The 254,037-nt window shown below is 42.9% G+C and overlaps 2 protein-coding genes across 6 annotated transcripts; both read left to right on the plus strand.

Annotated features, from left to right (window-relative positions):
• The first annotated feature begins 7,782 nt into the window (after positions 1–7,782).
• ROCK1 (Rho associated coiled-coil containing protein kinase 1) lies at positions 7,783–185,508 on the plus strand. 3 transcript variants are annotated; one of them, XM_074987345.1, is made up of 34 exons: positions 7,783–8,766; positions 52,537–52,618; positions 59,827–59,927; positions 65,442–65,579; positions 67,096–67,271; positions 70,136–70,220; positions 73,943–74,087; positions 80,098–80,236; positions 83,149–83,240; positions 86,421–86,580; positions 90,203–90,269; positions 92,895–92,983; positions 97,615–97,663; positions 98,496–98,631; positions 99,053–99,144; positions 99,280–99,526; positions 104,571–104,677; positions 108,584–108,734; positions 111,087–111,247; positions 121,072–121,256; positions 121,940–122,009; positions 135,484–135,578; positions 139,173–139,338; positions 142,203–142,296; positions 146,022–146,110; positions 146,662–146,850; positions 147,573–147,738; positions 153,481–153,551; positions 155,591–155,679; positions 157,207–157,285; positions 157,374–157,635; positions 164,194–164,401; positions 180,084–180,140; positions 183,986–185,508. In XM_074987345.1, exons 1-34 carry the CDS (start codon positions 8,674–8,676, stop codon positions 183,987–183,989), a joined length of 4,134 nt encoding a protein of 1,377 aa, XP_074843446.1. In that variant the 5' UTR covers positions 7,783–8,673; the 3' UTR covers positions 183,990–185,508. The 3 variants fall into 3 exon arrangements, 2 of the variants coding, with proteins under 2 accessions (XP_074843446.1, XP_074843447.1); XM_074987346.1 differs by lacking the exon at positions 180,084–180,140; XR_012644448.1 differs by lacking the exons at positions 157,207–157,285; positions 157,374–157,635; positions 164,194–164,401; positions 180,084–180,140; positions 183,986–185,508 and adding an exon at positions 152,926–152,974.
• A 3,882-nt stretch (positions 185,509–189,390) lies between these two features.
• Positions 189,391–232,992, plus strand: USP14 (ubiquitin specific peptidase 14). 3 transcript variants are annotated; one of them, XM_074987348.1, is made up of 17 exons: positions 189,425–189,539; positions 190,553–190,658; positions 193,177–193,322; positions 194,015–194,047; positions 196,518–196,622; positions 199,280–199,383; positions 204,530–204,588; positions 206,602–206,732; positions 207,150–207,230; positions 216,780–216,859; positions 218,332–218,446; positions 221,401–221,466; positions 222,805–222,897; positions 226,712–226,840; positions 229,335–229,395; positions 232,043–232,150; positions 232,309–232,992. In XM_074987348.1, the coding sequence occupies exons 3-17, from the start codon at positions 193,239–193,241 to the stop codon at positions 232,458–232,460; spliced, it is 1,401 nt and encodes a 466-aa protein (XP_074843449.1). In that variant the 5' UTR covers positions 189,425–189,539; positions 190,553–190,658; positions 193,177–193,238; the 3' UTR covers positions 232,461–232,992. The 3 variants fall into 3 exon arrangements, with proteins under 3 accessions (XP_074843448.1, XP_074843450.1, XP_074843449.1); XM_074987347.1 differs by lacking the exon at positions 190,553–190,658 and having other exon boundaries at positions 189,391–189,539; XM_074987349.1 differs by lacking the exons at positions 190,553–190,658; positions 232,043–232,150; positions 232,309–232,992 and adding an exon at positions 231,100–231,200 and having other exon boundaries at positions 189,391–189,539.
• Positions 232,993–254,037: the final 21,045 nt, after the last annotated feature.

The following is a 254,037-nucleotide window of genomic DNA, read 5'->3' on the forward strand; positions in this document are numbered from 1 at the left end:
TCATATTTAGCTTGTGGTCCACTATAACCCCTAGATCCCTTTCTGCCCTACTCCTTCCTAGGCAGTCGCTTCCCATTCTGTATGTGTGAAACTGATTGTTCCTGCCTAAGTGGAGCACTTTGCATTGTCTTTATTAAACTTCATCCTGCTTACCTCAGACCATTTCTCCAATCTGTCCAGATCATTTTGAATTTTGACCCCATCCTCCAAAGCAGTTGCAAACTCTCCCAGCTGGGTATCATCTGCAAACTTAATAAGCATACTTTCTATGCCAATATCAAAATTGTTGATGAAAATATTGAACAGAACCAGTCCCAAAACAGACCCCTGCAGAACCCCACTTTTTATACCTTTCCGGCAGGATTCAGAACCATTAATAACTACTCTCTGAGTACTACTCTGAGTTCAAGGCCTGTGGACGGTGTGAGGTCGGTAGTGGCCCCTGGCGCGCCGGGACCGGGTCTTCTTGGAGTCGGGTTGCTTGGGAATGCAGCCCAAAGCGGGTGGTAAACTCCATCTAAGGCTAAATCTCTGAGTAAGGTTATCCAGCCAGTTTTGCACCCGCCTTATAGTAGCCCCATCTAAGTTGTATTTGCCTAGTTTATTGATAAGAATATCATGCAAGACCATATCAAATGGCTTACTAAAGTCTAGATATACCACATCCACTGCTTCTCCCTTATCCACAAGGCTTATTATCCTATCAAAGAAAGCTATCAGATTGGTTTGACACGATTTGTTCTTTACAAATCCATGCTGGCTGTTCTCTATCACCTTCCAAGTGTTTGCAGATGATTTCCTTAATTACTTGCTCCATTATCTTTCCTGGCACAGAAATTAAACTGACTGGTCTGTAGTTTCCTGCGTTTAGATGAGCACTATATTTGCCCTTTTCCAGTCTTCTGGAATCTCTCCTGTCGCCCATGATTTTCCAAAGATGACAGCTAAAGGCTCAGATACCTCCTCTATCAGCTCCTTGAGTAGTCTAGGATGTATTTCATCAGGCCCTGGTGACTTGCAGACATCTAACTTTTCTAAGCAATTTTTAACTTGTTCTTTTTTATTTTATCTTCTAAACCTACCCCTTTCCCCCTAGTATTCACTGTGTTAGGCACTCCTTCTTCAGACTTCTCGGTGAAGACTGAAACAATGAAGTCAGTAAGCATCTCTGCCATTTCCAAGTTTCCCACTACTGTTTCTCCTTCCTCACCGAGCAATGGGCCTATCCTGTCCTTGGTCTTCCTCTTGCTTCTAATGTATTTATAAAAGGTCTTCTTGTTTCCCTTTATGCCTGTAGCTAGTGTGAGCTCATTTTGTGCCTATGCCTTTATAATCTTGCCCCTGCATTCCTGTGTTGTTTGCCTGTATTCATCCTTTGTAATTTGTCCTACTTTCCATTTTTTATAGGATTCCTTTTTTCTTTAGAGATAGTGCAAGATCTCCTGGTTAAGCCAAGGTGGTGTTTTGCTGTATTTTTTAACTTTCCTATGTAGCGGGATAGCTTGCTTTTGGGCCCTTAATGATGTCTCTTTGAAAAACTGCCAACTCTCCTCAGTTGTTTTTCCCCTAAGTCTTGCTTCCCATGGTATGATAAATGTTTCCCAAAACAAATAGGCGCTAGGTTAGGTGTCAATCTATTCACAGTAACAGAGAAGTAGTCGTGTTAGTTTGTATTCTAAGAAAACAAACCAACAGTCATGTAGCACTTTAAAGACTAACAAAATAATTTGTTAGGTGATGAGCTTTCGGGTGGTAGACCCACTTCTTCAGATCTGAAGATAAAATATTTCCAGCATAGCATCATCAGAGAGCTAGAGAGCCAGGTGGGCCCCCTGCTGGGGGATGCAGGGTCGACAAATCCTGAGCCCATGACCAATCTGCAGAATGGTCACAGACCACTAGTGGTTCATGGACCACACTTTGATAAGCACATTTATAAGGATTTGGGGGAATTTTGTAGGCAAGTTGTTGCACAAGTGTTAAAACTCCACATGCTGTTTAACTAGTATGGATGCAGGAGTTGACAGAGAAGGAAAAGTTGAATAAAGTCAAAACTTCTACTCACAGTGAAAATAAGTTATGGATGGAAAGTCATGTGTCCAAATGTGGATTTGGATTTATTTTATAAACTTAAGGGTGAAAAAGAGACAGTGGGTATTAAAAATAAAGTGTACTGGTTCAGAGATGAAACATGGACTCAGTTTTGTCATATACATACTGACAAGTCACAGACAGGTAGCTGTGTTAGTCTGGAGCTTCACAAAACAAAAAAGATACTGGTAAGTTCAGAAAAGAGAAACAGGAAGAGTAGGCATGGCATTACTGTATACCAAAATAGGGCATTTAATACATCTAAAAGTCCATTTGATTGCACACTTGTCACAACATCTGAACTACCAGTAGTAATGCTAGTATTAAATTGAATCTGGGATATTTGCCCAGGAATGGGTGTTTTTTTTTTTTTTATATTTAGTTACAGGCCTTATGTAGTTTTTAGAAAAGGGTGCCTCAGTATGTAGAAGTGACTTATATAGGGAAGTTATATTTCTAATAACAGAAAGAGTACAGCTAGAACATTAGCTTGGATGCCAGCACATTTTTGGAAACAGGGAACAAAATGGTGGACAAACAAGCTAAAAATGCTGCAAGAAGTGGAAGGATTGATATAGAAATTCCCTTGAGTACACAGGAATTCAAAAGCCTGCTACAGACAAATTTAAAATAGGAATGACAAAAAATGTGGATTAATGAAGACAGCAGCAGAAGATTATTTTTGGAATTGTTCCCTATGGTTGAGGATTACATAATTAGTCCTATCCAAGCTCTGAATTAAGTGCTTTTGTTTAGAATTCCAAATGCCCACTGTGGCTTAAAGAAGTCTTTTTTTCCAGTAAAAAACCCATAAAGATGGATTATGTGCCCTCTATAAGGTGGAAAAAATTATCACATTTTATGAGTATATAAGGACTTTGATAAAGAGAGAGAAAAGCTTTTTGAGGAATTAAACAGTCATAAGGTTAAAAAAATTGCATTATGTGATTTAGTAAAACTATGGGTGAAATGGAATATTAAAAAGGTGCTGTTATGTAACCTGAAAGACAGGACAGAGTGAGAGGATACAAATTGCTATGTATGAAAAATTATATTTGGCGGTTATAGACATTCAGTTGAGTCTATTTCACCATAGAAAAGAAAGGTGTGGCAGAGGAGAAGCATCTGGGCCGGGAAGTCAGACCAGCATACTGGTGAACTCTAGGTAGGACAAGCTGGAAGTGGCAGCTTTATAAAGAGCAGACTGCAACAACTCTGGGTGTGGTACAGTTCCCCAAGAGACTCCTCCAAGCCCAGGGCCTCCACACATTCCCCATCACCCTCTCCCCATTCCACATTACATGCATGTGGGGGAGTTCCCTATCATCACTCCTACCAGCTTCTGAATCACAAGATTCTTCAGAACTCTAACAGCAAAAGGAGCAAACTGTGGGGACAATGCTCCTAGGAGACAGTGTCCTGAGCTGAGAGCTCCTCTTGTGCATCTGTACTGGAACTGCCCCCAGTCCTGTCTTCTGGCATGGCTCTACAGGCCCCAGGTCACATGGCTGTGTGGACAGTCTGGGGATGATACAACCATGCTGGAGGAGCTGCTGGCATGGGGTTCCCCAGCTGTTCCACATTTTGCTTGTTCCACCACTGTTGTGCCCTACTGAGTATGCTCCCCAAGAGGCATCTGGGGAGGGGCACGTGATCCCTTCTTGCCTCTCCCATTTATCACATTCAGCTGAGTATGAATTTTTGTGTTGCAATGTTGAACTTTTTTTTGAAACCCTGAGGATAATTTTGAACTGTTTCTGTTATTTAACCAGCCCCAAGCAAGGGTGATGTTCGCCAGCAGGAAGAGTACGGCATCTTTAAGTAGTCCTGAAAGGAGAAAACAAGAGGCAGGAAACTGTAGCACCACCTGTGGCCATGGACTGGCTACACAAGAGGTGACTAACCCTATTACAGACCTGATGTAATAGGTAAGGTTTGATTGCTGTCGACATTCATGCACTTAATTCTATGCATACATAATTCTGTATATTCAAGTAGCTCCAAAGAAGTTACACATGTATGTATGAACAACAAGGAGTCCAGTGGCATTTTAAAGACTAAAAAAATTATTTGGGTTTTAGGGCATAAGCTTTTTTGACATACCACTCACTTCCTCATATGCTGAAAAGAAAAAAGGAAGGGACACAGAGACAGGAGTGTGACATTAGTGCTCATTAAACCAGATGTGATTTAATTAGCACTGACCTTACACTCCCATCTCTGTATCCCTTCCTTTTTTTCTTTTCTTTTCTCTTAAGCATCTGAGAAAGTGAGTTGCATCTTATAAAGCTCATGCCTAAAGACCTTAAAAAATGTGTTAGTCTTTAAATTGGCACAGGACTCCTTGCTTTTTTTTTGCTGAAACAGACTAACATGGGTACTTCTCTCATACATGTATTTATGAACATCTCTTTACAGAGTGGGACTTAATACACTATGCTGGACCAAATGAGCCTACGCTATCAGTGCCCACCCTTCACATTACCATTTCTCTTCTTTTTGACACTTTGGTAGCTGAATCTGTCTCTTCTGAAGTTTTTAAAAATGTACACTTTTACCTGCCATTATTTTCTTTCTATTACGGCTATAAAGATTATTTTAGTTGTATTTGTAACAGATTACTTGTTGCATCCCATACAAAACTCTTTCATAAATATACACATACATTAAACCTCTTGCATATGGTATGGTCTCTGGACCACGCTTATTAAAAAAGAACACTGGTATTTCAAAGAACAACCAATTCTAACACAAGGTTTTGTGGTAGTAGTCATTAGGAATTGAGTTAAATCAAATATCAGTACAAGTGGTTCCTCAGTCTGTGTACTTCAACAATAACTGTATATAAGTTATTTTTTTTATCATTGGAGATACACTGTTATGGCTAAGAAAATAGCAAATAAATGCATTTCTTCTAAACTTGAGAATATCACGATTAAACTTTTGCATGTTTAATGACTACTAATCTTCATAAAACAAGTTTTATATAAAAGTTTTTATAACTGCAACAGGAGACAAGAAACTGAGGGTAGGGATAGGGTCCAGAGTGACCTAGACATATTGGACGATTGGGCCAAAAGAAATTTGACAAGATTCAACAAGGAGAAGTGCAGAATCCTGCACTTGGGACGGAAGACTCTCAAGCACTATTACAGGCTGGGGACCGACTGGGTACGTATCAGTGCAGCAGAAAAGGTCCTGGGAATTACAGTGGATGAGAGGCTTGATATGAGTCAACCGTGTGCCCTTGTAGCCAAGAAGGCTAACGGCATACTGGGTGCATTAGGAGAAGCATTTCCAGAAGATCTAGAGAAGTTATTATTCCCCTCTACTCAGATGTGAGGCCACATCTGAGCTGTGTCTACACAAGCCAATTCCTCTTGGAAGGGGCATGTTAATGAGCAAATTCAAAAGATGCTAATGAGGCGCTACCATGCATATGCAGTGCCTTATTAGCATAATGGCAGCCACAGTGATTTGAAAGTGCCGCTTTCATATTGTGCTCCGCCCATGGAGACCTGGGCCTTTTGACAGGACACCCCAGTCTTTGAAAGTCCCTTCTTCCTATCTGGTGTTGGGAAGAAGGGTCTTTTGAAGACTGGGGGGTTCCTGTCAAAAGGCCACCATCTCCACGGGCAGTGCACAATTTGAAAGCAGCACTTTGGAATCGCTGTGGCTGCCATTATGCTAATGAGGTGCGCCTCATTATCATCTTTCTAATTCACTCATTAACATGCCCCTTTTGAAAGGAAGGGGCTCGTGTAGACACAGTTCTGGAGTATTGCATCCAGTTCTGGGCCCCTCAGTATAAAAAGGATGGGGATGCTTTGGAGAGGGTTCAGTAGAGGCCAACGAAAATGATTCAGGGGCTGGAGCACATGACCTATGAGGAGAGGCTCAGAGATTTGGGCTTCTATAGTTTGCAGAAGAGAATACTGTGGGGCGATTTGATAGCAGCCTTCAACTTCCTGAAAGGGAGCTCTAAAGAGGATGGAGAGACTGTTCTCAATGGTGACAGATGGCAGAACAAGGACCAATGATGTTAAGTTAGAGGGAGAGGTATAGGTTGGATATTAGGTAAATCTATTTCACCAGGAGCGTGGTGAAGCACTGGAATGCACTACCAAGAGAGGTGGTGGAATCTCCATCCCTTGAGGTTTTTAAGTCCTGGCTTGACAACACAGTCATAGCTGGGATGATTTAGGTGGGGTTGATCCTGCTTTAGGCAAGAGCTAGATGACCTCCTGAAGTCCCTTTGAGCCCAAAAATTCTGTGATTCTATGAATTTGCACAAGGTCCTCCCAATCATATGTAATAAAGCTATACCACTTGATTAATAATTTAAAAACTGATGTTTCTTATTGGAATTGCAAATTAATATTTGTTCGTAGATTATCAAAATGAATATTGTTCAGGGAAGTGTTTAATACCATGTCTTCTGATATATAATAAACTCACATCCAGCAGCCCTGGGACCAGGAAGTTGCTGGATATTCAAATATTCGGGATAATAGAGAGGTATATCTAGCAATGGATAACACTAAAGAATGAGATTAGAGGTGGAGAAACAAACAAATGTATGAGGGGTACTTTGTCATCAACAGTAGTATTGTATGCGGTACACTTATACTGTCTTTGTGTTTACTTTCACTATACTGTACTTATGGAAAACATAACTAGAATTTACTTATGGTTAAAATGCCGGATATGAGTTTGCTCTGTTATGTTTACTTTGTCATTCTCTGTTGTACAGGTGGTTCTTGGTCAATTGTAAACTGCAGAATATGGATTGTGTTCCAGAAAGCAAACTTTGCACTGCAGACATTGCTTCCTGGCCAAATGTTCACTCCCAGTCTACATGCCTGGATATTTTGCTGTTTTACACAACAACTGATTCTGCTTCCACCATAAACTTGAAATGGGGAGACAGGAGTGGAAAAATCACGAAATCTCCATTTCTTGACTCCCAAAGGGTGTAACACTAATCCAAGAATAGTACCTCTCTAATCATATTTGGGACACGCATATTGTGCGAAAGCACACTTGCAAAATTGCAACATCCTTTTGAAGGTGACATCAGCACTTTTTATGGGGAACTACTCTTCTGCAGCAGCCTGCGAGATTGAAAGGGCAGACTTTGCCATTTGCAGTGTCCCATTCAAGTAGTGCCGCTACTCCTTTTTTGGTAACTGCACTGAACTGCCTTGTCCAATAGGCAAACCCGTCCTCCTCCACCCCGCAAAAGGGCCATATCCTGAAGCCCTGGCTCGCCCTGTGCTCTCTAACTTTCATAGCACTGAACAAAAAATCAGTCCTGTAGCACCGTAAAGACTAGCAGTACTGTACTCTGTAGTAGGTAATGAGCTGCCCTGGGACAGACCCAGTTCTTCAGCTCCGGAGAACGCTGACGAGCAATGTGGGGTGGGGGGCCCAGCAGGATGTACCACACCCCTCCTGCTCCCTGCAGGATCGCACCACCTCAACGTTCCACTAGCGCTGATTGGCCCACAAGAGATCGCTCGCGTTCCAGCGGCCAAAGCCGCCGGAGGCTCGTGGGCATCCGGGTAGCGGGTGCGCGCTTCCACCCGTCAGCTCGTGCGCGCTCGCGGCTTCCTCCCTCTCGCCCCTCCCCCACGTGTTTGCCTGTGGCGCAGGCGCGCTGGGTTCCGGCCCTTTCAGGCTGTTCAAACAGGAAGGCGGACATATTTGTGCGAATTTCTCACTCCCTCCCCCCGCCCGCACCGCTTCACTTGCTGCGACCGGACCGTGCCTCGGTGCTCGCTCCCTCTCGCAGGGCTTCTTCGGCGGGAGAAGCGGCTTTCCCCTTGCGGCCCGCCGAGAAGGGAGATGGGCGCGACGCCGGGGCTGGAAGCTGCGGCGAGCTGAAGCGCGGCACCCGGCCGGGCAGCGGAGGGGGGAGGCGGCGAGTCCCGGCGGGGCCGCTCAGGCGGGGCGCAGGGGAGCCGAGGAGGAGCCGCCGGGGAGGAGGATGCCGCTGTTGCTCCGTTGAAGCCGCTCGTGCCCGAGGGGGGTCGCCGCGCTCGAGGGGGGGGGGGGCCTCCTCCGGAAGTGGGGGCCAGGCCGGCCTGCGCAGCTGGCACCCCGCTGCCCGGAGCATCTTGGGCTCCGGCGGGGGCAGCGCCTGACCCCGCACCGCCGCCCCGGAGCTCCATGGAGGGAGTCGCCCCGAGGCGCTGAGGAGTTTCCTGTTTTCATGCTGGTTTTTGCTTCAAAAGCAGCTGCTCTTGGGGAGCTGGCGCCGAGCACCAGCAGAAGTCGCGAGAGGAGGAACCGCTCCGTTGGCACCCAGGGCGGCCGCCTGGCTGGGGGAATGCGGCGAGGGAGACCGTGGTGGAGCGAGGGGTCCTGCGCCGTCGTGGTCGCACCCTAGAAAGGCGTGTTTGTGGGTAGGGGGTCAGGCTCTTCCTGTCCCACCCTCAGCTCTGAATCTTTTGGGGGAGCGAGTGAGACTTTCCTACGTCCTCGCCACTGACTTCTCTGGTCTAGGGACCACTCGGGAAGAATCGCAGCCTGGTAGCTTAGTTTTGCTGTAGAATACAGAAAACCCTCATCCTCGAAAACATGTCGACAGGCGAAAACTTTGAGTCTCGCTTTGAAAAAATCGATGTCATGCTAAGGGATCCCAAATCTGAGGTGAACTGTGACTGCTTACTGGTGAGTAGCGTTCACGTTTCTGCGAATGTGGTTCCCTGCAGGATCAAACTGAACAAGCTTTGCTCAGTCGCGTCATTGAACTCTTGTTTCTATTTGTTTACTGGTGATGAGCATTGTAACCTGTGCGTGTTTTGTGCATCCGAACAGTGAGAGACTCGTCAGTACCATTGAAGTGTCTGCCTCTTCTTCCCTTCTCCCTCTTCCGTTTCCTATACAGGTCGTGTGTCTTGTTCTCACTCTTTGATTTCTCTGTTTTTTATTGGGGGGCAACGTTCATTTTATCGTTCAGTGGAATGATAAGTTATTGCCACGTCTGAAACCGGACACTATCCTTTAACTAGGCGTGGTGAATAAACTTATTCAATAAAAAGAGTGCACTTTTGAGAAGTGAGGCATGTAAGCAACTTATGATTCAACTTCAATTTGAGACTCTTGCATATGTACAGTAATATTGTGCAAATACTAATTTTCACGTTGTTGCTGTAAAAGTGGTTAAAATAACCTTACACATGAGGCTGTAAATGACTTGCTGAAGACTATGAAAGAAGGCTGTTGAAGTGCTGGGAGGAGAATTGGGAGCACTCTTTTCTGTTCCCCCTACTTGATCCTATATTCCCCTCTTGCTGCTTCAGTTGTTTGGAGTCTTGACACATTTCAGTGTTTTCATGAGTGGCACATGGTAAAGTGAAAGATATATCTAGCTGTTGAAGGGGTTTTCTTAAATGGTAATGGTTGGTGTAGGCAGTTTCATATGAACTGTTAGATTAAAAACCAATCAGAAACTAATTTTGAAATAGACTCAAGTATGCCCGGATGCCTTATTTTTACATTTGTCACATGCAGCAATAATACATTTAAGTAAGTTAGTAGGCTAGTTCTGCAAAATTTCTTCTTGATGGGTCGAAGTGCTTATTGAATAGAATAGATTTTTAGTTTTTCAGCTCTGTCATGGTCAGCGGCAATTAAGGAGATTTTATACCTAATAAACTTTTGAAAAAGCTGTGTTAGGCGTACACACAATTGTTCTTTTTCCTGTTATCTCTTCTTGTGGCAACATTCAGCTTCAAATGAAGACAAAAATTACTCTTTATTTTTTTAACTTGTGGGCATGTGCTTCTAAACAAAACGTGCACCTTCGCAATACAGTGAATTTGTAAGTAAGCATTTGTAAGCTAATAACCTACTACTTAGTTATGGACTTCTGAAGTTTTAGCACCTTGTATATTTAGTCTATGAAAAACATCTCTTCATCAATAGCAGGGCATAGCTGTTTCATGTGTGTGTTGTTTCACATAACTGCTGAGAAATTCATGGTCTAAAGCATAGTTTCCAAAACTTAAAAAATTTGCATACCCATTTTGGGACTTCAGCTTTATGGGCATAACGCCCCCCCCCCGGGCTTTTTTTTGTAATTTTATTTTCTTTTGAGTACCCCTTGAAATCCTTTTGTGTTCCACCAGTGGTATGTGTACCACCAGTTGGGAAATCCTGCTCTAAAAGATGCAAGGGCCAATGTACTGCTTCCAACTTTGGGCAGTATGAATGTAATGCAATTGAAATCCTAATGAGTAGTAATTATATGTAGGGCAATGCTACTCTAGTTATTAAGAAACTTCTGACTTTTAACAAATTTTGATACTCATACTAACATAAGGAACTGATAATGATGTGTGCTGTAAGCTATGTACTGCCGTAGCTGTACCTGTGGCCTCATACCTTGCTTTGAGCACAGGAAGTCAAATGTCTTCCCCATTTTATATTTACTACACTTTCAGTTTTTAGGCTAGCAAATTACTAGCCTATCTGTTTGTCCACTCATAAAAGGAACTACAACCATAACTTGGGAGCTGTGACACAGGAATTCCAAGAATGTTGCAAGTAGCAGGATTGGGGTGTATTGGCAGAGTTTACTTCAGCATGTCTAGACAGCAAGTATGTCAAGAAACTTGATTACAAACATTACTCCAGATTTTAGCGTAAACTGGGCCTTATCTGTATTTCGTAGCCTTCTTTTGGTTCATCTGCTCTACAGACAGGAACCGCAGGAGGAGGATGATTGTGTTAGAACCAGATTCACTATCTACTTACAGTGTAGGCTGGGCCTATACATAGCTCCAGCCTGGGTCTTGACATATGGTTTTGGGAAGAAGGGGCTTTCAAAATCGGGGTTGTTTTGAACAGCTCCCTGCTACACAGGCAGCTTGTATTTTGAAAGCAGCACTTTCAAAGCACGTGTGGCTGCCATTATGCTAATGAGGTGCTTCATATTTATGGCAGCGCCTCATTAGCATCTGCCGAAATGCCTCATTACCATGTCCTTCTGAAAGCAGGGGGCTAGTGTGGCCACAGCCTTTCAGTGCAACTTCTGGTTGGATCTGTCCTGCACAAGCTTTCTTAAATTAGGAGTAAGGGATGTGCAAACCCTTTGCAATTCAGCGCAGAAGTTTTTTGTCTGTTAAAACCCTGCCTGGCCTGTTCTGTACACTTCCAAGTGCATTGATGTCCCTGCTCCTCCCTTTCCCTCGCAGCACTTCTGGAGTGCCATTAGAGCGGCTGACTTGTGCCTGATCCCGCTGGTCCCTCTCCTTCCCAGAGCTTGAAGGCTGGGAATCAGCTGTGAAGGAAGGGAAGGAGCAGGGACAAGGTACAAATAAGCTAATTAATAACACTGGAGGAGAGAGGTAGAAGAATAGGTAGGAACAGGGTCTCCCCAGATATGAGCAGTGTTACCTATAAGCTGACTGCTTGGATGACTACCAAGGAGATTCACATGCTGCCCAATTGATTAGCAGACTGCACACTGCCGGCATCATGTGTTTCTACTGTAGCGCACATAACAAAATATATTCTGCCCATGGATGGAAAAAAATAGAGCACACTGGTTGATAGGGGAAGGGCAAAGGCAGAGCTTAGAGGGTGCTTGGGCCTCACATGAAACTCTGACAGGCTGCAGGTTACGCACCACTGATCTAGTGCCACAACAAAACACAACAAGAAGTTTTGTGGCACCTTACAGACTAACAGATATTTTGGAGCATAAGCTTTCATGGGCAAAGACCTGCTTCATCAGATGCACAGTCTGATGAAGCAGGTCTTTGCCCATGAAAGCTTATGCTCCAAAATATCTGTTAGTCTGTAAGGTGCCACAAGACTTCTTGTTGTTCTCAAAGCTACAGACTAACATGGCTACCTCTCTGGTACAATAAAATAAGTCATGTCTGGTGTGAATGATATGTTCTGTGTATTATAGCCTTTTTGTGTGAATTAAAAAGGAAGCATTTAAGAAGTTAGAAATGCATTCTGCAGAAAAAACATGTTCTTTTTAATAGCATTTGAAACTGGATAGACTCCTACACTCCCCCCCCCCCCCAAAAAAAAATAAAAAATAAAAAGTTAGGTTTCTGTTTCAATGAAAGCAAGTTGCCATAAACACCTGTCTGCTTTTGGTGGTCCCTGTTTCATTTTCAGATGCTTTGGTCAATTTATGTGGGCTGTGGCTTACTTATCACAGTGCTATTAATTTAAAATCTTTGTATGTGAAGGAGTTAATGCTTATTTATAGTACAGGTTGAACCTCTATAATCTGGAACTCCTTGTCTGGCAAACTCTGTAATCCGGCATAATTTTAGTTAAATTGGGTGACCCGTTATCATGGGTGTGGCCATGTTTCCTGTGGTACCATAATGTTTGTTTCCAGCCACCAGTCCTGGCTCTTAGTGTTCTTTGTTGGTATATAGCTCTATTTTACCCCTAAATGTCTTCTAGGAGCCCAGTAAACTGGGGAAGTGTTGGCAATGTGCTAGAAAATACTGACCTCCTGTTGTCCAGTAAATTTGTCCGGTTGGTTCTGGAGGGCGATGGATGAGTGCTTCAAGCTGTCCTGGATATCTTCTACCCTTAAAATAAAGGTTATCAGCATGCTAGAACTGTATTATATTAATAAAGTCTACTGCAGGGCTGCACAAAATGGGTGGGTGTTAAATTTCGTAAGGGGGTGCAGCGTGATCGGCTGCTGGATCACAGGCTCATTCATCTCTTCAAAAAGCTGAAATATTTTACTCTTTATGTTTGTGGATTCACATTTATATGCCAGTTAATAAAGCTTTTATAGCCTACATATTTATCTTCTTACACATGCTGAAAGGTTTTTTTCATATGAACATAAGGGACTTTTTTTGTAAGTTTAGATTATATTAGATGGGTTAGGCGGGCCCCCTGGCAATTGCAGATACAAAAAATGGGCCCTGATGTAAACTGTTTTCTCACTCCTGCTCTATTGTGTGAAGGTCATAAATCCCCATACGCATTTTCTATGTATGTAGATATAAATGCTTCAAATATTTTTAAGTGCAGGAAACAGTTTATTTTTTGTAGTTGTCAGGTGTACTTAGTCTTATAATTGCTTCCTTCACCCCAGCACCATTAGTCTTTTTCTAGAAATTCACTTGTCCCTCTCAACTTGGTTATTTTATATGTGCATTTCCTTGTCATGTAGTTCTGGATCTGTTCAGATGCTTGCACATCATGAACTGGTTTATTTGTAATCCTGACTCTGCTTGCAATGGAATCTAAAATATTGTGAGAGCATAAGACAAGGAAAACAAATGCAAAGAAATGAAGCGGCAGTATGAATGGAGGCAGATGTCAGTGGGGGTCACATAAGTGACATCAGAGTTGAGAAAAAACCTATCTTGGGGCAGAGAAACTGTACTGGCTAGTAAAAAGAACAAAGTGTAACTAGAGAGAGAACTATAAATGCAGAAAAAAGGCACAAAGATAAAACAAAAGAAATTTGCAGTTTATTACTTACTTAATTTATAAGTGTCTTCAGTTAATTTTGTATTGTGTTGCTGTAGCAGTCCTACATACTTACTTTCTTTAAAAAGTACATGTTAGAGCTTAAGGAAGCATCTCAAAATATCAAGCCCTAGGAGTCTAATATGTAATGTTGAAATGATCAAGTAAAACAGAGGGTGTGTTTAAATAAGTAGGCAGACAGTTTTTAGGGTGTGCACTAATGAGCTATTGGTGCACACCTTGTGTATTAAACAGGGCCAGAGGCAAAACAATGCATTAATGCAAACTGCTGTTTCACTGAAACATTAAACAGTTAAACCTTTTTTTCTCTGACTATACTATAATACAGAAGTGATTGTAAAAATATATAAGGGGAAAGTGGCCCAGTTCTTGGTTCTCAGTATTTTAAAACTTTCTGAATGAAAACATTGTGGTCTGAAATGGCTCCTACTCATTTCTTATCAAAAATAACTTTAAATGATAGCTTGGTAAAATTCCACTTGGCTATTTTTGATTTCTGAGTACAAAAAGCTCTGACTTTTTTTTCATGTCTTAACTATGTCAGACATTTGCTAACTCAAACAGCTTAATTTTCAAACTTCAAACTCACCATAATCCTCAGAAGACAAGTGCCTCTTGATTTGTTCAGAAAGTTGGCTTAAAAATAGCTATTTGACAGTAATGTGTACTGCATTATGCACTGCTAATTTTATTTAGTCCCAGAAGAAATTCCAGATTCTGTTGCTTAAAAATATGTCTAAGTGCAGCTTCTGGATTTTCTTAGCACAATGGTATGATTTAGACCTGATATTTCTTGGGTATAATGAGATGACTGACTGCATATTAATGCACCAAAGTCATGCTAGTGTTACATGATTTACTTTTTTCCCCTCCTCTCTCCCCCCAACCCCCTTGATGAGATTCTTTAGCTTTAAAATATTTAGTGTTAAGTTTCTGTTGCCATTAAAATATTTTCTACAAGATTTAGATAACTATTTCAGGAGATTTTACTCCTGCCCTTTTCAACTAGCACTTTGACATTTTATCAGTCTTCACATTTCTTTCCATCCTTCCATCTGTCAAACACAGTCATGTTACCTGACATAGTGAAAGACATACATTGATTTGTGCAAGAAGCAATCTTTCAAAGTCAGGAAGGGTAAAACATTTAAGATATTTGAAATTTAAATGTTCTTTGTTAATAGTCTGTCACTGTTTTCCAAAACTTCTATCTTAATTGTCAGTTTTACAGTCCCATTCCTCACTGGCTAATACTGCTCCTGAAAAGTGAAGGAGATGCTCCTGCATCTAGTAAAATCCTAAATTAGTGCACACATGATCCGTTTTTATAGATTGACAACTGTTTTCCTCAGTTACTCATGGTTGAAAAGGAGTCTTGTTGCAGAGTTGATGAATATATTCATCTTTGAGATACTACACTAAAAAAATTTGTTTACCAGGTTAAAGTATATCTTGGACAAATTAGTTAGTCTTTGTATTTAGTTGTAACATCATAGATAACTAGGGCCCTACCAATTAAAGGGTCATGAAAAATGCATCACAAGCTGTGAAATCTGATCTCTGCTGCTGGGTGCCTTAGGTTCCTAGCTGCTAGTCTGGCTGTTCTGGGGAGGGACAGGAGTTGTCCTTCCCTTGCACAGCTGTTCTTGGTGGATGGGGAGTTAGGGCTCTGGGCTTCTTCAGCCTCCATCTTCTGCCACAACTCAGGTGTTGCACTCAGAGCTTCCTCCTGCAGCAGCTTCTCCTCTGGGGCTGTGGACTGGCATTCTTATCTGCTCTAGCTCAGAAGTGAAGATGGCAATCTTGGGGACCCTTCTATACTAACTTGGCAAACCCTATGGTCCCATATTGGGGCAGGACCCCCATAGTTAAAGCACCATGAAATTTCAGATGCAAACAGCTGAAATTGCGAAACTGACCAACTTTAAAATACTCTGGCTATGAAATTGATGAGAATCAGCTGTTACTTTTGTAGGGCCTACTAATAATGCTTTCCTAAGTGCTTTATAATCTGTAGAGGGAGAAAGGAATTAAGTACAAAATGCCTTTTTAATCCTAACTTTAACCAAGAAATTCAGTAACTTGGCTTGGAGGCACTGTTCCTTATTGGATGGAGGCACTGGCTGTGGAACTTGGCTTAAGTGGGTTCTAGTTCTAAGTTTGACCTTTACTCACTAAGAGTTGTTAGCACTTTGCAAACGTTTGAGGTGAACATAGGCCGTATGTTTCACTAATTTAGCTGTGTATTCAAAGTGCCACCTTTTTCAAATGTACACCATATGCTGCTTATACCTTTTGATTTCATAATCTGGTGATATGGCTTATATTGTTGGTTCTAAATATTAAAACTTTGGCAACAAAAGGAAGACAAAAGTTGGATTTTTAAAAAAATAGTTTAAGTTGGTTTCTGTCATAATGTGTTTAATTCACCATTAATAACTGAAGCACTTCGAAGGTAGCAAATATTTAAGCACATTATCAATTATCAAATATTTTATGAGAATATTAATGTCTTCTTAGTAATTTCAAAATATAAACACAACTTCATATTTTCCTCAAAACAGTTAATTGTTTGTTTAATGAGGTAGAAGTTGAAAACTAAGCCTCTGACTTCTCTTTGGATTCAGTGGGTACAGAACAGTAATTCTTCTTTAGTAAGAAATGAAGGTTATTTGGGGTACATTTCAATCCTATATTAAATATTCAGAAACTTTTTTGCTTATCTTTTGTCTTGTTACAGGATGTTGAAAGAAGCTAAGGAGAGAACCGTATGTAAAACTGTGTTCTCTGTAGCGTTCCCCACTATTGAGCAACTGTGCTTTCATTGTTGTTCTGTAATCTTGTGGTTCATTTGGACTCTTCATGGCCTATACATGCCCAAAGAGCCATGGCATTGGAAAACACTTGTGTCTTTTTGCGGGTGCCCAAAAGATGCTATCATCAGAGGCACAAATCTGACCAAAGTAATATGTGCATTTTTGACCTCTGGGCTTGAGTCTCTTTCAGGCCTCTTCCACTCCTACATCTTGGAGCATAGGCCATTGATGACCATTTGCTAGGGTCCCCTATTCTGGGCAGTTGTTTCCTGTTCTGACAAGGTGTATCCTGTGTTCACATCATGGTCCCTCGAGATGATCTCCCTTTTAGCTAGAATCCATATCTAAGAATGAAAATGTTTGTCTGGAGAGATTTCCACTGGAACAAAATGCAGTAGTTTCCATGCTCTGAGCATTGTGTTAGGAGCAAACTAAGTGTAGCTATGGGACACAGCTGAAAATCCTTCATGAGAGAGGTTATAACTACCTGAGAAATTTTCTTCCTCCACAGTTTACTATTTCTGCTGATTGATCTAGACTTCAGGAATTATGCAGCTTTTAATCCATAGGAGCTGGATCTAAACTGAGATTCATTCCAGGAGATATGAATTACTATGGATACCGCTCCAAACTCATTGGGTTCTTGCAACCCCTGCATAAGTCAAATTAGTGGGGAGCCATGAAACTGACCAGGGCTCCAGTGAATGGAGGGGAGCTGGGAGCCAGGCAGCAGCCTGGCTCCCAGATCCCCTCAGCTGGCAGGAGCTGGGAAACTGACCCAGTGCTGGTCAGTTTCCTGGCTCCCACCAGCAGCAGGAAGCAGGAACCAGGCTGCAGCCAACTTCCAAGCTCTCTGCCACTCTGGGAGCCAGATGCAGCTTCTTCCCGGCTTCCCTCCGGCAAGTGATACTGGTCTAGGTGAATAGTTGGTCTGATCCAGTATGGCCATTGTTCTCCTAGGATTGCCCCAGTACAGATTATGTGCAAAATTCTAAAAGGATCTATTTTTCTCCAGCTGGGGGAAGCCGAGGCAAAGCTGCAATCTTATGGCTGTCTGACCGCCCAGCTGGGAGAAGCTGGGGAGAAGCTGCAGTGGCAGGGCTTCTCCACTGCTTATCCCAGCTGCTGTAGCTGGAGGCTGGAGCACTTTTGATTTGCACTTAATTCTTATTAAGGCAAGTTAAGTGCAAATTGAAATTGTGCATACCGGGGATTACTGTATGACAGAACCTGCATTTGGCTACTGCCTAGGGCTGGATGGACCTCTTGGTCCTTACCTAGGCTCTACAAGAATTTTAAGTGTTTTGCTTGTACAAAATCCCTGTCTTCCTATGGCTCAGAGAAAGTTTTTGACTTTCAAATGTGAGACTTCTGGGTCTGTCTTAACCAGAAGCTGGGTCTGGCCAAAAGGGGAGCAATCACTCACTGAGTGCTGTGTTCTGGTCATTGCTTCTGAAGCATCTGATACTGGTCTAGGTGAATAGTTGGTCTGATCCAGGATGGCCATTGTTCTTCCAGGATTGCTCCAGCACAGATTATGTACAAAATTCTAAAAGAGTCTATTTTATCAATCATCTGTTAAATATTTGATGTTCATCCTGTCAGCAGATGGCCCCCAAGGTAACCCTTAGAAGGCACGTATGGTTCGGAATTGATCTGAACCCCAGAGCATCAGGGAAAACCAGAGGTTTATGGGATTTGCCAGCTTTTGCAGGAGCTTTATTCCAAATTCCTTAAAGGTCAGAGCTCCTGTAACTGCCATCCTCTGCAATATAATAAGATTTCACTGGCTTCTGAAGGCATGCCATGCCTTTGAACACCTGAAGATACGTTTAATGTTTGCCCTGCTAGTAATCCACTCTGATCCTAACTTACACTTTGTCTCTGAGGCTGATGCTTTTGATGTCACCAGGTTGGTACTATACTGTGAAACTGGACTCTAACATGTGATGCATCCATGTGCACATCTTTTTCACAAAAACAAAACCAAGCTGAAAATTACCATGAAATAGCAGACAAGGAGTTACTTGCCATTAAAGCTGGATTGGAGACTTGATAATACTGGGGGACCAGACACCCCTTCCTGATCTTTTCTGACAATGAGTCTACCACACCTGTAGTCTGCCAAAGTGCTGAAACAGTGGAAGTTGCATTGTCATAGTCTTCTTGAGATTCAACTGCACAATGACAGCTTGCTTGGGCAACAAGAGAACATAGCGAGGAAGTCAGTCCGTATCTTAAATATCTATATACTAATGCAAGATGTAACAGGTGAACAAGGAGTGCTAATGAATGAATAAAATATGGCATAATTGGCATCACATACTTTACAGGATAATACAACTGCCTAGAATATTCGTATAAAAGGGTACAGCTTGCTCAGAAAAGACATGCATGGGAGAAAGGAGATGTTACCTTGAATATTAAAGACGTATACATTTGGACAGTGGATAAGCTAGAAATAGGAAACAGACTTGTAGAAAATCTCTGGGTAAAAATACAGGGGTAAGGTCATGGTAGGGGAATATAACAGGCTCCCAACCAGGAAGAAGAGGTGGATGAGTTTTTTTTATTTTATTTAAAAGCAAAAAAACAAAACAAAACGAAAAAGCTAACAGTCATCCAAAGCACAGGCCTTGCTGCAGAGGGAGGATTTCGTCTAGCCAGATATCTACTGGGAAAATTCAGAGTACGGATTGTTAGACAAGTTCTTGGAATGCCTTAGAGGCAAGTTTGCATTTCAGAAGGTGGGGAAAGCAACTAGGGGAGAGGCAGGTCTAGATTTTTTTCTTTAAAAACAGAGAGAGAGAGAGAGAGAGATGGGAAGTGGTTGACAATTTGAAAGTGAAGGGCAGCTTGGTTAAAAATTACCCTGAAATGCTGGAGTTCATGATTTTAAGGAATGGTAGAAGGAAAGTGCAAAGTACAGAAAATGGGTTTCAGGAAGGCAGATGTTGGCAAACTCCCCGAGTTTGCTGCTTCAGATCTCATAAAAAGCAAGTCTAGGAAAACAGTTTGAAAGGTGGCAGTTGTTCAAAATGACAGTAAGTACACAAGAGCAGCTGATCCCACTACATAAGAAAAATCAGAATTATGGCAAGAGACCATCCTGGCTTAACCAGGAGGATTTTGTGCGTTCCGTTGGGTTCTGCAATCCAGTTGTTGGTGTGTACGTGAGCTTCTGAGTTTTAGTAGCAGTGCTCCGGAAGTTACACATGAGGTACATGCCTTGTGGCGCTATTAGCGTTTCATCGAGTGTGCATGCATTGTGGACCTGTCAATTCCTTCTCAGCTGTTTGAGACTGAGCTCTCAGCAGTCCCTTTAAAAACTTCATTTTACTACTGTTAGTTTACTTAATTTAAATTCTAGTTCTTAGATCCTTAGCTACCTTCTAATTTTTTTCTTTCTGCTCTTCCTTTAGTAGTGTTAAGACTCGATAATGAACCACAACACACGAGGTTCACCAGGATTTAAAGCTGAACAACATGCAGGAAAGTAATGCTAGTATCAGATGGACACGTTTAATGTGTCTCTTGTGTAGGAGACACATATGCCTCAGAAATATGCACATTGTAACAAAATGAAAACCAAGGTATACAAAGATGGAGATCCGAGGACTGGCCTTTTCTCTGGTAGGGACTCCAGAGTCCAAAAAAAAAAATCTGTTTAGAAATGAGCACCTGTGAAATTCCTGAAACCTGTGGCACTGCCCAAGCAGTAGCTGCTGCTAAAAGACAGTGCTTTGTAGCAGAGATGAAAATTATGGAAAGTTTTATGGATTTTATTAATGATATATCAGAGGAGAAAAGGGAGCACTTCAAGTCACGAATCGGTGAGCTGCAGATGATTCTGTGGACTGTCCTGCAGATATCATTAGACATAGGTAACACAGCAGCTGGGCTACCACTATAGCTGTAGTTACTTGATGGGCTCTGTGGCTGAACTCTTCAGGATTCCCACGAGAAATATAGACTGTGGTCCAAGACCTCACATTCAAGGGTGGAAAAACTTCGCACCCAAAACCATCAAAGTGCTGCATGCCCTTAAAGACTCACAGACATTCACATACCTGTTACAAAAAAGTGAAATGGCCACTGGCAGGGCCCTAGGTTGGGACTTGGAGCAGAGGGAGGACCCCCACATCTTGGCTGCCACCCACCCTGCTGGTTATGACTCTGTTTGGTGCCCTCCATTGACCAAAGAGGTTGTTACAGTAACTGTAGGCAATAGGCTTCACTGCCCTTCTGTCCAACAGTAGTGAAGGATATAGGTACTGATTGCACAGTACTGAGATATGGGGTAGCCTTTACATTTGGCTGTGGGGATTTTGACATGATACTTGCGCTGCCCCGAAGTGTGATGGGGGTGTATCAGCCCCATGACAAGGATTTCACCCAGAGCGAGATTTATTTGCAAAAGCCCCAAACAGCAAATGCCCAAGATTCTGCTCAAGAGCAGGCCTGGTACCATAATCAATTGGGAATGCATTCCTCACCAGATGGGATGCATCTCTCCTGTATGTATTCTCACCCATTCCCCTACTATAGAAGAATACAGAAAGTTAGTACCAAGCAAGTCCTCCTAATAATGCCCACTTGGTGAAGACACCCATGGTACCTTACATAACACAGATGTCAGCTTGTACTCAAGTCGCTCTTCTGCTTAGATGGACCTGTTAAGACAATGTCAGAGTCAGATTCACCACCCAAACACATATATGTTATAACGGAAAACATCGTTCCTCTGTTGTTCTCTAATGACTGACTGGATTGCTTAGAATAGTCTAAACAAGTGCTACTTTACAATACAGTACAAAATCTACAACTTTTATAAGACTTACCTGTGATGGGTTGGATCACAGAAATCCCCCTGGGTTAATTTCACATACAAGAATGACACAGGCACAAAAGTAGGATATATATTTTCAATAGACTGAAACTTTTTAAAATTGGTATGTTACATCATACATTTTGCTTAAAAGGTCTTTGAGTTAGACATATTCATAAACCAATTTTCATAAAATGTTGGGGCCCATGATACTACATACAGAAGTGCAATAAATTTATCCCATTTTGAACTTCAAAACAAATCATTGTGAAGTCGACACTCCTTTCACTGGTACTAGATTATAGCCTTGAATTAAAATAATCCACCCTGTCTATTGGCTCAACAAAAATATGCCTCATGGCTATTGCTACCTTTTATCAAAAATCAATGACTCTGTGCTATTTGCCCACCCAATCACCAGATGGTTTTTCAAGGGCATATAAACTTTCTATTTGGTAGGACCTAAATGTTGTTCTAACAGGGCTCACTTGAAAATCTTTCAAACCCCTGGTGACCTGCTCCCTACCTACTGATTCATGAAAATCGCATTTCTAATAGAATCACATACACTTGACATATGGGAAAAATAGAGGCTCCCACGAAAGACCCACCACACATTTTCTTGTAAAAGATATTTACCTAAATAACCAATCCAGAATCCATATGACACCCTTGTCCTTTCCTATAAATCAGCCTTTATTGCTCTTTCTCATACCAGATGAGTGTGTGCTTGAAGCTAGAATGGACATCATAGATGTTAGGTGTTAGCATTCTATTTGGAGAGAACCAAACCATTCAGAGCTTTACTGAAAACTGTTCATATTTAATGCAGAATGGTCCAAAGTAGCTGCTGTATTTAGGCAGAGGTGCTCAAAATAGCTCTTAAAGAATTGACAGGTCTCAGATGTAGAAAAAAGAGGAGGAAAGTATTAGGGAAAAGAGAGTGTTCCTCTGGGTTTCAGGTTTTGCTCCCAAATGTTACAGGTTGCAGCTCCCTTGTCCTGCATCCTTGGGACCTGAGTGGTGTTGAACAAGGGGATTTGCTGGACAACAGGAGGTCAAGCCCCCCAGGCTGCTGGGAGGGTAGGCCCCCCTCTTGTGAGGCTGCTGGGCTCCCCTGCCCTGGCTAGGTTCTCTGCTGCTGCGGGACTGCCGTCAGGACTCCGTGCTGCAGGGCTCCCCGGCTGGGCTCCCTGCAGCTGTGGGGCTGCAGGTGGGACTGCCTGCTCCAGCTGGCTTCCCGTTGTGAGGCTGCTGGCGGAATGCTGGCTCCCAGCCGCGTGGGGCTCCTGGCAGGCTCCTCACAGTGGAGCTGCCCAACCCCAGCCAGGCTACCCAACCTGGATCCTTGTCCTAGGGCTGCCCCTGGAGCTACCCAGAGTAAGTTGCCAGCAAGCGTCTCTGCTACCAGCTGCACAACTGGAGCTCTCTGGTCCAGCAACATCCATTGTCCTCCTGGACAAGAGAGTGCTGCATGAGAGTTTCAACCTCCATTTTTTTAAGAGTTCAGGACCAGCAGCCTTACAGAGATTGGGGCAAGGCTCCCCCTTCTAACCAACTGGGGATGAGCTGAGAAGTGCACATAACTGTTTCCTTCCTTCTCGTAAATCTTTTAGACGTTCACCATTTATCAAAAATAATCAGGAGCTATGAAAAAAATACACTTTGCAATGACAGTGTTGGGAGCCACAAAGAAGTCCTTGAAGAGCTGCAGGTTGCAGACCCATGGGTGGGTAGAAAAACCGAAACTATGGTTGGCTAGAATTCTTTCCAAGCTTTTCAGTGTTTGAGGAAAAATTGGTTCTAACTTACTTTGATAATGTTAATTTACTTTAAGCAAAGTTGTTGCAGTTCTGTCTCTTTCTCTGATAGTTGTAACCTGTACCAGGCTGGCTACACTGGGTTAAGAACCACATGAAGCTCTTTTATCATTAATGTGTGGTTAGCAGAGCGCCTCCAGTAGCCTTGCTCATTCCCCACTTATGAGACTGGGGGTGGGGTGGGAGAGCTCAGGATCTTTGCTTTATTTCAGGGCGGTGGGGAGAGGGTGAACAGGCATCTGCCCAATGGGGATGATATAAAGCTGCTGGGACTTGAGCAGGGCTGAAGACAAGAACTCAGAGAAGCCCACTCTGGTTCTTGAACTTCTGAAGATTAGCATGTGCAGCTGGGAAGATCACCCTTGCTTTTACACTGTCACATATCTTACATGTGCTGCATATGTTTGAACAGCTGCTTCTGGAATGTCTGTCCAGCTCTGTCTTCATATCTCTTTGCTTTTAAGTCTGAATGACTCTAGTTTTTCAGTCAACTGCACAGTTCTGATAGGGAGCCATAAAAATATTTAAAATGCTCTCAGATGGCTTTTTCTGTACCTGAGAAGCCTGATCTTCAATAAAGGATGCAGCAGGGCTCAGATTGGGAAAGAATGCTGTATCCCGGTGGTCAGCTGGTTGTATTTCCTAATGTGGGGAGAGGTGTCTATGAATACTGAAAGTCTATCACATCTGAATGGTTGTACTGTATGATGCTGCACTGACCTTCCCAGCCCATCACTCATTCCTGTCCTCTGCCCCCCTGTGCCTCCATTCTTCCCTCACATCTCCATCTCCCTCTCCAATTACCAGGAGAGGAGCTGGATGCTGGCCTGCCTCATTCCAACTCCCTCAGCTTCTGACACTCTCAGCACAGTAGCTCCTCCAGCCCCTGGCTCCGAGCTGCCCACGTGAAGGCAGAACCTGGCTGCCACCTCTAGCAGGCAGCACCCACCGAGGCCTCGGCTGCTGCTCAGCACCACTGCAGGCAGTGGTGGCTGGATACTGACATGGTCCATGCATACAGGGCTGAGGGAAGAAAGCACCAGCATCCCTCATGCAGCTCCTCTGGCCCTGGTGGCCCCAGCTGCAGTGTTGGCTCCAGCAGTGGTGGCTCCAGCAGCTTTGGTGAGTCGCCAGCATTTATTTTGGAGAGGGGAGGGGCTGGCGGACGTTGTCCATTATTCCAAAGCCTGTTAAATCGATGCTTTACTGTATTGGATTTTCAACTGATTTCATTTAAGGTTAGGAAAGCTGCTGTCTCCCAGGCCTGAGTCTCCGCTTGTTTGGGCCGCAAAACAGGTGTGATTTTGGTGTAAAAATGCTGTATGAGGAATACTAGGGAAATGTTTTTGTATTTATCATTAATGATTAAAAAAATCCAGCTGCTACCCTAAACTGCAAAGCAGCTTCTGAATAAGCCATGGGTAGATTGTTTATTGGACAGTTGGGTCTGTGGAGGAAGGTGATTTAGTATATATAATTGAGGGAGGGCAGAATGGGTGTAGCTTTTTAAGGGACATAGGGGCACATGCATATTTTTCAGTTTGAGGTAAACTGGCAGATTAACCAGAGCTGCTAGCCTTCTTCCTCTCAAAGCAACAGATGGCCAGAGAGGTACCTGAAGTAGAAATAGGATAGCAGCTGCCCACTTCCTCCTGGAGTTACCGTGGATTGGAGGAATGTAAGATACAAGGCTACTTACAGATGGCTGTAAAAGTAAATAATAGCACATGGTAGCTTCAGGCAGAGCTGAGAAGAGAACCCAGATCGTGCACAGTCAGTCTGAAAGGCATCATGGTTGTGTGACTAAGACCTGTGTTATAGTCTCAGCTCTGCCTGAAGTTACTTTGTGCTGCCTTCCCTCTTACAAACCATCTGTAAGTAGCCTTGCATCTTCTGGGGCTACAAAAGCACATCTATGCTGCTGTAAGATGTGCAGTGTAAGCATAGCCTTATATTCTATCAGTGGAGGTGAAACTGTGTGTGTGTGTGTGTGTGTGTGTGTGTGTGTGTACGTACGTACACACCTGGGCATCTGTAGCCTGTGCCGAAGATTTCCAAAGGGGTTCCGAATCTCTATGTGGAAAATTTTAGGGTTTTACTAATGCAAAAAATTGAAAACCGCTGTATTAGATTTTGTAACTAACCCTAAGCCTTTGCATTAAGTACATAATGCTGTTAAAAGCTATGTTTTACAGCTTGAAAAATACTCTTAAAAAATCTACAAGTATATGTATTGGTTATTTTGGTGTTGGTGGTGATGAAATTTCATAAAATTTGGCAGACTTTTTATGGAATTTTTAATAACATGAAATCAGCATGTTGATTTAAGATTTCTAAACTTGAATTTGGAAATCAGCCCTGTTAAGAATATATTTTTGGTAAGGAGGAAATAATGAAGTATAAGAAAACTGAATGCTTCAGGCTATTGAGGAAATGCTTGTGTTCACCAAAAGGCACAATTCAGTCTTCTATAAAGACATACAGAACAAGCCCATATGATTGCTTGTGGCTGCTGTATGGAATACATCTGTACTACTTCCAAAGTTTAATTGTGCTAAGTTCTTCTTCACTTACATATTTTAAATATCTGCTTGACCTGTGATTGCTTACAATGGAGTGCTGCAGAAATACAGTAGTCCCTCAAGTTATGCGAGGGTTGCATTCCCACACACCCTTATGTAACTTGAATTTTGCATAAGTCAGGGAGAGCAGCTGTTTTCACTGGCGGAATGCATATTCTGCAGCGGGGGAAGCAGCAGGAGCATGTGAAGCTTCTTTTGAAAGATAAGCCCTGGGGTGGGATGGGGGGACACTTGGGGAAGGTTAAGCCAGGCTGTGGGTTGGGGCCGTGGGAAGGGAGGGAGTGGGGTGGTGGAGAGCCAGGGCTGCGCGGCCCTTTGGGGGTTGAGCTGGAGCATGGTGTGTGTGTGTGAGGCGGCGGGGTGGGGGAGGGAAGCTGGGCTTGTGGGGGTGGTGGAGAGCCAGGGCTGCGCGGCCCTTTGGGGGTTGAGCTGGAGCATGGTGTGTGTGTGTGAGGCGGCGGGGCGGGGGGGAGGGAAGCTGGGCTTGTGGGGGCGGGGTGAATGAGCCAGAGCTGTGTGGGGTGGGGGTGAACCAGGGCTGTGTGGGGGAGGGGAGGTGAGGTGAGCTGGAGCTGCTCAGGGTGGGGGAGCTGGATTTTGAGTTGCGCTTAACTTGCAATCGTACGTTCCGAGGGATTACTGTATAGCTACAGTCATGTCAGGAAGTTGTGCAGTCACCTTCATCTTAACTTGAGTGCTCCATGACTGCAAAAACTCAGTCTATTGCTGTTATGCATCTTTATATCCTTGAACGATACATGACAATAAAAAAAATTCGTACTTGAAAGAAATGTAAATGGTAGTTCACACATACTTTGTGACATTAGTCTTAATTCGTTGTGACTTTAATTTGTATGTCATCAGGCTATTTTTGATCTCCATGTTGGAAGTAGATTTTGTAGGAGCAGGCTGGGAATCTGCTACTGTTAGATATGGAGCCAACTATAATACTTCAGTTTCTGTTAGGAATGTTTGTTCAGTAAAAGTATGAAACTGATTAAAACTTGAGTTGTGTTCTGTACAGTTGGAGTTGGGGGGAAGAGAGAGAGAGACTATTATTTTTTAGTTGTTTTGTGACGTATATAAAAGGCCTGAAAGGTTAGTGGTGCAGTGGTGGAGACTTAGAACCAAAAATTAGGTTTAGGAATTAAAGCGAACATGGACCCTGAGGATCATCTAGTCATGCCATCTGTGTAAAATTTCATAGAATTTTATCCAGTGAGTCCTGTTTCAGACCCTGGCTTCTGGCTGAGTTAGAGAAATACATGGAATAGTTTCAGAGCGGGGTAGCCATATTAGTCTGTTTCAGCAAAATAATGAGGAGTCCTGTGGCACCTTAAAGACAAACAAATTTATATGGGCATAAGATTTTGTGCACTGGAGCCCACTTTGTCAGATGCATGAAGTGGAAACTTCATTTTGGCAGATATATAAACATGTGCAAAGATGGATGTGTTACATTACTATGCAGAGGACCAGTGCTGATGAGAACATTTAGGGTGGGTTTAGCACATTTCCAACAGTTGATGAGATGGTGTGAATACCGAATGAGGGACAACTCGCTTTTTGTAGTGAGCTAGCCATCCCCAGTCCTTATTCAGACCCAGTCTGATAGGGCCAGGTTTGCATGTAAATTCTAGCTCTGCAGTTTCATGCTGAAGTTTGTTTTTGGGGTTCTTGCTGAAGTATGACAACTTTCAAGTCTGTTACTGGGTGTTCAGGGAGGCATAGTACTCTTCTTTGGTTTTTGAATGGTAGCATTCTTCATGTCTGATTTGTGTCCCTTTTTTCTTTTGAGTAGAAACAATCTGGTTTGGCAAATGTAGGTGGCAGAAGGGTATTGCTGGTACATGATGGTATATAGTAGATGTGCAGGTGAATGAGCCCTGACCGTGTGGCTGATGTGATTAGGTTATGTGATGGTGTCACTTGAGCAGATACGTGGACAGAGTTGGCAATGAATTTGTTGCATGGATTGGTTCTTGGGTTAGTATTTCTGCTGTGTGGTATATAGTTGCTGGTGAGTATTTGTTTCAGGTTGGTTGGCTGTCTGCAAGCGAGAGCTGGCCTTTCAATAAAAAAAGCAGTCCAAGTTTATTACTTATAGTCATGGATATAAATCTGTACCTTTTTTATTTCTACTCTGAATCTGTTTAAGTTTTGCATCCGTCAATTTAGTATAATTATTCTTGTCGTGCTAGATCACTGAACTTGATAAAATCACAATCTTGTATTTTTATAGTGATCAAGTAACTTCTAAATGTTCTCTACTAAACTAAACATTAGCCTTTGTTTTTTTCATTTTAAGGCCAGGTTTCCAGACCTTAAATCATTTTTGTGATTCTCTTGAACCCTTTCCATTTTTCAGGAAAATGAACACCAGAACAGGAGTCTGTTCTGGTATTGTCTCACTAGTGCCACATACAGTGGTAATAGCATCTCCCTCTTTCTATATTTTGATAGTCTGATACATTGATGGATTGCATTTGCTCTCTTAGCTACTACATTACACTTACATGGTTTTATTTAGCTGGCTGTCCACCAGACTTTGTCCTCTTTCGAGTTACAAGATGGGGTACTTGCAAGCAGTAAGTGTGACTTGCAAACTTAAGTTCTATACCTGTAATTTTAAATTTTGTTATGTTAAACAGATGTCCAGTTATTTGCAACTTGCCATGTCATCTAGATAACACTGTAGGACTGATCTGTCCTTGTTTAGCTCTCCATCAAGTTTTGTATTACTTAGAAAGTTTACCAGCAATAATTTTTTCTTCCAAATAGATGAGTGATATTGAATAATATTTGGCTGAAGACAGATTCTCTATTAATAGCCAAACCATCCCCATCCAATTCAGAAAGTCTTTCTCACCAAAGTGCAAGGGTTGGATGCTGGGTGCATTAAAATTGCTGATTTACAAAAATAAAAAATTAGATTAAAAAAATTAAAAAATCATAAATTGGTTACATCCCATCACAAGTGTGCCACATCTGGAATTATACTATTATAAAAATGAATTAATGCCTTTAGTCTGTCCACCCTAGGCTCTTTGAGGAGTCATTTGTGGCTCCAAGAGCAGCTGCTGCTGCTGCTGACTCATCTTGTGGCTTTGGAGCCTTCTGCCACTGAAACAAATGTGTAAATTCAGTTGCCCGCTGTTGAGCCAATGGAGTTTCATTTTTTTGTCTAAACGGCAGCAGCTGGAGCCTCTCAGCAGTAATCTGCAGCAGGGAGCTGGGAGGAGAAAGCTGCCTGGGCAGTCAGCCGCTGTATGTCGGCAGAAGTCTAAGCCGGCAGGAGAACTTGGGGGAGGGCGGCTGAGGCTGCTCCCACCAGAGCCATGCAACTGTGCGAGAAAGAAGAGGGGAAGGTGGGGGGGAGGCAGCTGTGGCTGCTGCAGAACTGCACAGGCTGGGGTGGGTGGAGCTCAGAGGGGTTGAGCCTGGGGGTGGAGGGGCCAGGTTGGGGCTCAGAGCGGTTAAGCCTGGGGGCATGGAGAGAGCCTCAGGAGGGTTAATCCTGGGGATGGGGAGGGCGGGTTTGCGGGATGGGGGAGTAAAGCCTGGAGGTGGGGACAGATTTAGGGGTTGAGGCGGGTAAAGCGTGGAGATGGGGGTAACTTAACTTTGTAACTGGTACAAATAATTGTGTATGCGCTGTTCTTAAAATAGGGGTGATAAAAAGCACCGTTTCATGTTGTTTGTTAAGGACTGTGTCACGTTCACTTGCATTGTGGCTCTTGAAAGTTTGATTTTTGTAACTGAATTTGAAAAAATAGCCTTTCTCGCTATTAATTGCAGACCCCTGGTCCAGCCTAAGCTCTTGCTTCTTGAAAGTTCTTGACCTCAATTTGTGTCTTTTAGCAGTCTAGAAAGTAATATGTGCAAAGAAAGATGCAAGTTGGATTGGATTATATTTGTTCTGTGCTTATGTGATGGTGGACCTTTGTCAAGTGTATAAGAGGAGTTGAGGAAGACGTCCTCTTAAAGGTAGAGGAAAGGACAGATGCAGAATGGAAAGGAACAGTGGGGTGGACCAGAAAGGAAAAGGGAGTACGTTATTCGCCACACACTCTTCTTTCTATGTATTCCTCCACACTTTTGCCACAGTAAATCCATGCCTTCTGGGCATAAGAGCAACACTAACTGGAACTATTTTGAAAAAATTTGTTCCCTGGATAAAAAAGTTAAATGTGTCAAGTGTAAGCAGTACAAGAAGATGATGCAGGACTAGCTGCAAGGATGAAACATCATAGGGAAAAATGTGTAGTGGAAGAAAATAATGTGAATATGGCTGAGTGGATCAACCGGCCAGTAACTTAAGTAATTCACTTTGTAATGCTTTATTCTTTGAGACTCTCTCTATTCCTTTTATTATAAGTGTGATTTGACAAGTAAGTTCCCAAGCTGTTTTCTGTGTTGGATGTTCTTGGGGGGGGAGGAAAAAAAGGTTTAACTTAGCTAATGTTTGTGGCTAGTTTAACTAGTTAACAAGGTTCAGAATCTATTCACCAAGTATACAATACAGAAAGCTGTTGTAAGAGAAATCTAGAGTTGCCACTGTCATTTTCTTATTAGGGGTATCAGTGGTTAACCAGTAGGTGGTGTTCCAGCCCGGCCAGAGCAGACCCATCCGTAGCTGGTGGGAGTGTGGATGGACAGGCCACTCCAGTTCAGCTGGGCTGAAACAGCTTCCCACAGGGACTGCTCCAGCTCCACTGGAATGCTGCCAACCTGTGGCAATGCCACCAGCTGGCCTGGTGCAGCCTCCACAGCTGACCCCCCACACCCCCCACCTCACTTTAATCAGTTAAACCTACCTTTTACCCAGTTAACCACTTAAATGGGATATTACATTCCTTATTTCTAACTGAGTATTATATAATACACGTCCCGTATTTTGGAGCATTATAGGCACAGCTCATAATGATGATGCCATAAGTCTATTCCCTATTTTATTGTTTTCTCAAAAAAACCCAGAAAGGCCAGTGAGTTCAATAGGGCTTACTGCAAAATGAAGTGCAATCTAAGTGCAGTCAGTTTTAGTTTTTTGGCAACTTGATTTATGACAATGTTGGGTTTTTTTGCTGATGATTTAAATTTTAAATTGACTTGATTTAAATGAGTCCATCCTTGTTGGATGCTCTCTATGCTGATCAGGACAGTTCTGCCTCATACCCATTTCTTCAACCAAGTGCTCAGCAGAGACCTCAGGGTAGTGGGGCACAATTTTTGAAGCTTAAGATCCCTTTTCACTGCTTCGTCTTGAAATGACTTGGGAATGGGACAGTTCATCTGGATTGAGAGCCTTAATTGTCTCCTTTCTGGTTCTTCATTTAGAATCTAGTGGCTTGGATGGGGAGGGAATTGAGAGCCATCTTCTATTCCATCGGTGTTTTAATGTCTCAGAAGAAGCAGCACTGTGGAGGAGTAGCAGACACACCCCACTTGGTAGAGAAGTCAGATAGTTCAGCACTCTAAGTGGAAAAGGGAACAAAGAATTGCTGTAAGGTATTTGACTTGATACTGAACAACATTTTGATTAAGAAACTTGAACAATGCAAAATTAACACAGCACAATAAATGGATTACAGATTGGCTAACTGTCTGAAAAAGGAATTGTAAGCAGGGAATTGTAATGAATGAATGTGGTGTTCAGTGGGGTCTTGCAGGGAATGGAAGTTGGCCCTGTGTTTGTTTAAAAATTTATTAAAGAGCTAGAGGAATACCTAACATTATTACTAATAAAATATGTAGGTAACTCAGACTAGTGATTGATACAGTGATCTGGATTTCTAGGTAAACTCTGCACAAACACTATGTGCTCAGTATGGCCAAATGTAATTTCACATTTAGCAACAAAGCATACAGTCCATATTTACAATAAGGAGGATTCTGGCCTGGGAAGCATGGTAAACACTAGAGTCATGGTGGATAGTCAGCTGAATATCAGCTTTGAATGGATAAACAGAGAAATATGTAGCAGGAAAACAGAGTTTTTATTTTCTTTGTATTTGACACTAGTGTGACTGCTGTTGGAATACTGTGTCCAGTTCTGTTGTTGGCAGTTTTAAAAAAAAAAAGTTGTTGATAAATTGGAAAGAGTTCAGAAAAGAGCTATGAGAATAATAAAGTATTAGAAAACTTGCCTTGTGATGAGAGACTAAAGCAGCTCAGTCTTTGTCAAGCAGAAGGTTAAGAATTTGTTCAGAATATCACTATCAGCATCGGGATTGGAAACTTTAAGTGGTTTTTCTTTCTGTCAGACAGAGGTTTAAGAAGATAGAGTGACTGGCAATTGAAGTTAGACAAATTTAAATTAGAAATAAGGCAAGGGTCAGTAATGGTGACAGTAATTAATCATCGGGGGGTAGCCGTGTTAGTCTGGATCTGTAACAGCAGCGAAGGGTCCTGTGGCACCTTATAGACTAACAGAAGAGTTTTGAGCTTGAGCTTTCGTGAGCACAGAGCATCTGATAAAGTGAGTCTGTGCTCATGAAAGCTCATGCTCAAAACTTTTCTGTTAGTCTGTAAGGTGCCACAGGACCCTTCGTTGCTATTAGTAATTAACCAGTGGAACAACGTAAAGGCTTTGGTGAATTTTCCAGCACTTGAAAACTTTTAAATAAATAAAAGATGGAATGGCTTTTTCTAAAAGGGTGATGCCTAATTCATAGAATCTTATGGCCTTGTTATTTAGGAAGACAGATTTCAGGCCTTAATCTGTGTTTCCGATTTGCGAAAGAGAGGCAGAAACCAAACCATCCCAATATGTAGGAGACTGTAATGAAAAGAGAGAAGAATTGTTGAATGCTAGTGTATATTTGTTTCCTACAGCTTTGAATCTGTTAATTTCACCAAGCTATTCATGCCTTTTCTGACCCACTTTGTAGTAACTGCTCTGGATTTCCTCCACCCCAACAAACTAGATAAAACCTGTTCATATTAATCTTGTTAGGATTGTAGTTACTGTTGAAGTACAAGCAACCTTGATTTCTAAATAGGTTTCTGCAACTTCTTTTATGCTGCCATTTACATCTGAAATTCTCTTAATGAGCTGGTCTGTCAGACCATTATCCTATGTTTTGTTCAGATTCCTTCAGAAGTCTCTTATTTTGACATCAGCATTGTGTGGGTTGATTGTGAGGCAGATTGGAATTAGCTATACATCTTTCAAAAAAAACTTCACTAAAGCATCATTAACAGGACTTACGGGTACTTTCACTTGTCTGACTTTTTTATTTTTTTATGTTTTGTTTGTTTTCCTTTGCTCTCTGTGCCTCCCCCCTTTATTTTTTCATTTTTGAAGAGAAAAGCTTTTTAAACTATTCAGGAGAAGAAATGTACTGGTGGTGTTTATATGTTGGGCTGTGCCAGAAACAATACCTAATATAATAATCTGGTCTCTTACAGTAATTGTCTTTTTTTTTTTTTCCAGAAAGTCACAGACCAAATTAAGTACTGTGGGTTTTTGTTGTTTTTAGCTCCTTATTTTTTTGAACAAGGTAAACTGTAATTTGTAGGAGCGTAACATATTAGGCAGAGGTGGGCAATGATTTTCATAGAGGAGCCATTTCAAGAATTTGGTTAAGTAGTCACTGACTGCACTTTACTGCTATGTGGGATCTTGGTGGGAGTTGAGGTACAGGAGGGGATTCTGAGCTGTGAAAGGGGGTTGAGGTGCAGGAGGGGGATGCCAGGCACAGCCTCTGGTGAGGAGGTGCTTACCGCAGGCGGTGCCTGTCTGGTGGCCCAAAGGGACATTCATGCTGTCTGCCTGCCACTGCCCCACACACTGCTGAAGCATTCATCTGCTGGGGCAAGCATGTCTCTGCACACCTCTTGGATAGTAGTGAGCAGCGGGTCTCTATACTGACTGCACTTGCAGCTCTATCCGGTGAGAACTGTGGGGATGGTTTGGGCAGGGGGCATCACATGGAGACCCGCTGATCACCTCCTTTCAAGAGGCATGCAGAAACAAGCTTACCCTAGCAGCTGGCTTCTTTGATCTGCTTGTTGAGCTGCAGCAGTCAGGCAGCCTACCTGAGCGCCTCACTGGGCCATGGGCTGTTAGCAGCTCAGATGATCATTGTGGGGTGGATTCAAATGTTTTGTGGGCTGGATCTTGCCTACCTATGGTACTAGGTGACCTTATGTCTACAGATTTACTGCTTGGGTCACAAAAATGCTGTAACAAAGTTGTCTCTGTTCTGATGCTAGTTTATAATTCAAGTCCGCTGTCATGTAAGGTATGTTAGACTTAAATTAATACGGTTAATGATGACCACATTATTGAGGAGAGGTGGGAGTTCAAGACAATAAGTCAGGAAGTGGTGAGATGCACAGTGTGGTCCTCATTTTAGTCACCATCTAGGTTTCAGACATCACTGTTTGCAGGCATTCATTCATTCCTCAGAGATTCTGACCTTCTGATTGAGAGTCAAATAAAAGCTGTAGACATCCTGTTTGAGGAGCAGATTTTTTTGAATAACCTTGAGACCTTGGCTCAGTTGAAGACTACCAGATTCACAACTGTCAACAGCTGTCTTTCACTTTAGAGTCGCTTTACCTACTCCTTGCACAAGCAGTTCCTGGTACTGACTCCAGAACCTTCTAGAGAGCTGTATTCACCAGGGCTACTCATCTGTTGCAGAGGGTACCCTATGTGTAAAGGAGTGGATGGCTCCAAACTTCCCTTAGTTCTTCAATTCCCAAAGGTATAGCATTGTATCAGATGTTCTGAATGCATCCTGTTTCTTCTGATTATTTTTTTAATCTGCCTTTTCATGGCTATTTTTGTGCTAGTTGCAATTAGTATTGGTATCCTTTTGGAACAAGTGGCCATATTCTTCTGTTTTATTGGTTGTCTTCCTCAAAGGCAGTGATTCTTGGCCTGTTTACCTTTGTGGGCTATACACGCAGCTCCCTCTGTGTTATATGGGCCACACGCACACGGTGTGTATTACCTGTGTGGCCTTGAGGATGTCACATGAGTCACAGGTATGTGCTGCTTAAAAACTTAATAAATGCCATATTTGGTCAGATCAAAGATCCCTCTAGCCCAGTATCCGTCTTCTAACAGTGGCCAAGTCCGGGTGCCCCAGAGGGCATAAATGGTAGATAATCAAGTGATCCTTGTTGCTCATTCCCAGCTTCTGGCAAACAGACTAGGGACATCATCCCTTCCCATCCTGGCAAATAGCTATTGATGGACCTGTCCTCTGTGAACTAACTTAGTTCTTTCTTGAATCCTGTTATGGTTCTGGCCTTCAACAACATTCCTCTGGATAGCAGTTTCACAAGTTGACTGTGCATTATGTGAAAAAATACTGCCTTTTGCTTGTTTTAAACCTTTCACTTATTAATTTCATCTGGTGACCCTCTAGCTCTTATATTATGAGAGGGAATAAATAACACTTCCTTATATGCTTTCTCCACACCACTCATGATTTTATAGATCTCTATCATATTCCCCCTTAGTCACCTCTTCCAGACTGAAAAGTTTGTCTTTTTAATTTCTCATTTGGAAGCCATTTCATACGCCTAATCATTTTTATTTCCTTCTTCTGAATATTTTCCAATTCTAGCATATCAGTTTTGAACTGGGACAAGCACTTCTGCACCCAGTATTCAAAAAGAGGGCATAGCTTTAACTTACATAGACGCAATACGATATTTTGTCTTACATATAGTTTTCTTAATGGTTACCAATATACAGTTAGGTTTTTTAAATTTTATTTTATTTGGATTGCTTTTGCATACCGAGTAGATATTTTCAGAGAACTGTACGCAAGGGCTCCCAAGATCTCTCTTGAGTGGTGGCAACCATTTTAGACCCTGTCTTTTCATATGTATAGTTGGGATTATGTTTCCAATGTGCGTTACTTTTGTATTTATCAAAATTAAATTTCATCTGTCATTTTGTTCCCCAGTCACCCAGTTTTATGAGACCCTTTGGTAGCTCTTTACAATCCCCCTGGGAATTAACTATCTTAAGTGGTTTTGTCTCATCTGCAAATGTTGCCACATTCCTGTTTACCTTTTTCCTGATAATTTCTGGATATGTTGATTTGGATTAGTCGCGATACGGATACTGGAGACACCACTAGTTACCTCTCTGCATTCTGAAAACTATTTATTCCTACCTTTTTTCCCCCCCTCCTTCTTTCAACCAGTTACCAGTCAATGCAAAGACCTTCCATTTTATCCCATGACAGCTTTGGTGAGGGTTCTTTTTCAAAGACTTTCTGAAAATCTAAGCACATTAGATCCACTGAATCGCCCGCCCCCAATCCTGTTCATGTGCTTGTTTACCCCCTCAGAGAATTCTAATAGATTAGTGGTTTCCCTGCATAAAAACCATGTTGATTTTTCCCCAACAAAGCACATTCCTTTGTGTGTGTGACAAGTTTCCGGGGTACTGAAGTAAGGCTGCCTAGCCTACAACTTCTGGGATTATCTCTGGAGACTTTTTTAAAAATTGGTGTCTCATAGGGTGGATACAAATTTTTTTAAACAAAAATTAGATTTTTATTTAAATTTTTTAATCAATAAATTACCTTTTTTCTCATTTAAAAATAAGTTGCAATTAAATGTCACAAGCATGCAACACCTACACGTAAAGCCTCATAAAAATGAATTAATGATTCTTGTCTCTCCAGCCTAACCGCCAGCTCTCGTTCCTTTAAAGTTTTGGGCTTCCAGTTTCTCTTTCTGAGTAGACTAAAGTAACGAGCAGAGAAAGACAAACACATGCTGGGTAGGACTGTTTTGGTTCTATCTTTTATGTGGTTGTGGACCTGGGCCAAACATGTCAGCGGAATCAGTTAAGAAATTGTCCTAAAAACAGGTAACGTATAAGAAAGGATGGAGGCAAAATTAAGAAACAATAGAGAGGACTGGAAAGAAAAAGCAAGACGTAAGTCAGCACACCCAGGGCTTCCTATATTCCCCCGACTTTTTTCACAGAAAAAAGTTATGGCTTCTGTGCACAAGAGAGACCCTATCTTGTCCCCCTTCCTCACCCCCCAGTGGGAAGCTAGTGCTTGGGCTCCAGCCTCACGTGGGAGTGTGGACTGCAAGGCTGGAGTACCTGTAGGAGCTCCCTGCTGCAGCGAAGGAAGGACTGCACTTTCTTAGAAGATGCATCAGGCCATCTGCAGCTAATACCCGCTGTGACCCAGGTTTTGTCTACACTTGTAACTTTAGAATGCCGCATCAGAGCAATGCCGCAGCTGCAATGTGGTCATGACACCAGCACTGGGAGAGAACTCTCCCAGCACTTTAGGTAAACTACCCTCTCTGAGGGAAGTAGCTAAAAGTGCTGGGAGCCTGTCTGTTTAGAATCGGAGGGTAGCCGTGTTAGTCTGGATCTGTTTAGAGTGTCTGTTTAGAGTGGTGCTTTATAGCTCTGTAACTTGATGAGCTTGTCAGTGATTTTTTTCACACCCCTCAGTGAGAGAGTTACAGCTGAGTAAAGTAGCAGTGTAGATAAGCCTTTAGTTCAGTGGTTCCCAAACTTTCTGGCATCATGCCCCCCTTTGATTTTTGAGAAACCCTCACCCCCCGCTTTTCTTTGCCATCATTTTAACCCCCCCTTAACAAAAAAAAATTCATAATTTGAAATGCACACAAAAGCTTGATATAAAAATGTTATTTAAAGTTTAAAAATAAGCACAAATAATTTTTCTTGGCCCCTTGTGGTTGCCTGGTGCAGCCCCAGCTGGTCAGCTGCCTGAGCTGACTGAGACCTACACTGCCACAGCTGCCCGTGAACCTGCCTGCCAGCCGCCTGAGCCCCATGCTGCTGGGACGAGCCGCCCGCCCACCCATCAGTCACCAACCCCAGCAATGGGCCAGCCGCTCCAGCTGCCCACCCACCCAAGCCCCACGCTGCTAGGCAAGCCACCCACTAGCCATTCCAAGCCCTGTGCTGCCAAGGCCAGCCACCTGCCCAGCAGCCTGAGCTGACCAAGCCCTGGTCTGTTGGGGCCAGCCGCCCGAGCCCCGCGAGTCCCGCAAGCTGGCCAGCCGCCCAAGTCGCTCCCTTGCCCTACCATAAAGCCAGGCACCCCCAGCCCCCATCTAACACCATCCTCCTCCTCCTCCCCCCCACCCCTCCAACCCGCACTCATTCTCATTTGCAGAAGGCAGCCAGCTCCATGTGGGTCTTTGCTGGCTACCTGTTTTTTATAGCAGCTGCGCCGGGTCACCCATGTAAAATGGCAAGGGCTGAGAACCGGAAGCAAAGGCTGGATCTTTCTTCAGGTGTGGGGAATGGGGGTTGGGTTGCCTCGTGCATTTCCCCCCCCCCCCTGGAATTTCTTCACGTCCCCCAGTTTGGGAAACCATGCTTTAGTGTAAAGCGTAAGGTGATGTTAATCTCACTCTTTGTAGGAGTTTCGCCTTATTTTTTGGCAGGCTCAGATGTAGTGTAGAGGTCCAGGGATATAAGCAAGCTTTCAGAATCAGAAGAAAGCATGTCCTGTGTTCATAGAGTATTAGAAGTGATAATGTATGCATTGTTTCCCTAAGACCTATCAGTTAGCCAGTAATGACTACAAGGACTCTTTTTAAACTTACTTATGGTAATTGTTGGTGTCTGTGTTGGAGAATGCAAGAAAACTGTGTGCTTCATATGTCACTGATTTTTTTTAAAGAAGTTTATATTGAACTCTTGTTCAAAAAGATTACAATTTGACAAGGATTAATATGCTGTAACTGAGCCTTTTCTATGTTCATCTCTTATTTTGGATGGTTTGTTTTGACTAGTATGTTTAAAATGTATATAATTAGGCATACAGTGCTTTTAGGCCTTTCAAGATGAGGAAGGGAGTGATTCAGAAGCTGTGCTTTTTAGACTCATTTCTTTATTTTCTTGATAACTTTTTATTTGGTGCTCTTGGAAGCCAGTAAAAAGTAGTATCGTCTTCTGTCTCCTCTCTCTAACTTGCTTTCTGCCTGAATAATACTGTGGAATTCTATTCTCTCTGTCATTGCTTGCCCTAATTGTGCACTTGCACAATTTTTATTTAATTATGCATTATCTTGCACAGTGTAGACACTGGTATAGCTATCTTCAGTAGTGAGCAGTATGAGAGTACCTATTTGTGGTTAGTTCCCCACTGCCAGGACTAGTAATATAGTTACATACTACTACTTTTGATTAGCAGTTTGTCTGCAAATGATGATTTTGATACAAGAAGAAAATGTTTTTATCTGTTTCTCTAAATTTTGTGTCAGCACCAAAGTGGTCTCAGAAGGATAGCTGTGTTAATCTGTAGCTCCACAAAAATCAAGCAGTCCTGCAGCATCTTATAGACTAGCCATTTAACCTAATAAATAAAACACTGAAGTGAGCAGAGATCAGTACTTTGAAACTGAACATTTAGAAGTATTCATCTGCATTGCTGAGTCTCCCTTAATTATATATTAAAACTTTGTCTACTATGTTGACCTAAGTCTACGGCATCAGTGAAGTCTGTCTTGTTGCCTTATACTCCCTTAGTTGTCCATTAACGTCCGTTGTCTCTTGTGTTGTACTTAAATTGTAAGTTTTTGGGAACAGAGATCATCTTCATGGTCTGTGTTCAAAGAGCCTAGATCGGGGTGAGCAAACTTTTTACACCAGGGCACCCTTTTCTGCCCTACAATTAGCCAGGGCCCCACAGCCTGTCTTAGTAACTGAATTTTCCATTGGTTTGTATTTTATGTTCATATTAAAAACAAAACAAACTTTCAGCAAGTTTAAGAAAATAAATATGTAGAAAGTAAAAATGTAATGAGTATATAAATATGAATATATACACACAAAAACAGTAACATTACAAAATTTTTAATGAGATGGAGAGTGCTTTGTGTGTGTGTGTGTGTGTGTGTGTGTGTGTGTGTGTAAAACTCTTTATCTTGCTGTTTCAAAAGCCCATCCCACCCACTCTCCAGCTTGGGGGGAAAACAGAAAAAACCAAAAACCCAACTGCTCTCTGTTGTTCAAAGAGCCCACATTCCACTTCTCCAGTTCTCCAGGGCAAAGTTAAACAAAAGATCAACATAATTACACTTAAAAAAAATCTGAACTCTCTGGGTAAAAGCTTATCCCAACTCAGCTGCCTCTGCTGCGTGTGCCTCCCAGCTTGCTCAGGTTTGCAGACTGGAAGTGATTCCAGTGCTGCCACAGGATGCTGGTCCCCGAGGGGGCAGGAAGGCTGGCAGCACAGGTGAGCTTAGCCCAGAGAGCCTGTGATGAGGCTGCAGAGGCCTCCATGCAGGGGTTGGAGAACTGGAAATGAAGCCAGCAGATGGAGGCAGGGAGGAAGACAGCACTGCTGAGCTGAGAGGCAGTGGTGGGCCCCCGCAGTGGGAGGTAGAGCTGAGTTTGCTGTCTCCCCCTTTGAAATTGCCCCAGTTTGCACACATTTTGGCTTGTAGTCAAGTTTGGGGATGGGACTTTCCATGATTAGGGTGTTTGTGTTATAGTACTGTAAGGTCTCAGAGTATACGAACCCAGTGTATGCGGCCCCACTCTTACATGGCTGACCCCCGATTCCTACAGTAAACCCTGTAGCACAATTTCCAGTTGCTCTTAATGCACTCCGCCCGCCCAGGCAAAACACAACTGGCTCTACATGGCCCCGGCTCAGCACCCCCTCCACCCCAGCTCAACTCACCACATGCGCATAGCTCCTGCTCACCCCTCGCTCCCACCTCTGGCTCTAGCTCACTACTCCTCAGGTACGATTCTGGCTCAGCCTCACCCGCTCGGGTTCAACTTCCCTGCTGGCTCACCCCCTGCGAGCAGCTCTGGCTCACTACCCACCCTGACGCCTGGCTCTGGCTCACCACCCTCACGCGTGATGCCAGTTTGCCCCTGCCCTGCTTTAACCCCCCCCTCACCCCCCCCGTGCATGGCCCCTGTTCCACCCTCCCACCCTGGTTCAACCCCCCATGTGCCTTTCCATTTCAAACTGCCACGCCACTGCCCTGGTTCAAACCCCTCGTGGGCGGCCCTGGTTCCATCCTCCCGTCCCGGTTCAAACCCCTCTGTACACAGCCCTGGTTCAACACCCCTACACTGGTTCACATCCCTCCCCCACCCCACCCCGCCGCCTCTGCTCTGGTTCAAACTCCTCTCGTGTGGCCCTGGTTCAAGGACACCCCCCCACCCCCGGACTGCATGCAGCTCTGGTTCAAACCCCCTGGAGCCTGGCTCACAACCCCAGGAGGGCTCTGGCTCAACTCCACCCCTCGCCCCCCTGTAGCCCTAACCCACTCCAGGCTTGGCCCCTGCCTCCCATAGCCTCAACCCACTGCCAGGCTTATCCCTCCCCCAATTGTCCCCCCTCCCCAGGATTTACCGTTTTGCTGCTTCCCTGGCTGCAGAACATATGTTCTGCTGGAGAAAAAGCTAGACCCCCTCCTTATGCAAAATCTGGGTTACACACAGGTGTGTGGAACGGAACCCTTGCATAACTTGAGGGTCTGCTGTAATACTAATAAAATACAATTTGTACTTAGAAACAAGTAAGTGCAGCATCCTCTCCAGAGAAGGTGGACAACAATGGCCACAAATTCAGCCATAAGAGCAGGTAAGAGGTGGAACTCTCACAGAATCATGAGAAATGTTGCTGACTTGACATTTTTTTTGAACTAGTTGGGAGTGAATTCCACAATTCAGGGATGCTTATGAAGCTCACAGCTACTATCTCCTTTTCTTTTAAAAGGAATGAGGTTTAATTTTGTAGTATTCACTAATCACAACTGCAGTGGTATCCCAGGGTAGGAGATGGTGTCACAAATAAGCTAATCCTAAGCTACATCATATTTGTGGGTCAAAATGACCACCTTGCATTGTTCAGTAAGCACCCAGGACACCATACAGCAGCAGTGTCATGTAGTCCTGGCCAGAAACTCCACGTTCTCCAGTACCTTCAATTTCCATATGGATTTCAGATATTGAAAATGCTCTAGTGTGTGCTATCCACTAACTTTTCTACTATCTCAAGGTGCACATTGGATAAGGAAGGCACGGAGCCCTTTTATTGCTCTACATGAGTTCTTGTTACAGAAAAAAGCTATCTAAAATTACCTTTAAGGACTTCTCTGGGAGCTGGGAAAAAAGCCACTGATCTAATTCTTCATTGCTGGCTTTAACCAGCTGGAAGGCCATGAGTTGAAGGCTTAATCTGTGACGTACTATTTCTCACATTTCTTTTGCTTTAAATGAATAAATGTCGTAAATCCAATCACAGAAGTTGTTGGCTCAGATTCACCAAGATGCTTATATGCCTAATTCCCACTGAAATCCGTGGAAGTTAGGTACTTAAATAACTTTGTGAATCTGGGCCTTTGTGTTTGTACTCTTGAGATATCACTCTATAGTCCAAGAGCAGACAGACAGTTCAGTTCAAATCCATTTGATATTTTCCACAGTACAACATGAAATGTCCTTATGGTGGAGAGGGTTCCTGTCATTCACTGTGTGGAGGTAGCCTGGGCTAACCAGGATGTCCACTACTTCGCACTACATTTTGCTGAGGGAAACATAGGAGGTCCTATTTGGATGCAACGCTCTTCCTCTCCTGTATAACAGTATGTTCTTCCAGCATCCTTCTGAAACATTTGGGTTTTGTTGTTTTCCGAAAGCAGACTGTCAAACAGAATCTATGCATTAGAGAGAGGAACCCCAAACTCCGTTTTTAGGAGGTAAAACAGCAGAAAAGTAGCACTTTAAAGACTAACAAAATGATGTATTCGGTGATGAGCTTTCGTGGGACAGACCCACTTCATCAGATCCATGGGTCTGTCCCACAAAAGCTCATCACTGAATACATCATTTTGTTAATCTTTAAAGTGCTACATTTCTGCTGCTTTGTTTTGTTGCAGTACAGACTAACATGACTACCTCTCTGTTACTTTTGAGGAGATAGTTATTAGTCCGTAACACGGATAAAACTTCCAGTTTCCTCATGCAAACATTAAATCATAGTTGTAGCCAGATGTTTTGAGTTAAATAAGTATCTGCTTGAGAGAGTCTCAGCTGCTGTCCTGAAAACTCAGAATTTAATGGTTGTCTCAGAAGAGTCAATATCGTGGATGGTGGTCACTGACTTATGTTTTTTTAGCTAAGGCTATGTCTAAACTGCAGGGATCTGTTGGCAAAAGATGCAAGATCTTTTGTCGACAGTTCTGTTGGGAGAGGCTTCCCTGACATTTGGCACCTCCGCATGGAGCCAAATAACAGGAAAAGCCCTCCTGCATCATGGCACAAGATATATAACGGATGTCAGCAGAACACGTCTGCTTTTCCAAGAGTGGTCTCGGAAGAGCGAATGTGTTAAGGTGTGGCAGACTTCTGTCAGTTTACAGTCTAGATGTAGCCTAGGTAATTGACATTAACAGCTCATGCAGTGAAATAGTATTGTAATGGGGTGATATGCAACCTAAATTCACTCCAATTTGAACTCCATCTCAAGAGTTTTATGTATAGTGGAGTCTCTTTGATCCACTGTTGGGCTAGTGAATCAATTACAGAGCAGATACAGTGCACGGCTACACAGATACAAATTTCCTGGAGATTTATACTCTAATACCTGGTTACGGCTAACTGTGACAAAACTGGTCAAGTATCATCCAGCCAGGTTTGGCAATGTATTGTGGAAAAGGTATGTGTGTTGGGGGGCAGATGGGGGCTTAAACCTCTTCTGATCATTGATTCCTGATAATTTAACTGTCCATTTTGGATAAATTAGTATGAGCTGAAATCCATTAATTTTGTCTGATGACCTCAGAACCTTGTGAAAGGTAATTGAAGGTGAAACCAACAACATAAAGACTTGTCATGTGGTTTATTACCTTTCCCTTATACCCAATTTTTCCCTCCGCCCCCCACTACACACTTTATTTTCTTCACTACAATCATTGTGCTCAGATGCTTCAAGCCAAATGCCACCGTGCCTCCTGCCAGATCTCCATAGACTTATGTAGTAGTGTTGTTTTATCTTCGTAGCTTCTATAAGGTGGCTATTGATGGGATGGAGCAGCCATAACTAATTGATTATGGGTGTCACCAAAGTCCATCTCAGCAGTATAGGTTTCCTCCCAACTCAATCTCTCTCTCTCTCTGCTTGAGCAAACCCACCACTCCCCCTCCATGTATGCTCTGCCTTCACATGCTGTTATAGGTCTTCCAACTCAGTGTATTCACTTTTTTCACTATTTCCTCTCCTTCACCTCTGCAAATTGCTAGCTTTCTCATTCTTCTGTAAGAGAAAACTGGACATTTTGATATAGGATTAATGTTGTATGTTGGCAGTTTTACACACAATTAATTTTTGGAGGACTGGGTAGACACTCAAACATGCACTGGCAGCCGACCACAGAAAGATTTCTTTCTCTCCTCTTCTCTACTACTCGGTAAATATAGTAAACTCTTTCATATTGGGCATTCTATTATCTGGGATGCTCAAATAATCGGCTTGTTAACCATAAGTAAATTTTAGTTATGTTTTCCATAAGTGCAGTGTAGTGAAAGTAAATACAAATAAATACAGCAAGTTCAGTGTAAGCTTACAGTGTACAATACTGTTGTTCTTGGTAAAGTACTCAGCATAGATTTTTGTTAATATCTAATCTTGTTTTTCTGTAGTGTTATGCAGTGCTAGGTGCACCTCTTTATTATCCAAAATATTTAAATATCTGGCCACTTCCCACTCCCGGGGCTGCCGGATATGAAACAGTTTACTGTAGTCTATTTTAATGATAGTTCAACCTTGAGGGGTCGTATGCATGCAATTGCGCATTAAAGTAATGATATTAAATTGAATAATTGACACGCCAACAAAGCTGTCACTAGGCTGTTTTAAGTATAAAGGGGCTTTGAAAGGGAAGACTTTAGAAAACAGAAGAATATGTACAATTGAGGGAATTATAACTTGGAAAGTTACAGTTGTATATTTCAAGACTTACTGTGCCTTCTGCCCAAAAAAGGGAAAGCTGCAAGGACATTTAAACTTGGGATACAGCCAGTTAGCTTAAGGAATGCAAGTGTTGTATGTCGCTAATTCCGGTTAAATTTTTTTCTTATTTCTTTGTAGATTAAAAAATAGTAAAATAAAAAATCTTGATAGAAAAATTTCATGCTGTTGCTTGGACAGGCTAGAGGACACCAAATACATTATGCACATCCATACCTTGTTCTGAGCTAAATTTGGTGAATGATAATATTGGAACTTGTGTGGGACAGAAGTCCATTGAAGCCATCAGGTTTTAGGTCTTCAGGGGGAGCTTTTCCATCGTGTTTTCATTGTGTCAAAATAGAAAAAGAGCAGGTGGCCATCCAACCTTAGTCTATATCTACACTAGAGCAGACTGTTGACAGAAGTTTGTTGTCAGAAGATTTCTTTTGACAAAACTTCTGTGGACAGATTACAGCCAGATTGCAAAGTGGATCAAAAGAGTGATCCCTGTCAAGAGAGAGTGGCCACACTGCCTGGCTGCTCTCTCGACAAAACAGCCAACCAGAACCACAACAGACGGGGTTGCCTGGTGTCCCAGAAGTTGCTGTGCCACCCTCCGCGCCCCCCGCAACATGCAGACTGGCTTTCTGTTGACAGAGGTGTTCTGTCTCATGGGGGAGTGACTGAACCGAGTTCTGTCAACTTACTGTTGAGAGAATGCCCTGAGCATGTGGACGCTCTGCGGGCTTTGTTGACGAAGCTCTGTAGTGTAGGCATAGCCTTAGAGGGCATTGGTCAAGAGCAGGGCCTGTTTCATTAGGAAAGGGATCTGTTTGTTTAAGTTCAGTTTGTACCATTTGATATTTTGATCATTTAGAGGTGCTTCATGTGGACGATGTCAGACTTTATAGCTTTGATCATGAGGGGCTATGTTGCAGACTTATACTTTCACATTTGAAAAATATGCCTGCCTCACTCAAAACTGTAAGGGAAATGTAGTCTGTTTAAATCAAGATTAATTCCTGCTAAGCAGGTTTTCAAAAGCTGCGAAATAACTTCGATACTTACCTTAGAAAATTTTTGTGTGATTTCTTGCAAAAATTGGAAAAATCTCTGTTGTGCTATCAAAATTAAAGCAAAGTTTAGCTTATTTTAGCTTTTAGCTGAAAATCTATGAAGGCCATGATCAATATTTTCCAAAATTTGAAGCACTTTTTTATGTGGGGAAAAAAATTCTGGAAGCCTAGGTAAAATATTTTATTGAAGGAACTCTGGTAAAATTATATTAGTTCTTACTTAGGTAAAGCCAGTGGTATGTTCTTGAGTTGTAGAGTTTTATAAATATTTTATTATCTCCAAAAATAATTTTCTGTAAAGAAAAGGAATATGATACAAAGTACTATATGGTAATTTTTTTTTTCTGGAGGGGGGATAGCTCAGTGGTTTGAGCATTGGCCTGCTAAACCCAGGATTGTGAGTTCAGTCCTTGAGGAGGCCATTCAGGGATTGGGGCAAATAAATGTCAGGGATGGTGCTTGATCATGCTGAGAGGGCAGGGGACTGGACTAGATGACCTCCTGAGGGCCCTTCCAGTTCTAGGAGATGTGTATCTCCAATTATAAAAGTGTTCAACAGACAGTGCTTTATCAGTTAAGCTTCCAAATTCATACTAAGTATATGCTTGTTGTCCTAGGTCTAGAGGCTTTTTCCAGAATATTTATTCTGTGATTGGACTATTCCGTAGAATATGCAAATGATATTAAACAAGATAGGAATATAATCTGGATGAAGGAAAATAATACTAATCATGGTGTTGTTGAGATTGCTTCCTAAAAACAGTGCCTTATTTAGATGGGGGGGAGTAGATGCTCAACTCTCTAATTGTAGCTTAGCTGTATTAGAAATTGGCAGAAGGGGTAGAATAATTAGTAAGGTGGTTAGGTAACTATAGGCAACTCTTATGATCTGAAAAGCTTAAATTTGTACCAAGTACAGATCTATATGTCATACTAAAACATTGATAAGTACACCTAATAGCAGAAGGATGGAATTTAAAATGATCATACTGTGGTACAGGGAACCTAAGATAGAGTTACAAAAAGGGCCCAAAGAGAGAGAAGAGGACATTCTGAGACTGGACAAACCATGATCAGATTAAATTAGGGATGGATCAGATCACAAAGGTGGCAGCTGAAAGAACAGTCGGTCAGATCCCCAGGCCAGTCAATATAATGGTAATATAGTCGTCACAGTGATTCCAAAGTTGAGGCTGTATTTAGTTTCTTCCACCCCATCACACATACTACATGTGGGGAAGCATTTTTTACCTCAGATTTTCAAAAATGTAAATTAAATCTATGATTTTAATTAGACCTGTAGCAAAAAATGTCTTCTCTACTAGTCATGCAAAGTGAGGGTTAAAGCTGAATGGTGGTCTAGAGACTGTGCAACTTCTGGTAATGGTGCATCTCTACTTTCCTTTATGAAAGAGAATAGGAACACTTTTAGCCAAAATGACTGGAAAGGTTAGAAAAAAGAGGAAAACTAGAATTCAGTGACGAAAGTGCATATTTCTCTGCAGAAAGCATTGGCCCTGGATGGGAATAAAGCATGGCATGGCAGCACTCATTCTCCACTTCCTACTTCCCATTCATTTTCTTGCAGGTGTAACTACTACTATATCACAGCTATTCCACTGTCCCTAGTCTCCATATTCATTGTTCCTATTGGTACTTTTCACTTCTGGTGCTAATATACAATATAATTGCCAGAGTTTGAGTAACATGTTATCATTCCATTATACAGAAGTGATTTAAAATATTAATTTATGCCTTTCTGTGCTGAATACCCCAGCCCTTAGCTGAGACTGAAAGGGCTAAATTGTGGCTTTGCTTCAAGCCCTAAGCTAGAGGCAGCAAGCAGGTAGTTGTACTGCCCCAGGAGCAGACAAGGAACCTGATTCTAAACCAGAATCACAATCTGGTTCTTAGTGCTCCTTCTCATTCTTGGAAGTATTTTATGCTGGTATGTCTGAAACGTATTGCTTCACCCACAGTATTTGAGGCTAAAAGGCAGAGTAGCACAAAAGCTCTGCACGCTCTGCATTCCTTACTAACTGCTTCCTACACAACATGGGGCTCAGAGGGGAGAGGGTGCTCTTGTTCACCTTCTGTTCCTCACAATGTTCAGGTAGCCAGTCCATCTGAGTTTTAGTACATCTTGTGCTACCTTGCTGAGGCACATCAGCGAGAGTAACAGCGTAGCCCAGCATTATTAACCTCTTCTTTGGGTAACACCGTCTGGGTTTAATGGATTGTTTACTTGGCTACTGAAAATTATGTTTTCCAGACTTACATATTAAGTACCAGGAAAATCTAATAAAGGGGAAAACAGTCTTTTTGTTAGCTTTCACGTTTTCATGCTGTTTGTCGTCATAACCATTGCGCTTTGGGTGGTAAACTATTTCAGACTTATCTTTTTCCTCTAAACTGTTGATTCGTAAAAATAGGTAGTCTACTCTCTTATCCAGTTATTGATAATTTCTTTCTGATCGCTACTTTAGGATCAAATCAGTAGTGGTCTTGAAAGCCTCTCACTCATCACTGTGAAAGAGAATCACAGGAGAAATGTAAATATTAACTTTTTCACAAAACCTAATGAAATGTTTAGACATTCTACATGGTTATTTATTATATGTATTAGTGTAATGCCTAGGGGCCCCTAGCAGTACTGGACTTCATTATGTTAGGAATTGTACAAATGATTTACATTCAGCAGCAATTTTTATTTTTTTAAAGCAATGAAGATAAGTGTGATGACATCCATGCTTTAAATTCAGGTTGTTTTATTTATCCTGTTATCTTTATTCTCATTACTTGTCACTAAATTTAATTCTAGTAAGATTTTTAACACTCATCCCTCAAACCTTTTGAAGTGAAAGATTGATACGTTATTGTTCAGAAGTGTGGATTCCAAGCTTCTCAATAACATTCATTCAGATGGCATTGATTCTAGCTCTCAAATATTTTGATATTGAGTAAAATCATGTTGAAATAGAAAGTGTAGGGAAAGTTAATTTTTTGCTTTTGTGCTGTCTGATGGAATGCCTTTTGAAAAATTAAACTTTCAAATGGTGTATACTGTAACATTTCTTTTCTAACTGTGCAAGATTTTGGGATTTATGGTATTGGTCAAAGACATAATCTAGAATGTGTCAGGCTTTACACTAGCTGAAGTCACGTTCTAATTTATTTTTGCAATTGCCACTTAAACATTCTGACTGAAAAATAAAGTTTACCAACACAGTTTTCAACTAAATTTTCTAAGGTATAGTCATCCAGAGCACTTGATGGGCCTTTATTAGTTGAGGTACCATTTGCTGTTGTGAGGTAAAATTTTTATTCTCAAACATGTAGGTTATAACCTTGTGAGGTGTTGTATGCCTCTTGTGAAGTTAAGAGCACATTGTGCTCCTAATGGGAAAGATGCATGGTATTTCGTAGAACCTGCAAAGTAACTTGTGTGCATCTCAGCTTGTTCTTGAGTATCTTAAGGCTTGTCTAGCAGAACACTAGTGACTGGAAAGTTAAGGTGTAAATACACAGTGCAGTTGTGTAGAGAGCATCAATTTTTATGTGAACCCTGCTACTGTGCACTAAAAGTTCCCTAATGTGCTAAGATATATTCCGTTTTGAAATGCAAATAGTTTACTATGCACTAGGAAACTTTTAAGGCAGGTATGGGCATTGTGTGCTGTATATTTTACACCTTAGCTCATAGGTGCCAAATTGTGTACTTGCCAGGGGCTGCTTGACACCTGCTCCATGCCCTGTCCTCACTACACCCCTTCCTCCAAGCTCCACCCCACCTCTTCCCTGCCTCTTCCCCCAAGCACTCGCTATCTCAGTTTCCATCCCCCCCTTGCTCCCAGAGTTGAATGACACAACGCCAGCTGTTCTTGGTGCTTTGAAAGCATGGGCATGAGAAGTCTTTGGTCAGTGAGGCTGTTGGCTCCCATGATGCATGAGGAAGCGGGATGGGAGGAGAACTTGACACTGATGGGTGTTTTAGCACCACAGCACCCCTGGATTCATTGCCTGTGCCTCACCTTGTCCTGTGAAATCTGTATAGTAGTGAAATCTGATTTGTTACTCTATACTCTACAGATTTCACAGGAGGAAACCAGTGTTGCATCAGGACCTCCAATTTGAGAAAAAGGAAGTTGCAGGGTGGATGTCACAAGTTTATCTAGGGGAAGGTAGAAGGATTGCTACCCTTACTTCTGCGCTGCCTTCAGAGCTGTGCAGCTACTGGCTTGGAGGACGTCTCTGAAGGCAGCAGTATACCATGCCCTCCTTATTTCTGAGAGGTTGCAGGGTGTGGCTCTGTCTTCGGAGATGTTTGCCCAGGCAGCAGCTGCCATTCTCCAGCTCTCAAGGCAGGGCTACCATCAGCAGCAGCACAGAAGTAAGGGTAGTCATACTAAAACCCTCCCTACAATGACCTTGCAACCTCCCGCTGAATATATGGGGATATACCTATCTCATAGAGCTGGAGGGGACCTTGAGAGGTCATTGAAGGCAGTCCCCTGCACTCACAGCAGGACCTATCACCATCCCTGACAGATTTTTTTTAATTTATTTGGCTCAGACTCTGTAAATAGCCCTCTCAAGGATTGAGCTCACAACACTGGGTTTACAAGGCTCGTGCTCTAATCACTGAGCTATCCGTCCCTTCCTCCCATAGAGACAAAGACCAGTGTTTTCATTCAAATGCTGCCTTTTAAAGGGGTTGCTTGGATTGAACCAAGGACCACTTGATCTGCGGTCAAACACTCTGCCACTGAGCAGTGCCCCCCCCACTCCTTTTTGGGTCAGGAATCTACAGTTTACAGCATTATAAAAGTTCAGATTTAAATAGCTGAAATAACAAAATTTAGGGTTTTAAAAATCGTATCATCTTGAAATTGATGAAAATTGTCCATGAGTTTAGTAGGGCCTACTCACTAGTAGAGCTACCTTTTATCCATGGGCATTTTTAGTAAAACTCATGGAAAGGTCATGGACAATATAGTAAACCCTCTATTTAATGGGCTAATGGGGGCAGGGGTGTCTGTTAAACCTGGACATCTGTTAAATTGGAGGGTTTACTGAGACCCTCTCCCAGCCTCTGTTCCCCGCCCCCCACAACTCCCCAAAAATGCCTGCTACTCACCTGTGGGTGGAGCTGGAGCCTGGTGCCTCATGTGGCTGGAAGAGCTTCCACCGCCGCATGCTCCTACCACCAGGGGTGGGGGTATGTGTGAGTGCTGTCTGTGCATGTATGTGCCCCACCCCTGGTGGGAGGACCATGGGTGGCACCAGCAGCAGCGACCCTTCAGGCAGCGACAGCTTTGGTACGTTCCTGTACTTTTTTATGTATATGTGTGTGTGTATGTATGTATTTTTGAGGGAGTGGGATTTAGGATTTTATAGGTCCTGAGGAAGCGGGCTTTGGGAACGGGGGTCTGGTGGATGTCTGTTGTTCCTGAAGTCTGCTAAATCGGGGTCTGTAAAATTGAAGGTTTACTGTAAATAAAAATTCATGGCCTGCAACCTGTCCAGGGCTATTTCTATATCCCCTGAGTAAATTCTGAGGGTGGCTTGGGGTGCCCTGGCTGCTGAGGAAGAGGTGTGTGGGTGGATGACAGTGCACAACCCAGAGCATGTGCTGTTGTTGGGTGTTGTGGTGGGGGAGGTTATGTGTGCCAACAGATGGCTGCACATGGCCCAGGACCCCTGTGAGAGTAGTATTGACAGGGCTGACTGGCCTCTACTTGGCTCGGTGCGCTTCTGTGGAAGCGGTGATATGTCTCCCAAAGCCCATAGTGTCCAACAAGTTCTGAAGCAGGAGCTACTATAGTGGTTACTGTTACAGTAAGCTAGCCGCATATTTTGAAAATATAATTATCATACAAGCCAACTAGCCATACTCAACTGGCCAAGTAAGCCAAAGGTGGCTAGCAGCTAACATGTTGGACACCATGGTCCTAGGCAGAGGTGTGGTGAGTTGGTTCTGCATGCTGCCTGCTTCCAGAGTCCCAGCCGCAATTGTTCAGGAACTGCTCTCCAGCACTGAGTTCCCTCTCCCACCCAAACTGCTTCTGCTGCTTGTGGAGGGGGCAGGGCAGTGGCATGAGATTACCCCAGCAGCATCCCTTGTGGCTGGCCCCAGGGCCGTTTGAGCTGCTCAGGCGGTTCCTGGGCCAGCCACACAGGCCACTGCCGAAGTCCTGGAGGGTAACAGAATTCATGACTTCCATGTCAAAATTGCAGCCTTGCTTATGAGTAGTCCCATTTAGTTCCACGAGACTAGACATACATGAAATAAATGATGTACGTCTTTGAGGGATGAAGTCCCTGCTGTGTAAGTTTGAATAATAACCTTAATTAAAATTAAAAAAAACAATAAAAAAGACAAATGCTGCAGTTCAACTTGGTTGAAGCTTGGTTGTCTGTTCTCTCACAATTACCCTCCCTCTAACCGTAAAGGGCCCCTGCTTCCTGCCATATGATGTACTTTTTGGCAGCAGCAGCATGCTTTAGTCCACATCAGAATTTGTTTTGTCACTTTTCTAGAATGAAACGTAATAAAAGCACAAGAAGAGTAACTGAGAAATGACATACATTTTTCTTTTAAAACAATTTAGTTAATTATATTTGTCCATCCTTGTGTCTTGTGTATTTTGTTTTTCCTTTTATGTGGTGCATGGAAACTGTGTCAGGCAGGCACTCTGAAGAAAGCAGTGGAATAAAAGCTGAATTACAGTGTGTTGCTTTTAAATATATTTGTTAACTGCATTCTAAATTTAATTTAATTATTTTGGAAATATGGCAGTGGCAGTTATCTTGTCATTCTGATTGAACATAAAGCTTAATTGTGTTTCAAAAGGATATATAATTTTTTTTCTTTGTTTAGGATGGATTAGATGCTTTGGTGTATGATTTGGATTTTCCTGCCTTAAGAAAAAACAAAAATATAGACAACTTTTTAAACAGATGTAAGTACTGAATATTTTAATATCAAATAATAAGTTATAACTAAGCTTTAGATTTTTCAAAAGTTAAAAGTGAATTTTGGTGCTTCATTTTTTTGAGGGCCAGTCTTTAAATTTTCAAGACACCTGACTTTCAGAAAACACTGAATACGCAGCCCTAAAGACCAAGACCGTTCCAGGTGTTTCATGCTGGGGTACGCATTAGATACATTTGAAGATGTAGGCTTGAGTCTTACTTTTTTTTCTATGTTCTTATCAATCCTGAAGATTCACATTCCCTATCAAAACTTGTGAGAGGGCAGTCCTGGCAGAAGTAGGCACCTGTCCTTTCCACTCTGGAGCCAGAAGGAATAATTGCCATTTAAACAATCCCTCTGTTTCCCCTTTTTTTGCACCCTGCATACCGAATTCTTAAAAGTGAGTGACTGTGTGCTGGTCATCTATAACTTAGTTTTAAGTCATTGGTGTCCAATACAAATTTAACAATTGCCAAAGGCCTCCTTCCCAAACCAAGTGGCCCCCATGTAAACTGCTGCTGACTCACCAGAGCTGCTGCATGAGCTGCTTTGTGGCCTCTGGCTGGAGCCACACATGGAACTGCCACTGCTGCCAGGCTCTTGTCCCACTAAGTGGTGGGGCATGTGCATGGAGAAGGCAGCGGGCACTCCAAGTGTGCGGCTTATTACATCACAGTGTGGTGTCCAGTTCTCCATATGTGGCAAACAGAAAGCATATTGGATACTGGGGTTTTAGGTAATGATAACATTCAGTATTTGTAGAGTGATCTGAAGCTGTATGGACTTAAAAAGAAATCACCTGTGTGATAAATAAAACTACGTCTTCAAAAACCAAATTTACAGTCAGCAGATTCGTAATGTTTTGCATTTTTCCTAAATTAGTAAATCATAAACAACTACTGAAATTATCACAACACTATTAGAATGGTCACATAGAGAATAGGATTTTAGTGAGCCACAAGTGGTGTAAGATATTGGTGCATGATATATTTAGCTTATTGTTGGCATACAAAGTTTCTTGCCTTAAATTAAACGAGAAGCCTAAACTCTGTAGTTGATGTATTTCTCCTTTTTTTTTTGTTAGTGCTTAGTGCCAGTCATACAGAATTCTTTTCTTTTCTTTACTGATTTTAAATTATATTTGAAGCAGAGAAATGGAGCAAATGAAATTCAGCTGTACTGATTTAAGCTTCATTAAAAATGACAGTGTGTATCTAGTGCAAAAGAACAAAATGAACAAGGCAATATTTTTTTGTTTACTCCTGTGAGGGAGAAATGAGCAACCATTATGTAAAATTGTGTATTATCTTTTGCAGCTGCTGTGTTTTGCTGCATTGTGATTATGCTTAATATTGGCATTTGTTACATATGGAAAAGAAATTCAGAATTGTAAACTCCTAACTCATTTTGATGCTTTAAATGGAATGGCTTTTAAAGTAAGAATATGATTTTGCATTGTTATAAATTAACACTTCCTTTTTAAGAGGCATCTTGGTTTTATAATTTTCTTCGGAAAATCTGTTAAAATTTTTCACTCATTTTTGTTTGTTGGAAGCTTTCTGTGATAGTGGGCAGCTGAATCAATTTTATTGATAAATGTGCAAACTGCCAAATTAAATCTTGGGCTGTATAGTAGTTTGAGGGACCAGCAATCAATAAATAGGGGGTAATGATCTCTTATGTGGCAAAGTAGGTACAAATCAATTATTTATATTTATTCTTTTGAAAAATAATCTTACTGAAGTTAAATTTAAGTTAGTAGTACATGTTTCATGACAAAGTTTTAAAGCATGGCAAACTATTGCATTGTTGGAAGTTAGCAGCTAAGCACCTGGAACGAGATTTTGCTGAAGTACTAAACCAACTTGTGACATGAAGAGCCTTTTTTGAAGGCTCAGAGAGCATATTTTTGTTCTTTCAGTGTATTCAGCTGTTTCAGTTCAATGACTAGTTCATTCAAAATTAAGAAACTGATTAGAAGTTGGAAACAAGCATTGCTGCATTTTGCTCTTCCAATCTGCATGTAAAGACTATATATGAGAGGATGAGATCTATTAACTCAAAAGCATAGTTGAAGGACGTGGTAATTAGAAGAACTCAGTTTAAATCCACTAGCTATGGATAATATTAGTTTTGTTGAATAAATCAGTTAGCTTTAAATGTGAAACTTGATTTAATAAATCCTCTTAGTCTTATGTGTCCAGCTCATTTAAGGTAGTTTTATTTAAATTATTTTTAAAATATTAAAAAAAAAAAAATTGTCTGCCTTAACGGAATTCCAGTTTCTAGCCAAATAGAACTTGACACAAATCATGAGTGAAAATGATCCTCTAGTGCTGTAGTGTCCAACATGCTAGCCGTATGTGACTGTTTTGGCCTGTTGAGTGTGGCTAGTTGGCTAGAATAATGTGGCTATTTTGCAGTAGCAGCAACTACTACAGTGACTGGCTGCTGCTTCAGAACTGGTTGGATGCTACAGCTCTAGTAAAAAATGCCTCATTTACCTTTTTCTATGATAGAAAATGGTAAGAATTGTGACAAGGATTATATGTTAATCCATATATTTGCCTAAATCAGTTTGTGGAGATATAGCATCTTCAGGTTAGCAAAAAGTTCGAAATTTGACACATTTTACGGTTACCAACCCTGAAAAAAGAGCCTTTAGGAAAATAACTAAGTAGTACAAATGTACAAGACTATACAAAAGTACAGGATTAAACTGGATTATTTAAATCATGGTTTCCAGCTTGCTTGATTTCCAATCATGATTAAAATCAGTGACTTAAATTACTCAGATGTTAAATCAGTGCATCCTACTCCTTGATGATGGAGGGGTGGTTGATGTGGTCCTTGGAGTTACTGTGGACTGATCTGACTGGCATTATGATAGTGTTTTAGTATATTCAATTTTTAAGCATGTTCCTTAAATATCATTAAATAAGTTCTAGTTGTGGTTATTGCACAATGGGAGAAAATCTGATTTAAAATGTCATAAATTGCATAATTTTATTATAAATGTGATTTTATGCTTTTTTCGCAAGGTTGGACTCTGACTTCTCAAATAATCATACTGTGACAAATGACTAGCCCGAATACAATGTATAGTGAAAGATTAAATGAATAGAGCTCACTAGATTTAGCTGAGCTCTTACGCTGTGTCCTGATTACTCAGATGCCTCAGATCAAGTGTTCTGTAACTTTCCACAATTGAAATTACACTTTAGCTAGTATGACTTTGTTATCGTGAACATATTGTTTACTTAGTTGTTCTCAGAGAAGGTGTGGTGAAACTTCATTGGAGAAAGGAGAAGGTGGAGCTGAGTAAATAGAAGTACTCATTTCAGCAATTATAATTAATGTAATTTTGATTATTAAAAATTACTAGGCTCAGAAAAACTGCCATTTTTGAACTAGAGGTAAGAAAATGAAACTCTCACATAGGTTTTTACTGAAGGTGCCAATCTCTAAGTAAAAATTCCGTATTGTATGTAAACAGAAAATACACCCTGAAATAGTGTCAAGGTACAAAAGCAAAGGAAAATGGGGTTTTATAATATATAAGGTCACAGTGCTCTGTATGGGCAAGACATAGTGGAGTGAGTTTGAGTGGCTCCCATAAAGAGATAGTCAGGCATTGTTTGGTCTATATTGTTGATGTTTTTAAAAGCTTTCATGTAGCATAAGACGTACAGAAAGGTTCTAGTTCTCTTTTTAGTTCCAGTGGAAAATTTAGTTTTAGAATAATAAAATTACAGAACTGAAGGATCAAGTCCAGTCCTCTGCACTCAGGGCAGGACCAAGCACCATCTAGATCATCCCTCATAGATGTTTGTCTAAACTTCTCTTAAATACCTCCAGTGATGGAGATTCCACAATCTCCAGTGCTTAACCATCCTGACAGTAAGAAGTTTTTCCTAATGTCCAAAATAAATCTTGCGTGCTGCAATTTAAGCCCATTTGGAAAAAGCCCAATAAATACTCCATTTCAGTGTATGCAATCTAAACATTCACCCTTTTCTAAAACCCATAAATGAAGTTGACTACAAACAAAACTGAAGGTTGCATTCCAAGTTGAGACTTGCAAAAAATTTAATTTAGAAAATCAACAACTTACTGTCTTTTAATTACTTGTTCTTGCTTTTGTCATTATTTTCGTTTCAGTTCCATTTTTTCTGTATTTTGAACAAACAGCAAATACTATTAAAGTGAGAGAAGAATACCAAATGAAAATGTTTGCTAAAGGAGATTCAAATTAACAATAGACGAGGGCAACCCAACCCCGGGGTTGAGCATTTCACTTCCTGCTCTGTTTGGTGTGTTCCAGCCAAACTGGGAAGTGGAGCTAGTCACTGGAGTCCATTCCGTTAGTTTATTCTGCCTGGTATACATGTATCTAACAAATCTTGGAGCATCCAGATACTGAAGAACAAGCCCCACAAAAGTTGAGTGTTGATGTGTAGAACTTCACTGCAAGGAGGAAAAACAAACAAACAAAAACAACATCCCTGCATTCCTTTCTTTCCCATAAATGGGGAAGGAGAGGAGAGAGAAGGGGGCATACCACTGGGGGAGAGGGTAGGTGGTGTTACTTCTCAATAGTATCTGTTAGGTATATTAGGTATTTATGATTATCAAAATTCACTGTGTACTTAGAAGCCAAGGCTGACAACAGGCATGTAGCTCCAAACAGTGTGTAGAATAGTATGTATCCAGCGTACAATGCTGCATTAATGTGAAGGCCTTTGCTGGAGTCTCGTCATGCAATTGTTATGCTACCAATTATTGTCAAACATAAAAATTTTGGCATGATAATTGTTATATTTTAACCCTATCCAATACTACTGATCCTCTAGTCTTAGACAAATTCATCTGGCTCGAATGGTCAGAGAACTTAAATCTTCTGCAGTTTACCAAAGGTTGTGACCATTCTGCAGTATTGAACTCACACTTAGAATTCTGTATTTCTGTAGCATAGTTTATTAAAATCTGTGAGATATACACTGCTGCATAAAGCAGTAAAAATAGGGGAAAGGGAAAAGAATATTCAAATCAAGGTAAATTCTGCTGTGTTCATGCTGATTAATTTTTTAATATGAAAATTAATTTCTGTATGCGTCTTTTAAGCACCATGTGCGCCTACATACTCTGTATGTAGCAGTCACATCATTTTCCGTAACATGCAAATAGTTATTTTTTTTTAAAAAAAAAAAACTGATTACTGCAGTGTCAGTTCCTCCCCTCACAATTCCTTTAAAACTTTCTTTTATGGTCTAAAATTTTATTTTGCAAAGAAAACAGGATTAATGTTGTGAATGCTTTATTAAAAATGGGGCTGCTTAAAAAATGCTCTGTGCTTATACCAAATGTGAAGTTTTTCCAAGTAATCTCATGCAAGTGTTGACCCATATGGATTAAAATAGCCTGTTTTTAATCTATGACCAAATTTGGAATTAGAGTATCTGCCCACTAGGAGTTTGTAAATTATTGTAGTTTATAGAATGATAGGTTTATATAAATAATTACCATGATTCCCTCTGCATGTTTTAAATTAAAATCTACTTTAAGTACAGAAAAATGATAAAAGTACCAGCAGTTTTTTTCCCAAGAAGCTTGTTTAAGTGTATTTTATACCTATGTTATGTTAGTTTCTCAAATCTTATACATATATGCCCATTTAATGATGGTCTTTTTATATTCTGTATTTACTCTAGATGCAGAATTTCCACATTCCATTAGTCATTTCAGTTATTTGTTTTGAATGAGAGCTTTCAGCATTGAAACTGTTTCTCAGCTTGATCTTGCAATGAAGTTTTTGTACTGTATGACATTTTGCTGTTACCAGGGTAATGAATGAGGTCATGTGTTCAGAATAAAAATTTCCAATAAGACGATGAGCAAGACTTTGTCTTAAACGTATTTTAATATGCATCAGATGTTGCAAGAACAGTTATGAGTAAATTAATTGTAAATTTGATTTGTGTTACATTTTACATAGTGAAAGATTTTCTTAATATTAAAGTTCCTTTCTAATATTTTTAACGTTACTCCTGGGTGAATTGTTCACACAATATTTTAAAATTCTGCAAATTTTATTTGTCAGATAATAAAATATAATCATGCCAGTTTCAATTATTTTGATAATGTATTTCAAATTACCGGCCTGTACTTAGGTCTGTAACAATACAGACGAGCAAAAGATTGAGGAAATATATTTTTTAAAAATAGATTCCTTACTAAACATATTAATACAGAACTTTGTACCAAAATACAGAAGTGTATTTTCAGCACCTGTCATAAGCAATGCAAGAGCTTGGGGGAAATCTGGGGTAATGGAACAGCAGAGAGAGTTAGAAGGAAACTTGGAGTGAATATGGATGGTATTGAGTGTGGGTGGGAGGTGATGGATTTTTTTTGGTGGGGGGTGGTGCTTGTTAGGGAGTCGGGTAGCCTCCCCTGTTCAGACTGTGGTTGACCCCTAGACTTTCCCTTTTGATCAGGTACATCTGCCCGTTTCCCTGTCTTCCTGCATCCCTGCTGCCAATTCAGTCAGGTGTATCTGCACATCCCCTTATAGCCCTGCACCACCATTCTCTTCTGGCCCCCTGTGTCCTTACAGCCCCTCTGTAAGACAAAGCTTCCTCTTCACCATTTGTCCCTGCACCTCCTGATCCCATGTGGTATTGCATTTCCCTTCCCATTGAGCCCCGGCTTAACGTTGTCTCCCCACTAGCCCTTCTGTTACCCTAGTCTGTGTGACCTCCCAAGCAACCCCATATGTCTAGCTCTGGCCACACACACCCATATCCTGTTTTTCCTCACCTGGCCCTGTGGGCAGGGTGCTGCAAGGAAGTCAGTCTCTGCATCTTCTCTCCCACGGGTAGCTACACCAGCTCATGAGCTAGTTGCCTTCATTTCTGTGTCCACATCAGTCCCCAGGGGCAAACGGTGTAATTGCAACATGACCTCTTGGGATACTTTCCTTCACTTCACCTTTAGAATCAGTTATTCTTCAGGGATGAGGTGGGTACAAAATAATGTTCAGGGGACATTCAATTCTTTGTGTGCACAGCAACACAGAATTCCCTCTGATATCTAATGTGTAGCTGTGTACATGAAAATATGCATAGGAAAACAGTGACAGTTTTATTAATGAATTGCTCTACTGCTTGTTTGATTTTTTTTCTCTTTATACAGATAAAGACACAATTAGTAAAATCAGAGATTTGCGCATGAAAGCTGAAGATTATGAAGTGGTGAAAGTGATTGGCAGAGGTGCATTCGGAGAAGTTCAGTTGGTAGGTTATATTGCAATGTGTAGATAGAGTTGTATATTGTTTTATTCTAGACTGCGCCTTACCTTTTTATTTGTAATAAGTTATTTTAAAAGGGTAAGCTAATCTTGTAATAAAGGGCTGTAAACCTAGTGAGAATTTTTTTCACAGAAACAAAGTTTTTTAGGATCTTAACTTTTACTACTCACTCACACACAGCTTAAAGACTAACAATTTTAATAATTAGGTAATGAGCTTTCTTGGGTAAGGCCCATTTCTTCAGATTCTGGAGCAGAAATGAGCCAACAGGGTAAATATATGTCTTTATATTTACCCTGTTGGCTCATTTCTGCTCTTCAGAATCTGAAGAAGTGGGTCTTACCCCGAATGCTCATTAGCAATTTTATTGATTTATTAGGTAGTCTTTAAGGTGCTATATGACTGCCTTTCTGAAACTATCTGAGTTGAAAGTGCATTTTCCCTACCCACATGCTGAGTTCCTTTCCTATATATCAGTCCTGGCCACTTCAGCTCTTGAGCCTGGTGTAAATTATCATAGGTTGAGGTCAGTAGGTTCTGACAGTTTACTCACCTGAGGAGCTGCTCCTAAATCCTGACCGCAGATTTTGCATATACAGGTTACGTCTACAAGAGAAACCTCTGTTGACAGAAGTCACTGTCAGAAGAGATTTCCCGGCAAAGCTTCTGTCGACAGATCACGTTTACACATAAAGGTGGATCAAGCTGTTGATCTGCTCTGTCGACAGAACCGGCCCCAAAACCCTGGAAGTGAGAATTGCGTGGAGGGCAAGCCCTGCTGGGACTGCTATCCCCGCATGTCCTTAAAGGGCTCCCAATGCTCCCTGCCTATGCTGAGGCTTCTTTACCTCCTAGAGGGACAACAAAACCATTGCAAGGCTCCCTAGCTATTTGAGAAGCACTTCTTGTCAGACCACTAGCATACCAAAGTAGTCCCCAGGCTTGCCCTGGACTGAGACCCAGCTGCTGCTGGCCCTACCCTGATCCTGATTTGTATGTTCCACTACATCTGGGGGGAAAGACCCCAACAGACAGCCCACCGAGCACACCTGCAGTGCCCCTGTGCCCTGCCCACCCTCGCCCCCTCGAGTGCTCAGGTGGGTCTGGTGGTATTCCACCAGCTCCTATTGGTGGGACTGCGTGGTCATGGGACAATGGAGTGACCTGCAGTGGACACAGCTTCCGGATGCGCAAGGAGACCTTTCTGGAGCTGTGGACCTGGTTTGCTCCTGCCATCTGACGACAGGACACCAATATGCTGCCTGCCATCCTTGAGAAGTGGGTTGCAATTGCCCTGTGGAAGCTGGCCACCCCCCACAGGTACTGCTCTGTGGGCCACCAATTTGGTGTCAGGAGGTCCACCGTAGGGGCCGTGCTCATGAAGGTAAGACACTCCTGAGCCATGGTCCCTGTGCAAGGAGGGTGGAGGGGGAGGATGGGAAAGAGGAGAGTGGGAGAAGGCTGTGGAGGGGGAATTACTCCCCCCCCCCCATGGTCTCTCATGGGGTGTGATTGGTCTCCCTTTGAAGGCAGTGTGGGCCATCAAAACTGATCCTGCTCTGGAGGCTTGTCCACATCACTGACATGGATGCCCTTATGGCTGGCTTTGATGCCAGTTGTGTTGCGGGGGCAGTGCAGGATGGGACTTTCATCCCATCCGGCTGGCAGAATGCAGAACTTCACGCTACATCAATAGGGCTATCTCTCTGTGGTTATGCAGGCCCTGGTGGACCACTGCAGACACCTCCTGGACGTGTATGTCGGGTGATTGGACTGGATCCATGATGCAAGTGTTTGGAATTCCAGCCTGTTTTGGAGGATGGAGGCGGGCACCTGCATCCCCCCTGACAGTAGCTGACCGTCGGGGACGTGCAGATGCCTTTGTACATGGTGGGGGATGCAGCCTACCCGCTCCTGCCATGGCTGAGGCAGCCCTACACCAGGCACCTGGACCCCACACAGGAACTATTCAGTGCCCGCCTCACCGGGGCAGGAAACCAAGTGGAGTGCACCTTCTGGCGCTTGAAGGGCAGGTTCCGTTGCCTCCTGACCTGGGTGGATATGGGCGAGCAGAATGTCCCCTATGTCCTGGCTACCTGTTATGCCCTCCACAGCCTGGTGGAGTGGAGGGAGAGAACTTCCTCCAGGGATGTGTGGCAGATGGAGGAGGCCCCTATGAACAGCTGGGGGTAGCCCCAAGCCAACAAGCACACCTGGATGGGATGTGCATCTGAGAGGTCCTGCGGGAGAACTTCGCCCACGGTCCCCAATGGCATCGGGGCCTGCAGCTCTACCCGCTTCCCACCACCCCTTCCTTTGCCCACACATCCTCCTGAGCCCCACCCAACAGGATGGATGTGGGGGTGGAGTGTAACACAAACCTTTTACTAAACAAAATAGAACTTTGTAAAAAAAATAAACATTTGTGAAACAACTATATACAATGTGCAACCTTCCTGACAGTGGATGGGCATCACAACTGGAAGGGGGTAGAAGACTGTGAGCCTTGTCAGTGGCAGGAACCCCTCCTGCCACGGGTCCAGGGTCACCATTGAGGCTGGGTTGGAGATGGGATTACAGGGAGGTACGAAGATGGGGGCCACTGTGGGGTTGGGCTTGACAAGGAGAGTTGGTGGGGGCTTTGGAGATGGGGGGCAGTCTGGGGGGAGGCAGTGGTGCTGGCTGTGTCCATTGCCCACCACGGGGCCGGCAGCAACACATGGAGTATGGGGCTCAGGGAGCAGATGTGAGAGGGAAGGGAGTGGCAGGAGTCAGTGGGCATGGTGATCCAGGCCAGCCTGGCCTCCATGAGGTCCAGGAGGTAGTCCACCCGGGCCAGCCACTGGCCTAAGGCCCATTCTTGTTCCCACTGCTCCTCCTCTTCCTGCTGCAGCTGCTGCTCAGCAATGTCACTTTGCTGCTGGAGGGTGGCCATGTAGGGGCCGAAGGCTGTTTCCTCCAGGTGGCGATAGCCCCTCCGGCTGTGGGCACTCCCTGGTGGTGGTGGGCTGCTGTTTCTCGGGGGTGCTGCTCCTGGTTCCACTGGCTCAGTTCAACTCTGGGGATACCTGGCTTTGTGGATGGGCTGTCCGCTGTAAGGAGAGAGGGGGAGATGGTGAGTCCTTCCCACAGCACCCCCCCCACAAGTAGTAGCCCCCACCCCTGGGCCATGAGACGGGGCTGTCCCAGGTGTGTGCACCCAGGCCTTGCTGCATGGGGACCCTGTGGTGTCACAGGGACCAGCCTGACCTCAGCACCACCCCACCGGTCCAATGGGCTAGTGGCCCTGTGGAGGAGTGGGGTTGGCTATGGAGTGGTCCCCACATGGGTGGCAGGCACAGCTGGACCACCTTACCCCAGAGCCCCCCACACGCATATGGCTCGCAGCGCTGTCCATGAGGACAGGTGCTGCCTGTAACCTGTGGGCATGCGCGCAAGCTGTGTGCTGCACTTCTTCATGGTGTGTGGGGCGGGGGTTAGCTCTGGTGGCCAGCCTGCTCCCAGGCATGACGGGCAGGCAAGTGCCTGAGGTTCAGGCCGCTCCCCCCATGGGACTGGCAGTGGGCTGTCAGCCATGCCCAGGGTCTGCCTGCTGGGGTCAGCTGGGATGTACTGCTGTGCACATGGGCACATGCGCCAGGCCTGCGACTTGGGTTCCCACCTGAGCTGTCACGGCGATGTCTGTGGCGCACTCTCCCTCCACTGCTCTCCTTCAAGGTTGGGGGTATGCTACCAGTGGGGTGCTCACCGGATGGTCCTGCAAACAGGTCTGGAGATGCCCATGCTGATGATGTGGCACTGGAGGGGCCCAAGTCCAGGGCAATTATGAGGGTCTCCTGGCTGGACTCGGGGGTCAGAGAGTGGATCTTGGGATGGCTCCAGTGGAGTTCCTGGGTCCTGGGGCACGCTCTCCATCGGGAGGCTTCCTCCCTGGTGTGCACCCTCTTGCTGCTGGGTGTGCCATTGTTGCCCCCAGCAAGGTGGTCCAGCCCCTCAAAATAGGGGCAGGTGGCCATCCGTGCCCCCCAACCTCCACTGTGCATCCAGGGTACAAATGTAACCCTGGTGGAACTTTTTCACCTTGGCCCACGCCTACTGCAGGGTGCAGGCAGAGTGGCTGTGGTCTGCCAGGGCTACAATGATGTGGGCGTAGCCCTGGGAATTGTGGCGCTTTGCTCTAGGGTCCAGCAGGACAGTCTCGTTGGCCCAGAGGGACAGCAGGTCCCAGAGCTTGGGGTGAACCAGGATGGGACCTGCTTCCTAGTGCTCCGGGATGGATCCTGAGACCCTTCTCCGGCATCCTGGGAGGGGTCTTGGTTAGCCTGTGCCATTTGTTCAAGTGCAGGGAGTGGCTTCTGGGGCGTATGCTGGAAGTGTGCTGCGAGCCTGCTGCCATGCCTCCAGCTTCTTTCATGGGGTTTCCTGGGCTCCTGATGCCTTTAAGAGTGGCTGGAGCCACAGGCTATGGAGCTGTGCTTGTGGTGGGGAGGCTGCTTTCCGGCTCTAGCTAGCTGGCACCATGGAGGTCCCCTCTGTTGACAAAAGGGGCCCTAGAGTGTCTGCACAGCTGTTTTCTCGACAGAGGCACTTATTGGGGAGAGGTATAATGCTGCTGGCGGATGTGCCGGCTTTTGTCGAAAAACTCCTGACAAAGCCTGTTTGCATGTAGACCCTCTTCTGGTTTTTCCAACAAAAGCCCGGTTTTGCTGGAAAAACCCTTTTGTGTAGAAGTAACCATAGTAATTTTGCATGTGGTGAGTGAGTAATAATCCTTACTCATACTGAATCATTGAGTTGAATAGCTGATAGAAATATAAAATAAGGAAAATGTGCTCTTTAACATATTGATTTTCTTTTCATATTATTTAACAAATATTTAGCCTTTTGTTAAAAATAAATGTAAATTACAGCACAATTATTGAGTGCATAGATTTTTTATAATAGTCTTACCAACTGTTTTATTCTGGTTTTCATATTGTAGTTAGAAAATGCAATTCTTTGCCATGTAGAGCAACCATTCCGAGGCAGAGTGCTGAAATTTGACCTTTTAACCTCTATGTACGGTCCAAGTGCCGGTGATACTTCTTAAGGTCACTAATAGTTCTCCCTGCAACAGCTTCATTAATAAATAAATTAAATTGCAGAGGTTTACTGTTTCGGTGGTGGTTGGTAGCATTAGCTGGTCTTTAGTTAATCTACAGGTGGCATGGCTTTGAGCGAGCTCCTGGCTGCATGGGGGGAGAAGGGGTGAGGCTGATCTCCTACCTCGTGTGCCAATGAAAATCTGTTCGCGTGCCACTCCTGGCACCTCTGTTGGGGTTTGCTGACCCCTGACGTAGAACAATAGAATAATTATTTTTATCAAAGAACAGTGGAAAAATAGCATAAAATTGATTGTTAAAATGGGCAATGCGGAAAAAATATTGCATTAAATATTTTAGCTGATTATCAATATGAAAAGTTAATCTGTTTTTCTATATCTTAATTTTATCTTCAAAGGTGAGGCATAAATCATCAAGGAAAGTGTACGCTATGAAACTTCTGAGCAAGTTTGAGATGATAAAGAGATCTGATTCTGCATTCTTTTGGGAGGAAAGGGATATTATGGCTTTTGCTAATAGCCCATGGGTTGTTCAGGTATGGTGATACTACAGTTAATATTTTTTGATTATGGTAAAATGATTTTGTGTTATTGCTGGATAAATCACAATGCAACTGAATAACCATATTTTTGATTTCTAGCTTTTTCCTAAGTTGCTTACAAAACTCCCTTTTTCATCTAAGTTGAAATATTTTGTTAGAGGAACCCACTGAGAATTTGAAAGCTGCAAAAACCAGAATTGTAGGTGCCATAATTCTTTTAAAAATAAACTAAATAGATTTGTTTTGCATTGATAAATGGTAAAATAATTTTGGTAAAATTGTTGTGCCTCCTTCACATGAATTCTTTGTGTCACCCCAGTACACGAGACCACTATTGAAGTAAAACATACAAGTAGTTGGACAAATGGTATATCTATGTGTTCTCTGTCTTTGGTAAATGAGATTGAATTCAAAATTGAAAATGAGTTGTAAGAAGCCATAACTGGGCAATGAGTTACCATAGATTTCTAGTGCTAAATGCACCTTAGACTATGTAATTTAAAGTATATTATTATTATTATTTTTACAAGCCTTCTTTAAAATATAAGGACTTGCAAATACTCGCACATATGCTAACTTGATCTGTGGTACGACTGTTAATTTTAAGAGTGGTGCCTCTGTCTTTGTTGGGTTATGGTTTAAATGACCAGACTTTCAGGATCAAGCTCATGTAAGCCATATTTACCTTTATTTTGAAAATCATGTTAGTGTTTTTCTAGGCAATGATTAGCTGGAATGATGCTTGCATTGTTTCCAAACAGTGGGTAAATTTAAGTGCCATTAATTTCCTGGTACTATTTATTTTGAGCAGATCTATGCCAACAGATAAAGTGGACTTTTTACCTACTTTTCAGACTTGGAGTTGATAGAAAATTGATAAATTTTCAGTAGTAAATTAATTAGCTAGGGTTATCCGAGCACTGTGGAAAATTCAGAAAAATTAAATACCTTTCATTCACAGTTTATGCATTATTGGTAGGGATATCTACTCTTCTGGATTGCTTGATGCACTGGTTGGAAGATAACCAGTTCACAGCTGTAGGCAATAAATTAATTTAATAAGATCCTAAACAAAACTATCTAAAAAATACATAGGCACTTAAGGAAAAATCTGCAGGCAGCGATCTTAGATAAAGTATTTTCCTTTTTTTATGTATTTGTAAACTAATTAGCAGTTAATTGATGGAAGCTTGTTGCTCAGTTATATAGGTGTGTATAGCTTGAGGGTGAACTCACTGTTAATTGACCCAGATTCTCTCTAACAGTGTCCCCTTTAAACAAATGTTTAGTGGCATACATGTATAGAAGATAGCAGAAATATTGCCCCCTTGTCGTATGGGGAATTCAGGATGACAAAAACTGCTGGAATGGCTCTAGTAATTCTGCTAATCTTCAAGTGTTACAATATTTGCAGAGAAAAAATTTTGAATTAAAATGATACACAAAAATTTCAAGCTTTTATATTTATGTACTGAATATTCAGTTACTTATTTTTGTTTTGCTTTTATAGTTATTTTATGCATTCCAAGATGACCGTTACCTTTACATGGTGATGGAATATATGCCTGGTGGGGACCTTGTGAATTTAATGAGCAACTATGATGTTCCTGAGAAATGGGCAAGATTTTATACTGCTGAAGTTGTTCTTGCGTTGGATGCAATTCATTCAATGGGCTATATTCACAGGTGCATATATAATTGCTAAAGTTAAGCTAGATCACTGACAATTTTATGTCTTTATAGAATTACTTAATCTGCTTTAAAATTGTTGCTGATATTATTGCATGGTTATTCCTCCTAGGTACATTCAAAAATTTTTAGTGGGAGAAAATGCAAATAGTAGACAATAACCTTGTAGGCTAAGATATTTTCAATAAATTGACAGTACAGGTTGAACCTCTCTAGTCTGGCACCCGCAGGACCTGACCCATGCCAAATGAGAGAATTTGCTGTGTGTGTGTCTGTGTGTGCACGTGTGCATGTATGCATGAATATCATCTAGCAACATTGCCAACACTTCCACTGCTTACTGGGCTCTTAAAAAACATTTAGCGGTAAATTACAGCACAGAACACAGAATCAGGACTGTGGCTGTGAACAAATGTCGTGGGATCATGGGAAACTTGGCCACACCCAGGATAAGTGATCGTGTGGTGACTAAAATCATGCCAAATTTTTGATATTGCCAGACTAGAGTGTGCCAGACTATTTTACTCTCTGCGTGAGTGTGAGATTCCTAAGATTTGGAGATAGAAGCAAACTAAAATGGGCCTAATGAACTATGAGAAACAAAACAAAAAATGGATCTAGTAAACTATGCCAAGCCTCGTGACTACAAATTTTTAGTTTGGTGAAGAGAGCACGTGATTTAGTATCTGGATAATAATATTTGGTAGTTTCCACTAGTAGGTGCTCTTAGTTAGTTATGCAGAGATCCAAAACAAACAAATAAATAATTTTGAAATAAAAGCTGTTCTATATATCTGATTTAAATTTAACTTGCTTTTGTCTCCAGAGATAGGAGAAGGAGGGACTAATATGAGAGCAATAGAGAGAGAAAGTAGGTTTATTAGTAAATAAAGTAGCTCTTTCAGCCTCTTACTGATTAAGTAACACTGAAAGAGCAAATTAGGGAAAGGAAGAGTATTACATGCATGCAACTACAACCGTCATTTTTCAGTTCCTTAGACATGTATTTCTGTTTGTCTGCTTAGTTGGGCCACAGGAACAAAAAAACTAAAAGGTACCACACTTCCATTCATAGTTTCCATCTCTACTTTTTATCCATACCTTTTTATTTGGAATAGTACAGTGCCTAAGTATGATGCAACAATTTTAACTAATTTTCTACTCTTCCCCCCTCGCCCCCCCCCCCCCCCCGCTTGGAGAAATTAGTTGTGATTAGCTAATTATAGAAATAAAAAATGGCTACATAATCAATGAGAGGCTTATCTTAGTAAACTAGCAAATCTGCAGATATTTGCCTTATACCTTGTGGATGTGGATACAAATTGTGTATCACCATGGGACACACACTCTCTCTCTCTCTCTCTCTCTCTCTCTCTCTCTCTCTCTCTCTATATATATATATATATATATATATATATATATATATATATATATATATATAATATATACATACACACACACATTTCATTTTGTTATTATAAATAGTAGAATGTTATATAGTTCTAATTTACTATAGTTAGTTAAAATATATAGTTGAAATAAAACCTCAAAACTACTAAACAAAGGAACATCAGAGTATTTGCTTTAGTTGAAAAGAAAGTTATAAATACAAATTTTTTGCTGTATAATAAAACAGTATACATCAATCAAATTATTTTGAATTAAGTATGAAAAGTGCATCTATGGTGAGGGATCCAAAATACTTTGAATACTTTTAAGAATCTCTTTTCCACAGTTGAAATAATGATGTCTGTGGTAGAACACAGTAGTTATTTTGTGGTTGGCTTTTGTGTAAAGATTTTTTGTTTTCAATTTTATTAATTCGGAATTGAAAAATAACTGCTCCAACTGAAATAGAAGGGTAATTTTAATTTTGGACAAAGTGAATATCCAAATTACAGTTTGGCCAGGTGATCAGTATTAATACGTTAGTGAAAAGAACCACTGCAAGAGTCATATGTTGGTAGGATAAATATTATACATAATTTATAATTAACCAATCAAACATAATCAAAACCAATTCTCCTTATATAAAAGTGTGTGTGTTGCCAAAGTCAGAAGGAAAGTTAAACCACTGAAGAAGCAGGTAACAGCATTCATAGGAATGCTATTTAGGCTACAGATTTTTTATTAAAATAGACACTCTTCTTCTGGATATGTTTATTTAAATTTCAGAATGGAATAGAGACGAGAGAAAGTGGGAAAAGCAATCTTCCTGTTCCAAAAAATCAACAAAAAATGGGCTGAAAACTCTTTTAGATAACCCTTTGGGCGTAATTAATTTGAAAGTTCTTCAGGTGCCTGTCCATATATATTCCATTAGTGATGTGCATGTTCCTCATACACTTAAGTTCAAAATCATTTGGCCAGCTCTGCCATCTGGGTCCTGTGTGTCTTATACCTCCAATTGAAGATGTTAAAGCTGAGGCATCCCCAGCTTTCCCATGGTTACTTCTCACCACCTGTGGCTGCAAGCTGGAGTGTGTAGCACCCAGGCTTCTCCACGTGCAAATTATATTTTCTTTGTTATGTAAATAATTGTAGTGAGATTAATCCAGTGAAGAAGAACTTTTTCATAAGGGAGGAATTGAGGACCTTGAGTGTGAAGAACAATACCCAGGTTCTTGAACTAAACCTACATCTACTGGGTCTCAGTTCACTGCCTGAAAGAGAAGACCATCCTTATCGATATTGAAAATTTTTGGGGTAATGTGACTGTTTGAAAAATTGGAGTGGGGCAAAAGGAACACTTGCATTTTTTTTAAAAATGTCTTCCTGCCATATCATAAGAGAGAAAGAATTCTCCCTCTCATTTTTTGTAAGTGCAACTAATTTGTCAAGTTATGTTTAATATTTTTCAGAGATGTGAAGCCTGATAATATGCTGCTGGATAAAGCTGGTCATTTAAAACTAGCAGATTTTGGTACTTGTATGAAGATGAATAAGGTTGGTATATTTAAACCTTGAATCTAGCACTGGTATTTGAGGGGAACATCCCCTGATATTGTTCTTTGGAATGCCATCTGCTGTTGATTGACTTTTTTCGGTACAGGCTGCAACTCCCTGGGCTAGCACCCTTGGGACCAGACCATTCCTAAATGAGGGAATTTGCCAGAGCAGGGGTTGTCAAACCCTCTATCTGCCACTTCTGTTCCCGGCGGGCACCCTGCTGCTGGCCCGAGCCAGGCTGCCTGCTGGGCTGCTCCGGCCCCAGCTCTCAGCCCTGTTGCAGACTTCCCTTGGCTCCCAGCCCTCCTGCAGCCGTCATGGCTCTGGCTCCCAGCCCTACAGTGGGTGCCACAGCCCCAGCTCACAGCCCTGTTGTGATAGCCACGGCAATGCTGGGGGCCAGGGCTGCTGCAGCAGGTGTGGCAGAACTGCAAGCGACGATGCTGCTGCTTGGTCACGATTGCTGATTCTTGGCCCCAGTGGCGGCTCCCCAGCCACAGCGGCAGCTCCCTGGTTGATGTGGGGCAACTGGTGCTGGGCCACTGTTCCCAGCTAGCCAGACTTTCTGATCCAGCAGCAGCTGTGGTCTGATGTTGCTGGGTCAGAAAATACTGGATTTCAGATGTTCATCCTGTACTTAGCACAGTAGTGTTTGAGTCCCTCATGCATATTAACAAAGTTAGCGTCAAACATCCCTGTGAATTAAAGAAAAATTGTATCAGTTTTACATGTGGGGTTTTGAAGCACTAAGACATGGTTTCCCAGACGGGGGCGGGGCATGAAGAAATTGCAGGGGGGCATGAGGCAACCCACCTTCCCCCCTAGTCATTCCCAACACCCTAAGAAAAAGCTGGCTCTTGGTTCCAGCTTTCAGACCCTGCCATTTCACGTGGGTGACCTGGCATAGCCGCTATAAAAAGCAGGCAGCTGGCAAAGGCTCACGTAGAGCTAGCTGCTTCCTGCAAAGGTGAATGAGTGTGGGTTGTCGGGGAAGAGGAGAATGGAGTTAGATGAGGGGCTGGCGGTGTGTGGCTTTGGGGGAGGGGAGGAGCTCAGGCAGGTAGCTGGGGTGGTTGTCCAACAGTAAAAAAGAGGTGAGGGGGGGCGTGAGGTTTTCTCAAAAATCAAAAGAGGGGCATGATGCCGAAAAGTTTGGGAACCACTGCACTAAAGATTAAGTGCATTTCAGTCACATTGGAATTCTGTGGTAGAGACATAAGAAGAAACTAAGTGTCTCGGTATTTGCCCTTAGTCATCAGAAAATCTCCTATTATCTAGATATGTACATATACAGTGTGTACCGTGGAAAATTAATTGTTGAATTGTGCACCATGGTTTTAGTACCAAGAGAACAAATGACATTTGTTGCCTCTATTTACTATTGGTTAAAAGGAGACTGCTAAAAATACTGACAGTCTCATTAGCTATTATCAAATGGGAGAGTTCATTTAAAAAAAACTCCCAAGAATTTGGGAAAAAGGACTCATCATTCTCAAAATGCTGTTTTTTCAAGTGTGAGTGAGTGTGTAAAATTCCTTTGTTGTAGGTTCATGTTTTTTCTTTCCCTTCCTGCCTCTGCTTCTCTCTTGGACCTAGACTTGCAGAGTGGGCTTCTTGTTTCATCTGCTTGTGTTGACTTAAGTTACTTAGCAGTGGAAAAAAGTGGAAAATAGAAGTAAGAATTTGAATCGTCAGTCCTTACCCCCTCAAGAAGACAATACTCTTAATATTATTGTTCCTTGTATAAGGATGAGAAGGGGAGGAGTCCCCATCCTCCTAAGTTCTTGAAAACTTTTCCCCCCTCACCCCCACTTCTGAATGATTTACTCCCCCTCAAGGGTGACAGCCTCTGACTACGTTACTTGCCCTAGGGAATTTGCTAATCTTAAATTACCCTGACAGATGTTAAAATGAGAGTTACTGTACACATTGTGGATAATGGCAGGGCAGACAAAACATATAATAAATTAGGAAAATTGTTGGCAGACTTTGACTTCTGCTGAACACTACATGTATTTAGAAACACATTTTACACTATGGAGCTGATTCAGTGTCCATAGAAGCCTTTACATAAACGTTAAGTGGAACAAGTATCAAGCTGAGTGGCAATATTCCTACTGATCGTTTTTAAAAAGTTGCTTGTGATTGTCCTGTAGCAGCCTCACCACATATTGAAAAGAAAATCTTAGTTCTGTTGCAGTCTTTTCAGTATAAAGAATCAGCTTATCGATGGACTTGTCACAAAAACAGTGCAATGAGAAACATGAAAAAGAGCTCTTGTTAATTTGGTGGAAGGATTTGTGTCTGATAATGTGCCACTCAGTGCTCGGAAGAATCAAACACCATATTGTTTTTAGAAGAAACTGAGGTCATGGCAGTGTCTCAATGGTTGCATATTATCTCCTTCATGTCTTTGATGGTTATGTTACTGTGGTAAAAAAAACTGTGAGCTGAAGCAATTTGTGTGTCATTTGTCTTTGATGAAACAATCCGTATTCAAAGTTGCTGTACCCTTTATGTGCTTATATGCCATACCTCCATTTAGCCAAAGTGTTTATGTTGAGCAACCAGGTGAAAGAAATCTCAGAGTTATTCAATTTTAATATATCCTTGTGAGGCCATAAAATAATAAATTATTTCCAATGCATATTTACAAGCATTATGAAGAATATGCTGTTCTGTCAGACAGTATTGCATACATGAACATATGCTTGGAATATAAACTTGAAATAGGTGATTCTTACTAGGTCACATGTAATAGATACAGAAAACCTGTAAAGTCTTTTTGGGAACACATGAATGAAGAACTGTGCTTAGTTGCTTTACAATAAAGAAATGGCACTAAGAACTTCTGCAAATAAAGCCAGACTTAGGCAGTGTGTGCAGGCAGGTCATGATTACCTGAGTGTCTTCAGTGGGGGCATCGTAGACATGAATTTGGCTCTATTTGTTAAACTTATTTATGTTTAGACTTGGAACAGTTAGGTACTGATGAATTATGATGAAAAAATCTGTTGTTCTTAATTTTATTTTAGTTGCAAGTGACAAAAAAGACCTCTTACCCCAGTAAAGGGACTCCAGCATATACTGGGATTGCAGAGGCAGTTCAGTGTCTGGAATGCACTTGGTTTCACTCTAAAGAAATTGCATTTACAATACTGGGTTATAATTGGATATGTTAAAGAAAAAGTAGTTATAAGCAACAGTTTTCCACTATGAAATTTCCTGTGCAGATCTCTACGCATAGCATGCCCTGTCATGTGGAGCCTAGAATCATTTCAAAACTGTATGATCAAAAAGGAGAAGCCCATGGATCCAGACCATGAATCCAGTTTTCTAAATCATAGCTAACAGACTACCCCCCAATTTGTCAGTTCTTTCTCCACTGGCACAAGCAGACTTGAAATCTTCCTTCCAGCCCTTATGTGGTTTGTCTACTTGGGATTTCAAGTTTTAATTTAATTTATTATTTTGTGTGGATTTTTTTCAGAGCTATTTAAAAGTTGTTAAATAACATTAAAATATATTTTTGCAGATCTGGAGTTCTGTGCTGCATTTAAAAATATATTTTTAGAATGATAAAATGCTCATTCAGACCAATATTTTTAGTCTCCATAGTTAAGGAAAGGAATATTCATCTAGATGATAAATAGTCCCTTCAAATACCATGTAATTCACACTCTAAATATTTGAGCTTTACATTTTTGTTTTCTTTGTAGGAAGGTATGGTACGATGTGATACAGCTGTTGGAACACCAGATTATATTTCTCCTGAAGTGTTAAAATCCCAAGGTGGTGATGGTTACTATGGACGAGAATGTGATTGGTGGTCAGTTGGGGTCTTTTTGTACGAAATGCTTGTTGGTAAGTAACACGATCATCAATGTTTTATGACTTCCCTTACTATTTGAATTTGTCAGAATCACATGATGTTTCTCAGATACTTCAGTTCAGAATTATTCTGCCTTCCAGATTGCCTGTGACTGAAGTATTTAGAAAAAGTGCTCATGCTGTACTGAGGCATCAGCAATATTGTTACTAATGGGCTTTTGCATGTTAGTTGTGTTAATTTTCTTATTAAGTTTAAGGTACTGTAGGTAGAATTCCTTCCTTCCAGTGTATTTTTATTCCTCTTACTAGATACTGATAAAGTTTCCCTGCCAGATATAGTTTATCATGAGTTCTGGGGTTTGTGTGGGTTTTTTAGGGGAGGAACAAGAGGGGGTTGTGGAATGCATTGAGTGTCAAGTATGCTCAAAGATGTTTGCAAGGAAGCCTAATTCTGATATTCCTATAAGATCTCAATTCACTTTCCCTTACATTTCAGATGAAAATAAGAATTATTTGCTGTATCAATGTACTTGTATATTATTTGGAAATGGAAATACAAAAATTTGAGCACGCTGCACTTAATATAAGTGAGCCCAGTGCTGCTGATTCCTTCTTTGGTTATGACTATGTGATCACTTTTTAATAGGGCAAACAAATGAATACATTCATTAGCTCTTACTGTTGGCAAGCATACGCTCATGAATGTGCAGCTCATCACAAAAAGAGGGGAAGAAAAAATCCAAGTGCCCCCTTGTTAAAATAGTAACAGAGAGTAAGCCGTGCTAGTCTATACAATATCAAAACAAAAAGCAGTCAAGTAGCACTTTAAAGACTAGCAAAATAGTTTATTAGGTGAGCTTTCGTGGGACAGACCCACTTCTTCAGACCATAGCCAGACCAGAACAGACTCAATATTTAAGACACAGAGAACCAAAAACAGTAAGCAAGGAGGACAAATCAGAAAAAGATAATCAAGGTGAGCAAATCAGAGGGTGGGGGGCGGAGGTCAAGAATTAGATTGAGCCAAGTATGCAGACAAGCCCCTATAGTGACTCAGAAAGTTCCCATCACGATTTAAATCATGTGTTAATGTGCCGAATTTGAATATAAAAGTCAGCTCGTCCACTTCTCTTTCCAAAATGGTGTGATAACTCCTCTTCATTAACACACGTAGCTTTAGGTCACTGACAGAATGCCCCATTCCATTAAAATGTTGACTAACTGGTTTGTGGATCTGGAGTGTTTTGATGTCTGTTTTGTGCCCGTTGACCCTTTGTCTAAGGGAGTTAGAAGTCTGTCCAATATACAAAGCATCTGGGCATCGTTGGCACATGATGGCATATATGATGTTATTAGAGGAGCATGAGAAAGTGCCCGTGATTCTGTGAGTAACGTAGTTAGGTCCAGTGATGGTATTTCCAGAGAAGATATGTGGACAAAGCTGGCAGCGGGCTTTGTTGCAGGGAAAGGTTCCAGGACTGGTGTTCCTGGGGTATAGACTGTGGCTGTTAGTGAGGGTCCTCATGACGTTGGGAGGTTGTCTGTAGGAGAGAACAGGCATGTCACCCAGAGCCTTCTGGAGAGTAGCATCCTGATTAAGAATAGGTTGTAGGTCTTTAATAATTCGTTGCAGTGGTCTGAGTTGGGGGCTGTAGGTGATGACCAGTGGTGTTCTGTTCTTGGCTTTTTTGGGCCGATCTTGGAGTAGCTGGTCTCTGGGTAATTGTCTGGCCCTGCTGATTTGTTTTTTTACTTCTCCTGGTGGGTAATTCAGGTTTATGAATATTTGGTAAAGTTCTTGTAGTTTTTGATCTCTGTCAGTTGGATCAGAGCAAATGCGATTGTACCTAACAGCTTGACTGTAAACAATGGATCTAGTCACGTGTGCAGGATGGAAACTAGAAGGGTGTAGCTAAGTATAGCGATCAGTAGGTTTTCGGTACAGTGTGGTACTGATCAGGCCATCCTTGATTAGTACTGTAATGTCCAGGAAATGTATCTCTTGCATGTTGTAATCGAGGCATAAGTTGATGGTGGGGTGTAGATTGTTAAAGTCTCTGTGGAATTCTAGAACCTCTGTACCATGGGTCCAAATCATAAAGATGTCATCAATGTATCTTAAGTAGAGGAGTGGTAATAGGGGACAAGAGCTGAGGAATCATTGTTCCAGGACAGCCATAAATATATTAGCATATTGTGGGGCCATGCGGGTGCCCATAGCAGTTCCACTAATCTGAAGGTATAAATTGTCCCCAAAACGGAAATGACTGTGTGTGAGAACAAAGTTACAGAGGTCAGACACCAGATTGGCTGTGGTGGCATCTGGGATGGTGTTCCTGATTGCTTGTAATCCGTCTTTATGTGGAATACTAGTGTACAGAGCCTCTACATCCATTGTGGCAAGGATGGCGTTATCAGGAACTTTTCCGATTGTTTTGTAATTTCCTCAGGAAGTCGGTGGTATCTCGGATATAGCTGGGAGCGTTGGTGGCACAGGGTTTGAGGAGGGAGTCCACGTAACTGGATAGTCCGGTGGTAAGGGTGCCAGTACCTGAAATGATAGGGCGTCCAGGGTTTCCAGGTTTGTGGATTTTGGGAAGTAAATAGAATAATCCAGGCTGCGTCTCAGATGGTGTGTCTGAGTTAATGAGGTCCCGAGCAGCAGCAGGGAATTCCTTCAGTAGTTGTTGTAATTCCCTTTGGAATTCCAAAGTGGGATCAGCAGACAGAGGTCTTGAGTAGAGGATACTCTAAAACATATAAGACTGCTCTCTTGAAGTCTTATTGAACAGTAACCACCTTAATAAGCCTGTTTGAGTTGAATGAAATTAATCAGTACAAAATGCCCTTTTCAATAAATAGGATGCTTATACTAATAAGACTTAATTTATTGTGGTTAATGATGTACCTAACTCAACAACATCTGAGTATATTTATTTAATACAATTATATTTCAGTCATGTTGCCTATAATAGATTGTAGCAGTAGCCACGCATCAAAACTACTACTTAAACCCACACCAAGCAAATAATTGGCCAAATAAATTAACCATAAGTCATTGCAGGATCAGTTTAACGCGGTCACTGGTGGATTAAGAGAGAGAATTCCAAAGTCAAGGATCCAACAGCAGGAATTGACCATACTTTAAATATTATTTAGAGCAGTTTACAAAAGGTGCTGTGTTGACAGTGGTGAACAACAGTGCAGTGTGTTAGAAACCATCCTGGAAGCAAAACATGTTTCATGACAGACTTCCTGGCATCATATCATATATATATCTATAGATATATATACGCACGCGCACGCGCGCGCGCACACACCTGGAGGAAGTGACTTCAAGCGGTCCTCACAGCAGGACCTCTTGTAATCCACACACCTATGTGTGATTGAGCTGTCCCATGTAGTGGTACCTAGACCACTTCACAAAGACTAAGAGTCCTCTACAGCCTAAGCTGAGAGCCAGCAGGCCTTTGGCTCAAACTTCAGAGGTGCCTGCCCTAAGCTCCAGAGGTCCCAGTGTCAAGCCTATCACCATCCCAGAATTTTGTTTAATCTAACCTGCCCCAGGCCCTTAAAAAGCCCCATCAAGGATTGAGCTCACAACCCTGGTTTTGCAAAGCTAATGCTCAAACCACTAAGCTATTCTCTCGCTCCTGACTGCTTTCAGACATAAAGATGAATGAATAACACCCTGCTTGCAAGGATGGTAGTTTTATTTAGTGGTGTGTTGTGGCTGGCTGTGCTGAGAGATGATGTACTCCAATCTGGTGCACAGCTGGTTTTATTTTGTGTCAGGACTGTCTACTTATATACGGGGCTCATAAGTTGAACTGCAGAAGTAAACTTGTGGAGTTCCATATCAGTCAACCAAACCTCTTCCTATCGCAAAAGATGGTTACATACATGATTGGTTCAGAGTGGCTGCAAAAGCTGGAGCCACAGGAAGCCCTAAAATTAAGGGCTATCATGCAGGTATTTTCTGTAGAGCAGGAGCTCCAGCTGTACTGCCTGACCCTCAAACATTGCAGAATAGCCCTTGCAAAGCTGTGAGGGTGGAGCCACATGGAGAAGTCCCTCATCTCACTGTAGGGAAAGTGAGTGTGTGGAGATGATTGATTGGGTCTGGTGGGTTAGGGTCTGGTTACATCAAACTAAGGTTTGTTGCCTGACTCGTCAGAAGCAGAAGAGCTGACTGGCTACTAAATTGAGTGTTCTGCCACCAGGGGGAACTATTGTACAATTTGTCCAGAATTGCAGGCATCTGGGTGGGGGCGAGAGGCAAGAAGGGAGAAGAAAGGACCTCTTGTAGCTGAAACTGCATGATGGCCCAGATAAGGCTTTCATTTTTTGAATACTTGCTTGTGTCCATTCCATGCTAGGTGTTCATGTGACACCTGCATAGTCGCTGGAGATTGTTTCCGCCTCCGTGGCATCAGTAGGACTGGCACTACTGCCATCTTAGCCCCAAGCACATGTACTGCTATAAGGAGTACTGCTGAATTTGCATCCTTCCAGTTCCTTCTTACCCCCGACGGTTGTTTGGATCAACCTTGTTTCTCTTGCAAGGCTTTCCCTGTGGTTTGTACTTTGTAGTCTGTTCTATATTGTTTTTGTTGTTTAGTGGTTTTACTTATCAGTTAGTATTAGTGTGAATAGTGCTCCTAGTCATCAAGGGATGTTTCCCCAGGTCCCAAGCTTCAAGCCATTTACATTCTGTAGCAAGCCCATGAGTCACTGGATTTGAGCTGTCAAAAATGTCACAAGGGAAGTGCAAGGTCTGCAGGGGCTTCAGACTGTGCATTGAGAGAGACAGAAACATTGGTCTGAAGGCTTTGCTCCTGAAGGCAGCCCTCAGACTGTCTGCAGAGATATCACCCTGAATCGGCTCTGAGAAGTTTGACCTCTATGCTTTTCTTGCCAAGAGAGGCAATTAAGGAGCAGCTGATACAGTGAGACACGTACCACGCCACTCGTCCTGCCCAGAGCCACGGTCAGCTCTGTGACTTCACTTAAGGCACTAAACTTAATCTGGGACCCTCTTCTGACCCCTGAGATGGGTTGTGGCACCGGATTTGCTGTCCCTCCCAGTACTGCTTACCCCCCGAGCCCTTTGCCAGACAGGGTTTCTGGGACTAGAGATTTCAAATGGTGGTAAATTTAATCCTGGAAGTGACTGTGGTGGCTCTTCCAAGAGGAAAGCCCTCCATGGAGATGCCACAGCAGTCCCCACTGTGGCACTATTCACTGATTCCCTGGCCCCACCTGGAGGTATAAATAGCCATGATCTCAGAAGGAAAATTCTTCAGTCTCTGCGTGGGAATCCATTACCTTGCTGAAAAAAGTACCCAACTTACGCAGCGGACTTGAGTACAGGCCCCACAGCTGGTGCTTGGCTACTTGATCATTGGCCAGTGAAGTGGCAATTTTGGAATTTAGGCTGCCTAGGGCATTTACTTTACTGGTAAGTTTGGAAATACTTATGTGAATACCAACCAAGGTCTAAAATAAATATGCACCAGAAATAGAAACTTGCATCGTGTGCGTCGGTTACCAAGCTTTTAAGACAGTTGTGTGCTTATGGAACTCAAATTAGGGGGCTGTTGGTAGATATTTTTGTTGCAGTTTTAAACAGAAGAATGTATGCACCTTTAGCTGAGGATAGCCCAGTATTTCTTAAACTATGTTCTGCAGAGCACTGTTCTGTGAACAACTAGCAGATGTGCTGCAAACATCTGACTTCTTTATATCATACAATGAAGGTATATATTTTCTGTTAAAACCAGATAAAATGTTACTACTTCTTTGCTATGATGCCTGATTAAATTACTTAATTTTGTTTTTGCTGTATGTGTGGCCTTTTTTTGGTGGTGTGAGATTTTGATCTGACAACAGGTTTGTTTTTTTCTTTTTTTGAAGAAAGTTTTCATAGGTGTTCTGCATAAAAATATTGTTTGGTGTTTTGTGGTCTCAAAGTGTAATACTTTCCAGTTCTTTTCATATTTACTTTATATTGAAATGTTTAATTTTATGTTTGTGTCTTCAGGTGATACACCTTTTTATGCAGATTCCTTGGTTGGAACATATAGTAAGATTATGAACCATAAGAACTCTCTTACCTTCCCTGATGATAATGATATCTCTAAAGATGCAAAAAACCTTATATGTGCATTCCTAACTGACAGGTAAAATAACTCATTTTCATTCCAAATTTAAAATAAGTTTTTGTTAATGTCATTTTCTTCTGTTGTGACCAGCAGAAAAAAAGGTGTATACATGATTTTCTAGTGGTATTCTAAACTGTTGAATGCTATTGGAAACACTCGTTGTTTACACCTGTATGTTATATATGTTGCCACATAAACACTGTCTCAGTAGTGAGGCCAGCTGTACCTTCTGTCCATTTTCTTGTTTCTTTGAGAGCATCTCCCTCAGGTTTACTCAATTTCCATTGTTTTACTTTCTCTCCTTCTACCTTCTCTGCCCCTTTTTTCCTTTCTGGGGCTGCAATCTCAGAACTTCTCCTCTTATTTTCCAGGAAACCTCAAGGTTACTGTGTGAACTCCATCTGCATATTTCTCCCATTGGTCTAATTAGGTTTCAGGCATCTGCACTTCCTTCATTTGAGAAGCTGTGACTAGTCGTATCGATAAAAGCCTTAAACTATTTCTAGTTATTAGTTGGACTAAAACATGACAGAAAAATATTTTAAAATAATAAACAACCTGCATATTTAGTCTCACCTCATCTTATGGTATGCTGCATAAGTCTCTTCCTCGAAGTTAAAAGAATCCTACTCACATTCTCAGTGTGTCCGTCTGATTCCCCAAATAAGGGCAATGGAACCAGAGAACTGTACTTGTTTGCGAGCACCTCGAATGATATTCCATTCTCATCCATTGGGTTTGCAAATAAAAATAGATTTCAAAATCAGTTTGGTATTTGTATTTTAACATCACATTTTTATACATGAGGTTTTCTTTTATCATAGGAACTTCTGAATTGTTTATTTGATGCAGCATGTGTTAGGTTGTTAAATGGATGTTGCTTGATTTTAGAGTAAATCACAAGCATACATAAGAACTAAAGCATAGATGGGAAATTTAGTACTTTAAATTCCATAAAAAGATGATATAGGAAAGTTAATTCTGACCATTCCAAATTTAGTTTTTCCTCTTTGGATTTTTCAGAGCATGGAATTAAATATTTTTCAGGTTCCAACACTGAGCAAATAGCTGAGTGAGTGGATGGCAAGAGAACTTATTAGATTATTATAAGGGTAACCAATTTTATTTTATGGTAGGCTGATGGACTATCAAAAACCTAATTGTAATAATAAGTTTTAATTTTAGAGTGAACATTTTTTGTGAAATACCAGTGTTAGGTTTTATCTTTGATTTTAGTTTGGCTATAGTATTATCTGCTTCTCTTCCTTCCATTTCATGTTTCTCAATCTCATTTTTTTCCATTTTCTTTCCTTCTCAGTCCTTTTCCTGTCCCTGTTTTTATTGCTTTCTTTTTTACATGCCTTTTTCATTTTCTTTTGCACTGTAGCCAAGTAGTAGGGTTCTGCATATGGAAATGCTACATAAGAAAGTTGTCTGGGTCATATGGAGCAGTTTTATTGATAGATACTGGTTGGTTCTGTTCTCTCTCACACTGGGTGAATGCAGTCAGCGAATACAGTAGACCCCTGAGTTACACATAGGTTGCGTTCCTAGGAAACCATGTGTAATTCAAATTTTGTGCAAGTCGAGAGGAGTTGGGAACCAGATGGCAGAGCTGGGAAACTGACTAGGACTGGCTGGTTCCCAGCTTCCCTCCCATCACGATTTTGACTCTCATCAACGTAAGGAATGCGTAAGTCAAAATTGTGTATGTGAGGGGTCTACTGTATTGTTTGTATTGTATAAAATGTGGACAAGAAATAGTGGTGCTGATTCTCCCTACACAGCAAATGAAACTGTCTTTTTTGGAATTTCTGATTTTTCAGTAGTGGAAGGGAGTAGACAATTGGATCTAGTTTCTTAAATTAGAAAGATGCTTCCTTTGCTATGAATTTGATAGTATAGGGCCTTGTCTTATGTTTAAAAGTTTTATCGATGTAACCAAAAATGTGAATTTAAATGAATACAGTTATATCAGTATGACATCTCCTTTAGGTATTCTAATTAAATGTAGAATAAGAATGGAGTTGCTTGGTGACGTGATTTGTTTGCTTTCGTTATGTCATCTATGACTGTGGCACTTTTGGTTTAAGCTTAACAAAAATACCATTTATACCTAATGAGTGTGCATATGTGTGTTTGGGTAGGTGGAGGGGAAACAAATGTTATACATCAAACCCTGTGCAGATACAAAATTGGCATTCATATCTACATCTACAAAAATGAATAGCAGATTTGCAGGCCTCTAGTTATGCAGATGTGGTGTCAGTATAACTGATAAAATTCTATGTCTATGTCTACACTTGCATTTCTCTTTTGGAAGAGGAATACAAATGAGGGAAATCAAAAATGCAAATGAGGTTCTGATTTACATATCATGTTTCGTTTATATTATCTCTTTTTGGAAGAGATTCTTTGGAAAGAAAAAATGTAGTGTAGATGGGTCTGTTTTGAAAACAAAACCCCATCTTCGAAAGACCCCTTCTTCCTATTTTGTTTCAGGAAGAAGGGATCTATCGAAGATGGAGTTTGTTTTTGAAAGAGACATGTCTACACTGCTTTTTTTTAGTTTCTAAGAATCTCTTCTGAAAAGAGATTATGCAAATGAAGCATGATATGTAAATCAGTGCCTTATTTGGATTTTCAATTTTCCTCATTTGCATTCCTCCTTCGAAAGAGGAATGCAAATGTAGACACAGCCTATGATAGACAAGGTCTAAGACCAGATTGTATTCTGGGATGGAGGGAAGAAACCTTATGTTGTGCTGATATAAGGCATTCCATGTCACCATTTCAGAGCAGCTGGAGCTTTTATATTGCCCTGAGTTGACAGGTATAATCTCTCACCTCTAAAGACTAGGGCATTTGAACCCACTCTTGTTAAATGAAAGGAAAAATCTTACCTGGTATCTTTTTACATGTCTTTGCAGGGAAGTGAGGTTAGGACGAAATGGTGTAGAAGAAATCAAACGACACCTCTTCTTCAAAAATGATCAGTGGGCTTGGGAAACTCTTAGAGACAGTAAGTAGTTCTTTGTACAGAAGCAGTAATAGGCCGTGTCTATACTAGCCCCAAACTTCGAAATGCCATCTAAATGGCCATTTCGAAGTTTACTAATGAAGTGCTGAAATACATATTCAGTGCCTCATTAGCATGCGGGTGTCTGCGGCACTTTGAAATTGATGCGGCTCGTCCCAACGGGGCTCCTTTTCGAAAGGACACCGCCTACTTCGAAGTCCCCTTATTCCCATCTGCTCACAGGAATAAGGGGACTTCGAAGTAGGCGGGGTCCTTTCTAAAAGGAGCCTCGTTGGGACGAGCCGCGTGGTGGCGAGGCACATCAATTTCGAAGTGCCACAGCCGCCCGCATGCTAATGAGGCGTTGAATATGTATTTCAGCGCTTCATTAGTAAACTTCAAAATGGCCCTGTACATGGCCATTTCGAAGTTTGGGGCTAGTGTAGACATAGCCATAGTTTCTTATTTATGTGGTATATCAGTAAACGGGCTGTCACCTGTCCTAAATGGAGGCTTTTTTCCCCTCTTTAAATAGTGAATTGATATAATCAGCATTTTGTTCTATGCTGCACTCACATACTTCTGTTTAGATTTCCAACACAGTTCAGGATTTTCTTCAGCCTATTTTCTTTTTGCAAATGCTGAGACCAGATCAGTTTCTCAGTACTATATTGTCTTCTTGCTTGTTTGCTTCCTGGCGTGAGCCCTAGAAAGCGTATTAACAATGTGTTCCAGGAACTATGTGTTTTAAGTACAGTGTTTTGTCCTGAGAAGGTCTTTTCTTGGGTCGTGATGCAGAGGAATCAGCTGGTAAATTCTTGCTAACTATGTCTCAATTTGTAGCTGGAGGCCAAGTTTTCATTATAGGGTCTCTCAACTCTGCCATTCTTTTTTCCACCAGTCTAAAAAAGCTACTTCAGTTTGACCTTTAGAACACAGTATATAGCTTGTTTATGTAGGTTTATGCCTGTGAGCAAAGTGCTGTGGTTCATTTATCTATACAGCTTAATTCAGGATAAAATCTCTTAATATTTATTTTTAGTAAATATTATTTAGATATTTTTTATAAACTGAATTCACAAGGTCAAAAAAGTCATGTATAAAGTAAGAACTGTTGCAGTACCCTTTTCAGAGTGGATGGTATGAGGTCATGCTCATTGAGTCCAGGGGGGGAGATTTTTATAGAACAGGGTAATGTCTGATAATATTCTGTGTTCTTTGAGTATATGCCAATATGGATCTCTTTGTAGGTGTGCATAAACCTCATATGTCCAAGACTGGATTCTGTTGCAGAGCAATGTCCATTAGAACTGTGAATGTGGTCTGAGCTGCCTCATGTTCTGGTGCAAAAGCATAAAGCAGTAGTGGAAAACCTCATTCAGCCCATTGGGGTTCTACATGTAGGCCCCCAGACCTCTTGGCTGCCTCATCCCCCATGCACTTCTTGCACACCGCAGCGCTACACTTACCTGTAACTCTGTTTTTTATAACTTTCATATTCTGCTGTACTAGATTTGCCTAGGACTTTGCTTTACTGAGTTGACGGGACCAAAGTGTTCAGCCTGTCACCCTCTCGTTATAGCCAGGTACTTTAAAAGTCAGGCCATCTCATCAAGGTGAATTTCAAAGTGGATACACAGACTCTCATTATGTTACCAGTTGGCTGCAAGGCAATGATGTAAAGTAACCCCTTGATTTCTGTCCGACTTTTTTTTTGCTTGGAATTAGATGATAGAACAGTACTACGATCACTATTCAAGTGGTTCAGCTGGAACTCTTCTTTCCCACTTTCCTGGCAGGAATCCATACTGACCCAGATTTGAAAAAGAAAGCAAGGTTATTTACTCTGCAGTACCTGTGGTGGTTTAAAATGTTTTTGGCAGTGTGAATCTCATGACCTTTGGGAGCTCCCCTTCCACTGCTGGTTTTTGGTGTCTTTAGTTACTACAGTGAATGAGTTGCAAGGGAACTCAGGGAGGGATAGCTGACCCACCCTTCATTCCCTTATCTGCATATGTGCAGATTTTTCCCCCTTCCTATGGATTTTGCTATTTAGAAGACTTTGCACACATATGCATGCTTACAGTGGGATCTGCAGTGAGTGATTACAACTTCTTGAGGAATCCAAATTACTGAAGGATGAGTAACCATTCTTTCCTTCCTGTGGGTGCAAATTGTTCCCCATTGGTAGGCTGTCATTTGGAAGACCAAAGAAAGAATGATTATAAGGCATGAGAGTAGCTACATCTCCGTGTTATACAAACAATTACAAAAATGTCTAACTTTGATCTGAACCCAAAATGCCTTATTCTTTTAAGAATGGCAACGATGTAAGTACATGTGATGAACATATCTGAATGCAAAAATTGCTTGACGAAAGCCAACCCAGTTCTTCAGATTTATTGAAAAATTTGTTTGGTATCTTAACCTCTTGGAGAATTGAGGGCTAGATTTTTTTTTTTCACTGCCCCAGAATTTAGATCCATTCAAGCAGTTGGCAATACACTGAATTTTTCTTGTACTCAAACAGACTTTATACCAATTAGTGACTGAGCAATACATGGTCTTATCAAGCTGCCTTCTGTCTCTGTATGCCCTGACAGGTCTGCTGAGTCGGGCAGGATTGTTAGTGCGGGAACCAAATATGCTTGCTTTGCTCTAGCTAAGAGCTCAGCAACACCAACAGACTTAGCTGGTCAAATATGACTTTTTTGCCTCTCTGACACTTCCAGAGGGGCACAAAGGAGCCAGAACACAAAATAGAATCTGATACTAAGAACTTCGTGATTCTTCACTGGACTTACCTTCAGTGTTGTTGTTTAATTCCTCTCGACTTTTCATGCTGCCCATTGTTAACTTGATTGATCTAAGTTGAAACCCTGATCCAATGTATTATGCAGCACAAAGGTAAACTGCTGTCCCTGCACAGTGTCCCACTGAGTTTGCATTGCCCCATACACTGTAGGAGCAGGACCTAGCTTTGCTCACTGTCGCATCTAGCCACCTAGTGACACACACAAATCCCGAAATGTCAAATCATAACAATTTTTAATTATTTTAAACAGTCAACTCTGACTCCTGTAACAGGAGGGACAATCCAAATATTAATCGTAATATTTATATTTATTTGTCAATCAGCTGCTGTCATTTGAGTGGCATGATGGTAATTTTATTTTGTTGTAGCTGTAGCACCAGTAGTTCCTGATTTAAGCAGCGATATTGACACTAGCAACTTTGATGATTTGGAAGAAGACAAGGGAGAAGAAGAGACATTCCCTATACCAAAAGCATTTGTTGGCAACCAGCTACCTTTTGTAGGATTTACATATTACACCAACCATTGGTAAGTATGGAGAAAACAAAGTGATCTTGTGTACTGTCACTAAGTTTTGTGTTTTTGATTCTTATCTATATGTTTTTGTGTGTGTACACATAAGCAAACTTTCTTTCTTGTGCACACTGTATATTAGGTAATAGGCTATTTAAAACTGAAAAATATTTGTGATATTTACATGAGATTATCACTAAAGGGCATTAATTTTTTTAAAAGTTACAGAAATTTTGTAATGGGGTCAGTGTTACTGATTATGAATTAACCATGCATATAGTGGCACAACAGTAATTGGACTTAAATATGTACTAAGGATGCACTATCTGGAATCCCATACAAAAAGTTAGAGAGTACTTTGTGCGTGTGTCTGTGAGGCCAGAAGGATGAGGTGAAAGCCAAGTGCAGCCCACACTCACTTTTATGTCCACGATGATGTTCCTGAACTTCGCTGTGGAATTTCTTTTAGCTCAGTTTCTGACGAATAGCTATCTGATTAAATTTAAAAGACTTCCCATGGCTGCTAGAAAAGATAAGGAATTTTCTCATTCCTGTTTGTCTGTTGTGAAGGTAGTGCTTCTGCTATTCCGCTCTGCCCCTTAGCCTCTTTTTGTCTTTTAAAGTTCTTCCAAACAGTAGCATGAAATTGATGTGGTTTTTATAATTTGCACTGCTATACATAAGGCTTTACAGTTCAAAGGGCATGCATTGCTGCTCATATGATTGTTATTGTTCAGTAATGTAGGTGGAGTTAGTAGCAACATGGATAAAGGTTGTCCAGAATCCTTCCATTATAAGACCATGGTTTTCAGTTGTTTTTAACTAGGGCTCCATTTCTGTCACAGAAGTCATGAAAGTCACAGATTCCATGGCTTCTGCTGACCTCTGTGTCTTCAGCAGGACCAGTGTGCCTGACCGCAGGACTGACAGAGCAGCTGGCTCTGGGGACAACTACCTCTGGCTCCTGCTGGAGTGGTTTTGCAACCAGCTACATGGGCAGTCCCTTAGCCAGACACCCTAGTTGCTGTTGGAGCAGCGTGGGCCCCAAGGCTAGCTGCATTGGTCATGGCTTGGGGAGTGCTAAGCAGCTAGTCTGAAGGACTCCCCAAGCACTAATGGAGATGCACTTTACCTTGGTAGCACCTTTGCACACACATGGCTCTCCACCCCTTCTTCATTGCTCCCAGGCACCACCCTCTGATGCTCTGATTAGCTGGAACTCTGGCCAATCAGTGCAGCAGTATGAAACCTCCAGATAGGCTGCCAAGGCTGCTGCTGCTGCTCCCCCGTCTTCCCTCCCGAGAACAGCAGCGACTGCCACAAAGCCTGGGCCTCGGAGCCACTTTGCCCCCTGCCTCCCCCAGCTCTGGCAGAGCAAGTGGTTTGGATTTGAACCGTGGTTTTCCTGTCTGGCCCACAATGCTGGGGGCTCCACATCCCCAACCCCGCTGTGGGCTAGATACCATGGAGGGGAGCCCTGAGCCTCAGGGTCTAGATCCAGGCAAGCCAAGAAGTGGATTTGGATGGTGGGCCCAGGGTTTCCAATCCCTGCTCTAAAGATTGTTTGTGCTGAGTTTCCATTATCCGCACAAGCATTTGTAGGCATGTACCACCAGGCTGTGCATGTGTCATGTGCACAGAGTGACTCAGCGTGTTTGGTCTCAGGGGCTTCAGGAGCTGAGAAGAACTTTCCTGCAATTGTTCTTCCTGGCTGACAAGGACCACCATAGTGCATTGCACGAGAATTAATAGTTGGGAGAGTGGCTCTCCTGTGCTCGAGCACTGTGGAGGAAACTGTCTGATTTTTCTTTAAAGCAGTGAGGAGCAAGCTGAGGGCAGGTGGAGGCTGGTGATGATAGTATAAAGCATAGGAGACTGAACCTGGGGGGCATGGTATAAGATGGGGACAGGGATTGGGGTCAAGATGGGGATGAATAGGAAGCATAGGAAGGGATGGAGCAGAGTTCGTAGCAACTGAAGGAAGCCAAAGAGAGATGCCTGAGTGGGAGGAATAAGAGGTGGATGAGAAGAGAGTCCTGCATCTGCACTAGAGCACCCATATGTTGAGATCCTGGAATAAAACCTAGGATTCCTGAGCGGCAACATATCCTGATGTGGTTTTCAAGCATTCTTGTTTAACACTTGAGAAACGCCAAGTGCTAATTAATCTCAACTGAAATTTAAAAATAAATTCAAAACTGAGGAAAGGAAATACTTTACTTGGTGCATAATAGGGTTGTAAAAGTTTAACTGGTTAACTGATTAAACAGTGGAGAGGCGGAGGCTGCTCTGGCCAGGCTGGAGGGCCCTGCCTGCGATGCACCCCAGGCGCATGCGTGCGCGCGCTCTCTCTCTCTCTCTCTCTCTCCCCCCCTCCCCCCACTCCCCCCAGCCCATTAAGCCCCACAGAACTGAAGCAGCCCTCTCTCTGAAGAAGTTATCCCTAGTACATAATGTAATCTGTATAACTCAGCGCTGCAAGATATTGTAGATCAAGTGCCCACTGAAGTCTGTGGGAATCTCTTTGTACTCTGTAATGGACTTTGGATCAGATACTTAGTGCAGAAAACAGAAAAACAGGATTCAGAAGAAGGTCACATTAACACCTATTCTTTTGAAATTTCAGGAAAAATCACTATTTATCAAATGGAAAAAGTAGGATAATACATGATCTTAATCTTGAAGGATGAGATTTGGGGTTGTCACAGATCTCAAAGCACAGTGGAAGAAAGGGCTAACGTTACTTAAAGCCATCTTTTTACCCTCCTGATTCTGGATACCTCAAGGGGCCAAGATGGCCTTTGGGGTAAGCTAGACAGCATAATTTATGGGAACTTTCTGATTTATGGGAGCCTGTCATTGTCTGCCTATTAGTAATGATGCATTCCACAATATCCTCGGAACTCTGTGATGCTGCCTTGCTTCCAGGACATCCATCCCACCCCTTGCCCTGCCCCAGGCACTGTCCTTACATCAGGACATGGGAGGGAGTTGTCTGAAGAGAATGTCTTCTGCATGCTAGAGTACTTCTTCCTGAGTTAGATCCAAGGCTTTTTTAGCCTCTTTATGCCACTTTGCCTTCTTTGCTCAAGTATAGGGGTTGGGAGCAGAATCTCATCTCAAGCTTTTAAGTTAATCGGCAACTTATTTACATTTATTTTTCTGACTTCCGTGATCATGACAAATACGTATAGACAGGGATGGCAAATAGACATGAATATCTTCTCAGTACACCAAATAGATGCCACACCATAAAACAGGCATGTTCTCAAGGAGTCCAGTGCAGCAAGTCTTTCCACCTATGGAATTACTGTTAGCTTCACTGTGAGTTCCATGGATATAACCCTTGCAGAGTTGACTTCTGTGATGCTACTCCTATGAGTAAAATTAAGCATGTGAGTGAGTGAGCGCAAGGGCCCAAGAGAGATGAATCAGGGAAAACAAAAATTTTAAGTTATTAAACAAGAACTACTTTTTTTTACCTAGAAGAATGGTAAAAACTGCAGATTTCTACTTAAATAACACAATGAACTGCTTTTTAATTAAATGTGTTTACACCTTACCATAGAAAGAATGCTTGCATTTATTTTCTGATAAACTTGCTTTTAAACATTTCCAATTACATATTTTGTTACAGGTATTTATCTGTCTCTGCAGAAAATTCAAATGACAACAGAACAAGCTCCAGCATAGATAAAAGCCTGGTGTGTATTTTGATGATATTATTTCTTTGTAAACTGACAGTGGGTACCTCAAAATTCTGGAGTAACTTTTGCATATTCTGCATATTAAAATTCTGAAGTAACTTTTAATATCATGAAGTGGCTATAGTGTTTTGCGACATGAAAAAGCAGCACATTTATTTTAACTACGCAGATTATCATAGCTATGAGAGCAATCAGGGAAACAAAATTTCAGTTCTGAAAAACCAATTCATAATTTTAGAAAAAAGTTATCCTAACCCAGAATGGAAAAAAGCTCAACTGCACAACCTGCTCTGTTTTATGTCTGTTTTTGATGACTCTATAAAAATATTTCTGTAGGTACTACTGTATTAATAATTAAAGGACAGAGAAACCAATATCTTGTTATATCTTGTATTGGCGGATGCTGATTCTTTGAGCCTATTTTGACTGGTTTCCTTTAATTTCTTTCTTCACCTGCCTTTGGTTAGCGATGTGAGAAGTTAAGAATTCAAGACCAGATTTTCAGATATTTGGGTGCTGAAAGGTGCAGGCAGGCATGTGATGAGATTTTCAAAAGTGTCTGATCAGGCATCTGAGTTGCATAGTCATTTTGAAAATCCCTTAAAATAAGATTTCTTTGTTGTTTGAAAACTTCTTTCACCAACTGAAATACTTCCAATAAAAGATCTTACCGTACCTGCCTTGTCTTTTTCTAATATCCTGTGAGCAACACGGCTACAACAACCCCGCAAACAGTGTTAAGTAAATGTAACATAAGGTGGTGCCTAGGGCTAGGTGTACGTTTCTGCAAGATGCTCCGTGCCTCCTGAGTGCCTGTAGTTTTTTGGGAACACACTAGGTTTTGAGGATTTTTGGGATCTCATAGGATTTGACCTTGAGATTCTAGAGTTAGAAGGAATCCAAACTCCTTTAATTGAAATTCTGAATCTGTTTGGAATCAAGAATTAGCTTTAGTCATCTGTTTTAATTTAACACTTGAAATTCATTTCCCATTAGAATCTAAAAGGTAAGTGCTAAAAGATTCACAAATTCTTTTGCAGTGGATTTTCAACCTTCTCACAGCTCAGGAGGTACAACCGGACATGCAGAGTCATTGTTAGGAGTGCGTGGCCCAATCGCTAATGACTTCAGAGAGGTTTTTGTTCTCTCTTCTCTAGCGTAGGCTGACTTCTCCAGACTCTCCCCTCCCCAGCTTGCAGAACATAAACTGAAAAGAAACAAAATCATATTTTTATTTCAACTGCTCTGTTAGTTGAATTCTGGGCTCTCACTGGGAGTTATTTAGCCTCAGACTTTTGTAGAAACTTCTGTGAAAGACCTCGTCTAATAACTAAGGTAACTGGCTGCAGCAGCTGCTAGCATAGCATGTCTGGGCAGGCCGCTTAGGGAATTGCACTACACATGCAGCCAGAGGCGCAAGGCAGCCATCTCCAAGACAGCAGGATGGAGTACAGAAATTCCTTGGCTGCCATCCCCAACTGTTAGTGTGGACAATTATTCCTATATTTTCCCCTCCCAAAAAAAGGCCTCCCTTGCATGGAGAGACAAGACAAAAGACAAAAATAGCAGCCCAGACACACAGGCGCAAGTAGGCATGAAGAAGTCCTCCTCAGAATATGTGCGAAACCAGCATCAAAGCTTTTATCCAAAAGTATTTAGATTCTATTTTATAAAAAAAGTAGCAGCACATCTATGGTTTCTTCCAGACAACCTAGCTGGAGAGGAGTTGCTTCAGCGGGAGAATGGGATATGTAGCAAGACTGCTGGGGCATATTTCCCTTCAGGATAAAAATTGGAATTGTAAATCCCTTTGCATTGTAGCCCTTAAAATATGATGCGTGAAGAATGGGAGAACCAACTAAGGCAAAGCACCTGAAGAGACTGAAAATAAAATCTACATTGTACCTCAGCAGAGATATGCTATGCAGTAGAGCCTATGGAAAATCTCTCAGATTGGCTAGCCATTTCCTCCCTATCAGAAGCTCCCAGATCTGATTCTGCTTCCAGAGCTGTTGACAGGCAAAAGATTTACTAAAAAAGATTTGTAGCTCTTCATACTGAGGGTGAAAATTTTTTATATAAATAAAAATAATTTTTCCTGTAAGCTGTGCAACAGTAACTTGGGATTGATCTTGTAAACACTTAAACATACATGTAATTTACTTGTGGTTTTTCAGTAGTACTGTTCATGTATGTCATTTTATTCTTGTACTTAGATGTTTGCAGGATCAGGCCTTACTCAATTTTACATCTTCTATATAGTATATCTTATGAACTGAGACAGCACTGTAGGAATAAGTTGAAGTTTGATAGAGAAATACTTTGCTTGATTTCTCAATTGCTACATTGCATTGTTGTTTTGTAGTTGAAGTATTGTAAATGCCTCAAGAAGGGAATATTGCACTTTAATAACCAACACAATATAGTCTTTATATATTTCGTCCCGTGCCAGTGCGCACGTGCTGAGTGGAAACCAGTCTCTCCTTTCCTCTCTGTCATAAAATGCTTGATATAAAATAGTCTATAAAATTATTTAGCTAGTCCAGGCAAGTGCTGCAGCATTTTAACAAGTTTCATAGACCATAATACATATTTCAAATATGTACATATGTATATTTTAAGCTGGAAGATATGCAGAAAGCCATCTATCAGTTGGAAGAGCAGCTTCAAAATGAAATGCAGTTGAAAGATGAGATGGAGCAAAAGTGCAGGTAAGGTTGAATTTAAGTACATTTTCACAATTAAATAATTTAAAACAGCAGCTGTGTGAAAATTAAGTATAACAACAGTTATCAATATTGGTATTGCAGTAACTTAGACATCACTTTAATATTTGTATCTGTGTTGTTCTTGTGTATTTAAGGAGGAAGATAATTTGTTTGTGTTGGTATTACTAAAGTAGGCATATACCTTACCCCTCAATATTTGAACAGTTTTTCCTTCCATTACCCTGATAGGTTTCACAACATCCATGGGACACTGTGAATGCTTAGTAGTGTATGTTCTTAAAAAACTGTACACACCTTATAAACTAGTCTTTTGGAATTTAACATTCTGTATGTTAAATACTGCTGCACTATTGAACCATCCAGTGTGTGACTATGGTGGAGATTGAGGCTATGTCCACACTACATCTTAAAGTTGATTTTAAGGCAGTTAGCTCAATTTTACAATGTCACTGTCTTCACTGTGAATGCCATTAGGTAGATTTTAGGGACTGCTAAGGTCGATCTTATTATACCCACAAAGCCAGTCGGTTAGTGCCAAGTTCGAATTTAAAAGGTCAGATTAATGCTAGTCTAGAAAAGGCAATTATTGACATCAACTTTATTGACCTCCAGAGGCATTCCATATGTCTTCCACAATGCCCCACAGTTGTCTGCTCTGGCCACTTCCATCTCCACTGCTTTCCAGGTGTGCAGGAAGTAGGTAACAGGAAGCTTGCAAATTTGAATTCTGCTCCAGGAAGCCCTGGAAATTTAAGTGGGTACCTGGGCCCACTTTGAATTCATTTCTTTATGATCAGTGTGGCGATTGCATCTAGCCATGGAAAAAATAGTCCCAGCACAGGATGATGGTTCTTTCCTGCACAGGATATAGCATGTTGCCAGCTCCTGCCGCACCACACCACATGGTGACTACGCTGTGGGGGTCATGCTTGTACAAGAGGCAGAGAAACTTCTTTTCTTTGGTTCACTTTTGTAGAGGGGCAGTGTGCACCCTCTGACAGGCGCCATGCAGTCAGGGGCTGTCCCCCTCCCAACCACATCACGTGGCTATCCCTTGACCCAATAAAATCATGTCTGTGATACAGTGAAGACCATACTGCCAGATGGAACCATGTCCTGGCTTTTGTGTGCAGTGAAGGCTTCAGAGTCCCCCCCTGTGGCAAAGATTTCGGGGGCTGGCTGTCTTTGCTTATGTTCTTGGTATGATAGTATGCGTTGGGGGTGGGGTGCTGGCAGACAGCCAATGAGGGGACCCTGTCAAGAGGTCCATCAACTACAATCCACCTCTGGAAAAAAACCCCCCGAAGGGACCTGTCCTCTGAAGGGACCATCTCAACTGGTCTCTCAACTTCCACCCCCACCCTATAGCGTGAACCATCATACTAAAGCAAGCTGCAGAAATTTGGCTCCATTTCAAGAAAGCACTTTTTGTTTTCAGTGAAATAAATTGTTTTTGTTATTATTTGCAAGATGTCATACCATAACTACATACACTTATCCCTCGTTTAACGAGTACTTGACTTAGGAGTACTTGTTAAAACAAGGGAGACACATACAACTGAACTTCCCCCGTTAATACAAGCCAGCCGCTGGCTGGGGCTGCGAGACCAGCAGCCCTGCGGCTGGCTTCACTCCAGCTGCGGAATCCCCGGCAGGGGGAGAGGGGTGAGTCTGGCAGCCCTGTGGGGTCCCTGGCGGCAGGAGGGAAGGGAGTGAGTCCCGCAGCCCCCCAGCTGGCTGCACTTCAGCTGCTGTATCCCTGGCAGCGGGGCAGAGAGACCGGCAGCCCTGTGGCTGGCTGCACTCCAGCCATGGGGTCACTGGTGGCTGGGTAGGGGGGCGAGAGCAGCAGCCCCATGGGGTCTCTGGCTGGGGCACTGGGAGACCTGCAGCCCCACCCCCACCCCAGCCCAGTCCCAACATTCCCGCAGCCCACAGCTCCCCGCACAGCCCCCCCCCCCCCCGAGTCCCAACACCCACCTATCCTGTTCCGTGCCAAACCCCCTGGTTCCCCCACCCCCCAGGTGCCTCTGGTGCAGCCAGGAGGAACAAGCCGCCACCTGAGCCACCTACAGATTTCAACTCACCCTCCCTCCCTCTCATGGCCCCAAACTGTCCCCAGCCTTTAACTCTCTCCCAATCCCAGTTTCACTTACTTTTCAAAAGCAGCGACACCTGCTGCCACTCAGAGCACTTGGAACCAATCAGAGTCTTTTACAAGTATTTTAATAGGAATTTAGTGTCCCTCTTATGAGTTTTCGCCTATGAACAAAAAGTTAGGAACCAATTGTTGTCATATAGTGAGGGATGAGTGTACTGTGCTCTCAAATGGGGAAAAGTAGCTGAAGGACCAGTTGACATGACACAGTCACCTGGGTGATCCTAGGGCACAGAGTCATTTCTGTCATGTCCCCTGGCTGGTGCTCTAGTTGGCTGATCAGGGAAAAGTTGTACCTAAAGGTGTTCTTTCAATGGGGGAGAAGCAGCAGAGCAACCAGTTTACGTGGTTCAGTCACCTTCTAAAGCCAGCCTATTTCCCTACTTCTTTCCTTTTGAAAAATACGGTCGTTTGCTTTATTATGGAGGGGGAATGAGGGCAATGCAATGTGGGAAGATGACATCACATACCCACAACCACTTGTGAGGCATTTTTTTCCAGTACTGCACCAGTGGGTGGGGGGAACAGAATGCTACGGGGCTGAGGGAACTATGGGATAGGTTCTCACAGTGCACTGCTGCAGCAGTCGATGTTTGGCAGTTCAGTGTGGCAGCACTAGCTCGACTTTGTGGGAAGGTGAGAATACTCAAATTTGAATTTATAAAACCCAGCATTATAAAATCGAATTTATATCATAGTGTAGATGTAGCCTAAGTCAGAAAAGAGTACCAGTTTTGAGTACTAAATTCTGTTATGTTCTTGACAAAAGTAACTATCTGACAAATTAATGTCTATTGCACCTTCATCAATATGAACATACAGTTGAAAGTCCTGGCATCTGATAACCATACAATGTGGTGTGCACACAGAGTTGTTGATTGTCTTAGAAGAATTGCTACCCAATTATTACAGGAATTCAGATCACGTAATACTATTTAATACATAGTGTGCTATTTACACATGTCCAAAGTTTCACTGTCCTCATACTGACTACCTACCACGTAGCAGCATGTGGGATGCTAGAAATATATTCAGCACTTGTATCCCTGCAATCCAAACATGTATTTAGTAACATCAGCGTGTCCTCTGAAGTCTCACTGTTAAAATAGTTTAATATATGGCTCACAGATTTGATTGTATATTTGGTGTAAACAGCTGTGTAGTTAATGCGGGGTGAATCATTTTTTTACAACTTTTCTGGACAGAAGTAAATAACTATAGCAGGTGAACAATTCTTTATTGTTTAATGTTTACAAAGGCCAAAACTAGGGACAGATATCCATACCAAATGTGTAAAACTGGCAGAGATCTTACTGTGAACTGAAACAGGAGGGAGGAAGGAAGCTGGGGTGTGTGAAATTTCATAAGGTGAGGGAGGGCAGCATGATTGGCCGCTATGTGACAGGCTCATCCATCTCATTAAAATGTTGAAATATGCACTGCTTTTATGTAGGTCTGTTTACATTTATATAACAATTAATGAAGTTTCCACATTTTACATACTTATTTTCTTACATCTGCCAAAAGGTTTTTGTTTAGTGAACATAACTGAAATTTCTGTTGGTTTGGGTTATGTTAGACAGATTGGGGGGTGCTGCTAATTGCACGGCTGAAAAGTGGGGTCCAATGTAAAAAGTTTGCTCGCTCTGAACTAAAGGATGTTCATGTTGCTAGCTACCCAGTTCATATTTCCTTTTTGAGGTGTTATTCAGCACTTATTTCATATTTTCTCTACAGTAATTTTGTTTTTCCAGTTTTCATCTAGAGAGACTTTTCTGTGGCAATACCATGTAGATAGACTTGTATAGATATAGAATAGACGCATTTATATGGGTAATAGGCTATTGTTGGGGATCTGCATTGTTAAGGCTTAACTAGACAGAGAAATGCAGGTCATTATATTGAGTCTAGTTTAGACTCCTGATTAGTTTCCTGTTGACTCTGGTATTCCATCTCGGTGAGAAGTGCAAGGAGAGTTGATGGGAGAGCATCTCCTGTCAACGCCCTGCAGTGAAGACACTACAGTAAATAGATCAAGTACTTTGACTTCACCTACCCTATTCATGTAGCCGAGATTATATAACTTAGATCTATCTTCCTTCGTAGTATGGGCAAGTTGTTAGAGGTGTGAGATGTGCAGAACTGGAACCATACTTTCTAGAGAGTGGCAGAATATGTATTGACTAACATTTACTAGTTCTGGGTTTAAGGACAGAATTTGACTCACAATTTTCAACTCACATCATCCACAGTGACATGTCCATGCACTTGAGGATAGTGTGACTATAAACTATTTAAGTTGATTGCTGGCATTTTTCAATTTATAATGTTTGTTTTAGGATAAAGCAGCATGCACTTAGTAAGCAGTTTTTAGATAATGGTCTTCAGTAGTTTTACTATTTGAATATGTAAAAAAAAGTTTTGTTTATATATTAAAATAATTCATTATTTATAGAACATCAAATGTAAAACTAGACAAGATAATGAAGGAACTGGATGAAGAGGTAAGTTTGTGTTTTTCTTAATCACTGAATTTTTAAATATGTTGAGTCTGTCAGTGTCCTCATATAAAGCTAGAGGTTTATAATTTTTCTAAAAAATATTTGCACTCTTATTTAAATTTGAGGATAAATCTCCACATTCCAAAACAAAAACAATTTTGGCCATATTTGTTACAAAAATGCAGAATGTAGTGTAGATGTCCAGGAGTTAGCCCCTGGTGGACTGCCAGACACTCTATTTACTGTCACAGCCGCGGGTACGGCCATTCTCATTTTCCATTGGCTGAGGTTCATGGTTGCTGGTGAATAGGAGCTGCAGGAAGTGGCGCAGGCTCTGTCACCACTTCCTGCAGCTCCCGTTAACCAGAAGTAATGAACTGAGGCCAGCAGGAGCTGTGAGTAGCCGTGCTGCAGATGTGCAGATAAATAAAGCATTTGGCAGCCCGCCCAGGCTAACTCTGGCAAATCAGCTCTGGCCTGCAGATTGCTTGTTGCCCATCCCTGGTCTAGCACACCATTATGCTGCAGTTTTCATAAACCTAGTGAATATGTAATTTTTTGTTTGTGTGAAATGGCATTATCCCAATGAGTTAGTTGGTTTTAATCAAAGACAAACTTCAACAGTAATGATTGGTGTTATTAGATTCTATTCTGCAACCCTCCTATTTCTATTCAGTCTCACTGGGTAAAATCCTGGCCCTTCTGGCTTCATTTGAGTCAAGATTTTACCAGCTGAAGTCAGTGAGACTGCTTGTAGAGTTGCATAATAAAAACAGTTTGTAGGATCATTCCATAAAATATAAATAAAAAATGTCCATGTTTACTGTAATTTCAGGGAAATCAAAGAAAAATCTTAGAATCAACAGTAGCTCAGGCTGAGAAGGAAAAGATGGTGCTGCAACATAAAATAAATGAATACCAAAGAAAAGTTGAACAGGAGAATGAAAAAAGACGGAATGTAGAAAATGAAGGTAATCAGTTATTAGTCATGTGACAAATGTTGGCATGTATTTTACTGTACGTATTTACAGATAATTTACTTTTTTCACATTTTAACCATTTCAGAATAGATTTTTTTTCTTGAAATACTGATTGCTAAAAAGATTAATCTTTTTGTCAGAGATATCAAAGGAACAAAGCCTTTTGTGTTTTTGGTATTTCAAGTATCAAATTCTGCCTTTAGATCTATGCATGTGAAGTGCCTAGGGATAGATAGCCAGGTATATACATTCAAGAACAAAATTTGGCCTCAAGAATTTAAAAGAACCTATCCTAATTATTTTACTGTCTATTTATGTAGAAATATATAGTAATGTCACACAGCCTTTCTGTTCTGCTCTGTTAGGAAAATTGAATTCCATATTTATTTAATACTTTCATTTCTATGTTTAGTGTCCACATTAAAAGATCAGTTAGAAGACATGAAAAAAATTAGCCAGCATTCGCAAACTACAAATGAGAAGATGACACAATTACAAAAGCAAGTATGTGATTGCTTTTCAGTGTTTTCATTGTTTCTTCAAATTTGGCATACTGTATTGGTTATATAAATGTAACAAAGCTGAATTTATTAGTTATTGTACCTTGAACAGGAATCTTTCCTTTTCTTACTCTAACAGCTAGAAGAAGCCAATGATTTGCTAAGGACAGAATCGGATACAGCAGCAAGATTGAGAAAAAGTCATACAGAAATGAGCAAGTCCCTAAGTCAGTTAGAATCACTAAATAGAGAACTTCAAGAAAGATGTAGAGTTCTAGAGAGTGCAAAATTGGAGATGGAGAAGGACTATTATCAATTGCAAGCAGCATTGGAAGCAGAACGAAGGGACAGAAATCATGGATCTGAAATGATTGGTGATTTACAAGGTAACTGTACCTGCGTGTGCAATTTTTTAATGTTGCTGTAAATACTTACTCTTAGGAAAAAAATTTATAATTTCACTCTGTTGCTCTGTACCATTGTCAGAAGCTTAGAAAAGATGTGCCAGTTGTTTTCAAAGAGATTAATTCTATTTGTTTTGTCTAGCAGAGCAGTAATCAACATATGAATTGCATATGCCTAGAGGACTAGTACTGGAGAAAATATGTAAATAGTTTAAGGTGCTAAGTGTCTTAGCAATCCTTATTAACTCAGATACGATTCCTGTGTGGCTGAATTTTAGGGAAGAAAGGAAAAGCACTGTTGCTGACAGCAATGTTTCTTCACCCCCCTTTTTCCATCTCCCCCAATGATTTTTCTGAATTCTGGGACGGTGACACAGCAGAGGTAATACTATATCGTGTTCAAAGCACCACTCACTTTAGGCAGAGCGGGTATTCTTCGTGATCCTTTGAGTTAAGGACCAGGTTTTTCCTTTTGGCATGTATTAAGGTTTTACAGTTGCAGTGTTATAGCAGAAATGGTAACAACTGCTGTAGTTTAGGATACAAAATAGTTTCTATTGTAATCCATCCTTTCTTTGTAGATGTTTGAGAGGTGAAAGTATCAGTAAGTTCCATACAGTTTGGAGAGCTGTATGTTTAAGAGAAATATTAGATTCTTCTTTGAGTGCTTGCCCAGGTCCATTCCATAATATGGGTTTGTGCTTGCCACATGCACTAGTGCCAAAATTTTTTCTCTCAGCAATATCCTACCTAGGAGAGCAGACCTAGTGACCCCTCCCCTGGAGCGGTGCCTCTGTGGTATGGTAATAAAGGACGCTGCACACTCCTCCCACCCTCAGGTCCTTCTTTGCTGCCAGAATTCAAGCATCCTACGAGGGTTAATGACCAGCAGAGCAGCTGACTGAGGTGCTTGGGGAAGGGGCGCGTTAATGATAAGGGTTCCAATTGCAGCTTGTCCAAGTCAAATGGAAAATGAAAGAGACGTTCCCCTGAAGGTACTCCTAATGGAGTTGGTGCTTGTTTGGCTCCAGAAACCCAGTTGGACTTAGCCTCTCGTGCCATGACCTTGGCAGTTCATTGCTGTTCTCCCTTGCTGTCCCATAGCTTCAGTTTTCCCTGTTCTGGGTCTGGAATACTGGTATGCCATCTGTTACATGAAGGACTTCATGTGGCAATCTTCCCTGGCCACAGACATTTCCTCTGCTTTATGGTACATTCTTCTCACTACCAGTTTATGGTCCTGCCCTTTGGCCTGGCCATGGCACAAGGGTATTTACCAAGTGCATGGCTGCCGTGACAGTCTAACTCAGACACCCTTATCTCGACTGGTTGTTCAAGGGTAGGTCCAAAACAGAATAGCAGTCCTCCTGGTGATCTGCTTGTCCTTGGGGCTCCTAGTCAACAGCAAAAAGTCAACATTTGTACTGTTCCAGAAGATAGAATTCTTTGGGGGTGGTGCTATACATGATCTGTACTAGGGCCTTCCTGCCTTTGGACAGGTTACAAGCCTTGACAAACCTCATAGGAGGGGTGTCCAAGTTTCCCCTTACCACGACCAGGGTCTGCATGCTGTTGCTGCGCCACATGACAGCATGTTCCTGTGTGATTCACTATACCAGACTCTGCTTGTGGCTGCTCCAGCAGTGGCTGGCCTCTGCTTACTCCCAGTCTTGGGACCACCTGGACAAGGTGGTCATGATTTTTATGCAAGTGCTTACCACCCTGCAGTGGTGGATAGTTTCAGATAACACTCTTGAGGGAGTACCATTTCGTAGTTCCACTCCAGATCTCGAGCTGAAGTCGGGTGCCTTGGATCTTGATTGAGGAGCACATTTGGTGATCTCCAGACCCTGGGGATGTGGATCCTGGAGGAGTCAAGTTGCCACACAATTGTCAGAGAATTCAGACCAGTTCATCTGACCTGCTTCATCTGTTGATCATGGAGGTGAGAGTCCTCACAGACAATACAGTCTCCATGTTTTACATCAATAGGCAGGGAGGGGTGCAGTTGTCAGCTCTATGCTAGGGAAGTGCTCCTTTGCTGGGGTTTCTGCCTCAGTCACAACATCCATCTTAAGAGGCCTGCCGTCTCCTGGGAGTTGGGTGCTCGGGCAGATCACCTCAGCAGAGACTTTTCTTCTCACTCACTCAATCTTCCAAAGGTGGGGTCTTCCCCTAGTGGACCTATTTTTCCCCCAATGAATCAGAAAGTTCCACAGGTTTTGCCCCTCTAGGCGGCAGAGGGTGCCAGAAAAGGGCTCCTACTCCTTGATGCATTTCTCCTGTTGTGGTCTGAGGCTCTACAAAACAAATTTCTGGAGATTCCTCCCATGAAGGCCAGATCAAATGAAATTATGAGCCTCATATCAGATGAAATGAGACAAGACTTGAATGATCGTGATCGTGCCTTTGTAGCCTACTTTCCTCTCTCCCTTGTCCCTGCCTCACTGGCTTGGCTTGCCATGAGCATGGCAGTCTACTCAGCTTGGTGCTCCCAAATAGTCTGGACATTGTGTTGCAAGGTCAAAGTCAGCTTCCGCATCCTAATTTTGCGTCCCTATACCTTTCAGCATGAATGGTTGAATAAGGAGGAAAGTACTTACTTGGAGGAGATCCATCAAGTCCTCCTTGGCATTAGGAAGTCATCCACATGTCTAACATTGAACAAAAAATGAGGGTTCGGCTTCAGAGCATAGTATCCTTTTGGAGCACAATTATCCTTTCGGCTTTGGAGCAGTTTCTCACCAGGCCATGCTCTGGTCCAGGCATGCTCTGGTCCATTATTTTCTGTGGCTTAGGCATCAAAAGCTGCCACGCTCCTTAATCTAGGTGCACTTTGCCCCCATCTCCACTTTTCACAAGCGAATCCTAGGGCACTCTTCTCCCATGATATGACTAGAAAGTTCCTGTGGGGTCTTGAGAGGCTCTGTCCTGTCCAGGATTGGGACTCCATCTTGCAATGGGATCTCAGTCAAGCCCTCTTCCAACTCACTAGTCTACCCTTCAAGCCCCTTGGTTCGTGCTCCCTGTCCCACCTGTCCTGGAAGGTAGCATTCTGGGTGGCACTAACTTAAGCAAGACATATTTTGGAGATCAGAGCCCAGACCTCAGAACCCCAGTACACTGTTTTCTACAAGGACAGGGTCCAACTGAGACTGCAGCTAACCTTCTCACTAGAGGTTTTTTCCACTTTTCACATTAATCAGATACATTTTTGCACGTGTTCTGCTCCAAGATTCATAGACTGGCAAAAGAGCAGCATCTCCATGCACTGGACATTAGGAGAACCTTGGTGTCCTACTTGGAGGAGAACAAGCCTTTTTACAGATCAGTGCAGCTATCTTTGTAGTCACTGCCAATGAAATGGAAAACCTGCTGGCATCTGCTCATCTGCTTTCCACCTGGATCACCCCCTGTATCTGGACCTGCTACAAGCTTGTGAGGGTCCCCACTGCCACCCATCATCTGAGCTCGCTCAACTACGGCTCAAACCTTGTCAGAAGCCTTTTTGGCACATGCCAGAATTTGCAACATTTATAGGGCCAAAATGTGTTCTTCAGTACACACATTTGCATCTCACTATGCTATTACTTAGCAGCCCAGAGATAATGCTTCAATGGAGATGTGCTATATTTGACCATACCTTAAACTCCTACCCTCTGCCAAGGTTATAGCTTGGAGTCAGCTGTTGAAATGGACACGAGCAAGCACTCAAAGAAGGAAAGACTATTTCCTGTTCATAAATGGTGCTCTTTGAGGTGTGTTTCTCATGTCCATTCCACATCATGTCCTCTTTCCCACTGTTGGAGTTTCTGGCAAGAAAAAAATGATGGTGGGGAGAGCATACAGAGCCCCTTATACAATGCCATGGAGGTCCAGTACAGGGGTTGATATGGATTACTGCTGAGGGGAAAAACTTCTGGGACTGGTGCATGTGGGGAACATGCACACCTATTGTGGAAGGGATATGAGTAACACATTGTGAACAGGTAACATTTTTTCTCTAGCTCAAGTTAGTCACATTGGCAGCTAAGTGACAACTCACTTAGTCCCTGAGGCAGCTCAATAGAACAAATCAATTTCAGATTAATTATTCTAGATTTCCACTGGGATAACTGTAAGAGGCCAATTAATCTGATATGAAGAAAAAGAAATATATTCAAAGGAGCAAGAGGAAGGTTCTTTGTGCACTTTGTAAGATGTGATGCAGTAAACCTAGCTGAGGCGGTATTTAAACTACACAGCTCTTTAGGTATTCATGAAAGGGTAACCTTCAGCATTCCTGAAGTGTATAGAACAGGATGTTCTGCTAGTGTCTAACAAGTGAGTTCCACATCAAATTTGCACATGCTCTTGCCAGTTTTTAACAAGTGAATGTTTGACAACTAAGAACAGAATTGAAATTCTGGAGGAAGAAGTGTTTTCTTTTTCATTTTGTTATTTAGGATTTTCTAGGACAATTTGTTTTTGTTTAAAGAAAAACATGCTAAGTGTGCATAGTTTCAGATAGACTGAAATAGTTGAGCTGTTTCATACATACTGTTTAAAAGGTGTAGCACTGAACACACACAGTAAAACAAGTGTCCAAATTACAGTTGCAGTTGGAAACTAAACTGAAAATGTCATGGTCTTTCTATTTAAAGTCTTCAATTTAATTGCACACGAAAGTAGCTTCATGAGGTAGAGCAAGCTGTTTCAAACTCAAGGCTGGAGGAGAGGCTTCATGTTTGTGGAGTGATGTTCAGGGTAAAAATAATACCTCTTTCTCTGGATGCACGTACTTTTAATTGTGTTTATGTACTATAGTAGCACCTAGTGGGCCCAACTGAAATTGGGGCTCCATTCTGTTTTGTGCTGACTGTACCCTGTATTAAGACTGGAACGGAGTAAATGCTGTCAGGGACGTATATTAATGAAAAGATGCATCTTTGCATTAATACACTGGACAAAATAAAATCAAAGCCCTGTTTCTACAGCTAGGCACAGTAGCTAAAATTGAGCTATTTTTCATATTTTTTTATGCTAGCTCGGATTACATCTTTACAAGAAGAAGTAAAAAATCTTAAAAATAACCTTGAAAAAGTAGAAGTGGAAAGAAAGCAGGCACAAGACTCACTTAATCATTGTGAAAAGGTAAGGTAATTAATAATACATGGTAATTCAAGAAAATGCTAATGTTAGCTCACTGGCTGTGGCTTGAACATGACCATATATTGAATTATTTGTGCTGTATGAATAAATCACGGCTTCGTTAAGCATGTCAGTATGCATCTCACTGTAGACATGCATATGCCTTCTAGATGAGATTACTTTTTATCCTTGACTTGAAAGTGCTGGCATTCTTAGGCCTCTTCTTGAAGAAAACACAAGGCACATCTGAATAACGTAAAGAACCCATCCCAAAGCACAAGAGATCAACTTCAAATGCAAGATCTGTTCTTCAGAGAGAATCCAGGCAGTGTGTCAACCAACAAGTATTGAGCCAATCTATGTTGTAATATTCAAAAGGCATCTGAGTGGGGTGACCTGAAAACAATGTATGATGGATTGAAGAAAGCACTTGGACCAAACATGGCCAAAGTTGCCTATTGAAGCATTTAAATGGACAGGTGATCACAGACAAAAAGCTGCAGTTGTCCAGATGGGTGGAACACTACCCAAGTCTTTATTCCCATGAGTGTACAGTACAACCTGAACTTGACAACCTCATTTCAACACTTCCAGAAATGTCTGAGCTAGATCCAGAGTCTGTGGAGGAGGAACTTTCCCAAGCTCTTGATGCTCACTCCAGTGGAAAACCTCCAGGAAATGACAGAATCCCAGCTGAAGTTCTGAAGGCAGGCGAGGCTGTGTTCTATCCGTTCCTCTACAATTTACTCCTAAAATGTTGGAGAGCAGGTGATATCCCACATGACATGAAAGTGATGATGTTTACATCCCTCAATAAAAACAAAGGCAACAAGGGTGACTGCAACAACTACAGAAGCATCTCGTTACTGTGCATCACAGGAAAAGCATTCACCTGTGTCATTCTCAAGTGTCTGCAAAAACTCTCAGGTTGAATCTATCCAGAAACACAATTTGGCTTCAAGGCTGGCAGGTCAACAATGGACATGATTTTCCCTCTTTGGACAACTACAGGAAAAATGGAGAGAACCAAGGAAAGCCATTATTCATAGCATTTGTGGACTTAAGGAAGATGTTTGATGCAGTTAGTAGACCAGGACCATACAGAGTATTAATCAAGATTGGCTGCCCATGGACCCTACTCAAGCTCATAATGTCCTTTCACCAAAACATGAAAGCAACAGTGCAATATGATGGATCTACATAGGAACTGTGTTCTTGTGTGTTCTTGTTCCTACCTTCTTTGGCATATTCTTCTCAGTTCTACTAAATTGTGCATTTCAAAAGTCATGCAGCGATGTATTTCTCCACACAGGATTACATGGGTCTCTCTACAACCTCTCTACAACTCAAGGCCAAAACTAAGGTCAAGAAGGTCCTCATTAGGGAACTCTGCTTCCCAGATGATGCAGCTCTCGTTGCTCATAATGGAGACACGCTACAGTCACTGAGGGATTCCCTGTCCAGAGCTTGCAAGTTGTTTTCCCTTGACATAAGCATGAAGAGAACAGTTGTATTCACTCAAGATATACCTCACTGACCCGGTGTCATTCTGGATAGCAGCCAATTAGATGTGGTTCAACAATTCGTTTACCTTGGATCTAGTGGTCCATTAGATGTGGTTCAACAATTCTGTTACCTTGGATCTACTGTCACCGTGGATGAAGAACTGAACATCAGACTCGGGAAGGCTGGTACTATCTTTGGCATACTTACGAAACGAGCATGGAACAATCCTAAGCTGACAGTGAAAGCAAAAATACTAATGTACCAGGCATGTGTATTGAATATCCAGCTATATGGTTCTGAAATGTGGACCATCTACTCGAACCAGGAGAAAAAACTGAACAGCTTCCATCTTCGCTGCCTCTTCAGAATTATGAATATCAACTGGCAAGATAATGTTTCAAATGCAGATGTCTTGTCAAGATCTGGCATACCCAGCCTCATAGCAATCCTCAACAGCAGAAGACTATGATGGCTTGGTCATGTGGGAAGAATGGGTGACGAGCATCTTCCCAAAGAAATCCTCTGGTTAACTGTCATGTGGGTTGAGAACAACAGGAAGACCAAAGCTAAGGTTCAAGGATACATGCAAAAATGCCAGGGAAAAAATTCAGCATCGATCCAAAATCCTCGGTCATACAGATTGAAATACCTGGAGATGATTGCTACGACAGGGCGCATCATCCTTCGATAGTATGTCTGCAAACCACACAAAGAACTTTGTCTTAAAAGGAAAAGCTTCTCAGACTCAAGAATTCAGAAATAGACTTACATGCAGCTATTGCAATTGACTGCAAATGCAATATTCAACGGATAAACCATGAGAGAAGCCTGCAGACTCAAACACCTCATAGCTGCTGATAACCACCATCTCCTGAGGTGAAAAGGGGCTATATATGAGGAGACTCGACAAATACATATTCAGTCTTGGGATGGTAACACCTGCTTGCATTGCTCCAAGCTCTATGTTGCTTCATGGCTCTCAACTTCCAGGATGGTGTACTTACATATTGCCATTCATCTGTCTCATGGGGAGTGCCTAAGTTTAACAGAGGGGGACAGCCACTCCCAGTTCAGGATTTTGCCCTTTACACACTCCATGGTATAGAGAGTTTTCACCAAGTTCCTAGTTGTAGTGACAGCATGTATAAGAAAACATGGAATTGAAACCTGTTTATAGCTATGTGATTTGCTACTCAGAAGGAGGTCCCACCAGGAGAGTAGACTGGCTCCGGATTGTGTCCTTTTCCTGTCGTCTTCTTGGAGAAGCTTACTCACCCTGTGCAGTAACTGAGTTTCTTCAGTGTATGTGTCCTTATGGGTATTCTGCTACCCACTTTCCTCCCCTCTGCCTTCAGAGTTTTAACACATAAGCTCTGTTGTAGAGAAGGAACTCAGGGATGCTGGATCACAGAGTGCTACATAGATGGTGTGAGAAGGGGAGAACTGTACATGCAGTCCAGTGAGCATTTGTACTAAAGATCTCCAATCTCAGGTGCAGGGGGATCTACCACACTTACAGTGGAGCATCCATAGGAACACACATCTTGAAGAACCCCAGTTGCTGCACACCATGACTAACTTTCTCTCTTAATTTAGACCCATGTTGTCCAGTTCTGTCTCCGCCTGCTACATGTGGTGAATAGGAGACCATATTGTAGTGAATGGGGCTCTTGGAGCGTGGCTCCAGGGCTGGAGCCTGACCCCCTGTTGCGGGACCCCTGCCAGAGTGAAGGCCAGAGAGGGGTCCCCTCTGGAGCCCAGGGCTGGAGTCTGAGCCTCATGCATGAGGCCCCTGTGACGGGGCCCCGCTGGAGTGCCAGGCCAGGATCAGAGCCCCCTGCAGTGGATCCCCAGACACTCCACCTCAGAAAGGTTGCTGACCCCTGGGCTAGGGGGTGCCTGGCTCTGGGGGCAGGGGTATAGGGCATTTATTTGGGGGGTGGTGGTGAATGTGGTGAATAGAAAAGATGACTATCGTAAGCGTGGCAATCTTTGAACTCCTGTTGGACACCACTGATTTAGATGACTGCTAGTGTAAAAAAAAAAAAAAAAAAAAGAGGCACAAAAATACTGGCAGTAATTAAAACCTTTAATGAAGAATGCATTCTTTAGTTCACCGATAATGAGAAATTATGATCTTTTGAATTCATAGCTTGCTAAATGAAAGGAGTGATTTTCCTTCAAAGTCTCATTTATCACCTTCTGCTCCTTCAAGCCCCATTTTTAAAAACCCTAAAAAAGATGGTATAACACACACTATTAATAGTATGATGTGTGAATAAACAAAAGCATTACCCTTTGGAAAAAAGGAAGCAATGAAAGTGAGTCCATTTGTAACATGCTGCAGAATATTTTTTACAGTTCTGCTTTAATAAAGCATGATGATTTGTTTGTAATTTTCAGGAAAAGAATAACTTAGAAATAGATTTAAACTATAAACTCAAAACATTACAACAGCGGCTGGATCAAGAGGTAAATGAGCATAAAGTGACTAAAGCTCGGTTAACCGATGAACATCAGTCGATTGAAGAGGCAAAATCAGTTGCAATGTGTGGTATGTATTTCCTTTAAGCTGAAAATAAAATACTGATCACTAATAGTCTATTTTACTAATTCCGTTCTAATGGTAATTTTTAAATGCAGCGTTCTTAAGACCAGTTTAATCCTTGGCATAGAGGAAGTGTATATGCATGTCAAATTTGACTATCTACAAAATGTAATAGAGTATTTAAAGTTTCTGAGCTATCTCCTGAGCTGGTGCAAGCCAGCATTGGTCTAATAATGTCATTATACAAAACTACAAATTTGAAAATCCTCTATTGTTTATATCTTTAAGGGAAAATGACTTACACATAACTTCAAAGGAGCAAAATTATGCTCACACATGACTTGTACTCATTCAATTGCTTCCCTTCAGAATTTAGAGGCTTGTGTACTTGTAGTGTATTCTAGGGGTGACAGAGCCTCTTGTCAAAAATAGACCCTGGTCACTGTGGTCAACACCACTGACCAGGCCACTGAAAGTTCATTTGGCAGTAAAGGCAAGCTCCCTGCTAGCCCTGGCTCCACATGGCTCCCTGAAGTGGCTTGCATGTCTGGCTTATGGACGTGGGATGACAATGGGTGCTCCATGCACTGCCCCTCCCCTGAGAGCCAGCTCCACAGCTTCCATGGGCCAGGAACCATGGAAAACAGGAGCTGTGGGGGCAGAGCTTGGAGGTGCAGGCAGCATGCAGATTTCCCTTGACCCTTCCACCTGGGAGCCAGATATGCCAAACAATTTCCAGGTAAGTGTTGTGGGGATGGCGTTTGCACTAAAAACCTCTTGCCTCATGTCAGCAACCCTCCTACACCCCAAACCCCTCATCCCTGGCCCTATCCTATCCCACCCTACAGTCTGTACTCTAACCACCTAACCCAGTTATGTGCTCTTCTCCAACTCTCTGAACCCATTGGCTCCAGGCTATAGCCTACTCCTGCACTCCAAATCCCCTACCCAACCCTGGCATCCACACCCTCTCCCACACCGCAACCCTCTGCCCCAGCCCTGAGCCCCCTCCTGTGTGATGAACCTCTCGTTTTGGGCCCTCCTCACCTCAACCCCTCTGTCCTAGCCTGATGAAAGTAAGTGAGGGTAGGGGTGAGTGAGTGATGGATGGAGTGAGTGGGGGGCAGGGCCCTGAAACAGGGTTAGATCAAGGATGATGAGTTTTGTGTGATTAGAAGGTTGGAAACCCAAGTGTGTTCATACACCTTGGGTTATTTTTTTGCTATTCAGTTATTTAATTTCATGTATAAATGGCTATTGTTGGAAGCTCTGAGCAACACACAAACCGACTGGAACATTTCAAGTGCTGGTATAATGAGCGTTATTGGAGTGACGAGTAGCTGCATTTTTGAGGGGCCTAATGTTCTGGCAATCACTGTCATGGTCTCTGTTTGTTGCAGAAGTACACGTTGCATCTTCTGTTCCTGGACCAGAGAGGTAGGACAGGAGGGCAACCAGCTGGCAGCCCTACTGGCAGGGCAGTAGGCCAGGGCTGGAGTGCTGGCTGCATCTCAGGGCCAGGAGCAGTGATGAGCTGGCCAGGGAGCCACAGCCAGAAGGCCAGTGGGTGGCAGCCAGGGACCAGAGCATTAACATTAATGTCCCCTGGTCAGGCAAAATCCCTTGTTCAAGACCACTGAGGTCCCGAGTGTGTTGGACAAGGGAGGTTCAACCTGTACTATAATTTTGTTCAGTTGTAGACTAGAGAGGTATACTCATTGATTTTAGATATCTTAGCCATGGGAGTTTGGAGGGGGAAAATCCTGCGCTTAACTCCCCAGAACAGAATGAAAAATGGAACATTAGGGCCATGTCTACACTAGCCCCAAACTTCAAAATGGCCACGCAAATGGCCATTTCGAAGTTTACTAATGAAGCGCTGAAATGCATATTCAGAGCTTCATTAGCATGCGGGCGGCTGCGGCACTTCGAAATTGACGCACCTCGCCGCCGCGTGGCTTGTCCTGACGGGGCTCCTTTTTGAAAGGACCCCGCCTACTTCAAAGTCCCCTTATTCCCATAAGCTGATGGGAATAAGGTGACTTCGAAGTAGCCGGGGTCCTTTCGAAAAGGAGCCCCGTCGGGACAAGCCGCGCGGCGGCGAGGTGCGTCAATTTCGAAGTGCCGCGGCCTCCCGCATGCTAATGAAGCTCTGAATATGCATTTCAGCGCTTCATTAGTAAACTTCGAAATGGCCATTTGCGTGGCCATTTCGAAGTTTGGGGCTAGTGTAGACGTAGCCTAGATGTGTTTAAGAAAGGCATGGTCAAGCAAACACATTCTTGTAAGTACTATGTTTTGTATTTTTGCATATATACATTTTCATTGTGCTGTCAATTGCGTTTGTTTTATGATTAGAAATGGAAAAAAAAGTGAAGGAGGAAAGGGCGGCAAGAGACAGAGCAGAAAATCGAATAGTTCAGATTGAAAAACAATGTTCTATGCTGGACTTCGACCTGAAGCAGTGTCACCAGAAACTTGAGCACCTTACTGTGCAGAAGGAGAGACTAGAGGATGAAGTAAGCAAAACGTCTGTCTTTGTCTTCCTTTATAAAAGCTGTGCATCAATAGTGAACTGATTCAAGACATGAAGTTAGTAGGATCCAGTGCAATATAATTCGCAAAAAATAAGTTTTGCAAAGTGACTAGCACATTTTTCTTATGACCTATCAGTCATTTGTTTATTACAGAAGAATATGCTATCTCTTCTATCTGTTTGTTAATGGACCGTAAACTGAATTGCAAATCTTAATTCACATAGCCAGTAAATTCAAATATTAATGTTTCCATATTAATGCTACCTAGAGAGATCAAACATTTGATATGTTGTTGTCGTGTGCTATTAAAATTTCACTCCTTATTTATAACATTTCTAGTTAATGTTGTTATGACAAGCTAACCTTGTTAGTGTCCTGGTTTTTGTGTGTGTTTTGACCTCTTACTGGTTGATAATTTTGCATTTAATTTTATTTTTATTTTTTACAATTAAAAATCTTGACTTTGAGTTTGAACATGCTCTCTCATTACGCTTGCAAAATAGATATTTTGCATGTTCTAAATTTGCATTTTTCAAAATGCACTCATTCAGAGCATGCAGATTTGATCCCAGGATGTAATGTGATCTCACCTCTGGGATCCTGTGGGCCTTTGGCCACTGTTGTTTTCACAGCCCTTACTTTCAGGGCAGTGAAGCACAGTGTCCAGAGTCGGCACAAATAGCCCCTGTGATCAGGGCAGCGAGGCCTTGTGGCCAGTCAGTCACAATGACATCAGTTTCCCCCTTTGGGTCCACCCTAGGGCCTTGCTGGCAGAGGGGTGCCAACAATTTAGTGAAGAATCCAAGTACAAAACTGAGTCAAAGGGGTAGGAGATACCAGTCCCTCTCCTCTTAGCCCCTTCCTACCCTGAGCCCACCATGAATTCCTGAAGAGAATGACCTCCAACCAAAACCTCCAGGTGGAGGAGCCTGACCAATACCCTCTTACCCTCTTTGGGGTTCTGGGAGAGGCAATGCCAGCCATAGTGGCCTTACCCCTCCACAACTGGATGGCCAGAATCACTATGACCTTGTGGCAAAAACCCTACTTGATTCCCCAACCCCATTTCTAAGTGAGCGAATCATAAATATTACGTCCTGGGAAAGAGACGTGAGTATCTTTATTCTCGCCCAATCCCCAGCTACCTGGCGGTGAAGGCTGTCGGTCCATTTTAGAGGTAAGGCCAGCTCAGAGCAACCCTGTAAAATGGACTCGGAGACACTGGATTTTTCATCTTCCAGCTCCAGCTGGTGAATCAGCAGGCTCTCGTAGGCTGCCACATGTTCACCTCATAGCTGGATATCACTCAATCAAGTCTTCTCTTCTGGGGGGACTTAAAGAACTTTTGGGCACTGGCAGAGGAAGGGGCTATGCCTGTTCCAGCAGCACTCCAGGCAACTTTGGATGCGGCAGAAAAAAGCTTCTTCATCGAGTGTCCCTGTGGGTGCTCCACAATAGGTGTTGGGCTCGCCTGGCACCGCAGATCGGAAATCTTCCAGCAGTTTCTCCTGGATCGCGCATGCACCGGCGCACGTCGCTCCCTTGCACGTCCCCGGCCACGTGCCCGATCCGGTCCCCGCCAGTTCCTTCTCAACCGCCATCGGCTGCAGACGGAATCCGCTCAGGCTACGGCCAGAGTCAGATTAGACAGTGTTTCTATGCGTAAACTGTTGTTTCTTTTTTTCTTTTAAAAAAAAAAAAAGAGAGGACAAAGAGAACACCAAAAAAAAAAAAAGAGAGAGAGGAGCAGAGAAGAAGAGTGGACGTGAAGGCCAGTAGGCCACCCGCTGCCCTGCAGGCCGGTGTCCGCGATTCGGGGAAGCAGGCACGAATTAGCTGCTAAGTACCCTATTAACAGTAAAAGACTCACCGCGATGGCTTCTTCAGGCTTTAAAAAGTGTGAGTCCTGCCGTGAAGCTATGCCGGCCTCCGATGGGCATAGTGAATGCATCCGATGCCTGGGGGAATCACACGTTACCCAGAAGTGTTCCCACTGTGCTAAGCTCACAGCCAGGACCAGGAAAGACAGAGAAATGCGTCTTAAAATGCTCTTGTTTGATAAGGCCCTCCAGCCAGACGTGCCGGAGAGGCAATCAGAAGGGCCCTCTGGGGTCCACAAGAGGAAGGCAGCTTCTCTGACCCCCTCAGTGCAAAAACGGAGGAAGCTCTCCCCTGCTCGATCCCTGCTGGCGGTTTCAGCGAGTGGGACGGGCGGAGCACACAGCCCCCAGCCGCATACTCAGGCAAGCGGCACCGCGGCAGCGCACGTGGCAGAGGCTGAGCCTCCGATTATGAAACAGCTGGCACGCGCGGCGCCTAGAGCATCGACCAGGCAAGCACCGGAACCGGCGGCACCGCCACAGGCGGCACTGACACCCGCGGCACCAACAGTGCAGCGCCAACAGGCACGGAGCCTGCAGGCACCGGAGGATGTTATCCGCACGGTACTGCAGCTGAGCGGGCCGAGCGCGGCGCCGACAGCGGGGCCGAGATCCCTGGCGCGGGAGGGGGCGGTGCCAGCCCCGCAGGGGAGGGGAAAAGCAAAAGCTCGGCACCGCAGCCCTTCTCCGGACAGGGCTGCGCTGGTGCTAACAGCAAGCCCTCCCCCTGTGCTGCACACACCGCCCAGAAGGCCTGGGTCTCCACCGGCCTTTCCAGAACCACCTCCTCTGTTCCTCCAACCAATGTCACCATGGCTTGGGCCACCTTCACCCTTTCTGGGATTGGATCCACTGGAGTACTATCACAAACCAGTGTCACCGCTATCTGTGTCATCGCGGAGGTCTCGCTTTCCCAGACATCGGGGGTACACACCCCGAGAGTGGTCCAGGTCTCCGTCCCCAGACCCGTGCTCGTACTGCCATGGTCGTTCTTATCATGCTGGAAACAGACACCCCAGGCCTACGCCCAGGGGCAGGTCCCCCCCGGCTGTCCAATACCCCCGTGGGCACTCCCGTTCGGGGATGGAAACTCAGTTATCTCAAGGGGAGTTAATTTTAGAACCCCGAGACTTTCCTTTGCAATCCTCCAGCGAGCAGGTGTACCATCAGCCGCAGGAACCTGAGAGTTCGAGGGAGGTTTACCCTAGTGGTTCCTCCTCATCCTCCCCAGGTGAGGCCATGGCCCCCGGGGATGTCGCTCCCCCGGATGACCTTAAACAGTTTCAGGAGCTGTTTAAAGGGCGGCTTTCACGCAAGGCGTTCAAACGGCAGAAGTGCAGGAGAAACATCACAAACTCCTGAAAAATTTGAGACCCCCGGCTTCATCCAAAATTGCTATCCCGCTGGGCGAAGCCATTATGGAGTCAGCTGCTACCATATGGCAGACTCCGGCCTCCGTTCCGCCTATGAACAAGAGAGCGGATAAGAAGTACTTCGTCCCGGCAAAGGGCATGGAGTTCCTCTTCAGTCACCCACAACCGAACTCGGTGGTGGTTGAATCGTCCCAGTAGAGGTCAAAGACTTCTCAGTACAAATCGGGGGGATCGGACAAAGATGCTAAGGAGCTAGAGCTGTTCGGCAGGAAGGTATATTCCTCTTCCACCCTGCTATTGAGAATGGCAAATGATGCGGCACACCTAGCGAACCATAACTTTGATAATTACTCCAGGCTTATTTCTCTCATGGATTCACTTCCAGAAGATAAGAAGCCGGTGTTAAAGGCAATTGTGCAAGAGGGCTACGCAGCTTCGAGGACGGGAGTCCATATCGCCCTGGATGTGGCAGATACAGCAGCACGCTCAACGGCTACAGCAGTGGTCATGCGTAGAGAATCCTGGCTCCAGACATCGGGCATCCCGAGGGATCTACAGGCGAAGATCATGGATCTTCCCTTTGACACGCAAAAGTTGTTTGCAGACTCAACTGACTCGGTCCTCCACTCCAGTAAGGACTCGAGAGCTACACTTAGAACCCTGGGTATTTATACCCCTCCATATAGGAAATAAAAATATTACTCTCAGGAAAGACGCTACCCGTAACAACCACAGCGTGCGCAGTATCAACGGGGCTACGACCAAGGGCGACATCAACAGCAGCAACAGTACAGAACTCCCAGGCGACGTTCCCAACAAAGTCGTACGCCCTCGGGACAGGCCCAAAGGCAACAAGTTTGACGGGCATGTCAAGGGCTGCACTATCACTACCACCACGCAATGCCACTCACATCTCATGTTCCATCATCGCCTCAGACCGTTTCACTCCCAATGGCAAAAGATCACCACAGACAAATGGGTGCTGGAGATCATAGCCACGGGTTACGCAATCCCCTTCCAGTCGCTCCCACCGACAAAGCCTCCCTCCAGGCCCCACCTCCGGGACGCTACCCACGAGGTGAGGCTCAAACAGGAGGTGGACCACTTTATGTTCATAGGGGCGGTGGAAAGAGTGCCGGAACAATTCCAGGGGAAAGGGTTGTATCCACGCTACTTCCTCACAGAGAAGAAAACAGGAGGCTGGAGGCCCATCTTAGATCTTCAGGGCCTCAACAGCTACTTGCGCAAGCAACGTTTTTGGATGATTACAGTCGCCTCCATACTCACGGCACTGGACGATGGAGATTGGTTTGCAGCCCTCGACTTACAAGATGCTTGCTTTTATATAACGATCCACCCGGTACACAGGCGCTTCCTCCGCTTCATGGTCGGCAAGGAACACTTCCAGTACAGGGTTCTTCCGTTCGGTCTCTCCTTGGCCCCCAGAGTCTTTACCAAAACCTTGGCAGTGGTGTCAGCCTACCTGCACAGACAGCGGGTATTCATATTTCCATACCTGGACGACTGCCTATTGAAAGGGGCCTCGAAGGCAGAGATCCTACACATGATATGCATCACAGCGGACACATTTTCTTCGCTGGGCCTCGTCATCAACCTTGCGAAGTCAAAGACCGACCCCATGCAGGACATAGAGTTCATAGGGGCCCGCATAAACTCTGTCACAGCAAGGGTGTACCTACCCGATGCCCGCTTTCGCGCCATCAGTTCGCTGGTGCAATTCATCACATACAGCTCCACGGTGCCGGTCTTAACGTGCTTACAGCTGCTGGGCCATATGGCGGCAGCAACATTTGTGGTACAGAATGCCAGATTGCACATGCGAAGCCTGCAGCATTGGCTGGTGAGCGTCTACAAACCGGCATCCCACACTGTTCACAGGGTGGTGTCGCCCACGACAGAGGTGCGCAGATCCCTGGCGTGGTGGGTAAACCTCAAGAACTTGCTAGCAGGGGTGCCCTTTCGCCAACCACAAACTTCTATTTTTCTGACTACCGACGCCTCCCACATAGGATGGGGAGTGCACATCGGCGACAAGGTGACACAAGGGCTATGGTCCCCTGCGGAACAGTCACTGCACATAAACATACTGGAGCTCAGAGCAGTGTTCAACGCCTGCAAGCATTTCCGAGACCACATATATGGCAAAGTAGTCGGGATCAATACAGACAATACCTCCACTATGTTTTACATAAATCGGCAAGGAGGAGCCCGATCTCGTGCCCTATGTGCGGAAGCAGTCCGAGTGTGGAACTGGTGCATTGCCAACAACATAACGTTGAAAGCTTCGTACTTGCCGGGCACTCACAACGTGAAAGCAGATCAGCTGAGCAGGCTCTTCGCACTCACGCACGAATGGCAGATCCACTCCGATCTGCTACGACCGATCTTTCGTACATGGGGGTTTCCCCAGATCAATCTGTTTGCATCCCAGCACAACAAGAAGTGTCCCCAGTACTGCTCCAGGGCAGGAGTGGGGCGGGGGTCCCTGGGAGACGCATTCATGATTCCATGGCAGGGCCCCCTACTTTACGCATTCCCCCCCACAGCGCTTATCCACAAGGTCTTGCAGAAAGCCAGAAGGGAAAGAGCTTGCATGATACTAGTAGTCCCAATGTGGGAGCGGCAGCAATAGTTTCCCTTGCTTCTGCGCATGTTGGACCGCCCACCGCTCCCTCTACCAGTGGCGCCGGACCTACTCATGCAGGCCCAGGGGTCCATAGTGCACCCGAACCCTCAGAGTCTGCGCCTACAAGCATGGCTAATCCATGGCTCAGCTCCTTAGAAAGTACGTGCACGGAGGGAGTACAACAAGTCCTGGAAGGTAGCCGAAGGACCTCCACCAGGAAGACTTATAAGCAGAAATGGACTCGATTCACAGCCTGGTGTTCCGCCAAGCAGTTAGCTCCCCTTGACATTCCTATACCGATAATACTTGAATACTTATTAGACCTCAAGAGGGGCGGACTTTCCTTATCCTCGCTAAAAGTCCACCTTGCCGCTATATCGGCCTTTCGGCATACAGAGGAGGGGCCCACGGTATTCGCCCATCCTATCGTTACCAGGTTCTTGAAGGGGTTGGTAAACCTGTACCCCCCTCGGAAACCGCTTCCACCATTGTGGAATTTGGACTTGGTCCTCAGCACGCTATCGGGTCCACCTTTTGAACCATTAGCCACGGTTCCCCTACGTCTCCTTACGATAAAAACAACCTTCCTCCTTGCAATTACATCAGCTCGCAGGGTGAGTGAGCTCTCGGCAGTTATGGCAATGCCGCCCTGCACAGTATTCTCAAAGGAGGCAGTAACCTTAAGGCTGCACCCAGCCTTTGTTCCAAAAGTTTCTTCAGAGTTCCATCTTAACGAACCAATAGTTTTACCCTTGTTTTACCCGAAGCCTCGCAACTCCTGCAAGGAGGCACGCCTGCATCTCCTGGATGTGAGGAGGGCGTTGGCCTTCTACATAGATAGAACTAAGTCCTTCCGGAAAACGGACAGGCGTCTAGTCTCTCTCTCTCCCAGGTCAAAAGGAGAAGGTCTCTCTTCACAGAGAATCTCAAAGCACATTGTGTCCTGTATAAAAATGTGCTACAAGCTTCGAAAGACTCCTTTGCTGGCCCTGCCGAGGGCTCACTCCACCAGGGCGGTGGTGGCGTCAACAGCCTTCTTTAAGGGCATCGCGTTGAAGGACATCTGTAGAGCGGTGACCTGCTCATCCTATGACACCTTCGCTAAGCATTATGCCCTACATCGGGTATTCCAAGAGGATACCCGCCTCTCGACAGCAGTCCTTTCGGGGGCAAGCTGCACATAAACTGATTACCCACCTCCTTACTTGGGTTACTGCTGGGTAGTCACCTATTGTGGAGCACCCACGGGGACACTTGATGAAGAAAGAGAAGTTACTCACCGTAGTAACGATGGTTCTTTGAGATGTCTCCCCATGGGTGCTCCACCACCCGCCCATCCTCCCTGCTTCGGATCTCTGTCTAGTGTCTTTCAGGAGCATCCGAGGCGGTTGGTCAAGGAACTGGCGGGGACCGGATTGCGCACATGGCCGGGGACGCGCAAGGGAGCGGTGCGCGCCGGCGCATGCGTGATCCAGGAGAAACTGCTGGAAGATTTCCGATCTGCGGCACCGGGCGAGCCCAACACCTATTGTGGAGCACCCACGGGGACACATCTTGAAGAGCCATCGTTACTACGGTGAGTAACTTCTCTATCTCGTTCCCTGACTTCGGCTGCCTCCATATGGAGGGGGTCCTTGCTACTTCTCTCTGCTCTCTCCCCGGAGGCCCAGCAGTCCCTGCTGGATCTCCCCTCTGGGGCAGCCCCATTTGTGGAGCAGATGGACACTGAGCTGCATGACTTGAAATACTCTCGCAACATCACCCATGCACTCAGGCTGAATGTCCCAGGTCTGGTGCCTGAAAAGTTTAAGTACTGCCTGCTCAGCCTTCCCAGCCCCTTCAGGACTTGGGGGCTGGGCATGTATAAGGGGTTTAGGAAGAGACAGTCTAAAGCTCTGCTCTTCTGCACAGCCCACTTCTCCCATCCCAAGGTCACCTTCAAACCCACCTTTTGAGGGTATGATTGAGGATGATGTACCTCTTTGGCTGCTGTATCATTCTCCTTTGCTCTTCTTCCACAGTTTGTGCCCTTTTCTCACTGCTTGGTGCTCTATAACTGCAGACAGCTGTGTCCTCAGCACAGGGCATTATATATAATATGCTCCAGCTCTTTACCACCCACCTGTACTACTCTGTTCCTCTTCTCTCTCTCTTTTTACAAAACACTTCTTCAGGAAGTCTAGGGGTTACTCCAGATTGGGACAGTGTAGGAAACTCTGCATTGCTACCAGAAACAAGCATTTTATTCCTGCTATTCTTTGATCTCCAAAGCCAAAGGGGGTGTGTGTTTTGACCCATTCTGGACCTTTGTGGTCTAAACTACTTTGTGAGGCTCAAGTTCTGTATGGTTTCTGTGGCCCCCATCAACACAAAAGAGAAACACAGAGCAGCCAGTCCAACCAAATTCAAAATAAGCATAACCTGATTGTGTCTTAACTATACATTTCCCTTTTACTTACACCTTGAGGGCTAGTTTTGCGATGGTCAGAATATTTCTGATTTTATTCCAAATTGCCTGGGAGACATCTTCTCCCCCCCCCGCCCCCGACATTCTCTCTGCTTTTGCAGACAAAAAAGCACCCAAAAGCTACAGTTGTTCTCAGTTTAAACAAAGCTACTTCACTCCCTTTGGCTCACCTGTACTCCATGTACGTCAGGAGAGATTAACCCCTTCCCTGCACTTATTTATGACAGGGACCATAACCTGGTCCTCTCCAGGCTTACTGGACCGTCATTTGATCCCATGGCCATGTGCTTCCCTTCTACACCTAGTCCTGGAAGGTGTCCTTCCTTGTGGTGATTTATGTCAGGTAGGAGGGTCTCCAAGTTGCACACGTTGATTTTTGGAGCCCCTTTACGTAGTTTTCTTTAAAGACGAGGTGCAGTTATGACCACATCCCGCCTTCCTGCCTGAGGTGGTCTTAGCCTTCCAGATGGATACCTTCCAGTCTTCTCCCCAGCACCTTATGTGACTTAACGAGGAGAAATGATTGCATGTCATGGATGTCCACAGGGTCCTCACTTTCTACGTTCCATAAGTCACCCCAGCCCTTCATTGCTTATGTTGAGAGAATGAAGGGGCTCCTGACATCCACACAAAGGGTCTCTAATTGGATAGTCTCCTGTATTTGGACATGCTATCTGCTGGTGGGTGCTCATCTGCCAGCTCATCAGGGCTCATTCGACCTGGAATGTAAACCGCGTTGGCAGCATTCCTCACCAATGTTCCTATCCTGGACATTGGTGAGACTGCAACATGGTCCTCAGCGCGCACCTTTGTCATGCATTATGCCCTGATGCAGCAAACCTGAGAGGGTTCTGCCTTCTGAAGAGCTGTTTTTTGGTCCGTCAGTGAATGCCTCCCACCTTGAGATGTACTGCTTGCTGTCACCTACTTTGAATGGACACACACAATCACTTGAAGAAGAAAACACTAATTGGTGTTCTTTGAGATGTGTTGCTCGTGTCCATTCAACGTCCCACCCTCCTTCCATACTGTTGAGAGTTTTCCCACAAGAAGGAACTGAGGGTGGAGGGGTCTGGAGGCATCCTATATAGCGTGGCATATGCATGCTACTACAGTGAATGCCTGAGCCGGCTCCCCAAAGGGAAAATCGTCCAGCATTGGTGGATGTGGCAAGCTCAAACACCTGTGTTGAATGGACATGAGCAAAACATCTCAAAGAACACCAGTTACAGAAACAATTAACTTTCTTTTTCTGTAATATTGCATGCAAATAATATTGGAGGCTATTCTGAATATTTGAATACATAATTTCCTGGATAAAATATAGGAAATGGTGATTGTTTACATAAAATATATATCTGAAACATTACTTTTAACAAAATCTAGGAAAATATTTGGGAAAAAGAATTTGAATTTAAAAATATTTATTAAACAATTAGGTTAAGAATCTGACACTTCAACTGGAACAAGAGACAAATAAACGAGTAATGATACAGAATGAACTGAAAACGCAAGCTTTTGAAGCAGATAATTTGAAAGGCTCTGAGAAGCAGCTAAAACAGGAGATCAATACATTGTTGGAAGCGAAGAGATTATTGGAATTTGAGCTGGCTCAACTCACTAAGTAAGTAGAGATCTGAGATAAAATAAAAAATCCTTTTTTTCCCCCATATTCGTGTATTTTGTCTCGTCTTTTTCCCAGAAACAAAAATACTTGTGTTGTTTTATTTCCTAAAAATGTGTCTGTGTGAAGATGTGTATGTATTTATAACATTAGGATAGTTTTTCTTACTTGCCCTATACGTCTATGCTCAGGCTTGTCAAGTCTTTCTGGAGCAATTGAAATGCCTGTCACAAGAACCACCATTTGAGATTTAGATTTTGGTCTGTCTGTCCTGTCTGGGGGACTGCTGAGCTTCATAACTGGGTAAATTTTTTCCGTCTTTAAAACACTCCTCTCACTTACAATTTTTTTTTAGCTTGACAAGAGACAGCATTACTTCTCCAACTAGAATATTCTTCCTTTACTGGCCCTCAGGTCCGAATTACAAATGACTACAGGTTGTGAAGAACTTAGTTTGATCTTCAGAGCACTTCTTCCGATCCAGATTATCCTTATGGGAACCATTATATTAGCATAATTTATATTGTTAAACCCAAATCTTGAGCTAAGGTGTTTATGATTTAATAAGTTTACAGGTACTGTGTGAAAAAGAAGATAGATGCAGGTGAAGCAAAAATGCTGAGTATAAAAGTGCAAGTGTAATGCCTGGCTTTTATATGAAGTATTCTTTTTTTCTCTTTAAGGCAGTATAGAGGAAATGAAGGTCAGATGCGGGAACTTCAGGATCAGCTTGAAGCTGAACAGTATTTTTCGGTAGGAGAAACAAAGTTGTTTTGCTTAATGATTTTATGACCATGTACTAAGGTACTGAGATATAAATGAGCTATACGCAAGATGTTACTAAAATACACAATGTATCCACAAATCAAGTTAACAACATGAAAGACTGTGTTTTGTATATAGTAACAATCATAAATACTGTACTTGGTTTATTACCATTTTGTTTGTATGATTTAGTGAGCATCAAAGTAATGCATTCCATGTATGTTGTATAAGTAATAACATTCATATTAAAACATACATACAGTAGTGGACTGCCCCCCTAGATTGTCCTAAAAGTGTCTCTGGTGAATTAGTTCCAAATTAGTTTGCTCATAATTTAGCAAACTTGATTGTAGAGCCAGATGTCACTTCCCCATTGCCCTTCTAGATGGTTTAGATTTGTACAAGATTCAGCTAATACATGTGGCATTGATCTCTAGGATGAATTGAAAGAGAAAATGCATAGATGCATGCAGGTTAAGGCCAGAAGGATCCATTAAATCTTCTAGTCTCACTTTTCCTGTATACCACAAGTCAAATGTTACCCAGTTAACCCTGTGATGGAGCCTGATGTTTAGCTGAAAATGATCTTCTGGAAAGGCATCTTTTCTTGATTTTAAGATATTGAGAGATGGATAATCCATCTCTTCCCTTTCTAGTCTGTTCAGTGGTTAATGTTCCTTCCTTTTTGAAATTTCTGCCATATTTCTAATTTGAATTTGTCTAGCTTCTGCTTCTACAAACTAGTTCTTGTTATGCTGATCTCAAAATTAGAGCCCTCCAGTGCCTAGCGTTTTCTTCTCAGGAAGTATGGTGAATTGATTTAAATCAAAGTGATTTACATCACTGGGAAAAATCATTGATTTAAATTGCCTTTCACATTGATGATACTTCACACTTTTTTTAAACAATGGTGCAAATTTAATCACTTAAACATGTTAATTTGCACCTCACTGCAGCATTTTACAGCATCTATCAACTTATACTTTGTGTAATTTTTCAATAACTTGATTTTTATGAATTTAGTGACTTACATAGTTCTCATTATCTGTGTCAAGCAGCACATGCAGAAGCAGTACATTAGGAATGGTAAAAACTGAATCATACACACAAACACACTCGGACTTATATTTTAAACTGCATCTTAAATGTTACATAAATGCTTCACATTTGCAATTGCAGCAGCATCTTGAGTTGCTGGCTGTCCTTAAACTTTTTAATTTTCAAATTTTATTAGCTCAGACGGGTCCTCAGAATTAAATGTACAGTGTGCTTAAGACTTCTAGAACTACCTCTCATTTTCTATTTTGGATGAGATGCTTCCATCTATTTAATCAGTTTTCTTCATGAAGTTTTATGAGAATAGGTCTGTTCTTAGTAAGTTGTTCGAAACAACCAACCACAGAATTCCATCTAACATCTTGAGGGAGAATTGGTTTTGACCCTTCTCTCTTCAGTGGAGCTGAAGCAAAATGGTTGTTACGGAAGTATTTTGTGACTTCTCCAGGAATAAAAGAAAATGTTGAAGACAGACTTGTGTCTTATAGACAAAGATTTATTAAATGAGCACTGCAGCCATATATTATTAAGGAGCATACTTAGAAGAATCAATGTATCATCTCAGTTTTTCTGTACATTTACCCTCGACTTACAAATGTAATTTGTTCAATGAAAACTGTTCATAAGTTGAAAATTCATAAATCAAAAACGGAGCTGCTGGTGGACCACTGGCTGTATCGTGGGGGCCTTGGACGAAGGTTGATTCTTCTTTGTACTGAAAATAGTGTTCATAAATTGAAAAACAGTTATAAATTTACATGGTTTGTTGTAGCAAATATTTGTAAATTAGAAGTTCATAAATCCAGGGATAGGAGTATTTGCAGAATTGTCCGTGACAAAACTGCACACGTGACAGTTGAATTTTTAGTCGTGGCTTATTTACTACAGCTTTCACTGCCACTTTTTAAATACTCTGTTGTGCAGGCATTTCCAGATGTCTCTCTTTTCTGAAAGATATGCAACCACATTTTCCATTTTCAGTTTTATGGCCTGTGGCCATGATGTTCCAAAATAAGGGGCAAAACTGGCAACTCTAGATTTCTCTTACTGTGGCTTTTTGTATTGTATATTTGGGTGATAGATTGTAAACCTAATGAACTAATTAAACAAGCTAAAAGGATTAGCAAGTTAAACTTATTTTCCTAGCCACATCCAACATAGCAGTTTGGGAATTTACTGTTAAATCACACTTATACTGTAAATGGTGAAGAGAATCTTGAAGAATGATGCATTGCAAAGTGAATTATTTAAGTTACTAACCATTTAATTCACATTGTTCTTCACATGTATCCACATCTTCATCCACATGATTTTCTCCCAATAAGCACAGTTTCCTTTGTTTCATTCTTGAAAACAGACCTTGCATCGTCTTCCTGCACTGCTTAAACTTGACACATTTTCCTTTTTTATGCAGGGAATGAATTTCTTCAAAATATTCTCAAATAGCTTCTGGGTGTAAGAGAGACCATATGATGGGTGTTTTGTGGCCAAAGTGTGTGTGCGTGCTCATGCATGAATAATGTCTTCCATTTTTTCTGTCTCTTTCAGGGCAATTTTTAAGTTCCTTTCTACGCTGCCTCTGTCCTTTCCAAAATATTGTCTCTTTGTCTTTAAGAAAACGTCTTAACTAATGACTCTGCTGTTCTTGGCCCAAGTCCACCACCACATAATCACAGAACAAAAACAGTCCTAGTTAGCCTGTGTATTTCTTGGTCTATGTTACCTTAGTCAGTTGAGAAACAGAAATTGAAAGTTCAGAACATTTGAGAAGCAAGAGCTGTTAGTTAGGCTGGGCAAACTTGGTTTGTTTTTATCAGATTGTAGTTGGAGATCTAGCATATTTTGTCATGAGATTTAATTGTAACTTATTTTTAAATCAGAAATTTGTTTAAAAAAACAAGAAAATCCAATTTAAATTTTTAAATATCTGATTTTTTTTAAAAAAATCATTGGTTTTATCTACCCTGTTATGAGGGTACTTATACGCTGCATTCTATTTTGTCCTTCTTTATAAAGTGAAGTAAGCGTATTGAAATTTTTAAGCCTCTCTCTGTGTATGGTATTTTATCTGGTCTTAAATCATTCTTGTGGTTTTCTTCTGCACCATTTCAAATCTTTGTAACACAGATAACAGAGAGACGTACAGTAGTCCAATATCAGCCTCTACAAAGGCAACATTAATTGATAATTACTGACCTAGATAAATTGGATATTAAGGTTAATAAACTTTTCTGTTTGCAAAGACTTAGCATTTGAGGAAATTTTGGCTTAGTCCTGACTCCCACCATGTAAGATATTACAGATCAGGCAGGTAGTGATCCATATATTTTGGTTGTCTAACTGTTCTTGATAAAAAAAATAATTGTGACCTTTAAAACTCTAACATTTCTATTTTTGCCTTTTAAATTTTTCAAGAAGTACGCCCTTGTGCTGCAGGAGTGTCTTTCCTTTGTCCCATGAGAGTCCATTGAAGTTTAGCTGAAATATAAATTGCTAAAAATAATTATTTCTTATACATCACTCGCATTTCTCAAGAAAATTTTGGCATTTTGTAAAAAATAGTAACTGAACAGGAAACCTTTAAAAATTTAGACCAGCCTATTGCCTCTAAAACTCAGTGTATGGTCCCAGTGTCCTATCCATTCCTCTGGATAACAGCTTGCTGCTAGTGCTGCCAGCATTCATGTGCTTACGTTTATAGCTCATGGGGTAGAAATCTGTGCTATGTTGTTCAGGGTGATGGGTCAGATGATGATGATGCATGACTAGCACAGTTGTTCCAGTTGTATATAATAGAATTTGTTTTTACTTTTTTTAAAAAATTAGGAAAATGTCAGATTTAGTTTTCTCTACAGCCTTATTTGTGCCTGTTTATGTATATACATTATGTGACTGTAACTACATGGCCACACATACAATTTTTTTTCTTCCCCCCACTGCAGGCATGTTTCCTCCCCGCTGCCACTGGGCAAGTTGAATATGTAGGGATTGAATTAAGCTTGAGTAGACAACGCTAAATCTAGCATATCTTAACTGAGTACTTGATTTTGCAACCTACATAATTTTAAATATACCTTTTAGTATCTAGTATTATACCAAGTCATTTGGTCAAATGACTCTTCATGCCCACAAAACCCATTCCTTTTGTATGTGGGATTCTTGATTCACAATCAGGCCAACCTTTAAGTTAAAAGCTTTTTATCAGAAGATTTTCAAAGTGTTTCACTCAGTGGTATAGGTTAATATTTATCTACCCATATGTCACAGAAACCAAACAACCAGACAGTGAAGAATTGCACTAGAGTCCGTGATTGCACATTCCCTATCTCTTCTTGCTATTAATCAGTAACTTTTCTTACATGGAATATATTTACTGTGTTTGACTTAATAGCCTTGGATTTTGGCTGGCTAGAAAATAATCTTTTAGAATATAAATGTCTTGTTCACTGGGTATTGTGGAACTGTTCTGTAGCTTTATGTTTCTGCAGTTCAAGTCTAACCTAAGGAGAGACAGCTTTTCAAAACTATTAATTGTTTCTCAGCATGGAGAACATCCTAGATCAGTGGTTGTCAACTGGTGTGCCATGATGCACTGGTGTGCTGTGAGAACTGTCCAAGAGTGTCGTGAAATTTTGGCAATTTTCCCTCCTGGCACAGGGTCACGATTATTCCTCCCACAGTGACTATTTTTTGAGCTACCATGAAGAGAAATGCTGACCCTGCAGCAGCCTGTTCCTGCTGGGAGCACTGAAATGTTGGTTTCCGTCCCGAATGGACTGGCAGGGAGCCTGCTCCTCCTCCCTTCTGTGTCAAGCAGGGAGGGAATGAGAGTGGATGCTTGTTGGAGCTGGGACATGGTTTAAATACTGCAGCCCAGCTCCAAAGGGCTGGAGGGAAAGGGAGCCTGCTCTGTGATCTGTGTTCCCCTCCCTACCAGGAGTAATCAAGTAATTGATAAAATTTTCAGCCCTTACTCGATTACTCAACATCCCTAGTATGACATTGAGCAGATTTTGAAAATGTGTCTTTGCTTGCTGTTGAAGACAGTTTGTTTTGTGGTGAATTTGAAACTTGAATGCCTTTGATCCTCATTTAGCTCATTGTATGCACTGCTGTGTTGCAAACCTCTCTAGTAAGGCTGTAATCATAGTAAATGTGATGTTTATGAGAATTTGATTCAGCTGAGGAAAGTGAGTGTACCGTGGAGGAGTTTGTCTCGTCGAAGTGTGCCATATTACTGAAAAAGATTTGGAACCACTGCCTAGATGTTTATGCCGCTCAATCGTCCAAGACTTGATTTTTTGACTAGTCATGTTTGTTGGCACTCTGCGTGTACCCTGTGTCTTTTCATGCTCCTACCTGAGGCAAGTGATTTCGGGGGGGGTAAGGGTGGGTTAAGAGCGTGGACAACCTCACCCCTCCCTCAAGTCTGTCTCACTCCTTATGCCAATGAGACAGAACATAGCTAATGTCTGACCCACTAGATCTTAGTTTCAGCTAAACTTTTTGATATTGTTCTGAGCCTCTTCTTAACAAACTTTGGGTTTTTTTCATTGTCGCCTTAATCTGTCATAGTGCTTGTTGAGTGCACAGGGTTTTAGAAATGATAGGCTTCAAAGCCTGCCTATCCTGCAGTGGACTAATTCTGATGAAAGACTGGCTTGACAGATACCTAGTCTACTAAGGAGAGTCCTGTAACTGATTCAGGTTCCTGGTCTCCATCTTCTCCTTTGTGAGGACTATGAGAAGCAAGATTGATGATCCACCTTCTGGAACAATCCAGGAAAGTGGCATTGGATCCAGACGTACTGATTTTGAATACTCTTTTTAGGGGTCTCTAGATCTTGTTATATAAGGCTGCATCAGGTGGACTGATGACTCCAAATATTTCCCCATGGACAACAGCACTGAAGACAGATCTTGTACCAGCACTGGTATCTCTCTCGATGCTGAAGACACCAACTGCCCCAACATTTAAATCAGCATCTGAAAGGTTGGAGTAAAGTGCTAAAATATTGAGGCAGGGGCTTGTGAAGGTTCTGTGTCGTCTTGTAAAGAAGTGGATGGAAAGACATAGTTTGTGTCTACACCTGACATAGAAGTCGACCGCAGATACTGAATTTTAGCTATGACAATTGCATAGCTAAAATCGACGTATCTATGCTCAGCTAACTTGTCTGTCTTAACAGGAGAAGGTTGGCTGGAGAGTTTCTCCCTTCAGGCTTCCTTACTCTTTGCCTTTTGTGAGAAGTACAGGGGTTGACTGCAACCCCTGAGAGCTAGATTTCACACGTGTGAAATCAACCCCTAGAAGATTGACCTTAAGCAGGTCAATTTTCTGCAGTATTGCACATGTATCCAGAAGAAGATAATTCGGTCAAGTTCAGCAAGGCTTTGAAGATTTTGATATAGATTCATGGTACACCCACATTTTGAATACTGCATGCAGATGTTGCCTCATCTCAAAAAAGATATCTTGACATTAGAAACATTCAGAGAAGGGCAACAAAAATAGTTGGGATCTGGAACAGTTTCTAGAGAAGGAGACATTAATAAGACTGGGACTTTTCATCTGGGAAAAGAGTTGACAGAAGTGGGCATGAAAGATGTCTATAAAATCATGACAAGTGTGGAAAAAGCAAGTAAAGAGGAAACAATGAGAAATCCTGTGGCACCTTATAGAAGAACACATTTTGTATTAGTAGTGTATTCAGGGCCTTGCAGTGTGTGTCATTTGGGCTGGAGGATTTGTTAATTTTTTTTTCCTCCTTTCCCCCCCCCCGTCCCAATGGAGGGTGGACTGGGACTGGCAGCTGGAAACTGCTTGCTATCTAGAAGCCTCTGCTGATCAGCTGCGCCTCAGTAAGGGGAGGGACTTTGAGGCAATTCAGGGCTTTATAAAGCAGTGTCCAAGTGAACAGGTGAGCTTGCGAACGGGGGACTGCAAATGGAGTTTAGAGAGGGAGTTAACAGGGACTGCAAACAGGGCGTTTAGAGAGGGAGTTTGGAAGGGAGTGGAAGGGGCCAGGGACCCTTGCCTTTCTTTTAAATCCCTGTTCTAAGATGGCAGGCATGGATAGTGACAAGTCTGCTATTGTTACCTGCTTGGGATGTGCCATGTTTGTCTTCCTCCCTGAGGAAAGAAAGGATTTCATCTGCACTAAATGCAAGATGGTCTTCATTTTAGAAGAAAAAATTAGAGGACTGGAGGCTCAAGTGTCGACCCTACGCTCAATCAGGGAGGATGAAGATTTCCTCAACAGAAGGGAGTGTTTAATCTTGCAAGCACGGCAGGCACAAGAACCGGGAAGGGTGGTAAGCGATGAAGCAGAGAGCTGGCAGCATGTAACTTCTAGAAGAAAAAGAAGGCCAGTACACGTGTCCCCCCCCGCCATCGATATAGAGATAAGTAATTGCTTTCAGGCTCTCTCCACCAGTTCTGAGGTGGTGAATGCTTTGGAAGGAGCCTCACAGAGAAGAAATTGGAAGGGAACTGCTTCTACTGCAAGACATGGGAAGTGTAGTCCTGGGGGTAGGGGTTCAATGACCACTACCCCAATAAGAAAAAGATGGGTGGTGGTGGTTGGGGGCTCCCTCCTAAGAGGGACTGAACCATGCATGTGCTGACTGACCGGACCTGGAATCTCATGAGGTGGGCTGTTTACTGGGAGCTCGAATTCAGGATGTGACTAAGAGCCTTACAAAACTGCTCAAGCCTTCAGAATACTGCGTCTTCCTACTTCTGCATGTGGGAACTAATGATATGGCCAAGAATGACCTTGAGCAGGTTACTGTGGAGTATGTGGTGCTGGGAAGAAGGGTCGAAGAATTTGGAGTGCAAGCGGTGTTCTCATCCATCCTTCCTGTAGAAGGGAAAGGGCTAGGTAGAGACTGTCGAATTGAGGAAGTAAATGCATGGTTACGCAGGTGGTGTTGGAGAGAAAGCTTTGGATTCTTCGATCAAGGGATGCTGTTCCTGGCACAAGGATTATTGGGAAGAGGTGGGATCCACCTAACCAGGAGAGGAAGGAGCATTTTTGCAGGTAGGCTTGCAAACTTAGTGAGGAGAGCTTTAAACTAGGTTCGCTGGGGGACAGTGACCAAAACCCTGAGGGGAGAAAGGAACTTGGAGGCCGGGGAGAAATGCAAAGAGGAATGTACAACAAAAGTAGACTCCTGGTTTGAGTAGAGAGGGCAGGGAGATGGACTGGTTATCTAAGGTGTCTGTACACCAATGCCCGAAGCCTGGGCAACCAGGAGGAGGAATTAGAAACCCTGGCCCAGTCCAAGAACTATGACTTGTTTGGGATAACAGAGACTTAGTGGGATGACTCACATGACTGGAGTGCTGTTGTGAAAGGGTATAAACTGTTCAGGAAGAACAGGCAAGAGAGAAAAGGAGGAGGAGTTGCACTGTATGTAAGAGAGCACTATGATTGCTTGGAACTCCGGTACCTAGAAGAAGAAAAGCCTGTTGAGAATCTATGGGTGAAGCTTAGTGGTGTAGGCAGCACTGGAGAGGTGGTGGTTGGTGTCTGCTACAGGCTGCCAAATCAGGATGATGAGGTAGATAAGGCTTTTTTGGACAACTGACGGAAGTTTCCAGATCACAGGCTCTCGTTATCATGGGGGACTTCAGTTATCCTGACGTGTTGGGAGACCAGTACGGCGGTATACAAGCAGTCCAGGAAGTTTCTGGAGAATGTTAAGGATCACTTCTTGGTACAAGTGCTGAAGGACCCGACCAGAGGTCATGCGCGGCTTGACCTGCTGCTTACAAACAGGGAGGAACAGGATCATGAGATGGTAGACTTCAGGATCCTGACCAAAGGAAGGAAAGAGAGTAGTAAATTACACACCTTGGACTTCAGAGAAGCAGACTTAGACTCCTTCAGGAACCTGATGGGCAGAATCCCCTGGGATGCTACCATGAAGGGAAAAGGAGTCCAGGAAAACTGGCAGTATTTTAAGGAAGCCCTATTGAAGGCACAGAAAGAAACCATCCCTATGTGCAGCAAGAGAAGTAAATATGGTAGGAGACCAGACTGGCTACTGGGGGAATCCTTGGAAAACTTAGGCACAAAAAGGGATCTTACAAAAAGTGGAAACTTGGACAGATGTCTAGGGAGGGATATAAAGGTATAGCTCGAGAATGTAGGGCAGTTATCAGGAAGGCAAAAGTGCAACTGGAACTGCGACTCGCGAGGAATGTGAAGGATAACAAAACAAGTTTCTACAGGCATGTTAGCAAGAAGAAGGTGATCAGAGAGGGCGTGGGGCCCCTACTGGATGAGCGAGGTAACCCAGTGACAGATGATGTAGGGAAAGCTGAAGTCCTTAATGCTTTCTTTGCCTCTGTCTTCACGGACAAGGACAGCTCCCAGACTAATGTGATAAGTGATGCACTGTGGGATGAAGGTGGACCCTTTGGTGGGGAAAGAACAGGTTAGGAGCTATCTAAAAAAGCTAAAAGTACATAAATCCATGGGCCCGTACCTAATTCATCCGAGGGTTCTGAGGGAGTTGTTTTATGTCGTTGATGATGCCCTTGGCCATTATCTTTTAAAAATTTGAAGATCAGGAGAGATCCCGAATGATTGGAAGAAGGCAAACGTAGTGCCCATCTTTAAAAAAGGGAAGAAGGATGATCCAGAGGACTATAGGCCAGTCAGTCTTACATCAGCCCCTGGAAAAATTATGGAGGGCTCCTCAAGGAAGTCATTTTGAGGCACTTGGAGGACGGGAAGTGATCAGGAATAGTCAGCATGGATTCATGAAAGGCAAGTCATGCCTGACCAATCTGATTAGTTTCTACAATGAGATAACTGTCTCTGGATAGGGGAAAATCAATGGATGTGATTTATCTTGACTTTAGCAGAGTTTTTGGTATGGTCTCCCACAATATTCTTGTCAGAAAGTTAAAGGAATGTGGATTGGATAAATGAATGGTAAGATGGGAAGAAAGCTGACTAGAAGGTCGGGCCCAGCAGCTAGCGATCAACAGCTCGATGTCAGGATGGCGGTCGGTTTCTAGTGGAGTGCCCCAAGGTTCAGTTCTGGGTCCTGTTCTGTTCAACGTATTTATCAAAGACTTGGATGAGGGGTTGGATTGCAACCTCAGCAAGTTTGCAGATAACACTAAGCTAAGGCGAGAGGTAGATACGCTGGAGGGTAGGGGTAGGGTCCAGAGTGACTTAGACAAGATGGAAGATATCTGATGAGGTTCAATAAGGAGAAATGCAGAGTCCTGCTCTTGGGCCGGAAGAATCCCAATCATTGTTACAGGCTGAGGTCCGACTGGCTCAGTAGTAGTTCTGCAGAAAAGGACCTGGGAGTTGTAGTGGACGAGAAGCTATACATGAGTCAACATTGTGCCATTGTAGCCAAGAAGGCTAATGGCATGTTAGGTTGCATCAAGAGGAGTGTTGCCAGCAGATCTAGAGAAGTGATTGTTCCTCTTTATTCGGCTTTGGTGAGGTCGCATCTGGAGTACTGTGTCCAGTTCTGGGCCCCCAGTTATAGGAAGGATCTGGATACACTGGAGAGGGTCCAGCAGAGGGTGACCACAATAATTCAGGGGCTGGAGCATATGACCTATGACGAAAGGTTGAGGGAACTAGGACTGTTTAGTCTGCAGCAGAGAAGACTGAGGGGGGGACTTGATAACGGCCTTCAACTTACTGAAGGGAGGTTGCAAAGAGGCTGGAGAGAGGCTGTTCACAGTGGTCACGGATGGCAGAGCATGGAACAGTGGTGTGAAGTTGCGGTTGGAAAGGTCCAAGTTGAACATTAGGAAAAACTTTTTCACTAGGAGGGTGGTGAAGCATTGGAATGGTCTCCCCAGGGAAGTAGTGGAGTCTCCATCCCTGGAGGTGTTTAAGTCTTGCCTCGACAAAGCCCTGGCTGGGCTGATCTGATGGGTTTGTTTGGTATAATTCTCAAAGAAAGCAGGAAAGAAGAAAAAGTAGGGAATCCCAAGGGAAAGAGAAACAGTGACTTTGAAAAATAGGGGAGCACCCAGCTGATTGTTGCATGTCAACAGATTGCTCAGCTACTCTTCCACTGGTGAAAATACAGCAAGCAGCCCACTGCAGAGGCTGTGGCTTCCCCAGCCATGTGCTTTGAGAAGAGGGAGTACTGGAACAGGAGTCTGGGGCCTGTTGACATGGTTTGGTCAGTGGGTTTCTTAGGCAAGGGGACCAGCCTGGAAAATTCATGCTGCCCAGGAGTGGGGACAGTTCCTGTGTAACCTGTTGACATTTTTCTCTCAGTTGTATGCCTAGACAGGGGGCCAGCCTCAAAAATAGGTGCCACCAAGGTCTGCCTTTACCCCCAACAAAACTTCAGCTGACAAAGGTAAGCTGAGGGACAAAGTTGACATGGTGAGGTCAGCGAGTTTCTTTGGCCAAGAAAAGAGGTGCCTCAGGGTAAGCCATCCTCCCAACGTGTGTTGCCTCTCAGGGCCCAGTCAGCCCCGAAAATAGGTGCTGCCGGTGGAGCTAGTCCCTGGCACTGGGGGAGCCCCCAGAAAATGTGAAGCGCAGAAGCCTTCACCCCATACAGGCCAGGACATACTGCTGTCTGGAAGCATGTTCCGCAGTGTGCAACTGGCATGTGGTGGGGTTGGGGTTAGCCTGCCAGTCGCCTGGAACCTCATGGGGGAAGGCTAGCTATGTGGTCTGGTGAGTGCTGGACTACTGACTGCATCGCACCTGGGGGGGAGAAGAGGGTGGGGGCTGCCCCTTACAAACGTGAAGCTCAGAAAAGAAGCTTCTTGGGCTCTCTTGCTATATCCTATGGTGGGCGCAGGGCAGGACATGCCACTGTATGATGTGCCGGTGTCTGGTCCCCACAACCAAGCTGTCATGTGGTGTGGTGGGGCTGGGGCTAGTCTGTCAGCCAAAATAAGATTCTGGTTTTCTTGATGGCTACATGCTGGGACTTTCTTTCACGGCTAGATAGAATCGCCACGCTGGTCATAAAGAAATTAATTCAAATTATCGGGCTTCCTGTTTTCACTTCCTGTACGCCTGGAGAGCAGGGGAGGTCAAAACAACCAGTGTGCACATTCTGGACATTGTGGGAGACCAATAAAAGTAATTTAAAGGAACGCTGTTTCAACACTAGCTTTAATTCAACCTTTTAAATTTGAACTTGGCATGACACCTCATCGGATGGGTGATGAAAGAATGTTGACCTTAGTGCCCGTTAAAATCCCCCTAATGGTGTTTACAGTGCAGACAGTCACATTGTAAAATTGAGCTAACTGCCTTAAAATTGACTTTATGCTGTAGTGTAGACATACCCCAAAAGATTTCTAGAGGTCACCTATTGGTGTTTTGGCATGCTAGTAGATCAGGCTTGGGTCCCCCACCACCCTCCCTTGGAGAGAAGGTCCTGTCTGTTTGTTTAAAAAAAAAAAAAAGGAGCTGTACAGTTTGTTTAAACTCAGCCTTTTTATGCAAAGAGCTCTTTCTTTGTCTAATGGTGTCTGGACAGGTATATGTAACTCTCCCCAGGGTGTGGTGTGTCTCTTGAAGTGTGCATAATCTGAGTGATTCACATTAATAATCCCTACTGTTTTTGATTCCAGGAATTATGGTGCCACCGCCAACCCCGGGTGGCATAGACAGCAATTCATAAATCATTCAGGCAGTAGAATTAATGCAATATGGTACCCAGTGATGATGCATGCTGTTGCAGTATTTGTCATAATACTCACTACAAAGATGTTTGTAATTTAACTAAACTTCCTGGTAAGGGCATGGGAACAATTTTTATCTGTTTGCAGAGTAGAGCTGTTGAATCAAATTGGAAACCCTCAATGTAACAGAAACCACTTCAAGCTACTGGGTGCTTCAGCATCCCCTGTGCTCCTAATTCCAGTGCCTGTGCTTCATGGTAGCTTCATTGTACGTATCATGAGTTGTGTAACATTGTACTAATGAGAATACCAGAAGTACAGTGTTTTTACCCTGATTCTCTTCTCTGATTCATGAATTTATATAGTTAAACAAAATCATTAATCTGTATTATCTTAATTGTTGGCTGTATTTCTTGCAAGTAAAATATTTCTTTAAAGTTTGTTATTACTGTTGTTTGTATTACCCTGGTACTTAGGAGTCCCAGTCATGAACCAGGATCCCAAGGATTACGCTGTGCACACAGAACAAAAATACAGTCTCTGCTTTCAAGAGCTTGCCATCTAAGTATAAAATAACAAACAATGGATGCCTACAGACAGGGAGATACAAGGAAACAATGAAACAATATTAGTCAGCAGAACCTGCAGTGCTGTGGCTGTAGTAGGTGTCTAACTTGTGAATTTTTTTTGTAGGAATCCCAGCAAAGGAGAGTTTTAAGGAGGGATTTGAATAATGATTTCTTTGCAATGCTTCCCTTACAGACACTTTACAAAACTCAGGTTAAAGAGCTTAAAGAAGAAATTGAGGAGAAGAATAAAGAAACTCAAAGAAGAATACAGGAATTGCAAAATGAAAAGTATGTCCATTTTAAATTTTCAGCTAGAAAAATGTTTACTGTACACAGTAGTAGTTTGTCAGTCTTGAAGCCCTGAATTCAAAATAAAAAAAAAATCCTCCAGTAATGCTGAAAAATGACTACTTATAAAAATATCACATGCCTTGTAATGTGATGAATACATAGGATTTTCGTTATATCAATAGATAATTAAGAATGGAGTCAGGAGTTATGTTAATTTTCTTGGACTAGACTTCAGGGTTTTTGGAGAAATTTAGTCCTGATTGTTTAGAAATATCTGGCATTTTGAATTTTTTTTTTGTAGTTTTATTCGTAATTTTTTTGTAAGACTCACTCCTACCTCTTCAGAAAATGTTAGCCTGGTAACTGCATGTAGTTGTGATCTAATAAATAATTTCCTGACAGAGAATTTTAATGAAGTTATTTTCAATCTCATTCTAAACCTGTAGTACTACAACCAAACCAATCGTGTATCCATGTTTGTGCAGTTTCATAAGTAAAGAATTTATAATTTTGCTATTTCAAAACTTGTGAAAGACTATTACTTAAAACTGTTTTCTGTTCAATAATTTGTTCTATTGATGCAAAATTATAGCTGTCTATTTCATAATCTCTACTCAGAAAAGTTTCGGCACCTGTCTGTCTATATTACAGAACTTGTGGTCCTTGAGAAGCATAGTCATAGGTTTGCATCCGTACTGCAGACAAGTCTTAAGACTAAATGAGAGCATGTGAAAAGCAATATATTCATTGTGGATTTGGGAAGAATGAAGGGAAGGAGAGAGGAGACAGCATATTATTAAATAAGATGAGAGAATATTGGCAAATCGCAGCCTTGAACAAGAAAACATAGGAGTGTCTCAGTTCCCAAGGTGGGGAGAAGAGACAGTCCCTTCAGCTGTCTTGGTGTCTCCCCCTTCCTTTCACAATCCCATTTTGTCATCTTGTGGGGTATTTTTATTTCCTCACCCTGTCAGCAGGGTGTATATTATACACATTTTCAATTAGAGCTATACATGATATCTGATTGTTGTCTGCCTACACTGGTGCCTTCTATCGTAAAACTACAATAATTCAGGGGTTCAGCTGAAGCACAGTTGTCCTTGAACCGTAAAAGCATATTTTTATTTTGCTGTCCAGCAAGGCCTTTAATATTACCTCAAACAGTAGGAAAAACTTCAACTGGCTTTAACATGGTTTGGTGAAATTACGAGTGTCCCCTGTGAGCTGTGATGCTCCCCTGGATTGGAGGCAGCTCGCTACAGTCTTCCCTTAACATAAGAAATCTTTGTACTGTACTAGGTGTGGGTCAACTTCCTAATGCCACGAACACTGGCAGCACGCCCCATAAGCAACCCAAACACTGTCTTTACTCCCTGTAAGCCCCACTCTTACTCTATAGCTGGGGTCAGCAACCTCTGACACAGCTGCAAAGAGTGGCATGCAAGCTGATTTTCATCTGCACACAAGGCCCTGCCCTTCCTCCCCCATGAAGCTGGGAACTTGGTCAAAGGCATGCCTGCCTATGGATTAACAAAAGACCAAGTAATGCTGCCAGCCGCCACCTAAACAGTAAAGCTCTGAGTCTTTATTTATTAATGAAACTATTGTAAGTAGGACTATTAGTGGCTTTAAAATGTAACGCTGACACATGGACTGTACATAGAGGTCAAATGTTGACACTCCACATTGCAAAGTTTGCTGGCTCCTACTCTCTGTAGGTTAATGATTGTCACACCCCAGCTCTTGGACCCTCCAGAGTTCTCCCTGGATTCTCGAGCTCATTGTCTCATGGATGGTCTCTTAGTTTTCACAGGTTTGCTGCTTCCAAAGAAATATTAGACCCCAGTTTGCAAATTCCATCTGGGATCAGTGTTCAGCAGTTACATATGCTCGTAGGAAAATGAAGTATGTTTATTTAACGAAGAATGAAGATTCAAGTAGTAGCAATTGAAAGTATTGAAAACAGTTATGTATAAAATAGAATCATAAAGCACATTCAGGAGCCGAGACTTAAGGCATCAGAGTAGCTCATTAACTGTATAGGTTGCCCAAAATCCTTGCAGTGCTTCACATTTAGATTGCCTGTGTTGCTTCCTTCATGAGACAAGCTGTCAGTCTTGCGTCCTAGGTGAAAGATTCAATGTGTTCATTTGCACTTCTGTGTATGCTAGACCAATCTTTTGTCTTTATGAATAAAGAAGATATTCTCCTCCAATTTCTTGCTTCCTGTAGATTTTCTCACTTAGATTTTTGAAATCACACCATTCACACTTTGTCGTAGAATCACAGGAGATCAGGACAGGAAGAGACCTCAGGAGATGATCTAGTCCAACCCCTGTTCAAAGAAGAATAAACCCGAACTAAATCATCCCAGCCAGGGCTTTGTCAAGACAGGGCTTTAAAACCTCTAACAATGGATCTTCTGCCGTCTCCTTAGGAAACCCATTCCAGTGTTTCACCACTCTCGTAGCTGAAATAATTTTTCCTAATATCCAACCTAGACCATCCCCCCACTCTAATTTGAGATCATTGCTGCTTGGTCTGTTGTTTGCCACCACTGGCAACAGACTAGCTCAATCCTCTTTGGAACCCACCTTTGGGTAGTTGAAGGCTGTATTAAATATCCTCTCTTTCTCTTTCTCCTATGTTGCAGACTGACTAAGCCTGTACTAGTGCTCTATTTTAAGAGTAGGATTCTGCACTTGTCCTTGTTGAACCTCATAAGATTTCTTTTGGCTCAGTCCTCCCAGTTGTCTGTCACTATGGACCTCTCCCCATGCTCCCAGCTTAGTGTTATCCACAAGCCAGCAGTCCATGCCATCACCCAGATCGTTAATGAAGATGTTGAAAAAATGGCCCCTGAACTGACCCCTCAGGCACGCTGGTCAGTATGCAAATAGACATATAATATACAAATGTCCAGATATAGATATTGGCGTTAATTATCTTCTGTCTAAGACGGACGTTTTTGCTGGATTTTTATCTCCTGGTAACCTGCCTTAACATCAAGACTTTAACAACTTAAGTTTTAGTGTACCATGCATACATATATTTTTGCTGTGATTTTTTTTTCCACTGGGGGATCCCTGTAAAACCATATCCACCCTTTGGGCCTGCTGCAAGTTAGAATCAAAGGTTACAGAGACCACCTATGTTGTAACCTCCCAGAATGGCTGAATGCAGTGCAGGTAGACCCTTCGACACTACAGTGTTGCAAAAAATTGTGCTTCTGCAAAAACCACTCCTGCAGTAACTTGTACTGTCTCCCAAACAGTAGATCATATGAGAGTGTCTTCAACTTTGAATGCAAGACATGCAACAACTATTATGCAGTAACCATGGTTGGAAAAGGTTTCAAATGTAACAAATGCTTGTATGGACCGGAGATATGCAATGCACTACAAAAGAGACAGATGCCATCTACCTTTTTAATGTAGAGCTATTTGCTCCCATTTAGCCTTTAAATAAAATGTTTTTCTTTTTTTCCCCCTCAAATGATGCGCTGAAAAGTACAGTCTGGGTTTATTTGTTCTCCCAGCAAATGTTAAATATTTTCCATATGAAACATAAGATCTTAACATTTTGTTACAGAGAAACTGTTGCTGCACAGTTGGATCTGGCTGAAACCAAAGCTGAGTCAGAGCAGTTGGCCCGAGCTCTCCTGGAAGAACAGTATTTTGAACTGACTCAGGAAAGCAAGAAAGCAGCATCAAGAAATAGACAAGAAATTACTGATAAGGAGAACATTGTAAGACGGGTAAGTTATTTCAACGCGCAAGAAGTGGCTTTATTGTTATACCCCACCCAACATTAAAGCTATAACTAACTCTGTGTGTGTGTGTGAGAGAGAGAGAGAGAGGTGTGCAAAACTTAGAGACAAGCATTTAAAATCCATGATTCTTTTGCGTGCAAATTGAGGTACAGTTTTTCATCTGGAATTGCTTGTACACAGAATTGCTTCTACACATAATTGCTTCCACTTAGGTATCTGATCTGAGGGCATGTTCAGTTACTTAGATGTTTAAATTATATTTGAGATCCCAAAATAAATACGGACACACAAAAATGGGTTGAGGCCAAGTTGAAAATCAAGTAAGGTATTGGTCTGTCTCACACTCCCTAATCTTTTTAAAAAATCATGAACAGTTTATTTAATAGTGTACTCATGGATCTGACTACATAATCACTTTCCTTATTTAGAAAAGATTTGAAAGATGCTTTTTTTTCTCAGTGAAATATTTTTAAATCAAAAGGTACAAGCTAGGAAATCTCAGTTTCAAAGAGTAACGATTTTAATTTTTGTATTATGTTTACATTAATGTGGTAATCCAGCATTTTGACTCTCATACCCTATTAATTTGTAGTATAATATTTATGTTTTATAGTACAGGTGTATCTGTTGGTCTGGCACCCTTGGGTACTGGCTGGTCCTGAACCTGAGAATTCGCTAGACCGGGGAGGTCAAGGTTGGTCCCTCTGCTGCTGCCAGCTTCAGGGCTCCACTCCAGTGGCAGCAGCAGAGGGACTGACATTGACAGAGTGGGGCCAGGTGGTGGGTGGTGCTCAAGTGGATGAGGCAAGGCAGCCTGGGAGCCTCACTTTGGGGGCCAGGAGTGTACTCCTGCAGCGAGCAATGGAGCTCTGTGGCCACCAGGTTGCACTTCTGGCCCCCATGACCACCCAAGGGGCCTCCACAGCCACTGTTTCTTCCACTGAGCGGCTACTTCTAGTCCATGCTCCTCACTTCCTCTCCCTGAGCTTGAATGCAGCAGTGCTCTGGAAGCTCTGGGAGGACAGGAAAAGACTTACTGAGTGCAGGGCTCCCAGCTTTTCGGCATGAATGCTCCAGCCCCAGAACACCTCAGATGCAGGACCAGGCATGCTGTCAGATGAGGGAATTCCAATTTATAAAGGTCCAACCTGTACTTGTAAACTGTGTACTACCATTTTGTCTTCCTGTACATATGTACTGGCTAATGTAAGCCTCTAGTAAAACGTTAAGCATAATAAACAAAATGTGTTGTTTTATTTCCCGGCTATTATTCACTTTACATCCCCATATTAATTTTTTTAAAGTAATACTTATTGCATTAATGTTTAGGTGTTATACTCCTATGAAATAATCTTTAACTTTCCAGAATGCCCCATTTTCATTTGAGACCACGGATTGAACCTCTCTAGTGCAGCAACTTCTATAATCCATAATGATTGGGTGTGGCCAAGTTTCCTGTGGTCCCATACATTTTGTTTACAGCCACCAGTCTTGGCTCTGGGTTCCCTGCTGTTATTTAGCTGTAATTTACCCCTAAATGTCTTCTAAGAGCCCGGTAAGTAGTGGAAATGTTGGTAATGCTGCTAGACAGTATTGACCTGTGGTCTAGCAAATTACCTCGTTTGGCACTGGTGAGAGAGGTTCAACCTGTGTTTTAAATGATTGCATGAATATGCACTCTAAGGACTCCTATCCCTAAGTTGTCAAATTCAGATATTGTTGTTTTCATAACACAATCATTCAGTGTATTTCTGTAGTTGTTGTTTTTTTTTTTTTTAATATGTTTGCATAGCATCCAGCAAAATGATTAGGACTGGGAGCTAATCTAGACAAATATTAATTTTGCCTTACAGTTCATTTTACTAATCTTGAACTGGAAGGGACCTCTAGAGGTCATCATGTCCAGTACCCTGCAGTCGTGACAAAAAGCAAATCCTTTCCTTATACCATATGTGCCAGTCTCTTTTCCATGAGGCTGTGTCTACACTTGCATTCTCCTTTTAAAAGAGGCATGCAGATGAGGGAAATTGAAAATGCAAATGAGGTGCTGATTTACATATCTGGCACCTTATTTGCATATTATTTTGAAAGTAAACCCCATCTGCAAAGGAACCCTTCTTCCCTTTTTTTTATGGGAAGAAGAGTTCTTTTGCTGTTGGTTTACTTTCGAAAGAGTTGCATCAACACTGCTTTTCTTCTTTTGAAAAAAGCTCTTTTGAAAGAATATGCAAATGAGGTGCCAGATATGTAAATCTGCACCTCATTCAATTTTTCAGTTTCCCTCATTTGCATGCTTCTTTTGAAAGAGGAATGCAAGTGTAGACACAGCCTGATAGATAATGCTACTCAAATGTAAATTGCATGGGCTGAGTGATGATAAATAATTATAGAAAGCCTGAAATCTGGAATTCCATAACTATCAGCTGATGCACTGGATTTAGTTGTGGGTAGCTACATGTTATCATTTACACAGAATTTTCTTAGGTTTTAGTGAAGCTATTGTACCACATAACTTTGAAGTTTTGTTTAATTTCTTAAATTCCGTTGCTGGTTATTTATTGCCCACTGAAAGTGTGTTCAGCAGTTTCTGGATCATAAAAGTAGAGGTAGTTCTTTTCTCGAATATAGACATATATTCAGTGTCTTTTTGTAAACAAAAGGGGGTTCTGACGTAAAATATATAGTTTATGTTCAGTTTTGAAGTGTGAATAGATAAGTGTGTATTCTAAGAATGATGATTCTGTGTGGAATAGCATAATTGATTTAAGATTTTTAAAGGAATAAATGCAGTTTTGAATGAGTTGGATGGATAGCAAGTGCTTTGTTTTAAAATGTTTGTTTTCATTTAGCTGGAAGAAACAAATAGTGCATTAACCAATGATGTAGAATTTCTAACAAAAGAAAATGCGGAGCTTATTGAAAAAAATAAGAGACAGGAAGAAGGTATGCCATGTTTTAATACTTAAATTATGTTACGGTGATGCAGAACTGGTTACAGAGAAGTAAGTGTTTGCTGTTGAAAAATTGGTAAATAGCTTTTGACAATTATTTCTTTCAGTGGTAAGGGCCTTAAAGTCTTTTCCACCTTGTCAGCAGGAAATTAATTATTTCCTCTCCCATGTGGTGGGGAACATGGGGTTCCTTTTTCTGCTTCTTAGGGATTTCAGCTCAAAGCAGATGTTGAGGGAGCCTGTACTGACATGAGAATGAGAGAAGATTGTGGGGATCCATGGGCTTGTGAAAAGTTGTAAGATTTGCCTGGATCTGCTGGTTTAGTGGGCTAAGTTCCCAGCCCATTTCATTTGTACACAGAGGCCGTGTCTTCACTAGCCAAAAACTTCAAAATGGCCATGCAAATGGCCATTTTGAAGTTTCCTAATGAAGCGCTAAAATATATATTCAGCGCCTCATTAGCATGCGGGCGGCCGCGGCACTTTGAAATTGATGCGGCTCGTCCAGAGGGGCTCCTTTTCTAAAGGACCCCAGCTACTTTGAAGTCCCCTTATTCCTATGAGCAGATAGGAATAAGGGGATTTGGAAGTAGCTGGGGTCCTTTAGAAAAGGAGCCCCTCTGGACGAGCCGCGTCAATTTCAAAGTGCCGCAACCGCCCGCATGCTAATGAGGTGCTGAATATGTATTTCAGTGCTTCATTAGTAAACTTCAAAATGGCCATTTGCATGGCCATTTTGAAGTTTTTGGCTAGTGTAGACATAGCCAGAGAGATGGAAAATCCCTGCCTTTCACGTAAAGAAGAATTTATGATCACAAAGTATAAGTAGTAGTAGTAGTAGTAGTAACATTTAGCTTAATTTTATATCAGAATATGTTGGTAAACAGGAGGTAAGGAAAGAATATCAAACATAGACCAGAAATAAACAAACCTTCTTCGTATTCCATGTCTGCTAATCTTCATGACAACACAAATTTCCATGGATTTGGAAAATTTAGTATGTTGTTTAATGTTATATCAGAGATAATCATGACAGCAAAAGTTCACGTTAGCTGTGTCTACTCTTGCTCTTTCCAAAGAGGAATGCAAGTGAGGGAAATCAGAAATGCACATGAAGCACTGATTTACATATCTTGCACTTTCATTTGCATAATCACTTTTCGGAAGAGATTCTTTCAAAAGAAAAAAAGCAATGTGGCTGGGGCTTTTTCAAAAATAACCCCCGTTTTCCCAATTTTTTTTTAGGAATAAGCGGTCTTATGAAAACAGAGTTTATTTTTTGAAAGAGCCCTGGTCTACACTGATTTTTTTCCCCCCAAAAGAATCTCTTCTGAAAAGAGATTATGCAAATAAATCACAAGATATGTAAATCAGTGCTTCATTTGCATTTCCGATTGCCCTCATTTGCATTCCTCTTTCAAAAGAGCACACAGCTAATGTAAACTTTTGAGTACTTTTTGAATTTTTCATTGTAGTTAGATGAAAAATGGATTTCTACAGAAAGAATAATAGACATTCCAAAACCATTATTTTTGGCAGGTCTGCAAATCCCCTGAGCTAAAAAGCATATTGAGTTCAAATTACACCTTTAGTGTGGTGTTTATGTTCCCATGCTCTTTGCCACCTTTATTGTTGGCTAAGTCTCTAAACCTAGAACACAATCAATTGTGAGTTGCCACCACCACCGCATTTCTCCTTCATTTTTAAAATACATTAGCAGAGAAATACTCAGGGTCATTGCAGCAAAATCAAGAATGGTGTCTGTCTCTCATGTGGCAGACACCCAGGGTTGAATGTGGCTCATGCAGTCAGAAGCTTTTGTACTTTAATGTCCAGATTATTGTAGTTTTATAGTTAGATTCACAAAGTAATTTGTATTTCAGTCATTTATCACATTTTGTTTGCTGGTGTCACATACCAGCAGATTTGAAGGTTGAGAGGTGAGCTTCGCCCTGGTAGGCAGACACATTGAAGATATAGATGAGCCACGTCTGAAACATAAGCATTTCAGACCAAAAGCTTACTCCAGGCAGCCTGCTTACTATCCGTATTGACAGAGATGCTCAACAGCAACTTTAGACATGTCAACTTTCAGAACACCTTCCCATATCACAGTCCACCCATCCCACAGATATTTGATGTGTGTGGTAGGATGAATGATACTTCCCATGCCTCACCAATTCTTTGAGGCAGTTAACAAGCATGTGGAGAATTATTATCTAGTTAACAGAGTATATTTGACTTTTCAGGAAATGGTTAAGGTTCCCCATCAAAGATTCTTAGAGGTAATTGAGTAGCCATGGGATCAGATGGAAGGTCCTTTCATGGATAAGTAACTGGTTGACAGATAGGGAAACAACTATTTAGTCACTTTTTTACCATGGAGAAAGATGAAGAGCAGTGTCCTCACAAGCATCTGTACTGGGACCCATGCTATTCAGAATACTCGTAAATGATCTGGAAAGGGGGATGAACAGTGAAGTGGAAAAGTTTGCAAATGATACAAAATTATTCATGATCATTAAGTCCAATGCAGACTTACAGAGATATCACAAAATGGTGCCTTTAGGCAACAAATAGCTAATGAAATTCAACATCCGTAAATTCGATTTCAGTTATACATATATAGTAATCATTTCGCAGCCAAGCAAGAAATCTGGGAGACAGTACAGGTAGTTCTCTGAAAACTTCTGCTTGGTGTACAGTAGTATGTTAGGAAGGGGATAGAAAATAGCATCTTGTAAATTCTTGATTCACCCAAACCTTGAATACTGGGTCCACCTGGAAGTGATTTCAAATACTTTGAAAGATAAGATGAGAATTCACAATGACCTTGACATGTTGGAGAATTGGTCTAAAATAAAGTAGTTCTCTAGTGATGAGTGTAAAGTACTGCTCTTCAGAAGGAAGACTCACATGCGCAACTGCAAAATGTGGGGATAACTGGCTTGGCAGCAGTTAGGCTGAAAAGGATGTGAGGGCTATAGTGGATCACAGACTGAATATTAACACACTATACCCCAGAACAGTATTAGTCTTTTTCAAAACTGCATTACATAGGCCGTGTCTACACTAGCCAAAAACTTCGAAATGGCCACGCAAATGGCCATTTTGAAGTTTATTAATGAAGTGCTGAAATGCATATTCAGCGCTTCATTAGTATGCGGGCGGCGCATGTTGAGGTCTTGAGAAAAGACCAAGGGGGGGACAATGACAATTTTTTCAAATATGTTCAGGGCTTTTATAAAGAGGATAGTGGTTAATTGTTCTCCATGTTGACTGAAGGTAGAACAAGGAGCTTTTGGGTTAAATCTGCAACAAGGGAGATTTAGATTAGATATTTGGAAAAGTTTTCTATCAAATAAGAATTTCTGTCCAGGGAATTTTTTAAATGCCCATCACTGGAGTTTTTTAAAAACAGTGTAGATAAATATGTCAGGAATATTCTGATATGTTTGGTCCTGCATTAGAGCTGGACCTGGAATAGATCACCTTTTGATTTCTCTTTTATTCCTGCATTTTTCTTAGTGTGTCATTAAATGTATGGTCGTCTTAGTTACAGAATTTCTGTGTTTGTATGCAAAGTCAAAGAACAGTAAGACTGGGAAAAAAACAAAAAAAAACCCTATATGGTATGGAGAAATGAATGACCTTTAAAATTTATTTTCTAGCCATAAAATGAGTATCTTAATAGGTTAATGTTATTTTTTCAAACAGAATTTAAATTGAAAAAAGAGGAGGAAATCAACAGTATTAGAATGCATTATGAGAAGAATCTTAGCACTGAAAGAACTCTTAAAACACAGGTATGTATTTGTAGATGTTTAATGTGAGCATTTTGACTTCATTGTGGTATATTAAAATAGCTTTCAAATTTAAATCAATTACTCATTTTGAAATTTGTTTTAATAATGATCTATAAATCTTAAATTTGCATAGCTGTAGTTTACAGCTAAAAACAGGTTCTGATTCTGTCAACTTTTTGCTTGACTAAGGAATGTTCTAGAGGATAAGGGTTTGCAGGATCAGACCCATGGATGAATGTTCATAGGAGCTTTTCTGTAGGCAGGTCATTCACTTCTGTAATGATCTGAGATATGCACATGCATTTTTAAGATAGTCTCAGGTTATTTAAAAATTGTCATATATATTTTTTTCTCATTTCTTTTTCTTACTGAAATATATGTATTTTAGACATCATTTTGATAGCAGTAGTATCAAGGAGATAGGAAAAACAGAATTCTATATGAAGTCATGTGGAGATATAAGATGGATTTCTGTTACTCCAGTGATCTTTCTCTTTTATTGTACTTCTAAACCAATAACTTTTATTCAATTCATTTACTTTTTTGTGCAGGCTGTGAACAAATTGGCTGAGATAATGAATCGGAAAGATTTTAAAATAGACAGAAAGAAAGCTAACGTACAAGATTTGAGGAAAAAAGAAAAGGAAAACCGAAAGCTACAACTGGAGCTTAATCAAGAAAAAGAGAAATACAATCAGATGGTAGTGAAATACCAGAAGGAGCTCAATGAAATGCAAGCAGTAAGACCTTTTCCTTTTTCATGGTAGTCTGTGATTCAATCCAAAGAGAGAGTGCAAACAGTAACTGTTAGGGTCCATATATATATACATTTATATATACATACATAACAAAATACATTTTTTTCTATCTAAAACGTTGTACTTACATTTTTCTAATACAGTAACATCTTCTTTATAGACCCATTTCATTGTGACAATTATCAGGGAACAAATCAGACACCATGCATTGACTGTCTGAACAGTGTGGAAAAAAATGACACAGATATTTTAGTTTACATTTTTTGCAAGCCAGTTTACAGTAGTTTGTTTGTAAATTGGTGTTTGCTGGTATAAAAATGCCCTTATGTAATCTTTAACTTGCTTTATGACAACTTTTGAAAAATGTTATTGCTTCCAATTTAGTTTTTTAATGACTTGATTTAATATTTGGTGGTATTTTTAAGACCACATTAGTGAAATTAATCAAACTATTTCCTAATTTAATGTATTTCCCCACATCCTTGATATCTGGGCTGATTATGTAGCATATTTTAGTTTCAAACAAAAGTTCAAACCATTTCAGAGAATTCTATTGTTGTAATACAATATTAAAAGATTATGAAGTAATGTTATCAAACTTAATCCAAAGATTTACTGAACTCTTGTAATCCATCATAATTGATTAGTATTTTGTTTTTATATTCTCTTTGGATCGTATATTTATTGTGTGTGTGTAAATACAGCAACTAGCAGAAGAGTCAACCTATAGGAATGAGCTTCAGATGCAATTGGATAGTAAAGAAAGTGATATAGAACAATTGCGTAGTAAAATTTTGGACCTTCAGCAAGGAATGGACTCTACCAGTGTTGCTAGTCTCCAGCCAGACGAAACTGATGGAAACCTTACTGGTAAGAAAATTATTCATTTGGACAACTTGTCTTTTCTATATACAATTAGTGTTCTGAATTGGTGGTCCTTCTGTCCTTTAAATAATTTATCATCAAAGTATCTTTTAAAATGACTTTCCATTACCTTTTCTGCATCCCCTGTTCATTATTTTAACTATTGTTTTTTAAAATATTTACTTATTCTTTTGTTGAAGTCCTCAATGCAGGTTATAGAGAACAGTTGTCTTCATTCCATGTGAAATCAGTCCTCTTGGTTTTGAGCCATCACTTCTATTCAGTGAAAGACACATTCTTTACATCTCTCATTGTTGCTGTGCTGTGTGAATATAATAGATGTGATATTGCTGTGTCTACACTAGGAACTAACTTCAGAATTAGGCACTACATTGAAGTAGCAAGCAGAGAGTCTACATACATTTTCCCTTACTTCAAAGTTAACTTTGGGAAGGGAGCCCAACTTCGAAGTCCTTACTCCATTCCTGGGAATAGAGTAGTGCTGTATTTTGAAATTTAACTTGGAACTAGGGTGTGCGTGTAGATGCTCAACTTTGAAGCTGCTTACTTTGAAGTTATTTTTGTAGTGTAGACACAGCCATATCTGTTGTAAATGAGGAGTTTCAAATCTTTTCAAAATGTGGACCATATTGTAATTCAGAATTGCTTAATGGACCACCCCTCCTCTAGTTCACATAGCATCATAGTGGCAATGACAATTGACTCTGCAAAATATTTAATGCATTTAAATGCATAGTTAACTATATGCTGTGATTCAGCTGATGAAAATGAAGAGAGCATCATGTTACTAACCATCCCTTTGCAAACCATGAACATGTAGTTCATGGCCTGCGGTTTGAGAACTGCTGTTGTGGATATTTATTTACTTTTTGTGGCACTGGAAGATAATAACCTGATCTCTGTTATGCTGGATCTGTATACAAGATCTGTTTTTGATACAGAATAACATTCAGTAATAATATACTATGCGGTAAAATGCCCATAGGTATTGTTATTTGGCTTATTTTTATATACTGTGGTATAATTTTAATATAAATATGCTTGTCATGTGACTTTAAAATGAGTACACCACAGCAAAATATATCTAAATACCAGTAAATAAGAGTAACACTTTTGTCATCAGTAGTATTTTAGATAATGGTAGGCATGCACGTGCGCGCGCGCGCACACACACACACACACACAGTTTTCCAGAGGGACACCTGTGACTTGTACTAAAGTAGACCCCTTCACACCCCACTTCCAACAGCGGTACTTTTACTCAAATAACTTTTTGGGTACTTTTCACGCTTCTGGTTCTAACTCTGTCTATGAACATGCATTTGTGATCAACAAAAGTGATCAACCACTGTCCTGGAACATAATCCAGAAATCTCTGTCTGGGGGGTAGTGGTGGACTCAGTTTATGATATTTTGTACCTCTTCCAAAACAAACTGAGCACATTTAACTGTGACTTCTAAGATCTGAGACTACATGAGACTCACAATCCAAACCTTTTTAAATGTCCGTGAATTGATGGCTTTGCAAATTGGTGCACCTACACTGGGGTTGCTTGATCATAAAACACTCAAATGTATCTCAGCAAAATACACTATGAAAATACAAAATATACTATGGAATTGAAAATAATAGTTCTTCAGTTGGTTAGTGTATTCATTTTAACAAATAAATCAAGAATGATTCTTGAAGGGCATTTTGCTGAAGGTATGAATCTAGAGCAGTATTCATATTGGACAGCACCATAGAAAGAAGAAAGCGCTTCTTGGCTTTGGAACATTGAGCCTGGGAAGAAAGGCAAAGCAATGTTAATTTTCTTAAGTTGAGGGTAGCTTGCTTTAACTCATTCCCTTTCAGCTAGTCTTTCAGCAACACCATCTTACCCTTGTGTCAAAAAATGTGACTACCATATCCTACCTAATTTGGTAAGGAAGGACTGAAGAGGTATGTTTGCATCAAGATGGTTTATTTCTGTTCAGATTGGCATAAACTATTCTGTTATTCATTGCCATGTACCTGTAAAGCATTCTTAAAATGAAGGTAGATTCAGCACAATCACGAGATGTTTATTCCACATTGGCCCAGATATACCATATTTTCTGAATTACTTCTTCAGGGTAACCCCAGATATTTCACAAATGTTTTGGAATGACTAGGTCTGCATTTACAGTTATGTTGGTTAAGTTACCTGGCAAATCAGTTAAATTAAAACATGACAACAAACGGAAGTTTAAACAAATCCATGTGATACAATCAGTGTCTGTAATTCAGAGGGAATGAATACTCCTTCAAGAGTCCATTAGATACCAAAGAATATTGAGCCTTCTAGAAAAGCAGGATATTGAGAAGCACATATCTTCAGTTCCAAGGTGCTTCTTATAGCTTGAAAACCATTCTCTGTACAAATGTACTTTGCACACTGCAACAGATCTGTCAGTGGGTGCACAGAAAAGAGCAACCAATTCAATGTTCAGTCAGTGCGACATTGTAAATGTCCCATTCTTTCTCTAGTTCTTGCTTTGACACAGGACTCAAACAACTTGCTGAACCAGAGGAACTCTGTAGCGTGCTCATCATTGTCCTTTAGGGCCGAACCTCAGATGTCAAGCTTCTTCAAAACAATTGGAAATAGCAGCTTTTTCTGGGGAATTTGAGAAGTTTGAAAGAGCCTTAACTATCTCAGGCACTTTGTCTTTTTTTGTTTTTTTTTGGGAACCACTTCATGAGAGCCGTTCCGCTATTTTGCAGCTTAGGATTGAGTCTCTACAATTTTTTCACATTTTCTGAAATTATGCCAATTTTCATTCTGCTAATTTTTGCATAATTGAGAACACCGCAGGAACAATATATGTCAAAACTGAAGAAACTTGTTAAGTGGGACTTCTGAAGACAGGAAGGAAAATGTATTCCTTGCTAGGAAGTTCTTGAATGTTGAGTCAGAGTAGTTTATTTTGCCTCTTTAATATATGTGTATACATTTGATGTGAGAAGCAGAGAAAAGGGCACTTCCTTGGCTTTTACATACACATTCCTGATAGCAAAAGAGTAATACTAGGATGCAGTTTGCCATTCTGAATTCCAAAATTTTAATGACTCTGCATTTTTCAAAGTGGTTTAGGAAATATCTGTAGAGTAGGGGTGTCCAAATCTGTCCTGCAGGCCAAATCCATCCCTCCAAGCCATTGTATCCAGACTGTCCCACAGGGACCTCAGACACACAGCAGGAAGATGTTTAAAGTAGTGAGAGGCTGTTCCACCCACTCTGCTTTAAGCAGCTTTCTGCTCCATGTTGCTCTCTGCTCTGGGCCCCCAGGGGAGGAGGAGGTGTTGCATACTGCCCCCTCCCCCCCCCAGCAAAAATCTGTTGGCTTCTATTGGCTGGCTTCTGCTTTCTGTCCAATAGGAGCTCAGATATTTTGTTGGGTTGGCAGGAGCAGCACATGAGTTCCCTGTTTCTGTTGGTGCCTGGAGCAGAGACACATGGGGAGCAGGTTTGACCAGTCTCTGGGGCTGCATCAGGCAAGGAGCCTGCTTCAGAGGGCTGTTGGCCAGGAGCCACCTAGCTAAGCACCTCCTGGTCAGATCCTGCCTCTGGAACCCCACCTCCTCCCACACTCCAACTGCCTACCCCGTGTCATCACCCAAACCCATTCCCCTCCACCCCAGGTCACAACTTCTGCCTTCACCCAAACTCCCTTCCCTCTCAGACCCCCAACTCCCTTTTACATCCCAATCCTCTACCCCAAACTCCTTCTGCACCCACCTCCAGCCCAGACCCCACACATCCTCCATTGTAAAGTGCAGCCCTTGACCACCTACCAGTATTTTGGAATTCCCCCCCCCCCCCCCCCCCAAAATCAAAAATTGTTGCCTATCCCTGCTGTAGAATGTTGAGGAGAGAGTTGAAGAGATTTCCAATGATTGATAAACCCAGTTCAAAGTAAATAACGATTTTATTAAATAGGCATTAAGGCAAGGAATGTTACCATTTCACTGCAGAATAAGTTTTCCTTCTAGAAGATTAGGATGACAAATCCCTTCCTAATTTTTGTCAACAAAATATATGAATTTTGTCTGGGAAAATATTGGGTATATTTTTAGAGCAGTGCATTAATTTTTCATGACTAAATCTGAAGAACTGCTTTTTGGAATTATCCCTATAGTGATGGTATTTATTGGAGAAACGTACAGGCTACATGAGAGGCTTTTCCTGGGAAAACTGGGCTTTTGTTGGGGAAGAACCACAGAGCGTGTACATACAAAATGCACTTTGTCAACATTTTGTCGGCAAAACCCAGCACATCCGTCAGCAGCATTATCTCTCTCCCTGTTCAGGTATAATGCCTCTCTTGATGGTGTTCTGTCGACAAAACAGCTGTTTAGACACTCAGGGGCCCTTTTGTCAACACACATGACTTCCGGTTCACTGGGCAGCCCTGTTTGCAGAGCTTTGTCAGCCATTCTGTCAAGAGAGGGCCTGGCAGTCTGGCTGCTCTCTGTTGAGCAGAGCGGATTGCTCTTTCGATCCGCTTTTATGCATAGATGCAATCTGTCAACAGAAGTTCTGCCGGGAAATCTCTTCTGACAGTGACTTCTTTCAACAGAGGTTACTTGTGTAGACGTAGCCCAGACAGAAAGTTGTAGTTAATTTGTTTAGTTCATGTTCTTGGAGTATTGAAATACTCCTGTTAGTCTTACTTTCATCAAATTCATCATAATGGGTGAATGATTAATGTACACATTTGTTACTGTTCTCTGGCAACTTTTTTTTTTTAAATAAACTACTATTGTGGTATTTGTTTTCCTTTTATAAAACTATACTTAGGTAATTATAATAGAGTTTGTGATTTGTCGTCTGTCATTGTCATTTAAATTCAGTTGAATGCAAGACAGCATTTCACGACTATTCAGTTTTATACATATTTTTAAAATTGCATTCCAAACTGTAGAAATAAATTCAGAATATCAACTAGCTAACATTTTCTAGAGTGATAGCCAAAATGAGGCAATAAATATTAAGTCTTGAGGCAGGAAATCTCATAATTTTACCATTTTATCCAAATAATGGTTTATTTAGTAACTTTGTTGTAGGAAAATATATTATCAAAATACTCATCATAAAATTGTCCTTTGAAAAACAAATAAAATACCTGTTTCTTATTCTCTATATCTAGTTGATTCTTCCTGCATTCCTTATTTATTTATCTTCTGTTCTTATCTTCTGTGAGTAATGGGACACTTGCATACTTTTGCTTGCTTTCTTGTGCGCTCTTTGTGTTTTGTAAATCGTGGCTCTGGTTTGTTTCACTTGCAGCATCTGTCTGCTAAATATTTTCATACAGCCACTCTGAATGTTAAATCGAATTTATTTTGAAACTTTTAATTATTTGCCATTCAAGCTGCAACATACTTTTCAAACCAAAGCATCCTATCTGGCTAGTTGTGTTTTTTTTTTTTTTTTGTTTTTTTTTTTAAAGTATTAGATATTAGCCTAGAAGACAGCTTGATACCTTTTCTGCAATAGCTGTGTGGACATAAAATGTTAGTTTGTGGCAAAGCATGAAATACAAATGCTTATATCCCTGTTTTATTTAGGTATTCTTTTAATTCTTGCTTTGCTGATCTATTGGGTAATTGCCTATTGCCGCATGAAGTCAAATGCGTTTTGTTATAGTATTGTTATAATATAATACGTTAAAAGGCTTCAATTTGTATGTTTTTTAAACCAGAGTCAAGAATTGAGGGTTGGCTTTCAGTACCAAACAAAGGAAATATAAAACGATATGGCTGGAAAAAGCAGGTATGAAAACATTCCCCCTTGTTCCCACCCTGCCATCTCTGAATAGAAAACAAACAAGCAGTCATGTAGCACTTCAAAGACTAACAAAATCAGTTATTAGGTGATGAGCTTTAGTGGGATCTGGAAGTTCTGATGAAAGTAAACTTGCTCATCACCTAACAAATGATTTTGTTAGTCTTTAAAGTGCTACATGACTGCTTTTTTGTTTTGCTAGAATACAGATTAACATAGCTACCTCTCTGTGATTATCTCTGAATAGAATTCTTTAAGCATACATCAATATTAATACAGTAAATTCTTTGATGTCTGACATCCATGGGACCAGGAGGTTGCCTGATGATCAAATATTCTGGATAATAGAGAGTAGCTCATGCTGGGTGGGAGAGCACAGGAGCCCACTGGCTGCACTCACACAAAGGGACACAGGGCAGCGCTGAGCGGGCTGCCCTCCTCCCACCCCAGTGCTGCTGCTTCTCTGCTCAGCAGTCACCCAAGCACTCCAAGCTGAGGGAACACTGCTGCCAAGTTTATTTAAGACTTACACAGGGACCATCCTCTATTAAGTTGCCAACTTTCAGTAGGGGATTCTTCTACAAAACTGTGCTAGATCCTGTACACAAAAATCCTGTTTCTTTTCTGAGTGAGTGTGCCAGTAGTTCAACTGGATCAATGGAAATCTCTTGGACAGTGAAGGGCAGACTAGACTAGTGAGTGAGACACCTTTGTGGCCCTCATTCATCTCAGGACACAGCAAGATTGTTTTAACCAAAACAGTCTCCAAGGGCAGGCTAGTGAGTGGGCTGCAAGAATGGCCCTCCTTCATTTCAGTGGGCTGCAAAATTGATGTAACCAAGACAGTCCCCCGGGATAGGGTAGTTTTGATAACTGCTTGCATAGCTACAATTTGCAGGGTGTCCCTACTGAACTGTAGCAGTGCTTTGACTGGATGCAGAGGGAAGGAATAGCTTTCACAATGTTGTGTCCAGTTAGCAACATCTTACTTCACATGCCCTTGCTTTAAGTGCCTATCACTTCTGTAATGCCAGTAGGGGAGAAAAAACAGCAGAACCTTCCTTCGAACCCGTACTCAATCTCAAGAAATACCCTAATATTGTCAAAGGTCATATGGATTTTACAGCCTGGTGGCCATAATTGGGTGAGAGTCAGTGGCCTGGTATCTTGATCTTGAAGTTATATGGAAGATTCCAGGTTAGTGTGTATGTGTCTTTCATCAATTTGGTAATAACACCAAATGGGCGCTGTTGCTGACATTACCCAAAGTCATGCTTCTTACTCTGTTGGTGGAGTCAGAGACAAGGAACGTTTTGTTCACCTTTTGGCTCCATCAGTAGGGAGTGTTTCAGATACTGCCAGTCTTGGAGCATTCACTGCTAGTGCTTCAGCCCAAGGTTACTGGAAGGAGCTCAACTGTGGAGCTGTGGCGGCTAATTGAACTCTGAAGTAATTTATCCCTTGGATTCAAGGATGTGTAGTACGGCAGCCACTGACAAATTTCATGGCTACATGCTGTGTCAGTGATTGAGGAAAGATCCACTCCTTGCAACTTTGTAGTGAGAAAATGGCCCTCTGGAAGTGTGGCTCTCCATCTGGCAGGGAACGACAAATTGACAGTTATTGAAATAACTAGGGCTTTTTGTGGAGAAGCCCCCTTCTGAAAGATGTGAAATCCTTGCCAGTAACAGTTCTTCAAGTCAAGTCTCTGCATATTTATGCTACTTCCTATTTTCCCCACTTCTTTAGTTCCTCAGAAACTTCCTGGAGTTACTAGTAGTCTGTAGAATTAAATGTGGATGTAACAGACATAGCTGAGAGCATCTTACTCCTTTCTATTGCCTCACCTTCAAAATGTTTCAAGGAAGGAGTGCCTTGGAGTATCCAGGGGTCACTAATTCTAGAAGTTTCAACCAATCCAGTCAAGCTACTAGCACATCTCTGAATAGTGAGGTAGTTCAGAGGTTCGTTGTGAAAAACTAGTTATTGGTACATAAAAATAACCTTTTCCCCTTTCCTTTTTACAGTATGTTGTGGTAAGCAGTAAAAAGATTTTGTTCTATAATGATGAAAAGGACAAGGACCAGTCCAATCCATCCATGGTACTAGATATTGAGTAAGTGATGCTCCTGTTAATTTGTGATTTTAAAAAAAAAAAAGGGGGTAGAAAAACAAATCTGAAGACTCAGAATCAAGATGCAGTAAACAACCTTGAGGCTGCTTTGGCCTTTTGAAGATGAATGTTTATCTGTCCTGCTTCAGGATATGCTGAAGTATTTTATTTCTAGTCTCTTAACATGTAGACATTCAGTGACAATTTCTGGTGCTCAAGAGGTTAATACACGGGCCATGAGCCAAATTCAGATGGTCAGATACTTTTGAATGGGCCTTGAAATCTTTTTATTTACTTATTGTTGTTTGTACTGTTTTCTCTGGAGTCTCCAGCCTTAACTATACTTTGATCAAGAAATGTGGATCTTGACAAAAAAAATTGACTCTGTCCAGTGTCTTGTTTTGATAATATATAAAGGAAACATTAACTACATAATAATGTGACAAAAATTGGATTAGCCATTTGTCTGTAGTAAGGCTAGTGTAGAGCCGTATCATCCCTTAAAGTGCACAGGAACACACACATGCTGCCCTGCATGTTTGTATGATGGCAGTATTCTATTTTTTCTGTGACCAGTCAGGTCTGTAGGGAAGGAGAATGAGAAGCCATGGCCCTGACTCCCTGACCCTGCCTGATCTTTTTAAGTTGACTTGTGCTCCCTGAGCTGCACTGAGGGACCAGTTCTTATGTCCATTAAATAGAAGAAGTGCAATTGTGCAGGGCCCTTGTCAGGGACACAACGGTGAGGGAAAAGCTTCTTTGTTCTAGAGCCATGGGCCCATCATCACCTGCTCTTCTTTATATATCTGAGCAAGGATCAGGTTTGATGTAGCTCAGAGTTTCTCAACCTTTTCAGGTTGTCACCTTCTTATTTGACATAAAAACTTTTTACAACCACCTTACATTTAATATAAAAGCGCAAAAATGTATCGGAGACAACACATCTGTGAATTGTTTTGTGTGTACTGAAATGTTGACAGGGTGCAGAGACATGGGGAGGAAGGGGAGTGAGGTCGTCTTTGTTTTCAATTGCAATAAAATTTACTGTGTCTCATAACTGTCCTGATGGTCTACATGACCATCCGGGCATTCACAGCCAACCACTTTGAGAAACAGTGGTCTAGCCCAGTATCAAAGTGCTTTGTACTTCAGATAGTCTTAATCCAAGATTATCAAAATGCAAACACTAGTGAATTAGGCCTCATGGTCTTACTTGGAGATTCTTAAAATTCCCTCCTGTTTTCACAAATAAATATACAGTACTAGATAATGCATACTTAATATAATTATTCTCTTCCTGTATTACATGTTTTGGTGTTCCTTGTACAGGAAGGATCAAACTATTATAAACACATTGTTAAATCCATGCTACAGCCTTGATATCAATGGGATAACTTGCATTAATAAAGACTCTTCCCATGAAGTTAGAGTGATAAAATTGTGCCACCAATCTATATCTAGAGTAGTTTAATAAAGATATTTCATGTATTCTCTGTTATGACTTTCCAAATTTTGCTTCTGTAATTTCAGTAAACTATTTCATGTCCGACCGGTAACCCAAGGAGATGTATATAGAGCAGAAACTGAGGAAATCCCTAAAATATTCCAGGTAACAGGAACCTAAATAATTTTTAAAAATCTATACAATTTGTCTATTATAAAAGATTTTCCAATATGTCTTTTTTAATTTTGCTCAGATTCTGTATGCCAATGAAGGTGAATGCAGGAAAGATTTAGAAGCAGACCCAGCACAAACAATGGAGAAAACAAATTTTTTAAATCACAAAGGTCATGAATTTATTCCTACGTTATACCACTTTCCAGCCAACTGTGAGGCCTGTGCCAAACCACTCTGGCATGTCTTTAAGCCACCCCCTGCCTTGGAATGTCGAAAGTGCCATGTTAAGTGCCATAAAGATCACATAGATAAAAAGGAGGAGTTAATTGCTCCATGCAAAGGTAAGGAGCTGTATCTGTTCTGTTTTTGTAACTTGAACCAATTATTTGTACATTTCTAGCCAGATATTTCAAATTGCTTGACAAAAACTAAATAATTTATTAATGGTAGGTTGCGTAAAATCTTCACGGGTAAGGATCAAGTTAAAATGATGAACACCTAGCACATTGCCATTAAGGAAGCTAATGGTTCCTGCTTCCACTTGCTGCAGGAGGTCAGAGCATGATTATAGGGTACTATATGCAGGGTAAGGCGCCTCCACTGCCATGTGGATCTTTCCATCATTCTCCGTATCTTCATAGAGGGACACATTGGGGATGTAGAGGATACTGTAGCCTTATGGCTAGAACAGCTGACTTCCATAATATTGATTCTTCTTCGAGTGTCCCCGTGGGTGCTCCACAATAGGTGTCGGGCTTGCCCGGCGCTGCAGATCAGAAATCTTCCAGCAGTTTCTCCTGGATCATGCATGCGCCGGCGTGCGCCGCCCCCCCTGCGCTCCCCCGGCCGCGTGCGCGATCCGGTCCCTGCCAGTTCCTTCTCAGCCGCCATTGGCTGCAGACGGAATCTACTCAGGCTAAGGCCAGAGTCAGATTAAATAGTGTTTTTTTTCTACATGTCATTTGTTGTTTTTGGTTATTAAAAAAAAAAAGAGAGAGAAAGCAAAGACAAAGAGAATATCAGCAAAAAAAGAAGAAAAAGAAAAAGAAAAAGAGAGGAGCGGAGAAGAGAAGAGCGGATGTGAAGGCCATTTAGGCCGCCCGCTGCCCCGCAGGCCGGTGATCACTATTTGGGGTGGAAAGGCACGGATTAAGTGCTAAGTACCCTATTAACAGTAAAGGACTCACCGCAATGACCTCTTCAGGTTTTAAAAAGTGTGAGTCATGCCGCGAAGCTATGCCGGCCTCTGTGGGGCATAGCGAGTGCATCCGATGCCTGGGGGAATCACAGGCTACCCAGAAGTGTTCTCACTGTGCTAAGCTCACAGCCAGGGCCAGGAAGGACAGAGTGATGAGGCGTAAAATGCCCTTGTTGATAAGGCTCTCCAGCCAGACTTGCCGGAGGAGCCTCACCCAGAAGGGCCCTCTGGGTTGCATAAGAGGAGGGCAGTTTTCTCTGACCCCCTCGGTGCAGAAACGGAGGGATCCTTGCCAGCGTTTGCAGCGAGCAGGACGGGCGGAGCACACAGCCGCCAGCCGCATACTCAGGCAAGCGGCAGCGCAGCAGCGCACGTGGCAGAGGCTGAGCCTCCAGTTATATAACAGCCGGCACGCGTGGCGCCTAGAGCGTGGCAGCTAGAGCAAGGCAAACGCCGGACCCAGTGGCACCGCCACAGGTGGCACCAGCCCCCGTGGCACCAACGGTGCAGGGGCGCCAGGCACGGAGCCTGCAGGCACCGGAGGAGGATACCCGTGCGGCACCGCAGCTGACGGTGCCGAGCGTGGCGCTGACAGCGGGGCCGAGATCCCTGGCACGGAAGGGGGTGGTGCCGGCCCCGCAGGGGAGGAGGAAGGCAAAATCAAAAGCCCGGCACCACAGTCCATCTCCGGACAGGGCTGCGCTGCTGTTAGCACCAAGCTCTCCCCCTGTGATACACACGCCGCACCGAAGGCCTGTGTCTCCACCGGCCCATCCGGAACCTCCTTCTCTGTTCCTCCAACCAATGTCACCATGGCTTGGGCCACCTTCACCCTTTCTGCGATTGGATCCCCTAGAGTACTATCACAAGCCAGTTTCACCTCTGTCTGTGTCGTCGCGGAGGTCTCGCTCTCCCAGACATCGGGGGTACACACCCCGTGAGTGGTCCAGGTCTCCATCCCTAGACCCTTGCCCATGCTGCCATGGTCGTCCTTATCATGCTGGACACAGACACCACAGGCCTACACCCAGGGGCAGGTCCCCCCTGGCCGCTCAATACCCCCGTGGGCACTCCCGATCGGGGACGGAAACACAGTTGTCTCAAGGGGAGTTAACTTGAGAACCCGAAGACTTTCCTTCACAATCCTCCAGCGAGCAAGTGTATCATCGACCGCAGGAGCCCGAGGGTTCAAGGGAGGTTTACCCTAGTGGTTCCTCCTCATCCTCCCCAGATGAGGCCATGGCCCCCGGGGATGTCTCTCCCACGGATGACCTTAAACAGTTTCAGGAGCTGTTTAAAAGGGTGGCTTTCACGCAAGGCATTCAAACGGCAGAGGTGCAGGAGAAATATCACAAACTCCTGGAAAATTTCAGACCCCCGGCTTCATCCAAAATTGCTATTCCGCTGGACGAAGCCATTCTGGAGTCAGCCATTACTATATGGCAGACTCCGGCCTCTGTTCCGCCTATGAACAAGAGAGCAGATAAGAAGTACTTCGTCCTGGCAAAGGGCATAGAGTTCCTCTTCAGTCACCCACAATCAAATTCTTTGGTGGTCGAGTCGTCCCAGCAGAGGTCAAAGGCTTCTCAGTACAAATCGGGGGGATCGGACAAAGATGCTAAGAAGCTAGAGCTGTTTGGCAGGAAGGTATACTCCTCTTCTACCCTGCTATTGAGAGTGGCAAATTATGGGCACACCTAGCAAACCATAATTTTGATAATTACTCCAGGCTTACTCCCCTCATGGATTCACTTCTGGAAGACAGAAAGCCGGTGTTAAAGGTGATTATTCAAGAGGGCTACGCAGCATTGCGGACGGGAGTCCAGATTGCCCCGGACACGGCAGCACGTTCTACGGCTACAGCAGTGGTCATGCGTAGAGAATTCTGGCCCCAGACGTTGGGTATCCCGAGGGACCTACAGGCGAAGATCATGGACCTTCCCTTTGATACATAAAAGCTGTTTGCAGACTCAACCGACTCGGTCCCTCACTCCAGTACGGACTCGAGTGCTACACTTAGAACCTTGGGCATTTATACTCCCCCATACAGGAGGGAAAAATTTTATCCTCAGCAAAGACGCTATGCTTACAACCACAGCGTGCTCAATATCAATGGGGCTATGGCCAAGGGCGCTATCAACAGCAGCAACGGTACAGAACTCCTACGCGACGTTCTCAACAAAGCCGTACGCCCTCGGGTCAGGCCCAAAGGCAACAAGTTTGACAGGTATGTCGGGGGCTGCACTATCAATACCCTCCGTCAATGCCACTCTCATCTCATGTTCCGTCATCGCCTCAGACCGTTTCACTCCCAATGGCAAAAGATCACCACAGACAAATGGGTGCTGGAGATCATAGCCACGGGTTACGCGATCCCTTTCCAGTCGCTTCCACCGGCGAAGCTTCCCACCAGGCCTCACCTCAGGGACGCTGCCACGAGGCGAGGCTCAAGCCGAAGGTGAATCACCTTATGTTCAGAGGGGAGGTGGAAAGAGTGCCGGAATAATTCCAGGGAAAGATTTTTATTCATGCTACTTCCTACCAGAGAAGAAAACAGGAGACTGGAGGCCCATCTTAGATCTTCGGGGCCTCAACCGTTACTTGCGCAAACAACGTTTTCGGATGATCACAGTTGCCTTGATACTCACGGCACTGGACAATGGAGACTGGGTTGCAGCACTCGACTTACAAGATGTGTACTTTCATATAACAATCCACCTGGTACACAGACGCTTCCTCTGCTTCACGGTCGGCCAGGAGTGCTTCCAGCACAGGGTTCTTCCGTTCGGCCTCTCCTCGGCCCCCAGAGTCTTTACCAAAACCCTGGCAGTGGTGTCAGCCTACCTGCACAGACAGGGGGTGTTTATTTTTCTCATATCTGGGCATCTGCCTGCTAAAAGGGGCCTTGAAGGCAGAGCTCTCACGCATGATACGCGTCACAGCGGACACATTTTTCTTCGCTGGGCCTAGTCATCAACCTTGCAAAGTCAAAGTCCGAACCCACACAACATATAGAGTTCATAGGGGCACGCATAAAATCTATCACAGCAAGGGTGTACCTACCCGACGCCCGCTTCCGCACCATCAGTTCGCTGGTGCAAGTCATCACATACAGGCCCATGGTGCCGGTCTTAACGCGCTTACAGCTGCTGGGCCACATGGCGGCAGCGATGTTTGTGGTACAGAATGCCAGGTTGCACATGTGAAGCCTGCAGCATTGGCTGGCGAGCGTTTACAAACCGGCATCCCACACTGTCCACAGGGTGGTGTCGCCCACAACAGAGGTGCGCAGATCCCTGGTGTGGTGGGAAAACCCCAAGAATCTGCTAGTGGGGGGTTCCCTTTCACCAACCACAAATTTTATTTTTCTTACTACCGCCGCCTCCCACATAGGGTGGTGAGTGCACATCGGCGACAAGGTAACGCAAGGGCTGTGGTCCCCTGTGGAACAGACACTGCACATAACCATGCTGGAGCTCAGAGCAGTGTTCAACGCCTGTAAACATTTTCAAGATTACCTGCATGGCAAAGTAGTCGGGATTCAATACTGACAATACCTCCACTATGTTTTACATCAATCGACAAGGAGGAGCACGATCCCATGCCCTATGTGCGGAAGCAGTCCAATTGTAGAATTGGTGCATCGCCAACAACATAACGTTGAAAGCCTCGTACTTGCCGGGCGCTCATGCTGTGAAAGCAGATCAGCTGAGCAGGCGCTTCGCAATCACGCACGAATGGCAGATCCGCTCCGATCTGCTACGGCGCATTTTTCGTACATGGGGGGTTTCCCCAGATCGATCTGTTTGCCACAAGGTCTTGCACAAAGCCAGACGGGAGAGAGCTCGCATGATACTCCATAGTCCCGCTTGGGATCGGCACCAATAGCTTCCCTTGTTTTTGCGCATGTTGGACCGCCCACCGCTCCCTCTACCAGTGGCGCCGGACTTACTCACGCAGGCTCAGGGGTCCTTAGTGCACCTGCACCCTCAGGGTGTGCACCTACAAGCATGGCTAATCCATGGCTCAGCTCCTTAGAAAGTACATGCACGGAGGGAGTACAACAAGTCCTGGAAAGTAGCCGAAGGACCTCCACCAGGAAGACTTATAAGCAGAAATGGACTCGATTCACAGCCTGGTGTTCCGCCAAGCAGTTAGCTCCCCTTGACGTTCCTATACCTGTAATACTAGAATACTTATTGGACCTCAAGAGAGGCGGGCTTTCTCTAGCCTCGCTAAAGGTCCACCTCGCCGCTATATCAGCCTTTCGGCATACAGAGGAAGGGCCCACGGTATTCACCCATCCTATCGTTACCAGGTTCTTGAAGGGGCTGGTAAACCTGTACCCCCCTCGGAAACCGCTTCCACCATTGTGGAATTTGGACTTGGTCCTCAGCACACTATCGGGTCCACCTTTTGAACCATTAGCCCCAGTTCCCATACGTCTCCTTACGATAAAAAAAAACAACCTTCCTCCTTGCAACTACGTCAGCCCGCAGGGTGAGTGAGCTCGCGGCAGTGATGGCAACATCGCACTGCACAGTATTCTCAAAGGAGGCGGTAACCTTAAGGCTGCACCCAGCCTTTGTTCCAAAAGTCTCTTCGGAGTCCAATCTTAACGAGCCAATAGTTTTACCCTCGTTTTACCCGAAGCCTCACAGCTCCGGCAAGGAGGCACGCCTGCATCTCCTGGATGTGAGGAGGGCGTTGGCCTTCTACATAGACAGAACTAAGTCCTTCCGGAAAACGGACAGACTCCTAGTCTCTCTCTCTCCCAGGTCAGAAGGAGAAGGTCTCTCTTCACAGAGAATCTCAAAGTACATTGTGTCCTGCATAAAAATGTGCTACGAGCTTCGAAAGACTCCTTTGCTGGCCCCGCCCTGGGCTCACTCCACCAGGGCGGTGGTGGCGTCAACAGCCTCCTTCAAGGGCATCGCGTTAAAAGACATCTGTAGAGCGGCGACCTGGTCATCCTACGACACCTTCGCCAAGCATTATGCCCTGCCTTGGGTATTCAAAGAGGATACCCGTCTCTCGACAGCAGTCCTCTCGGGGGCAAGCTGCACATAAACCGATTACCCACCTCCTTACTTGGGTTACTGCTGGGTAGTCACCTATTGTGGAACACCCACAGGGACACTCAAAGAAGAAAGAGAAGTTACTCACCGTAGTAACGGTGGTTCTTCGAGATGTGTCCCCGTGGGTGCTCTACCACCCGCCCATCCTCCCCGCTTCGGATCTCTGTCTAGTGTTTTTCAGGAGCATCCGAGGTGGTTGGTCAAGGAACTGGCAGGGACTGGATTGCGCACGCGGCCAGGGGCGTGCAGGGGGGCAGCGCGCGCCGGCGCATGTGCGATCCAGGAGAAACTGCTGGAAGATTCCCGATCTGCGGTGCCAGGCGAGCCCGAGACCTGTTGTGGAGCACCCACGGGGACACATCTCGAAGAACCACTGTTACTACAGTGAGTAACTTCTCTTTATATTAATATAGAGAGGTTTGCATAGTTTTATATGTAATTTCTGTTATTTCCTTTATATTTAATATGTGTTTGACAAATAAAAACCCATTTCAATTAAAAAAAAAAAGAAGTTAGGTATGCAGATTCCAGCAGTCTTTCAGCAGCATGATTATCGTAACAAAGTTGTTGATGAATTTTTGTAGTTTTTCAATGAGTAGTTCTCATTCTTTTCTTATTTATAGTGAGTTATGATGTAACTTCAGCAAGAGATATGTTGTTGTTGGCATCCTGTCAGGATGAACAGAAGAAGTGGGTCACACATTTAGTAAAGAAGATCCCCAAGACACCTCCATCCAGTTTTGTTCGTGCTTCCCCCAGAACTCTGTCTACAAGATCATCTGCAAATCAGTCTTTCAGAAAAGTTGTGAAAAATGCTTCTGGAAAAACCAGGTGAGAAATTAACTTTAGAATTTCTAGCTCTTTTTCTGAAAAAAAGTCTGTGTGTCATACAGTAGGGAGGAATTGTTAGTAGTTCTGCAGTTGAAGTTGTGGTGAACTTTTCACTTACAGCAGAATTAAAATATCTTTGTTTCATAATTTATTTTTTAAAATAGGCTCAGAGGGAGTAGCCATGTTAGTCTGTAGCTTCACCAAAAACAAGCAGTCCTATAGCACCTTAAATACTAGCAAATGTACTTATTAGGTAATGAGCTTTTGTGGGTAATACCCACTTCAGATTTTCAGATACTGAGTATATTATATCATAAAATAATTGAATAATTACATAATGTATTTAAATAATCTTCAGGAAAAAAGATACAGAAAATTTAGTTTTGAAATTTAGCCCTGAGAATCTCATTTTCATCTTTGAGTGATTTTTTTCCACGTGCATATTCCACTAATGATGTGTGTGTACCTCCTGCCCTTGAGCATAGAGCCTTTTGGCCAGCATATCTGTGTTGTGCTCATGCACCCTACATTTCCTCATATTCCTTAGTGATGGCATAAGTGGTGGAGAACAGTATCTTCTTCTCTCTCTCTTGTCATCAAGACAAAGCAATCATCCATCCATCCATTTCTTAGTTTAGTGGTGTATTTGTATTTATAGTTAGTTATAGCTAGTATACTTTCTAAAGTTGAGAGAGAGAAGATTTTTCTGAGGTGGCCACGTCAGGATCCTCAAGGTTTAAGTACAGCCCTTCTTATGAAGGAGCTGTGCCCCAGCAGTGATATGTATGTGAAAGGCCTCTGCTGTTTCAGAGACTCTTACAATCCTAGAAAATATAAAAATTGCAAATTATTCACATCCCAGGCCTGTAAGAATGGGTAGACAATATTTCAGATTTTTCTATTATGGATCCATAAAACTGATATCAACTCCAGGCTGACCAGGACCCCAGTACACTCTGCTCCAAAGAGTACACATGTGGGCTTCTTACCACACAGGTGGTTGTTCTCCAGGACCCACAAGTTAAGAAAAATGGAGAAGGGATGTGCCAAAGAAAAAACCCAAAGTATAGGGAGCTATTTAAGGGTAGATCCCTCTTGTAAGAGTTGTGCAAAAAGGAACTCTCTTCCTTTGCACAACTTATATGAAGTTTCATGGCCCCTCATGACAACGGTAGACGTTTGATGAATCCATCAGGTTGGCCTTGCCAGGATACCAGCAAACAAGGGACAGCACTAATCCCTTAAAAAGGTACAATACCCCACATTTGTAATATGACTGCATATTTACATTGTACTACGTTGGCAGATAACTAGTTAGACACAAAATACAAATCTGGTGTCCAGGTCTTTGCCTTGTTTTCTGGCAAAGTTAATTAGAGATGTTGGTACTGTGGATCTTTTGACAGTATTGTGTATATCTACTGTACACATGAGAGAGTTTGTCGTCTGTGCGTTGATCCAGCCTATTTGTGAGTCCATTTGTTCATGAACTCCTCCTAAACAGTAACAGCTAGGACCACCAAATTTGCTATTCAACTTCCTCTTATCATAATTTAAAATAAGGTCAGATTTTGGTTTTGCCAGGAAAATGGGATGCACCTGGAATGCGATTTTCTCATAAAACATAAGGGAGGGGTCTGCTAGGAGCCACCGTAATACTGCACAGTGACCACAGGGGTGGGGAGGTGGCCCCCTGTAAGACAGTGGCTGGGTAAGAGAGAGGCTCTGAAAGTTATTTGCCATGGGTAAGGTTTCCATGCTAGTGCTGGCCACAGTTTCCTCTCAATTTACAAACCACCACCCTTGGCCCTAGAGCTGGATAGCCTGAGGACAAGGGGAATCCCAGGCAGGGAGCACAGCCCCTGGTGACCTTGGGAAGCTGCTGTCCTCAGCCAGTGCAGCCCTTGGGGAGCCCTCAGCAGGCCAAGCAGTGTGGACCCTGCCTCTGCAGGTGGTTCTGGGGAACAGCACTTCTCTGGCTGTTGCAGGAGGCCCTGGTGAGCCCACACAATTCTCTGCCCTAATTCCTGACCTTCGTGCCTTGGCCAACTCCAGTGAGTCCCCCCAGACCACCCTGCTGTGTACCTCCTGTCCTGACTACTGCACCCCACACACCTCTGTCATGAATGAGTACAGGGAAGGGGTTGATCTTCTGAGGTAACCTGAATCCCAGGTGAGCCAGTGGGAGTGAAATCACTCTGTTTAAATGGAGAACAGTTGCAGTTCCCAGGGCTTTTTGTCTCTGCATAGGGCGGGGAGATGGCTCTCAGGCAGTTGAAATAAAATCAAAGTATCCTGACTGTTGCAAAATCAGCAATAGAGATGTAAGTACTAGAGAAATGTATAGTTAGACGTGTTCAGGTTTCTGGTTATTTTACATTTGGACGGGCTGTGGCTTGCTACCTTGTTTTGTTGTGGCTGCTCTGTTTTTTTTCCCTTTTGTTGTTTGACTTGAGATCTTCCCTCTAACTTTTAAGCTGAATCGCAGGGAAATACTTTTCTCTGCATACAACCCCATGATTTTTCGCCTGTTTTGTGAATAAATCACTTTTGTAAGCAACAGATCTAATTTCTGTGTCTTAAGAGTCTGTGCCTCAGACCAAATGGTCAGCTACTGAATTACAGGTTTTTTTGTGTCCAACCTCTTTCCTGAAGGGAGGTTTAAGAGCTTGAGTGTCTCCACAGGAAGACGTCCAAGTGTGTCTTCTTGGGGTGAGGGGTGGGGTTCTCACTTGGTGGTGGCAGCGAAACTACCCCCAGTGCCAGGGAATCTGTGACCCTGGGAAGGTTTAAGGTAAATCCTGTTTACAGGCAAGGTGTTTTTTAAGTCTCCATGGGGCCCCACTTTCTGCATTTGGAGTGTGGAGTGGCAGGGGAGTCCCTGACAACCTCCCAGCGTTCTGCCCGGTTTCTTGCGTCCCCCACCCTCTGCTGTAACTCTTGAACACCTGCCTTCCCTCCTTCCCCATGTCCTGAGCCCCCGCAAGGATGCAAACAATGCTGGGTAAATCCGTGTGTGTGTGTGTGTGTGTGTGTGTGTGTGTGTGTGTGTGTGTTGAACCTCTTTGTGTGCTCTTGCAAACCTTAACTATAAACAAATCTTCATTAAAGATGCCATAAGTACATGATTCCCTTTGTGCCTTTCCTAGCTCATAGATTTTTTTTGTCCATTGAGGCAGTCAGCACAAACTCTTCCCCTTGCACAATTACAATTGGTCAGCTCCCTCTAGAACCTCTATTTGTGAATTCTAAGTGCAGTCGGCAGTTGAGCTCTTAGTATAAGCTTCAGGCTGGACCTCACCCACTGCTACTCCAGCTCTTTTTTAGCACATTCTTTCCGCTGGAAGCTTCATTGGCCTTTCCCTTGCATTTTAATGAGTTAGTTTTTGTGAGTGCTGAGTCTTTACACTAAGATTTGAATAACTTTCTTGGAAACATTGGTTGTTTCCAAGATAACTTAAGTCTGTGTTTTGATGGTGTTATTTCATCTTTCTGTCTGTTGAAGCTTAAAGCAACTGTTTTCTAAGAAGTCTTAATTTGCCGATGTCATTGAAACAATAGTTTTATTTTTGGCACACCTGTCTGTCTGGAATCAAGACATCTTGGTCATTTAGTTAATTTGTCAGTACAGTAGAACCCCAAGATACATGCACTCAAGTTGCACAAATCTTGGGTTAACACGACTCTGAGTGGCAGGGAGCTGGTGCCTGGCTCCAGACTGCCCACCACTCAGGGGAGTCAGGAAACTGACCAGTATAGGAGTGCTGGTCAGTTTAGTGATTCCTGTGAGTGGTAGGCATCAATGCCTTGGCCTAAATAGATTAGCAGCAAGAAAAATAAGAAATCTGCCTTGACTCAGCAAGACCATGTAGTGGCAGTTGTCTTGAGTATGCTGCTTCTGTCTCTAAACCCTATCAACGGGCAAGTGGGGCACATTGACATGTCTGCCTTAACACATTGGCACCACACAGTAAAGGCACTCTAGTGCTTTGTCGTCTCTGCCATAATACTTACGCCATCCTGATACATTGGTTTCAGAAGAAATGGTGTGTCTGCCTCAGAATAGTCACAATGGTGTGATGAGGCACTTTGATGCATCTGTATCCACCTTGTTGCACATCTACTTTTATATGCTAGTGCTTTGACCTCTCTGTGTTGGCACCATGAATCTGATGTGCCTTGCTACCTAGGGGAAATGGAGTTGTCAATATGCACAGCTGACACAGAGATGGTGTGTCTTGTTGAACCGGAGATAAGAGTTGATAAAGTTGTAGCGCCATAGCACCTAGAAGAGAGGTGACCTAATGCCAACCCGTTGACATTCAAGTGTGTGAAAGGAAGATGCTGCAATGCTGGGCATAAGGGTCTAGATTCCCTTGGTACTTAGAAAAATGAAATGTTTCGTCACATGAACAGTAACTGGAGGTCCTTTGGTGTTCTGATGTGGGGAGGTACTTTGGAGCATTTATTCTTTATCACTATTTCCTGTGTCCTTGTGATATTAAGTCTTTATAAGACAGAGTGTAACGATAATGCTTGCCAGGCCAATTTCGGTTCTGTGATCCATTTCTGATAGCCTATTATCCAGAACAGAGAATTTTTCCACCCTTCCACATTAAGAACTGATCATGAAAATAGCATGAAGAATCCCACTGACAGTACTTTCTCTAATGATCTATGTTGAAACATGAGCTGAGCAGCTGAACACACTGGTGTGTAGCTTAGGATCTAATTTTAGACTTCGTTGGCTAGGTTATTCATAGACTACAAGTCCAGAAGGAGCCATGTGTTGCATTAACCCTTCTGGCAACAGCATTGCCATGGGATTGTAGGTTCAGCTGAATATCCACCAGGAGTCTCAACTCTTTTTTTCTGTCTTACTGCTTCCCAAGATAGTCTCTCTCATCCTGTAAGCATGGCCTGTGTTCTGAGATCTAGGAGCTTACATTTAGCCATATGGAAATGCGTGTTGGTTGCTTGCTCCCAGCTTAACAAGCGATCCATATCATGCTGTATGTTTCCTTTGAAGATGGTGATTTAAAAACAAAATACATAACACAGAGCCAACAACCAGTCACTGAGGGATCCCAGTAAAAATACAGAGCACAGTGATTCCCCATTAACGTTTTGAGACCCATCAGTTGGACAGTTTTCAGTCACGTATTCTGGTTTCTTAATCACAAGGTTGTCTGATACCAAGGCAAATGCCTTGCAAAAGTCTTACATCAACTATTTTTTATCAGTAAAATATGTAATCTCATCTGAAAAACAGCAGTCATTTGGCACTTTAAAGACTGAAAGTAAATTATTAGGTGATGAGCTTTCGTGGGACAGACCCACTTAAAATGTTAGAGGGTATAGCCAAAGTCACTGTCCAATTCCCCTTTTCTTGTCTCCAATTTATTGAAGTCTCTTTGCTTATGCTTAAAATATATGGTGGTTCTTTAAGTCATATCCCTCTGGGTGCTCCACTGTAGGTGTTTGTGTGCCCCTGTGCTTCTAATCAGAGATTTTTGGTAGCAGTGTCCATTGACTCCTGCATGTGCTCTCCTTCCTCTGTGGTCTGCCTCAAGGCTATCTAGCACTGTGGGGTGAACCGAGCCCACCACTTCCTAGTCAACCACCTTTGGCTTCTCAAGAGAGAGGACAGTTGTTCTTATTAATATCATTAGCATAAGGAGTAGCCGTTGTTGGTTTCTTTGTTCTCCTTAATAGGCTAAAATAAATAGTTAATATTTTTATCTTTTTAAACTCCATTAAGAGTTTTTAAAAAATAGAGAAGTTTCGTTTCATTCCTCTCCTGTCTGGGGGCCTGCCTAGAAGACTAGGTGTTTCTTCTTCAGGTAAAGGAAAGAGAAGAAAATCCTTCTCCTGCATCCTGGTGAGCTTTCATGGGACAGACTTACTTCTTCAGATCTGAATTTCCAGGTGTGAAGAAGTGGGTCTGTCCCACAAAAGCTCATCACTTAATAAATTATTTTGTTAGTCTTTTGAAGTGCTACATAACTGCTTTTTTGTTTATCCTCCCTCGTGTGTCCCTCAGCACCAAAGGCACTGTGCCCCCTCCCACAGCCGTTCATCAGCTGGGGCTGCACTGTCACCTGAGGAGTCGGAGGCAGGCAGGGTCTGAGTAATAGTTAGAAATACAGGCAATTATCATCTCTAAAAGAGTGACACTCAGGAAGCTTTTGGCACCAGGTGTGACAAAACTCCCATCTAGGGAGTGCTTTGCATATTCCCAACTATTAGTACTGACAATGTGCTATGAACAGTTCTCTGACGTACCATGTAAGCTAATGGTAACACTTGAGCTCTGTTGTCTTAGCCAGTGCTCTGCACCCTCTCACACGTTGGTAGTGATAAGGGTATCATGGACGATCTTCTGTTGTACAGAGTGAACCCAGGATACAAAATGAAAGCTAGTACCCTGGAGACTGGATGGTTGGGGAAGAAGGGTAATAATGCCCATTACACAATACCAGGGCCCCAGTACCAAGCAAACCCAGGCACCAAGAATCGCTCCATCACTGGGCTCTGTACTGCCAGTACTCCACATAGTGCTTCCTCTACCCAGAGACAAATCTGACAGTTGTCAGAAGGAATTCCCCTCCCTCCCTCCCTCCCTCCCTCTCTCTCTCACAGAAACTCATAGCAGTCATCAGGCAATAGGCAGCCATCCATTGTCTCTCTGAGAGAGTACACCAGATGGACCCTACGCACTGGCTGGCTAGAACTCCTAAGCCAAGGCTGGAGGAAGCTTTTGAGAACAGGAAGAACTCTAAGGGGAATCTGCCCCTCCCAGAAAGCATCTATCTCTACCAGACATGTCCACTTCTAAAGGCTATTCTAAAGAGGATTGGATAATTGCATTGGGCCAGATACTGTATGTAGCTGATTCAACAGCCTACCCAGTCTTCATGATCGTGCTGCTGAGGCAGGCTTCTTGGCTACAGCTTTCTCATTTGCCCGGAGAGCTGGAGAAGACTTCCAGGATGAAGGGTCCAAACTCTTCACAGAGAAGATGGATCCTTCTCTCCAGTTTTACATAAGAACATAAGAATGGCCATACTGGGTCAGACCAAAGGTCCATCCAGCCCAGTATCCCGTCTGCCAACAGTGGCCAATGCCAGGTGCCCCAGAGAAGGAGAACAGAAGACAATGATCAAGTGATTTATCTCCTGCCATCCATCTCCTGCCCTTGTAGTGAAGGCCAAGGCACCATACTTTACCCCTGGCTAATAGCCACTTATGGACCTAACCTGCAAAAATTTATCAAGCTCTTTTTTAAACCCTAATAGAGTCCTGGCCTTCACAGCCTCCTCCGGCAAGGAGTTCCACAGGTTGACTGTGCGCTGTGTGAAGAAAAATTTCCTTTTATTAGTTTTGAACCCACTACCCATCAATTTCATTTGGTGTCCCCTAGTTCTTGTATTATGGGAAAAGGTAAATAATTTTTCTATATTCACTTTCTCCACACCATTCATGATTTTATATACCTCTATCATATCGCCCCTCAATCGCCTCTTTTCCAGACTGAAAAGTCCCAGTCTCTCTAGCCTCTCCCCATATGGGACCCGTTCCAAACCCCTAATCATCTTAGTCGCCCTTTTCTGAACCTTTTCTAATGCCAATATATGTTTTTTAAGGTGAGGAGACCACATCTGCACGCAGTACTCAAGATGTGGGCATACCATAGTTTTATATAGGGGAAATATGATATCTTTTGTCTTATTATCTATCCCTTTTTTAATAATTCCTAACATCCTATTTGCTTTACTAACTGCCGCTGCACACTGCGTGGATGTCTTCAGAGAACTATCCACTATAACTCCAAGATCCCTTTCCTGATCTGTCGTAGCTAAATTTGACCCCATCATGTTGTACGTGTAATTTGGGTTATTTTTCCCAATGTGCATTACCTTACACTTACCCACATTAAATTTCATTTGCCATTTTGCTGCCCAATCACTCAGTTTGCTGAGATCTTTTTGTAGTTCTTCACAATCCCTTTTGGTTTTGACTGTCCTGAACAACTTGGTGTCATCTGCAAACTTTACCACCTCACTGCTTACCTCATTTTCTAGATCATTGATGAACAAGTTGAACAGGATCGGTCCCAGGACTGACCCCTGGGGAACACCACTAGTTACTCCGTCCGTTGTGAAAATTTACCATTTATTCCAACCCTTTGTTTTCTGTCTTTTAACCAATTCCCGATCCATGAAAGGATCTTTCCTCCTATCCCATGACCACCTAATTTACATAAAAGCCTTTGGTGTGGGACCGTGTCAAAGGCTTTCTGGAAATCTAGGTATATTATGTCCACTGGGTGCCCCTTGTCCGCATGTTTGTTTATCCCTTCAAAGAATTCTAATAGATTAGTTAGACACAACTTCCCTCTGCAGAAACCATGCTGACTTTTGCCCAACAATTCGTGCTCTTCTACGTGCCTTGCAATTTTATTCTTTACTATTGTTTCTACTAATTTGCCTGGTACTGATGTTAGACTTATCGGTCTATAATTGCCAGGGTCTCCTCTAGAGCCTTTTTTAAATATTGGCGTTATATTGGCCGTCTTCCTGTCATTGGGTACCGAAGCGGATTTAAAGGATAGGTTAAAAACCACTGTTAATAACTCCGCAATTTCACATTTGAGTTCTTTCAGAACCCTTGGGTGAATATTGTCTGGTCCTGGAGACTTGTTACTATTCAGCTTATCAATTAACTCCAAAACCTCCTCTAATGTCACTTCAATCTGGGAGAGTTCCTCAGATTTGTCACCTAAAAAGGCTGGCTCAGATTTAGGAACCTCTGTAACATCCTCAGCCGTGAAGACTGAAGCAAAGAAATCATTTAATCGCTCCGCAATGGCACTGTCTTCCTTGATCGCTCCTTTTACATCTTTATCGTCCAAGGGCCCCACTGCTTTTTTAGCGGGCTTCCTGCTTCTAATGTATTTAAAAAACATTTTACTATCATTTTTTTAATTTATGGTTAACTGTTCCTCAAAATCTTTTTTGGCTTTTCTTACTATATTATGACACTTAATTTGGGAGTGTTTGTGTTCCTTTCTATTTTCCTCACTAGGATTTGACTTCCACTTTTTAGAAGCTGCCCTTTTCTCTCTCACTGCCTTTTTAACATGGCTGTTAAGCCATGGTGGTTCTTTGTTAGGTCTCTTACTGTGTTCTTTTATTTGGGGTATACATTTAAGTTGGGCTTCTAGTATGGTGTCTTTAAACCGTTTCCATGCAGCTTCCAGGGATTTTAGTTTAGTTACTCTACTCTACCTTTTAGTTTCTGTTTAACTAGCTTCCTCATTTTAGTGTAATTCCCCTTTTTGAAATTAAATGCCGGAGTGTTTGACCGCTGCGGTGTTCTTCCCAACACAGGAATATTAAAAGTTGTTATATTGTGGTCACTATTTCCAAGCGGTCCAGTAACAGTTACCTCTTGGACCAGATCCTGCGTTCCAGTCAGGACTAGATCGAGAATTGACTCTCCCCTTGTGAGTTCCTCTACTAGCTGCTCCAAGAAACAGTCATTTAAGGCATCAAGAAATTTAATCTCTGAATCCCGTCCTGAGGTGACATGTATCCAATCAATATGGGGATAATTGAAATCTCCTATTATTACTGTGTTTTTTATTTTGATAGCCTCTCTAATCTCCCTTAACATTTCAGCATCACTATCACTGTCTTGGTTAGGTGGTCGGTATTATATTCCTAATGCCATATTCATATTAGAGGAATGAATTGTTATCCATAATGATTCTATGGAACACTTTGATTCCTTTAGGATTTTTGCTTCATTTGATTCTATATTATCCTTCACATATAGTACTACTCCGCCACCCGCACAACCTGTTCTGTCTTTCCGATATAATTTATATCCCAGTATGATAGTGTCTCACTGATTGTCCTCATTCCACCATGTTTCTGTGATGCTTATTATGTCAACTTCCTCCTTTGATATGAGGTACTCCAGTTCACCCATCTTATTAGACAGACTCCTGGATTCCTGGACCACATTATGCTCCCTTGGAGCCTACACTGCAGGGCAGAAAAGATATGCTCTCAGCCACTCGCTCAGTATTCATCATCTGAACACAGTTACAAGCCATGGTATAAGAGCACGAGGGCTCAAAGCAGAAGCAGCATACACCCCAGTCCACTACCTATCAACCCACCTCTTCTAAGCACTTTTCATGTGGTAATCAAGGGCCTGAATAATTATGGGTGCATCTACACTAGCCGGCTACTTCGAAGAAGCTGGCACAACATCAAAATAGCACGCGTTGCATCTACACGCGCTGTGTGCTATTTCGACGTTGAAATCGACGTTAGGCGGCGAGACATCAAAATCTCTATTCCCATCCAAAGATGGGAATAGCACCCTATTTCGACATTCAATGTCAAAGTAGGGTGCGTGTTGACGATCCGCATCCTGCTACTTTGAAATAGCAGGGTCCTCCATGGTGGCCCATCAGCTGAGGGGTTGAGAGATGCTCTGTCCAGCCCCTGCGGGGCTCTATGGTCACCGCATGCAGCAGCCCTTAGCCCAGGGCATCTGGCTGCTGCTGCTTCTGCTGCTGCAGCTGGGGGTCCATGCTGCATGCACAGGGTCTGCAACTAGTTGTCGGCTCTGTGGATCTCTTGCTGTGCAGGCCGTGTGTGTCTGGAGGGGCCCTTTAAGGGAGTGGCTTGGGGCTTTGCTGGCCCTTTATTTCGACGGGGAGCACTTGTGTGTGCGGACGCTCCACATTTCCTTCTGGGGTGGCTCCTTTCGATGTTCTCCATCGCTACTTCGACATTGAACGTCGACGACACCAGCCCTGGAGGATGTGTGGATGATACGCGTCGAAATAGTCTACTTCGACATCATGTGCTAGTGTAGATGTAGCCTATATGTTGTAAATTTGGCTGCCAGCTACACACTTGTCACACCCTTCAGAAGTTGCCTGACCCTGTTTCACACCTCTGACAGAGGAGTCCGGGGATAATTTCAAAGGCTGTGTCTACACGTGCCCCAAACTTCGAAATGGCCATGCAAATGGCCATTTCGAAGTTTACTAATGAAGCGCTGAAATGCATATTCAGCACTTCATTAGCATGCGGGCGGCAGCAGCGCTTCGAAATTGACGAGCCTTGCCGCCGCGCGTCGCGTCCAGACGGGGCTTCTTTTCGAAAGGATGCCACCTTCTTCGAAGTCCCCTTATTCCCATGAGCTCATGAGCCCTAGTCTTAACCCTTCAACTTCACAATCAGCTGAACACTCTGTCTCCTTAGAGGTTGAGGAGGATGAGAATGCCACTGTCGGGCAGAAAAAATGACTCCTCGATCATAGAACAAAACACATCACTGGAACCCAAGAACACAATTATACCATCACCTAATGCAGGGGATGATTTTAAGGCCTTCCAAGAACTATTTAGGAGGGTGATGGAAACACTCAACTTATCACTATCAGATGTACCTGAGACAAAATGCAAATTTATGAACATCCTTCGTGTCTCACCAGAAGCCAGGCTGGCAATACCAATGAAATGAGAAACTTATGGATCTGGCGAAGAAGGTATAGCAAAAACCAGCCACAGTCCCACCTACAGGAAAATGGGTCAACTGAAAGTATTGCGTAGCTCCACAAGGGGCAGAATTTTTGTTCTCCCTCTCTGCTCCAAATTTGCTAGTTATGGATGTGGTTAACTAGAGGGGCCAACAGCAAGCCACACGCATAGTACCCACCAATAAGGACTGGAAGTGCCTAGACCTGATGGGCAGAAAGGCTTACTCAGCAGTGAGTCTTCAACTCAAGATTGTCAACTATACTGCTGTTTTGACAAAATACACCTATCACATTTTTCTTTGTCTTGACCAAGACAAGTCTGACTCTTATACCAGACACAGATGGCAATATGTCCTCCTCTTCCTTCTCAGCTGATTTCTCATCTGATCTCAGAAAAATGGGCTGCTCCTTTACCCCAACCTGTGAGTCCTAGGCCTGCAGGTATGGCTCCTTTTTTAGTTCAAGACCTAGAGGTAGAAACCTGTGAGGAGCTGAAAGATGTGTCCGTTACACAGCCAAAGTGACTCTGTAACATACCTACAAAATGGAAACTATTCCAAGTCATAGCTGTTCTGCTCATGTGAACCTAACTTCATCTTCCCTCTCTCTAATTTTACACTGCATTTTTGATCTCAAAGGATCAAAACTTTCTCTTGGCTCCGTTAAGGCACATCTTGCAGTGAAAATGTCCTTCCACCACAAGGTGGACAAATACTCTGTTTGCTCACCTGCAAGATGCGTAGATTCCTTAAGTGCACTGAGAATCTCTTCTTACCTGTGACACCATCTTCTCCATTTTGGGATGTTAACCTAGTTCTCAGGGCTTTGACTTGACCTTCCTTTGAGTCCATAGCAAATTGTTCTCTCACATGTGTCTGTGAAGGAACGTGTGTTAGAGATGATTGATTAAAAACTGCCATCTCCTCAACGAGACACACAAAAGAAATTGCAGCCTTGATGGCACACATTCCATTCATGGCCCTTTTCGGGGGGGAAAGAGGCCATATCTCAACTTTTTCCCACCACTATCTGCATTTCCAGGTAAATCAACAAATCCATCTCCTAGTTTTTCCCTATGATTCTGCATATGCTATGTAGTAGAAGAACACTAGTATTTTACTTGCACTTGATTAAGTATGGTAGGAAATCCCCTGAAGTCTTTGTTTTGTACACAGAATGATTTCTAAGAGGTGATAATTGGCTCAAAGACTATCCAGGTGGGTCTCTGATTGCATTAATCACGATTAGCAAGGGCACAGTGTGCTCCCATCCTGGGTCCATATGCACTACGTGAGGTGAATTTCTATTTTGTAGCATTCCTTACAGATATTCCTGTCTCAGCAATCTGTAGGGTAGTACTTAGACTTATACCCACACACACACACAACATTATGTGATCAGTGAATACTTGGCTCCTAATGCCATCTTCGACTCCATAGTACTCAATGTAGTAACAGACTACATTCTGAAATGTCCAGTGTTGAGTACTGCTTACGAGTCACCTACAGTGGAACACCCCTAGGGAAACTACTTGAAGAAGAGGAGGTTATTCACTTTGTTCAGTAACAATGGTTCTTTGAGATGTGTCCCCCATGGGCGCTCCACAACCCTTTCTCCTTCGTTCTACTTCAGAGTTCTCTATAGGGCTTTGTGGTAGAGAAAGCAGTGAGGTGCTCAATGGACAGTGCTACCAAAAATCTCCGATTAGAGGCACAGGGATGCACATATACTTACAGAGGATCACGCACAGGGACACACATCTCAAAGAACCATTGTTACGGCAGAAGGTAAGTAACTTCCTCTTTGGTGCAGGAATTTCTACATAGGTTGTCTTTAGTAGGTGCTTTTCCCATTACTTGTCAAATGACAGCATTTGAAACACCTTATTGGCTTTTGTTGGTATAGAAAATCCAGCTCAGTGGCCTTATGCCATCAATTCTTGCAGTCCACTCAGTGATTGGCCAGTATTCCGCCATCTCCATTATACACTACAAACATGAATCTGAGCTGTTGAATCTCTGCAACTGAGCTGTCATGTCTGTTTCCCTCCTGAAGTCTAACAAAGACTTGAGCTGACAGGGTTGCTTAGTTCCAGAACCAAGTAGCCTTATGATGCCTTGCTCACTCCTAACTTCTTCCTATCAAATTTAACCATTTGAGCTCTTCCTCATACCACTGGGGATCTAATGGGATGCCCCCATACTACTTGGATAATCATTGCTCCCTAAGGCAGTCGCAGGGGTTTGCAAAGTGCATTCCTCCACAAGCCCTATAGATGCTTCAATTATTAAGGCTCTAGCACTTGGTAGATCCCAAATAGCACTCCTGCTCAAACAACTACTCTTCTCAGGACAAACTAGAGACAGTGCCTCTATCCATTCTAATAAAAGCCGTGATCTAAAACCCATACAAGTCAGTGGAAAGACTCGTATTGACTTCTGTTTGGATGAGGGCTCATGTCAGTGATGGGCAAAGTAGGCTAGTGACTAACCCTTCCTTTATCTCAGTGTGCTGCAAGATTGTCATAAGCAAAACAGTTTCCTGGGATAGAGTAGTTTTGCTATCTGTCCTTCCATTTCCAAAACATGGCATGGTTTGATTGAATGCAGGAGAAGCACATGGCTCTCAGTCAATGTTGTGTGCAATTAGCATGTACCTCATTTCACCTTATTTTGTGTGTCACTTCAGTAATACCAGTAGAAAAGACTATGTGGATGGTAAACAATCGAATCTGGCAACCCTGCATCTGGGCATCAGTAAACATAATGTTTCCTGGGCCACACCCAGAAGCATAATGGGCTGCAGGTTGCCTACCACTGTCTTAAGTGGCCTTCCACCTATGTTATAATATTCCTTTTCTGACACACTCGGATTCTCCTCATCCAGAAAAAAACCCACTTCTAATTTAAGATTGTTCAACTGATTTTTAACATTGGAATTAGAATTTTGGGGGTTCTATTTTAAATTTGCATTGCTTGTAGTGCTCTTCTGTGTTGATGGTTGAAATGATCTTCATGTGGTGAATTCTGGAGAATACACTGTTGTGGTTGCATGGATTTGTAAGGGAGTTTTTGCGTTACCGAAACATAAGGAGAGATACTGCTAAAATGGCTGGCATGTTTAATACTTCTCTGGGACATATTTCAGATTTCCTGTAAAAGATGAATTAAGGGAAAAGGGGAATAATTTAACAAATTACATGTATGTATCTTACAACAAAATATATTGTGTTGATTGTTTGAAATATACAAAAATAACCGTTGGAATGTGAGTCTTCACTCCGTAATTGTGAAAACTATATTTTTGGGTATGTCTATCCATATCCACCTGTGTATTGTGCAGAGTTCCTTTGCATACAGTCACATAAATCTTTGTAAAACTCCTCATAGTCTACTTTAGTATTCTTATAGATGTGTATCCTTTGTCTTACCAGGGAGTTCCTTTTTCCCTCTGCAGAGGCTTCTGGTAGCTAGCTGTTAATGTGTAACAAGTAACACAGTCTTCAGTTTGTAGCATATTGTTCCAGTTAGCTTATAAATTGTGTATTCTTCAAATAACAGCAATGGAAGTTTTTGGATGGGCTCCACAGATATGGAGACTCACACAGAAAAAAAAAATCTCTCTCTCTGTTTCTGGTTCTACTTGCTTCAAAGTTCACTTAAGCAAACAACTTCATTTTTTATCATTGTGCCACATTAGACAAAGCAGTTCTGCTCTTCAGCTCTATTACAGTTATCAGGCCCCTTGTTGAATTCTCTTGTGTTTAAATAACAATCAGATTTTTCATTCACATCATGCATCCTTGAATCTAGCTACTTGGCTTCTGAGTTTCTCATTTCAAGATCTGAATTTTGCCCAGACATTCTTACAGATTATTTAGGGGAGACACAAACTTTCCATTCAGACTCTTTAAAAATAATGGGAAGAATTTCTTTGAAACATGGAAGACCAGCTCATTGAATCCTTTTCACTATCTTTCAATAGAGATTTTGGCCTGGGTCTCATCTTTCACCAACACAGGCATACAGATCAATTTTTTAGATGCTCATATAGAGTGTATTCAGCACTCAGTGCATCTGAAATTTTTCTTGAAATGTTCATTTCTACATTTCAATAGGTCAAAAGATTGTGGATCTATGGGGGAAAGTACCCATTCAGAAAACTCCAGTTACTGGTGAGTAACCTTCCCTTTTAATCCCATTGACACTGTTGTGTCTTCTAACAAAGTAGTAAAAAAAATCTAGGAGAGAAACGCTCTGTTCCAGCACTGAACAAGGAACTTTACTAGAAAAAAGGAGAATAGATTTCTAATTTTCTAAAGTATCTGTTTCTCTCTCTCCACTTCATTGTAGATCTTCTGCCCAAGTTTTCTTTGGCCTCTGCACTGTCTTTCTGCTACAGTTGTAACAAAATAGTAGTCAGATACCTGTTGTCACAGCTTGGAGTCTGAATTATAATACAGTATGTTTCATGTGCCAGGATTGTGGGAGTCAAATCCCTACTGGCCATGTATTCTTCTCAGATATACTCTGAATCTTTTGGTAAAGATGTTCATAGTATCAGCCAGGAAATATGCAAGGAGAAATCTTACATCACTGTGTCTCAGGATTAATATATATATAATACACACACACACATTATTTGCAGAACATAATTTACAGCATTATCGGCATGTTAACTGTCACATACTGTAAAAAAATTATGTATACCCTGGGATAGATAATATTTATAGGGCAATAAATTCTGTGTGTTGCTCTACTTATAGCAGAAATAGGAGTCTAGAGACAGACAACAAAAATTATCAGAGGCCTGGATAATATAGCCTTCTTTATTGCAAGAGATTAAAAAGACTAAAACTATTTTAGAAATGTCAAATAAGAGCAGGTGTGATAAAAAGAATGCAGAATAGATGTCAGAAAGTAAATTGAGTGGTGCTTCTATTTACCTTTTTACAAAATACAAGAACAGCAGGATATTCAGTGAAACTGACAGTCAGCACATTTAAATCTCCTAAAAGGAAATCCCTTTGGAACACCTTTCTTACATGATGAATAGTTAATCTGTGAAACTAGTTGTCACAAGATAGTAAGGCTAAGCTTAGTAAGAGTCCAAAAAGTGATTAGATATTTATATGGATATTAGGAAAAATAGGGTTTATGAATGCTTATGCACGTGTGCATAAGATAGACATTAACTGACAATAGTTAGAAAGAGAACTTTTCTCCATGGACAAGTTATTCTAGTATGAATTTTCTTGTATGTTCCTCTGAAGCATTTGGTGCTAGTCATTGTTAGAAAGCAGATGGATTATTGCTGTGACATGGTATAGCCATTCCTGTGTTCCAAACATCGCTAATTCTGTACGTGGCCTTTGACTCATCTTTTGGGGGATAAGTAAGAGGAAGGCATTTAATGAACATGGGTTGAATAATAAAAGGCAGCTGAAAAATGTCTTTCACATACTAGAAATAAAAGATCCATTGCTTAAGTTTTCACTTCTTATATGGTGCAAAGCATTTACTGGATACATGTCCCTTCTTCCTGTGTCCCCGCCCCCCCCCCACACTCCTAGAACACCAAAATAAGTACATAAATAAATGTGTTCTCCTAGAACTGAGGAGAGGATGAGAACAATTGGTAATCCCCTTGGAATATAAAATTTAGTAATTACCTTGTATCTGACCATTGCAGCGTTTTTAGAGATTGGGACCTGATTGTCATATGGGGATTAGGCAATTTACTTTTAATTTTATGTGAGCTTTATGTGCTTGTTTAAATTTAGTTGTGTAACTTTCAGTTCAGCAAAGCACATAAGTGCTTTACTTACAACACATAAGTGCATGTAGAATTCTTCTGTTGACTAACTGGCTATGTCTACACTCTACAGGGTTTTTCAGAAATAACTTATTTTGATGTTCTAATGTCTAACTAAGTAATTTCTGAAGAGAGTGCTCACACTGCAAGAGCATTTCAAAATAGAGCATTGACACTAAACAGACCAGTTTTTAAATCAGAGCAATTATTGGATGCCTCCCTGGAGGCCAATTACGTTGTAATTACCTCTGCTTAGTGTACACTGAGTCAGTTTTGGAACTGAAAGTGGGGGGCAGGATTGGTAAAAGTCTTTTTTTTTTTTTTTTTTTGGTGGAGTTACAATTTTGAGTTGAATGCCTTGTTATTCCAGAATAAAAAGTTTTGCAGTGTGGATGCAAGGGTTTTTTAAGGGTTTTTTCCACTACACAGACACACGCAGAGAGAGTGAGTGGACAAGCCCCAAACTATTTAAGCATTCATTCAGATGCTTTGCTGAATAGGCATGGACTTGAACATGTGTTTTTAAGTTAAGCTTAAGTGCTTTCCTGAATGAGAGATGATAAACTAACTCAAAGTCCATAAAGTCTGAGTCTCATGTCATGCTCAATTCATTATAATTAACCTCTTAGAGAGCTTTCTTCATTTTAACTGTTCATCACTTACAGATATAGGCCAAGAATTCATTATGACTGGGTCTACACTAGAGAGTTTTGTTGACACAAGGGCTCTTCTGTCAACATAACTCAGGAACTGTCCACACACTTAACGCATTCTGTCGACAAAGTCTCGACAGAACTCCACATTTTTCTCGACAGTATTATCCCTACAAAATTTGAGGCATAACAATCTCTGGGCAGATTACTGTTGACAAAAGTGCAGTGTAGACACCTCTGTCAACAAGAGAGGGCTTCTGGTTGCCACGCAGCCCTCTTTGCAGAGCTGCCATTCCACTCTCTGTCACCAGAGGGCAGTGCAGTCTGGCAGTTCTCTGTCGACAGAGCAAGTTGTGTGTAGATGCAACCTGTTGACAGAGTACTGCTGAGATTTCGCTGTCAACAGTAACTTCTGTCAACAGATGCTTCTAGTGTAGACATAGCCTAGGAGTTTACTACCAATAGCAAAGCAGTCTGCAGATCTGAAGGTATATTTTATGATTCTACTATGCTAATTTTCACAGACTTTTATTTATATTGAGGATTGTAATTTTTACTTTAATGTTTTTGATATTTCACTACAGTAGTTTAGAATTACAAGGACAATATTTAAGATCATTACTGTATTTGAAGTATTAACATTTAGACTGAAATAGAATAGGCTTGAGTATGTCGGGCATAATCTATTGTTTTGGTCATTTCCACTTCAAAACTTTGTAAAACCTTCGTGATCTTCTGCTGTTCTATTAACTTAGTCCCATTGATTTTATGACATTTTAACCTTATGTTAAGACAAGATAGCTAATGTATTATCTTTCATTAGACCAGTTTGTTTGTTACCTCATGCATGTCGATGGTTACACTACAGTGGTCTGTCAACAGAAGTCATTGTCAGAAGAGATTTCCTGACAAAACTTCTGTCGACAGAGGGCGGCCACACACACAGGTTAATTGGAAGAGTGCTTGGCTCTGTCAGAAGAGCAGCAGGACTGCCTGGCTGCTCTTTCTACAAAACAGGCACTCAGAAGCACAGCAGACACGGCTGCCCATTGTTCTGGATGCCCTGTCTTTGAAGGGAAGCTGCCCACGCCCCCGCCCAGAGGATCCACACAACATTTTTGTCAACAGAATCTGTTGACAGCAGTGTGTTATGCCTTGTTTTGTGTGTGGACATTCCACCAGTTTTGTTAATAAAAATGGGGGTTTGCCAGCAAAACTCGCTAGTTGTAACCAACATTGCTACAATAATATTGCATACTTTAACCTTACAGATTCTCTAATTGTAGTTTTAAAATTTTATTTTTCTTATATAAAAATACTATGAATTAATTTTCATTTATTTATTAGATCACAAAATGTATTTACATTGACTTTTATGTGAGGTTTGTGGTTTTTTAAATTTACAAATATGTAAATATAGCTTTAGTGTTATGCCAAATATCAATTATAAAAATGTTGCTATGTGGAACATATTTTTTCCACTTAATTGCTTCATTAATATTAAGAAATTCCTTGTGATTTCTTCATTAATTGCAATGTGTTTTTCTTTCAGCTAAACATACATACTATAATTTATGGAATCTCATGGGATGCAGTCTGAGAAACTGGGCTTCTTTAACCACACAGAGCAGTGCAGACGAGCTGTTGTTCCTTTCAACACAACTATCACAGGCTTCAGGGTTAAGACTGCTGTTACTCTCTCCTTCTTGCTTTGGCACAAAAAGCACACTGAAGATGTTTTATTGCGGGTTTGCCTTAAGGTAGATTAGATTAATTATTACTATGTAATGCAAGTTAAAGCAAATAACGCTTAGCTCGGGATGTGAAAAAGGTGCTGCCTTTCCGGATTTATAAGAGAATGCTTGTCAATCATGATGAAATGCTGTCAACTTTCCTCATATCAATGAGAGAAAAGGATTGTTTGCCCTTTGGAGACGATATTTTATATCAAGATAAGTACTCAATCTTGAGCAGAGAAGGAAGATATCTCAAAATGAGAAGAACTGAATTTTCTTTTAAGACTCAGAGTTGTGCTCTTGAACAATGCAGAATTAGCTTAAAATTGAAGCCGTATAGTCACTTGAACTTCAGTGCCTTCACTGCAGAGCTCTTAACAGCCTTAATGCTAATTACCCATAACAGAGTGGTTAAAGTGTTAAAATATTTTGCATTATGCTTTACAAAATACTGATTCAGAAAGCGTAAAGGGATGGGGACAACAAACATTTAATCTATGCATTTTTGCCAAGCCATACTGAATTATTTTACTGTTAGAGGTATTAGAAACTAATTACAAAAGAACCAAGTTAGAAAGCATATTTTTGGGTACACGATTTCTGTAATTGTAGAACATATTACCTTACCGTTACGTGATAACGTACATTAAGTTAATAGACAGTTTAAAAATGTATGCACTGTTTGAAATATAAATTATTTGTAGAACACTTACAATGGGTGTTGCATTGCCCTTTTAGTGCCTTATTTTGAAATAATTGTATTATTGCCATGTCAATAAGTGCAGAAGTCTCAAAAACCTATTCTGCATCAGTAGTTTTACTGAACTTTAATTGGTATAAAGTATTGTAGATACTAGTTGCATTTCCTAAATTGAATGTTATCTTTGAATGAAAACTCCTGTTACAAAGGAAGAATTCTCATTCATAAGACAAGAGGTTTCCAGAAAATGTAAAACTCCTGTAACAGAGAACCAACAACCAGGTGTACTACCTGTGAAACTTTAAAAACTCCAGATAATTCAGGAATTAAGTATAAATGTTGTTTAACTCTTGCTTTGTAGCAGGGATACATTTGTGGTATGGACAGTATGGTTTTATTTTATTTTATTTTTTTAACCAAATACCTCCTCAATAATTTATAATGGCTTTGCAGTTGTGTATTAAATAAGAAGCACTGGAAAACTGATGCGTCCTCAGGACGATTTGCATGTTTCAAGTGGTGTTGAAAGCCGCACTGATGGATATGTAAGAATAAACATATCTGTTATTAATATGGTAATGACTCTGTGCTCATTCAATGAGAAATAAAAATAATTTATGGAAGGACCTTTTTGAAAAATGACTGGTATGGTGTTTTTGCTTTATTAAAGTGTACATTTCTTTGAGCACCCAGAAAATTTGCTATGAAGTAGGATGAACATATCAAAATATGATTTCAGTTTTAGTTTGAAAATGGTTGCATGTTCAGTTTGATGCAAGAAGCTGGTATAGTTGTACATGGTGACACACTGGGGAAAGAATAGCTCAGTGGTTAGAGTATTAGCCTGTAAAACCAGCATTGAGAGCTCAGTCCTTGAGGGGGGGCCCTTCAAAGGTCTGGGGGAGGGATAGTGATAGTCTATGAGGGCATGGGACTGGACTTCATGATCTCTCAAGATCCCTTCCAGTTTTATATCCTTATAAATTTATGTACAGTTTATGGAACTGAAGAATTTCTTGTTCTGCAACATGAACAAGTAAATACTATACTAACACAATACTTGATTTTCAGTTGAAGAAATCTGAGTGAACAACAGTAATAGTTCCTGAATCTAATATAATTGGTTAAAAAATGGAAATCTTTAACTGGTTTCAAGTATCAGAGAGGTAGCCAAGGTAGTCTGTATCTTCAAAAACAATAAGTCCTGTGGCACCTTATAGACAACAGTTAGTCTAACTGGTTTCAGTTATAATTTTAGCATAGCTAACAGTAAAATTCTGCTAAGCTTATTAATGTGTGTGTATTGTGTTAACATCTGGGAATGGAGGCGGGTAGTAATTTTTGATGGAGGGGGGTACTGCAAGATTTTGTAAGTGGTCCGGAGCCACGCTTTTTATGGAGGGGTTGTGGGGTCTGGGATGGAGGTTAGGTGTTGAAGGGAGCTTGAGGTGGGGGACTGGGGTGCAGAAAAGTGAGGGTCTGAGAGGGAGTTTGGGTGAAGGAGTGGGTTGTGACGTGGGGCAGGATATTTGGAGTGAAGAACCAGCATGTGGGTATGAGTGCAGGAGAGGATTTTGTCCTGGAGGTGGGATGTAGGTGTTAGGTGCAGGGTCTGAGAAGGAATTGTGATATGGGGAAGAGGGTGCAGAGAGTTTGGATGGTAAACCTGGGGCAAGGGATGGGGTGCAGGACCAATCAGAAGGAGGTGTTGTGGTGATGAGTTGCCCCCTTACATGGATGTGTAGCTATTACCTCAATTGCCCTATTTAGCACAAGACTTCTGTTCAATAGAGAGAGACTTTCTTTCAATCTGAAACAGATTTGGCCATGTCCATAAGTGGCCTAAATAAGAAAAATACATTTGAAGCTTTTTAGTAAGGGGCTTATTTGGTTAGCGCTTGCTTACAGGTACATACAAAATCCAAACTTGCCCATCTTCTCCCATTCAACCCCACCTTCAGAAAGTAAATGGATCAGATTTTGACTACTATGATTCAGAAATGAACATTATAAAGGACATTGATTTAAAAAAAAGTTGATAGGCATTTCCTCCCTATTTGGGGCCTACAGGGTCAGATACTTCTCAAAAAGCTGGGTTATTTTTGTATTGGTTTTCCAATTCCATTATGAATGACTGAATTTTTGTACTTGAGACTTAAAATTCTGCTGCCAAAACTCATACTTTATTGCAAGAACAATGTCATACTCAGTACAAGTGTTGAAGGCCTGAAAAAGATGCATCAAAAATATTAAGGTAGACAGTGACTTGCTAAAGAGGGTATGATTGTGAAGTAATGGATGGGCTTCATAGAATGCTTAAACACTGGGAATATGTGCCTGCACTAAAATTCTTTTTAAATTCTGCGATTTTTTACTTGAAAAAGATGATGTAATGAAATGTAAAATTACATTGATTTATATGTCTGGGATATGTTACAACTGAATATAATAAAGTCAAGACATGCAAATTACAGTTTGTGTGGTGGTATGCAGACACTGGTAATTGTTCACTCTAAGTGTAGCATACATACACAAGCCAGGAATATTTTGAATATTACACCCAGACAAATATATTCATTTTCAGAAAATCTTGACTATGACTAAAATGTATGAGAACGTCTTTTGGGGGGAAATAAGCTATCATTGAATATTTATTAAACATCCCACTGTACCATTTTGAGAAAAGGCATGGAACTATTATGGCTGCATCCTTCTACCTACTTATACCATCTTCAAGTAACTCATCTACATTCCCTCCCATTGAAATTTCACTACCCTATAGGGATATTTATCCACATGCATTGTAATACACTGCAAGGAGTGAATGTAAGATCTGAACATTCCAGAACTACAGTTAGGGGATAGTATAAATCAGAATAGCTCCAACAAAGTCAGTGGAGCTATGATGATATATACCTGGTGAGAACTGGAACAGACCCATTTCCAGAATCAATCTGGTCAATAATGGTCAAGGGTGGTTGCTTTTTTTCCCTTTTTTTATTTCTTGCTTGTGCTGCATCCTCCTTCCCTGTTTGCATCCTAAGTCTTCTCTACAAGAGGAAACATGATTCCTTAGCATGAGTAGGATGCCAAGACTGTCTGTATGAGCCTCTCCCTCCTCAAGTCTTTGGGTCCCTGCTGAAGGAAGTACAAAACAAAACAAACCACTGATGGTTAAATAACTGAAGCAAAAATGTCAAAATGGAAGGGGCAGACATCTCCAAAGAATGGGAAAAAATGCCATAAAAATTCCCATGGATCTAACAGCAACAAAGACAGATGTGGAAGAAACTACCTCAAAAACACCACTTGCTGCGGGGGCCTCCGGCATCTAAAAGGGTAAGTGAATCCTAGTATCAAAGAACCTAGGGTCTTCATCATCCTCCCATGTGTTCTTGTGCAACCCTGAATAAGTCAAATCCTTCCATGGCAAGGAAAAAGGCAACATGTTACCCTCAGCCATGCACAGGAAATACTTCTACATATAAAGTGGTAGAGCAGGGTTGGGCAGTAAGTTGCCTGTGCACTGGACAGTTTGCCAGGCTTAGCCCCTACGGGGCTGCCAGACTATTTAGGAGTGGTTGCTTACACCTGTCATTTGTGGTTCACTGTTCCTAGCCAAACTGGGAAGTTGTGGCCCAGCCTGCAATGCTTCCAGCAGCTGATATTAGCAAACAGCAGTGAACCATGATCTAGGGAAACGGTGACAAGTCATAGCTGCAAATGCACAGGTGTATAGAGTCTGGCAGCCCACCAGCTATTTATGGCAAACTGCATCTCGCCCGCCAGCCAGTTCTTGCCCACCCTGGGTCAGGGGAAAGTGACTCAGAACACTGTGATCAGGTGCAGGTTCAATGTCACCTCCCCAGTAAGCAAGGGATTAACTCTTTCCTGCCTTTGCACAAGAATCCAAGGAACTAAAACGAAAGTAGGTGGGAAGTGGGGCAGCAGCCTCGGTGCATCTTCTCTCCCTCTTTCTCAGGTGTCCATTAGCTTCAACTGCTGCCCAGGCGATTTAAAACCCCACCCGAACCACCATGGCCACAGAGAAGGGACAGACCAGCCTCCTTAGCGTGGTGCCAGCCACAGGATGAGTGGGGGCCGCTGCCAAGTGCCCCATCCTAGCTGCCCCCCCCGCTTGTGGGGCCGTGGATGGTCTGGGGCTGGCCGCAGGAGCTAGTGAGCCGATACTGCAGCAGTGGGAAGCGGAGCGACGCAACCGCCTGCGGCCGGCTCCCGGGCCCGCTGCGTGAAGCAGAGCCTCACCCCTTCTGCTGCCCGGCACCAGGCCCCACAGCGGCCCTTGCGGCAGCAGAAGTGCAGTGACAAACCGCCAGCCCTGCAGGGAGCCGCATGACCCGCGGGCTATGAACGGCAGCCCCCACCCTTACAGCGACTGTCAGGACGGCCGCCCCCCCCCCCCCCCGCAGGTGGGGGCTGCTCAGTCCCTGCCCGGGCCTCGCCGGCCACGTGACGGGAAGCGCCGGCGCCCCTTCCGGAGCGGCGCGCGCCGTTCCCCCCCCCGCCACTTCCGGCGCCCAGGCTCCGCTTGCAGCGTCATCGCGAAGGGCCGGTTTGAATGAGACCCTGAGAGGGACGCGCCGCCGCCGCCGCCGCTGCCCGCTAACGCCCCCTCCGGGACGCGCCGCCCGCCATGCCGCTCTTCTCAGGTGAGCCGCCTCGCCCCCCCCGCGGGCGCCCGCCTCGGGCCGCTCCCGCCTCAAAGTGCCCCTAGGCCTGGGGCCCGGGCAGAGGCCGCCCGCCGGACCCGCTTGCTGCGAGGGGAATGGGGCGGGGGCAGCTCGTGTGGTCTGGCGGCAGCTCTCGGGCTTTGCGCCGCATGTGCCCCCGCTTCAGTCCCGCCCTGTAGCCCCGCGTGCCAGTAACAGAGGGGCGTGCGGGGCAGCCTCAGAAATGCAGCCACGTCAAGCGAGCGCCGCCTGGCGTGACGGGTCTGACTTTTGTGCCTGTCTCCTCCTCCGGGCGGCTGGGGAGAGGGGCGTGTTACCCGTGCGCCGCGGCGGCGGGCCGTGCCGCGCGGGTCCGCTGTGCCCGTGCACGTGTGCGCTGCTGGGGCGTGTATAAACCCACTGTTACTGTTCTACCTGTTTGTCTAAACACGCAGCTGTTCGCCAAAGGAAGTAACTGCGCAGGCACTTCTCCTAAGGGAGGCCCGTCACCCTGCACGATTTAAAAAAAATGCTGCACCGTTTTACTCAGTGGTTTGATCGTTGGTCGACTAAATCCAGGGTTGTGAGTTGGGTCCTTGAGGGGGCCATTTCGGGGTCTGGGGCAAATAGATTAAAAAAATCTGTCATGGATGAGGCTTGGTCCTGCCAAGAGGACAGAGGACTGGATTTGATGACCTCTGGAGGTCCCTTCCTGTTCTATGAGATGTGTGTCTTTTCCAGTTAATACTAGAGAAATGGCACATTTGCTTCTCATCCCACTCACTTCTGTTTCCACCAATGAAAGTGACTGACAAAACCTGTATGAACCAGAAGTGCCCACCTTGTCGGCTCTCTTGAGGGAGTTACTGCTGGTGTGTCTGCATTTCACAGTTTACTCCCACTCCCCAGCCTGTGGGAAGATTTCAGTGCTTAATTAACAAATTTAAAATGGCAGTGTGAATTAATGTATTTCTCTATCTCCCTGCAACCTGAACTGTGGTTTGCAAATTGAGACCTTGTTTGGAGTTGGTGAATGTGGCTTCTCAGACGTCTGGTTTTGAATATTCTTTTATTACCAGAGTATCATTACTACTCACCCACCCCAATGCTTTTCAACAGGTAGCCTGACTTCTATTTTAGTTCGTATCTTTATTTATAATATTCTATTGCCTTATCAGTATCACTGATATTTAACATTTAGTTGATGAGTTGTATGTTGGAAAGTGCTCAAAACTTCTATTACAATAGCTTAAATAATGGAGGAATTGTGTACAGTATGTTTGTTGCTTTGGATGTTAAAGTATTAAAGGTAATGGTATCTGAGATTATAAGATTTGTCTTCCAGTGAATTTAACCTTCAGATTGGATGCTTGTGTGATTACAGTAGACGCCCGACTTACATGGAGGTTGTGTTCTTGTGCAACCCCACGTAAGTCAAATTTTGTGTAACTCAGGGGAGCCAGTAAGCTGACCAGCGTAGCATTGCTGGTCAGTTTCCAGTGTCCTGTGAGTGGTGGGCAGCCCAGATCCTAGTGCTGGGCTACCTACTGCTCACAGGAGAGGGGAAACTGACCAGCACTGCTGCGCTGGTCAGTTTTGCCTGTTCCTGGCAGGGGCAGCACCCAAGGGGCAGCAACCTGACTCTCACCACTGACAGGAGCAGAGAAACTGCTACTGTCAGGGGTAACAGAGAGGTAGTGGTGTTCAACTCATCACTGAATAAATCATTTGGTTAGTCTTTAAAGTGCTACATTTCTGCTGCTTTGTTCTGTCTGGGGTGGCAGCCTGACAGAAGCAGGGAGGTTCTGAGTGGTGGGCAGCCTGGAGCTGGGCACCAGCTCCCTGCCACTTGGAGTCACATTAACCTGAGTTACACACACTCAAGTTGCAGTATCTCGGGGTTCTACTGTATTAGTAGGATTTACATAAGAGCTCTTTTGTTTTGTAGTCCAAATCCATCTGTGTTTGAACAAGTTGCAGAAGTGATTGGAAAATATCCCTTAAAGAATGACTGACTGTAAAACACCGATTAAGCAACTTACATCATGGCAACAAACAAATGAGAAAAGTCTTCGTTTTGTTATGGCAAAAAATTATAACTGAATAGGAAGTTTTCTGACTGATTATTTTGTTTGTGTGCCAAAATATTTGAACCAGTAAATTAACTATTTAAGATCACCCAGAGGTCATTTCCCGTAATCCACTATTCTGCACTTATATAAATGATGGAAGACCCTTCATTCAATTGTGGATGCTTTATCCCTTTTTGAAAAACCCTAAGTCGATGGTTTGATAGGGACAAAAATACTGCTGTAACTGATAGAAGGAAAATTGTTGTGTCTGTAATCAATTTGCCTGGTAAGAGTGTAGCCTTATTATAGAGTGTGCTGCATTTTGTGTTTTCAGCTTTGTACAGTAAACCCTTGAAATATGCAGCTTCAAGTTGCATGTAACTCTCTTCAATGTGAGTTAACCGCAACTTGAAGCATCTCTGCAGCTGTCAACCTGCCTAGCTGACTTCAGATGCAGGCAGTTAGGCAGGCTAAGAGCCCCTTATCCCTGCCTTCCCCCAGTAGCGCGGCTGTTAGCTTGGTGGGCTGTTCAGTTTCCCAGGTCCCACGAGAGGCAGGGAGCTGGGAACCAAACGGCAGCCTGGTTCCCAGCTCCCCACCGTGACTTGCGCGAAAATTTGAGTTATGTGGAGGTTGAACGCAACCCCTATGTAGCTCAGGGCTTTACTGTAGTAATATTCTGAAATAATGAGTAGAAATACACAACAGCATTTGATGTAACACACCAATTGAAGATGTACATGCTGGAAAACCATACTGTTTATTCTGAAGACTTTCTCTGCCACGGGTCAACCTATCAACTGTTGCAGTGCTGTGCCATGCGTGGTTTCAGGCTGTACTGCTGAGAGAGACAGTTGCTTAAAATATGCAAATAACTGGGTTTGGACATTCCTATTATGTCCAACTACACTGATGTAAAATCATTTTGTTGAGTGGACTGTACAAGCAATAAAGCACTTAAAAATAGTGATAACGTAACTAGAGCTACAAACTTAACGTACCATTCAGCTGCTAAAGCAAGATAATTTGAGTACGTAATTGACTTGCTTTGTGGAGTTAATGTAAATAATTTTCACCACCAGAAGTACTAGCAGTTGTTAAATAGAAGTTTCGTTTTGGAAGAATAAAGTGTTTATCTCACAGAGAATTATGCATACCGACCTTTGAATGATAATAATATTTGAATTCAGTGAGGTCCATCCATGGGGAAATTAACTTTCTAATGATTGCTGAAGTTTGGCCAGAGAAATAAACTTTGTTTCATTTTATTATGAAACATGAATTGAGCATTGACACACTGTACAATGCTGTTCAGAACAGAGTTTACACTTGCTTTACAGAATCATATTTACACTTGTTTTGAAGAATGTATTCTTATAGCTGAGACTGTTGCATCTTGAATAATAATTTAAAACTAGTCGATTGTCAACCTGAAAGTGAATGTAGAGTGGGGTGCTAAGGTCTTTCTTATTTAAAAGTAGTATATACTCAAAAGTTAATTCTAGAAATTAAATAAACCCATCTGGAAGAGAATAATCTACATATGTTATGTGTTGTCTTTGTAGTGAACGTAAAGTGGGGGAAAGAGAAATTTGATGGTGTCGAGCTGAATACTGATGAACCGCCAATGGTGTTCAAGGCTCAGCTTTTCGCATTGACTGGAGTTCAACCAGATAGACAGAAAGTTGTAGTGAAAGGAGGAGCTCTAAAGGTAGAAATCACCATTAACTTTCTTGTATTTGTTTAATTCTGTTTAATGTTCTGCTTAAAGTTTAATCAACAGTAAGACTGTAATAGTACAAATAGATAAATGAGACCGCAGGCAGTTCACAAAAAGCGCTAAGTAATGTGTTGATGCTGTAGAGTCTATCGTTTGTTACTGAAAAAATGTTTTGTAGTATCCAGGTTAATTAAATGGTGGTCAACACAAACCAGTATTTAAAATTTTTCTGCGCCCTTATGTACCAAGATAATCTCTTGGTATTTTCCTTACTGTCTAAGAAATTAGTAGTACTTGACCACAATTTTCTTACTGTATGGCTCGGTTAAGAATTTTAACTTATTTCTGTGCTACAGCCAGTGAAAGTGATCCAGAGTGGATAGTGTATGTTTTGCCAGGTACTTTTTTATGCCAACATGACATAATTTGGGCAATTTGTCTTGAGCAATTTCTCTTCCTGAGCTGTTTGTAAAATTATAAAGAGCCATCGAGAAAAGAATATCATGCTATTTTTTTATTTAGTTTAGATCAACACAAGATTGGAACAAGAGTAGACTCTAGTAAAATGTTAACAGTACTGTGATGTTCTGAGACAAATGTTGGTGAAAGCATAAATTGGCTTTTTTGAATCTTCTAAAAATGCTGTAAGACAGTAACACACCCTTTTCTTTCCTTCTAAATAGGATGATGAGTGGGGCAACATCAAAATCAAGAATGTGAGTATGGTGAAAAATTCACTTGTATACTGGTAAACTGCTAAAACTTTGTTCATTTTATTATAGTGATGGTCTTTTTAAGAGTCATCATTTCCATGATGATTGGGGTGATATCCTTATGATTTTCAAGAAACGCTAAGAATGCTATAGTGAAGATTGCAGAAATAATGGGAGAGAGACACTTAATCAGAATTCATATAGGTATTGTATTGAAGCTAGAGTGGCCATTAGTCTGTCTGCTTTTAGACTAAATAGTAGTTTTAGGACACAGTTGCAGAAGGGTAGTCATGTTAGTCTGCAGCTTCACAAATAAGAAGCAGTCCTGTAGCATTTTAGAGACTAAATAATTTATTAGGTCGTGGGCTTTCAAGGATAAGACCCACTTTTTCAGCTGATTGGAACAGAAATGAATCCAGGCTTTACATACCAGAGGGAGGGGGAGAAATTTTACCTGTCACTAGTGGGACCAGTTGATGAAGCAAATTTTCCTATTCCTGTGAATATCAAAGGTGGGGAAATTGCCTTAGTAACACATAAGGTAATTGAGAACTCTGTTAAAATTCTGCAAAATAACCTTACCACAATATCAGAATCGGAATTCATTTGCAAATTTGACACACAACCCTTTTTTTCCCCCTCTCTTCCACTGTATAAACCCAGGATTCTCTCTTTCTATGCAGTCATCTGAAGAAGTGGGCCTTACCCAAGAAAGCTCATGACCTAAGGTGCTACAGGACTGCTAGTTTTAGGAAATAGTTCTCGCTCCAAAGCATAATTTTAAAAATCCCCACACTGGGTCTCCTAACTTTTGTTCTCTGCAAATATGGTGAGAGAACCTTATGACCTAGACCTGTGTGGAAATTAAAGTTTTCCTGATATTCTTTGAGTTTTGTATTGCATTTTACATTGATAACCACTACTTAGTCAATTGCTCCGCTTAAACTTATAGGTAAGTGGCTTTCAGCAATTTCACTGCCGAGATTTAATTGCAATTTTTCTATTCCCTTTGGTAATGCAAAATATTCTTCATGTATTTCTATTGTTCTTTCCCTGTAGCCAGTTGGCTCTTTTTCTCCACGCATACATATTGTCTCCTTATTATTCTCATTGCCCAGTGAAGGGTAGAGGTTGCTCCTCAGCTCTCCCTGCTGGTTCTCTTTTTTGCATGAACTTAGGAGTTCTCTTCCCTTTAGATTCAGCACCAGTTGGTTAGGAAGGGGATCTCTGAACAGGCGGAGGAAGGTTCCTTGACTCCCTTAGCTTCTTGGTAGCTCTCCACCACTTACTGTGCAGTGCCACAGGGTGGTTCAGGAGATCGAAGAGCTATGGCAAAGGCACTATTATGATGTGGGCTAAAGATAGATGAATTTGTAGTCTTGCATTGTGTACCAGGTGCCTGGTAGCCTTCTTCCAATAATCTAACTGCATTTTGGGATATTTTAAGGAATGTACAATTCTTGGGGTGAGTCTCTGAACACTTGTTACAGATTTTCAGATATAGCCTCTGGCAGTAATGTGGCATAAACGTGAGGGAAAAATGGGTGGGAAGTGTGTAAAATCTGTTCTCTGGCGGTAATGTGGAACATTTCCCACCCATTTTTCCCTCACGTTTATGCCATCTTGGCCATCCTAGATCAAATATTTCTTACTCAAATAGCTCCCTCTGTCCTCAGAAGTGGCAGTTCCTTCACCTGTAGTATTCCCATCCAAAACACACAAGCCATTCACCGTGGTAGCGAATTCTGTCAGACCCCTCTAATCACCCCTAAATCCTTAACCAAAGAAGGGTAAATTTCTTCCTATTCAGAGTAGTCTCAGTTTGACTAATCAGTAACTTTTGCACATGCAGATAGAGATTGTTGTTAACTTTATTTTATTTAAACATAGTTCTGACTCCTAAATTCTTGAGGACCAAAACTGGAGAAAATAGGGGTAAAATAGTTTCCCTTGTACTGGAGTATGAAAGAATTTTGACTCTTGAAGGTTTGAAAATGGATTTTTTTTATTTGAGGGTATTTTGTGGCTCTTTTTTAAATTGAACCTGATCTTAGTCATAACTATTTATTAGAATAATTTTGACGATTGACAGGCAGAGTGGCCAGGCCAAATGGAAGCTTGCATCAAAAATACTATGACATTTTTCCTGTTGTGCATTTTCCACATAATTAGAAAGTTAGCAGTCCTGGTTAGAGATTAACGGGATAATTTTTGTAGTTTTCAAGAAGGAAATTCAGTCGAAACAGGAAAAGAATAAAGCTGTGGATTCACTTCACATTTGGTTTCGTTAGTTACCTTCATCTTTAGAAATAGTAATACAGTATCAAATTGACTTTTTAAGAGAACACGCTTTATCTCCACTAGGAAATATCTGAAATTACCAAATTTTAGAGGTATGCAGATTTCTGCTTTACTGCACTTGTATTTTATGGATGTTCTTTAATTTGTCTGATTACATCTGCTGTGTTTACAGGGAATGACCTTATTAATGATGGGGTCTGCAGATGCACTCCCTGAAGAACCAGTAGCTCGACCAGTGTTTGTGGAAGACATGACAGAAGAGCAGTTAGCCTCAGCTGTAAGCATACTTTCACATTGTGAAAGGGGGACGGGTAGCTCTGTGGTTTGACCATTGGCCTTCTAAACCCAGGGTTGTGAGCTCAATCCTTGAGGGGGCCATTTAGGAATCTGGGGCAAACAGGGTTTGTTTTGTTTTGTTTTTTAAATCTCAGGGATAGTGAGGTCCTCCTGTGAGTGCAGGGGGCTGGACTTTATTATCTCTCAAGGTTCCTTCCAGTTCTGTGAGAGAGAGAGAGAGCTCCATATTATTAGTATTATTACTTTACGTCTGAGATTCCTGTTACTTTTGAATAGTTGCACTTTTCAGTGTATTGATCATTTTTATTTGAAAGTGAATCTTAAGCTATAGTTTGTTTACTTACCATTTATCATTTATTTTAGATACTAGAAAGATGTTTGATAGTGTAACGTGACTTAAGAAATGATACAACGTTTGCTTTAATTTGTAGCTCATTTAACTACTATAATTTGACTTGCAGCAATTCTATTGTGGAATGATAGGCAGGTGGTAGAACCTCAGAGTTATGAACTGACCGGTCTACCGCACACCTCATTTGGAACCAGAAGTACACAGTTAGCTGGGGAGTGGAGTGGGGAGGATAGCCAGTACAGTACTGGGCTTCCCTGAACATTAGATTATTAGCTGTGTCCAGTTACTTGGTGGCTTTTCCATAGGTACAATAGTGTGCCCTGGAAATATCTTAATCTCTGTGGCTGTTTCTACACAGGCCAATTCCTTCGGAAGTGTTCTTCCAGACTCTAAAACGCTGTGTAGAAGTGCGGCCCTGGGGGGTCTTCTGGAAGGAAGTCCTCCTTCCGGATGTGGCTCCTTCCCAAAAATTTTCAGGAAGAAGGGGCCTCTGGAAGAAGGATTTCCTTCCAGAAGCTCGCCGCTCCCCAGGGCCGCGCTTCTACACAGCATTTTGGAGTCTGGAAGAACAGTCTTCTGGACTCCAAATCACGTGGCATTATGCTAATGAGGCTCAGGGAATTTGCACCCGCACCTCATTAGCAGCTTTCGCTATGTGTGTAGAAACAGCCCTTGTGTGTTGTTTGTTTCTGGTGGACAATTTGAAACTCTTTTTGAAACTGCTTGTGTAGAACAAGGGTGGGAAAAATACAGTATGGGGCTGAATCTGGCCCACCATGATCCTCCAGGCTGGAGCCAGAAGGAAATGTCCTGTGGCCTAGTCGGGCAACAGAGTAGTCCATTTGCCTACTGTGGCCCCAGCTATGCCACTACTGCAAGTGTGAATCCCCTCCCCCCGCCCCATCAAATATAATAGTAGAAAACTGCAGCCCGTGACCATGCAGAAAATACGTTGTGTCCACCAGCAAAAATTAGTGCCTGCCCCTGTAGTAGAAGGGATCTTCTTTGATAGAGAAGGACCCTGAGGGGAGAAACTTAACAGTGTTTGGAAAGTTTCAGTAGTTTGGGATATATTTTTTAATAACTTGAATAGTTTTGTTTGTCCTTAATCTGAACTATGAGTTTTTTGTGGTATTTTTTTTAATTAAAGTAGAACAGCCAAGGTGACTTCTGAACACTGGGCTACTGCAATTTGAAACAATAATTCTATTATAAATATCGGTATGTTGACAGTTTTGTAATTTAGGATTGACATGTACTTAAATACTTATGTAGGAGCTCCCTATGGTCTCAGAGGAAAATAATTACCACTTAAATTACATAACCCTATGAGACTCTAGCTAGCCAGTCCCATAGACTAACTGTAAATAAGAGGCAAAAAAGGAGACATTCATCTTGGATAAAATGTGGAGAACTCATTAATTTTTCTTTTATCCAAATGTTATGCATTTGTATTTTGACATCTGAATTTCAAGTACTCTTTTTAATGAACATGCTATACAGATTATGTAGCTAGATTAATTCTTTCCCCCCAGATTATCCCAATGCATAACTGACTCATTTTGTACAAATACATTTTTCCTGACATCTGGCTCACTTTTTATTAAATAAGTTTTACAAATACCTTAATGTATTTGGACATTTATTTTTAATGGCTCCTGAAATTGTGGTCCAATTGTTATGTTAATATTACTATTTTCTTTTAAGAATTTAGATCAGTATTTTTAAAATGTGAGCTTCGGAAATTTACGAAAGCTTTTAAAATTCCTCCTTGTATGCTAATGATAAAGCAAAAGCATTATTTTAACAAATTAACTTTGGGTTTAATTGCTTTTCAGAGTTCTGAAAACATAGATTTTGTTTTAACCTTGATCAGAGCAATTGTCAGGAAAACATTTTTAGTTTTAATTTGATTATAATTTGAACCTTTGTATGTCTGCCTTTCAAGAGATTTGTCCTCTAAATTTCATTTATTTGTTACACCAAAGCATACACAAAAATAAAATTAAGCACTTTTGAATGTTTTAAAAGCACTAAAGTGCACCAAAACATAAAATGTGTCAAACTACCAAGGCACTAGAACTGGGAAATAAACACACTTTATAAAAATAAACTTGAATAAATAGATTTACTAGAGGAAATTTGATGCAAAATGGTGGTTGGTCAAGTTTCTTTAATTTTAAATGCGTCCTGTTTTAACAAGGTACTGTGAGAGTTACAGTATTTATACCAGAATAAATTCGTGTCTCTCAAACCTTCAAGCATCGTATATATTTCCTTGACAGATGGAATTACCCTGTGGTTTGACAAATCTTGGCAACACTTGTTACATGAACGCTACAGTTCAGTGTATCCGCTCTGTGCCAGAATTGAAAGAGGCCCTTAAGAGGTAGGATTCAGCATAAAAGTACCGTACTTAAATTAAAAGTGTTTCTTTGGATTATGAAGTGTCTGATTTATAAAACTGTCATCTTATTAGGGCTGCAAACTTCAGAATGATTGCGTTTGTTACATCTTTGTCCTTGGTAAGAATTAAAAACCGTACATGATTTGTATTGTAAACATAAAGCTGCATATTTATACGAGCTAAAATATTTGTAATGGAGCGTTGATTCCGTCTCACTAAAAAGTTCACATCCAAGTTCTGATGTAGTCTATTTCAAATAAGACTTCAAAAACCTGTTCAGGTGAGTTGCTAAAGTGTGATCACTCTTCGGGGTTGTTAACATGTATATTCAGGTTTTATCGAATGTATCCTAATTAGGGTCCTACCAAAAATCACAGCCCATTTTGGTCAAGTCCACAGTCATAAGCTTTTAAAAACAGAAATGTAATTATTTCAGGTATTTAAATCTTAAATCTCACATTGTGTTGAGGGGGTGCTCTGCTGCTGCTGTCAGTGGTGCTGCCTTTAGAACAGGGTCATTGGAGAGTAGTGGCTGCTGGCTGAGGATCTCAGTTCTGAAGGCAGAGCTACCATCAGTAGTGCAGAAGTAAGGATGGTTGGTATGGTATGTCCACTCTTACTTCTCTGCTAATGCCTGCAGACCTGGACCTTCAGTCAGCACCTGCCACTCTCTGGCCCTTAGCTCTGAAGGCAGCAGTACAGAAGAAAGGGTATGGTTTTGCCATTCTTACTCCTGCACTTCTACTGGCAGGCACCATCTTCAGAGCTGGAGACTCAGCCAACAGCTGTCACTCTCCAGCTACCCGACTCTTCAGGCAATGCAAAAGCAAGGGTAGCAATACCACGACCCCTGCTAAAATAACCTTGTGATCTCTTGCAACTTCCTTTTCAGACCGGACACCCAGTTTGGTAAATGCTGATTTCTCTCCTGTGAAATCTGCATAATATAGGGTGTAAAATCAAACAAAAGACCAGAATTCACAGAGGGATACCAAATTTTATGGTCCGTGATGTGTTTTTCATGGTCAGGAATGAAGTAGGCCCTAATTATGATCTTTCTTAAAACAAAATGAAACCAAAAATCTGTGTTACATAATTAACTTAAGAAACAAACCTCTGTTCTTTGCTAAAACACTTTTCCATAACTCCATCCAATTAGTTTATCAAACTGTCCAACTACAGATAATATAGTTTGTGATCAGTACATTAATTTTTGTTGGCAACACAATGAAATTTTAGTTTGTAAATCCACAAGCATTTTTAGCACACTTGATATTTCCTGATTTTCCTGACTCTTCTGGATTGCGATCTGGAAACAACCAATTTCTATGCTGATTTAACTGTGAGTAATGCATAGAAGGTTTTGCTACTGACTTGAGGGTCTGCTCTTCCAGACTTACCTTTGGAGAATTGCAGTGTGAGAGTGCCAATAGGCATGCAATATGAGAGATTCCTAATGTTCAAAAATTGTGAGGATAATGGTCATTTAGTTGGGATTACTTGACTTATGCAGAATGATCAAAACTTCTGCATTTGACTTGATTCCCACAGTACTCCTAAGGGAATTTTGTGCCAAAAAAATTCTATGCCAAAAAAAAAAAAAACCCTGCAAATTTCTTTTGTTAATAAATAAATGCAGCATAGCAGAGGGGAGCACAGATCACATGTGATAGATTACCTTACAGCTCTCCTTCTGACCCCCATCTTAGGACGTGGACTTGGCAGTGAGGCTGCACCTGACCATGGCATAGTACAGAGACTGTGCCTGCCCTTCTACATCAGGTGTGGGCAGGCAGGCCCAATCCAGGAGGATGCAAGTATGGTGGGCTTGATGTGGGGTAGGGAGGTTCTAGGTGGGGCAGTTTAGGTGCTAGTGGCTCAGTGGAAAGTCTGGATGAGAGTAACAGTGTGAATGGAGTTAGAGGTGTAGAGGCAAGGGGACGCTGGGGGGGCTGGGGCAGGTGAAAGTGGCTCAGGCTCTGCTGGGGGTGTATGGGGTAGGGCTTGGATGGCGGGGGCTGGGGGCATAGGGCTTGGTCCAATGTGGTTCTGGGTGCAGCTGGTTAGGACTCAGTGCTCTGGAAATCCATGTGAATAGGCACTGAGGCTTGTTGGGATGGGGGTTTGAGTGTGGGGGCTTGGCAGGGTGTGTGTAAGGTGTAGAGACTGGTAATTCTGGTGCAGGGGGTAGGGCTTAATGGGGAAGTGGTCCAGGTGCGGGGTTAGCGTCCGGATGCAGGGAGAAGTGCTTGCTGGCGGAGCAGGGCTTGGTGGGGAAGGCTAGGTGTGTGGGGGGGCTCATTGGGTATGGGAACATCTGGATGTGTGGGGATGGATGGGCAGGAGCAGCTCCCCTCCTCTGTGCCGGAGGAGCTAAAGGAGCAGGAAATGGGGAGTGTGTAGAATTTCCTGCAACCAGGGATGGATTTGACGCAGCCCTAGCTGCTCTCTGCAGGAAAAGTATGTTCTTCACCCAGTACAACTATCTGCTCCAGTCACAGGATAGGAGTCACTTTTGGAGGTGTTGTGGAGTGTAGGGAATGAGGAGATCTGTGACATGAATTCTTCACCCACATATTGATGTAGAATTCCCTCAGGAGTGCCTGTACAGTAATACTGATTGTTCAAATAATTATTCAAACAAATTGCCTTTTATTCTATTGAATAAATATTTGTCTGTTAAAGTAATGAGTGTGGTGTCTGTGTTGCCTTGCACCAACTTCATAAATTTATACATATAATTATACAGGAGAACAATTTAGAAATAGTCAATCTCGGGAAAAATCCCATAAATCTTAATTTCAGTCAGTAAATCATTCACCCTTAGTTTCAGCTGAGTGTCAAATTTATCCTATAAAACTGGGAGGATGCAAAATGTATGGCAATATTCTGTGTGGATACCAACCTTGAAAAGAGCCAAACCCACTTCTCTAGGGGCTCTTAGCAAGACTCAGTCTTTCCCTTCTCTCTTGATGACAGCACAAAAGCACAGTGAGGAGGGAGCTAAAGGCAAGTAAGCTCAGCAGGGCAACCTTAGTGTTCTGGTTTCGCTTCTCATCAGTTGTCCCACTGAGGTCCCCAGGAGCACCTTTCCCCATTAGTTTCCAGTGGTTGACCTATCCCTTTCTAATGAAAATGGTACTCTCCCTGGTCCTCCCTGTTATGACTTTCTGTGGAAGCCATGTCCAAGCTTGAAGGAAGAGAAACATAGATCTCTCTTCTTGTCTTGGAGAAGCCTGCTTCCACAGAGCTCCTTTCCTAAGAACTAAAGTGAGAGGTCATTAAAAAGAGTAATATGATATAGGAGTAGCAGGAGGGCTCCCAGGCTTGACCTGCTGTGAATGGAAAAGCAACAATATCTGACACACAAGGTGTACCTTACCTACTTTCCTCTCTTTTCTTAAATATCTGTTCCATCCATTATTGCCCTTTAAGTGGAGCAGGGAAGAAAAGATGCCTACCAGCTCCATAAAACAGTATTCAAAATTTATCTGAAAAGCATTACATCTAACATGTGGAGTCAGACCATGGTCCATCTTGCCCAGTATCCCGTACCTTTTAGTGGCCTGTATCAGAGTGTCTGGGGCAGTGTATAAAATAGGGCAGTTATTGAGCGATCCATCCTTGTCTTGCTGCTGCAGTTTCTGATAGGCAGAGGTGTAGGGTTGCTCCAACCATGGGTTTCAGTGCCAGATCATCTTGGCTAATAGCCGTTGATGGACATGTCCTTCATGAATTCAAGATTTTTTTTTTTTTTTTTAACCCAGTTGTATTTTCGGCTATGACAACATTCCATGGCAATGATCTCCTCAAGTTAGTTGTACATTGTGTGGGAAAAATTCTTACTCTTGTTTGTATTGATCCTGCTGCCCATTAATTTCAATTTTTGTATTATGTGGAAAGGTAAAGAACACCTCTTGTATTCACTTTTGTAATACCATCCATGATTTTATAGGCCTCTGTCACCCCCCACACAGACTCTAGTTGTTTTTTTTTCCCCTTAAACTGAACTAATCTCTTTAGCCTTTTCCCATGTAAGTCATTTGATACTCTTCATCACCTTTTGCCCTCCAGTTGGAAAAAATGTATTCAATGCGTGGGCACACCAAGGATGTATAACAGCATTATACTTTCCATCTTATTTTATATCCATTTCTTGTAGTTCCTAATGTGCTGCTGTCGTTTTCAAACACTTCATATTGAATGAAAGTTTTCAGTGCCATAGAGACTCCAAGAATTTTAAACTCATAAAATGGAGGTACCTGAATTGAATATTTCCAAAATTAGTAAGGAATAAGTTCTGAATCTCTTCCTCTTTTCCTGTTTTGTTGTGGTTATTGTTTTTTCTAAAATGCATTGGTAGCAGTCAGGGTTGAACGAAGTAGAAATGTGGCCCTGTCCTGTGACCTACTTTCTGGGCACTTTTTTTCTTCAGCTGGCAGGAGACCTATTTGAGGATATCAACTCATTTTGGATACTTAACTATGTTGCTCCCATTCCTTTGCCCCCCGCATGGTGTCATCAGAGGGGAATGATTGACAGCAGCTTCACATCTCCCTTGCGCTTTGATCTATTTCAGCCACTGAGAGTGGCTGTTCCTCCTTACAATGGCTCAAATCATATTAGGAAGCAGATATTGTTGTTCCCATGTGAAGCAGTAGAAACCTGCGATTAGGCAAGTGTTCAGCCTTGCTTTTTATGCGCTAGCAAGGAAAGCCTTTCGTTCCAAGAGACAGGAGGGAAGAAGGAACAGAGTTAAATGAAAGTAGTGTTTATGCAAAATTGCATAATATTAAAATTAAAATGTTAAATTTGGTTTTCATTCACAAGTTGACAAAAATGTTTGGAGGGATACCAGCCCTTTTTCCTTGAGCGTGATTATAATGGAAATGCTAGTTTAGGGTAGGCATCAAAGCTCTGAACAGTGTGTGCTGTAACAAGGTGAACACGTGAATTATATCAAGTTCAGTGGGTCTACCCAGAACTCTTTTTTGATTTTTTTTTTTGATTTTTATCTCACCATTTTATCCGTTCCCCTCTCATATGAATTAAAAACTTGCTTCTTCATTAAAAAGTTATTGTAGACACTTCAGTTTAATTCCATGAAGATTATTTAAATCTGTTTTAGGTATGCCGGTGCCTTAAGAGCTTCAGGAGAAATGGCTTCTGCTCAATATATTACTGCAGGTTGGTATTTGGATTAGAACATGGAGGTTTTGCTATTGTGTAACTTTATCTCTTGGCAGCTGGTGTCCAGGAATGTTATTGCAAGTCTTTAGTGTGTTTTTTTTTTTTTTTTTCCTTTGGAGTTTATGCCTTGGGAACTACAGATTTGTTAGCACTGAGGGATTCATTTTAACTTTTACCATCTAATGTACTTCCAAGGAATAAACTAATCTTGGATGCAAAGCATACTTTTCTGCACCTTCTAAAATCTACTCTAACAAAGGCACACTTGAAGTAGTAGTGCACATGAAACTAGGCATAATCTAGTCTAAAATGAAAATAATTATATCCCCTATTTCTTAAGTCTTGTTGAAAGTTATTGGGACATAACCTGCTGCTCTTCTTAGTTTGAAGTAAACACTTTCCATGTAAATATTTTAGTGTTCAGCTTGTTTTTTTACTTATTGGTAGGTTATAACTGTACCTTTAGAACTCACATTAGAACTAGTGACATTACTTCTAATAGGCCTTGTAATATCAGTGGCATAAATAGACTATTATCAGTATGTCAGAATCCTTACGCTAGGGATTCAGATGTCACAATAGTGTCATATACGTGGTCTCCGAGGGGAAAACCACATTTTATTTTCGTCGTGTGGTGGTCTGGGTAGTAGGAGCTCACAAAGGCCCAGTATCTCTGAGCTCTAACTAGAACTCTAGTTAGACCCTTGACATTTGAATAAGGGTACTACTTGTCCACTTTGTTTTCTTTTTTTACTCTCATTGCCCCACTAAGATGCTGGGTCAGCACATTGGGATTTCTACCAGTCCATTTAAGGAAAAACAAAACAAAATAAAGAAGGAAAGGTCCAGTTTGTGGGTATGCCTGCTGATCGAATTTTGGGGTGGTAAGTTCAATGGTTACTCTCTACAACCATGCCTGCCCCTTCCCCTCTCACTGCATTTACTTTCTTTTGAGGTGACAGTGTTGCTTCTGAGGAGCCTAAAACATCAATAAGTAAATCCTTAGTTACCTCTTTGGTGCTGGGCTGGTCAGGAGCTCCAGCATGACACACACATGTTTTCTAATGGCTGTGTCATGCTGAGGTAGTGACTCTTCTTGGAGTCAGTGTGTGAGTTGTTTTATAACAAGGACAAGAAGAAACTAACCATAAAACTTAATTCTTTTTGTTGTAAAATACCATTAGCTATAGCCATTGGTATAAAAGCTACATGCCTCAGTCATCTTACCTGTAAAGCGTACATACAGGCTGTTGTGAGCAACAGTCACTGTCTGTAAAACACTCTGTAAACTTAAAATCCTGTATAATGGGTACATTTTTAGGAATAAGATGAATATATGCTGTTAGAAATGGTGAAAAGGTGCATGTATTTCCACTCAACATAATCTTAATTAGCATAATTCACAATGCACTACAAAGAGTTTTGAATTTTCTACACTTGTGTACATTCATGTGCTTCTCCAGGGTCCAAAGTTCAAGTGTTCTCTGAAAAATTTTAAATGTGGAAAAGATCAAGTTTATTTTTGGTCCTATCAGCAATAAGTAATAGTTAAGTTACTAGACCTTTCAGTTATAGAAAGCGGATCTTAACCTAAACACTTTTTATGTTTTTAGGTATGGAAGTGCTACAAAGACATTGTGCCTCCAGAGGGTGTTAATTAGTTTTTGTTGACTGACGATTCCATTTTTGGACTGTTAGTGAAAAACCAGCTTTGAATGGCATGGATGTGCAAGGCACCGTGTGCCTGTCTTTCATATCTGGGTCATTTGTTACACCTGCTGTAATCATGTTTGCGGGCACATTTTGCCAACACATCTATTGTGCCTGCTGTTAAACAATTTAGCTCTGTGGTAAAAACTTCTAATTTGACACTGTTAAATAAGTGTTCCCTTTGAATAATGTTGCCTTCTTTTTGTTCACTTTAACTAGTAGGTAGCTGTATTATTTTAAGTGGATTTTTAAATTTAGTTTTTGTTTTTGTTTTCAAAACTCACTTGCTTTATTTTTAAGCTCTTAGAGATTTGTTTGATTCCATGGATAAAACATCCTCCAGCATCCCACCCATCATTCTGCTGCAATTTTTACACATGGCTTTCCCACAATTTGCAGAGAAAGGTGACCAAGGCCAATATCTCCAACAGGTAGAGACTGTCACTTAACTTTCAACATATGGTAGAGTGTTCAAATAATACATTTATGGAAATGTACTTTTAAAATAACTTCTTCTGTTACAGAATGTTTGTACTACATTAATTTAATGTGAAATTACTTCTTGCTTCTAGCTCTTGAAGTGCAAAAATTATTCTGTAGCCTTTTGTATCCTAAAAGCCAGATTTTTTTTGTAGGGTGCAGATAAAAGTTGCATGAAGAGTCAAACACCATCTCAGCCAAATTAGTATGTTTGGAAGGGCAACAAGTTCAAAGGTCATAAAGTGTCAGATTTCAAACTTCATTGTATAATTAGGGGATGGATAGTAGTTTCATAGTATTACGTATCTAAAACAATAAATGCCTATTACTGGTATCTAGTCAAATTTCAACCTTCTCTTTTCTCATAGGATGCCAATGAATGTTGGGTAGAAATGATGAGGGTACTACAGCAAAAGTTGGAAGGGATAGAAGGTGAAGCTTCTATGGAGGTAAATGAAATCTTATTATAGTCTATGATTCTGACTATACACAAGGCTGGAGTATTGTAGTCATAACATAGTTTTTGTTGAGTACATACATCAATAAATAGGTGAACCAGTTTCATTAGGCTGGAGCATGACCGTGTTCTCCCTAGATTACTTTTATACCCCATGATGTTGAAGAACCATGGAAGGTTCCTCCATGCCATTTAAATCTCATATTGGGGTATTGTGCTGTGGAGGGAGTCTCCCAACATAAGAACGTCCATACTGAGTCAGACCAACGATCCACCTAGCCCAGTATCCTGTCTTCTGATGGAGGCCAATGCCTGATGCCCCGGAGGGAGTGAAGAGGGATAATCTCAAAAGCAATCACTCTTCTGATATCCATTTCCAGCCTCTGACAAGCAGGGGCTAGGGACACCATTCCTGACTATCCTGGCTGATATCCACTGATAGACCTAACCTCAGTGAATTTATCTGATTCTTTCTGAACCCTGTTGAAGTCTTGGTCTTCACAACATCCTCTGGCAAGGAGTTCCACGGGTTTACTATCTGCTGTGTGAAGAATAACTTCATTTTGCTGGTTTTAAACCTGGTACCTATTAATTTTCATTTGGTGAACCCTAATTTTTTGTTATGGGAACAAGTAGATAACTTTTCCTCACTCACTTTTTTCACACCAGTCATGATTTTATGTTCCTCTATCATATCCCCTCCTTATTCTCCTTTTTTCTAACCTGAAAAGTCCCAGTCCTTTTAATTTATCTTCAGATGGCACCCATTCCAAACCCCTAATCGTTTTTGTTGCCCTTTTCTGAACCTTCTCCACTGCCAATATATATATTTTTGTGATGAGGCAACCACATTTTTACACAATAGTCAAGATGTATTTTATTTATATAGGGGCAATAAGATATTTTTTGTCTTTATTCTCTATGCCTTTTTAAATGATTCCTAGCATTTTGTTTGCCTTTTTGACTGCAACAGCGTATTAAGTAGACATTTTCAGAGAGCTATCCACGATGACTCTAGGATCTTTTTCTGCAGTGGTTATAACTAAATTAGTCCCCATCATTTTGTATGTATAGTTGGGATTATTTTTTCCAATGTGCATTATTTTACATTTATCAACATTAAAATTAATTTGCCATTTTGTTTCCCAGTCACTTAGTTCTGTGATATCTTTTTGAAGCTCTTCATAGTCTACTTTCTTAACTATTTTGAACAGTTTATTATCATCAGCAAATTTTGCAACCTCACTGTTTATTCTTTTTTCAGATCGTTTATGAATAGGTTTGGTCCCAGTACAGATCCTTGGGGGACACCACTAGTTACTTCTCTCCATTTTGAAAATTCACCATTTATTCCTACCCTTTGTTTCCTGTCTTTTAACCAGTTTTCAGTCCCTGAGAGGACCTTCCCTATTATACCATGACAGTTACTTTACGTATGAGCCTTTGGTGAGGGACCTTGTCAAAGGCTTTTTGGAAATCTAAGTACACTATATCCACTGGATTCCCCTTGTCCCCATACCTATTAACCATCTCAAAGAACTCTAGTAAGGCATGATTTCCCTTTACAGAAACCACGTTGACTTTTCCCCAACAAGTTATGTTGGGCTACGTGTCTGACAATTTTATTCTTTACTATAGTTTCAACTAGTTTGCCTGTAACTGATGTTACTTAGTGGCCTTTAGTTGCCAGGATCACCTTTAGAGCCCTTTTTAAATATTAGTGTTACATTAGCTATCTTACAGTCATTGGGTACAGAAGCTGATTTAAAGGATAGGTTACAAACTACGGTTAATTCCGTGATTTCACATTTGAGTTCTTTCAGAACTCTTGTGTGGATGCCATCTGGTCCCAATGACTTGTTATTGTTAAGTTTATCAGTTTGTTCCAAAACTTCCTGTGATGACACCTCAATCTTGGACAATTCCTCAGCTGTGTTACCTAAAAAGAGAGGCTCAGGTTTGGGAATATCCCTAACATCCTCAGTGATGAAGACCAAAGCAAAGAATTCATTTAGTTGCTGTGCAATGGCCTTAACTTTGAGTGCTTCCTTAGCATCTTGATTATCCAGTGGCCCCACTAGTTGTTTAGCAGGCTTCCTGCTTCTGGTGTACTTAAACATTTTGCTATTACTTTTTGGGTTTTTGGCTAGCTCGTCTTATTCTGTCTTTACACTTAACTTGACAGAGTTTGCTCCTCTCTATTTTCCTCCCTGGGATTTAACTTCCACTTTTTAACAATGCCTTTTTATCTTCTTCTTTTACCCAGTTGTTAAGCCACAGTGGCTTTTTTTGTTCCTCTTAACTGTGTTTTCTAATTTGAGGTATACATTTAAATTGGGCCTCTATTATGGTATCTCTAAAAAATTTCCATGCAGCTTGCAGGAATTTTACTTTTGACACTCTACCTTCTAATTTCTGTTTAACTAACCTCATTTTTATGTAGTTTCCCTTTCTAAAATAAAATGCCACAGAGTTGAGTTGCTGAGGTGCTTTACCCAGCACAGGGATGTTAAATTTTATTACATTACGGTCACTGTTTCCCCGTGGTCCAGTTATATTTACCTCTTGGACCAGATCCTGTGCTCTACTTAAGACTAAATCAAGAATTGTTTCCCCCTTGTGGGTTCACGAACCAGTCATAAGCCAGTGTGGAAGACCACAATGGTGAAAGGGTCACGTGATCAGTGTTTGTGAATCCAGTGCAGTGTTCTTTCTAATGTGTTTAATCCATGGGTGGAATAAATCTTCTTCGAGGAGTGTCCCCGTGGGTGCTCCACATTAGGTGTCGGCCTCGCCCGGCGCCGCAGATCAGATCTTCCAAGCAGTTTCTGCTGGACTGCGCATGCGCCGGTGCGCGCTGCTCCCTTGCGCGCTCCTGGCCACGTGCGTGATCCGGTCCCCGCCAGTTCCTCTTAAGTGCCGTCGGCTGCAGACGGAATCCGACTAGGCTACGGCCAAGTTAGCGTATTCAATGGTTTTAACTGTTTTTCTTTAAAGTTTTCAAGTTCTTAGGCTACTGTTAAGTTAGCCAGTTGTTTTTTTTTTTTTTGAAAATAACAACAAGCGGGACGGCATTCAGTCCAGTCCTGGTAACAAGCGGAGCACCAGAGGCCCGGAGCCTAGGGCCATTAGCCCTCCAGCCGCAGCAGGCTATCGGAGAGGGGAAAAAAAGCACAGAGAAGGTGCTAAGTACCCCATTAACAACTGAAAGGCTCACCAACAATGTCCTATTCAGGATTCAAGGAATGTGAGTCTTGCCGAGAGGCAATGCCAGCGTCTGATGGGCACAGTCACTGCATAAGGTGCCTGGGGGAGTCCCATGTCACGCAGAAATGCTCCTTCTGTGCAAAACTAACAGCCAGAGTAAGGAAGGACAGGGAGATGCGGCTTAAAATGCTGCTTTTCGACAAGGCCCTCCAGCCAGACGTGCCGGAGCGGCCGCAGCAGGAGGGACCCTCCGGGGCCCATAAAAGGAAAGCCGCCTCCCTCACCCCATCAGCACAAAAACGGAGGAAAGTCTCCCCAGCGCAATCCCTGCCGGCAGCAACAGCTAGCGGGACGGGAGGAGCGCACAGCCCCCAGCCGCAGCAACAGCTGATCGGCGGCGGCACGGAGAGCCATGTGGAGGCGGCTCAGCCTCCGATCATCAAACAGCCGCCCTGCACTGCAGGCAGGGCGGCGGCTAAACAAGCGCCGGTACCGGCGGCACCGCAAGCAGCGGCACCGACCCCCGGGGAACCGGCGGTGCAGAGCGCGCAGGCATGCAGCCTGCAGGCACCGGAGGACACCGCCTGTGCGGCACCGCCCATAAGCGTGCCGAGCACGGCGCGGATGGGGCCGAGATCCCCTACACGTCAGGGGCCGGAGCTACCCCCTCAAGGGTGGGGGAAGGCTGCACACAAAACAAGGCACCGCAGCCCCTCTCCAGACAGGGCTGCAGAGTTGCTTTCTCTCAGCCCTCCGCTCATGCTCCAGACTCCAACTAGAAGGCAGGGGTCCCCCCTAGCCTACTCGGAGCCCCCGTCTCCATTTTTACAACCAGCCTCGCCCTGGCTGGGACCACCTTCACCCTTCCTGGGGTTTGAGCCGCTGGAGTACTATCACAAATCGCTCTCTCCAGTGTCCCAGGTTTCTCGACGATCTTGCTCCCCCAGACGCAGAGGGTATGCACCAAGGGAGTGGTCTAGGACAGTGCCCATGCTGCCATGGTCGCCCCTATCATGCGGGGCATAGACACCACCGGCAATCTACTAGGGAAAGATCCCCACAGATGGTCCCGTATCCCCGAGGGCAATCGCGAACAGGGACAGAGACTCAAGTATCTCGGGGAACTGGTTATGGAACCCCGAGATTTTTCCCTTGCAAGCTTCCAGCGAGCGGATGTACCATCACCAACAGGAACCGGAAGGGTCCAGAGAGGCGTACCCTAGTGGTTCCTCGCTCTCCTCCCTGGACGAGGCTACGGCCCCGGGGGACGTCCATCCTCCGGACGATCTCAAACAGTTCCAAGAGCTGTTTAAGAGGGTGGCCTTCACGCAAGGCATCCAGACAGCAAAGGTGCAAGAGAAACACCATAAGCTCCTCAAAAATCTGAGACCTCTGGCCTCCTCCAAAATAGCAATATTGCTTGATGAAGCAATCTTGGAGTCCGCCACTATGATATGGCAGACCCCTGCGACTATTCTGCCTGTCCACAAGACAGCGGATTAAAAAAAAAAAAAAATACTTCGTGCCGGCGAAGGGCATGGAGTTCCTGTTCAGCCACACACAACCAGATTCCTTGGTGGTGGAGTCGTCGCAACAAAGATCAAAGACATCTCAATTCAAGACGGGGAACAGACTAATATGCCAAGAAGCTAGAGCTGTTCGGCAGAAAGGTCTACTCCTCCTCCACTCTACTGTTGCGAATGGCAAATTGCGCAACGCATCTAGCGAACCATAATTTCGACAACTACACTAGGTTAACCTCCCTCATGGACTCGCTTCCAGAGGGCAAGAAACCGGTGCTCAAGGCCATCGTGCAAGAAGGCTACGCGGCCTCGAGGACGGGAGTTCAGATCGCCCTGGATGTTGCGGACACAGCAGCACGCTCCACAGCTACGGCAGTGGTGATGCGAAGGGAGTCCTGGCTCCAGACTTCGGGTATACCGAGGGATCTGCAGGCAAAGATAGTCGATCTTCCCTTCGACTCGCAGAAGCTGTTTGCTGAATCAACTGACTCAGTCCTTCATTCCAGTAAAGATTCAAGAGCCACACTTAGGACCCTGGGGATTTACACCCCTCCATACAGAAAGAAAAAGTACTACCCTCAACAAAGACGGTACCAGTACCAGCAACAGCGTCCCCAGTACCACAGGGGTTACGAGCAAGGGCGACATCAACAGCACCAGCAGTACAGAACTCCCAGGCGATGTTCCCAACAGAGCCGTGCGTCCTCGGGGCAGGGCCAAAGGCCACAAGTTTGACACACAGATCCAGGGCTGCGCCATTGCTACCATCACACAAGGTCATCCGAAGCGGTTATTCCACCATCGCCTCCAACCATTCTATGACCAGTGGCAAAGGATCACCACAGACAAATGGGTGCTGGAGATCATAGCCACGGGGTGCGCCATCCCCTTCCAGTCGCTCCCACCACCATGACCTCCACCCAGGCCCCACCTCCAGGAGGCCCCCCACGTAGCGAGGCTCAAGCAGGAGGTAGACCATCTCATGCTCATAGGGGCAGTGGAAAGAGTGCCGGAGCAACTGCAAGGGAGAGGGTCCTACTCGAGGTACTTCCTCACGGAGAAAAAGACAGGAGGCTGGAGGCCCATCTTAGATCTTCGAGGCCTCAACCGGTACCTGCGCAAGCAACGCTTTCAGATGATGACAATCGCCTCAATCCTGACAGCACTAGACGATGGAGATTGGTTCGCAGCCCTCGACTTACAAGATGCGTATTTTCACATAACTATCCATCCGGCTCACCATCGATTCCTCCGGTTCATGGTAGGCAAAGAACATTTTCAATACAAGGTCCTACCGTTTGGCCTCTCCTCGGCCCCCAGAGTCTTCACCAAGACCTTGGCAGTGGTGTCAGCCTACCTGCACAGACAGAGGGTATTTATATTCCCGTATCTGGATGACTGCCTACTCAAAGGGGCCTCGAAGGAGGAGGTACTACGCATGATACAGGTCACAGCAGGCACGTTCTCTTCGCTCGGCCTGGTTATCAATCTGGCAAAATCAAAGATAGACCCCACACAGGACATAGAGTTCATAGGGGCACGCATAAATTCTATTACAGCGAGTGTGTATCTACCAGAGACTTGCTTTCGGGCCATCGGCTCCCTCGTGCAAGTCATCACCTTCAGCCCTACGGTGCCGGTTCTGACATGCTTACAGCTGCTGGGCCACATGGCAGCAGCAACGTTCGTAGTACAGAACACCAGGTTACACATGCGCAGCATGCAGCACTGGCTGGCAAGCGTATACAAACCAGCAGCACACACTGTTCACAGGGTGGTGTTGCCCACAACAGAGGTGCGCAAATCCCTGCAATGGTGGATAAACCCCAAGAACCTGCTAACAGGGGTACCCTTCCACCAACCACAAATATCGGGTTTTCTTAGTACAGATGCCTCCCTCGTAGGGTGGGGAGCACACATGGGCAAAGAGGTGACGCAAGGGCGGTGGTCCTCCACGGAGCAATCACTGCACATAAATATACTGGAGCTCAGAGCAGTGTTCAACGCCTGCAGACACTTTAGAGACCATATACAAGGCAAAGTAGTCGGGATCAGTACAGACAATACCTCCACCATGTTTTATATAAATTGGCAAGGAGGAGCTTGGTCCCGTGCCTTATGTGCGGAAGCAGTCCGGTTGTGGAACTGGTGCATCGCCAACAATATAACCTTGAAAGCCTCGTACTTACCAGGCGCTCACAATGTGAAGGCAGACCAGCTGAGCAGGCGTTTCGCACTCACGCACGAGTGGCAGATCTGTCCCGATCTGCTACGACCGATTTTTCACGCATGGGGTTTTCCCCAGATAGACCTGTTTGCTACTCAACAAGAAGTGCCCACGATTCTGCTCCAGGGCAGGACTGGGACGGGGGTCCCTGGGGGACGCATTCGCGATCTCCTGGAGGGGCCCCCTGCTTTACGCTTTCCCTCCCACAGTGCTCATCCACAAAGTCTTGCAGAAAGCCAGGAGGGAAGGAGCCCGAATGATCCTGATAGTCCCAACGTGGGATCGACAGCAATGGTTCCCCCTACTCCTGCGCGTGTCGGACCGGCCACCGATGCCCCTTCTGGTGGCGCCGGATCTGCTCACGCAAGCCCAGGGGTCCATAGTGCATCCGCACCCCCAAGGCCTGCGACTACAAGCGTGGTTAATCCATGGCTCACTTCCCTAGAGAGCACATGTACGGAGGAGGTGCAGCAAGTCCTAGAAAGTAGCAGGAGGACTTCCACCAGGAAGACCTACAAGCAGAAATGGACTCGCTTCACGGCATGGTGTTCTACCAAACAGCTAGCCCCCCTTTCGGTGCCTATGCCTGTGATATTAGAGTATTTACTGGACCTCAAGAGAGGAGGACTCTCACTATCCTCGTTAAAGGTCCACCTTGCCGCCTTTTCGGCATTCAGACACGAAGAGGAAGGGCACACGGTGTTTGCCCATCCCATGGTTACCAGGTTCCTCAAAGGGTTGGTAAACCTATACCCCCCTCGGAAACCGCTTCCACCTTCGTGGAACTTGGACCTGGTGCTTAATGCGATAACGGGACCACCGTTTGAGCCTTTGGCCACTGTGTTTCCCTCCGCCTCCTTACGATAAAGACGACCTTTCTTCTCGCAATCACGTCAGCTCGCAGGGTGAGCGAGCTTGCGGCAGTTATGGCAACGCCACCCTGCACTGTTTTTTCCAAGGAGGCGGTAACCATACGGCTGCATCCAGCCTTTGTTCCTAAAGTTTCTTCTGAGTTTCATATTAACGAACCTATCGTTTTACCCTCGTTTTATCCAAAGCCTCATAACTCCAACAAAGAGGCGCGCCTACACCTCCTGGACGTGAGGAGGGCGCTAGCCTTCTATATAGACAGGACCAAGTCCTTCCGGAAAACGGATAGACTCCTAGTCTCTCTCGCTCCCAAATCGAAAGGAGAAGGTCTCTCTTCGCAGGGAATCTCGAAGCACATCGTATCCTGCATAAAAATGTGCTACGAACTCAAAAAGACTCCTTTACTGGCCACGCCCAGGGCTCATTCCACTTGGGCGGTGGCGGCATCAACAGCCTTTTTCAAGGGCATTGCGCTAAAAGACATTTGCAGAGCGGCGACCTGGTCATCCTATGACACCTTCGCCAAACATTACGCCCTTCACAGGGTATTCCAAGAGGATACCCGTCTCTCGACAGCGGTCCTCTCGGGGACAAGCTGCACATAATCCGATTACCCACCTCCTATCTTGGGTTACTGCTGGGTAGTCACCTAATGTGGAGCACCCACGGGGACACTCGAAGAAGAAAGAAAGGTTACTCACTGTAGTAACGGTGGTTCTTCGAGATGTGTCCCCGTGGGTGCTCCACTACCCACCCATCCTCCCCGCTTCGGATCTCTGTTTAGTGTTTTGCAGGAGCATCCGAGGCGGTTGGTCAAGGGACTGGCGGGGACCGGATTGCGCACGTGGCCAGGAGCGCTCAAGGGAGTGGTGCGCACCGGCGCGTGCGCGGTCCGGCAGAAACTGCTTGGAAGATCCGATCTGCGGCGCCGGGCGAGCCCGACACCTAATGTAGAGCACCCACGGGGACACATCTCAAAGAACCACCGTTACTACGGTGAGCAACCTTTCTTTACCTGCACTAAGGCATGTGCAGAGGTACACAACCAATAGAAACACATGCTGCCCCCTGCATGCACTTTCCTAATCAGCTGGGTGGCACCTGTCTCTCACCTGGATGGCCACCCAAGTGCTAAGCTTACAGGGAACACTGGTCCAGTGGCCCTATCATTCTCTTTATTCAATACATCTTTGACTGTTACTGAAAAGCATCTTTGTGCCTTGTGCATGTAGAGATGTCAGCAGGAATGCTTTGACAAACGTAGGAGTAGCCTAAGCAGCTCCAAGAACTTAATTTCTTTCAGCATAAAGGTTAAGATTTCCCCCAACTACAGCTTTATAAAATACTTCATGGGAAATCTTGGTTTATAAAGGTCAGTGATAAAACAGCTTCACTTATGGTTTTTAAAATGTTATAGAGAACTGTACTTTTCACTGAAAAATAAAACAAGGCTGTTCTTTTTACCAGACATTTTCTGGTTTTTGCCGGTATTATGGTCTAAAGTGACTGCTTTGGTAGAAATCAAATGCTGATGTCAGTGTCTAGTCTAAATCTTTTTTCATTCTGATAAACTAAGCAGATGAAATTTCAGCATGCTTTTTTTCACATAACCATAGATATGCATTTAAAAGTTCTTAAGTGTAGTCTGCATGAGATTGTGTATTCTTGTTTGATACTTAAAATTATAATTAAAAAAAAAAAATTTGTTTTTCAGACAGACTCTGGGGCTTCCGCAGCAGCTTCTAAAAAGAAGAGTTTAGTTGATCAGTTCTTCAGCATTGAATTTGAAACAACGTATCCATCTGAAGAACAGTAGAGATTTAGTAACTCAGAATGGGGAGGGGACTTTACATGTAAGAGATAAGCGGAAGGTAATATGAAAGAAATGAAAAACTTAACCCCGAAGAGGCTAGAGGGAGAAGATAACTGGGTAAAAGATGAGTTTGGTAATGTAGATGCACATAAGAGGATATCACAAGAATTAGAATAAACGGGGAAATGGTATCTTTTGAAAACTTAAAGAAAAAGAAAAAGCCCTTAAATATACAGTGGCTCTTCTCTAGAGAATTTGAAGTTCCTTGCCCCAGAAAATACCAAGTTTGTTTGTAGGTGAATACCAAAAATATCTTAATATAAAAGGGGCAAGATGGCAATTTATTTAGTCAATAAACTGTGCTTCTGTTCTTAAGAGTGTATGAAACATGAAGTAAACTGTCCCTTTCCTGAGAAATTCTGTCAAATGCAACAAATAAGTTTTACACCATCAGGAGGCTAGGAAGTAGACACATTACAAGCAGTGAATTTTTAATAGAAAATTGATTTGTTGAGAGGTGGATCAAGACTGACGTGCTTCATGGAAGTAGCAGTTTAGGCATAATGTATTATTTTTGCACACCTATCCATAATGGACCTGAGTGCCATATTTGGGCTGAGATATATTTTTTTTCCTGGACGTATGGGAAGGGTCTGAGGCAGTTTATCACTTTCCTCTCTGAGATATTGGGAGGGAAATGTCTGTTAAGCTCAGGGTAGGGACTGCAGCCCCTATGTAGCTTTGGTGGAGGCTGCAGCCAGAATTGCAGACTGCCCCAACAATGGGGCTGGGGCTATGCAAACTCCCCCTGCCCGCCCATTCCCAATCCCTGTGGACAGGGCCATATGCCCCTGCCCTGTGGCATCAGAGCAAGAGCTGTTTTCTCTCCTCTCCCCTCACCACTCCCCAGCTGCCAAGGCTGTTCTCCTCCCCAGCCATGGCAGTGGGACTTGTTCAACCATTCCTTCCTCCCCTCCCCGAGTGGGACAGCAGCTGACATTCCTCTTCCCTCCCCAGCCTTGCGCTCCGTTCATTGGGATCACAGACTCCTGTGAGATTTTGTCTGTCTGTGACTTTTATTAAAAATAACTGAAAAAATGTGAACCTTTACCATCAAAAATGCCCACCAATTTGCAAGGCTAAGTATCAACAAAATGTTTATTATGAACTCTTACTGTTTTCAACACTGTACCCATTAGGCTGGCTAAAGCAAAGATGATTGGCTGGGGATTTGTTTGAGAGTCTTTTCATGGTATTAAATCTTAGGAGTGTGTTTCTGATATTAAAACCATGTTTATGAAAAAATTAAGCCTTCTAAAAGGAGAAGTAGAATACTATCCAATCTGGAGTTTCACATTGTATGAATTGATTTAGTATTTCATTGATCCTAGCAATTTAAATAGCACAATAGTTCAGCACTTATGATGTGATGGGGTTCCTTAATTGTGGGAAGCATGAAATGTACAGAAACAGAAGAGGAGGAAGTAACGAAAGGAAAAGAGAATCAGCTTCAGCTTAGCTGTTTTATTAATCAAGAAGTCAAATATCTTTTTACAGGACTTAAATTGGTGAGTAATATTAAATATACCTTGTTTGATTTACTGCTAAATTATTCATATAATGCCCTTGGCTTTTAGAGTCCATATTTGATGGCAGGTTTCACTTTTGTGGTTTCGAAAGGTAGCCAGCCTTTTTGGGTGGAATATGATGTGAGGAAAAGGGGAGGTGAATTGCATATTAACATAAGAGTAAAACATAAATAGAACACTGTCTGGAACCTGACATCATGCAGCCAGAGACTGATATTTAATGTCCGCTCTCTTCAGGAAAATCTATTAATCATGCTGAATTGTGTTCCAAACTACTATGGATAAATGTTCTCCTTTGAACTGAGATCCGTAAAGCAAGTAGCCTAAATGCTTGGAGCATGTTTTTTCCAGGAATGAGGTCAAATACTGTACCTGTTGTATCCAACCAGTTCTGAAGCAGTAGCCACTCAAGTGTCTACTGCTATGGTGAACTAGCCACATTTATTCTTATGCTGTCATATGAAGAGCAAGCATACTAGCAGGTTTAGCAACAGAATGGTAAATGTTAGAAACCTTCCTATTCAAATGGTGATGGGGAGTGCTAAGCTGACAAACGGAGGAGGAGGAGGAGGAGAGAGGAAGGAGTACTTGTTAACTCTCCATGCTTCCTCAGCAGCCAAACTGATTTTTTTCTTCTACTTCACCCATCCAGTGTCATATGCTAGGACAGTTACTGTATTGTCATTAAATCCTGAGGCAAACAAATGTACAGCAGCATAAAGTAGAAGAACATTTAAAAGTGAGTGATTAAATAGTAATAGTAGCTCTCTACAAAAATTGTGAGGCTTTGCTGTCAATAGAAACCAGTGTTAGGGTATGGCCCAGATTACCCCCAGTTTTGGTATGTATACGCAATAATAGTATTTTCCACAAGAGTTGACACTTGAGAGAGAGACTGTGTATATGGGCTAAGAAGCCTTATGTACACGTTTAAAAAAAAATTACGTGGCTTTCATCTAGATAGAAGTAGATTTCCAGTAAACAAGCTTTTTGGTGGCCACAGGCAGGAATGCTCCAGCCTGGCCGCCAGAACACCACCATTACACTACAGGAGGGGACAGCTGGGTCAGAGCAGCCTTCTCATGGCTTCATCCCCACCTCCCAACAGGGCTGCCGCAGACGGGGGCTGCTCTGGCTGCATGGTAGTGCCCCCCTGCTGTGGCCTCTGGGGCTGGAGCAACGCCCTGGCTGTGGTGGGCAGTGGGGTGGTCAAACCCCTTACCAGTTAACTGGAACCTTAATGGATTAAGCTTACTGGTAACCCATAACATTCCTGGATTATGTCATTTTAAGACTTCACCAGTATGAGATCACACCAGCTTCCTCAGAAATAGTCTCTGGCTCTGTGATAGTTTTATGGGGATCATAGATTTATAATCCCTGTGGTGTATAAAACTATAGTTATTTTTAAAATCACTCATTTAAGGACTCTTCCAAATTGCTGCTTTACAAAGGATGACCTAATTTGAATTCGTTTGGACCGAATTCCAAGGCTTCCAAACAGGCCTTGTACCTGATCTGTCCAAAGACTTTGGATGGGAGTGCTGCCAGACTGAGGCTACGTCTACACTACAAAATACATTTGAATTCATTTATATTGATTTTGTAATTCTGGAATGTTTAAGTTCGAATTTGACCATCCTCACTTCCCCCATTCTCCTCACAAAGTCAGCTTGTTGCTGCCACACTCAAATTGGCTAACCTCGACTACTGCAATAGTGCATTGTGGGAACCTGTCCCACAGTTCCCTCATCCCTGTAGCATTCTGGGTATGGTCACTGGTCTTTGACATCATCTTCCCACATTGCGTTTTCCTCATTCCCCTCCCAATCCCTGAAAATATGCCGATCCCTGCAAATAATACAGGGACCCTCCAAGTTAGAAGAAAGACAATAGAAAAGTCTCTGAGAAAAGATTTTTGACTTTATTGAAACTAATACAGTGACCCTGAAAAGCATGAAAAAAGAGAAGATAAGCAACTCTGTTTTCTGAAAAACTTTTTCTTATGGAGAGAGTCTTTGGCTTTCCAGTGCGCTGTAAGGCTTCTGTGCAACAGCAGTTTGTTCCGAAGTTTAGAAGTAAGAGGATAGAAAAGTTTAGGAAAACAGAAGTTTTGGTTTCCCCCACACATTACATTGCCAACACAGGTACAGCGACTGTATTCTCAGCTGGCCATCCACTGAGCGTCCCACCTCCCATCATTGCTGGAGTAGTTGAAGTATTCCCCCTGTGTATCTTAGCCGTCGCAGAGACTTCCCCCTGGTGGCAGCAAGCCTTGCTAGGGGCATGGGGAGGTTCAGTTACCAGCAGCCTGGTTCCTGGATTGCAATTTAAGATCCTATTCTGAGAGCCAGAAGATTGTGAGGTGAAGAATTAGCATAAAACTGGTCCCTTAAAGAAACTAAAAATAAATAAATGTTTTTTTTGTCTGGAGACATCCCCATCTATTTTTGCTATTTTATTTTAGAGTGTGGAAATGTTGCATGCACGTTGCTCACAAGAGGAAGGTACTGAAAGGAAAGTTCCTTTGGTCTGTTAAGTTCACAGCAGTGGCTATAGTTAATTACACAAAGAAAATTATTAATTTAAACTAACATTTACAGTGTTGTTATTGTAATTCCTTATGTCCAAAACCTCACATTGCACGACTAGTTTATAACATGTAATCTTCTAAAAGCCCTTGCTGTTAGGAGATAATTATATAGTATTGTTAAGCATCACATATGTTTATGGCATTGAAGAGAGACATGATCCTTCTGCAGAGAGCACTCCGATTCTGAGCTCTGACACCGTAGCAACCAGATAGCAGAGTAAAGTTGGTGCAGTAAGCACCAGGTTTAAGATTGTAGATGTTCCATAGAAATGTTTTGGTTCTTATATTGTATGGGTGTGTGTTATTTCAGTGCTAATATTATTACTAATTTCTTCTACAGCGTCTTCAAGATGAACTCACAAAACATTCTCCCACATTGCAAAGAAATGCTGTGTACAGCAAATCTGTGAGTAGTAATGAATCAGCCCTATTCCTCAGTTGTCTTAACTTCATCATGCTGACAAGAATTTTGTGGCTCAAAACACTAAGTTGTTATTGGAACAGAATGTGTTGAACCTTTGCAGATTTCCAGAACCAAGAATTGTAAAAATCAGAGCAATTTATGACCTTATTTAATACCAGAAGTTCCCATCCAAACACTGCACTTTAGTACTATGGGTTGCACAAGCACAGATGAACGGCGTTCCCTCTAATTTTTTTGTCTGTGTGGAATGACTTCTGTTATGTGCACCAGTGTGGAGGTGAAGCATCACATAACAAAAGTCATTCCACACATGGACGTCTCTAAATGGGGGCTTCACATTGTCTGGTGGTTGAGGTGCTGGAGGAGGTGTGAGGGCTCTGACTGGGGCTGCAGGCTCTGAGGTGGGGCCAGTGGTGAGGGGCTCAGGTCTGGGACAGATGGTTGGGGGTGCAGGAGGAGGCTCCAAATTGGGGGTATGGGGTGGAGCTGAGTGATTTGGACTACACGAGGCGACTGCAGGTTGAGGCAGTGGTTTGGGATATGGGAGGAGCTGAGGGCCCTGAGATGAGGGATTCGGAATGCAAGATGGGGCTCCAGATGTGGGGTGCGGGCTCTGGCCTAGGGGTGGGGGTGCAAGAAAGATGTATGAGCTTTGGACTTGCGGGTGGGTGCGCTTTGGGATAGGGCCTGGGAGAAGGGCTAAGGGGTACCGGAGGTGGCTTCAGGCTGGGGAGGCTTGGGCTGGTTGGGGGCTCCAGCTTACCTGGGTGGCTGTTGGTCAGCAGTGCTAAGGCAGGGTGCCTGGTGCCTGCCTGTCCTGGGGTATTGTGCTATGCCCTGGAAACAGCCAGCAGATCCAGCTACAGTGGCAGGGGCACATGATGATCTATGGACCAGTGTTTTCACCCTTGAACACAGCCCCCCAAATCCCATTTGTCAATGGGAGAGTAGAACTAGTGCTAAGGGAAGGGGCAGCATGGCGAGACCCATGCCTCCCTAACTAGAAGCTGGAGCTGCTACTGTGATGGGGCTGGGAAAGGGCCACTCCCCCACCTGCGGTAGCTCCATGCTGGGGCAGGGGGAGGAGTGTCATCCCTGGCTGTAATAGCTTCAGGGCATGTGGAGAGGTTTCCCTCCTGGCTGCAGACCTGGGCCCCTGTGTAGGGCTTAATAGGAAGCTGCATAGCCTAGACCCTAGAAGGATCTTAGGAAGTCATTGTAGCTTCAAGAATTGCTACAGTCTAACAAAAACACTGCATGTCTAAATTCTCTGTGCAAATTTGAAGTATAATGGATCTTTCTAAATGTTTTTCTGTGTAGTCCAAGATTAGTCGTTTGCCTGCCTACCTGACTATTCAGATGGTTCGATTTTTTTACAAAGAGAAGGAATCAGTGAATGCCAAAGTTCTTAAGGTCAGTAGCAACCTTCATCAGGATTATATTGACATTTATAGAGATTTAGAAACTTGAAGATTAGAATTTTGTTGTAGTCCGCTAGCAGTTGCAGATAATGTGCTCTTTGAAGTGGTTATTCTCTCAGATTACTCCTCATAGAGACAGTATGTCTTCATTCCAAAAGCATCGATGTTTTTGTATAAGTAAATACATTGAAACTGTCTCAAAAACTGCATTATCAAATTAAACAAAAGAGCAGTCATGTAGCATTTTAAAGACTAACAGTAAGTTATTAGGTGATGAACTGGTGCGTGGCAGACAAACTTCTTCACATTTGGAGATAGTGCTGTACTGGAAGTACTGAAAGTGAATTGGTATGATGATTAAATCAAATTAAAATGTTTCTCTGCATGGGATGGCAGTAAACTTGCCCTGTTAGTGGGATGTGTACATTCACAGCCCATAGTAGCTATGGCATAAGTGTGGTTAGTTAGGGTGGTTATGCATGTTTTGTCTTCTAGCTGTGCCACTACAAAACTGCACAATAGTGATTAGTGCTACATTGGGCTGCTTTTGAGTACCCAATTAAACAGTGGGCATAAGTGAACTAGAGTTCAGTTAGAAAAACTTGGCATATACAAACATACAAAATAATTCACTGCCAGAAATCAGGGCAAGTTCTGTGCCCAGTTTGAAGTTTCTGCCATTTTTTAGTTTAGATTGCAATTAAATCTTTTTATGTTCAACAACTACAAAATAGCCACGCATATGGTGCTTAATACAATTAGCTATGGTTAAGTGACTATGCAATTGAAATGTGGTAGAAATAATGTGGGTAACAAGAACTGGCTTTTGGCATAACTACTCCTAGCTTTAATTTAAGTTGTCTAAATTTAAAACCAACAAAGTGACAATTTCTGATAAACATCAAGTCACATAGTGTTTAATTCTGAGCTATTTCTGCAGCTTATTCCTGAACTTTATATGGCTGGAGAATGCCAGGGAATAATCAGAAAAGCAAAAGCACAATTGGAAGTGCAGCTAACAAGGAATGTGAAGGGTAACAAGAAGGATTTCTACAGGCATGTTAACAATAGAAGGGTGACCAGGGAGGTAACCTAGTGACAGATGATGTAGGTAAAGTTCAACTACTCAATATTTTTTTTTTTTGCCTCCAGTCTTCATGGACAAGATAGTTCTCAAACTAGGGCACTAGACAATGCAGTATGGGAAGGAGAGGGGCAGCACTTGGTGGGGAAAGAACAGGTTAAGAGCTACTTAGAGTTAGAGGTACCCAAATCCATGGGTCCAGATTTAATGCAGCCAAGGGTACTGAGGGAATTGGCAGATGTCATTGGAGAGCCATTGGCCATTATCTTTGAAAACGCGTGGTGATCAGGATAGATCCCAGATGACTGGAAAAAGGCAAATGTAGTGCCCATCTTTAAAAAAGGAAAGGAGGACAATCCAGGGAACTATAGATGGGTAAGCCTTACCTCAGTCCCTAAAAAAACCATGGAAGGGATCCTCAAATCTATTTTGAAGCACTGGGAAAAGGAGAAAGTGATCAAGAGTAGTCAATGTGGATTCACCAAGGGCAGGTCGTGCATGACCAATCTGATTACCTTCTAGCTCTGTAGGCATGAGGAAGTCAATGGGTGTGATATACCTTAACTTTAGCAAAGCTTTTAATACAGCCTCCCATAAGTTAAGGAAGTATGGATTGGATCCATGCACTGTAAGATGGATAGAAAGCTGGCTTGGTGGACAGGCCCAAAGGGGAGTGGTCTATGGCTCAATGTCTGGTTGGCGATCAGTTTCAAGTGGAGTGCCCCAAGAATCGGTTCTAGGGCCGCTATTGTTCAGTATCTTTACTAATGACTGGATGAGGGGATGGATTGCACCCGCAGCAGATCTGCAGATGCCACTGAGCTAGGGAGAGAAGTAGCTACATTTGAGGGTAGTGAGAGGGTCCAGAGTGACCTAGACAGATTGGAGGATTGAGCCAAAATAAATCTGGTGAAGTTCAACAAGGAGAAGTGCAGAGTCCTACACCTGGGACAGAAGAATCCCAGACACTGTTACAGGCTGGGTACCGACTGGCTAAGTAGGAATGCAGCAGAAAAGGACCTTAGGATGAGAGGATGGATATGAGTCAACAGTGTGCCCTTGCAGCAAAAAAGGCTAATGGCATATTGGGGTGCATTAGGAGAATCATTTACAGGAGATCCAGAGAAGTTGTTATTCCCATCTACTTGGCACTGCTTTGGCCACATCTAGAGTATTGTATCCAGTTCTGGACTCTTTCCTGCCGCGCGCCTCCCCCCCCCAGTATAGAAAGGATGTGGACACTTTGGAGCAGGTTCAGTGAAGGGCAACGAAAATGATCAAGGGGTGGAGCACATGACCTATAGGAGAGGCTGAGGGATTAGGGCTTATTTAGTTTTCAGAAGAGAAGATGGAGGAGCGATTTGATAGCAGCCTTCAACTTCCTAAAAGGGGGCTCCAAAGAGGTTGGAGAGAGACTGTTCACAGTGATGACAGATGGCAGAACAGGGAGCAATGGTCTCAAGTTAGAGGGAGAGGTGTAGGTTGGATAATAGGAAAAAGTATTTCACCAGGAGAGTAATGAAGCACTGGAATATGTTACAAAGAGAGGGGGTGGAATTCTCATCCCTAGAGGTTTTTATGACATAATATCATGGCTGGGATGATTTTGTTGTGGTTGATCTGCTTTGGGCAGGGGGCTGGACTAGATGACCTCCTGATGTCTCTTTCAGCCCTAGAATTCTATGATCTTTCATATGGGAGGTTCCCCATTTGCCAAATTTAAAAAAAAAAGGAAAATAAAAATATAAGGAGAGTGTGAGCCCCAAAAGCAAGCTAAGATTTCTTGAAAATAGAATTGTGATATAAACTGAGTTTTACGCTGAACAGCCTTGAGAATGACAGGAGCCAGTTATATGGAGGTGGATGGAAGATAAAAGGCCTTCTTCTGCCTGGACTAGTAGTTCACTGCCTTGCATCCCTCCTAGCAACTCTGTTGCCTGTAACAGGCTTCCAGGAATACTCAATGAAAGCTCTCCTTTTTTTTTTTTTTTTTTTTTTTTTTAAAGAGGGGTGGGCCTATTAGCATATTTGGCATCACAGAGTAGATCAGGGAGCATGGCCTGCTCTTTCAGCCGAGTATAGTTTGAAAAGTACTCTTCATTCTAAAAAATGGGCTGGTCTTGGCAGATAAATATGTGTTCCTGTGAAGGAGAAATGACAGCACGTAGTCCTGTACTGTAAAAGAGTAAAATAAAGAACCGTACTCTATATCAACACAGAGCGCATTTGTTAATTGTACTTAAAACTAAATTATAAATTTCAAAGTATCAATAAGTAGATAAGAATTTTAAACTATATGCTTGGATGTAAACAGCTGAATCCCACTGAGACATCAGTTATTCAGTGTATCTATAGAGAAAGGACTGTTCACATGTAAATGTTTATATTAGCTCTGTGGTAGTTTGTTGCAGCTTACACCCTGTTGGCTTGTTGCAGAAGCCCTTCGCCTCCTTCTCCCTCTGTATGCGGACATATACAAATATTTGTAGTCTTTCAGCAGAGAGCTAATTGGACAGTTGTGTGTATTTCTATCATAGCTGTTGTATGGACATCTTCAATTATTTTTTACTTTTGAATAAATCAAGAGCAGGGTGGGTCAGATATATGACTAAGTTGCATTTAAATGATCAGAGTACATTGGCTTTCTATAGAAAATACACTTCTGTAATAGGGAATTTTGTATTGAGCTAATAGCCTGACTTGTTTTGTAACTTGCTCCTAGGATGTCAAATTTCCTCTTATGTTGGATGTATACGAGTTATGTACACCAGAACTTCAAGAAAAGATGGTTCCATTTCGGTCAAAATTCAAGGATCTAGAAGACAAAAAAATAAATCAGCAGACAAAGAACGTAGGTTACTCAAGAAGATTTCTCAGCGCTTTTGATTTATGCAGTGTCCTAAATTAATGTTTGGTTTCATATAATCTGTGAAAGTGGGATAGCATGCCTGAAAGCTAATATGTCTCAGTCTTAATTCACAAACCTGCATATTAACATAACGGACTGTAGTTGGAATTCTTTTCATGCCTCATTTAAAAAAAAACCACACACTTGGATTTGATTAATTCCACAAATAGTTCACTGAAAAAATTTCCATCTTGGGTTGTACACCCAATTTTATATTGATAACATAGAATCACAGAGCTGGAAGGGACCTCAAGAGGTCATCGAGTCCAGTCCCCTGCTTCATGCAGAAGCAACCCCAACTAAATCATGTCAGCCATGACTATGTCAAGCCAGGACTTAAAAACCTCTAGGGATGGAAAATCCACCACCTCTCTAGGCAAGGCATTCTAGTGCCTCACCAGCCTCCTGCTCATAACCAACCTCTTCCACTCCTTCTGTAATGTCAGACCACTCTTCTACTGTCTGTCACCAAGAACAGTTCCTCTCCATCCTCTTTAGAGCACCCCTTCGAGAAGTTGAAGGCTGCTATGAAATCATCCCTCAGCCTTGCCTTATAGGTCATGAGCTCCAGCCCCTTAATCATTTTCATTGCCCTCCACTGAACCTGCTCCAGCACATCCACATCCCTTCTGTACTGGGGGGGCCAAAACTGGATGCAGTACTCCAGATGTGGCCTTACCAGTGCCCAATAGAGGGGAACAACAACTTCTCTAGATCTGCTTGAAATGTTCCTTCTAAATGCATCCGAATATGCCATTGCCTTTTTTGGCTACAAGGGCACACTGTTTGTTCATATCCAGCCTTTCATCCAGTGTAATCCCATGTCCCTTTATGCTGTACTGCTGCTTAGCCAGTCAGTCCCCAGCCTATAACAATGCTTGGGATTTTTCCGTCCCAAGTGTAGGACTCAACACTACTCATTGTTGAACCACATCAGATTTCTACTTCTGCTGTTTCTATTTGAATAGTAGATGCTTTAGAATTACTGAGTGTAAGAGAAAGTGACCTTTTAATTTCATAAATAAATGTGTTCTAGCAGTTTAAATTTCAGTTTTGTGGTCTGTGAAAGCTGCTTATTATGTAAGAGAATATTGACCTCGTTATACAAATGTGCTTTCATGTCAGTCACACCAACTTTAACTTAAGAATTTGCATATAAACCAGGCTGTGTCCACGAATAGTGATCAGATTACAAAACTTCAGCTTTATTTAAATAATCTGGAGTGAATGCGTCCTAAAACTCCTGGTTAGAAAATTCAACAGCATTTTGGGAAAAAAAATGCATGTCTATTCTAATTCAATACATAATCTGATTTAAAAATTCACTGCACACACCGTTAAAAGTCTCATCCAAGGATAGGCAAGAAAAACAATTAGATTTTCCATTACCTATTGGGAAAAAAGAGCAAAATGTCTCTCTCACATACATGTACAGTATTGTCTAAGTGTAGCAAAGCTGTCACCATAGGTTTTTGAATTAAAAAAGTGTGGTATGCTAGCTCTTCTGGGGAAGCAACTTGTTAAAATTTCCTGAGAAAACCACTTCTAAAAAATGTAAGAAATTACTCTTACCAAACAAGTATGTTGGTTGTGCCTTAATTTCAGTGGACAGACTCTTCCAAATATAGGGTGCAGTTGCACCTGTATCTTTTTCGTGGTGGGTGGAGACCAGTCATACAGAACAAAGTGGTTTTTGCGATGCATAAAACTATTTTCGATAAATACGTAAATGAACATGTCCAAATATTGCTGCTTATCTGCAGATCATTTAAATCACAATGGAATGAAGCTGTTCTCTCCACACGGTATCCTAAAAGGGTGCTGACTGACTGTGATTGACATTGAATTGAAGAGTGCAAGTAGATGTGGTCTTTCTGGCTCAATGTTTTGATTTTAAAATGCTAAAGTTGTTCATATTCCACGCACCCTCAGCTTTCATTTCAGTCTTTGGAGGAGGAGTGTTTTTCCCTTTAGATTGGTGAGGAGAAGTGTTTATTCCACACAGAACTGATTAGCATTTAGTTTGTCTTCCATCTTTTAATTTTCCTTTCTAGCTTTTCCCCTACTTTTAGTGTGATTCTAGCAAGAGATGAAAACCCTGCCATTATAGAATCTTGTGGGCACTCCAGTCCATTTTCATATTTTCCACTGATAATATTGTCCCCACTGGGGATGGAGTCCTGGTCAAATACATGTATCTGTGTTTTCAAAAATGAATAGTGATTTTTGGGTGCCCAACTTGAGATCTTAGAGGTGTCATTTTCAGAAAGTGGGTGTTCAGTTTATTTTTGAAATTAGGTTTCATTAAGCTGTTTCTCACCAAGCAAACCAAAAAATTCCAGGCAAACAATCTCCCTTGAAAGATGTAGGGCGTACATTTGATATAATTATAGTAAAGCATTTTAAAATTAATCCTCAAATTCATTCTGTTTTGCAGTCTAGTAAAGGTGATGGTGCACAGAAAGAAGTTAAATATGAACCATTTTCCTTTCCTGATGGTAAGTGAATTTTGAGAGGTTTCACATCAATTTAAAACTTGTATCCTAATTAAGCAAGGGCAAAATTATCTTGAATGCTGGGGGGGAAAAAAATCTCCCCATCTGTGAACTTTATTCTTCATGACTTTGAAAATGAATCCTCAGAAACCCTGATGCAGTGTAATAGAATGGAAGATTAATGGCAAATCTCAAGGCATGTTTGCTATCTTATGTGACTGCTCCCTGCTTAGTCAGACATTTCATCACAGGAGCTGTATATTCACACACTGGGTAAACAGATGACATGCTGTGCACTGGAGGCATTTGCATTATGACGTACAGTCGCTTTCCAAGTCTCCTGGATGGGAGTTAAAAGTTGAAGTCCAAAGTTAGAAGTTAATTTAAGTAGAAACACTTATTTTCTCATTAACATGTTTTATCGCTAGTGGTCTCAACTCATTTCAGGTTTGCGGGGGGCAAGTACTGAAATGTCCACTTGTGCAGCAGGTGCAAGTTTAACTCCTACTCTGTTGTGGTGGTGGTATGGCACTGCACAAGTAACAGACAGGCCAGCCAAGGAGTAGGTGTAGTGGTGGTGCAGCATTCAGATGATGTTCTCTTGAACAGATAATTGCATCGAAAGCCATCTCGGTGCAGAACTTCTGAAGGGCAAAAGATGTGGTGGGGTGTGACTTGTGAGCTTCCTCACCCAGTTCAGCTGCGAGTATTCCCCCCATTTCAGAGGCTCCTATTCACCTATATTCACCCAACTTTTTCTACTCTCCTTTGTTTACAATGATAGAGTGCGCAAAGGAAAACACTTTCCCCCTTTTCAGATGTATTTAAGATGTAAGTTGAAAAGTAAAACCCTCAGCGAGAAACTTAAGCTCCCTTTAAAAAAACTAAATAAAACTTAATCACTGTGCCCATGCTCTCATTTGATTCTACAAAGACACCACATAGGGAGATGCTGTCAATACTGAGGGCTTGTCTACACTTACTGGCAGCTCAAGGCTCCTGAGAGTGATCTGCCAGGGCTTGATTTAGGGCTGTTGTAGGGACACATTAAATCCACCACTCCTATTCCACTTGCGCCCAGTACTCCATAGGAGTCAGAGAAGTTAATGGGAGAATTTCACATAGCTAGAGTTGTTTAACTTAGGGCTGTGTCTACACTACCACCTTCCTTTGAAGGAAGGAGGGTAATTAGGGTATGGGGAGTTTACTCATGAAGTGCCGCTGTGCATGGGAAGCACTTCATTAAGCAAATTCCGCCGCTCCCGCCCCCCCCCCCCCCCCATGGCAACTCCGAAGTTTAAAACTTTGAAGTACCGGCACGCGTCTAGCCATGGCACAAAATTGTGAGGAGTCAGGGGACTTCAAAGTACCGGTGGGTGCGCTGCGACTAGATGCGTGCCGGTACTTCAAAGTTTAAAACTTCGGAGTTGCCGGGGGGCAGGATTTGCTTAATAAAGTGCTTCCCATGCACAGCAGCACTTCCTTAGTAAACTCCCAACACCCTAATTACCATCCTTCCTTCAAAGAAAGGTGGTAGTGTAGTGTAGACACAGCCTTAGAGTAGGCCTCTGTTCCGCTGCAGATTTGTAAGCAGTATGCTGCACCCATGATGGTTCTGGTGGCACATGTCATTTACATACTTTCAGTAATAATTATTCAATAAGAAAATATTTACCACGTTTTGATTCAAGTTTGCAATACAAATAGGTACAGGAACATGAAAATAACTTCCCCATGCCATGCTGAAGTTACCACACCAAAGAAAAGAGAACAGTATTCAAAACCAGTATTGGTAGGTAGAAGGAGATCTGTTCTAAGTTTAGCATGCTCTCAAAGTAGTTCTCTGTACTCACCAAGATTCTTCTATTATTCTATTTTCTTCTGTTACAAAATCGTTTCCCCTTTCTGTGTGGTGAAAAAATAACTTTGGTAAAACCTGGATTAGGTGATGCATTAGTGTAGTGGTAAATTACTAGATGTGAATAGTAGTGATGTCAGAGTTCCTTTCAAGTTGAACAGCATGAGTGATGACTACAAGTTATTAAATCTACAAAACTATCGGTTGAGATCTTTTTTTACCTGAAAGGTTCTATTTCAAATTGACTGTAGAACCATACTGTAATCTGAACTGTACATTACTCTGCACGTGAATATTGATACATTTGGGAATTGATGCATGTCCAGGAAAATCTAACTCTTGATACTAGGAGGAAAAAGTCATCTAGGATGCTTAAACTGTTCTATTTAAATGGGAAAGATCTGCAATAATCTGTTAGAATTGTCATATTTTTAGTAAAAGCCCAGGGCCAAGTTGAAGGTGCTATACAAAAATTCACAGATGTTCACATCCTGTACTTAACTTTGCTCTATTTCCCTCTGCTGTCCTCCACCCTGCCCCCGCCATATTGGAGTAATGGTGGACCTTGCAGCTGCTAAGACAGCCCTGCCCTAGAAGGCACAAAGGTCCCTAAAAGTCATGGAATCCATGAACTCCATGACAGTACTGTCATTTGCAAAAGTATTGCAGTGTAAAGGTTATTCTGGCAAGATAAGCCTAAACTGAATGAAGATTAATGTTCATTAAGTTCTGTGTTTTGCATGCAATGGTCCTTTCCTGTGCGTAATAATCATGATGCATTTTTTTTTTCAGATATTGGCTCCAATAACTGTGGTTTTTACGATCTGCAGGCAGTGCTAACACATCAGGGAAGATCTAGTTCCTCAGGTCATTATGTATCTTGGGTAAAAAGGAAACAAGGTAATTAAGACTGTTAGCTGCACAGGCTAATGTCTAGTTAAGTTTTTCTTTAAACAAAGGATTTTTAAACAGTCTCTGCTACCCTTTCCTCCTAAAGAGTACTAGACACTGATTTACATGCATGAGAATTACAGGTATCTTTTGCTTCTTTTTTGTAGATGAGTGGATTAAGTTTGATGATGACAAAGTCAGCATTGTTACACCTGAAGATATTTTGAGGTTATCGGGGGGAGGAGACTGGCATATAGCTTATGTGCTACTCTATGGACCTCGCAGAATTGAAGTAATGGAAGATGAAGCTGAACACTAGCCTGCAGTTCAGTGGTTCCCGTGTAGGTGTGAAATAAATGTTGATCGCTGATCATTTCTTTATCCCTGGAGCTTTAGCAGTGGAGATGATTTTTCAGGCCCTTTCTCCATACAAAGTGAGAAATTCATGTATTTGAAACTGATCCATGTACCAAATACTTGCAAAAACTCATTGTTGGACTGTACTGCTGCTCAGTGGTGGTAGGACACAAACCGCTTTTACCTAAGGGTAATTCTTTAAAACCAGCTAGAAGGAGCCTCCCTCCTAATATATTTATTACACACCTATTCTTACATCATTTGTTACTCTTGCATGGTTTCTGCCACTTGTTCAATAGCTGTCCATCCTATGCCTTGTCTGACAGTTTTTCCAGGAACATGGAAGGGAAATGGTTTCCTTGTGTAACTCAGTGCTGCTGCCCATAACCCACAAAGACATGGCTACGATCAAGTATTTGTCCAGCCTGACTTGCTGCCTCAGTATGTTCTGTTGCTGGCATTTCATGTCCACAATAAACGGTGATCAACACAAAGGTGTCATCATTTACAGTTGTCGTTTCTTTTAAAATGTGATGTCATCTGTGCTTCAGTGCAGGCAATTATGCTGCCTTACATTACAAGTGAGTATACTAAAAATAATGATAGGGCTTAGCTCAGAGGTTCTTGTGCCACTTCTTACCCTCTCCTGTAGAAATGTGCTACCCCTCCTCCCAGGAGCTCAGCAGCAATACCTGAAGTGCTGTCAAAAGGAGAACGTAAAACACATGTAGCCACTAAGTAAGTAAGAAAGATGCTAAGTAGAGAAATTTTAAGGTGGAAGTAGTTTCAACTGTGCCTTGCTCTTGAAACAGAAGACTATTTGCACCTGTATGATAATAGCACCACTAGCTACAGTATATTTAAGTTCTTAGGGGTGTGAGTGTCAAAATACCTTTACTGCTGATTGTCTACAAGGGGTAGGTTGTGTAACTCAACTATATTGATAAGCAGGGTTTTTTCCTGCTGGAATGCCATGAAAGGGTCTTCTGGCACCTTTTTCCCTGGGTGTGGCAGGGGCCCACACTGTGCCCAATCTGGGTAGTTCATGCATGGGTCACACCTGCAGTGTGGAGGAGCCATCAGCAACTCCTGTGTGAGGTAGGTGGGAGAGGCAGGATTAAGCCTGGGGACAGTGTGTGTGGGGAGGGGGAGGGGCAGGGGTGTTGAGTTCCAGCACTTTTTCCCCCTAGGGAGAAAAAAAGCACTGCTGAGGGGGATAGTGTACACAACTCCTTAGAACAATGTAAACTGTTCCTGCTGTTAGGCCCCACTGTATTTAAATTTCAACAGCTGGACAAGAGCACAACTACTGGGCAATGACAAATTGTCCATTTTCCCCCTTAAGGTGCTTTCCGAACTGAATCAATGGCAGTGCACAGAGCACTTCTAAACTTACGTGGCAGCCATGGTCTGGCCACACCTAGTTTCTAATGGGGGCCAATGTGTACATGGTGTAGTGTGAGTCAAGAACTACTGTTGATACTAGAGGTATAAAATCCTGTTTGGGGACTGCCGGGGGGGGTGGGGGGGAAGAAATCCCCTGCTGCAGATGAGGGGGTGGGGTTTGCACCAAACTGACAGGAGTGTCCTTGACTGAAGCACCTCCCAGCCACAGGGCAAGGTTGGGGAGGGGGGGACAAGTCCCAGCCTGTGGCAGGCAGGGGACTACTGCAGGCTCCAGTGGTTAACCATAATGGCTGGTAAGCCTTGGACAGGGTGAGGCTTACTGGATACACATTACCATCCCTAGCTGATGATAATCAGGGTGGCTGTTTCAACACAGGCCCCTTCCTTTGGAAGTGGCAGGGTGATACACGGACCAAAAGAGGCTAATGAGGTGCAGATGCAAATTCCCTGTGCCTCATTAGCATAACATCACATGATTTGGAGTCAAAAACCATTCTTCTGGACTCCAAAATGCCATGTAGAAGCACAGCCCTGGGAGGGCTTCCAGAAGGAAGTCCTTCCCAAAAATTTTTATTTAATGGGAGGGATTCTTTTGAAGATGAGGTTTGCTTTCAAAAGAACAACATCTACACTGGCTTTCTTCTTTCAGCAGAAGGTCTTGCAAACAAGGCACTGAATATGCAATTTTACACCTCAGTTGCATACCTCTTGGGAAAGAGGAATGCAAGTGTAGACACACCCTCAGTGTTTACCAAATGGTGTTCTGCAGAACCCAGGTGTTCCACACTGTGAAATAAGGGTTCTGTGAGAGAATGATCAGCACCCTGCCACTCTGAGGAGTCATTTGCATCTCCAGATGCTGCCATCACTGACGCCTCTGCAGCTCCCTGCCCTGCCCAAACAGAAATAAATTTAATTGGTTTAGTGGCCAGCAGGGTGATGGGAGGGATCCAGCTCTTAAACCAATTGAATTTAGTTCTGTTATTGCAGCTGTGGCAGGGCAGGGAGCTGCAGAGACCCCCCCTCACTTGTAGCCAGGGAGTGTGCACTGGGGCAGGGCAAGGGGAGCCAGACTAGTCCTGTGGTTCCTGCATCTTCACCTTTCACTGGCTGTGACTGCCCTCTTGTATTGCCACGGGGAGGCCAATGAAATCAGGCCCTCAAAACTAGAGTCAGGAGCAGTGGTGGCTAAGGTAGATTTGTCTGCCATGTTGGGTGAGGTAACAGGAGGAGGTAATGAGCAGAGTTTATTCAGGTGGGATTAGTCATGGGGGCCCATTTGTGGCTGAGGTGGGTTAATTCTGGGGATGAGGGGGCAGGTTTGGGGCTGAGTGGGGTTAAGCCATATATGGCATAAGGGTTCTGCAAAATTAGTTCAAGTTAAAACATTGTGGCTAAATAAAATTGGGAAACACTGCATGAAGTTATTTACATTTCTACATTTGTCATACTGAAACTGGCATGTTTCTATTTCAAAATACCCATCAGCTACTCAGTAAGACCAAGGGAGTTTTTTTTGGACAAATAGATTCCTTACTAGGCCTATTAATACAGAACTTCAGGTAATTCATTTATACAAATACAAACTTCTGCACCCCTGAGAAGCAGTGCCAAATCTTAGAGGAGCTGGCAGAGAAGGAAGGAACCTAGCTGGCTGTGGGGGAGAACTGTATGGAACAAGGGTTTTGTGGGGGAATAGGAGTGCAGGGATTGATCCCTTAAGCCTCATGTGCTCCACTTCGCCTCCTACTGTAGCGCTATAGCTGTTCTGGTACCGCAGCAGCCTCTGCTGGAGGCAAGCTAGAACGGCAGCATTTTGGGGGCAGAATATTTTCCACAGGGAAAAAAAATTCTGTATCAGGCATAAATGCTCATATCTAAGTGTGACACAGCTTTAGAAAGGTGGGTGGGGGGGTGTTATTTAACAAGACCTTTTCCTTTTAGTTACTGAGGTTACTTACACATTGACTTGTAGATCAGAGGGAGGCCTTGGAGTCCCACCTTTAAATAAAAGCAAGACTCTAGTTTTCTAAGAGATTGTTTTGCCACAACATTTTCTGTAAGCTCTTTTCAACTTGTCAGCTTACCTTAGACCTTTTCTGCAGTGCTGTCCTGAAGTCTTGGGTGAGGCCTCTTTGCTGCTAGCTTTCCTTGTCTAAGGAAGAAATAAGCATACTCCCAGCTGGGAGAACTCTCAAATGTGGGGAAGGAGAAGAGACACCAATGGGTCCATTACAAATAAATATGCATTAAAAGCCCAGGAAGAAAGAGTGCAGCCTTCACACAAATTCAGACACGCAAGTGAGGAAATGCAAGCATTACGGGTCACTGGGTATGTTTCATTCTTCTCCTTGGTGCATATCTATTAATAATCAGCTTTAATTACACAAATGCATAATACTTTAGACCCAGGATTGCCTCTCAGAGTCAGTGAATAAGTTGAACGATGCTTAGAAAGGGGCAACTTTTTTTTTAATCCTCTTATGTAAGCCCTGAGACCCAAACACTGCCCTGAAGCATGGTGTTTTACCCACAGCACTCAAAATATGGTAGCTTCAGCCTCCCTGCAACAAAAAGTTTTCCTGTTCCACAGAGTGAACTGAAGCAGAAAAGTTTAAAAAAAAACCCAGCACTAACGTGACCACTGAGAGCCACCATTTTGTAGCCTATTTAGGATTATTTTGTACAGTATACTGTGACATGGTCAAGCCAAAAGGCTGCTACAGAGTAGGGAAACTGCAGCCCAAAAGGGATAAAAGGCCTACAAATGAGAGGTGGAGAGCAGCAGGACAATTAGGAGCAGCTGGCAGGAACCTAGCCCAGGGCAGGAGAGGCAGTGAGCTGGACACGTACAGAGCGCTAACAGTTAGCGGGAACTATAGCAGGGGAGGGAAGCCCAGATGCAGTGACTGGGCTCCCAGACACCAACTGTTAAGCCCAAGCCACTGGTAAAGGGGGACAGCTGCCAGCCCAAAGGTTGACGAGAGCCTGCAGGGCCCTTGCCACCACGTTCCAAACGGCATGTGGCTATTTACTTAATCGTCTCAAAACCCACAAGTGGCTCGCTATTTTCCACTTTTAATTAGTGATCTTACTTGATTGAGCCCTCAGGAAGCAGGACAGCCTCAAGGCCATGCACATTCCGCCACCCCAGACTCCACAACGCCCACGGCCCAGAGGATGTACTGAGCACGTTCGAAAGGCAGGCCTCTGCTGGCCGAAGCTGTGCACCAAGCAAGAACACTGTGCCCCCCGTGAAAATTTTGATTCAAATGGTTTTTTTCCCCATCATCATAGCCATATATGGACTCTAGTTCGGCTGGCATTCAGCTACCGAATGGCAAGCCTAACCTTGCTCCTTTTGCAGCATCCTAGCCCATTCTCCACATTTATTCAAACTGCCACAATAAATGAGGCAAGGCCCTACAGCCAGCTACAGTCACTACACATGCCTGAATGCTCCCTTGATAGCACTCTTGCATGTTAAAGCAGTGATGTAATTAGCCATGATTTTAAGGTGCTTACACCAGGGACAGGTAACAGTAGTGCTTAACTGCTGGATGCATGGTTTAGCAGTTCTTCTTGGGCTACACTAGGTTGCAATAAATCTCCTCTTCCCTTCTGCTTTGTAGGACAGGTGGCTGGCTGCCTTGATGCCCTTCAGCATTAATGGCACACTCACACCTGGCAGCACATATTAAGCTTTTTTTTTTATTTGGTCACACATCGTTTTGCTCAGCTTCCTCTTTCAGAAGGAGAAATGTTTTCTACAGAACCCACATACTCAAAGGTAGATCCAGCACTCAAGAGAAGTGCTGCTGGGCTGTGCCATCCTGAGTCTTAATCACAGCTGGTAGTTACAGACACTACTTTGTGTACATCTACACTTGGGAATAAAGTCAACTTTATTAAAGGCAACGTTTTAACACTAGAGTTTTATAAAGTCAAAGCTAAGTGTCCAAATCTGCTCACAAAGTCAAATTGGTGTGTCCCCATCAGATTGCCTATGGTCAACTGTGTCATCAGTGCACTGTGGACACCTAGCCCACAGTTCCTGCTGACACATTGTATTTTTGGGACTATGAGTCAGTGTCGTGTGGGAGAAAAAAGTCACCACAAGTGGGTCTGGGTTTCTGATGGCAGCATCCCAGACTGCATTTCCGTCACATGCCGCTGAAAAGAAATGGACAAGGGAATTTTTTGTGCCTCTTTTACATTGACTGCCAGCTGCCGTTACAAAGAATAACGTGGCTCCTGAGTTGCATCAATGTTTGATGCAGTGCTTTGTGATTATTTCCCACACTGCAATACAGTATATTCTAAACTTAAGACCCATGGCGAATGAGTTGATTGATGTGGGGTGGCACTGACAGATGTCAAGATCTGAAGAGTAGGAATATGGACTTGTTGACAGGACTAGACTGGTAGAATGGCAATGTACACGGTGGAGTGCAGGTTCTGTACCCTCTCAACCAGCACAGACTGGTAGAATGGCATTATTTTGCAGTCATGGGATCATCTGTAGTGGCTGCAAAACTTCCATTTATGTAAAGCCATTTTCATGGAACTTTGTGAAGTACTGTCTCCTGCCCTGAAGCAGAGCGATATCGGAATTAGACTTGCTTTGGCAGTCATAAAGCATGTCGCAACTGCTCTGTGGATGCTCGCTATGCCAGGCAGCTACCGGTCAGTGAGAAATCAATTTAGAATGGGCAAGTCTCCAATGGGGTTTGTTGTCATCCAGGTAGCCATGGCGATCACGAACCTTCGCCTGTGAAAGAGTGACTCTGGAGAATGTACAGGACATAGGGAACCGCTGGCAGCAAATCTGTCCCCTAACACATATCCCCATCCTGGGGCCTGTCCACTATGCCTCAGAGTACATTAACCACAAAGGGTCTATTCTGTTGCAGGTGTTGGTGAATCACAAAGGTCATTTCACTGACATTGTGGGGTAGTCAGGAAGAGTACATGATACACGAATCTTTAGGAATTCTGGTCCATTTTAAAGGCTCCAGGCATGGTACTTTCTTCCCAGACCAGAAAATCAACACTGAGGATGTGGAAATGCCCATAGTGATTCTTGGCTGACTGTGCTTACCCCTTGTACCCGTGGCTCATGAAGCCCTACAAAAGCACCCTGCACCTTAGCACCTTGAGCAGGTACAGAATAGTAGAAGAATATGCCTTTGGTTGTTTAAAAGCCAGGCTCAGGTGCCTGCTGACCTGCTCAGATCTCCGTGAAGAAATATCACCCTTTGAGGCCTGCTGTATTCTTCATAAGACTTGTGAAGCAAGAGGGGGAGAATTTCATACCAGCGTGGGGGGGTGGGGCAGAGGCAAATCTCCTTGTCAGTAATCATCAGCAATGAGACACAAGGGCGAACAGGCAAGCACAGGAAGAGGCGATGAAAATCACGGATGCCTTGAAAACCAAGTTTATGAATGAGTGTGAAGGGTCCTGAATCTCCTGCCATTAACTAGCAACCTTGCCCATCCATGCTGTTTCCTTGCCCTTTATGAAACCACCTTGAACTGTGAGACAACCCTCGCCACCACATATGCAACACAAAGCATGGATCCCAAAACACATTAAAGTTTTGTTTATTTAGTTCTTTTTTTCAACTTACAATGTTTTTATTTTTGGGGTTCCTAGTGCCAGTGAGGTGGGTAAAGGGAAAACAAAAGAATAATAAACTCATATTTCCTGGAATGTTAGCCTTCCGCTAGTGGGTAATTCCCCACCTCATTCTGGGGCCCCAATGAGGCAAGGAGATAGAATATGCAGAAGAAGGAAGAATGCAAGGGGAGGGGCATAGATTGGATGGGGGTTGCCGAGCCCAAGCAGGGGAGGGGACTCGTGTGGAGAGAGGTCTGCAATGAGAGGGCGGGGAGTGGGCAGGGGATACAGAGCCCCTACCAGGTGTGGGCAATGAATTAAGAATGGGTGGCACGTAATGGGACATGTATTGCACAGCTGGTGTAGCATTTGATTTTTGAAGCATCACTTCCATAACCTCCATGTGCCTGTTCACTACTGACAATCTCTCAGCTCCTCTTTTTTCCTTTCCTGCTGCTTCAAAATACTCGTCTGATTCCTGTTTCCAAGGTCATTTTCTGCACAAGAAGCATGTTGAAATATTGAGGGCATTGTCAATAACAACATTATTATCTTGACTCAGAACTGTGATCATACTGACAGAATGAATGGCTGTCTGTCTCTATGGAAGAACATACTGCAACAGGAAAGCCATTCTGTGAACTCTTAAGGCTGAAGAATGCACAATTCCAAGTGGAATGATTCAAACTCTTCTGTAGCTAATGTTTACCTTGAACACAATGGTACACTATCTTTGGTTCATGGGAAAAAAAATAATGTGAAAGCGCCCCTTCTGCCATTTGGATGGGGCATGCCACTGAGTGGTGGAGGTTTTAAAAGCAGGCTGGGCCAGGATTTAAAATCTCATTAAAAGTTACTGCAGGCGCACACGTGAAACAGGGTAGGGTCCGCTGGCCTGGGCATAGGGAGGTACGCCGTGTCATGATTTAAAAGCAAGTCAAGATGCATGAGTTTTGCTCTCCACTGGATGAGTCACTGGCAAAAAAATCATTAGTGACTCTCAAAACTACCCATGCTTTCTAGATTGCCAAAGGAGATACCAGCCTCCATGGAATAAGAAAAAGGGATAAGGAAAGATTGCTCATTCTGTATGGGTAAAATGCTGGAAAATTTCCAATAATGCTCTGTGGGACCACGATTCCCGTTTACTTACTGGTGGCTTGGCATGGTAAGGTGTCTTACTGTGGAAGTAGGAAGTCATGCCTCCCCCAAAATCTTGTGAAAATCCAAAAGTGCCTGTCTAAGACCTTCAGTGAAATGGCCGAACAAGATCAGTGCTCCATCCCCAGAAATATCAACAAGCTGTTCTGAGGGAAATGAGCATAATCCCCACCCCTCAGCATGATTGCACCATAGTATTACCAGTAGGAAAAAAAAAAAACCACCTCTCTCACCAGAAGTGCCCTCTCCAGCATCCCAGCTTGTCTCCAAAGTCTCCTCCTGGGATGAGTGGAGAGGTTCCAAGTTGAGAAACAGGTTCTGTCTTGCACGATCAGCTTCTGCACTTGACTGTACTCTGCTGTTGTCCACCTCTTCCTCATTCACCAACTCAGACCCTGCTTCATCATCCTGCTGAGCAGCACTTACCGAGAAGTCCTTGCATATCTGGGGGGAAGAAGTTATGTCTGTTCCCTGATTTGAGCTGCACGAAGATAGCTTCTCCCCACACAGCAATGAGGTCCAGGATCTCCATTTGTGATTGTGGGAACTCGTGGCTACTTGGTGTGCTACTGATGTCTGCTTGCCACACTGGCCAGAGAGGAAAGGAAATTAATTCAAAAATCCCGGCTGATGACCACTGCTTCCTGTTACTTACTTCCTGCTCATCTGGAGAGCAGCAGAGGTGAAGCGATGACCAAAAAGGGCACAGAGGGGCACTGTGAGATAGTTCGAGTCTAAAAAAATCAATTTTAAAAACACTGCCATCTGCACTTGTAAAGTTGACTTTGAAAAACAGATTTTTAGGAGTTAGTCCTGGTGAATTTGGCAGTACAAGTCAACCTTAGAGCCCCTTAAAATCGACCTACTGAGCACTGTGGTGAAGACTGTTGGTTTACAAAATTGACCTAAGACTCTTAAATTTGATTTACTCCCCTAGGCTATGTCTATACTAGAGCAATCAGACAACAGATGCTTCTGTTGGAAGGTATCTTCTGAAAAAACTTCTGTCAACAGATCGTGGCCTGACTGCCAAGTGGATTGAAAGAGCGAGCTGTTCTGTTGACAGAGAGAAGCCAAACTGCCCAGCTACACACCCAGCTACTACAACAAAATGGCCAACGGGAAGCACAATAGACAGGGCTGCTGTGTGTCCTGGAAGCTCTGTCTGTTGACAGATGGCCCCCAGAATGTCCAGACCTGTCGACAGATTCTATCTGTCCTCACAAGGGAGCGGTAGAATGCTGCCAACAGAAGTGCTGAGTTGTATAGATTTACCATCGACAGAACACTTAGGGAATGTGGAGACTGTGCAAGTTTTGTCAAGAAAACACCAGTTTTGTCGTCAAAACTCTCAAGTGCAAACATTGCTCTAGTGTAGACCTGGCCTTTGTCTATCAAATGATCCAGAAATTCTGAACGCCACAAGGATTGCTATGGAGATCAGAAAAAGAATTAGAACAAAGTTTGAGAGATCTCTGGCCAGCAGGTCCTTGTTCTATCAGGACTTCATAACACCCCTAGAATTTACAAAAATTATAGCACCATTAATTGTCTTCCTGGGAAAGCTACTCACCTGATATTTTATAGTGTTAAAAGGCTGACACCATGACAATCCTCCAAACATGTCAGGATACTGGAAGTGCTGAGTCAGAGCACAGACTCAGTACAATAAAAATCACCGATGGCGATTTAGTTAACCAACTCAAAGAATGTGCACCAATATGACTATTTGTGTCTCCTTCTCATGACACAGAATGGTGGTATGGAAATGCCAGGATAGTCATTTGCTACTTATTTTTGTCTTGACAACATGTACAATGGTCTAAAACAACAGAACTCCATCACTAATGGTTAAGACTCAGGAATCAAAGCAAATCTAGTCCTAGATCTTCTACCACTCAACTAATTCCATGTACCTTAATACCACTACTCCCCCAGTCCGCTAAAGGTCTTCAGAGCAAAGTACAATTAGCAAAAAGTAACACACAGGACTTTAATCACAAGTAATCAGCATCCAATAGGGTTTTCATCTTCCCCCAAAAAGGATAATCTTCCAACTGAAAGAAAGAGGGGACACACCCTCCTACACAATGATACGATGCAGCCATAGCACAGTGCTCATTCCAAAGTGAAGAATTCAGCCCATGCACCAAAAAAGAGAAGCTACTCACCTGTGTAGTAACGGTGGTTCTTCGAGATGTGTCCCCATGGGTGCTCCACTGTAGGTGTCAGGCTCACCCCGGCGCCGCAGCTCGGAATTTTTCAGCAGTCTCCGTCGGGTCGCGCATGCACCGATGCGCGTCGGTCCTTTGCGCGCTTATGGTCACCTGCGCGATCCGGTCCCCTCCAGTTCCTGATCAACCACTCCGGATGCCTCTGAAAAAACACTAAAAACAGAGCTCCGAAGTGGGGAGGAACGGGTGGGTAGTGGAGCACCCACGGGGACACATCTCAAAGAACCATCATTACTACACAGGTGAGTAACTTCCCTTTCTTCTTCGAGTGGTCCCCGTGGGTGCTCCACCGTAGGTGACTACCCAGCAGTAACCCCCCCCAAAAAAGGAGGTGGGTACCCGATTTATGCGCAGCTTGCCCTTGAAAAGACTGCTGTCGACAGGCGCGTATCCTCATCAAGCATCCTGTGCATGGTGTAGTGCTTGGCGAAAGTGTCATAGGATGACCAAGTTGCTGCTCTGCAGATGTCCCTCAGTGCGATTCCTTTGAAGAAGGCCGTCAATGCCGCCATCGCTCTAGCGGAGTGAGCCCTGAGCGGAACTGGTAGTGGAGTCTTACGAAGCTCATAGCACAGTCTTATACATGCGACGATGTGTCTTGAAATCCTTTGTGAGGATAGGCCTTCCCCTTTTGACCTGGGTGCGAGGGACACCAGGAGTCTGTCTGTTTTCCAGAAAGGTTTATTTCTATCTATGTAGAAGGCTAACGCCCTTCTTACATCTAATAAGTGCAGCCGAGCCTCTTTGCTCGAGTTGTGAGGCTTTGGGTAGAACGAGGGAAGTATTATCAGTTCGTTAATATGGAAGTCTGAAGAGACCTTTGGAACAAAGGCTGGGTGTAATCTCAAGACCACCGCTTCCTTTGAGAACACTGTGCAGGGCGGTGTGGCCATCATTGCCGCAAGTTCACTCACCCGGCGAGCTGACGTGATTGCAACCAGGAAGGTTGTTTTCATGGTAAGTAGCCGAAGGGAAATCGTAGCCAATGGCTTGAGGGGTGGTCCTGACAGCATGTGGAGGACCAAGTCCAAACTCCACGGTAGCACTATCAGTTTCCGAGGGGGATACAAATTTGCCAACCCCTTTAAGAATTGTGTGACAACAGGATGGGCGAAAATGGTTGCTCCTTCCTCTTTGTGTCGAAAAGCCGCAAGATGAAACTTCATGGATGACAGAGAGAGTCCCTTTTGTTTTAGTTCTAGTAGGTAATCCAGAATTTCGGTTATAGGGGCGTCCAGAGCTGTCAATTGCTTGGAAGAGCACCAGGAGGTAACACACGTCCACTTGTGCTCATAAGTCCTTCTGGTGGAAGTCCTCCGACTACATTCCAGGACTTTCTTTACTCCCTCTGAACATGTACTCTCTAAAGCACTGGGCCATGGATTAACCACGCCTGTAGGCGGAGCCCCTGCGGGTGCAGACGCAGTATCGACCCTCGAGCCTGTGTGAGAAGGTCGGGTGCCGCCGGTAGGGGAAGCGTTTGGCGATCTGCCATGTGTAGAAGTAGCAGGAACCATTGTTGTCGGTCCCAGGTGGGAACTATGAGAATCATGCGCGCTCCCTCCCTCCTGACTTTCTCCAAAACCTTGTGTATGAGTGCTGTGGGGGGAAACGCATAGAGTAGAGGGCCCTTCCATGGGATCATGAAGGCGTCCCCCAAGATCCTTGTCCCATGCACGCTCTGGAGCAGTACTGGGGACATTTCTTGTTTTCATAAGTGGCGAATAAATCTATTTGGGGAAATCCCCATTTGCGAAACACTCGATGAAGCAGGGCAGGACAGATCTGCCACTCGTGTGTGGGCGCAAAGTGCCTGCCGAGCTGGTCCGCCTTTATGAAGCTCGTAAGGTTATGTTGTTGGCAATGCACCAGTTCCACAAGCGGACAGCCTCCGCACAGAGTGCATGAGATCTGGCCCTCCTTGTCGGTTTATATAAAACATAGTGGAGGTGTTGTCGGTATTTACCCCGACTACTTTCCCGCGGAGGTAGTGCCGAAAGTGTCTGCACGCGTTGAACACTGCTCTGAGCTCTAGTATGTTTATATGCAGTGTCTTCTCTACAGGGGACCATAAACCCTGAGTGGTCTTGTTGTTCATGTGCGCTCCCCATCCCATATGGGATGCATCTGTTGTGAGAAAAATGGTAATTTGAGGTTGGCGGAAAGGTACCCCTACTAGCAGGTTTTTAGGGTTTGCCCACCATGCCAATGACCTCTGCACCTTCACTGTAGGTGATACTATCCCGTGAACAGAACGGGATGATGGTTTGTACACGTTCGCTACCCAATGCTACAAGGCTCACATGTGCAGTCTGGCGTTTTGTACCACAAACATGGTGGTCACCATGTGCCCCAGCAACTGTAGACATGTTAAGACTGGAACAGTGGGGCTGTACGTTATTATTTGTATCAGAGATCTGATGGCCCAAAAACGGGCATCGGGCAAGTATGCCCTTGATGTGACCGAGTCTATTCGGGCTCCTATAAATTCTATGTTTTGTGATGGCTCGGTTTTTGACTTTGAGAGGTTGATAATGAGGCCCAGTGAGGCAAATGTGCTTGTGGTGATGTTTATCATCCGCAAGAACTCCGCTTTGGAAGTTCCTTTTAACAGGCAGTCGTCCAAATACGGAAAAATGAAGACGCCCTGTCTGTGCAGGTATGCTGATACGACTGCTAGGGTTTTGCTGAAAACTCTTGGTGCCAAAGAGAGGCCGAATGGAAGGACTGTGTACTGGAAATGCTCTTTGCCCACTGTGAACCGGAGAAAACGCCTGTGCACCAGATGATTGTGATATGGAAATACGCATCCTGTAAGTCGAGGGCTGCAAACCAGTCTCCATCGACTAGTGCCATGATTATGGAAGCCATTGTAGTCATTTTGAGGCATTGCCTGCGCAGATACCGATTGAGGGCCCTTAAATTCAGGATGGGTCTCCAACCTCCTGTCATTTTCTGTGTTAAGTAGTACCGGGAATAGAAGCCTTTTCCCTGGAATTGTTCCGGTACTCTCTCCACCGCCCCTATGAATAAGAGATGGTCCACCTCTTGCTTTAATTTTATGTGGTGAGAAGGGTCTCTGAGAAGGGGCCCGGTGGGAGGATTCGGCAGCGGCAACGATTGAAAGGGGATTGTATAGCCCGTGGCTATAACGTCCAATACCCATTTGTCTGTGGTGATGCTTTGCCATTGGGAGTAGAATGGCTTGAGTTGATGGTGAAACGTGTTGGGATTGGCACTGAGAGATGGTGCTGGCTTTGTGGTCCCCGACATACCCGTCAAACCTGCTGTCTTATATTTTGTCCGGAGGGGGCGCGGCCCTGCTGTGGTTGACATCTATGGGCCTTGTACTGTTGCGACTATTGTTGGCGCCCCTGATCGTACCCACGTTGAAATGAGTGTGTTGTGGTTGATAGCTGTAATGCCGCTGCTGCGTGTAAAATTTCTTTCTTCTGTATGGTGGGGTATAATTACCCAGGGTTCTAAGTGTAGCTCTCGAGTCCTTACTAGAGTGTAGAACTGAGTCAGTTGATTCTGCAAATAATTTTTGTCTATCAAAGGGAAGATCTGCGATTTTTACTTGCAGATCCTTGGGAATGCCCGACGTCTGGAGCCACGATTCCCTGTGCATCACCACCGCGGTGGCTGCGGAACGAGCCGCTGTGTCCGCTACATTCAGGGCAATCTGGACTCCTGCTCGAGAAGCTGCATATCCTTCTTGAACAATTGCCTTGAGGACCATTTTTTTTTTAAATATCCTCCGGGAGGAAGTCCATGAGGGAGGTAAGCTTAGAATAGTTGTCGAAATTGTGGTTCGACAAGCGAACAGCGTAGTTCGCCATCCATAGCAGTAAAGTAGATGATGAATAAACCTTTCTGCCGAGGAGGTCTAATTTCTTTACATCCTTATCTGACCCTCCAGATTTATACTGGGACGTTCTGGCTCTGTGTTAAGAGGATTCAACCACTAGTGAATTAGGCTGTGGGTGACTGAACAGGAATTCCATACCCTTGGCAGGGACAAAGTACTTTTTATCTGCCCTCTTGTTAGTAGGAGGGATGGAGGCTGGGGTCTGCCATATGTTAGTGGCTGACTCCAAAATTGCATCATCCAGTGGTATGGCTATCTTAGATGAAGCCGGAGATCTGAGGTTTTTGAGGAGTTTATGGTGTTTCTCCTGTACCTCTGCCACTTGAATGTCTTGTGATTGAGCCACCCTTTTGAACAGCTCTTGAAATTGCTTTAGGTCATCTGGGGGAGAGATATCCCCAGGAACAGCAGCTTCATCTGGGGAGGACGAGGAGGCATCGCTGTGATACCTCTCCTCTAAGTCCTCGGGCTCCTGAATATGTACATATGGTTGTACTTTGAAGTTTCCAGATGGGGTTCCAAATCCTTTGAACCAGTCTCGGATTGGGAAACTTGTAGTGTTCCCCCAGGTTGAAGCTGTGCACTGAGATACTGGCGAGGCGTTGACAGGGATCTACGTCGAGACGCAGAACTTCTATGTCGATGCCCCGTATAGTGATGACGACCATAACAACAAGGCCAAGGTCCCGGTGATGGGGACCTGGACCAGGACCTGAAAATGTAGGGACGATGAGCAGAATGATGTGACCGTCGAGATAATACTGACATGGGCGGGGATCCCCTGCGATAGTATTCATAGGGATCCCTGCTTGAAGTTGGGGAAAAATGCCCATATCCAGGAGATGGCTGTTGAAGAAAAGGAGATGGGAGCCTGCAGCAGGAAGATGGGGTTGTTGCCCATTGAATCTCCGGGGCAGATCGCCGTGATAATGGCAGTGCAATAACCTCAGGGGATGGGCTGCAGTGCCGGGTCTGTGCTTTTGCTTTCCCCCTCTCGGGTGCCGCAGGCAGTCTGATCGGTGCCGGAGGGCTCGGCACCGTAGTCGGTGCCGTGCTGGGTTCCATTGCCCCCGGTGCCGCGGTCAGTGCCGTTGTCCTCAGCGGGGAGACTCATCTGGCACCGCTGGACTCCGTGCCGGGTGTTCTCACTCCGGTGCCGTCGGAGCCGTGAGGCTCGGTGCCGCGGCAGCCAGTGCCGATCTTTCTGGTGCCTGCATGGCCTTCGGTGCCGCTTCCTTAGGAGCCGGAGTCCCCCATATGGGCACATGCGCTGCAGCCTTCCCAACAGAAGAGGCCAGTGGGCCCGGGCCCCGTGCTCCGCTCGTCCCACTCAGAGAGGTAACCGGCAGGGATCGAGCTGGTGAAGCTTTCCTCTTCTTGTGCACAGAGGAGGTTAGAGAAGCCGCCTTCCTCTTATGCGAAACTGAGAAGCCCTCCTCATGGGGCTTTTCCGATGTCGTGAGCTGAAGGGCCTTATCAAAAGGAAACATTTTGAGCCTCATCTCTCTGTCCTTTCGAGCTCTAGTTGTTAACTTAGAGCAATGAGGACACTTTTGGGGGACATGTGCTTCCCCGAGGCACGGAATGCATTTACTGTGCCCGTCCGAAGCGGGCATGGCCTCCCGGCACGCTTCACACTTTTTAAAACCCGGTGAACACATTGTTTGGTTTTAAGTCTTTAAGATCTTAGTACTAACAGGGCACTTAGCAGCCTATTAAGGCAGCAATCAAGAACAGTTAAGAGTTAGATAAGCAACGTTGAAGGGGTTTCAAATAGCAGGCCCGCCCGAAGGCGGCCGCTGAGTCCTTTCTCTCACTCCCCTTCCTTTAAAACTATGTACACTGTAAAACTATAATAACCAGATAACTATTAACTATAATTATAACTATAGCAACAAGTAAATAGAGTTTATCTGTCTCAGGCGTTGGAGCTGGAGAGGATTCCGTCTGCAGCAATTGGCGGTTGAGAAGGAACTGGCGGGGACCGGATCGCGCACGTGACCGTAAGCGCGCGAAGGACCGACACGCATCGATGCATGCGCGACCCAACGGAGACTGCTGAAAAATTCCGAGCTGCGGCGCCAGGGCGAGCCTGACATCTACAGTGGAGCACCCACGGGGACCACTCGAAGAAGAAATCCCCTCTCCTTTCCACTTAAGGGTGTTCCTGTAAGTCCCATAAGCAATCAGTCTCTTTCTGCGTCACTCCTACCTCCAAAGTGCAATGGAATTCAATCCTCATTCAGAAAAAACTTCTTAGAGACAATGTCCTTTCTGCTAGCTGCATCTCCCACAATTCTAGACAGCTGGGTTGGTCTCCTCTCACTGCAGCTCACAGAAAGAATCAGTGTTTTGGCTCTGTGCAGTCTGTCAACATGCCCTCTGCTCCTACTTACTGCAAGATACATTACTCCAGCATCGTCATTAAGAGATATTCCAGAGATAACGAAATAACATTGTTCAAGGAAGATACATGGTAACAATCACACTTAATATCTCTCCCCCATGAGTAATCATGGGTATTTTTAGTAAACGACAGATGATGGCAGGAAACAAAAAAAAGATGGCCTTATTCATGACTTTTAACAATACCCGATAGAAATGAGTGTGTGGTGGGGGAAGAGCTCAATGGGCCGGTGGCACCAGCGACCAAGCGGAAGCCCTGGAGATCCCACTGCTGCTCTGGTCAATGCTGGGATGGTTTTGCTGCCAGGGACCGGGGCAGGGGAGAAGAGAGCCCTAACCGCTGCTCTAGCCACTGCTGGGGAGGGATACCTGGGGGTCCTTCTGCCACTCTGAGCACCAGAGGGGGGCAGAGGGGTGGGGAGCCAGCCTCTGCTCTGACTACCCTAGGACTGCTACCGGGAGCCATCTCCCTGCACCCAGAACCACTCCTCAGGCAGTCCCTGGATCTAGCTTCATCAACTGCTGCTCAAGCAGTCCAAGGGGCCACCTGACCAGGGTCACCAGAGCAGCAGCTACCTGTTGTGCCACCCCAGCAGATTTCACTGTGGCTGTCCTTGCTGCCAGTTGCTTGGGCAGCCCTGGGGTCAGTGACAATGGCCAGTGCAGAAGTCATAGAATGTCAAAGCTTAGGGACCTCCATGACAGACACAGAACCCAACCCTTGAGCCATCCAAGATGGGCAGAAAATTATCAGTGAGAGGTTTTCATTCCACACCCCAGCATCTCCTACAACTCTAGCTGCCTGGGAAGTTGTGGGCAGTGAACAAATGCAAGAAAGGTTATGAAACAGGAGTGCCAAAGAAAGCCTCTGCAGAAGACAAGAGGTCCATCTCTGAGTGCTTAACAAAGTTAGCTATAAACAAGATGGGTGCTTTGCAAATTTCCCAAGTGGACATGTTCATGCTACTGATAAGGTGGCTAAGCCTCTTGCGGAGTGCACTTCGACCTCTTCAGGGACCAGAAGCTCTGGTTGATCTGTAGTTTTCCACAGCACATTACACAGTCTACTCCACTGTTTGATGGAGGGCTTGGAAACTGAGTACCTGACCTTTTGGATGGAAAGATACAAATACAGAGCCTAAATATGCTCATGGAGTCTGTACGCTAGAGATGTATCCTGCCATAGGCAACCTCCAAAGCCTGCAGTGCATAGTCTGTTGGGATATGGAGATTAATGTCTGTTAGATTTACTGAAGTCGAGAAGCCCCTGCCAAGACAAGGATGACATCAACAGCAGGGGCTCCATCAAAAAACATGTTTTTTCCCTTCATGCACTTGTTGCTGGCCATCCCTTTTCAGCTGGATGATGTGCTTTGGCCAGAATGAACAAAGCACAGCCACTCAAGAAATGTGGAATGAGGAATTTAGCTTTGGAAGAAAGGATTCTGGTGTCCTGAACACAACATTACCCTTGCTGAACATACAGATAAGGCTCCTAGCTCAGACACTTGCCTGACAGACATGACAACTGTTAACAAACAAGTCAATAGGTAATAAAAGGCCCATTCAGAAGTCAGAGGCTCAAAGACATGGCTTGTCAGGGCCTTTTCAACTAGCGAAGCCCCATTTTGGGAAGAGTTACTTGAGTGCCAGTCTGGCTAAACTGGCCTGCTCAAAGGAATTTGGATACCTCTGGGTTGTCTACCAGAGAAAAAAGGGATCTTGCAGATAGCACACAACTAAGATCAGACACCTGGCATGCACTGGTATTAGGCTGAAGGCTTCTGCCTTCTTGGAGGAAAGTACAGACTGGCTGGAATTCCTGAATTTCTGGGATTTGCACTGTGTACTTGCCACCAGCTTTTGAATCTGGACCAGATAGAGGAGAACAGTCTGTGTATCAATAATCTCTTGTGGACTAAATAAATGTCTTAACGGTTCTGAAGGAATGATCAGGACTTTCTAATGCTTCACTCTCCATCAGGCAGGCTGTTTGCTGAATCTGATTCTGTTCCCCATGAAGGTGTTAGAGAGAATGCCTGAGCTCCACAGAAGCTAGAATACAGGCTCCAGTTCCAGTAGGTCTGAGAACAAGTTCTCTTCAAACAATTAGGAATAAGTATTGATGTTTGTTCTCATATTATTTTCTGGACTACAACTCCCAGTACAGGAGGGAGTGAAAATGTTTAAAGTAGGCCCTGTAGCCAACTTGTGATAAGGCACCTGGGGTTTGCTTTCATTGTCGAGTATTTTAACCACTGTATTCATAAAGTTTGTAACCAGGTCAGTAAAGGGAAGCCAAATGACTGGACAATGATTGAAAATATCCTGATCTAAGCAGCACTCAGAATGATTGAACCGGTGCCTGCTCAGCCAACCTGCCTTTTATTTGAGGTGGATCACTGAAGTAAATAAAAGGACTCTTTATCCACATCATTTCCACTGCTGCTGTGTGCATGTAGCGCTGGCCTCTTTGTTTCTCCCTTCCCCTAGTGTTTAAATATCCAACCACTGTCTAAGGGAACCACTTCCTTGTTCTCTCTTAAGGCGGACTGGAAACTTCAGAGCTTAGTTGAGCATCCTCAGCTTTAGGATTTACGTTGTGAGCCTGTTCAGGTCTTCAAGGGAGCTCTCCATCCCTCCAGGTTGGCATCAGCTGCACTAGGCAGATGGGCACACCTTTATGGATGTTGTGGAACAACTATCAGTGTAAGGATGGCTATGTCAGAAACTATAACTGATCTTTCCTATGTTCCAAGAAGTGGTCTCACACGATGAGTTTGAAGGCTTAAAGACACTGGAGGCATGATTGTGCTCATGGAATGATCTCTATACATGAGAAGTTCTAGAAGTTGGAGGCACAGTGCTACCGTAAGCCTCCTGCAGCCCAGGAGCAAGAAAAAAATGCCCTAAATTTTCTGTAACCTTTCTAATGACTGGCAGATCTTCTTTACTTAGGGGTTCTATTTCTACCTCCAATGAGTTATTCTGGTGAAAGGAACCATAGAGCTTTTCTGGGCATTGATGAAGAAACCAGGCACCTGGATAAGATTCAGCATCCAAGATACAGCCCTGTGCACTGTGTTTCCAATCAGGAAGTCTTCCAGAAAAGGGTACAAATGAGTTACCTGTGATCTGAGTCTGACTATTATCACCACCACCACTTCTATAGAAACCTCTAGGGCTTTTGAGAACAAGCTATTCAGAAATTATGCTTCTTGTCACAGGCAAGCCTTGGAAATCTGTAATGACATGGTCTGATGGGACGTGTGTTTGCTAGCTCTACTGAAGTTAAGACAACCTCTTGGGACAGGGATGACACCGTAAAGGACAGGGGGTCTGAAGCTGAAACATTTTTTTCTTCACTTGTTAAGCCTTTTGAGGTCAACAATGGCTCTGACCTACAACCTCCCTCTGAATCCCACATACAATGGACTAGAACCTGGAGAACTTTTTCCTGAAGGTACACACCCTATCACTCCTGTATTTATATGAGATATTTCATTCTGGATCAGACTGTGTTTTATGCAGTCCTTGGAGCTGGGTGATTAGATGAAAAATGGATGCTGTGGAGTCCACAGCTTGAGGGAATATCCATGGCTCATTTGTTTGTTCATCTAGGAAATGAGAAATACTGCCTCCTAGATTCAGTTCTGGATGGGTACCTATGACAGATGTCTGATAATGGACATGCAGGGGTGGGGGAGACATAGGTCTCAGGATTTTCCCCCAACCTGAATTCCACTCTTTCCTTTGAGAAATTTGTTGTCCCTCTACTAGTACTCGGTGCTGAGACACAAAAGCAACATCTGTGTTTGAAGGCTGGTCCTGAGAGCACTTACTGGAAAAAGGAGAGACTATCTGGGTTTTCTCCAGGATGGAATGTGTAAACTTGGTCCAGGCATAGCACTTGCTTAGCATCAATATCCATTTCCACAGTTGGAGTCATAGGAAGCACTTGTCTCCTGAACTAGAAGCCTCAGCTGAGACTGAGAACCTCACTGAATCCACTGACGCATTCACTATGACTGCTATTGGTCAAGGAGGCACTTCCTTTAAAGTGAAGCCAAAGTCAGCATAATTCTCTGTTCTTAAGGCCTTTGAGATCTTCCAGCCAGGAAAGAGATGCTCTAATTAAGCAGGTAGCCAGGAATGCTCGGAGAATGGTGGATGAAACTTAAAAGTTATCGTGGAGAGTGGCTTTCTAACCATAGGGTCCTTGGGGTAGAACACACCTTCAGAGGGAATAGTTGTATTCCTGTTGAGACACATTTCAGGCTTGTTCCAGTCATACCTAATCACTTCTTCAGAGAAATGAAGAAGTACTGCAGCACTGGAAGAGGATTTTGAAGGAAGATATATCGAGTCCAGTCACATTGTGTAATAAAGTATTTCATGTGGTCTTCTTTCCTCAGAAGGTCCATTTCCTGTACCATGTTCTTTTATTTGGTGACAGGAAGAATACCTAAAATCACCCTTCTCCAAAAAAACACCTACACTGGCAATCTACACACCAGACAGACATTAACAGTCTTTTCAGTGGGGATCCTGATCACATCATGACAACTCCTAAGCTTAGGGTAAAGGGGAAAAAAGCCCAGAATGAACTGCTCTGCAGGTGAGAAATATCTGGTACAACTTGCTCACTACCTTGCTCTACCCACATGTAAAAGACATAGACAAATAGCAGCCATGTAACAGATCGAAATTCTATCAGACAGTTAAGCGTTTTATACGGCGTAGGGAGGAGTGCTTCCATACCCAGGCTCCTGGCTGCTAGCCCTGTGCCTGGTATCCCAGCTGCAGGTTGGGTCCCAACAGATGGCCCTGCACGTGCAAG

The sequence above is a fragment of the Carettochelys insculpta genome, chromosome 2, assembly GCF_033958435.1.
Source record: "Carettochelys insculpta isolate YL-2023 chromosome 2, ASM3395843v1, whole genome shotgun sequence".
In the NCBI taxonomy this organism is placed as follows: Eukaryota; Metazoa; Chordata; order Testudines; family Carettochelyidae; genus Carettochelys; species Carettochelys insculpta.

Excerpts from the sequence above, each read along its gene's own strand:
- ROCK1 (XM_074987345.1), top strand. The coding sequence starts at position 8,674 with ATGTCGACAGGCGAAAACTTTGAGTCTCGCTTTGAAAAAATCGATGTC. Across the intron at positions 70,221-73,942 it reads CTTGTATGAAGATGAATAAG|GAAGGTATGGTACGATGTGA; the intron begins GTTGGTATATTT and ends TTTTCTTTGTAG. Across the intron at positions 146,851-147,572 it reads AGCTCAATGAAATGCAAGCA|CAACTAGCAGAAGAGTCAAC; the intron begins GTAAGACCTTTT and ends GTGTAAATACAG.
- USP14 (XM_074987347.1), top strand. Across the intron at positions 226,841-229,334 it reads TAAATCAGCAGACAAAGAAC|TCTAGTAAAGGTGATGGTGC; the intron begins GTAGGTTACTCA and ends TCTGTTTTGCAG. Across the intron at positions 229,396-232,042 it reads ACCATTTTCCTTTCCTGATG|ATATTGGCTCCAATAACTGT; the intron begins GTAAGTGAATTT and ends TTTTTTTTTCAG.